Source organism: Rhipicephalus sanguineus, chromosome 9 (genome assembly GCF_013339695.2).
Source record: "Rhipicephalus sanguineus isolate Rsan-2018 chromosome 9, BIME_Rsan_1.4, whole genome shotgun sequence".
In the NCBI taxonomy this organism is placed as follows: domain Eukaryota; kingdom Metazoa; phylum Arthropoda; class Arachnida; order Ixodida; family Ixodidae; genus Rhipicephalus; species Rhipicephalus sanguineus.
In genome coordinates this window covers 12,135,876-12,404,524 of record NC_051184.2, presented here as the reverse complement: position 1 = coordinate 12,404,524, position 268,649 = coordinate 12,135,876, and the positions used below count along the sequence as shown (strand labels likewise).

The following is a 268,649-nucleotide window of genomic DNA, read 5'->3' as shown; positions in this document are numbered from 1 at the left end:
TTTACAGTCATATGTATAGCTTGCCGAAGCACACTGATGATAACATAGACATCAACAGCGTGTTACTCTTCTACTTAACTTTTCTTAAGTTAGAGCCTAGAACACTGTTACTACATACGAAGAACTGATCGATCAGTTAAGTGATTACAGCCTAGACTGAAGGGAAACGAATTCCGTCCAGTCTTAGGTACCCTGCGATAAACAAAGAAAAGGGGAGGTGGCCACTGGTGGTCCGCCTCAACATTCCCTTATCCAATCTGTTATCCTCAGATTAAGCCACTCCCTACTGCTGTCACTAATCTCGACAGCAGTGTCTTTACAGTGTAGACAGGCGTTTTGGCACTCTTTCCCATCATGGCTCTCCCTCTCCTTATCTCACGCTTTCAGGGATTCTCACGGTCGAAATACATCGGTATTGTAGCCCTGGTGCATTCACGCCATTTCCCAACTCATCGAGTTGAACCCACGGGGCAGTCGTTAAACGGTTCCGGGAAACAAAAGGCGTTTGCGTGTCCTTGCCTCCCTCGCATTCGGACCTTGCATTGCTGCGAAAGCACATGTCGGTCGTTAAATTGTCCCCTCGAGCGACGGCGCAAAGCAGGAGATGTTTGCCCGCCTCATCTTCCCACGCGTTCGGGTCGCTCTTTCCAAGCCGGCCTCTGAGAAGGGGACGTCGCTTAACCGCAACCCCTGAGGGCCAGCGGGGAAGACAAGCTGCTCAAAGGAAGCCGTTTGCCTTCCATTGATAATTGCACAGCCAAAGACCATGCAGAGAGAAAGCCGAGAAAGAAGCTTTGTACAACGTACATGCCACGCCGTCCCTTCTGCACGATCGACTTATGAGCGGCAAAACATAACAGTGAGATACAATTTTATTTTCCCCGCAATAGCTTAATCGACTTTTGGTTTTTTTCGCAGGTAGAACGTGCGCCATACAGTCAATAATAAAAAAAGCTATTTAAGCCAATTTCTCCCGCCGCAAGTAACGACTTAACTGCCCGAATGGCACAATTTTTTTCCCCGACTAAGAAAGAAAAGAGCCAAGGTGAGAAAAAAGCATTTTACCAAATGACGCGTCTGGAAATTCGGCATCGAAAGCGCGCTGCACGAAATTGACGACAAAGCCAAACACGCGGTCTTGTTGTTACGTTGCAGGGGGACAGCGGCGGTCCCTTGGTGTGCCGCCTGAACCGCTCCTCCAACTGGACGCTGGTGGGTATGACAAGCCAAGGCACCACGGTGACCATGACCAGCGCCCTGTGCGGAATGGGTACCGGCACCGTCTGGAGCGGGGTCATACCCAACCGCAGGTGGATCGACTCGGCGCTGAGCAGGCTCTGAGAATAAACGTGGTTGCTTTCTTTGTTCAGTCGTTCAACACAATGTATTTGTGAGTACTCGGCTGGTTAAGCACAATTAGCAGCGCACTATCTACGCTTGTCTTGAAGGATGACAGTAGCGGTGATTCAGCTGCCCGTTGTCTGTCGCACTTGGCTCCAACACAACCCGTCTTCGCTCGGTCGTTCTTAGCCAGTTCCCTCTTGCTCTGTGCAGACTATGCTCCGTTCCACACAAAGCAGTCGACGCTGTGGAGGCTAGCGAGACTTGTTGCAGTAGATGTGTTCGCACCCCACAATGCTATTTCTTTCAGTTTTATGCGGAGGAATAAATTACAAGTTTTTCTGGCTTAGAGGTAAACAAAGGCTGTGAACATGTTGTTCCATATCTCTTAGCCTTTCGTTCTTGTTTTTCATTTGAAGCGTCGCGACTCTTGGTGCGCGCGCCACAGTGTAAGATATATTTTGCACGGCTGTCCTTGCTCTGCTCGCACTTGCAACGACGAAACGCGGCTATGAGACACGCGGAGTTGCACATTTTCCTGATTGCGTAGCCTGTGGGAATCGAGCGCGCCCTCCCCTTTGGCGCCCCGCTCCCCAGCCACGCGTGTGTTGGCCCCGCGCGGCTCGAGCACCTGCAGGTATCTTGCTAAAACGTTTTAGTCTCACGCATGGTCTCACCTTTCACTTCTTTCTCTCTTTATTCCTTCGGCGAAAAGCATGCGAGAGCTTCCGCGGCAGCTGCAGGTTTTTCGAACTGCAGTCCTAATGCTGTAGGTTTGACATTGCACTGCGCTTCTTGCAGCGTAGGAGTGAAAGGAAAGTGGCTACATCGCCTTTGTTTACGCCAAGGATTTCAACTCTCAAATTTGGCGGGAAACAGCGGTGCGCATTGACAAGGCACAGGCGGCTGGCGGCTGTCCCACCGTCCTGCGAGTGTCTAGACGTGCGCGTTGCTACCCGAGTCCTATGAGATGGCGCTGAGCCGTGTTTCCAACTGGTAGACAGAAAGAAGGAAAGGAAAACGGGAGAGAGGAAAGACAGGGATGTTAACCAGTTTGGAATAACGGGTATGCTACCCTGCACAGGGGAAAGGGATGGGGGAGATTGAAAGAAGAGTAAAGAAAGAGAGAAAGAGAGGGGAACACACACGCACGCGCATAACTTCACAGCGCAGAGCGGCAGTCTTGTGCGGTATGCGGCATCATTAAAAAGTCTACAGCCGCTCGTGTAAGTCTGTTGTCTTTAGGAATTTGAGCAATGCCTTGTGCCTCTTTCCTCAGTCTGGAGACTGGTACTGTAGTTACCACTTGACCCGTCCCGGCGACACAAGGTAAGCATAGGTCACGCACAATATATAGCTTGCGTTTAGAACTTAAGATTTGATATCGTCACCCCTTGATTGTTTTGTTTTTGAGTTCAAGAAGACTTGAAACATGCCTATCATTGCTAGCTGCAGTATTGGAGATACCAGCCACGCCAGTATTCAGCCAAGTATATCCTGTAATTTGTCGTTATTAAGCAGTTCAGAGCACCCAAGAAATCCGCAAACTGACTACAGTGTATCTTTCTGAAGCCCTTCTAATGCAGTTACGAGGAATGTACTAATATCCTACATAATCTGCTATAACATTATGGTTGAATTAAGTACTTTTTTCTTCACTATATTTTTTCCACATGTTAAAAAACGTCAAGGTATGTTTTCCAAGACACGTGGAAGAATATGAACATGAATTGTTTTCTTTTGCATGTAATAAACGCTGCCCACGATTTTGTGCTCAGAAGTTTCAAATGTACTGAAGCGATGCCACACTGACTGAGATAATTTTGCTAAAGTACAAGCGATATATGTCGCACGCTCATATATTCAGCATTTATTGCTCATGCTCAGCCCGATATATTGTTAATACGCACATTGCGATTTATTCTTTCGGTTACAAAGTGCGCAGCTATTTTTTTAAGGTATTATGCAGACAGTCACTTGCAAGGATTACGTAAATATGCGTAAGCACTGTGCCACTTGCTAATTTTCGTCGTCTGTGATGCTGCTGCCGTTCTGCTTTCGTTGCTGTCTTCGTTTTATTTGTTAAAACGATGCGACGTACGCGTGGAGATGAGCAAGTGGAGCAGTGCTTTCTTATTTTTAAGCTCTCTAAAATAAATAGTTTCATTTGCAAACGGCACATGCGCAGCTCCGAAACCACCTCCCTACACTCGCGTGCCTCCCCTGGTCCGGCTGTCAGAAACGCTATTTCTTTATCGGTTAAAACCAGTGACGGTTCACGCACGCATTTCTCTCCTTGTTTCTTTATCAAGAAGGCTTCTGAGAGCCGCCACTCGTGCCTTGTCGCCTTGAAAGGTTGACCTCGCTTCTCAGCGACTGAAAACGACCTGGAGTGGGTTGTTACGGTACCGCTCTTCCTTTCTCGCTCGTTGTGCTTTCGCCGCTGCTAATTGCGGTAAAGGCACCCCAACACCACAAAAGCTTTTGTCGAAATTTACTGTGTGGTGTGACGCCTCATTATTGCCTGTCAGCCCATGCATTCTTAACGATCCACCTGTCGCTCGGGAGACGCACTAGTGCGTCACTGGAACTGGGAGCGGACGAGCGAGAGAGGAGGAGCGCTACCGTAATCCCGTACCCTATTCCCGTACCGTGTTTCCGCAACTTGATAAAAAACTCTAATAGCGCACCGTGCACCTGCCGTGTCGTCTCTGCCGTCTGTTCGGCGCCATACGGATGACTTTTGTCCAAACGAATAATCCAAGTACAAGTGCTGACAACGCGAGGTCAACGAGCCTCCTAATCCCCGGAAGGATCGTGAGAGATGGCGGTCCTCAACCTCTGAAGTCTTGCGCGATCAACGGGACATTGAATTTTGAAGCGCAGGTGTGTGCTCATCATTATGACCCTACAAAGGTTCCAGGATTGGTGGAATCCTGGTGTGGTGACAGCGTGGAGAGAGGGAAAATGGGGTGGACCTCAATCTGCTAATTTAATCCGGTGCTGGAGCACCGTGCCTGTTCCCTGTGATCTGGATAATGTAAATTACTTGTATAGTTTTTTTCCTACCATCAAATTATCCTGATGACTGCCCGGCAAGACACGAACCCGTGTTCACACCGGCCACGCAACCCGATTTCTAACAAAGGCTTAGCGCAGCAAAATGGGCATATATCTGAAGTGTGGTAGCCCGTAATTTGTAGTAATTCTTCCAATTTATTAAGGTTAGGAAACTGATGAGGACAGATTAGTGGAACCACTTTAAGTACAAAGTAACAGTATTTATGCTGTGATGGGGTTCTTTTAATAATAGTAACACTAAAAACAAAAGTGAGCCCCTCTCCTCTCCAGTTTTCTTCAAGCGACCGCCCCCCCTAAAATGAGTGGCTGGATCCGCCCCTGGTGTGTGCCTGCTTACCTGTATCGTGTGCGTGCGTGCGTGTCTGACAGCGGCATTGACACAAAAAGGCTTCGGGCCCACTCATTTGGCCCAAATAAGTTTAAGTAAACCACCACATTCCTTCTTGGCGAGGAGGCGACGGAGAGGTAAACCGCTCAGCCGCCAGTATCGCGACTCCAGCAATTCATGCGGCACCTAGCGGCAGTGGGAGGAAACTGCGCACGGAGGTCCAAGACAGTCCGGACGCCATAAGTGCCGTATCGGCTGCAGTCGTGGGCGGTAAGATGGAGCCGCCAGTAAAGAAAAAACGAACGGCCAAAAAGTTCTGCTGTGCTCCCCAGTGCGTGTAAGCGTGATGGAAAGATAGCGCTATTTCTTTTCATGCATTTTCTTCCGAGGCCAAAGACCGAAGCCACAGAGCGCGGTGGATTGCGAATCTTCGCATCGGCAAGGCTGTGACGCCGACGATGACCGTTTGCTCGCGGCATTTTGCACGGGATGATTTCTTCTTTCCAGGTGAGCCACTAGTGTAAACTTGTTAACTAGAACCTATTACATGACCATCGTATCTAGCGACTTTACATGTCGCTGCGGCGCCTGAAGTATGTCATCAAATGTGGCACTGCGAGGTCTCGGTGCGCCATGTGCATTACACTTGCGATTGAGCTGCACCTTATTTTCTTTGAATGTTAACCGGAATACGAGGACTTGATCTATTGGGCACACTTGCGACTATCTGCTGCATGTATCATGCCGCAGTTCGAGCACATGTGCGACCTTTGAACGGTGTCTGTGTTGTCCGCGTCTTCTGCGCTACACGTGGCGGCAACCCGGAAGGCATCCTATGCACTTTCCAGCACAACGCTCGCGCATCGTGAACGGGTGTAGGAAGTCTCAGTGTTTACTACTGGCGTACCATCAAGTTCGGGGAAGCGATCATTGTAACCTTGGCACTTACTGAAAGCGCAGTCTCTTGCATGGCACGGACGAATTCGCAGTGCACTCAAAAAGCTCTCCGCGCACGAGTACGGATTTGTCTTCCAATCACGCACGAATGTGTCCATATGATGCTGGTATTTCACTCAGCCGGTTTATTACAGTAATTGGTGACATGCACGCCACCCTCGTGACAATTTTACTCGCCCTTGCAAGTTAAGGAAAACCAACCGCATCCACTTTTTGCTGGCGTATACCGTATTACAAGTGCAGTATTAGTACCTAAAGTAGCGTTATGTAGATTTCGATTATGCTGACGTCAGCGTCATAAGCATTCATCATTTTATTGTGTTACAAGCAACTTTAAACTGTGTCTTGCAGATGCTACGTTCGGTGTGCAATGTTTCATAACGCTCCAAACATGACCGTAATTAGCTTGCAAGTGCCCTTTCTTTTCCTAAAAACATTGTGTTTCTGTTGTGAAAAACTAAATGCAACACACATCGACACATAAAGCTTCAACAGTTTATTTTTCAGATGTCCCATGCCAGCGCAAACGGCTAAAAAAACAACGCCGTACCAAGCAAGTGTCAGTGTAATGCAACAGACTCCTTTCATCGGCCCTCCCAAACTGCTGCTCTGAAGCAGCTCCTTGTGCGTCGGACACGATGAATGATGAAGCGCGAACTGCGTTAGAGGAAAGGAAAAAAGAAACGAGTTCGGAATAGGAGCAGGGGCAGTTACGTTATGCCAGCCTTGCTTCAAAAGCAATGAAGCAGTGAGCTTGCTCTGCGTTACCATGCGCGTCGATGTAACTAGTGACGGGTCACCTACCTGTAACAGCGGATCAAGACAGCCGAAGTGTGCTTGCACTTCGCGGACAGTCCAGCTGTGCACGAGCACTTTGCTTCAGTGATGGAGGGCTCCCGGAAAACACCGGCGATTCGAACGAGGATCTCGCGTGGGTCCGCAGTCACGCCGGATGTTTGAACACACAACGCGACCACTTCCAGCACGCCACTCGCGCTTGCAGGACCACTGGTTCCTACTAATATGAGATGTTCAGCATCGACAACCCGCTCCCCTTCTACAAAACATCGCGAACTGCAGTCACATTGCAAAAAATTAATATTTGTGTCAGAGACAGCGGATGCGGGGACCTCCGTGAATCCGCCATGCTGCACAGTGTGGCCAGACCGTGCCAGACTCCGCAGCGCCCTCTCATGTTGATTTGAGTTGCGAAAATCTATTTGTCACTTTGTTCTATCGGAAGTCCACTTTCGTCATGACTATTGCTTAAGAGACAGGTTCTCATTTAATGCTTCAAGGGGCCGATTAAACAAGCGCGCGCAGTGATTCTAATGCGGCTGCAGCGAGCCAGTGGAGGGTTCGGCGTACTGTCGGTACTGAGCGCAGCACGCCGGCCAGGGGAAGGAGAAATCCGAGGAGAATTGAGGAAGAAAACGCACGCGCGGAGGAGGGTGTCGCTACTTTCTAGATCAATGGCGGTATTTTGTAAGCATTCCTAAAACGGACGGAGGCGGTCCGTCCGTTTGAGTCGCACGCGATTGGTCAATGTGAGCCGTGACGAGCGTCGCGGCGAATCGCGTGCTCACATTGACTAGTCACGTGCGACTCAAACGGACGGACCGCCTCCGTCCGTTTTAGGAATGCTTACAAAATACTGCCACAAGGGGCTTTAACGGTGGCGCCGCCTGGCGGCGATGTGTCATGAGGAGCGGAGCTCTTCCTCTTTGTGGCTTTGTTTGTGCTGCGACCGTCGTCTCTCGTGGGGAGGGGCGATTCGGCGGATCGCGGACTCCCGTGTTGAGTCGAACGTCGGCGATGCCGCATTCGTGTTACCGTGTGTGTGTTATGTTGGAATTTGTCGTGTTACTGAAATTTCTCAGATTCGGCTGGCGGCCTCGATGTTGTGTAAAAAGGTGCCCATAAATGCCCATGTTTTCCTTACACGACTATACGCGGTCCGTTTGTTTCTTGATCGAGAGAAACACGGCACAGTTCAGCTTTCGATCTGTGCTACCAACCCAATGGACAACGAATATCCTGACGACGTCCGAAGAAGAGCCTAACGTCCGCGTCCCAGAACGGCGGTTCACGGGGCGTGCAGCGGACGTCGCGTTTTGGATGTCCAAAAAAGGTCTTCCGACAGACGTCCAAGAATATAGCACGTGGACGTTTTCAGTAATCCAGGCGTGGATATCAAGAGGACGTCGACAGGATGGCCGTGCGGACATTTCAAAGCTGTTTGGATGCAAACCGCTACACGCTAGTTCATCTGACAATGCGTGAAACTGATTTTGCAACATATGGAAACCGCCGCTAATTTTTATCTTTCGGAAAATATGATTGAGGAAATAATTCGATTGTGCGAGCATGTATGCATTGCACTCGTGGCATTTCTCGCGATTATTTACGTGCTTAGGAGAAAGGTGAATGGGTGACGCACATACGTAAACGTGACTGCAGTTTCTTCCCACGAAACACAAAACCTCTAAAAAACGTCTTAGTTTACGAGAAGACCAAAAATATATGCATTTTTTAAATATAGCATTAATTCGCCCCTCAAATGTGCTTGCATACTCTTTATTAGCATTTTCCACAGCTACGGCATACCCAGAGTCTATTTTGCCAAAGAAGTCCATAACGCCTAGTTCGAGACATTTTTCAGACATTTTGTCTGAAAGTACGAGTGCACAACGACTATCTCAATGATTCTTCGAATGTTTTCTCGAGAAGGGCCAATATACAAAAACGGCATGTCAAAAGAGCGGTTACCGTCGGTTTTACTCAAACAAATGACGCAGACAACCATACCCCGAAAATAATTTGTTTCACAACGATGCCTCTAACAGCACGCTCGCACAGCAGCGCTGCTGTGCGAGCGTGCTGTTAGAGGCATCGTTGTGAAACAAATTAGCTGCTGTGCGAGCGTGCTGTTAGAGTCGCGCGACTGACAACAGTAGTAAAACCGGCAAAACGCAGGCACGCACGCAGCGCACCCGGCGCGCCATGCGGCGCACCGTGCAATCAGCTTCGGCGGCGCATGGCCTCCGAGATTAGCAGGCGGCGCGCCGTTGCTCCGAGATTAGCCGGCGGCGCGCCGTTGCTACGGCCGTTCCATTCGCACGCAGAGCGCGTAATCAGAGAAAGCGGGTTAACGACTCCCGCCGCCGCACCGCGGCGCGCGCTCCCCATGGCCCGCTTCACCCAACCATGGCCTCCGAGATTAGCCGGCGGTGCGCCGAGGCCATGCCCCGACGCAGGCACGCGCGGAGGGCGAAAGCTCGGCAATCGCAGCCTCTGTGCGACGCGTAATAGAAAATTGCAACCCACATATGCGCCGACTAAAGGAAAAATGTCGCTTACTGGTGCTATTGCCTCTTCAATTCTGACGCATACTTAGGACTGCGGGGCGGGAGAGGCACATCGCCACAAGACCGTTCGCTGACGCCATACGTTACGTTTTGCTACGCGCTGGTAATTTTCTCTCAGGGACGGTTTGTAGCAAAAACACACACACGGAATAGACACGAGCGGTGATCGGCCGCCTCGCGCGTTGTACTGTGAGGCGACCGGTGAGTCAGGGACATGAGGCGACCTTAATACAGTGTTCTGGGTAGAGCTGTGCATAACAGCCTGCAATGCATAAGGTTTTTGACATTATGTATGGAATTGAGGTGAACGTAGTAACCTCTTTAGTGCACGTGCTGGAGCACTTGCACGATCGCGTTCAGTTGGCGTTCGTTGGGCATGCTACCGACCTCGCGTCGTGGAACGCGAAGGGGAACGCTACGCGCGTCTTGTCTTCCCTCTAGCCTGGCCGTTAATTCTCACAGGGCGAGCGGGGAACGCGGTCGACAGGCGTGCGAGAGGGCGCAGCGTAAGAGAGGAGAGAGAGGGGGAGGGGACGCGCATGCGCTGGCGCTCATCGCGGCGATGTGCAGGAGAGAATTTCGGCATGTCTAGCCCGCGTTTCAGAGGAAGGGTGGAGAGGGGTAGGGAGGGGGAAGTGGAGAGGGGTAGGGGAGGGAGGGAGGGGAGAGGGAAGGGGACAGGGGGAAGGGGACAGGGTGAGTAGAGAGGGAAAGCGGAGATGGTGAGTGGAGAGGTGGCGTGTGGAGAGGGTATGCGCATGCGCAGTAAGGGTGGACACGCCGCACACCACCACCACCGGATTGAACTCCGCTATAAGATGCTTCGCATCTAAAATGCATACCTACGTGCTGTCATATTTCGCGACAACTTGGAAAACACCGTTCGGCAAGCTTGCATTCAACCTAGATGAAATATTCCGCGGTAGCAGCCTCTGTTGCCCAAATCGGCTTTTAAACGGCCACTAAAGTTGCATGCAAAAGCAAGGAGTAACTTTTTAATAACGTACCTGAACCTCTTTGTAGCTGCAGCAAGGCGTAGATGCACGTTTACTGCGTGCTACGTGCTAACACGGTTGATGTTGTGGCTGAAATCGCACGCTGTGCCAAGCAGACGAGCCAAACGAGCGCCGCACGAGCCTTGGGGAAACATCGCCATCTCGCGGCGCCTTCAGGAGGCGACAAAATTACGCTTCTCCGCTGGGCAACGTGCCGAATGGGACGGCCGTAGCAACGGCGCGCCGCCGGCTAATCTCGGAGGCCATGGGCGGCGCTCATGCTGAAACGTGTCCTTCGCGATCGTGATGTGCACCGGCGTCTGCGGAGAAGCCGTTGGCGTCGTCGCGTCGTTTTGCGTTGGCAGCAGCTCGGCTGTCATCGTTTCGCATTTTGTGTAGCGTGCCAGCTTTTCTGTACGGTTCACTGGCTGTTATCTGGCATGAAGTAACTGTGCTCATGCCATTTGCCGCATATTTTCCATCAGTGATTCGTGAAACAAGCTCTACTGTGTGTTTTCGCCGACGGTCCGTTACAACAATGGCCTGATCTGCTCGCCACCTTCGTTGCAGCTAGCAAGCAGCTATTCGGATAACCTACTTGTTTCGGTAAGTGAAATTAAGTGTGCCTGACTTTTCGTCATTACTGCTAGAACTTTTGACAGTTCTTTGCTGGTGGTTGAATCTTTGTCGAACGCGAAACTATATGCGGAGGACGCGCCGTTGCGAATCGTAAGCCAGACTTACTCGCCCTATTCCAGGTCGGTCATCTTGTTCTTCTGCGGGTTACAGCTCGTGTGTGGGTGGGTGTATGCGTGCATGCGAGCGAGTGTTTGCTTGCTTGCTTGCTTGCTTGCTTGCTTACAACCATGCCGGCCTGTCGCTGACAAATAGTGCAACGATTCTACAACAGGTGCCTCGCTTTGTGAGTAGTTATGATTGTCGTTAATAAATACATGACAGCATTTGTGCACATCTGTAATTGGAAATCTGTCTTAAGAATGACTTGATGCTCAATTATTTGTTGTAAATTATACCTAGCTTACTTGCTTCTTCTTGTATGCAGCTTTTCTTCACCGCTGTTTGTACAAGACATGAGGCCCGAGACCACGCCAGCTTGTGTGAAAGCCAGCGCAGTTTCTTTGACGGGACCTGGAGTGCATTCATGCAGAACTTGAATTTATATTGCTGCTGCGTCAATCAGCTTCACCTTGTGCGGTCACCTTCTGTCGTATTTTGTGCCACATTCGGTGCGCTTTATTCATTAATAAAGCCGCTTTTACAAGATCATTGGATAATTTATTGTTTCTGATAAGCATGATTATTTGTGCGCCATACACTAAACGTCATTTAGAAGTACGTGTTCATCCTCTGCATGTTCAGATTTGTTATTTGTTCAGTAGTAAACCGATGTGAATTCTACATGGAAATTGGATATAAGTGGTGTGTAGAAGAAAAGTAAGGACACAAAGAAGCGCTTGTTTGTGTCCTTACTTTTATTGTCTGCGTCTCGATTTTTGAGCTGTATTTACAATGAGCCCATTGGTGCCCCGCTGGATATATTGAGGCTTTTGGTCATTATCACGTCCAGAGCTGTACTTTCTGTGGATTTTTGGGCACCTTCAGGATATGATATCCTGAAGGTGCCAAAAATACACAGAAAGTCCAGCTCTGCACGTGATAATGACCAAAAGCCTCACTGTGTCCAGCATATGGGTCATTCCACGGACGTTTTCTGGACGTCGGGTAAGATTTTTACTGAATTTGCATACGTCCAAGCACGTCCGAATATCCGGTTTTGACGCCGGTGGGATTAACTCGGGATGTTCAATTCCTTTGCGCCATAGTCCTGCGGACGTCCCGTTGAACGTCCCACGGTATTTGTCGTGCATCCGCCGGATGTACGTAATGTCCAGTAAAGTGGTCCGATAGACGTCCCAAAGTTATTGGTTGCCCATTGGGCTAGGCTCTCTTGAAAAACGAATGGTGCGAAGCACTATGCCAGAGAATGTGGGGCAGGTGACGGCTCCTTTACAAAAGCGCCGTGGAATCACACGTGTGCTGCACGAAATGGGCTGCATTCTACCTAATGATGGCACTGGAATACGATCACCGGTGCAGAATGTTCGCTGAGCGCTCGCCTCAACTGTATGCATATTGGCTGTAAAACATGGAATCTGTGCGCACTGAAGGCTTTTGACAGGACATTCAACCGATTCAACCTCCCTTTGAATGCCTCGTAACATGACTTTATGCTAATAAAAAACACCCTTGATGTATCCCCTAATGCTCATTCGCTTTACACAAGCTGTGTTATGAGTGGGGCCATAGGCGTGCGCACGGAGGGTGGGGGCTTTCCTATTTGCCTAAGAGGGGGGGAGGGGCGCAAAATCTGCCCCTCGCATTAACTTAGTGGGGCGGGGGCGCTGAGATGATCCTTTGCCCCCCCCCTGTGATGGGGAACCCTGCGCACGCCTGTGTGGAGCTGATTATGGAACTTACGTGTTTTCTTTTCTTTATTATTACTGGTGGTGCTAGCTACTGGTTGCTGTTTTCTTTAGCATGTAATTGGTGAGTATATGTTGGTGCTGCTTCATTGTAGTTTTATCACACCTGGAAAAAAATTTTGCATGCCCTATGAGTGGGGTCGATCCTCAAAGTTTCGTGTTTTTTTTTATTCTTGCTAGTGGTGCTAGCTACTGGTTGCTTTTTTTGTGGGTGTGTGAAATTGCATGGACTTCAGTAAAGCACTTGGTTTTCAAGCAATATATATGACCACTTGTAGCATTTGCTTTCAAACTGAATATTGCAAATATGTATTCTTTTAATTAATTCCTTGCTTCTTCCACTTTTCTGTAACCGTATGAACATTTCAGAGAGGATGTGTCTGGCGAGGCTACGACACCACTCCTCCCGAACGTGCAGACCAGCAGCGGCGAGCCGCGCGCGGCAGTGGCGGAGTCTGCGCGCGCGCCGGCGCCAGTCTGTCTGGCGCGGCTACGATGCCACTCCCGAACGCGCAGACCAGCAACGGCGAGCCGCGCGCAGCGGTGGCGGAGTCTGCGCGCGCGCCGGCGCCAGTGTGTCTGGCGCGGCTAAGACGCCACTCCTCCTGAACGCGCACGCCAGAAGAAGCCTCATCCATCACAGAAACCGACATTTTGTGCCAGAACTGTTTCAACCGCTTCAAACAGATCGCCGTAGAGTCTCTGGATGCATCTCATTCTGACGAAAATTTTGTTCCCGAACAAATTGCTGTCGAAGAGCTAAATGTATTCGTGAAGACAACAAAATATATTTTTTTCAGCGAAATTACAGGGGGTCGACGGACATGCACCGACGTTCTTCTCTGAACACACCCAGCAAATACGTAGCCAAGCTGCTACGACAAGCTAGGTGACCACCAGCTCCGCAGTGACTCAGTCCCGCGCCACTAGCCAAGCTGCCGAGATATTTTTCAGAAATTTATCGTGCTGGTTTCAAAGTTTTACCAACGCTGACCCTTCGCGTGGCCGCACCCGTGAAATCCATGCGCCGGTGCGATAGCGCTCCCTCAAAATCTACTATATAAACACATGGCACGTAAACGAAGCTACTGTGTCGAGAAAAAACGTTGGTTCATGCGTCAACGCATGCAGGCATTAGTGATCGGGACGTTATAAAGAAAGCGGTGTACTTACGATGAGCTCCACTTCGTAGGGAAGCTTGTTGACGCTTGTCTGTGGCAAACACTTGGCGCGTATAGTGACATTGTCGTCCCACACAGCTGTGACATCGGACACATGTCCACTATTATAAAGCGCGGCTTCTTTGCGCACACTATCGCCGCAAAAGTAATTATCAGGGACGCGCACAAGCGCCAAATCGCACGCACGCACTTCCGTCATGCTTGCAGTGAAAGGAGGCGTCTGCTACGCGACCCGCCAGCGGTTCCAACGGCCGCCGCTACGCGGCTTTCAGTGGCGCCCTATGGGCGCTGCGCATCGCGAATAGCGTGGTAGAAGAGTAAAATAAGCACCAAGCATCGCACAACGCGAATTCTGTAACCAGGCGTCACACAATGCGAATTGCGCAACAAGAAGGTTGTTTAATAGTATACGTTGTTGGGCTAGTTGGTTCATAATCTTCAAAATTGGCTAGCGCAAAAATCGACAAGGACTAAGAAGGAACACTGATGTACAGGACAGTTAGTTGCGAGTAGCGCCTGTCCTGTACATCAGTGTTCCTTCTTAGTCCTTGCCGATTTTTGCGCTAGCCAATTTTGAAGAAGGTTGTTGAATGCTTCCAACCCATTACAAAGAGCTCCGCCATAATTCTTCATAGTCATCAGGCACAGCATCAACAAAGTGCGCATAATGCCTTACATGCATTTAGCAGGTACCACGGCTCTCCGTAGAATGACGAAAAATGGCATAATGCCTGCTTTCCTACTTCTCAAAATTACAATGATTTATAGCGTGTAGGGTTCCTCGCAAGTGCACCTGTATTGGTTGCCAAGGAAGCCCATAAGCGCATGATCTATTTCCTCGGGGTCGCAATAAAGTTCTTCTCCCCCCTCTCTCTCCCACGTCAACGTATGTTATACAGCATGGCGGGAGAGGGAAATAGCGACCGGGCGTCACCCATAACTGGTGGAGCACCAAGTCGGGCTAGTTGGTTAAGATTCATTATGACGACTAAAACTGCGCTAAAAACACAAAGACAAAGACGAGGAAAACAGGACTCGCGCAGACTCACAACTGAACGTTTAATGTTTGAAGGATGTCATATACACAGTTAACACTTGATGAAATAAGATCATTGGATACAGATATGTCTACGTTACAAAGTGGCACCTAAATATTTCAGCTCACAATCGGCAAGAGATACGGAAGGTTCACTTATACACCCCCGTGTATGTTAATCTTGAAAGCCTCGAACATCCGCGTGTGCACCGGTCCTTGTGACGAAACAAAATCTTGGTTTTATTGACAAGCGGTTGGCACAACTCGTTGCTGCCTACTTTACACTCCCTACAGGTTTGGACACGTGCGAATAGCCATCTGTAGAACAATTCCTAAGATGCTCTTTCAGCCGAATATTTATACACCTCCCCGTTTGTCCCACGTACACCTGCCCACAAGAAAAAGGAAATTCATAAACTACTGCGCAGGCGCATGGGACAAACCTGGACCTATGTTCAATGCTGCAAACAAATGGGCTGTAATTAGGTGTTTTATCAATGGCATTCATTACCCTGGCACACAATCACGACATTTCTGAGGCGCCGAAAACACAACGTTCACACCATAGCGTTGAGCTACATTCTTCAAGTTATGAGCTACCTTATGCTGATACGGGATAACCGCAAAGCCCCCACCCTCGATGGCGCGATTTCGGGGTGACTGGGTGCCGTTCATTTTAAACTTCTTAATTAGTTTTTCGCAGGTTGCTGCAATCATAGATAATGGATAACCAGATTTAGTTAGCCTGCTCAACTGCATTTGCACACTTTCCCCAATGGACAACGAATATCCTGACGACGTCCGAAGAAGAGCCTAACGTCCGCGTCCCAGAACGGCGGTTCACGGGGCGTGCAGCGGACGTCGCGTTTTGGATGTCCAAAAAAGGTCTTCCGACAGACGTCCAAGAATATATAGCACGTGGACGTTTTCAATAATCCAGGCGTGGATATCAAGAGGACGTCGACAGGAGATGGCCGTGCGGACATTTCAAAGCTGTTTGGATGCAAACCGCTACACGCTAGTTCATCTGACAATGCGTGAAACTGATTTTGCAACATATGGAAACCGCCGCTAATTTTATCTTTCGGGAAATATGTGATTGAGGAAATAATTCATGGATAATTGTGCGAGCATGTATGCATTGCATTCGTGGCATTTCTCGCGATTATTTACGTGCTTAGGAGAAAGGTGAATGGGTGACGCACATACGTAAACGTGACTGCAGTTTCTTCCCACGAAACACAAAACCTCTAAAAAACGTCTTAGTTTACGAGAAGACCAAAAATATATGCATTTTTTAAATATAGCATTAATTCGCCCTCAAATGTGCTTGCATACTCTTTATTAGCATTTTCAACAGCTACGGCATACCCAGAGTCTATTTTGCCAAAGAAGTTCATAACGCCTAGTTCGAGACATTTTTCAGACATTTTGTCTGAAAGTACGAGTGCACAACGACTATCTCAATGATTCTTCGAATGTTTCTCGAGAAAGGCCAATATACAAAAACGGCATGTCAAAAGAGCGGTTACCGTCGGTTTTACTCAAACAAATGACGCAGACAACCATACCCCCAAAATAATTTGTTTCACAACGATGCCTCTAACAGCACGCTCGCACAGCAGCGCTGCTGTGCGAGCGCACGTGCTGTTAGAGTCGCGCGACTGACAACAGTAGTAAAACCGGCAAACGCAGGCACGCACGCAGCGCACCCGGCGCACCTAAAGCCCCTAGAGTTACTGTATATGCTACCTTTAGGTAAAGGTAGCATATACAGTAACTCTAAAAGCCCTTATACCTTGGCGCACCATGCGGCGCACCGTGCAATCAGCTTCGGCGGCACTCATGTTGAAACGTGTCCTTCGCGATCGTGCCAATCGTGCTGTGCACCGGCGACTGCGGAGACGCCGTTGGCGTCGTCGCGTCGTTTGCGTTGGCAGCAGCTCGGCTGTCATCGTTTCGCATTTTGTGTAGCGTGCCAGCTTTTCTGTACGGTTCACTGGCTGTTATCTGACATGAAGTAACTGTGCTCATGCCATTTGCCGCATATTTTCCATCAGTGATTCGTGAAACAAGCTCTACTGTGTGTTTTCGCCGACGGTCCGTTACAACAATGGCCTGATCTGCTCGCCACCTTCGTTGCAGCTAGCAAGCAGCTATTCGGATAACCTACTTCGTTCGGTAAGTGAAATTAAGTGTGCCTGACTTTTCGTCATTACTGCTAGAACTTTTGACAGTTCTTGCTGGTGGTTGAATCTTTGTCGAACGCGAAACTATATACGGAGGACGCGCCGTTGCGAATCGTAAGCCAGACTTACTCGCCCTATTCCAGGTCGGTCATCTTGTTCTTCTGCGGGTTACAGCTCGTGTGTGGGTGGGTGTATGCGTGCGAGCGAGTGTTTGCTTGCTTGCTTGCTTACAACCATGCCGGCCTGTCGCTGACAAATAGTGCAACGATTCTACAACAGGTGCTCGCTTTGTGAGTTATGATTGTCGTTAATAATACATGACAGCATTTGTGCACATCTGTAATTGGAAATCTGTCTTAAGAATGACTTGATGCTCAATTATTTGTTGTAAATTATACCTAGCTTACTTGCTTCTTCTTGTATGCAGCTTTTCTTCACCGCTGTTTGTACAAGACTGAGGCCCGAGACCACGCCAGCTTGTGTGAAAGCCAGCGCAGTTTCTTTGACGGGACCTGGAGTGCATTCATGCAGAACTTGAATTTATGTTGCTGCTGCGTCAATCAGCTTCACCTTGTGCGGTCACCTTCTGTCGTATTTGTGCCACATTCGGTGCGCTTATTCATTAATAAAGCCGCTTTTACAAGATCATTGGATAATTTATTGTTTCTGAAGCATGATTATTTGTGCGCCATACACTAAACGTCATTTATGAATAGTGTTCATCCTTGCATGTTCAAATTTATTATTTGTTCAGTAGTAAACCGATGTGAATTCTACATGGAAATTGGATATAAGTGGTGTATAAAAGTAAGGACACAAAGAAGCGCTTGTTTGTGTCCTTACTTTTATTGTCTGCGTCTCGATTTTTGAGCTGTATTTACAATGAGCCCATTGGTGCCCCGCTGGATATATAGTGAGGCTTTTGGTCATCACGTCCAGAGCTGTACTTTGGATTTTCGGGCACCTTCAGGATATGATATCCTGAAGGTGCCAAAAATACACAGAAAGTCCAGCTCTGCACGTGATAATGACCAAAAGCCTCACTGTGTCCAGCATATGGGTCATTCCACGGACGTTTTCTGGACGTCGGGTAAGATTTTTACTGAATTTGCATACGTCCAAGCACGTCCGAATATCCGGTTTTGATGCCCGGTGGGATTAACTCGGGATGTTCAATTCCTTTGCGCCATATAGTCCTGCGGACGTTCCGTTGAACGTCCCACGGTATTTGTCGTGCATCCGCCGGATGTACGTAATGTCCAGTAAAGTGGTCCGATAGACGTCCCAAAGTTATTGGTTGCCCATTGGGTCCGTCACTGCATGCGCGCAAGACTTCCGCACCGCAGCATCAATGCAAGATAGAGCAATTCCATTCTTAACTAACTTTGAATGCCAAGATGAGAAATTTAGCGGACTTTTCTGAGACCTAGGTTGATATAGCCAGCATGTATGAGATGAACTAAAACGAAGCCGAATGTCTAGGAACTGCAACTCGTTGTTACTAGGAAGCTCAGTCGTAAAACTGAGGCCCTAGGACGTTGCGCAGCCTCTATATATCCACAGCCAGCCACATTTGAGCGGGGCATGCAAATCATGCCATACATGACATGCAAGTCATGGTTTTCATGTTGCCACCTATCATTTACGTTCGTCATACAGTCGCGCAACGCCAATTTTAGTGTATACTCAAGCTAGATAAACGGCCGCGAGTGCACCATGGGCGTGGCATGTAAATCATGTCGTACATGACTTGCATGTCATGATTTTCACGTTACCCCCGTCTGACAGGGTCGTAGCCAGAAATTATTTTCGGGGGGGGGGGGAGGGGGGTTCAACCATACTTTATGTATGTTCGTGCGTGCGTTTGTATGTGTGCGTGCCTACATACGCAAGCAAAACTGAAAAATTTCGGGGGGGTTTGAACCCCCCCAACCCCCCCCCCCTTGGCTACGCCCCTGCCGTCTGACTTACATTCTTCATACAGTCTCGTCGCGTAATACCAATTTCGGTGTTTATCAAGCGAGCGAAGTGGCCGATGGGCATCATGAGCGTGACATGTAATTCATGTCGTACATGACTTGCACGACATCATTTTCACGTTACCACCTCTCATTTACGTTCATCATACAGTGTCGTCACGTAATACCATTTTTTTGTGCATATCAATTAAGCGAGCGAAATGGTCGCTAGGCCACCATGAACATGGCATGTAAATCATGTCGTACATTACTTGCATGTCATGATTTTCTCGTTACCACCTCTGATTTGCGTTCATCATACAGTCTCGTCACGTAATACCAATTTCGGTGTATATCAAACGAGCGAAATGGCCGCTAGGGCACCATGAGCGTGGCATGTAATTCATGTCGTGCATGACTTGCATGTCATCATTCTCAATTCAACCACGTCTCATTTACGTTCATCATACAGTCTCGTCGCATAATACCAATTTCGGTGTATATCAAGCGAGCGAAATGGCCGCTAGGGCACCATGAGCGTGGCATGTAATTCATGTCGTGCATGACTTGCATGTCATCATTCTCAATTCAACCACGTCTCATTTACGTTCATCATACAGTCTCGTCGCGTAATACCAATTTTGGTGTATATCAAGTGAGCGAAATGGCCGCTAGGGCGCCATGAGCGTGGCATGTAATTCATGTCGTGCATGACTTGCATGTCATCATTCTCACTTCAACCACCTCTCATTTACGTTCATCATACAGTCTCGTCGCGTAATACCAATTTTGGTGTATATCAAGCGAGCTAAATGGCCGCTAGGACACCATGAGTGTGGCATGTAAATCATGTCGTCCATGACTTGCATGTCATGATTTTCACGTTATCACCTCTGATTTACGTTCATCATACAGTCTCGTCGCGCAATACCAATTTTGGTGTATATCAAGTGAGCGAAATGGCCGCTAAGGCACCATGAGCGTGGTATGTAATTCATGTCGTGCATGACTTGCATGTCATCATTCTCACTTTACCACCTCTAATTTACGTTCATCGGTCTCGTCACGTAATACCAATTTTGGTGTATATCAAGCGAGCTAAATGGCCGCTAGGACACCATGAGTGTGGCATGTAAATCATGTCGTCCATGACTTGCATGTCATGAATTTCACGTTACCACCTCTGATTTACGTTCATCATACAGTCCCGTCGCGTAATACCATTTTTGGCGCATATCAAGCGAGCGAAATGGCCGCTAAAGCACCATGAGCGTGGCATGTAAATCATGTCGCTCATGACATGCATGTCATGATTTTCATGTCACGATGTGTCACCCAGTTAAAAAAAACAATTGGAACCAATTGGAAAATTTCCACCTGGTTCCATTTGTGAATTAGTACACAATTGGGCCATTTGGACCAATTGGTTGTATGCCAATTGGGTCAAATGGTGCAGTAGCACATAACCAATTGGGCCAATTGGCTGTATTCCAATTGGGCCACTTGGTTGTACTCCAATTGGGTCAAATGGTCCAGTCAGCACATAACCATTTTGGCCAATTGGTTGCATTCCAATTGGTTCAAATGGCGCAGTTTGCACAGAAAACATCAGTCTGTAAAAGTGTTCAAGCTAGACGGTGGTGAGCCATGCCCAGGTGAAATTCCAGGATTAATCATAAAGTAGAATTGAAATTGGCCAGAACTTGCACGGATCTCAGCTGGCTGCTATCGCATGTCCCTTAGTTGGTTCCTACTTTGAGTTGGCTCAGAACCTGCTGGTCCAGCCAACTGCACACAGTCAAGGCAGCATGGTGGGGAAACTCATATATTTATTTGAACACTTGCAACACGTTTTCTTATAATTGGAAGATATCCTTAGATGAGCAGTGTGCTTGCGCGCATCCTTGTACACCACCTGAAAGAAATGAAGGCAATAATGACTCATTAAACGTACGCAATTACAGCAAACGTATAGTTTTACCAAATAACATGCGTGGCAGGAGCCCATTCGCGTTTAGAAGTACAACGTTAAAATTAGCCCAGTCTGACAAGCACTCGCACAGTTCATGCTGTAGGAAAACGTTCGCCGTCGCGGCGGCCCATCATTTACAGTGCTCGGCAAGCTGACCCGAAAGAAATGGCCGGGTTCGATCCTGCCCGCAGCGGTCCCATTTCAATGGAGGTGAAATGCGACCCTTACGGCAACCAATTATTTTTCATTCAATACCATACTGACTAGACGTCAAATGAATTCACTTGCACATAATCGCTAGCACTTTCTACAGACACGTGCATCCATAAGGCACAGGCATTACACAAAGGATGCTTACATAAACCGGCATGCAGTGTACTTCGCGCATTTCATCGCATACTGCAGCAAGGTACAATGACACCATGCTTACAAGAAAGAATACAAATACTCAGGACAAACGTTCGCTTACACTCCAAATATGTAAGTGCAATACTTACATGAAGAATCAGAGCTGAGGAAATCGGTAACCCTCGATCGACGCTGGCGAAGCGATCACCGCATGGTACAACGAATACAGCACCAAAACCACTCGAACATGCCGACGTTGACTTGTAACACTTTCCACAGATAAAAGCGACCAAAATAAATGTCTCATCTTAATGTCACCAAGGTTCCTTTAGCAAACACGCTGCACTATGGAACATGCCGCACACACACATGGAAAGAGAGCACCACGACTAGCCCGGAAACTAGCCGCTGCCGCTATGTGCGAACCTACCAAAACTACTGGGTCATACAAATATTTGACCACCGCCTGTAATGCTCTTAACTGTAATTTAAAAAAATGCAGCTTACTTTTTAATGTAATATTCATATTATAAAGTACGTTATTATTTAGCATTTGTATCGGGAAACAGCAAGAAAAGATACGAGACTACTGCTACTGAAATGCGACTATTGCTGCTGTGCTGTCAACAAAAATGTCGGCAATGCGGCGTTCATCGTGGCGGCAGTGGCGGCACAAAGTTCACTGCGCTCCGATCGTGGCAGATAATGACGAATGTTGATAAAAAAATATCCCTCTTCCCGCAGTGAAGTAACCGCTATGCTTTAAACATTAGCTAGTTGCGCAACGGCTCAGTATGACCAAACGGCTAGTAGATTTCGTGTCGGTCCTGCGCAGATCTACGGGAAACGTCGAATAAAAGTTCGCTTTCTTCCAGCGATATTTTGCAATACATTCATACGGAGTACTTTATATCACGGCTGTAAAATGTGCATTCTTCACACTATTTAAATTAATGCAACCAATTGGTGCTTGGCTCTTATTTCAACACTTCGCAAGTAAAAAAAAGTCGAAGCATTTGATAACTCAAGTTCCTTGATCGAATTGTGCACGCAAATTTCCAATGGAAGCGCTTGGCCCAACTGAAAACGATCGTTTCCATTTGGCAATTCCAGTTGATCCCAATGGCCCTATTGGGGATTCCATTTGGCCCAATTGGAAGTGAGCTTCCAATTGTGAGCTTCCAAGTGGTTCAAGTGGTAGCTCACTTGAACCATTTGGTCATTTCAAATGGTCCTGTTGGGATACCACTTGCCCCAATTGGAAATCACTATTACCATTTGGACCCATTGATATTTCCAAATGGTTCCAATTGTTTTTTTCAACTGGGCAGTATGTTCGTCATACAGAAATGTCTCATACTAGTTTTGGTATGTATCCATTCATTTAAGGGACCACGAGCGCCCCGAGACCATGTAATGTAAATCATGCTGTACATGACATGAGTGTCACGATTTGCGCTCTAGGACCTGTGACATATGTTCGCCTTACACTCTCGTCACGCGGTACCAATTTTGGTATATATCAAATTAACGAAACGGCCGCGAGAGCCCAAGACCGTGGCATGTAAATCATGTTGTTTATAACATGCATGTCATGATTTCATGTTATGACCCGTCATTTGCGTTCCTAATACGGTCACGTTGTGACATACCAATTTTGGTATACATCCAATTGACGAAACGGCCAGGAGAGCACGAAGTCGTAGGCGGCTAGATAGATAGATAGTTAGATACGCTCAAAGTCGCAGAAGTTCGCTAAGAAATGCTTCGATTTAAAAGATAAATTCGCGTTAACTTGAAAATTTGTTGCTACCTAGACGTACACTCGTAAATTTTGACCAACGCAAGTACTTTAGTGGTGCTGTTTGGACACGTGTCCCATTTTCTATATTGGCGGCAAAAGCACTGCTGGGCACTGGCGGCGTGCCTGCAGATGTGCGGCTTGTGCTGATGCGGTTTCTTCGAAAGAGGAGGAGGCTCCACCATTTGCCCTTGCGGCACTAGAAAACGCTAAGAAAACCGGAGAACAGTGGAAAAAAAGAAGTTTCCCTCTCCCCACAGGAGCTTCCGGGGCCGCAGTAGCGCATGTTTGTTTGCTTCTTTTTTTAAAATGTGCTTTTCTCTCCACGCTGTAGAGCGCGCGGATTCCTTAGTTGGCCTTAGGCTGACCTCTTTCGCGCACTTTTCCACCCTCTGCGTTTTATTTTCCCAGCACGAGTCGTGATCAGTGCAGATTGCCATGGCTATGTGTTCAACAATCTTGAAAGAATATTTCTTGCTTATATTGGTCGTGTATTGGTATTAAAATCTTACATTGCGGCTGCGCCTTTTGTTGAGTTTTTTTCACATAGCATATGGTATTTCCGTTGCCTGGTTCATCCGTCAGCGAAAGATAAGAACTTTTATTTATTCCATTGCGCAAATTACATAATAAAGGACTACCTGTTAGAACACAACATTGCGTCTCTCTATCCACAGACTAGGGTTTGGGTGCAGCGCTGCTCGGGCAGCACGCAAAAGTTTTCATGCTTCATGATGTCATACAGATTATGCTTCTTTTAAGTTATACAGAATGGTTTTTAATGGCCGTTTTAGTTCAGAATGACATAAATGTATTATGTGAGCTCGGTTTACTGCAAGCGGGTGACATATTACTCGCACGAAAATCAAAATAAATAATCGCCTATCTAAATAAAGTTCATTTATGACATTCAAATTACACTGCCTTACTACTGCAACTTACTAACTGTAGCCACTGAGTTTGCAATAATTGGAATGAAATCTTACGATTTAATATTTATGCCATGAAATTTGAGGTAGAAATTCATTGTTGCTTCAGTCGCCTTTATTTTTACAAGAATCCGTTTTAAGCATCGAACAAGACATAAAGCTGATAGTAATGCTGAAGTTGTGTAGATAGAACCATAGGTCGGCAAAGTGTATACACTCAAACTCACTCAAGAATATATTTTGCGCTTAGGGCTCACTCGGACTCAGACTCACGAAAATTTCCGTCTACCGGACTCACTCGGACTCAGACTCACTAAAATTTTCTCGATCGGACTCATTCCATCTCAAGCTCCCCAAAACATATACTAACCCGGACTCACTCAGACTGCAGACTCACGGCTCGATCTGAGTCTGAGTGAATGGACTCACGAGTGAGTTTGCCGACCTATGATGGCGGCTACCAACCATATGTGCTAACCAGGCCCGACCCAGGAATTCTTTCGGGGGGGGGGGGGGGGGGCACTGCTGAAGCCCTTGACTATTTGAGAAAAAAACGCCTATTTTCATTATTTATTTTCGATAAAACACCACGTGTCATCAAAAATTTCGGAAGTGGGGGGGTGCCCCCCCCCCCCCCCCTACTGGCCTGGTGCTAACCAATGTATCCCTGAGATTGAAACGGCCACGTCCGTTTTAGGTCTGTTACAACTTTTTTTTCGTTACCTATAGCTACCGTTACTCCAAAAACAGAAACTTTGAAAAGATACCATCCATCGTCCTCACGCCCTGCATAGCTCAACGCAGAAAACTGCTTCGCAATGGATTTTTTTTTTCGTTAGCTTACGACGAATGCATACGGCAGAACCGCTACCGCACGTGCGAAATCATGTCTGCTACGTGAGCTCGATAGCCTGTTTCGCGCGTGTCTTCTGCTAGGTGGCGTATCGGCTAAAACGATAGGACTTCTGTCCAACGTTCTGTCACGTCTCGAAAACTATCACAAACACTCAGAATCAAATAAATTGGTTGCCCACCGACAGAGACGTGTGCCATAATCATTTTTATTTAAGTGGGACGAATGTTCCCGTATTCCGAAATGTGTTCTAGCCGAAACCGAGCCGGATTTGTGTGTGCTGCGCCTTCTATGGCAAGTGCGCGCGCTCTAGTTGAACGAGTGCCATATCCCATCTCGTTCGTCTTCCTAAGAGTTGTCGGGTTTGTCGGCGAGCCAGAATGTCGGTGAAGCGAGTGGAGGTTGTTTACCATCGACGGTAGCGTCATGGAAGGCGTGAGTATTGACTGTTCGCGTCCTCGTTCCAATGACATTTATGATCTTATTTGGGGATGTGGGTGAGAATCGCTTCTAATGCGCTGTCTTGCAGCTGTAGTACGTGATACTTTTCCAACTTAATCAAGTAGAACGGGTAGTTGTTACTGATCCATCTTCGTAGGAACGCGCGAAACTACACCAGGGACAGCACGAGACACTACACAGTGTTAAAAAACAGCGCGAAGAAGACGCGGACAAGAAAGAAACAGGACTAGCGCTGCCCCTCCTCTTCTTCGCGCTGTTTTTTAACCATGGATTCTTACCAACTGGCTCGCATTCACTCGCTTTTAAGTTACACTACCCAGCTTATGTAGTGTCTTTCTTTCGTGCTGTCCCTGTGTGTAGTTTTTGCGCTTCCTACGAAGATATATATATATATATATTGTTGTGTAGCTGTTCTTCACTGAGAGTTTCGGTTTCACAAGTAGGGGAACAGAGGGTTCTTGTTCCTTGCACTTACACCTTTTTTTTTGACGTACGTAATTAGACCCGGATGGCGTTCTTCTTTTTCTAAGGGAGGACAGGTACTGCGGATGGCCGCGCGTTCAGCGCGCCTATTCCGAAAGCCGGTGCGGGTAACGAACATTCGAGCGGGAAGGAGCAACCCAGGCCTGAGGTAATCGCGGCAGTTTGAATTTTCAGCGCTGTCATAATTGCATTCTTCGGTGTGCGATTACAGGCCGCAGCATTTGACGGGCATGAACTTGGTGAGGGACATCTGGTGAGGCCGCCTGGTGAACGCCGTGATTGGTTCGACTGAGATCGAGTTGCACCCCGGCCCCATTCGGGGTGGCCTCTTCGCTGCCGACACCGGGACAGCCGGGTGTGTGGAGTTTACAGCGCGCTTGAAAAACATTATAAACGAGGCGCACTGATTGCTATCGGTTAAATATATAAAGGCTCTCGTTGATATCACGGCAGTGCAGCTGGTTGGCATGTCGCATAGCTATTCACCTAGCTGCTTTTGGAGTTTGGATTTGGATTTATGGCCTCACCCTTTGTAACGGGCGGCATCAACCGATGCCCTGGCCTAAGGACTTAAAAAAAAGAAAGAAAAAAAGAAAAACGATAGCACGTACACATAAGTGGCTACACACACATCTAACCACCACTTGTACATGCACATGTTCAACGAGGAGAGCTTCGACATGTCAATGTGCCGCGCACCTTTGTCCACCACTCACCGAGTCGCTTCTTGGTTGTAGCCACTCCGCCACCATCAGGAGCGTGAAAGTATTTCCTAGCGCCATCTAGCTTCCCCTCGGCATAACCCATTTCTTCCTGCCCATGTCCAGTGAAAAAAGAAGCACGCATGCATTGCACCATGACTTATCAATCATTGTGACTGCTTGTAGCCACTGCTTGAGTGCACACGTTAAAGAGGGAGTAAATATTGCTCAAACAAATGTGGCTGAAAGGAGGGACAAGCCAGTACTCTACAAAGATTTAGCAGTGTGTCACTTGTGTGTCTTATAATGCACTTAAAGACGCATTGTACTGTGCTCATGGATTAAAACGTCACATCAAATTCTTTAGTATAACGACTGGTATGTACGGTGCTTGAAGTAATTGCGTCATGTCTCTACTAATTTTGCTTCTAAGGGTAATGTATGCGAGTGTTCTGAATTGTGGAAATGAGGCCGATGTAACGTGAACTGCAGACGGTGTAAACAAAAGTAAGTGTAGTGCTAAATTGTTGCATTTCAATTAGCACTGTACTTACATACTTCTGTGATTATTCTGTGCACTACCCTTCCCACTGCATGTTTTGTGTGGACATTGCCAGCGTATGACTGCAGTGCAGTGTAAACACTTAGCTAAAGCTTTCTTCTTAAATAAGGGATGCAAATATGGCAGAAAACATATGCCTTTTTAACATCAACGCTTGATGTTCCAATTAGAAAAACTCAAGCCGTAATTGAGAGCAAAATGCAACACATACCAGACACTACAACAATGTGAATTTGCACATATGCGCACTACATGAATTAACTATAAAAAACAAATTTCAGTAGTACGGAGAAATTCGAACAGAACAAAGATGTTAAGGAAGAAGCCACCAGTCTAGCAAAAAACCAAGCATAAGAGGTAGTAAGAAACGATAGTGATATGCTTTCATGCTTGTATAAGCTTGGAGTTGGGCTTGCTTAATTCAAGCTGTTCTTTTAATTTCTTTTTCTGGAAACTTACATAACGAGCTGACCCGATGATGCTTTGCTGCTGTCACAATCTGTAAATAATATGATAATAAGTGCCTGATGATACGTAAGCCTCCTGTTATAATTGGTCAACGTTTAATTGTTCATGTTGGCAACCTTAGATGTATGTGCTGCAGGCAGTTACGAGAGAGAGCTGGGCATGTCCACAAGGGCACTGTGAAGGGAAAGTTTATGGAAGGGAAACTCGCCCATTTACCATAACATGAAACTAAAGAGGACATCCAAAGCTTCCTAGCTGACAAAATAAACATGGTTTGAAGATGATTCACGTCATGCATCGTTAGCCCTCCTCCTAGATAGCGTCGTCCTGATGTGGCAAGGTCATGGACAAGATGTTGAGTGGAGGTGTTTAATACTATGTTCATTGACTGTCATAATATGGCTTCATTCTGACTGCATGCACAATACTTTAATTCCTTTCAGTTTAGGTCATAATTATTACACTACAGTTAATGAAAGCAACAAATAATGTCCCCCGTGCTTTCCTTTGTTGGTTTCATTAGTTGTGTCCAACAGGCGTCTTAAATAATTCCTCTTCTTTCGTACTTTCATTTCTGCTAGTGACACGCAGTTAATTGAAGGGGTCTCGCACAAAGGCACGGCAGCAAACGGGGTGTTTGGGTTGTCACCTGCCTTAAATGCGTGCAGTACACTTAGACCAGTGGCAACAGCGCTAAACCGCTAAGCCACATGCACTGCCGTGCAGGCAGTTCATGATTTAGTTTCCTTAAGATGCTTATCATTGAGAGGTTTGTCGCGAAGAAGTGCCGCGGCATGCTGGTCGGTAGCCATCATCACAACCCCATGTGTTTCCGATGCTTATCTGTGCAAACGTTACCGCACTCGTGCCAAAGTCGTAGTAATCACTGATCGAACGCTCATGCTGTTACCAAGGTTCAAAATTAAGTTGTTTTCGCTAATATATAAGACCGAATATTCTAAAAGAACGAATATTCGAGTCACTTCATATATTCAGAACTTTTTAAATCGAATACGAATATTACAAATGTAACGTTCGATCACTATCCGAAACTTTTGAATATTCGCACACCTCTGCTTCGAACCAAAATGGCAGAAAACTTCTGCTTCACACCGTGCATCAGGTGCCGAAGCTTCTCTTTGCTAGCGCTCAGGTCAGCCTTGTGGAACAAGTGGGACATATCTTCGACGCACATTGCCATGCTTTCATTGTTTCGCTGGCTTCTCGCTTGCAAAGCCGCCTCAGCTCTTTGCCTGCGGTCCGTGCTCGGGAAAGTGGTCAGCAGCTTCCCTCAGAAATCATCCCATGACCAGAGGACATCTTCATGGCTTTCAAACCATGTTCATGCACTGTCTTGCAATGTGAAATTATTGCGCCGGAGCTTCTGGTCTTTGGCCTGTCCATTCCAGCCGGTGACATGCTCGGAATCTTCTAGCCAGTCCTCGGCTTCATCAAAGGTGTCGCCATGGAAACGCTCCGCAGCTGATCAACGATGACATGGGTTACGGCAATGGGGACGTCATTTTGATATCGTCACTGCAGACAGCTCTAACGGACTCCGGCAAAAGAGGAAATTCGGGTCACTCACCACAATGGCTGGTGTGAGCTCATTGGGTTTGAGTTGGCCTAGTTCCAGGCTGCTCTATCCGACTCGAATTGGGCTTGAGATCATTATTCAGCACCTCCACCACAATTGTACGAACAATTCGGGTAGTTAAAAAATAATTATTTATTGTAAGCCAGCTTGTGCCTGGCAAGTACAAACTAATTATAGTTACAGTGTTCCTCGTAGGAGAACAACAGGCGTTCTTTTTAACACGAAAGTGCTTTATGCAGGGGTCGACCAAGACTTTCATGACGTATTTCCGTCACGGAAATACGTCAGTAAAATGCACACGACCAGACGGCAACGAAAAGTTCCATAAACGGGAGTCGAACCCATGACCTCTCAGTCCGCAACGGTAGGTGTCGGATGCTCTAGCCACTGCGCCATGATCACACATACAGGAGGCTTCACAAACGTGCCTTTTGTCTCTCACACTTTTCCTCTCACAGTGCTCTTAGTTCGTGGTGTGGTGTCACCGTCTGGGAGCGGTAGAGTCAAGTAATGCATGGCCTCTGCAATTAGCTCTGGCAACACGTCGTTTCACCGTTGCTACGGCCATCCCATTAGACATGTTTCCAAAAGAAGTCTAATTTTGTCAACGCCTTAACACATCGTGAGGTGGTGGCTTTAGCCCAAGCCTTGCTCATAGCATCCATCTATATTAAAAATAGCTCTGCGACGCACGCCTGGCCATCACACCAATTTCCGGGCTTGAACCATGAGAAATCACAGCCAGACTAAAGGGGAGGCACAACGTGCGTTGTGTTTCCCATCTCGTTTCTAGCCCAGCTCTCTGTTAACTCTTTAACATTTCGCAGAATGGCAACCTTAGCCCAAGCTCAGTAAAGAAGCTCAGCGTACAATAACCTATGCTCTTCTGGCTGTCACATTGCTTTCCCTGATTACGCTCTCCCCGAGCGAATGGAAGGGCCTGTGCAACACTAGCAAAGGCGTGTTGCCGGAACCAATCTCTAAGGCTACGAGTTAAATCATGACACTAATGAGCACCGACCACGAGCGTTTTGGCAGTCTCAGCACGGAGGAGTCTTTTGCTGCAATATTGTAGAAAACTCTGTGGTCAGTGAAATGCGGCGTCCATGTTGATTTGAATCTGTGATGACGCAGTTACGCGATTTGCCTTTTGCGTCAGCGTGTAACGCCTCCTCACCAGCATAGGGCCGTGTGATAACTGGGTAGTCCTGGGCCATGCCGGTCGCCGGACCGTATCACACACACGTACGTTGGCGGGTTCCACACTGGCTGGCTGGTCATGTGCGCCGTATTTATTTCATTGCAAACATCGATGCCCCCGGGCGGCGGCAACACGGCTGCTGGAAATGACGTGTTTAACCTTCGAAGCTGCGAAGGACACCGTCATAGCTATGGAGGCTGCGCGTAAAGATTCACGCGCATTGAGCTGTCAGCAAGCACAGCTACTATCTGACGAAGCTCCAGAGCAAGCGAACGTTGTCGCCTCGGGGAAAAATGATAGCTGTTGCTTTTGTTGCGGGGGAGGTCATCCTACGCGTTGGTGTAGGCACGGCAGCACGATCTGTCACAACTGCCGCCAAAAAGGGCACCTTGCAAGAGTTTGCAGAGTTCAGCCGGGGAGTAGAAATTTCAACCGGAGCCAGTCTAGTCGCAGCCGGTCTAGTCTAATGAAGAACCTGGGCGACCTGCCTGTCTCTGCTGAAGAGTCCGAAGTTTTCGACTTGTGGACACTTCACACAGCTAGTTCGGAACCATTGCACATAGTGGTTGAAGTTAACGGCGTAACGCTCGATATGGAGTTGGACAACGGCGCTAGTGTGTCGACCATTGATGATGGCAAGTTCGCCGAGCTTTTTCCGTCGGTGCCGTTGGAGCCATCGAGTGTGCAGCTGAGAAGTTTTTTCGGCGACATGAAACGTGTCCAGGGAAAGCTGGAAGCAATGGTCAAGCTTGGCGACAAGGAGTGCCAGCTACCACTATTTGTCGTGAAAGGGGCATGTCCTACGCTGTTTGGACGAAGCTGGATGAAGGCCTTCAAGCTAGACATCGCTCAGACGGAGGGAGTCAACGTCGTGAAGTCTACGGAAGACCTGGTAAACCAATATCACGAAGTTTTTTCGGAGCAGCTTGGCACATTTCACAGCGTTGCAGCTTCTATATCCGTAGAAAAGGGCGCGAAGCAACGTTTTGTGAAGGCACGTCCGATACCGTTTGCGTTGCGTGATTGGGTTTTTGAAGAACTACAGAGGATGGAACGGGAAGGCGTTATCAAACCGGTGAAAACTTCTCAGTGGGCCGCGCCCATCGTTCCTGTATTGAAGCGCGACGGCCGGGTTCGGGTCTGCGGCGATTTTAAGACTACCATAAACCCGGTGACAGTCGTCGAGTCCTACCCTATTCCTAGGATCGAGGAACTTTTTGCGCGGCTGACAGGGGGCAAGAAGTTCACAAAGCTTGACTTGCAAGACGCCTACCAGCAGGTTCCACTCGATGAGGAGTGCCAAGAGCTAGTCACCATTAACAATCAGAGGGGGTTATACCGATTCACAAGGCTGCCGTTCGGGGCTTTATCAGCTCCGGCTATATTTCAGCGAGAGATGGAAAATCTTTTGCACGACCTTGACCAGGTCACAGGAACCAGTGACAAAAGCATTGGGAAAATTTGGGCCGAGTGTTGGATCGCCTGAAAATCGCGGGACTGCGACTGAAGTTATCCAAATGCGAATTCTTGAAACCAGAAGTCCAGTACTTGGGCCATATCATTAGTGCGGCTGGGCTGCGTCCAAACCCGTCTAAGACTGAAGCAGTGCTGGAAGCCTTCGCACCCCGAGCGGTCAAGGAACTTCAGAGTTACCTCGGATCGGTTAACTTTTACAGAAGGTTTTTGCCAAACCTTTCTGCCGTGTTACAGCCGCTCAATAGTTTGTTGGTGTCGGGAACACCATGGCGCTGGGAAACTGATGAAGAGCAGGCATTTCGGAGAAGCAAGGAGCTATTGGCCTCTGCTGCTATATTGGCACACTTTGACCCAGGAAAGCCAACTGTGCTTGTCACTGATGCATCTCCCTTTGGTATTGGAGCAGTACTGGTGCAACGAGAGTCATGTGGAGAAGAGCGCCCCATTGATTTTGCCTCCCGCAGCATGGCAACCGCGGAGAAAAACTACAGCCAATTAGATAAGGAGGCATTGAGCCTTGTATTTGGCGTTACACAGTTCAGGCAGTACTTATGGGGCCGGCACTTCGAGGCCGTCACAAATCACAAACCACTGCTCGGCCTGCTCGTAGCAGACAAACCAGTTCCCGAATCGTGTGCTCCGAGAGTGCTAAGGTGGGCCTTGCTGTTGTCGGGGTACAGTTACGACCTGAAGTATAGGCCGGGTTCACAAATTGCATGTGCCAATGGGTTAAGCCGGCTACCTCTGCCAACTGCCGAATTTGTTTTTGACTGCCCTGCCAAAGTGCTAATGCTAGAAGGAGTATACCCAAGGGTGCTGTCGTCAAATGCTGTTGTGGCTGCCACCTCCAGAGACCCGGTGCTGTCGCAAGTAAGAGCAGCGTTATGGTCAGGCTGCCAGATAAACCTAGGGTCAGAGGGAAGACCCTACAAGACGCATTTTCATGAGATGAGTGTGCAAGGGAACTGTCTATTGTGGGGCAACAGAGTCATTGTTCCAAAATCATTACAAAGGGAAGTCCTTCAGTTGCTGCATGAGAGTCACCCAGGACTGTCCAAAATGAAGGCCGTTGGACGTAGCCATGTGTGGAGGCCTAGCTTGGATAACGATATAGCGATAACCATTCAAAGGTTCCGTATTTGCCAGGAGCATCAAAGAGTGTCACGACCAGTGCCTGTCATGCCCTGGCCGTTCCCGGAGAAACCGTGGTCACGGCTGCATGTGGACTATGCCGGTCCTTACAGGAACACCTATTTTTTTTATTGCAGTCGATGCGTTCTCAAAGTGGATTGAAGTGTACCCGGTCTCCACACCCTCGGCTGAACCAACTATTTCCTGCATGCGAATTATGTTCGCAAACCAAGGCCTTCCAGATGTGGTCGTGTCGGATAATGGGCCAGCATTTACCAGTGAGCTCTACTCCACATTCCTCAAGAAAAACGGGGTGAGGCGAATGCTGGTGCCGCCGTATCATCCAGCGTCAAACCACGGTGCTGCAGAGCGGGCAGTGCAGACTGTCAAAAACAAGTTGCGGAAGGCTGGCCCTGGAGATATTCGCACTCAAATTGCTCGCATGCTCCTGACTTACAGGTCAACGCCTCACGAGGTCACGGGTTGCTGTCCGTCGGAGCTGTTGTTGGGGCGGAAGCTGAGGACTGCGTTGGACCTGCTACACCCAGACCTCAGGACTAAGATGCTACAGAAGCAACTTAAGCAGAAAACCAGATGCGACCAAGGAACAAGACCCAGGGTTTTGGGTCATCCTGGTGACCCAGTGTTCGCAAGGAACTTCCGTCCAGGTCCTGCGTGGCTCCCTGCACTCGTCACAGAACAACGCACTTCGTCCATGGATGTTCTACTGGAGGACGGACGGTGTTTAACTCGACATCTGGATCACATCCACCAGCCCCATGAGGAACTGAGTGCAGACAACCAAAAGTCAGGCAGCCCAGTAGCTACAGGTCTTGCTCCACGCTTGGATGTGGGTCAGAGGCAGCTAACTCGGAATCGCCTTCACGACACAGAGTCTAGGCAAGATCCCAGGGAAGACGCGAGGGGAACAGAACTTGCTGTCACAGCACCCAGTACTCCTGTCCTGCGTCGAAGTACCAGAATTCGACGACCAGTATCGCGCTACTCACCTTAAACAATTGTTTGCATCCATTAATAAATGGGGGAGGGATGTGATAAGATTAGTTTGCCGTTCCGGCGCCCGGGGGCGTCGATGTTTGCATGGTTACGTCATTGATTCCGCTGACTATCTGGTCGCGCAACATGCGCTCTCGAAATGTTGCGAAATTGCAGTCTTCGGCTAATGTAGTTGCTTACGGTCTCCCCCTTTTTTCGATGCCTCGAGAAAAACTTGAAACTTGCCGCTACTTCCGATACGCGAGGGGCGTAGTGCTTGCCAAGTGTGGTAAAAATTTCGGTCAGTCCTGCTTGGTTGGGCCTGCTTGGTGCTAGGAGGCCTCGTAGCAGAGAATAAGTCTCTGGACCGCAGCATGTCAAAAATACAGCTGTCTGCTTGAAGGAAAGATGATGACTCTTAAGGGTTCATTTTCTTTGTTAGACACATTAATACTAATACTAATATTAATACTAATATTAATTACTAATATTAAGTAATAATACTAATATTAATACTAATACTACAGATAACACCCCCTATACTTTCCTTGGTGTTATTGTCCGTTAGTTCCATTTTCGGTGGAGGCGAAAATGTCTGAGGCCCGTGTACTTAGATTTAGGTGCACGTTAAAGAACCCCAGGTGGTCGAAATTTCCGGAGCCCTCCACTACGGCGTCTCTCATAATCATATCGTGGTTTTGGGACGTTAAACCCCAGATATTATTATTATTATTGTCCGTTAGTTCTCATTATTAAGCTGTCTGCTTGTCGCTCGGGATGTCGTTTGCGATGAAGTACAGCTCGGCCCGCTCACGGTATTCCGCCTACTCCGATGTACTCGGGTCGAACGAATCCAGCTTCCCGACGACAGGCATGACGACGTGTGATTGTGCTGTGCCCGTCCGGTTCGTCAGTCGACCTCGTCGCCACTTGTGATAACCGGGTAGTCCTGGGCCATGCCGGTCGCCGGACCGAATCACGCACACGTACGTTGGCGAGTTCCACACTGACTGGCTGGTCATGTGCGCCGTATTTATTTCATTGCAAACGTCGACGCCCCCGGGCGCCGGAACGGCAAACTAATCTTATCACAGGCCGCTTCCAAATGGACTAGCGGTGTTCCTCCGCCGCCTATAGCTTCGAGTGCACTGGCACCAACTATTAGAGAACGCATACCTTGCCATTTCTCTCTTCAATTGGCTATGCTTTCGAAGAGTTCATGTCGAGTTAGTGTTTATTGTGTTCATGTTGAAGCCATCATTGTGCGGGATTCACCGTATGCTGTGTCCAGGTGTATGTTTACTACAGCTACCACAGAGGTTTATCATGTTCAGGGACGTTAGTCGTCAGGATGGAGATGCGCCATGAGGTGTCAACGTGGGTGCGTCCACACAAGCGGTGCTATCGCTGCCAAACACCAGTAGACATTGCGCCAGCCTCGTATATCATTGTATAATAAACATTCAACTACTGTGAGGACATGTTTCACTTTCATGTTATACCTATTCCTATGACGGAGGGATGATCTACGTTTTTTTCATTGAGGGGCACTTTACTTCAGACAACTGTTGTATGCGATGCGTTCATGCGCGGTGAGGGGACGTGCTGCAACGGCTCATTGTTGTTGCTTCAACTCTCTGTTGTCCGCTTGGAGGGGGCACAAACTGGCACACATAGTTTAAAGACTGTTTCATCTCATAACCGCAGTGTTAATTGTTATTGTATTGAATGAATGAAAAGATGAGAATGTGACACACTCATGCGATGTGCCTTTTCATCTTTTCGTGCTGTCCGTGAAGAATAATAACCAACGAGCAGAGGTAATTGTAACCTTTGCCTTGCTGCATATGCAGACTTACTCCCTTATATGTTGCCCTTGAAAAATAATTGAAGTTTGCACTCTGTGTAACAACCATTACAGTTAATCCTTGTTCTGTCAAGTTTTTAGCCACCGGGCACACCAAGACTGCACATGTTAAAGATTTTGCTGCAGTGTATCTGCATCAGTAATATTGTTAATGGTACGATAAATCATGCAGTCATCTGCGAACATCCGGGTTTTACAAGTTACGTGGAGGGGTAAGTCATTGATATATATTAAAAAATGAAGTGTGCCAAGAACAGACCTTTGGGGGACACCTGAAGAGACTGGTAGTGGGACGGAGGGCTGATCATTGACACTGACTTACTGTGAGCGGTTGATTAGCAATGCTTCAAGCCATTTTAGCACGTCAGAGTTTAAGTTTAAGAAGGAAAGTTTATGTAACAAGTGTTGGTGAGAAACCTTGTCGAAAGCTTTTTCATAGTCGAGAAAGATTACTGTCAAGATTTGTATGAAGGTCGTGAATGAAAAGAGCTAGCTGTGTTTCGCAAGAATGGCCCTTATGAAAGCCATGCTGTTCAGGGTGAAAGAAATGATTGGCGTCTAAATGGTCCATAATGCGTGAGTAAATGACGTGTTCCATGATTTCACTTGGCAGACTTGTAAGGGCGATAATTTCGCGGGTGAAGCCTGTTACCTGCTTTGTAGATGGCAAGGACTTTCCAGTCATGAGGGATGCAGCCTACTGAAAGTGACTGAGCAAACAACTGACACAGCAGTGCCCAAGATATGTATCTTCAGTATTTTTTAACAGCTTTGAGTTAATACCATCGATACTGGCACAGGACGAAAGTTTTAGGTTATGAATCACATTTGAAATACCATCTACGCTGAATGTAATGGCTGGCATTCTATGTTGTTAGACAGTAATGGCAGAGAAGCACTAGTATCCTTGGTAAAAACTGAGATGAAGGCATTGTTGAAAGTTGTGGGGCAGTCAGTATCAGACATAATGTTCTCCAAATCGTCAGCAAGTGTTACGGCACGAACATGACTTGGGTTTATTGCTTGCCAAAATTTCTTCGGGTTTTCTTCAAGTATTTTGGGTAAGTCCTTAAGAAAAGCATGCTTGGCGCCACGAACAGGAGATAAGTATATATTTTCGGCAGAATAATACTTTTTTCAAGCGTTAGCATTTGTACTCTGTTTAGCAGCTCAGAAAAGTCTTTTCTTCTTATTTTCAAAACGCTTTAAGTGATTAATGAACCACGGATGCTGGTGATTCTCACGGAAGGTAATTTTCGATATGTGTTTGTCTGCTAGTTGAACAATTTTAATTTTCAAGAGCACCCAATTATCATCAGTACATTGTTCGTGAAATCGAGACTCAAAGTCAGGTAGAGTTTAACGGACGTCGGTTTAAACAGACATTGGTGAAATCTCTAACCTCAGCATTAGCTGATGCTCCGGAAGATAGATAACGCCAGTTAATACCAGGGAAGTTAGTCTCCGAATAAAAGAATATAAGTATTAGGATGCGCAGCTGTAACCTGGCACAAAATGCTGTTTAACTTTCCAGGAAAATCGGGGCTGTTCACAGGGTGTCGATAACAGACACCGAGCAGGACAGCCTGTGGGAATGAGCGGAGAAGTAGCCAGGCTATCTCGAGGCCAGCAGGAGGCGCAATTGTTGTGCAAGGTGATTGCTTGCTAAATGCCATGAAAACTCCCCCACCTCGTGTTCCTAGACGGTCATGACGATGAACTTTGATGTTTGGCAAGTCTGATAATACCTCATTGTCACTGATGTCGCCTGTGAGCCACGTTTTTGTTATGATGAGTAAATTGCTGCTAGATGAAGAAACAAGACTTGATATATCTTCGCGCTTTGAAAGAAAACTGCTAGCATTAGTGAAAATAACAGGTAAAGAAAGCTTATTCATTGTGGCAGTAGGGTGAGGGTTTGGTGAACCTCTGTTGCGCTTTGATTGCTAATGAGTCTGTTTTATGGTATTGGTTGAGTCATAATATTCATAGCGTTTGGATCCTATGACAAGTGTCTTGATGCGGGTTGAAGGGCGTTCCTTTACTTTTGCTGAAAGCAGTAAGATGTTTGCGGACATTTCGGACGGCTGGTGAAAAATCTCTGCCAATTGTGTGATTACTCTCCTCTAACTTACGACCACCAACCAGGACTAATTCTTTAGTTTTGTAGAGCGCAAATTTGACGATGATGGGGTGGTTACAGCCAGGTGAGCACCGTCCCAGCCGGTGGGCAGGCTCAATTTCCTTAGCATCTGTGGGAGAGCACACGCGCCCATTTCCTTTCCTTAAGGCTGGCGCGATCGCGAACTGACGGTGGTAGCAAGGGACCACTAGGAGAGGAGCACCGTCACCCTTTCCTGCCGGACAACCCCTTCTTCCCCGTCACTCCGCGCGCCAATCCTCGCTTCCCGGCTCGCGGGAAAGGGAACTCGCCCTGCGAGGGAAACAACCCTCGTGGTGGGGTTGTAACAACCCCATGAGGGTTGGAAACAACCCTCATGGGGCGTTGCCCAACTTTAAAACTTCACGTTAGTAACCAAATGCTCATTATTTTTGTTCTCAGTTGCATTGCTCAGTGCCATTTCATTATCTAAAATTTCGCATATTTCCGCTAAACATTGGGGAACACGTATCAGTGTTGTTGGTAAGAGGAGGGTGAAAGAGGGAAGGGCAGGCCACCTGCTCGATAAATGAGTATTCCCACAACGGCGAGCTCTAGTATTCCTTGAACGTAGTTTCGGAGTAAGCCTCCCTTTGTTACCCCGCCCCCTCCTCCCCATTGCCTTTTTTTCTGGCCGGTCGTGTTGCCAGAAAATGCCCTTTCTATCTCCGCAGCCTAAGGACGGTCAAACGGAGCTTTCGGAGTCGCGCTCGATTATACCCCGCGCACGTGCTCTCGGAGGCTTGCTCGGTACTTCGGCGAATATAATTCACAGCACCACTGCCTGCCTTCCTTCTTTTTTTTTTTTTTGGACCAGCCGCTGAAGGTTGACTAAAAGGTAACTTGTTCTGCACGCTTTGTGGGACCACGGCCGGGCTAGACTGCACGTGCGCGCTCAAGCGCGCACGTGCAGTCTAGCCCGGCCGTGGTGGGACGAAAGATGCCAGTTTGAATGACACAGAACAGACTCCTGTCTCTGAGAAAAAGATGGGAGAATTTGAAGACCCCTCGCTTTGCTGAAGAGCTGATGGCCCTGGGAGTGGGGAGGAAACTTTAGCTCGCTTCCATAAAGGCAGCAGTTGCTTTAGCAAAATAGTTGAGGCTTGTGCTCGTCGGTGCCTATTTGAAAGATGCAGGACGCAGAAGAAATCTTTTCTAGAAAGCCTGTTTCGCTCTTAACAAAAGCGCTGGGCTGTGTGAGGGGTGCTTCCCTAGTCTCGGATTGGGATGGACACAGCGACCACCTGAAAAAATTCTACGTTCTGAAAAATGGCCTTCGGTGAGGTGAAAAGAGGGGGGGGGGGGCGGGGTTGGGTTGGCTTATAGCTTTGGGGGGGGCGATCGCCCAATCGCCCCCCCCCTGGATCCGCCACTGTTTGCCCGGCTGTCAGCTTCTGTAACTCAGCGAGAACATAGTTCATATTAGGCCCTGGATTGGTTTCCACATCCCCTGACAGCAACAGCGAAGACTGGATGACGTGTACACATTCACCAAGGAGAGCATGGCAGCACTGGGGGCTTGGGAGCTGCACCAAACAATAATCGCTGGATCTCTTACTAAAAAGACTATATTTTGCACTAACCTGCACGGTGAAAACCAACGTGTTAAAAGTCAGCGTCGTGGCGCAGCCACCGAGCCCACAAAGCGGTTGCAGTGGCCGCTGCTCCTTTATAGTTGGCAGACTTGACAGTGTCCCTTTGATGCGAGATATCACGATGGCTGGAGTATCCAGTAGTCGGGTGTCGATCTGCGTTCGTTCAGCAAAGGCAAGACAAGCAGAATGGCAATCTGATTTGGGTAGCGGTAGAACGATGGCGCATGCTCCATTGGTGCCACGTTGCATGCTATCTGAATTGGAGGCAGCAACACGTGGCAAACAGTGGCGGTGATCATCTGCATTGCGAAAACCAGCGTGTTAGAAGTCAGCATTGGGGTGCAACCTCCGAGCCCATTAATTCTGGCCTTGGAGTCTTCCCACAGCAACACATTTGATAGTGCTGAGAAATGACCTGAACATGAGTAGATTGCAAGCCATAATAAGTGAGGGAAGGGTGGAAGCACTGCACTCCAGTAGCGCACCCAGGATTTCTGTCGGGGGGGTTCAAATTTTGATGAAGGTCATGTGATGGCATATTTGCTGTGTGTGTGGAGGGGGGGGGGGGGCTTGCGTAACATGTCGTTTCCGCTGGAAAAATAGAGCAAAAAAATGCCAAATAATAATAATAACATCAATGATGATGATTAATACTTCGACGTTTTCCAGAGACACCTTAATTATTATGTAGCAAGAGCTTGACAGGGCCATTAATCCATTCAGCAAAGCAGTCCACGTGGAAAATAAACGGCAAATTTAATAAAGCAACGCATAACATAGTTCCCAACAATGTTGTCCGGCACATAATTAGTTTTACTGCTCCATGCAGAGAGAAGGGTGCCAATATGCCGGCCGGTTGGCGGTCGCGCAATGCTGTTAAGAAAAACTCTGCAGGTCAGCATGTTCTAAATTATGAGAGCGGAACATCATATATTATGTTTCCTTTGAGCCTCGTGAAACTATATTTCAAAGTGAATTGTCAGCCTTAACTAGCTGCATTTGTACGAACGGCATAGTCTGAATAAGTACACTGATTCTATGACAACAGTTCATAAAGAGCTGATATAAAATCAAGGGTATAAATCATTGCATAGAAACAATGTGACTGGGGTTAAAAAAAGTAGAGAAATGACACCACACAGATACAAAGACACCGAGAAATTTTTTATTCAGGTGTACAAGAGATCTATAAATTTATTTCTCTCAAGGTCGTCTCATATGGTTGAAATGTGAAAGTTAACCTGACATCACGAAAAATACTTCTGAAATTCGTTTGGGTAGGCTAGGAAAATCAGTTGCCCGTTGACGTGTATTATCATAGCATCATTGGCAAAATTAAAGTCGAATCAGGTAAGTGCCTCAGTCGTGATGGCCAATATTTCGACAGAAGGATATGCCTGTCAAGGCAGCTACGTCATCACAGGCGTGGTTGGTGCAGTTGTGTGCTCGTCCTCTTGTCTTCTGCTGATTTTGGCAACCTTAGCAACAAAACTGAGAGAGAACTAAATATTAACACGAAAGTGTTTTATGCCGGGGTCCACCAAGACTTTCATGGCGTATTTCCGTCACGGAAGTAGGTCAGCAAAATGAATGCCATCAGATGGCAAAGAAAAAAACTATAAGAAAAATTTTCGATAACGGGAATCGAACCCATGACCTCTCGGTCCGTGACGATGGCTGGGGGGCGTTTAGCCCACTGAGCTACCGCCAAACACATTACGGAGGCGGCATGAACGCGCCTTTTATCTTTCACACTTGCGTCTGGCAGTGATCATGGATGGATGGATGCTATGAGCGTCCCCTTTATAACGGGGCGGTGACATCTGTGCCACAAGGCTCGAAAAAAAAAACGTGCTGTTGCAACGACCGTCCCATTCGGCGCGTTTCCAATACAAGTTTAATTTCGCCAACGCTTTAACACACCGTGTGGTGGCAGTTTTAGCGCAAGCCTCGCTCATAGCATCCATCCATATCGACAAATAGCTCTCCGACGCTCGCCTGGCTGTCTCTCCGCGTTCCCTGCGTGCCCTGTGAGAAGTAACGTGCAGGCTAGAGGGAAGACACGACGCGCGTAGCGTTTCTCTTCGCATTTTGCGACGCTTTGAAGGAATGCATATTGAGCATTAGTGTTTGTGTGCTTGTTATGCCATCTTTGTGCGGGATTCACCATATGCGGAGTCCACGTATACGTTAAGAACTTCAGCTACCACAAGGGTTAAATCAGGATCATGGGCGTTTGTCGTCGTTACGGAGATGTGCCACTAGGCCGTCAACGTGAGTGAGATGCGTCCACATCAACCGGTGCTATATCTGCCAAACAACAGTAGACATTGTACAAGCTCTCATATACCAATGCACTATAAATAATAAACTACTTCTGTGACGACACGTTTCACTTTCGTGTTATACCGATTCCTATGACGGAGGGATCAACCAACCATTTTTTATACATTATTTAAGTCGCCAGCATGGGCACAAGAAAACCGCCTCGCTTCTGATGGTAGAAAAAGGGTTAGGGTCAGGGAGAAAGTCTGATGAAAATTCATACGCAGGGAAAGCACGCATGTCGCGCTGGCGACAGACACGATAGCGGCGCCGATAGTTATGCTATAAAAGAAGGCAATTTGTAGAGAAGTGGCCATCCGTTTAAGCTCATACTTAAACAGCCGTGAGTTTTGTAAGCATTTTAGAAGGTTACTAATGACTGATGGAGTGGACTAACTTTAGGAATGCACAAGTTATGTCAGTTGGAACAACGAAGAGAATGTGCGAGCCGGACAGGTTGACTTACAGTCCTATACTGACATTAGGAATGCGTTAATAATGAACTGGCAAAGTGAGCGAAGAGCAAGATAATATATAGTGGGGACAGAGCCCGTAAGTTGTAATCTGTATGATTAACCCTTTAATGCCTGAATTATGAAAGCGCCGAAGAAAAAAAATTTCTTTTTCATTTTTCAGCTTTAAATAGCAACCTTAACATAAATCAGCAGTTGTATTATCCAAAATGCAACTTTAATGCATACTTTTAGGTATGTCGCGAATTCGCGACAACCGGCACTTAAGCCAATAGTAGCTCAATATGTTCAATGCAACGCAAGTACGGCATCGCCGCATCAATGAAGCGGATCTCTTCAGGGAAACGTAACTTGGCGTCGTCATTGTTGTTAAATGCAAGTTTGACTTTATTGCCTCCTGCCAATCACGTGACATTGTGTCGGCCACAGTGTTTGCCCTAGACTCCGCCCCCCAGTATAGCTGACTTCTTGGAAGCCGACAGAATGACATAAAGGCGACGGCACCAAGAAATAGATCTAGCTCACCACGAGACAGAGCCAGTCTTTTGTTCGGATTTTTCTGCGTCGCAAGCAGATTGCTCTGCTGAACGATGTGTTCCGTGAAGGTGTCATAAAAAATTTCTTGAAATATTCAATAGGAGCTTGGACAGTGCCACATTGAGGATGAGCGGTTTTCCAGTGTGGCATTTCCCGCTGTTTTTGACAGTCTTTTTTTTTTCCTCCGCACTGCATGTTTTAGAGAGGCACTAGCTTGGCTGGTCTACCACATCTTCGTCTTCATCACTGCTCGATGAAGACACTCGTGCTTGTGCATGAGGATCGGGATCGACATCGTTGTCTTCGCTGTCACTGAGACAGCTGTCGTCACTTTTATCTTCAGGTGGCAAGCGCGTGCGAAACTTTTCTTTCCCAAAAAATGAGTGGAATTCCATCATGAACTTGTCATACCGGCAGTCATCACCGATTGACTCAAATGCCGAATGTCGCGAATTCGCGACATACCACAGATAGGGTGGCTAGCCACTTTACCACAGAAGCGAGGATCGCGCAGGAAATAACATACTTCAAAACAACGTGACATGTCGTGTGCAACCTCTTGTATGCGTGCACACCGAAAAAATTTTATAGGAGATGGAACTTACGTCCCTCGAGCAAAAAACAAAGAAGTGAGAGCTGTTGCACGTGCTTCGCACTCTCCGGCATCTGATACACAACACTGGGTTCCAGCTTGCAATACCTTACACGCAATGGCGCTAGATGTCTCGTGCTGAAAGCTACATTCACCGCAAATGCGTGACAGCCACCGGTGAAGGCATCAACGCGTTTCGTGTGTTACTTAATCGGCGTCTTTCGGTATGTCGCGAATTCGTGACAACCGGCAGTGAAGGGTTAATCACAAGTGAAATAGCTAAACCACGTGAAGGAAAATTTGAGACAAACAACTTATGCATGTTGTAGAAGCTGGTGTAAAACCACTCAATTCAATAGGCAGCGCCCATAGGTCTGTTCTCAAGCAGGCGTTCGTAGCAATGGCGCGTTTGCGGATGAGACGCTCTACAGCTTAAAGTCCAGCCGTCGTGGCTTTGTTGCCAATTCATCCAAAATCTCTTCAGGTGATAAAGGAACTTTTCAGTGAATATGTAGCAAAGCTAGACCATTTAACCTTAGTGGCCTAGTCGTGTTGCAAAGGTAGGTTTTAAGACGTCTGAGAGTCACTTGTAGAAGTCGTTACTGGGAGAGTAGCCATAATTTGAAGAAGCTTTTTGATCACAGGAAAAATACCAGCCGGGCAGGACTGCAGGGCTTCCAAAGGGGGCGTTTTTCAAGCCGCTGAAGTTTTTTGTACCAGAGATGTAGCTCTCCCACAGCAGACGACACGGAGCCCCCGACACCAGCATGGTCACAGAGAATGCGCAAGGCATTCTTGTTGTCCTTGCTCGGTAACAGGCTTAATGAAGAAGGAACGAGAACTTTAAATTGAGTAAGAATGCTCTTGTGCTTCACCAATCTCTCATCGATTTGTTCTGTGAAAGCTTCGAGAAATGGAATGAATACACGACGACGGAAGTACTCCTCCGGAGTCGACGAAGGCACATTTGAGCGTATCCTTTGCTGACCAACGACCCTTGGCATTTCAATAACCAAGCCAACCTCTTCACAAACTGACATAATATGTTCAAAACATTCATGAAATACCTTGTGAGCTCATGATGTAAGATTTCGTGCAGTAAACAGAACATTATTAGCAAATCTGAGAGCGGATGAAAGATCCATGTTTACAGTTTGCAAGTATTTACTTAATGGCAAGCTTATGGAGAAAATTTTTTCCGCCACAAAAAGACAGACAAGAAATTCGCTTCTCTGCAAAGCGCACAGTAGGATTTGAGCGTTCGACAAAGATTCCCGATCATTCCAGCTGTCGCTAATGTTTTGGGGAGTAGACGAAATGGGGTGAAGAATATATCTACAAACGCATTCAGAGCATCGTGTCTCTGAACCCATCGTGTTGGACAGAGCGACTTCACCGCGTCACGCGAGCGGTTGGTATTAACTTTTCAATTAGATCACCTAGAGCAGCTTGGCATTTTGGACTCGCATGAAAAAACTCACAAACTTTCGCCACGGTTCCCATGCAGTTTCTAATCTGAGGCACAGAGCATGCACTTGACAGACTGAGAGAGACATATTCGGACGTGTGCTTGAACGCAGAGTACATCAGAGCTCATACCCCTGAGCTCTGATGTACTCTGTTGCAGTGCCTATATCATTTAAGCTTTTTAAAACTGTATCGGCCAGGCCCCTTTCCGTTAGGTCAGTGACAGGAATAAACTGCAGAAACTCCTCCCGAATTTCGATTTTTTTTTTTCATATTCACGTAGCGTGCACAAAGCGAAAGCTTCTCAACGCCGGCTACATCGGCTGTCTCATCAGCCAATACTGCAAAGCATTTAGCAGCATTCACTTTAGAAACTAGCTTTCACAGAATAATGCTATTACATGCTGAAATAATCTCATTTTGGGTTCTCGACTTGTGTAACTTGCATTAGCGCATTAAAAGCAAAAAACATTGCTTTTATGTGCAGTTTTTGTCACTTAGATTAGGAAGTAACAAGCACCACTATAATAATAATATCTGGGGTTTAACGTCCCAAAACCATGATATGATTATGAGAGACGCCGTAGTGGAGGGCTCCGGAAATTTTGACCACTTGGGGTTCTTTAGTGTGCACCTAAATCTAGGTACACGGGCCTCAAACATTTTCGCCTCCATCGAAAATGCAGCCGCCGCGGCCGGGATTCGATCCCGCGACCTTCGGGTCAGCAGTCGAGTGCCATAACCACTATACCACCGTGGCGGGGCAGCACCACTATGAGACGTGCACACATAAACAATAATTCTTAGACAGCAAATATGCATATTTAATGTTCTACTAAAGTTTGTTCATTCCCTTCCAAACTAACAGTCTAAGCGCACTGGGGGGGGGGGGGGTTGTTTTTTGCTCGAAAATAACGGATCGACGCCTTCAGTTTGATTTCAAAAATTTAATAAACTCTGGGGTTTTTACATGCTAAACCACGGTGTGAATATGAGGCACACCGTGGAGGAGGGCTCCAGGAATTTCGACCACTTATGTGGTTTTTTGAACATTGTGCATTATTTATTTATTTATTCATTCATTTCGCGGGCGCTCCACAATATAAAAAAGCAGCTGCAGTTTTAAACTGTGTAGGGATGTGCTATCGTTCTTTTGTAATTGTTTCTTTTCGATTTTCTTTAAGCGCTGGTAATACACGAAAAGTCAGTTTGCAACTAGCCGAGCTATCACCTTTAAGTAATGCCCCTTCAGCTACACTCATAGACAGTGAACTCCATGTGAGCATTTATAAGAGCATAAAATTGTAACATCCTCCGAGGTCTACAAGGGCTGCGAGGCAACCCTCAGACTCTGGCTACAGCCATGCACATCAGCAGAGTAGGCCTTGTGGCTTTCCCCATTCCACTCGTCATTATATAATTTATAATGATTGATTTCGGTTTGTACCTGGCGCTTCAGAAAGACGAAAGGAAGAAAATAGATGGCTGAACCCACGACACATTTCCCTGTATGGGAAGTGAGGGACAGTGCTCACAAATGAAAAAACATCCCAACTTCATAAACCCATTTTGAATAGAAGCCAAGCAATGGCATCGGATCGAATAAAACAAGTGACATTATGCAGAGAGCTAAAATCTAGCGACTAGAGCCAGGCTAATTTTTCAATTAGGACCTCAGTGTAATTTGAACATATTGCAGTAATCAAAAATCCTGAACCTCAAGAATTTATTTTTATGGGTTGGTAATTCGAACAAAAAATATAGATTTTGGAATCTATGAAATTATTCTGCGTAAATCCACTAAATGAAGAGGAGTAATTAGGGAATGGAAAATGAGACAGCTGCCCAATCATTAGAGTGCCGGGGCCCCCAAACAACTTGTGTACGCAAGCTACTGTGTTCTCTTGTACTCACCTTGGGGGCAGCTGCAGGTGAACAGAAAAAAGCGGGCAGAGTACAAAACAGTACATGCATTAGATTGCTTTGATGTCTCATTTTCCAATCATTAATATTGGAAGCCGGGAGATTGCGTGTAATCAACCACCTGCCGCAGGGAAGTTTCGTATTTCCATTTAGCAGATTGCTTTGTCAGGTACATACTGTAAGTTTTGCCAATGCAACAAATACCAAACTGTCTACATGTTTTGCAGGATAAACTCAATACATACACGTTACGCATGTAAAAGACCAATGTATAGCAGTTAAAGATTGCCGATAGCTATGATTGTTGTCGACTTGTGCAACTGTAAGAATGAATTTTTGAGATATCGAAATGGCGGCTGTTGCCATAAAGAGAAAAACATCATCATCATCAGCCTGTCTACGCCCACTGCAGGGCAAAGGCCTCTCCCATGTTCCGCCAATCAACCCGGTCCTGTGCTTTCTGCTGCCACATTATACCTGCAAACTTCCTAATCTCATCTACCCACCTAATTTTCTGTCTCCCCCTCACGCGTTTGCCATCTCTTGGAATCCAGTCAGTTACCCTTAATGACCACCGGTCGGTTATCCTGCCGACGTGCTACGTGCCCGGCCCATATCCATTTCTTCTTCTTGATTTCAACTATGATGTCCTTAACCCCCGTTTGTTCCCTGACCCACTCTGCTCTCTTCCTGTCTCTTAAGGTTACACCTATCATTTTCCTTTCCATCGCTCGCTGCGTCGTCCTCAATTTAAGTTGAACCCTCTTTGTAAGTCTCCAGGTTTCTGCTCTGTAGGTAAGTACTGGTAAGATGCAGCTGTTATATACCTTCCTCTTGAGGGATAGTGGTAGACTGCCATTCATGATTTGATAATGCTTGCCGAATGAGCACCATCCCATCCTCATTCTTCTAGTTATTTCACTCTCATGGTTCGGCTTCGTGGTTACTACCTGTCCTAAGTAGATGTACTCCTTTACAACTTCCAGTGTCTCGCCTCCTATCGCAAAGCGCTGTTCTCTGCCAAGATTGTTCCACATCACTTTAGTTTTATGCATATTAATTTTCAGACCTACTCTTCTACTTTCCGTATCCAGTTCAGTAATCACGAGCTGTAATTCGTCTCCCGCGTTACTCATCAATGCAGTGTCATCAGCGAATCGTAGGTTACTGAGATACTCTCCATTAACTCTTATCCCTAACTCTTCCCAATCTAGGGCCCTGAAAATCTCCTGTAAACACGCGGTGAATAACATTGGAGAGATCGTGTGTCCCTGCCGTACGCCCTTCTTTATTGGGATTCTGTCGCTTTCTTTATGGAGGACTATAGTGGCTGTGGATCCGCTGTAGATTTCTTCCATTATGTTTATATAGGCTTCGTCGATGCCTTGATTCCGCAGTGCCTGCATGACTGCTGATGTCTCCACCGAATCAAATGCCTTCTCGTAATCTATGAAGGCTATGTATAGGGGTTGGTTGTATTCCGCGCATTTCTCTATCACCTGATTGATAGTATGAATATGGTCTATTGTTGAGAATCCTGTACGAAATCCTGCCTGGTCCCTTGGTTGATTGAACTCTAATGTCGTATTAATTCTGTTAGCAATTACTTTTGTAAATAGCTTGTAGACAACGGACAGTAAGCTTATGGGCCTGTAATTTTTCAGGTCCTTGACGTCCCCTTTCTTATGGATCAAGATGATGTTGGCATTCTTCCAAGATTCTGGTATTTGCCCCGTCGAGAGGCACTTCGTATACCGGGTGGCCAGTTTCTCTAACATAATCTCTCCACCGTCTTTCAACAAGTCTGATGTTACCTGATCCTCACCAGCTGCTTTGCCTCTTTGCATTCCCTTGCACACGTACAATTCTCACATCATGGGTAAACTGCATTATAGCCACACTTACCGGCTTGCCGGCGTAGATCCCCAGGTTGTTAGGGTGCGCAGGTTCGTCGAATGATGCGTCCTCGGTGAGGACTCATCTGACGACAATATCTGATCAGTCACCAGTTCCTCTACGGCTGGAATTTGGCATTGCAACGTTGTTGCTGCATCTCTTGAATCTGCACATGGACTCTTTTTGGGGAAGTAAGTGAGGAGCGTGTTCGACTGGCGCATCAGCGAGGAGGCTTTGGCGAGGTAGCTCATTGTCGATGCTGACACAAAAAAGTTCCAGCAAGAGAACTAAATGTAGGCGTGGGTGCACACCAAACTCTATAGCTTCCGTTGGCTATAAAAAGAAGAAATGGTAAAAAGAGAAAGGGAGGTGTTTCTTGAAAAAGGGAAACGTGGTGCCCGAAATACCTCTCGCACTTGCCCAGATTCCTTCCTTGCTAAACGTACCCAAAAACATTGACTCATTGTGCCACGGCTCCTTGCTCCGCACACTCAGACGTGGTGCAAAAAAGCACTCTGGGTAGGTGCGATGCTGACGGAGCACATGCTACGGATTTCGTAACTTTGAAGATGCCGCATCGTCGGTGCGTTGACAGACGAAAAATGGCACTCGCGCACTTAACCAGCATACTAAAAGCCAGGCTCGCTCAGAAATGCAGGAACCACTGTGAATGTACTTAAAGTAATTTCGTCGTGCGGCCGTGCTATGCAGCCTCGGTGGGGTCGCGGTCGCTTCGATGAATGAGCCACGTGTGAGGTCGCCTTTCTTCTCGCCACACTGACGTGCCACGTTCAGGAAAAATACACGATCACTCCGCTGAAGCCGTTAAGGGACAGATGACACTATTCGTCTGCCTGCGCCACCGCAGCTGTACTATAACAGGCACACACAAGGGATGCCCTTGAAGCGGTGGCTCATTGTTTCTCTGATGTATGCAGAGGGGCATGGCTGGTCCGTGGCTTGGCCCACGTCGTCTTGCATTCCTTCAGCCGCTGCAATGTCCGAATCGTGGTGGGTGATTCCAGACAATGAGCCTACAGTAAACGCAAGCTCCTAAGAAAATAGAAAACATGTGCGTCGTCGTGTCGAAACTTGCTTCGAAATTGAAAATGTGCCTAGAAGCTCGGCGAATAGATCGGCCACCACCGCCTTCTTATCTTTGGAAGTTTGGGTGGGCATTGTGCAGACGTTTGGGTAACTGTATGGTTCCTTCTTCAAAGTTTGAGGAAAGGAGACGCACGAAGAGGGCTTCTTTTCATGTTCGGCGTGTATGGAAGGGTGCGTCGGGCGGCAGTGGTGCACGCATCGACAAGAACACGCGCTTGTGTGTGAACAGCGTTTGTGTGTGTCGCATTCTCGTGTCTTTCGTCCCTGAAGTTCGCACTATTTAGCTGTTCAAATGGAGTACCAACTAGCCCAAACATGCACCTTGACAAGAACACAGGAGTTAGAGGGTGTGACGGGTAGGAATGAGTTAAGGTGTGGAGCTGTTTAGACGTGTGGCTATGTCGGTGAGATGGGAAACAGCAAAAGGGAGATACTTGGAGTACCGGGCTGTGCGAGGCTGTACGCCCACGTTTTTTTTTTTTGCACTGCGCAGAGAGGAGTGAAGGCCCAATGTGTTCAAAAGAGGCAGGTTGCCTTGAGTGAGGTTAGCATTGTTTGGGCCCTTTGGATATGCCAGGATTCATTGGTTTCCATTGCGAGGACTGCAGTTTCAGAAAGATTGATTCGGTCTTTGGAATGTTCGGCTATGGGGTTGTGATCTCTTGCAAAATTGGGGACGTCGTTTTCGTCTTTCTTTGAGGTTCTCGGTTTTGTTATGCAGCTGGCATCACAGCTAGAGACAGCAATTTTTTTAGACAATGCCTTGGGTTATCTCTTTTCGGCAGCCGTTCTTTAGAAGCAGGTAGAGAACTTGCACGCTACTTGGATGTCTTATTTTCTGAGGCTACGTGCGATGGTTTTGCTGGTGCCTCGGACATAGTGGAAAGTGACGTATTTCTGTGGTGGTGTTGATTGGGAGGGCCTGTTTGCTGGATTTCTCAGCTTGCGTGGCTTTGTTTGCGGAAGTGAATTGCTTTCTGAATTTAGGTAACCGTTTTTGGTGATTGTCCTGAATATCCTGTCTTTTTCCTTTTTTTTATTTCAATTTGTGTGCTGTGTTGCGTCTTGGCCCCTTGCGTTATTGTCTTTACGACTGATGTGTTATGGATTTTTAAATGGCTAGAAGTGAACTGAACATATCGACTAGTGTGTTTCCATAGTTTTATTTTCAGGTTACAAGAGCATGCGAAAACGGCAGGGAGTCTTCTATTTCAAGGGTGAACAAAATTCTAATCCGATGGAATTTAAATGAGAGAGGAAATTCATGACTTAGCATCTCTTGAAGATCAAAAAAGTCTTTGAGAGTATCTGCGAAAGATTTCCGGCTGCGGCTTGAGGGCTTGTTCCTCGATTTGTTCCACAGTTATATTTGCATGATGACAGAGATGGACACAGAATTTCAAATAGTCAACATTTGTGTGCAAGTTTTTATATTTAGCAAACTTAATGTGCTGCGATAAGGCACGGAAAAGGAAGGTTCGCACTACATGTACCTAGAAAGTCGCAAGTGCTTCAAATGACTTTTTCTTCGTGGATCAATAGTTACTTTTAAATTTGATTTGGTCCTGCCGAATAGAACCATATTGTGCCTCATTTGCACATCGACAGTGGCACTAATTGCTAGGACCTGTAATACAAAGCGGTGGCACGTTACTACAGTGAAACCTCAGTGATACGAATCTCCCAGGACCACCAAAAATATTCATATCATCCGAAATTCGTATCACCAGAAAGCATGGAAAATTAGCATGCGACAAAAGAAAGCTGGCGTACATTTTCATTTATTGTTTTTCAGGGCCGCAGCAACGTCAGGAAGAACCCTTAGTGATTGTCAGTTAAGTTTTTATATGTCGGCAGTCATACCAGCACTCGTAAATATACGGTGCGTACTCGCGTACTTAATTGATGAACCAGGTGCGTTGTGACCCGCGACAGCAGTAGCCCCTTCGAAATTTTAGTATGCTTTTTTGCGTGACACTGCAGTACTGCAGCGAAAGTAACGAAAGACTCAGTTGGCCGTCGAATGAGTGCCCTCGTTCTCAGTTTGTGTTTTGCTGAGCTGTGATGCAAAAAGAATGTATGTAATTGGCAAGGAGAGCGCATATTATTGACTATTTGACTCTTTCTGGCACAGTGGTCGCCCAAGATAACCACCTTTTCATTTTTTTCTCTTGAAGCACACGAGCCTCTCGCGTGAGATTTTATATGGCACGTTTCTAAAGCTTTCAACATAGTGACAGAGACGATACCACTTCGTTTGGGTTTCGTTTTTACGGGTTACATCTGTTTATATCCGACTGCCGTCGTCTTCAAGGTGCTCTACATGATGGACCAAAGGTTTTTTTTACTGAAAGGAAAGTATGTCTGGTTCTTATTAAGTTGATAGCTTAGGACAACACATTGTATAAGTAGCTAATACCAAGCTTAGGACAACACATTGTATAAGTAGCTAATACCAAGGAATAGCGAAATTAAGAGCTGTACTCAGTCAGCACAGAGCACTGTGTCGCTGAAGTTGGTGGTCACCTAGAGTGACCACCGTGCATGAAGGGTCTTAGAAGGTTGGTAATATAGTATTTTTTATTGGTGCTTGGAGGAGAAGTTTTGCGAAATAGTTTAATAAGCCTTCAAGATTGAGACGGATGTGTGGTATATGCAATGTCCCTGTGCTCCTGCAGGGAAAAAAGCACTGTTTTGCAGCCTTCCACCGAAACTGACTGGTAGACCCTTACTGCATGGCGGTCACGTGAGGTGACCACCTCATATCTTTTGAACTAAAGGTGCCATTTTTTTTTTTTTTTGCTTGTGAGAAAATAATTTTCTCAAAAAGAATTCACCGTTTTTTTGCATGAAACTTTGTTTCCTGCCAGAAATGCAGTTCTGTGCATGAAAGAGTTAAAAGAAAACAAGGATGCTGCATGACGGACACAATTCGCGTTCACTATAATGTCAAGGATTTTAAAACGAAGTGCCGAGAATGCCGCCGGCAGCGACACTGGAAATGTGCATCATTAAGCGTGTTTCGTTTCCAGAGCGAGTAAAGCCATTGAATGCACAATGCAACGCTAGTGACTTTTCTATAAAATGCGCTTTATGACGTCGAATTTGAAGAAACATGCACATTCAAGGCAAAACGAACATAACCTGTTTATTGCGCAACTATCGCTCTAAGTGCCATTAAACCTTGCCGTGCGGCAATTTGATGGCATTTATTAGGTACCTGAGTTTAAACACGTTAGGAGTGTCCCAGTGAACCAGGTATTATTTGAATATATGCAAGTCAGTGCATTAGATTTCTTTGTGTGAATATGTGACACTGCATACACAGCTGCATGAGCGGCTACATGTAATATATTTTCATGTCACATACATTGTGCACCGAAGCCTGTGGCTAAGTCAGGCAGCGCATTACTGTTGTACACCAACAATAGCTTGTTTCAAATATTCTGAGATATCTCCGTGCGTCATCAAAAAAGTGCAAGAAAAGAAATGGGGTCCGACTGACAGCCTGTGAAAGCATCTTTTTCGTCCAAAGCTGCGTCACTCGAATTGAACACAGAGCCACAAACCATGCGGTTTGCACTCATTCAGTTTGTAAGCAGGTGAGGGAATACAGCGCATTTCTGGAGTCAATCAGCAAAAATTGACCTCAAGCCACATCCTGAATTGAAATTACGATGTCAACAGGGCCCTTAAAGGTGCACGTTGGGCCCTTGGTGACGAGGATATTAGGGCAGTTACAAAGGGGGGTTAGAACCATCTAAATCCCCCCTCCATTAATAAGCATCACTTTGGTAATTACTATGGCCTCATGTTCAGATGAAGTTTGCTCACAGAGAGGCAGCCAAGCATATATGTAATGAGGCGTTTATATAGTAGACTCTCAATAAATGGAACCTGAAGAGAGCAGGAAAATGTGTTCCATTTAACAAGAGTTCCGTTTACTGAGAGATGAACAGGGGCGCTGAATCCAAGTACGGAACCAATTACATTAGATGCAGTTGTTCCATTTAAGCAGCAGTTCCGTTTAAGAGATTGCCATTTACCGAGAGTCTACTGTAGTGCTATTGATTATGAATTGCTATATATATGCATGTATGTATGAGTGTGTTATGTATGTGCGTATGTGTGCGTATACTACTTACGTTGATTGTGAATTGCTATTTTTCTGTTTGTACAAGTGCTTGGGATTCACCCTTGATATCACTCCTGCATGCATGGGCTTGGTCCTGAGCCTGCAGTGTGTGAATAAATAAATAATATATGCACGTGTTGTCTGTTGATATATGTTAATATGGAGGAGGTAAATTATAAGTGCTGCTGTTTGTATTTCCAGGAGTGTCGTGTTGCTCCTTCAGGCTGCCCTGCCATGCCTGCTGTTTGCAGATGCACCATCTGTGTTGCGCCTTCGGGGTGGAACGAATGCAGAGATGGCCCCCCAGATTGACTACACGCTGTCGGTAAATCCTTTACCTTCTCATTCTGTGACATGCTAGCTTCAAGCAAACAGTAACTGACATCGCTGGTTATCTATATATGAGCTTTACTTACCCATGCGTGTTGGATATGGGCACATTGTGTTTGTTTTACAAGAAGCTGGGTAGCATTTGGTTAAAGTGTACTGTAGCGAAGAGGAACTATCAGCAGTGGAGCCGCATCACCAGTCCTCTGTGGTGCACGAGCTTGCCTGGCTAGTTCTTGCTTGGATGCTGCCTGCTGTTGAAGACTGGCCACAATCGTGTGAAAGAGTGAGCACCAACAACAAATGGCACGATACCCTCTACGCAGTGGCATAGCCAGAAATTTTTTTCGGGAGGGGGCTGGCATCTCAACATGTGTGTGTGTGTGTGTGTGTGTGCGTGCGTGCGTGCGTGCGTGCGTGTGTGTGTGTGTGTGTGTGTGTGTGTGTGTGTGTGTGTGTGTTTGTGTGTGTAAGCTCTCGAATCGCAATTCACTAACAGTTCAAAAGCATATGCTAAACAATGGCTAACTATAACAAAAGTTCAAAAGTAAACAAAAGCTAGTGCACGATGAGCCAAGGAGTTGAGCAGTCTGCAACAGTGCTGGCGAGTCTTCTTGAGTCGGATGGAATTGCAGAGCAGTTTTTCTCAAGAGTCTAGTTTTGCCACCTGTGCAGGTACCATTCTCAGTGTATATACACTGGCAACAGATGAGCGGAGATCGACCAGTGTCGCATAAGTCCTTGTAAACGTCCAGTAGGGGCCGTGGCTGTTCAAGCCAATGGTTTAAGACGAATGGACCATGATTCCAGTAGTTCTCCTTTGCCCCACTTTCGTTTTTGGGCCAATGTCGTTGCATCGTTTAAAGGGGTCATGAAGCACCCCTTGGGCTGATTGAAAAAACACATCCTGCGGAAAGCTGACACGGCTATGAACTGCTCTGCCAAATATTACAGTCGTGCGCGCCGCATAATGGCCACAAGCGGAACGCGAAGTTGCCGTTTCTCCAGGCACCCTCTTTTCAAACAGAGGCCGGTTCTCACTCTCGTCGGTGGGCGGGGCGTCTGTCCGCTGTACGTCGCAAGAGACAAAGCATGCTTATTGACCGATAGCCGACGTAAATCGAGAGCGGCGTTCGGATCAGATGCGCTTCTTGCCGCGGGGTGCCGCCACTTGCCGGCGCCGCACTCCTCAGTACACGGTAGCCGCACTCGCGCAAGCGAATCACAGCGGGAGAGCGATCGCGTTTCATGACGCGCGCTGGCGTAACTTCTTTCCCCCATGCCATCCCTCCCTGTCTAGCTTCCAGTGCGCTCGCCGGCACGAGAAAAGAGAGAAAGCGCTGGGAGTGTGCGCCAAACCCCCGTAACTCCGCTGATTCTTGACGGATTCGAGAAATTTTTGCGGCAATCAATTCGGGAGGCAGTACACTCCGATACTGAGGCCATTAGATCATTACTTGGAAAAGTGGTTATGACCCCTTTAAGTCGAAGCTGTGTCCTGTGCAGGGGTGTGCATGGGTGCTTATGTTAATAATTGTTTTGTTAAATTGGAGTACACCTTTGTCTTTTAGAACATTTTTGCATCCAAAGAGATGTGCACATCCTGCACGTGCGATTTTCTCATGAAAACAGAGCACTTTCTTCATTCCCAGCCCGCGCAGCAAGTGGTCAATTTCATCATTTTATATAACCCTGACACAAGGGCACTCTAAAGTCCTTTGCATAAGGGGACATCTTCCGGAAAAGCGTTAATGTGCAGTGACACTGTTACAAGTTGCCACTCCAGCGTCGCCAGCACGAAGCCGGCAATGGGAATGACAGCAGGTTAGGTCATTCTGTACGCAAGCAAACACAACGAAGAGATCAGAGACGTGTTTGGAACAACAACTTTAATCTAGTGGTATTGCAGCTCAAGAAATCTCAGCAGTACAACACTTAAAGCAAACTAACCTACAAATTTTTGCACCATAAAACCCAACATAACTAACACGCATATAATATCGATCAATCAGTGTACAAGAAGCAAGTATATTACACAATTAACAAACAGTAGAAGATATTAACACAGGCTGTACATCTAGGTAAACAGTGGACATTAATTGAGTTAACAGTAGCTAAAGATGAGAAAGTTCGAAAGCATAAACAGATAAAGGCATATGTGCGATGACCGGAAGCGTTGAGTCCCCGATGATCGGATGCGAGAAGTCGCAGAGAGATCTGGCACGACTGCAACGTTGGCGAAGTTTCAACGTTGATCTTTCCAAGGGCTTGAAGGCGATGTCAGGCAGGTTGAGCTAACTTGAGATTAAAGTTCCGATGCCTGCGTTGCAGACATTAATTACACATCTCAACTAGATGAACGGCTAAGTTTAGGTGGCCAGCCGATACAGAGCCACACTAAAAACTTCTAGAAGGGATATTTGCTGATATCTTTTATACCATGTTAGACAAGCAACTAGACTCATTAGCAGGGCGATATCCCCTCGAGTCCCCCGCTTCTCTTCCTGGGGGAAAAGGGTCCAATCGTGTGCGTTTCATTGTTACCAGCTCCGCCCTAAAAATATTTTGACCACGCCCTATTTTAATTATGGGGGGTTACTCAACTGAGCGAGAGTGACAACCTCTTAAGGCGATCACATACAGCTTGCCCACCTGCAGTTTTCACCGTGAGAATGGTCCGTTTCTTTGGCTCTCAGCTGGTGCGTCTTGCAGTCTATACCTGGTTCAGGTTACATCGCAGCCTTCAACGGCCGTCGTCGCCGATACAGGTATAAAGGATCAAACGTCAATGGCAAACGTTCAAAGAACACCCCTTTGGCTCTAAAGACAACCCTCTCAAGGTCAAGTGGTTCCGCCGGTCAGCGGGGAGCGCGGTGTCCGTTAATCGGCGTGGCGCTGGGTCGCAAAAATGACAATCTGTGACACACGACAAAGGAGCATCTCCCTCCCGGCAATGTTCCTTTTTGGGAAAGCAGATTCCGCTTCGACCTTTCGAACGTCCAGCGTACTCTCGCACACAACGTGCACAATTCAACAGCCTTTCAGTGAAGGCACTGTGGGTGCCGCTTAATCCCCTCTGTGATGTTGTAAATATGCCTGAGCCCCCAAAAGTGCACTGCTGAGGCAGTGACGTCGCCCTTTGTACGCCCACATCAAATTGCTAGCGCCGTCATGTTGAATTCTGGCAGTGTCATTCGCTTTGTAAATAGTGTGGTATGTTGTAGTCAACAAAAGCCGCAACTACAACAGCATGTTTTTTGAAAATGTTTTCTCTTCTGCTGATCTAACGAGCAGAGCCTCTTTTTTGCTTTTCTCTCACACTTTTTTTTTTTTTTTGTGGTGCTGATCTGAAAAACCGCAGCTAATCGCAGAGGCCACGAACCAGCTAAGGAACTTAGTGCATTGCTGTGTGTTATCGGCACAACTTTTCTGCAAAAGGTCCTTCAGAGCAACGAATTTGGCTTACTGTGAAGTGCGGTACTTTTCGCCCGTGTTTGAGGGGCATTAGTTAAAAAGATAAAGAAGACTGTCGAAAACGACTGCCTGCTCTCCGTACAGGGGCAAGAGAACGAAACGTCCCTGGACAGCTGTCAAAAATGACCACCACCTTTTTGGGCCATCCGCTAGCACAATATAATCCTTTCAATTCAAGACATCCCCGCTGCAATGGTGCATAGCGTCATCATCATCGCCTTTCATCACCATCATCAGTTTCCCGCCACCGCACTGCGCCTCGAGCGCAGCTCATGCCTCAGCGCTTGAGGCGCGAGGAGAAATAAACGCGCTCATGCCCTTGGATGGTCGCTTCGGCCCTCACCGTCCAAATAAAGTAGTGAGACAACGGCATGGCCATGTCGGTCGCTACATTGGTGACCTGGACGTGATTCGAACATCCAACACAGGTGCGCTGTCGGATCCTCCGGCAGAGGTCACACCTGCTGTGTTCCACGACATCCATCCTCCTGAGTTCTTGACGCGGGACGTGAACCAGCAGATGCGGGCATGACATTTCTGCATCCATCGACTTGTTACACGTGCCAGCACACCGGACACTATACAATGCTGAGGTCGGCATTGAGCTGACGACGAAATCCACACCAGCACTACAGACCCACTGCCAATGTTAGCGGTCAAGACGAGCTACTTTCGGGTACCGCTCTCTTCATGGTTGCTCCCTGTTGGCATCCACGTCAGCACCGTGTGCGCAACCGGAAGCCCCATCATGATTGTTCTTTGTTTATTCTCGGTAATCGTTGCTCTGCTGTGCCACATCACACTGTATCGTCCACATTGCCCGCACAGGCCCTTCGGCACCTGCCCTCAACTCCATCTGCGGGCACCTCTGCCAGCCGTGCTCACTCGCGACACCCAGTGCGCTACCGAAAGGCCCCGTCAAGTCGTCATGGGAGCTGCCTGGGTACGACTACAGCGTACTTTCGCCCAGTTCTTCGCTCACGGCGCTTCTCTCAATGCACCCGCCGGAAAGGTCATAAAGACCTCGTGCCTCTCAATGTTGACGACTTGGAGCCCTTTGTCCCGCGTCAAGAACACTTCTGTATATATATACCGTAAGAACCACAATATAGGTTGAATTTTTTTTCATAAAACAGCCCTAAAAAGTAGACTCCCATCTTATAGTATACCGGTCATTGGCAGAAAAACTTCGCAAGTCTGGCCATTATGGCCAACTAAAGTCAACCGCCTCCATCGCCATCGCAGTCATCGGCGCCGCTTTGTTTACTACCAGCCTTGTGCCGTGGGCAGTCTCATTTTGCACTTTTGTTGTTGTCTTGTGAATCTATTTGGGCTCCGAGGTGCTTTTTTTCTTGTTCTCGACCGTTGGCCGACGACAGTTCACCAATAGCGTTCAAGAAAACAGTGATCGAGTTCGCGAAGGCATGAAGAAATCTGGTCTGAAGTGTGTGAAAGGTGTGTTGTGATGCGAGCGCATGTGAACGGGAACGGGAGCCGTGAGTCCCAAACAATAACTGAAAGTTTATCTTTGCACGGGTGTTCTTGCTGCTCCAATCTCGCTTTATACTATTTCTTTGTTGCTTCCTGCAATGCCGACGGCTCTGGTTACAGCGGCATGTATGACTATGATCAGCAGGCAGATCGAGTGCACCACAGAAGCATTTGCTACTGGCAGATGCTGAAGTATCACATCACGACACGCAGCGATGAGAAGAAAACTTTGTTTTGGGGCCCTACTGCAGCGTATCTAGAGCTGCAGACCAAGGTTGCACCGTTTAACCGGGAGCCGTGCTGGCGTCGTGATTGCTACAGGGGACCTCAACGTGCATCCAAATGAATGCTGTCAAGACGGTTGTGGCGTTTTACGAAGCTAATGCTGAGCCCATCTTTTGGCTTTCTGCCATGTAGAACTTATGTGTAAACACACGTGTAAATAAATGGCATTTTCACTGTGCACCATTTGAAATTGCATTTCACAGTAAAGGCACCTTCTGATACTTTGGCCGTACCATGTACTTTTTTATTTTTTTCAATTTTCAGTAATTAGAAGTGGGGGTTCTACCTATATTCTGGTCCGTCCTATATTCCGGTTTCTACGGTACGCCCCCATAGTTTTCATTACGGGTTCATTTCTGTGGCGGGGAGTAATCTGTAGCGTCATTGTCGTTGCCATTCATCAGCCCGGTCAGCCTCCCCGGCTACTCCAGTGCCTCTACAGGGGTCTCAAACACACGGCCCGCGAGGCTCTTGCGTGTGGCCCGTGGCCCACGCACGACTCTCTTCGCTTCCAATTTTAAAAATTTTTTATTAATAAGTATGCCCGTGAGCTAACTAGGCATGACTGATCTAAAGCATTGTTTTCGTGAGGCACCCCATGTGGTAGTCGTGTTGAAACATAACCGTGAAACAAAAACAATATTTCAGTATTGATGTCGAGATTGTAGTCATATTGGAGATTGGTATGGACATCTTATTGGAATCCTGGCATCAAAGCTTCTTCAGAAATGACCCGTATATGATATGAGATATGGGGAAGGTGTTTGCTTTCAAATGGCAACATTTGCTGCCGACAATTTGTACAAACCCTTGATGTGGTATGCAGAAAGAGTCTGGAGTCTGCATCATGAGAGTCTGCATCATGGGCTGTGGCAGCCCTGCCTGCTGCCACACCCCATGATGCATAGCGCCCTTACTCCTGCAAGGCCTTGCAAATTTCTGAGTGATAGAAGACGTGTGACTCTTTTCGACACTCCTTGCTGAATAATGCACTGTTCATCGCACCACCATCACTTAACGTCCTCAAAGAAATGGTTGGATGGAGCGATTAAACTGCACACTTGGCGACATGGTTCTCAAGTACAGTTAAACCTGCTGGCAGTGGGAGACCCCCTCGAAATAACGAATTTCCCCCGCCGACGACCTAAAGGTCTTGGCCCAAATTTTGTCATTTTTGCGCGAGTAGCAACCTCAAGCACCTTCTCCGCCGCGACGGTATGCGAAGCGGCGGCATCGTGCTTGGCAATCTCGAAGGCACAGCGACTGCGAGGTGAGTGAGCGCATGTGTGCGTGCGAGCGTGCGCGAGGCGGGCTTGCATCCCTCAACCTGGTGATCTTGCCGCCGCGGGCATGACCTTTCCTAACCCTTCCCTCAAACCTGATCCCGCTGCTTGCTGCAGCTGGCCTAGCCCGCTCCTTTTTGCCAAAGAGAGAGAGAGAGAAAAAAAAACATTTTTTTTTCAGCACGCTGGCAGCGCCACTCTTTGGTTACAGTGCAAGTCTCTGCTTTTCACTTCGCTAACCTGATACTAGGTGACACCACTGAAAAAAGAAGAAAAAAAAAGAAAATGAGGGAGTCACAGCAGCACCGGCAGTGCTGTGGCTTTCCGCATTTTCCATGTCTTTCTTTGTCGGTTTTCTTCGGTACGATGCCATCGTGTCGCTCGCTCTTCGTTTCTGACGCCTCGCGCTTGTGCGAACCGACACACAACCACGCACCCAGTACCTGTTGTGACAATCCAAGGATGAGTGCTTCGACGAAGAAACGCGAGATACTGACTCTTGAGAACAAAATGGCCATCTTGGACGCCGTTTCTAGAGGCCAAAAATAGAAGGGTGTCACTGCCAAATTTGGCATCCCAGCTAGTTCTTTGTCGATGATTTTAAACGCGAAAGATGCGATTCGCAGCGCTGTGGAGTGTGGCCTGGGCAGCAAAAAGAAATTGAAGTCGTCAACATACGCCGACGTCGGCAAAGCTGTGTTCACATAGTTTATGGACATGCGGCCACAAAACGTACCCATCAGCGGCGCTGTTTTGCAGCAAAAGGCAAAGGATTATGCTTGCATCCTGGGCTGCGATGATTTAAAAGGCAGTAACGGGTGGCTCGAAGGTTTTAAACGCAGGTACGGGATCATCGGCAAAGTGATCAGTGGCGAGTCCTCCTCTGCGGATAGAGATGGCACTGACTCGTGGATCCAACACAAACTACCGGGTATTTTGGAGCGCTACAAAGTGTCGGATGTGTACAATGCTGACGAAACGGCGCTTTGTTACGAGTTGCTTCCGAACCGTACCCTTACGCTTAAAGGGGACGTCTGCCACGGCGGTAAACAGAGCAAACGTCGTTTGACTGTTCTACTGTGCACAAATTCAGATGGAAGCAACAGACAAGCGAGTTCCGCTGGTCATTGGCAAAAGCGCCCGACCTAGGTGCTTCAAGGGAACCCACAGGATGCCCGTAAATTATGTGGCGAATACGATAGCCTGGATGACGCGCGACATATTTAGTGAGTGGCTGACGGATTTCAACAATGACGTCAAGAGGCAAGGACGCAAGATTTGTCTGTTCATAGACAATTGCACTGCACACCACCTAGAGGGGCTCGAGCTCTCCAACACTGAACTGCAGTTTTTACCCGCGAACTGCACATTGCTCATTCAGCCCCTTGATAAAGGAATTATTAACAGTGTCAAGTACTCAGACCGTCGGCGACTAATCTAAAAACTGCTGAACATTCGTCTGCAGCGATATACGAAGGTAGACATTGTGCAAGCAATTGAGATGCTTGAAGCGTCCTGGCAAGAAACAAGTGCGGAAATTTTTGCGAACTGCTTCTGCAAGGCCCGTATTTCAACAGAGGTTCAGGTGGTTCAGGCTGAGGAAATCGACGCAGGAGAGGAGGAGCCTTCATGCCCGCCTTATCTCGCCGAAGCTTGGATTTCGCTGTGCACGGATGGAGGAGCCCCAGACGATGTGCAGATTTGTGATTTTTTATACGCGGACAACTGTGCTGTGACAACTGAGGAGATGACTGATGAGGCTCTGGCGGAAACTGTCTGAGACCGCAGTGACGACAATGGACCTTGGGAGGATGACTCGGCATGCGCCTTGCCCTCCGCGAAGGAGGTGCTGGACGCCATCGACCTTTTGCGCCGCGCCGCGAGCTCGCTGGGCAATGACAGAGCAGCATTGTGTTCATTGATGTTGTACGAATGGTCAGTGCTGCCGTCCATTATGAACAAACAACAAAGCAAAATCACGCAGTTTCTTACCGCGAAATAAATGTTTTGGGCGAGTTCTACCGTCTGTTACTTTTTTCATAATTAAGCGTTTCTTTTTGGAATTTTCATGTCGAACCTCCATATAACGAAATCCTCTTTAAAACGAAGTTTTTTGGGAATTTGTCAGTTCGTTATATCCAGGTGTAACTGTACGTCACCTCTGATCACACTGACTGGGACCTTATTTTGCCGTTCATGGGGTACACCTACAACACTGCATCACAGGCGACTACAAAATTTTTGCCCTGTGTCTGTGAAGATGCTTGACACCATTCTCTCGTACTGACCCAACTCATCTGAATGTACGGCCACCTTTGTAGTGGCCTTGCAACCTTGGGGAATGCCATCAGCTTGCCTATTCTTTCACAAACATAGACTAATGGCAATGATAATTGCAACACAATGATGACCACCCGTGCTGCAACTTTTTTCCAGACTCTGTTGAGCTGCTGTCAAAGCTTGTCTCCAAATATCCATGGCCTGTGAACTATATTTATATTGCCAAGCCTGTCAAACCACTTATGGACAAATGCCACACTATTTTCTCCTCAAGTCGCCATGATGACTCAGAAGGGGGGCAGTTAGAGTGAAGAGGAATGCTTGGCACTGCAGTCACATTGTCAGCCGTCCTCGAGGCAAGAGCTTCAGATTGTCCTGTGTATTATGGAAGCATTCTTGTTCGGATGTTGCTGCCCAGTACTTTGCTCACTTTACAGTGCCATAAATAGTGAGGGTTCGTTCACACCTGTGACTAGCAATGGTTGCGCGACTGGCAAACAAAAAGTGACTCAAGGCGACTGATGTTCACATCTGCATGCTAATTTTCTACCCGTTGCCGCACAGAATTCACGTCTCCTCACATTGCTGGTATTGCTATTGCCCCGCAAAATGCAGTGACGTCCTTTTCCTGCACGTCTCATTGGTTTCAGTCATGCGACTGCAGTCACATGACTGAAAAATTGAGCAGGGAGTGGCCGAGCCAAGACAGTCGCTTTGCGACCAAAGTGGCCATTTGCGACCGTTTGAGACTAACTTGGTCGCGTATGATGTGCCTTACATACTTGTGCATATTTAACTTGCAGAATCGATAAAAAGAAGTGGAGGAAAAAGTGGTGTGCAGCACATTGTGTTTGTAGTACTTGGCTTGCAGTATTATGTGATGCCGCTACTAATCAGTATTCTGAGAATATTCAGCTGTCTCCCCTTTCTCTCTGCTGTGCCTGATTTCTTCTTCTCTGTTTACATAGGGTTAAAGGGGTGCTGACACGAAATTTCGCGGCTGAGATAGTCTGCGAGATAGATTCCTGCGAACATGCGCCTACCAAGTCCCAACAGCGAATATAGCTTGGAAGGTAATTTATATGAATCTTGAAGTCCGCATGTGCAATCCAGCCTATACGCCTCACCTCGTGACGTCACCACTGCGGCCGAGCTCTGTGCTTGGCGCAGCTAGAATGACGACGTCCTATTCGCCATTGCCCTTTGGCTGTAAGTGTGCCAGCAGACTACTACTATACTGCTCGTGAGTCTGTGCCTCAAGAAAATCGTTGCCACCATACGACGATGGCAACGAAATTGCGCAGCACATGCGGCAGGCGAAAGAAAGCTGGCAGATGATGCTGGCAGTGCGGAAGGGTGTCACCATTTCACATGCTAGAAGGCAGTAGCAGTTGCACTCGGTGACTTAAAGTAGTAGGTGCACTCGGTGACTAGGTCATTCTTAAAGCTCTCTCAAACCGAAACTGAGGATCGGTCCGTAATAAACAAACTGTAATTAATTATCTGTCGCGTGCTGCAGCAAGCCATGTGTCCAGCAACATATTGCAGCTAAAAAAAAACGCGAGACGAAAATTTTTGTGTCAGTACCCCTTCAAATAATATAAAGAATTTGACAACAACGTTTTGTTAGCCACTACTCTGCACAAATTGGTCAATTTTCCTGTTATCATTCATTTCACATCAATTTGTAAACACTAAGAATATGATTTCCATGTCTTCCCAAATATTATTTTGTATTTTTCAGACAGTCTTTGTCTATAGGTCAGCTTCCCAGGGACTGGAAAATCGCAAAAGTTATTCCTGTATATAAACCGGGATGTAAAGATCAAGTTGAAAATTATTGCCCCATCTCGTTGACTTCTATTAGCTGTAAATTACTTGAACATATCATTGCTTCTCACATTCACAGTCATCTTGAATCTAACAAATTCTTTAGCTCCCCAAAACATGACTTCAGGAAAGGTTTCTCTTGCAATACACAACTACTAGAACTCATGACAGACCTACAGACTAACACAGACACAGACAGATTGTGTTTTCCTAGATTTTTCAAAGGCCTTTGATCGTGTCGCCCATTGTTGTCTTATTTCCAAATTGTCTGCCCTTAAATTAGACTCCTTGACACTATCTTGGCTCGAAAATTTTCCTTCATTTCATGAACAATTCACATTTACAAATGTTTTTCAATCAGATATCACAGAAGTTACTTCAGGAGTGCCCCAGGATAGCGTTCTATGGCTCTCTATTCCACCTAGTCTTCATTGACGATCTACCAACTAACATTTCATCCAGCATTCATCTTTTTGCAGATGACTGCATCATTTATCGAACTATAAGCTCTTCCGCTGATCATGTGGCCCTTCAAAGGGATCTAGACCTCGCTTGCAGTAGGTGCACAAAGTGGTTAATGAACCTGAACAATTCAAAAATGCAGTGATTCCACCCCTGCGCCAACTGTGCCAAAGTGTACCAAATTGGATTTACTGCACCATTCTGATAATATCGACGGAAATTGTGCCAAACTGTGCCAGAGTCTCGGGCTTGGGGGCGTCTATCACTGGCAATCGCACCGCCGGTCCGTCAAAACACGTGCAGCTTGACCTTGGGGCAGCCAAAGCCGAAATGATGGACCAAGAATTATTCCACTGAATAAACAGTGCTTGCGCGCGGGTCCCGAGTAAGCCACGATGCCATGCACGTAGCTGACACAGCTTCCGTTGTGCAAGTTGGCTCGACGGCAAAATGTGCTCTCTGCAGAGGCTCGTGACGTCTAGGCCAATCGGTAGCGTGAAAGTGTGGCTACGATTCATCAACGGATATCATCTGTTCAGAAACGCTGCTGATAGCTCGTTGCAAGCGTCGTACGGCACGTAATGAAAGAAATTTTCAGTAATAACTACACGCGTGCCACTAAAACATCTGTCATTTCTGTTTTGGACATCGTGGAATGAAATCTGAGGACGCTAGCAATAGATATATGGAAAAAAAAAATATGGAATTTTCGGTGCTTCGTGTCCATGGAAGCGCTTTGAACGGTGGGAATGCGCTGACATGTTCCCTCAAATATACTTTATGCATGGATCTTCATCCAGAAAAGCTTATTCGTAATTCCTTCCACCAGCTCATCCGGGTTTTAATGGCTCTTACAGTAAGTACCTCCTAAAAGGCCCTGCCCTTTCGAGCTCGAGTGCTAGGTTCCCAATGCGAATAGCCCCGCGCTTGAGGCAGGCCTCGCGCGCGGGCGACGTTATTGCATGTGTCCTTTGTGCGACGGAGACGGCCGGCTCAGTTCATCTCCGCTTCAGCGAGTTTGGCGTCGGTGCTCACGAGCTTTTACATGCGGGTAGAACGTGCGGGGTGATGTTATCAATTTGGACTTTATAGGGAAGATGACGGCGACGGCAAAAACCCGTCGAGCGTGTCCATATAATCGCTATTGCAATAATAAAAAAAAAAATTGAGGAGCCATTCCGCTCTGTGAGGTGGATGATCAGCAAAGCTGTTTCGTGCATGGCACAGAGGTGGCATGGTGGAGGCCAGTTTAAGATATAAGGCCGGGTTGTCAACGGCCAGGCTGTTAACGTTCAATACGCAATATTAGTGCGAAAGCCTTAGATGCCTCATTAAACACAAAAATTGACCGTCGGCGGTGTCAACACGATGGATGCAGAAAATAGTCGTGTGATGACGTCTGCTGAAACTTGTGATGTCATCATGGCTTCAAACATCGTGACGTCCATAGGTCGGCAAACTCACCCATGAGTCGACTCACTCAGACTTCGATCGGGCTGTGAGTCTGAGTGAGTCCAGGGGAGTGAAGTTTTGGGGAATTTGAGTCTGTGTGAGTCCGGTTGAAAAGAATTTTAGTAAATCTGAGTCCGAGTGAGTCTAGTTAAAAAAAAGTTTGGCGAGTCCGAGTCCAAGTGAGCCCTAAGTGCAAAATATATTTCTTGAGTGAGTCTGAGTGGGCTGCACATTTTTTTGCTGACCTATGGTCCGATATATTAGACTTTAGCATTGCTATCAGCCTTATACAGTAAAACCTCGGTGATACGATCACGGCTCGTACGGATTTTGGGGTGATACGAATTTTTCTGTGGTCACGGCCAAGGCTCATTAGCCTGCAATGTATTGGAGTACGGTTGTTGCGAACCAATTTGCACGCCGCGACGTTTGATACGAACGTACGCTAGCGCACAGGTACGAACAGGTGCAGCCTGCGCTTTCGCGGAAGACGCAGCAGTCACGCGCGGAAGCGGGCATGTGCGCTGCGCGACCATCAACGCTGCGTCGTTGCCTCCGAGATAGTGCGCGCGAATATTGGAGTCCTTTAGGCGCCTTTGCGTTTAGGTTACAAATGACGTTGATGTCGCGCTTTTTTTTTTATGTGTTGACGCGTGCTCCTGTGCTCGAGGCAGCAGCGTCTTGTACTGTGTTAACACGTGCCTGCCACATCGATGCAAGCCATGTCCCAGCAATCAGACGTTATATGAAAGAAGACTGAAACTTGGGCTGCGGGTCCGCCATGCAGTCCCATTAAAGGTGGACGAAGACCCCAAGAGACGAAGCGGACGGTCTTGGCGAAGGAGCTTGGCCTCCATCTATCGTGCGCAAAGCGCTTCTTAAGTCACTTTCGCCGCAGTACTGTGATGTCATGCACAAAAGCAAGCGTAGTAAGATTAGGAAGGGGCTACTAGCGGTCATGGTGCACAACACATCTGGTTCAATAATTACACACGCTCGCATGCACTGTGTATTTACGAGTACAAGTATGATCGCTGACGTCTAAAAACTTTACTGACAATCATTCAGAGCTGTTCATGACGTCGCTGCGGCCCTGAGAAACACTGAATCAAAACGTATGCCAACTTTCTTTTGTCGCATACTAATTTTCCATGTTTTCTGGTGATACGGATTTCGGATGATACGAATATTTTTGGTAACCCCGCGAGATTCGTATCACCGAGGTTTCACTGTATCGGCTCATGTTTACACTCATGCCGACTAACACATACTTCAACGCACTGGCGTTCATACACCAGCTCAATATATATTGATCAGAGGCGTGAGTTAAGGAGGGGGGGAGGTGCCATGACCTCCCCCTGCAAACTCTTTCATGAGAAGTTCTTGATAAAAATATCTCGTATGAGTCATCGCAATTCAGTCCAATTCAATTCAATTTATTTTCCAGTATATACATGCTGGACGGTTACGTTGGGTTAAAAGCTATATAAGTAGCTTGACGGGACCCAACGACCAATGAAATCTGTTTCAATCTGTTTCACTGAAAATGTCCTTACTGGATTGCAACCACTGACAGCTCCTTTTTATCTCGTACCTTCAAATATGAGTTAAGTAGAGCACCTATTATGCGAATATTGGTGTTAAACACCATTTACACCATGTTTGAAAAAGCCAATTATATGCTAACGGACTCATGAGTTGACTCACTCAGACTCGGATAGAGCCGTGAGTCTGAGTGAGCAATATTGTGGTGAGTTTGAGTCCGAGTGAGTCCGGCCAAGAAAAATTTCAGTGAGTGTGAGTTCGAGTGAGTCTGGTCGAAGAAAATTTGGCGAGTCTGAGTGTAAGTGAGCCCTAAGGGCAAATGAGTGAGTCTGAGTGAGCTCCACATTTTTTGTCGACCTATGACTGACGTCACGTGATGATGTCATCGCATGACATCGTCGCTTTGCTCTGCTTCCGTGATCGGGGCACCGATCACGGAGGCAGACCAGGCAAGGTGCAGAACGCTTGCAATGCCTCTGATTCTGGAGGCGGTGCTGAACCACGTTAGGTCTTTCAGAGAGGGGTAAATCGAGTGATAAGAAAAAGAGGAAGATGGCTTCCACCTTCCAATAGTCTTAGGCGAATGCAAAGGAACCCCGTGAGTTTTTCACTGCTTCCTAAGGGGCACGAGGGGTTTTTTGGCGGCGTATGTCCTAGCCTTACACACTGCTTCGCTGTCAAAGGAAAACCAAGTTTGTTATGTCATGTAGTCCCCCGTTAAACGCACTTTGGGACACTTTCGCGGGAGCTCGACTTGAAGCTCACCTCCATCATCCAGGCAACCCAGTGCATGCGCGAACGGTAGTCTGCATAAGCACCGCAAAAATGCTCTTCCTGCAGCACAGAGAGGCCCCAGAGAGAGGAAATGGAGGCTCAGTGGAGGTAGGCTTTTTGAGGCTACCTAAGTGACGTCATGTTGCGCCCAGCATTACAATCAATCGAGGAGAAAAAGAACCTGGCTTTCGTCTTGCAGTTGTCTTAGTTCCATGCATTAGGGGCAGTGTGACTCTTTAGCATTGAGGCACTGTTGTACGTCACGGCATTTGTCTACCATGTCTGCTGATAAGCACGTACATGTATTTACAGTGTTATTTTATAAAGTACAATTTTATTGATCCAGTATTCTGTTTATTTGCTAGTGTCGAAAATAATCGCTGAAGAGGGTATTCCAGAACACTCAACTGCATGGTGCTCTTGTTGTCGAGTGAAATATGGAGTGCTCCTGAGATGATCTTCTCCATGAGGTTTGCAGTGAATCCAAATATTTCTAGCTCTTAAGAGCCACATAGTAATTAAAGTGCTTGAATGTAACTGCAACTTGGTTCTATAGGATGTGAAATTAGCTGCTCCAGAGTGCTCCCAGATGAAGAATTGCCTGCTCCAAAGTGCTCCAAGATGGAAATTTTTGCTGCTCCAAAGTGCTCCAAAATGAAAATTTTGCTGCTTTAAAAATTGCTCCAAATCAGACGTCCTCGGTAGCATCACTGAAAATGTAAAATAATGTCAGTTTCTCAGAAAAACTCGATTTTTGCTCTTCCATACGAAATTAACAATAGCAAAGTATCATGAACCTCTTCATACAAGTATTTGGGGGCTATTCGTGACACTAATCATTCATGGTCCTCCCACATAACTTCTATTTGTTCCAATGCATCCAAAACACTAGGACACTTGGTTACAGGGTTCAGCTGCTGACCCAATAGGCACGGGTTTAATACCAGCCACTGCAGTTGCTGCATTTCGATGGATGCTAGAAGAAATTAAACATGGTTGAAATTATCCAGAGCACTCTACTACACGTGCCTCATAATTATATCATGGTTTTGACTCTTCTGAAATAATGGCACCGCCCAGAGCATGTATAACAAGCAATGTGCATGCACATTGGTGCACGTGTGTCAGCAACAAAGAGTTTTTAACCCTTTAACCCATGTCAGCCAACAAGGCTTCCACTCCAATCCATTTCTGTTGTCAAAATGCAGTAGGCTGTGTTCAGATCAGAATGTTGGTGCATGTTCGCGGACCCCCTTTAATTTCTCTGAAAAAAATGTATAAGGGCCACAAAACCATTCTTATTCTTGTGAAAAAAAACTTTGCCTTAGTGAAAAAAATTCGGAAGTCTCCACTCAGCAAAAACGCTTTTTGTGAATTACATGGAAATGGGATTTTGACAAGGCTCTACAAGATAAATATTGTAGCTGTGAGTCTCAAAATTTTGCTTCGCGTCTATATTACTCAGAATTTCCCAAATTTCCCAGTGTTGCCACACATTAGTTTAACAATTATTTTAAATATGATTGCCAAGAATGCTGTCGAACGCAAACCAAAAATGCACAGGTAAAGGCATGTCTATAAAATGCAATACTTTGAAATGCAATTAAAAAAAACAGCCAGCTTCGATTTTCTTTAAACTCGCCGGAATGAAAGTCCAGTGTGTGCTCTAACTGAGTCTGTAAAAACATGGGTTATTATTTTTGTGAGATCGGAGTTACAAAGCTGCCAATGTGCACAAATTGACGTTCCCGCGCAGCTACTGAAATGAGCGAGCATGTAGCTATTGTTGCCATTGTTGTAATTTTCAGGTCTTAAGTATGTTCTCTCGCATTCACGAAACATCAAGTTGACAGAAAAAAGAGCAAGTGTTGCTTTAAAGTGCAAATTTGTACATATGCAGATTTGTAGTCATTGTAGTATTGTTCCTGGCGAAAGCAGGTGTGGGAAAAAGTTCGTCTAGGTGCACACTTGAGTCGGGTTTTTGCATGCAACAGTTTTTTCAGCCCTAATGCACACGTGACGTGAGACAGGCATTGAAGGAAGACTGGGTTCGCGCAGAAAGTGTCCTGGAGACGGCACCAACGTTCTCCGCCTTCTTGCGCCTGGCATAGGACGTCCGACAGTGACGTTTCCCTTCACTGCCATCTTCAGAGGAGAAATTTCTTTTAACTAAATGACTAATTTAGCTCCTCAACAGCATTTTGCTCAGGAACATAATTTCCGACAGACACAGGTGCATCTGTGCCTTTTACGACAATCTGTTTGAGGAGGCTGAAGCAGAGACAGAGAGAGTTTCTTCTGGCTCATGAACAAGGCGGTATCCAAATCTTTTATACTCTGAAAGTTCCGCTTATAGCTAACCTTTTTCTTGTGCTTGTTCAGATAGCGCTGTGCAACTGAGCCATATATCTCGGGGGAGTACAAGAAGCGCATGGATACTCAAATAGGCTGCTCAGTAATGAAATGCCGGGCAGTCGCCGACACGACTGACAGACGTGATAGCTGATTCACTGTAGTGATGTCAACCTTTCTGAAGTGTACTGAGCTGTTTCATCCCAAATACCCGTTGATGAAATCGGTGCCTTCATGAGTCAGTGGGACATATATGCCCCACTTTTTTTTCAGTAAACTACTGGCTTGATTTTGATGAAATTTGTTGTATACTATTTCTTTGTAGCTTATATGAGTACACCACAGCCAGTTTTTTTATGATTATGCCAAAAATATAGGCAAACCCACCAAGGGTTAAGCAAACTGGCTGAACAACCTGCCGAAAATAGTGTGGTGCAATAGAACCTACAATGAACAAAAAATGAGCAAAGCTTCTTTAGTTAGCTAATGATTGGGAAAAATGTGCCTGCATTGGCTTGTGTGCAGCGAAAGATGGGCTTCCACACGCTCAAAAATGGTCTTGTCTTTGTCTACAATCTGAAAAAGTGATGTTTCAGGTCTTTGAAAATTCTTCGTTAGAGGCTTGAAAGTCCTTAACAACCATAGGATTTTTTTTCTCCAAAGTTGCTATGAACCCTGTTTTGTGTGATTAATATTCACTAACGAAGCAATCAGTGCTAACAACACAAATTCACCAGTTAGCTCGAGGCGCTGTATAACAGAGCTTTGCGGTTTGCATCGTCACATCTCTTTTCTGGGTTATCTTGGCCCACACACCATGCAGGTGTAACCATGGTGTTGGAATTGTTTGGAACGACGCAAATTGTCATGTGGTGTTGACTGAGCCGTTTCACAAGGCACACAGTTGCATTGCAGCTGTTTTTACTTGGTGTTCAGTTGTCTAAGAGACCGAATGTGCGTATCTAAGTGCGAGTGTAGATGCTCATGGTCAACAATGTTTTGTGTCATTGTGCAGGTGTTTCTGCCCATAGCAAGAAAATTTGGAGCTTCATGTGACATCAAGGTTCTTAAAAGGTGGGTCAACGAGTCAAAGTGCTTTCACGGAATAGTTGTGTTACAGTCTTCTTTGAATAGCACGTAGGCACCTGTCTCTCGTAAGTATATGTGTGTGCCTTGTGGGCGATTCTCCATGTGTTTCAGCATGCTCAGGGCAAAACAAGCCTGAGCTGATTGCCTGCACCGCAGGGGCTACTACCCCAAGGGAGGTGGTCTGGTCGAGGTGTGTGTGCGGCCTGCAGGCTCCCTCCAACCACTCGTCCTCACTGACCCTGGCTGTGTGGCCAGGGTTACCGGACGGTCCTTCGCTGCTGGTCAGCTCCCTCTCAAGGTGCCACTCAAATTTCAGATTTCTCTTGTTTCTCTCGAAGCACTTCCAGTCGAGCACTTCTGGTTTTTCGAATGTTGGTTCTGGTTCAGGTTATGTTGGATACGTATGATATTGGAGCATAAGTAAGATGAGGGCCACTGAATTGAATGAGTTGTGGCACCTGGTCCCAACCACGCGCTTGTTTCTACAAGGCCTGGGCAGCAGTTAACCCCAGGAGGGCACACGACGTGCAAGTGCCACTGCCAGCCAAGAATTAGGCTCATTTATGGAAATGCAATTAACATTCAAAGCTCATTATAATCAAGTTGCATGGTTCAAAATGAGCTCCATCGATAGGGTTAACTCTCGGTACATAAAAAGACTTCAACATTCTGAAACTTCAGTGAATGGAAATTTGACCTTTAATGCAAAGTATAGTTGCCAAATGGTTCATTTCTAAACGGAAAGTGGCACAGGAATGTTACATTAGTTATGTGCCAGTATGAACAAACTAATTTCAATAATTGAAAAGCTAATAAAGAAAATTAATTGCCCCAGCAAACTCCTGTGCCCACACCTAAAGCCGAAACAAGTGCAGATCCCATGCACTGTGGTAGCATGCATGAAGCAAAGTTCTGCTGCCACAGCTTGCCACCACAACCTCGGCAATTGCCCAGAGTGCTGCAACATTGAGGCTGTCGTGACGCTAAAGTGTATGCATTAGCCCTTCAGAGAGCCCACCCCGCACACGCTAGACACAAATAAAATCTGAGAAGACATTTTTCCTGAAGACAAGCCGCCAGAGCAAAGTTTTCCTGCTGCAAAATAATTAAAACTCTAGATTTATGCACAATGCAAGCTGATAACATCCATCAATGGCACTGAAGTGAGCACACACAGCAAGGACCATTTTGGCCGGTTGTATGTCGTTACAAAGCACATGAGGACATATGATATTGAAACTGTGTATTGACTGACATGAGCGCTCTGATAAAAAACTTCATGAAAATTGAGACCGGAGTTTTTTTTTTATTTTTGAAAATTGGCTTTTTTGAAAAAACTTGCTTCTTTAACTGACTTTAATGACTTTCTTTGACGCTGCCTGTAGGACAACCATCTTTAGCAGAAATGTTGCGCAGGCCTTTTTCTATTATTGACAATGTTTTGAAGTTTCTGTGGGAAACAGCAAACGCGCCAAGGCGCATCAAAGTGAGCAAACTTCTTTGATTTAGGCCGAGTTTGCCATTTTGTGACACTTTTTCTCTTGACACCATAAAGAAAGCATTGATATAATTCACAGTAATGCATATTAAAACCAGCCACAAAAGTTTTCGGCACAACATTTATAGTTCGCGTTCAATTCGGCCGTGAAATCCAAAAATATTAAGGCGCGGTGAGCAAAAACAGGCCACCCACGCCGCCACCTTCAAATATTCTTTTGGTGTGCTGGGAGCGTTTTTTGTAAAAATTTTCAGTTCTGTGCACTTTGAATGTGCCCACATAACATATAAAAAACCCAGACAAAACAAAAATATCGACCGGACATGCATGTTCGATCTCTCTTGGAATGACCCAGCAGAAAATTAGCACTGAGACGATGAGAGGCAGCTACACAAATCTTGCAGCTCAATGAAGCTCAAGCTTCAAGAAGGAGCACAGAGCAAACTATCGGTTCCAGCCGAGGCCGTTACATCTCCAAACCTATTCTTCTTAGAATAACCGAGAGCTCAGCTAGTTGGTAAGTATTTGAAGTCAAGAGTTTGGCGGAATCCCGCCTGGCCTACATGGACGAAGAAAACACAGCGCTGACCAAAGTAAAAATATATTCTTAAAAAGACGTTTTGGCTCCTACACGGTAGCCTCGTTCATAATGGAGCATGAGCAGCAAGTTCGCTTATTTATAAGGTCGTCTAGTCACGTTTGAGGCAACGCGCATACACTGGCAGAAGATTACCACAGCTCTTGTTTAGCTTGTGTGCAGTGGTTTGAATAAACAAAGATTCTAGATGAAGCCGTGGAAAGAGTTTCTTTTCCGTGGCAATGATGAAAGCATCTTCCCAGTTGATCACATGGCCCGTGGATACAACCTGTTCGGTGAGGGCATTGGACGTCACCTTTTTGTTTTTCACGTCATTGCAGTACTCGCGTAACCTTCTCTTGAAATTGCTGGTCTCACCGATATAAACGTGTGCAATCTGTGCATGGGATTCTGTAGCTGATATACCTGGAAACTTCTCCCGCTCTAATTTGTCCTTGATGTTCGTGAGGCTGTTTCCAAGTTTCCGCGCAGGTACATGTGAGAACTGTATGTCGTAGGAGCACAAAATTCTGGTGAGTGCCTCACTGAAGCCCGGAACATACGGCACCAACGCTCTTTTCTTTGCATAACGGTTGCTTGCTTGGACCGGCCGAGAAAGTTGACGATGGACTGAATTGATGAATGAGGACGGGTAACCAGATGCGGCCAGCTCCTGATGGACGGTCTCCACGTCACTCAGTGTGTCTTCCTTGCTTGAGCAAGTCTGCTGAGCCCGTTGTAAGAGTGTCGAGACGACAGAGCGTTTATGGCAGGAAGGATTCAGCGATCTGAAATTCAGGTAGTAGCCAGTTTGTGTGCTTTTTCTGTAGATGGAGAACTTCAAGCGCCTGTCTTCTCTTTTTACGAGGAAGTCGAGGAAAGGAAGGCAGCCATCCGATTCTTTTTCCACCGTGAATTGTATCGAGTCTTTGATTGAATTCAGCTGATTTGTCAAGGCCGGCAAGGCCTCGCGTTGCGAAATGCAAAAGCAATCGTCTATATACTGTAAGAATATTTTTGGTGGGACGGCAAATGAGAACAAAGCACGATTCTCGACTGCTTTCATGGTGAGGTTCGCGACGGTGACAGACACGAATGCACCCATGGCAGTGCCATGTACCTGTTTGTAGAACTTGTTCTGGAACGTCAAGTACGTATTCTGCGAGCAGAACCGGAGAAGCCTTGCAAGGTTTGTGACCTCTGTTGGGTGCGAGGCCCACCACCGGAGACGCGGGTGCTGCAATCGCCGTGACGTGCAGGGTTGGATCGCGTGATCTCACCTCGCTCTGGTGAAGGGAAGCGGACGGTTGAATGTGTTGTTTACACGCGATTCCGCAGCGCTTTCTCTTTAGACAGCGTTGTTTTGCTCTCACTTTACGTGTGCAGACCCCCTAGAAGCTACACAGTCTGGGAAAGTGCAGTAAAGGGCGGCGTTGTACTTTTCTGCTCCGTGCCACAGTGCGCTATGTATGTACGCGAAGGAGCCAGGCGTGAGCGTTCACTTTTACCCCTTCCCTGCTTTGCAAGAGCATGACGCCGCTGTCAGCTGTATTTCTTTCGTTGTTATTTCAAGCCCACGGGGTTAAAATGGACACTGACCAGGAATGTTCACATGAAAGCAAGACGTTTCGGCTCCCACACGGGAGCCTTGTTCACAACAAAAAATGAATGTGCAAGCAGTCCGGTTATGTGTGTTTTAAGATATGACGTAGGAACATGCGTACACGTGTGGGAAGTTGTCATTACGTTTAAGCATGTGCGCCGTTGTCTGGATTCTCAGAGATTCAAGATAAAGCCGAGAAGTCCAGTTCTTTTCTCTTTCGTTATTTTTGCCCAATCGCAGTCTATTTCATACGCGGTGTTGCGACTGGGGTCGCGTTTCTAGTGCCCAGCTGAGGATACGGGCCGTGGTATCCCCATCGCTGTCATCGTTGTTGCAACTCGGGTAGCGTAGCCATTGGAACCACGAGTGGGTGTCATGCCCTGAGCATTCATCTCGGTGAGTTGGAGAGAAAAGACTTCATGTACACGTATTTACATCGTTCTATCTCAGTCAACAAGGGCGGGCGCTCTCTAGTGCGCCGGATTAAATAACATGGTAGGGGTCCACCCCCTCATTCTCATCTCCACGCGGTGGCCTGGATTCCACCAATCGTGCAGCACTGGCAGGAACATAATGAACAGCATGCCCGTGCCTCCCAAGGTCAATGACCTGTTGACCTGGTTGGTGAGGGGCACCCGGGATTAGGCCCTTTTCGGGAACTGGCCTGCTTGTTGTAGACGTAGCCCGTCCGGTTCTGGACAAAAGGGGCCAGACAGTAGATCTCTGCACGGCGGCGTGAGCAGAGCACCATTGTTTCTCCCCTCCATCCTGTTCAGGAATGTTGCCCCAGAATGTCGTCGCTGAAAAGCTCGAGAGAACGACGACTGGCATCAGCTGACGGGGCCGGTTTGGCAAAGGCTCCACGATTCCCCTAGCCTTTGCTGTTCGAAGGTCGTCGGCATTGTGGCATTTTTGCTGCGGCACAATAGCACCCCTGTCGCCAGATGATACATCGGGAGGTCGAGTTGTTTCATGCAGCTCGGCTGGATCGATGTCCGCGATGTTCCGGTCAGTGTTCTTGCTCTCCCGAAGGGCCTTGTCAAACTGGAAGGCTTCTCCAAGGACAGGACTCTGCGCACGACTTTGGTGAAAGTGGGTGACAAGCTCCAAGAAACGACCTTTGTCAGCCATACACAATGCGACAAGCACCACGTGCACGCCACTTTCATCGCCAGACCCCAGTTTCTATAAAACATTCACCTGACTGGCGATATCTAAACCGTGTTAAGCCCAAAAAAACAATGTGCACACCAATTTGGACAAGTACCCAGTAACTCTTTCACACGTAATTCCATTTGGAACCAAGCAAACATTATAATAAAGCTTAACAAGCAAACTGCAGAGCTTCCGACAACGAGGAAGTCGGTGAGAAAAGTTCACTGAAACACGAATGCGTGCAAAATACGCTACACATAAGTGTAGAACTTCCTGTGCGTCTTGCCCTGCATCTCTGCAGGGCAAGAGGCACAGGACGAGTCCTACAAAACTTGGGGCTTGCCTCTTCTTGCAAGTCCAGGTGAATCAAGCGGCCTGTGTAGCCGTCAGTGTCCTCTCTGAACACGTCTGGGTGTCGTGAGATGACTTCCTTGGTTCGCAGAACACACAGTTGTTCCCCTGACCAAGTGCGCAAGTCGAGTGGCTCCCTTGAAAGTTGGGGGGCGTTCCTTGGCCACGCTTTGTGATAGGTGTCCTCGCTTATCACGGAGCGTGTGGCACCCGTGTCAACTTCAAATTGCAGAACCTTTCGCTCTACTTCTACGTTTACCAGGAACTTGGGCCAGTGTGTGTGCCCATGTACTACATGCAGATCGTAACAGGAATCGCTGCTTCCTGTTTCATGATACACAGGTAATGGGTTGACACTGTGCGTTTGTTGCTTGGTGTTTGCACGTGCTTCTTTTTTCTTCTTCTTGCATGCAATGCAGGCGTCTCCGATGTGGCCCACTCTCGAGCGAAAACGGCACTCTGCTGTTTTGAACTTGCATGTCGAAGGGTTGTGCCGGCTGTCACATCGGTAGCAACAGCGTTGGGAAGACGATTTCTCGTCTTCATGCTTGTTCAGAGCGGCCCTGTTGACCTCTCCGGAGTTTGTTGCCGCTTTGATTCCCCGCTGCTGCCGTGACGCACTCTCCGCTGATAGGGCTATATCCAAAGCACGTTGGAAGGTCAGCTCCTTTTCTGCAAAGAGGCGCTGTTTGAGATAATCGTCACGGATGCCGCAAACGAACCTGTCTCGCAGCATTACGTCTTGTGGCAGCATTGTTGGGTTCCATTGTAAAACGGGCTCTTGACTTCCCCCTGACGACGTCGATGTTGCAGGCGTAGCCGCTAGCACACCAAAGTTGCAGTCCACTGTCAAACTCCTGAGGGCTGCGACATAGCTGCTGATCGATTCACCTGGGTTTTGGTCTCGTCGCTGGAAGACGTACCGGCCGTAAAGCTCCGATGGTCTGGGATCGAAATGCCGCTGGAGAAGTGTGACCAGTTCACTGAAGCTGACCTCTCCAGCGGTTTTTGGCGTGACGAGCGCACATGCAGTCTCTAAGGTGTCGGTGCCGCATAGCGTGAGGAGGAGGGCCCGTTTCTTCTCTTCGTTGCTGATGTCGTTCGCCACAAAGTAGAAGTTGACGCGCTGGATCCATGACGCCCAGGACTTTCCAGAGAAGGGCTCAATGGCGCCGTACATTCCTCCTGTAGCCATGGCACGTAATCCCGAAGCTGCGCTCGCCTCACAATCCCATCCTCATCGCCAGTGTTACGTTGCGGGGTTTGTGTGGCATTCCTTGGGAAGAACCACACCTGCTCGGCTACTGGGTATGAACTGCTTTTATTTTCAAAACGGCGCCTGTTCGCAGAGGCGCGGTTTGTGCGCTGCGTCCTTCGTGAAGGGGAAAACGTAACCTAATATCCCTCTCGCTCTGGCCGCGCGGCTGAGTGACCGGAAGCCGGTGCTTGCGAGTCCCGGAGCGGCGGCACACCTATTTGCCGGGAGCGGCAGTGTGTCACTTCTAGAACATCACACATATCAGAAAGGTTGCGGCTGCATGCAGCTCTAAGCATGCTTCGTTGCTTCCCACAAAGTGGAGAATCCGCTTGCGTTGTGCTTCATAGAGATATGTGTGCTAAACAGAAACGTAAATTTGCGCATGCTTGTTGTGTCAACCGCGGCCCGTGTTTAGATGCAAACCCGTAATAATGAAGTTGCACGCATTTCTTGGAGCAAAAGTATGTGTATTTGCCGCAAGCACGCATTAAAGCCCATTTGATGCTTCGTTACGACCCAAAATGGTTCGTTACCTTTTACAAAAGCAGCGCGTTCGGCCGCCGTGGCTTCTGTATAGGTGGCCATATTGGCGGCGAGGACATTCCGTGGCGCCGTCTGCCGGAATCTCTCTGTGACATGTAGAACGACATTACATGGTACCAACTGTGCGAAGTGTTCAACGTCTCCAGTGATTGAGGCTGTTCAGCCGCGGCTTTTCTCACTTTGCAAGCGTTCTGCTTGTATTAACTGCGAACTAACCTAGAGTGTTTGCCAATAAAAGTTTTAGCGAGCCAACGTGCGGTCATCGTGGCGTTCTGCACTTTCGACGAAGCGCGTGCGTGTGGCGCCATGGACGCTGAACATGAAGAGGCACTCTGGTAAAAGGTGAGTTGTTATTAAATTCGCCTAGTAATCTGTAACTCGAAACATTCTCGCATCTCGTGTACACTTATGTCTACTGAGGCAAGCGCGACTGTGTGCACCTGTCTCTTGCGTTTGCGCGGAACGTGCATGGCCGAGAAGTAACGTTTCTATCTGCGTGGACTGACGCGTGCGAATCACGGCAACACCTCGCCCTAGTTTTCAGTAATCGAATGGCCGAGTGCAAACGATGCTTCGACATTGGTTATTAGGTTTGCGTGACCTTTCATAATGGTAGCCATGAGCTCTATTGCCACAATAACAGTACTGTTCACAACAACCGTGGTTTGTGTGGCTTGCCACTTTCACCAGAATTATTGCCGGACGATGATTTACAACAGGTATATTTTAATAAGTGGAACTTCGACCGTGTATGTTTTCGTCTGCTTAATCCATGCTTCGCTTCCGCTGCATGTGCTTCTCTGCGCGGGGTGTATTGATTGATGTGATATCATAAGAGCAGATTGTAATCGGTGTGCATCGATCGCTTGCTCGACTATTAATTACAATTACCGTATCTCGTTTTCAGTGACTCTGGCGGTCTCTGGTATCAACCAATTCGTGGACCAGCAGCTCAGCACATCACGGCTGCTAACAAAATGAGGGGCATTGTATGAGGCCGACCACATTCGAATATGCAGCGCAAAAGAACAGCATCAGGACAAAATCACTCTCGCCGCCCTTGTGCTGCAAACACCTGGTATAAGCCTTCCAGCATGGTGTGAATAAACGTCGTAAATTCCTATGTGTACAGTCCCGGAAATTAAACGTCATAAATTCCTATGTGTACAGTCCCGGAAATTACCACGTTGTACTCACCGAACATTTTAGCTCCAACGCAGTTCGCAAAATCTTCGCGAAAGTGCTTGCTACACACGCGATAATGAATGGTGGGTTGCTTCCCTATTCTCGGCTTTATCATCCATGCATCTCGGTGCTTCTCTGTTTTTGGGTATGCATGGAAACTCGCATCAGGCTAGGTCAAACACATAAGGCACTACGGCACTGATCAATAAACCACACTGAAGCAAAAAACAGAACTTCAACCTCGGGGATAGATGCAGCGAGCAGTGTTGGCGTGGCTTTCGGCGGCAAAGACGAGTCACGTGATGTCGTTTAACACGTCATAGCGATAGCAGCGCCGGTCTCTCCTGCGGTGGCCCTCGAGGCCAATAGCAGGGTGCGCCGGCAGTCAGGGCGTTGTCTAATGTATTATGAGGAGCTTAACATTTTTTCGGGGCAGTTATTCAGTATTTTGTAATGTCAGAGACATAGCCGCCGCAGTTTTACTGATTTTGTCGAAGTGAAGTGCAACGAGAATAATAAAAAAGGAGACGCGAAAGCGGCTGCGGGCTCTGCGGGCTCTGCGGGAGAGGGCTGGCGGAGCAATCCAACCTTGCACGTCACAGGGGTGCTTCCGCATGGTGGTGCCACGACATGTCCTCGCGCCCAATTGGTGTTCGGCTTGGTAGTGTCCCTTCTGACTTGAGGGCCACTGTGCACACTTCACCGGCAAGCTCAACTGGTATGCTCGTAAACAGAAACTTGATATATGGACACTAGCACCTCGTCTTCTTCTAGTGATAAGTTGTGCACCTTGTCAATAAAATTGGCAGAATTCCTAATACAGTAGAACCCCGCTGTTACGTTCCTCACTGCTGCGTTTTCCCGGCTGTTACGTCGTTTTCCGCCGGTCCCGGCATAGCTCCCATAGGATACAATGTATTGGGAACCCCGCTGTTACGTCGTTACTGTCGGACCGTTCCCGTATGATACGTCGCGAAGTGCGCCCGGAGCCGACCGAGTGACTACCAAAGAGAGCGGCCATGGCGCATTTTCACGCAGCTTGGCCTCGTTTGACCGTAATATTAGCCGCATGAGAGGCGCAAGCAACAGAATCTTTCAGTTGATGCAAACAAAAGCATGGCCTTCGAGATTCAAATTGCAAAGATGGCGTCTATGACGTAACTGCTCGCGAAAGCAAGGCCTTCGAGATTGGCATTTACTATTGACAAAAGCATAGCCTCTGAGATTTGCATTGCACAAACATGGCGTGTATGACGTAATTGCTTGCGAAAGCAAGGCCTTCGAGATTGGCATTCACTTCTGCCATCGCGTTGGCGTAGGCTCATCATCATCGTTATTTGTCGGAGAACGGGAGGAGTTCGAGCTGGTTGGAGCTCGCATGGTCGTACGTGCGGTTCGCGGTCGGACTCGCCGCGCCGGTCGTGATTGCGTGTGCTTAGTTTTTTCATGCCTACAGCTGTTGGTGTTAAAAAAATCACATACGTTGATTACATTTCTGTGGATAAGGCCGTCCTAAGCTCCGCGTTTCTATCCATCGACTAGATCGCGGCTGAGCGCGCCAATTTTCGTGCTGCTCGTAAGAATTGAAATAAAATTCTGTACCACTAAATATTTTGTCGTTTTTCCTGTTTTTCGGCGCTTACGTTTCCCGTCTCTTACGTTTATTTCCTACGGTCCCTTCAAAAACGTATCAGCGGGGTTCTACTGTATGCATCTGAGTTCGTCCGACAAGAGGGGAGAGGATTCTGTGCAGATAGGCAGACAGCTTGAATAATGGTGAATGGGTGAAATGGACTACGGGGCGCAAGGGCACATCAGGTTTGTGCATCTTCGGAAGGCCATATAAAGCAGGAGCGGAGCCGTTAGTACACAGGAGTGAGTAATACAAAGGCTTTTGTTGGGGAGGCACCATGCGGAAGACGTCAGCAAGCAGTGTCTGCAGATCCGTTTGAAGCTTCGCTGCAGGGTCCTTGCTCAGGCAAGCGTAGGTACTCTCATCCTCCGGAAGTGCAGACATCTTGTTCACGTAGTCTTCTGCTTCTAGTAAAACAGTAGCGTTTCCTTTGTCGGCAGCAAGAATAACGATTTTCTCGTTATTACGTAAAGACTTGACAGCCTCACACTCTTTCAAGGATAAAGGAGAGGGTTGTTTCTGCAGAAGTGATGACAACAAGGTCACGGCACGTGTGCGGGCTTCATCCCTTCGGGTAGTGTTAACGAGACTGACTGCATTTTCCACAGCACAGACTAACCTCCTGTGGTCACTTGCAGCGCTTGTGTTGAAGTTCAGACCAAGGTTCAGGACAGCGACTTCATTTTTGTTCGGCTTGTAAGATGAAAGGTTAAACACAGTTGCCTTTGCCGAATTTCCAGTTCCGTATGGAAATTGGGATAGTCTTTCTAGCTTCTTCTTGTGCGATAGTTCGCTCCGGCGACTTTGAAGGTTGGCGTTGAAATTCGCATCCAACTGTATAGTACGTGCAAATTCTTCGGGGCACTCGAAAGGCTTCATTTTCTAAATGCCTGTCTCTGCAATGCAAAATTCTTGCCTGTTGCTCTGCTTTCACGATGATGCTGGTTCCAACCCTTGTAGGGACAAGCAGAATCCTTCAGTACTTTTGCTGGTCATGAAGCTTCGCCGTAACTCTATGGGGGAGCTTTGTGCGCTGCGTCCAGTCTGTTGGCATCACGCAGACAGCAGCGAAGGCGGCTGCCGGTGTCAGTGCAAAATATCTTGGCAAGTCAGTGTGTAGTCTATTTATTTTATTTTTACATACTGCATTCTCAATGAGGCTATGGCAGGAGTGGGAAGAGAAAAAGAAAGAATAACAGCAAATCAACATTCATGAACAGGCTTCCAGAAATTCTTTGAGTGGTAAGCAACGCACACTTCCAGGCAACAAATTCCAGGCTTCTATAGTTGCAGGAAAAAGGCTATATTTGAACATGTCAGTGCAGGTGAAAAAAGTTGCAATGTTAAGGGTGTGGTCGCTCTGCATAGATAAAGGTCTGGAGAACTTAAGATAACTGTCTAGAGTGTCAAGGTGGGGAGAATTGATTAGACTGTAGAGAAATTTCAGGCATTCAACTGGCGACACTTCGCAAGTGTAGTGAGACCTAGTTGAGGAAGAAAATTCAACGCAGAAAAATTCCTGTCATATCTTTTGCATACAATATGCACAGCTCTTTTTTTAATGGATTCTAGTTTTTTTAATATCACATTTCTTATGTGGGTTCCACACCACGCAACCGTATTCGAGAATGGGACGAATGAGAGCTTTGTAGGTAAGCAGTTTGGTTTCTTGAGGAGCAAGATGGAGCGTACGATGTAAATAACCTAATCTCTTAAGGGCCTTGTTGCATGCGAGATCAATGTGTTTAAGACCATGAGAAATTGTGTGTCATAAGGATACCGAGGTCCTTGAATTCGAACACCCTGCACAAACTAACATTGTTAAAACCATAGTCAAAAGTCAAGGGGCATGAACGTTGGGTAAATGACATAATGACTGTCTTGGAGAAGTCAATATTCATTTGCCAAGATTTGGACCAGCTACAAAAGTGAGAGAAGAAATCGTTGAGAGTGGCATGATCCACCGGAGCTTTAACAGTATGATATAGGACGCAGTCATCTGCGAAAAGGCATATTTTCACTGGGGTGTACAAGGGGAGGTCATTAATATAAAGCAGGAATAAGAGGGGACCTAGCACAGAACCCTGGGGAACTCTTGATGAAACAGGCATCGAAGGCGAGTTAGTAGAGCTGAAGCACACACATTGTGAACGCTGCGAAAGAAAGTCGGATATCCGGCCAACCAAGGATACGTTCTTTAGTATAGCAAACACCTTGTGCAATAGTTTAGCATGTCAGACGATGTCGAATGCCTTGGCGAAATCTATAAAAATGGTGTCATCCTGGTCACCTATGTTCAGAGAGCTGCTGATGTCATGAACGAATTCTGTCAGTTGAGTAATACAGTTGATCCCGGATATATCGAACTCGAAGGGGACCGCAAAATAGTTCGATATATCGATAATTTGAAATACACAATATGCGCATTTAAGGCTTTAATTAAAGCACTGCAGGCCTTGACACAGTTTTCGGAAATCGTAAAAAGCGCGAACATGATTTGCTCGCTACATATACTAAAGAATAAGGCGACAACTTCTTCTTTTGCAAGTTACCGCACTTTATTTCGCAGGAAAATAGTCCGTAAACTTGTGTTGCTTCTTGCGCGCCATGAAGTTCATCAAGTCATCGTCAATATCATTGAAGCTTTCCAAATAAGCAAATTCAGCACCTTCGGCCACAACAGCGGTGATTGATGCTAAATGCCGATGCAAGTTCTGTAGCGCGGTAAAGGGTTTAGCAGTGGCAGCGGCGGCATTGACATCTTCAAACCGCATGGGTCCATTTCCGCAGGACCGGCAACATCAGCTATGATCTCGGCATCGATGCAGTCAGAAACAGCTACGTCGTTATCTGCACCGATGAAATCGCCCACTGTGCTACCGTCCGATTTGGCGCCCGGAAATGCTAATAAGTCACAAAATTCACTGACGCACCGTACGCCGTAGTCAGCAGTCATGATGCACCCAAAGTCGCCACATGGCACCAAGGTCCGCAAGGAAACAGTGCACGACGGGGCTTTACTTGACATCGCTCCAAGCACCGGTCATCATTGTTATCGCTACGAGCGGGACAATGTTTAGTTTGACTTACGAATGACAATTTATCAAGAACGAAGCGAGAAGTACACAAGTCCACATGCCACAACAACGCTGCACAAAACATTTCTCCACCGTTGACATCTTGGCGATAGTGATGGAAGTTGTGGCTTTGTTGAAGGCAGCCTTTGCTTTGGTGAGAAATGTGAAAAAAAGCGTAGCCTCCGAGATGTGTGTTTTAAAACCGAAAACACCAAAATTGCAGTACGCATTTGGGCTGGTTGGTTCGATTAACCATAGAAAGCAGCGCTAAAAGACGGGACGAAGAAAGGACACAAACCACGGTGCTGACTAACAACCAAATGTGTTTTATTCTTTCAATCCGCATGTATATACTTCGCCACAATCTCAAGAAAAACAGAAAAGCAAAGAAATAAAGAAAAATATGATTAGCCTGCGCAGAGGCCAAAAAATCCTCAATCGGAAGGAGGGAGATCAAGGGGAGGCTGTGCAATGAACTGCCTTTACCCGGTGCCCAGAAGAGGTTTCTGGAAGACTTGCGACTGGCGTCTCAGACTGCCGACTTCCTTTGGGGCAACTTGGTTGTTCGACTGCCAAGGAGCAGACATCCAGAGCAAGGTAAAGATGTCAAGGTACTCGGAGATGCCTCAATCCCTAAGAACGTGGCTGACCTTCTCAAGCTCGGGCCTAAATTTTGTGAGCATCCTGCTTTGGACAAGACGTAGCTACTCGGCCTCATCAGAACAGCTGCTGGTAAAGCAAGGACAGATGAAGTTGACCGGTGTATCAGGGAAGGAGGTGACTGCCTGCCTCAGAAGGTTAAAAAAGGCAACACTGTAAAGCTCCGTTCAGCGGTTGCTGTCCTTCGAGAAGGTGGCCTGAAGCTGTCTGACAAAGAAGGAGGATTCGTGGTGGTGCCTCGTGGTCTGTACAAAGAAAAAGCCGACGCGGCCATTGACGGCAACTTCAACCAAGTGAAAGGAGTGGTTCTTAAGAAGGTGAAAACAAGGGCTGTTCAGCTATGCGAAAAAGCAGGACTTGCAAAATTGGCATCATCCGTGAAGGCGTGCAAAGGAGCCAGCCTTTCAGCCTTCTTCAACGCCAAGACTCACAAGGAACTTTGCCCTTTCCGGGCCATCGTTTCTGAGCGTGGAATCTGGCAACGAGAAGTTGGTGTGTTCCTGCAGAGGTTTTTATGCCTCCTTGACATCGACGACCCTTTCCTCATAAGGACCCCAGGTACCGTTTCTGCCTTTCTCCGGGATGACTGTCCAGTGGGTGCTAGTGCTTTTTCGGTCTATGTCAAGGACTTACATTATTCGTTAGCTCAGAATGATGTGTGTGCCGAAGTTTTTAATTGCATTGACAGATATGGTGTTAAGTTTCAAAACGCATGTAGAATCACTGTCGACAAGTTTTTAGTTTTTGAAGTTTTACATGCAATCTACCTTCATCAGTTTAGACGATAAGCTTTTTATTCAACGGAAAGGAGTCTGCATAGGCTCATGCATCGTCCCTGTTCTCAGTGACATTCTACTAGCCAGCTATGACCGTAACCTCGAGAGCCAGCTCAGACAGACTAGCACGGTAAAGGTAATGTGATACATGGACGACTTTTTAATTTTTTGTAGCACTAACTCTCGTGACGTGCAGCCTGCTGCGGAAATTTTTGACGTGTTCCTCACGGAATTAAGTCCATTTGAATTGACCACTGAGCATCCTTCAGACAATAGGCTATGCTTCTTGGACTTGGAACTTTTGTTCTCAAACAGCCATGTATGTTGGGGTTATGTGCCTAGGTCTCAAAAGAGCCTTTTCCCTTTTTCTTCTGCGCATTCAAAAATTGTCAAGCATGGTATTGCAAGAGCTTGCATGAAGGCGGCGCTTGAGAGGTCCTGTGACCACCAAGTCGAAGCGCGTTTTTGTTCTCAAGTAGCACGCTTGAAGCTTGCAGGTTTCCCAAGAACGCTTTTGACCAGCATCGCAGAAAGCCTCGTATCTGATTTTAAAAGCAAGTGCTCATCAGCTGTTCAATCAGCGACACACCTGCAGAAAACAGTAGTGGTCATTCCTTGTGTGCACAAGGTGGCACATAATCTTAAGAAAGTAGTCAGTAGGGCAGGCGTTAGATTGTTGTTTTCTTCCAGAAATAAGCTTGGTAGCCTGTGTCAGCAAGTAAATCGAGAGACCAAGACGAAAAGATGTAGCAAGAAGCATCGCCAGAAGTAAGTTGAATGTTGTGATAGTGTTGTGTATAAGATACCTCTTTCTTGCGGCCGTTACTGTGTTGGTCAAACGGGGCGGTGCGCTAATGACTGCACGCGCGAGCACGCGAACGATGTCCGTAAACAAGCCAGAGATAGTCAATTGTCGCTTCACTGTAATGAATGTGGTTGCCAGCCATCTTTTAAAGATTCGATATTCCTGCCAAAGTACCATGATGAACAGGCGCGTGTCATTTCTGAAGCGTACCATATCTATAACGGCGGAGAGGCATGTGTCAGCCTCTCCTCGATCTCCCTCCTTCCGAAGGTGTTAACTTTTCTGTCCGATTGAGGATTTTTTTGGCCTCTGTGCAGGCTAATCATATTTTTCTTTGTTTCTTTGCTTTTCTGTTTTCTTGAGATTGTGGTGAGTATATACATGTGGATTGGAAGAATAAAACACATTTGGTTGTTAGCGCCGTGGTTTGTGTCCTTTCTTCGTCCCGTCTTTTAGCGCTGTTTTCTACAGTTAACCAAAAATACGTCGCGAGGTTGTGCGTCTCGAAGGCCATGCTTTTCGGGCCCGCATGCTATCGTGCGCGAACAAACAAGGAAAGGAATGCAAACATTACAACGAGGCTGCCGAGTCACTTTGCATTCTCATTTTGGTGCTCCCGGCAATCAGCCTCTTTGAAAAACACTAGGCCCGCACGTTAAAACCTGTGGATCGCGCATCAAAAGACCGGTGCACTGACAGGCGCTGCGCAAAGAGCTAGATCAACATAATGGAATAACACCGCCTTTTTGTCACGTGCCCGCGACGAGGGATTGGAACTTGTTAGAACGAGGCCGAAAAATTATCAATATTTGTTAGGGAAAATGCACTTTCTGGGCTTCGGCGCTGCGCAGCGTTCGATACAGTGGATGTTTCGCTGTGCAGGAGTTCGATATACGTGCGCACCAGCCCCATACTTTTGCATGGGAAATTCAAGGGGATTTCTCAACTGTTTGATATAGCCAATAATTAGATATATCCGAGTTCTTAGCACTGTAGTGCTCAGAACTCAGATATATCTAACGTGGTCTTAGCACTGTAGTGCTAAGACCACGTCCGAAACCATGCTGGGAAGTGCTTAAGATTTTGTTCGTTTGAAGGAATTCCAAGGCGTTGACATAAATCGCACGTGGTGACATAGTGGCGTACTGAGCGAGCAAGGCCTGGCCAAAAGAAACGGCTGCGTATGCGCTCGTATGTGCGAGAGACGCCGAGGTGTCCAGCTGTCGGCGCATCGTGAAGTTCAGCAAGGACACTGCGTCGTAAATGCTTAGGCACGACAACTTGAAGGTCAGGTCCGTCAGGTCGGAAATTTCGATGGTAGAGGACGCCCTCTTGAAGCACAAAGTGGCGAACAGAGGCGTCGTTTGGGGAAGATTCCGTGCGGGTGATGAGGTCAAGGAGCACAGGATCCTGTTTCTGTTCTTCCCCAATGTGAACCAAGTTGGACATTGAGAATATAGAGCAGATCGTGTTGGCGTCAATGTCATCAGGATCGTCGACAGGGTACCGGGAGAGGCAGTCGGCATCCTGGTGGATGCGGCCAGATTTGTACACGACTGAGTAGAACTCTTGGAGGCGCAAAGCCCAGCGACCAAGCCGCCCTGAGGGGTCTTTAAGAGAGTTCAGCCAGCAGAGCGGGTGGTGGTCGGTAACGACCGAAAATGGGCGCCCGTATAGGTATGGCCTGAACTTGGCGACCGCCCAAACGAGAGCCAAACACTCACGCTCTGTGATTAAATAATTGCGCTCGGGGGCGAATAAGAGGCGGCTGGCGTATGCAATAACGCAGTCGTGGCCACGCTGGCGTTGAGCCAGCATGGCGCCGATGCCATGACCACTTGCATCCGTGCGGATCTCAGTAGGGGCAGCAGGGTCAAAGTGGGCCAAAATTGGAGGAGTAGTGAGGAGCGCGATGAGATTGGGGAACGCAGAAGCCTCTTCTGAGCCCCATGTAAATGGGACGTCTTGCTTGAGGAGCTGCGTAAGAGGTCTCGCTATATCTGCAAAATTTTTCACGAAGCGTCGAAAATTCGAACATAGTCCAAGAAAGCTGCGGACATCCTTCACAGATCGTGGAACGGGAAAGTTCTTGACTGCGCTGATTTTCGCCGGGTCTGGCTGTACTCCGTTAGTGTCCAAGTAATGGCCAAGTACTGTAATTTGGTCGCGGCCAAAATGACATTTTGATGAGTTCAGCTGCAGGCCAGCACGACGGAAGATGGCTAAGTCGGCTGAGAGGCGTTCTATATGAGTTTCAAATGTTGGGGAAAAAACAACGACATCATCCAAGTAGCACAAACAGGTGGACCATTTAAATCCTCGGAGCAAAGAGTCCATCATTCGTTCAAAGGTGGCTGGGGCGTTACAAAGGCCAAAGGGCATGACCTTGAATTGATATAGGCCATCGGGGGTGATAAATGCCGTCTTTTCACGATCCATATCGTCCACCTCAATCTGCCAGTACCCGGAACGGAGGTGGATGGAAGAAAAATAGCGGGCACCATAGAGGCAGTCAAGGGCATCATCTATTGGTGGCAGAGGATAGACGTCTTTTTTTGTAATTCTGTTTAGGTGGTGATAATCGACACAGAAACGCCATGTGCCGTCCTTTTTGCGCACTAGCACGACAGGGGATGCCCAAAGACTGCAGGACGGCTCAATGATGTTCTTGGCGAGCATTTTGTCGACTTCAGCTTGGATAATTTGACGCTCAGTCGCCGACACGCGATATGGGCACCTATGAATAGGAGGCTGGTCAGCTGTGTTGATGCGGTGGGTTACACCAGTAGCTTTTCCCAATGGATGGCCGCTGAGATCGAAAACGTCGATGTAGGACAGCAGAAGCTGGTGGAGCTCGTCAGCCTGCTGCGGCATTAAGGTGCAAGCAATCATCGACCGTATGGCGCTGTCGGGACAAGGATTAGATTGTTGCTGGGCATGGGGATCGGACGGAGCGGTCACCGTGAGAGCAGCCACCGCGCTGTCTTCTAAGGTCGAAAGTAATGCCAAAGAGATGCCTTGCGGGAGCACTTGCGGTGTCAAACTAAAATTGACAACAGGAAGGCATGTGGAGTTCCCTGTGACAGAAAGAACGGTGCGTGGTAGCGTCATACCACGACTTATCAGGACATCGGTGATAGGGGTCAGTACATAGTCGCCGTCGGGAACTGGTGGTGTTGAGACAAATTCGACATAGGTCAGTGTTCGGGGTGAGAGGCGAGCGTATCCGGCAGTGCAGAGGCGACTCGGCCGGGGCACAGGAGGGTCGATCATGGGCAAGTGGAGACGGAGTGTACTGGCCGAGCAGTCAATGAGGGCAGAATGCGCAGACAAGAAGTCGTGGCCTAGGATGACGTCATGGGGACATTGTTCAAGGACGGCGAAGAGGACAACTGTGATCAGCGATGCTTACATGAGCGGAGCACATTCCCACGACAGATGCTGTTCCGCCGTCGGCAACACGGACAAATGGAGTCGTCGCAGGTGTGAGAACTTTCTTAAGCTTGCATCTAAAATCAGTGTTCATAACGGAAACTTGAGCGCCAGTGTCGACTAGAGCTGTCACAGGCACTCCGTTGACTTGTACGTCAATAAGGTTCCGTTTCGTCGGTATGGTCAATAGAGGATTTTCGCTTGGTCTGATTGATGCAGCACCACCTCCAGGGGCTGCAGCATTTAGTTTTCCGTCGGCGAACGTCGTGGGGGTGCGGGGGAAGGTGGTTGTTGGTGCTGAGGCGAACGGGACTGGCGACGGTGGGGTGAGGGAGAGCGGGAGTAGTGGGGATCGTGGGGGCAAAGTGGTCCTGATGGGAAGAGTAGGCCTGAGGGGCAAAGTGGGCCAGAGGGGCGTAGTGGGCCGGAGGGGCGAAGTGGGCTGGAGGGGCGAAGTGGGCAGGAGGGGCAGAGTGGTCTGGGCTGGTTGCAGAACGAGGAGCGGGACGATTATTGAAGGAAGGCGGGAAATTTTGTGCAGAAGGACCCCAGCGACTTCGGCAATGACGGGATGTGTGTCCTATTCGGTGACAGTAGAAGCATATGGGCTTGTCATCAGGTGTTCTCCATTCGGACGGATTACGGAACGCTGGTGGCGAGCCAGACGGGGGTCGACGTGGGGGCGTGAAGTGCGGCGGGAAGTCGGTACGGGGGAGGCGTCGAAATAGAGCAGATACCCATGCTGGCAATTTCCTGTCGGATTACTGCTTGAAGATGGGGTAAAGGGACGGAAGGATGTGTGTCAGAGGATGGTGGTGCCACGGTAACAGGGGCGGCTGCTTCAAGTTCACGCCTAATGAGTCAGGTCAAGTTATCGCAGGCGTCCGGTTGCTGGTATGTAGCGAGGCAAGAAGACGTCATTGCGGTATTCGGAAGGCGCGGGAACAGTTGGGAGACACGCCTACTTTTAGCCTGTTCCAAGCGACGACATTGTTGAAGTACTGCATCGACAGAGGACACGTTAGTGCACAACAGCAAGTTGAACGCGTCGTCAGCGATACCCTTGAGATGTGCGCAACTTGTTCTTGCTCAGACATGGTTTCGTCGGCTTTGCGGCAGAGGGTCAGGACATGTTGAATATAACTGAGGTAGCACTCAGTGGAGCTTTGCGTGCGAGTCGATAATTCAGTCTTTGCGGCGAGGCGACGTCCAATAGAGTTGCCAAAAAGTTCGCGGATCTTTTCCTTAAAGCTGTCCCAGCTGGTAATCTCATGCTCATGGGTATCAAACCAGAGACGAGGGGTTCCGTCCAGGTAAAATATGACATTCGCGAGCATAAGGGTGGGGTCCCACCTGTAACTGGCGCTGACGCGTTCGTACAGGCGCAGCCATTGGTCGACGTCAGAACCTTCGAGGCCCGAGAAGACGCCAGGCTCTTTCACGGCGGGAAGCGTGACGAAAGTGGGTGCGGCCGGTGGGTTGGCAGGTAGGGCAGGAGGCAATGCGGGTGGCGGGGATGTAACCGAGTCTTGGGAGGCCATGGGGAAATCCTCGAGACAACGTCCGCTGCGGAGATCCGTGGCGAGGTAGGGGATCGCACCACTCCACCAAATATGTTACGGAAAAAGACACCAACTCAGAGGGTATCCCTGTATTGTTTACAGCTTAGGCGAGCAGCACAACCGACGCGAACAGCACGCGCCAGTCTGCCTGTTTCGTCCTTCTCTTCGTCTCTTTGGCCGCGATGCCGCTGGTACGTAGCAATATGTTTAAAGATAATATGCTCTAGCATTTTACATGGATGCGCTGTTAAAGAAATTGGCCTATAATTGCTTAGTAATTGAGCATTACCCGATTTAAATAAGGGGAGTATTGAAACCGGTGGTTTGACATTGGACTCCTTTCATGTGCGTGTCTGCGAAAATTACTTTGATGAGAGTGACATTGTTCGCATGCACCAATGGCTAGTCGGATGTAGTGTCGTGACGTCGCAGCGCCATGTTCCGAAACTTTTGCCAGACACTGTGACAAGGATTTTCGACGGCCTGACGACGTATTTGTCTAGTGCAAAAGCGGCCAGATCTCGCCCGCCTACACAACAAAAACGTAGAAGATACACAGAAGGTATGTGATGTGCATGTGTATCGAAGCAAACATCTGAACTAAGTAAAAAATATTTGGTTGCAAGTGCTCGTCTCATAGGGTTTGAATTTGGTGAAGCAATAAAGAATGCCTAACTGTCATGCAAAACAAGCTTGGTTCTGACACGCTAACTGTAGATGTAATCAACACCTGATGGAGACCGAGATGCTAATGAATGCTGGAAAAAAAGAAGAAAAATAATTTAGTGTAATTCGCAACCGAAGAGCGGAATAAAAACACAAGGTCCCTCAAGCATTCGCCTTAGACTAATCAGATGGTGAAAGCCATCTTCTTTTTTCTTTTTTCAGTCGATGTATTGATCCTCCCCCACCCCCCTCCGAAAGCTGTCTGCACCTAAGGTTGTTTTGCACTGCCTCCTGGATAGGGGGCATTGCAAGCTTTCTGTACCTCGCCTGTTTTACAGCAAAAGCTGTTATGAGATCATTTCAACGGCCGTTTTTGGCGCCGTAGTTGTCCGCCGCCGCCGCCGGTGTCCGTAACCACTATCGCTCGAAATAGCAAAAAAAAACGAAATAAGAAAAAATTTCCAGGATGGAACGGGGTTCGAACCTGGGCCCTCTGCGTGGGAGCCCAGTGTTCTACCTCTGAGCCATGCCGGTGCTTGAAACTGCCTTGCAAAAAGACGCTATACAGGCTTCATGTCCAGAAGGAACCACATTAACATATGCAATATAGCGTGGTAGAAGAGTAAAATAAGCACCAAGCATTGCACAACGCGAATTCTGTAACCAGGTGCCACACAATGCGAATTGTGCAACGAGTGGGCTGTTGGATGCTTCCAACCCATTACAAAGGGCTCTGCGATAATTCTTCATCGTTATCAAGCACAAGATCAACAAAGTGCATATAACGCCTTACAGGTGTTTAGTGGGTACCACGGTTCTCCGCAGAATGACGAAAAATGGCATAGTGGCTGCTTCCCTACTTCGCAGAAATTATGATGATTTATAGCGTAGTGGGTTCCTCGCGAATGCACTTGCATTGGTTGCCAATGAAGGCCATAAGCCCATGATCCATTTCCTCAGGGTCCCAATAAAGTTCTTCCCCCCTCTCTCTGTCTCTCTTTCTCACGTCAACGTATGTTATATTGCATGGTGGGAAAGTGAAATAGCGACCGGGCGTCACACAATGCGAATTACGTAACTGGTGAGTTGTTTAAATCTTCCAACCCATTACAAAGGGCTGAGCCACAATTCTTCATCGTCAACAGTCGTCACGTAAACAAAGTGCACATAATGCCTTACAGATGTGTAGCTGGAACCTCGCTTCTGTGCAGAATGATGAATAATAGCGTTGTAAGTGCTTCTAAACTTTACAAATATTGTGATTTATGGCGTAGTGGGTACCTTGCCAGTGTACTTGTATTAGTAGCCCCAAGAGAGTTTACAACAAGCTCTAGAAATGCTGCTCTTCCTGCTTTCGCTGTGACTGTGCTGCGCTTTCCGCGCAGACCTGGCGTTTTTGCACTGTCTCCGTGATCGGTCCAATGGTCACGGAGGCAAGGCAAAAACAGGCGAGGTGCAGATCACGGAGGCAATGCGAAGCGACGATGTTGTGTGATGACGTCATCGCGTGACGCCACCACTGGTGGGTCTCTTCGTATACCTCCCATAGAACGCGAAATTCAAACGCTCCGCCGACGCAACCGCCGAGAGCACTATTGAGTTACACCCCTTGCGGAAGGCCGCGAAGCTCAGGGGCCGATGACGTAGAGATTACGTTGCTTACGTCGTCAGGGCAACAGTAACAACAGCCGCTCACCTCCACCTCTCTTCCTTCCTCTCCGCGCGCCGTTTTGTTTCTTTTTTTTTTTGTGCGCTTGCTTTTTCTCCTCTCCCATGCGACGCACCGTTTTTTTTGTACGCTTGCTTTTTCTCCTCTCCTATGCTGCGCGCCGGGTTTTTTTTTTTTTTTTTTTTTGGTTCGCGTGCACTTTTACGAACGTGCTGGGCTGCGCATTCGTGTTTGCCCACAGCCAGCATGTGCTAGAACATAAAGGATGAATCCACCTACAATATTTCTGTTGCCTCTTTTTATTGTTCTGTTTCCGAAACTCAAGATTTGCATGTAATGGGGCACAATGCAAGTTCAGGAGAAGAACAGAAGGGAAGAATTCACAGTGTGTGCATGACTAAACACAAAAGTTCCTTGTAAAATTTAGAAATTAGAAAATCGAACACATTGAAAAGTGTAGGCCCTTTGACGTATACACATATAAGAAACACGATTTTCATTTGGTGCAATACCGAGCAAAGTGCAGAGGAGCCTCTGATGAGAGGTAATCATGTAGTTTAAAGAAATGTCAGTGCATGACAAAAACATGATGAAGCGCAAAATATGTAAATATGAAATAATAATGCAATGATTTACTTATTAACCGTTGAACTGATACGAAACGCAAAATAACCAGTTACATATTTGCTCAGATTTTGCACAAATATACATGAAATGCTGGACACCTTCACCAGATAAACAAAATGAAAAAGATCAGATTTAGCACAGTAAGTAGTACATTGCGCTAAAAAGAGCGAGACACAATATAAGGTACTTGAACACTACTTGAGAGTTAGTTGGTCGCAACGGGATGCAGGCCATGGTCAGTTTATGCAGCAGCACATGACATTAGAAGAAAAGCGTAGTACTCAATGACCAGGTGAAATAAGCCTATACGCAGCTTTTCTTTCACCGCGAATATAATGCCTAGCTGAATATAACGCCACTGAAGGGAGGACGTCATGTCGGGTACACTGAGCACTTAATTGTGATAAACACAAACAGTAAAATTCTGACATGTCTCATGCCTACACATGAATTCTTAGAGCGGTTTTTACATAGGTAATAACAGAGACAGTATATATAAACACGCAGAGTACTTCTTCAGCTGTAAGTACATAGCATATTCACGCACCGAGAAGAAGCACTGGGGGAGGATAGAAAGCTGGTCCACTTGAGTTGCGGATCGAGACTTCGCAGAGAGCTGATTCTGCAGCTGCTAACCCCTCCTTGGTCAAACGCATCAGTTCTTGCCTTCTCGAATACTCCGAAAACGTTTCCGTCCTGAAATAAAGCAATTGAAAACTATTAATTCCAACGATACAAATTACGCAGTCGCATGAGGCAAATGTAGTTTCGTTGTCTCGGCTCACTGCAAGCTGCGATACATTAGGCAGTTTTAGAATAGCGTATGCTAAGTTAGCCTTTGCGGCTCGCTATTTCTGTCACTTAACGGGAGCCCGCAAGCGGTTAGCATACGACGCATGCAGAGTTGCGCGAAAAGCCCAAGCAAAGCTTTTTGCGTACGCTATTCTAAAACTGCCTATTGAGTCTCAGAAATGCGTATTTAAACGATGGCGAGTGATAAACAGGCAAAAAAAAAGCTAAACGCACTTCTATCACGCAGTTCTGTCATAGACGCAAAAGTTGAACTATGAGTCTCAAGTGCTTTAAAGGGGCCCTGCAACACCTTTCTAAGTTATATTGGAATAGTCTCATTATTGACGTATGACTTCACGAGTCATATGCCGCAAAAATTTTTCGAATCCGTCCAGTCTAAGTGGTGTTACCAAATTATAGAGATCACGTTCCGCAGCTTTCTCTCTCTACTGAACGCCGCGAGCACGCGGAAAGCTGCGGGGGGCGTGAAGGGAGGGAGGACGGAGGTGCGAGGAGGCGCCGAAGGGTTACGTCAGTGCCGGCGGCATTTTTTTTTTCTTCATTTTTTTCTCTCTGGCGTCTCGGCGCAACCACGTGGTCTGTGGCGCCACTTCCGGTTGGCTTGCGTGGTCGTCGTCGAGCGGAGACCATCGCACCGTGTATCGCGCGTGCTTGAAAACTGCGAGTCGGTTTGGTAATGTTGGGTGTGCACCTCGAACTGCCGTAGTGTTTTCATCGCTCTGCCAACCATGGACGCAAACCTGCGTGCGCGTTTGGAACGAATGACAGCTGAGATGGGTTTCGACCCACACTCCGATACACCGCCTCGTCGCACTGCCTGCGCTTGAATCGTATTCAACACGGCAAAGCTGCGTGCACCCTTCTCCCAGTGGCGGTACTTCGATGCTGTTTGCTCTTCGAATGCGGGCGCACAGCGAGTGCGGGCTGACAACAAAGAACTAAAGACTAGAAGAAAGGATCGTGGGGCATCGGGCCGGTGCGGACCCATCCCCCGGCTGTCTGCAGCTACCGTGAAAATGCGAGTCTGCTTGGTTGCTGTGTCGCGGTTTCTCGGGAATGTGAGGCTACGAGGAGGATACGCCGAGGTACGGCTCGATGACATACTGAACAGACAGCGAACGGGACTCTCGCCATACAGCGAACACAGATATCCTAAACTAGCCGGCGCCAGCATTGTTATCGGATAAATGCTGCACCCCTGCCTCGGTCAGTCGTGAGAACGTGTCGACGATGCAGTTTCCAGCTGACGAGGCAACACTCGAACGGCTGCCACTCTCAACGGCAACCGGCGATGGTCAAAAGCACAGAAATATTCACGATTTCGGCACTGCGCATGGTGAAGAAAACGCAACCACGCAACTACGAGCAGACGAGCTGTCGGTGAGACCGGGAGTGCTAATATTAATGTTTGTTCGGTGTTTTAACGGCATAACACAATATAAACATACATATTATCTACTTATTGAATTCAAAATTAACAACGAAGGTAATAATGAGGGTGTTATCGTGATTATAACATCAGGCAATGGTGGAACTGCCGACAATCGCGTCATATATTGCGGACGAATACATCATTTGTCGAGAGAAGAGGGAGCGATTTTCAGCAGACTTTGAGAATTTATTATAACTTCCAGGCCGCTCGCTTCGCTATAATATTTGGCTCGCGTGTTCTCGGGAGCCTCGACTACCGATTGGCAGTGCTTTTTGACCCTGCTCAAAAAGTGTTGCAGGGCCCCTTTAATGTCATTGCTTCTAGGAACAGCAATATTAACTGCAACATCGTGCTCTTCACGATTCAGCCATATTTAAAAAACAATCTGTGTTGTCCAACCGCAACTCGTATATGTGTGGCTGCGAACGCAAGCTGCATGCTCACCTTTAGTTTTTCGGAACCTCCAAGAATCTTGTGGAACTCGGCCGGTCTTGAATTATCCATGCACCGTTGCAAGATATATGAATGGTGCGTGTCGTTAACCACCACGGCGGCAAGAGTGCACAACACGCAAACACCACAAAAACTCCACACGCCGGCCAAAGCTCACTTCATGTAACGGAACATCACGAAACTTCATATCAAGGCCGGCGACTAGGACGGGCTCCTGTATGGCGGCGACGGAGCACGGCTGACATAACGACCACTCCGATAAGTCTTCAGAGCGAACAATGACCCGCCAACCACAACGGGAGACTTGCAGGTGTCCGCCAAGCATAGCCTGCCTGCACGGCCAGCCTGGTGCCCGCTCTCAACACTCGCTTCGTGCTACAACCGCGTCGACGAGCAAGTCCGTACTATGCTGCGGTTCCCCGACATGCTGGCACGTAGTCGCTCCGATTGATCACGCTCGTGCTGAGGATCACACGACAAATCAGTTGATGCGACACGATGAATCGCAGGCACGGATCGGGACACCAACGAGAGCCACTGGCTGGGAGCTGAGAGCGTCGCCTGGCGTCGGCGCCACAATAAATACACTCAGATTGTCGACGTCATTGTTACTAGCGTATCGTCACTCAGGATGGTATGGTCAGAATGTATCACGCCTTACACGTAGCACTAGTGTCGATGTCGCAGCGTGATCAATCTCCCGTTGAGCTTTTGTACGCTGTTTGCCCTCGAAATAAAATCACTTGCACGCGACGGACGCCATTCAAATTTGGTCAAGAAGACCTATGCATACTGAGCAATCGAATCAAGGGCACATCTCGACTTTGAAATTTGATGTCAGTGCTCCTTTAAACATGATCAGAAAATGTGGCCGATTGATAGTTGAGGCTCCTGTGAACATGTGAGCCAAACATTATAGAGCAGCACGTGGCATGGAATTTACAGTTCGATTTCACAGTCGGCTAGAAATCTCTCGACAAATGATGCCAAAAGCCAAAATTACTGCTCCATAAGCACAAAGGTCACGGCCATTGACTGATTTGAGCGTAGTGAAGCTGCATAGTTACTGCCGTCGCCGCAGGATGCCGCGACACGCCTGCGCTGCACTCTGCAGTGTTTGCATTACACACAGTAGTATAGAATTACACCAAGGCACTCGTGATCACACTGAAAGTAAGCCGCGGATTCAAAGAAAAAAGTAATAATAAAGAAGAGAAAGTACTCAAGGTCATGACGCGCACTGCCGATAGCTTCTTGCCCCCTTGTCATCCCTGCCTGTGTACCTTCCAGTGTGCTTGCTGGTGTGAAAGGAGATAGCGCTTAAAGTGTGTGGTGAATCCTTGCAACTCCGCTCGTGCTTGACGGATTCTAAAAATTTTTGCAGCATTCAATTCAGGAGGCAATAAACTTCTTTAATGGAGTCATTTGATGACTACTTAAAAAAGTGTTGCAGGGTCCCCTTCACAGTCCTTTGAGCGAACATGCGTAGCTGCAACCGTGAATTTAAGTAGCCGCGACTGTGGCCTCCAGAAAATTGCAACAGTCAGTTCGACTGAAGAGGATCTAAAAGGGATGCTTCCCTGGGGTTCAGATCTATTATCTTGAAATCGGGGGAATTGCGGAAACTTCCCTGCAGCTGGTCAGTGCTAGAAAGCAGAACACGGCAGCTTTGTTTGTGCATTCTGAAGATGGAATCTATGACAGCAGTCACTTGTTTCATTTTGTGACTTTAGTCTGCTAGTTTGTCCAGGTTTAAAAGCTCCTGAGATATTCAGTTTTCTATCGCTTGTTCTAGAATGAAAAGTTATGTTTTAGGTCTTCCTAATGGCCAGTGCTTTTGTTTCATAGGTGGCCCACGTGATGGCTGACAGGGCGGTGGACATCTTGAGGGAACAACTGCCATCGTCCGTCACTCTGTCTGTGGAACGCCTGAAAGAACCGGAGGCAAAGGCATTCGGCACAGGCAGCGGTATTATGTGCGTGCTTCTTGTCACCTGCATTGTGCCACTTGTGCAGCTCGCTCACAAGATGAAATGACTTCCTTTGGGAACATACTGATAGCATTGCGTAGCATTGTATAGTTAAACGTCCATATATATATATATAAGCCGGGAAAATCACTTACCTTGTTATATCAAACTGTTGTTATATTGGTCGTTTGTGTAATACAGTAGAACCCCGCTGATACGTTTTTGAAGGGACCGTAGGAAATAAACGTAAGAGACGGGAAACATAAGAGCCGAAAAACAGGAAAAACGGCAAAATATTTAGTGGTACAGAATTTTATTTCAATTCTTACGAGCAGCACGAAAATTGGCGCGCTCAGCCGCGATCTAGTCGATGGATAGAAACGCGGAGCTTAGGACGGCCTCATCCACAGAAATGTAATCAACGTATGTGATTTTTTTTAACACCAACAGCTGTAGGTATGAAAGAACTAAGCACACGCAATCACGACCGGCGCGGCGAGTCCGACCGCGAACCGCACGCACGACCATGCGAGCTCCAACCAGCTCGAACTCCTCCCGTTCTCCGACAAATAACGATGATGATGAATCTACGCCAACGCGATGGCAGAAGTGAATGCCAATCTCAAAGGCCTTGCTTTGGCAAGCAATTACGTCATACACGCCATGTTTGTGCAATACAAATCTCAAAGGCTATGCTTTTGTCAATAGTAAATGCCAATCTCGAAGGCCTTGCTTTTGCGAGCAGTTACGTCATAGACGCCATCGTTGCAATTTGAATCTCGAAGGCCATGCTTTTGTTTGCATCAATTGAAAGATTCTGTTGCTTGCGCCTCTCATGCGGCTAATATTACGGTCAAACGAGGCCAAGCTGCGTGAAAATGCACCATGGCCGCTCTCTTTGGTAGTCACTCGGTCAGCTCCGAGCGCACTTCGCGACGTATCATACGGGAACGGTCCGACAGTTACGACGTAACAGCGGGGTTCCCAATACATTGTATCCTATGGCAGTTATGCCGGGACCGGCGGAAAACGACGTAACAGCCGGGAAAACGCAGCAGTGAGGAACGTAACAGCGGGGTTCTACTGTATATACACACTCAAACACACTTATAACAATGTTCAAGCACCACAGAAATTCCATTGCTCTAACCGATAATTGTTATGAACAGGCTACAAAAACAGAGTAGGGAGAGAGCGGTGGCAAACTGTTGTGAGAAAACTGATGGGAAAACTGATCAGATGGGATATGTCACATCGGTAATAAGGATGACACCGAAGAATAGACGACCATGGGTATATTGTATAAAGTGCGAGAAGATTGCTGCAGCAGCCTATCGGCTTGAGAAATCCTGAAATAGTGGGGTAAAATTGCCACAGGTGCCTCGTCACTGGCGAGAAAAATCCATGTTGGGCAGCCTTGCTTGTTTTGATGTGACACTTGCCGACATCCTTCCCCAAGGTGTCCAGGTGGTTCACATAGTGCAGCAGTTGCAACAAAGCCCAAGAGGCTACATATGATCTGCAAGGAAAACGTTGATGCAGCCTGCTTACTTCATCATCGCTATCATTCCGTCACTTCATGCCGTCACTATCCAATGCAAGCACGTTCGTGACGATCACATCATCGATTGAAAGTTCTCATGGTTCAAGTGCATCGTCCGCATCTAGAAACTCTTAGAGTCCTGAAGCGTCTTCATCAACTGCGGACCAAAGTTCAGGCATCACTTCGTCGGTGGGAGTTTCACAGGCTTTTTACGAGTCACTGCTGCCTCAAAAAAAAAGAACGAGTTTCTCAAAGCAGTTCATCTTTGTAGGACTCCTTTCAGACCAAGCACCTAAGGTGAACTGCATGGCCATCAGCAGATTAATTTTGAAATCTGGATGCTCTCCACTTGTCTGCCTGAATAAGTCTATCACCAGGACTAAATCATTCAGGACGTGGCATCAGTACACTGCCTTAAAATTGGTAATGACATCAGTGGGCTGCAGCCAGCCACCGTGTTCAGTGGAAGGAAAAACGGTTTCCACACTTGAGAGCATGGAGTGGTGTGCACTGCAGTTATCTACGATGAGTGCCACCTTCCTCTTAGATTGCTCAATCAGTCTCCAACAGCCACTCCCGAAAAAGTTCCGGCACCATTCTTACCTTGCAGTTGTGGCAGCATTTCATTGGTAATGCTGGTGACACTGCGGAAGCAGCGGGAATTTTTTCCGTGCTGACGCACATAAACATGGTGAGACACAGCTGCCCAAATCTAGTGTGCCCCCAGTTTTTGTAACGAAATTTTAAGCAATAATTCTAATGTGCATGCCATCCCCATGAATGAAAAATACAAAATGAGAAATATTTGCAGCATGGAAAAAAAATCTGTTTAATCATTTGCTTTTGCTCTCGGACAGCTCTTTATCACTGTCAGACCACATGTCCTCTTTCGTTCCATGCATGTAATTGGATATTGCACGTTTCTTGAATGCTTTCACGGCCATGCTCACTGCAATTACAGGTCATGCTTCGACATTGCCATTGCCTCGCTGTGTACAGGGTTAGCCACATCTAAGGTGAACATTTCATTAGTATTCAAACCGGAAGAACTAATAATAATAATAGTTCCTTTATTTTTCATCAAGAAGATGAGGGAGGCTTGGAGAAAAAGCTGAGAAGCAGCTTGACTAGCTCCAGTCCCTTGAAGGTGCACTTTGGGACGTTTACAGCAAACTGTGCTGCACATAATGACGAATCAAAAACAGAATTATACAGCGACAAGTTAACAAACAGTGTAAATAAACAGGGAAAATAAACAGCAAGAAAATAAAAGGATGGAAAAACAAAATTATAAGCCACAATACAAGGCATTTTCACTGGAAATGTAAATTAACAAGAACACATCGCAACACATTACATAAAAAAAACACTCATAACTAGCGAGTCCAGTGTTAAATTTCAGCAGGTGAAAACTAGGTAACATACTTAAGATTTGTGACGAAATAATGATGCTTAACCCTTTGAGGGTCGAATGTTTTCGCGAAATCCAGTCCAAAAATGTGTAATTTTTTTATTGCTGAAATAAATTCTTCAGACGATTCTATTTAAGAAAAAAATTGTTTAAAATTTTTTTTCGTGACCGTAAAGTGACAAAAAAATCATTTTTGTTGTTACATACACATGGTTTATTTGCAGTAAAATCAAGCAAAATCCTGAAAAAGAAAGCTTAACAGTTATTTGTAAATAAAAATTATGCATTGTAATAAACATAGCTCACAGACATACAAAAATAAGCGCACCAGAGTACTTTTCCGGTTAAAAATGTTCCTGCTCTAACACTAAAAACTCAGCGTGTGATAGTCTTTTGAAGCATGGCTCGCTGCGCAGGTTTTTCATATGTCGCTCCTTGATCGTCATCGGAGTCTGAACTCGTCAAAAAATCCTCGTCTGACAAACTGAAATCTAATTAATCAGATCTGATTCGGCACTTGGGGAATTGTCCGCATCGGAAGAATCGCTGCTCGACTCACCAGCAGCAGAGCAACCGGCGCGCGCTTCCATAGCGTAAGCGAACTGCGTCAGTGAGCGCACGGAAGAAAACTCTATGGTTGTGCGGCCGTCTGGAAAGCAAAACGAGTGAAAAATCTACATTAATCCTTCGCCTTATTGCCAACAAGACGTAGTTAGTTTTTCCGAGAGGAAACGCAATCACGGCGGTGTCGTTTGTGTAATTTAGCGCCGCAAGGAAAAAGATGTAATCGCGCCCCGGGGTGCAATAAACGAGAGAGTAACAAGCGGTCACCCTTTGAGAGATTAGAAACTAAACAGCCATCAGCTTTGCGGGCGCAAGAAGCGAAAACCACCCGAAGGACAAAATCGAAACCAGCCGCACCGCGTGCGCGCGTTCCGATGCGCAACTGAACGCCGTCGCGCCGCTTTAGAAAGCAAAAAAAAGAAAAAGAAAGAAAGATGGAGACACATCGGCGCATTAAAAAAAATTCCACGTATTGCCGAAATGTGGCAGCACATTCCAAGCAAGAGAAATGATCGAAGAAGGCGCGCATTTGAAACCAACCACTCTGCGGGCGCGCTAGGTTGCGCAAGCGATAGCCGGCGCGCCGTTTTGTGAAGCATAAAAAAAGCAACAACAGAGAGACATCGGTGCATGAAAAAAATTCCACGTATTCCCGAAGTGTGGCAGCACATGCAAAGCAAGAAAAATGATCGAAAAAGGCGCGCACTTTAAACCAGCTGCACCGCGAACGCGCTTGGATGGGCAAGCGATAGCCAGCGCGCCGTTTTGGGAAGCAAAATAAAAATACAACGCAGAGACATCGGCGCATGAAAAAAATTTATTCCCAAAGTGTGGAAGCACAGGCCAAGCGAGAGAAATAATTGAAAAAGGCGCGCGTTTTAAAAATAAACGCTATGCCGTACATGTACGACGAAAACCCTTTGGTACCAGGAAGCTTCTGCCGTACATGTACGGTGAAAACCCTCAAGGGGTTAAGGGGCATAACATGGTTGGAAGTAATTTCAAAGCGAATAAAACAAAAATAACCTTCAGAAATTTGAGAAAAAAAGTACAAAGTTCTTTTGTGTAGGATGTTTCCGGTGCAATATTTTTGCTGCTAAATAAGTTTAGTAACTCTGGAAGCTTGTGTTTTAATGTGTGTCCCATAATTACTTCGACGTAGTGTTATTTTCCAAGGCTGTGTATGGAGAACTGAATATGTCTGCATCCTCCTTTCTAAGCAGGCTAATTGAGCTAGGAAATGGCTGTTGTTCTTAATTTCTGATTTGTATGCTATGGAGAGGCCGTTTATTCCACTTTATTCCACTTCCCAGGGGAAAATGTCCGTTGCATGATGTGCTTTTCTTATGTCTTGGTGTTCTGCACATCTTAAGTGCTGTTTTATTCTTCATCTAATATGCACCAACCAGCCCAATCAAGCACACTAGTCAAGATCCATGTCCATCCAGCCTTTCTCTTTGGCTTGCACTGTCACCCCATATGAAGTTTACGCTCTTGGCAATGCTTTACGCTTAAACATAAGGAAAGGAGGCAACTTCGTACCTTATGCTGTGTAGCCCAGCATTGCACCTACTCGAGCCTTGCTTTTGCTGGACGTAAGTGCACAAGCAAAACTTTGGTCTGGGCGAGCTGGTTCATCGTCGGACAGCGCCCGTGGCGTCTACTATGTGTCTTTGTCCGTGTGTTCTTTAGCGCTGCCCCAAACAAGTGCACAAGCTTGTTTTTTACCCCTGTTGGCGCGCATGTCATGACAGGCAGGATTTGATCAATGTTGCCACTCTGCCCAAGTTGATAGGTGTTGCTGTGTCATAACAGCAGAACATACCACTGAAAATGAATCAGCTTTAGCTCAAAAGCCTGCAGCTTCTGGAATTGCCAGTCCACCTATGCAGTGAAAATTCCTTGGTTCAGTAAAACTTGCTGCTGGACGAGTTGGTTCATACTTGCAAGGAAAAAATAGATGCGCGCAAACTATAGACAAGCGCTCGTCTGTGTCTTCTGCGTCCTTGTCTATAGTTTGCGTGCATCCATTTTTTCCTTCCAGAATCCCTTGTGCTTTGTGCAATGGGTAACTCACTGCAAGCCAGCTTTGAATTTGCTTTTTGAAAGGCCTCCATGCCAAGCAAGTTTGAAGGCCTTTTGAGCACCTTGGTAGGCACAGGCATGTGGTCCACTCGAAGCTGCTCACGAAATCAGCAAGCTCATTTTCAATGTCCAGAAATCTCCTGTTTGCGCTTTCTGACAGCCTTTGCTTAATGACGTGCTGTCAAAAATTTATTCTTTCTTTTTTCAATTTTCGCCCTCACGAACACATCTCTCCGGCACACCAAAGCCACATCGTTATCACAAAATCAAAGAGGCCAATTCCCTTAGGGGTTGTGTGCGTTAGGGGCTTGGCAACTTTGACTGCAATGTGCTGAGGCAACACAAGCGCAAGCTTCTCCGATCGACATCTGCTCTGCGCACCACGTGCAAACTTCTCTGACGGCAGTGATTCTACTTTTCCTGCTGCCCAATACAACTTTGAATGTGCAGCTGTTTGATTTAGGCACAATTCATGCGTTTGAGGCAATGTGTAAAGCACCACACTGCGGAGTGCTTGCTCACCGTTGTTGACTGCCAGCCGTCAACTTGCTGCTTCAAGTTTCTTTGCATTCAGCCATCAAGGAAATGAAGGTGGCCTGGGCGGAGGCAACAGCCTCTTGCTTGCGGAACTGTCTCTGTAAGGCCGGCTTTGTCAATGTAGAATTTGATGACGATGATGCTTCTAAAGGGAATCAGTTTGATTTGTGGCGGCCCCTCATGCTGTGTCCTCGACGATGATGGCTCTACCACCAGTGGCGCCATCTCTTGGCCTTGCAGTTGCTGCATCCGCCACAAAGTCCTTCCCCCGTTCCCATAGGACGTGAACCTATTGTGGCATGTCCAGTTGGGGTTCATAGTACGCTGTCAGCTGGTCAGCATGAGCCACCCCTCGACAATTCTTGTCGTGGGGTCTGTTGGCAGGAAGTCCTACATTTTTCGTAATCCTATAGGGATCCGAAGGTCTTGGTGCGAGCTTTGATGAGCTGCCTGTTGCCTGCATTAATTGCTTGGGGTATATGACTGTCCAGGAGAACAAAGTTGCCTGGTTTCAGGGTAACTGGCTGCCTGTGGTGATTGTAATATATACCTTGTTTCGCACCTGCATAACTTGATGTTTGTGAGTAGTCAAAGGCCTGGGCAAGGCACTGGCAAACTTTTTGGAAAAAGGTATGGTAGGCCGCAGCAAGTGGTTCAGCGTTGTCCTTGGTGCCAAATGGCTCCCCGGACTGTGCAGCTCTCAGCCATAGCAAAGGAAGGCTGGTGTAAAGCCCGTCACGACACTTTCCAGAGTGCAGCACTGGCAGAGGTTACTGTGGTTTGTGCAATGGTCCCCAAGACACTCCTGGACTGTCTGTCCAGCAAGGCGGTAAGGCACGGTATGACTAATGGGGAAGTCGGTCCACACAGGGCTCTGCGCTGAGGCATTTTTAAGGAACATCCAGGTGACGCCTCCATTGCCTTCACCTGAAGGTTACCACTGTTGTTGCCACGGTGATGGCCGCATGCGGTGGCCACCAGCAGTCACGTGTCAAGTGTAGCCATGCAGCTTTGCTGCAGCATATCCAGGAATTTGGGACATTGCTTTTAGTTCGCTGGTTTTCACACCGCGTGGCGTACGGACCTTCAGCTTTCAAAATTGGCGCGATGACGCATGCCGCACGGCAGACAAAACAAGAATACGTATAACAAAAAACGGCACGATATCAACTATCACCACTGAGAGCAAACTACAATCGCCGACTGATAAGCGCCGAGTGGTTGGCTGGCTGCTCGATTCTGAATCGGCAGTTTTTTTGCAATGAATGTGTGTGTACGAGTCACTTGGCTGTGCTTGAAAAACACGAAAAATCTCGAAAGGGCGTTCTGCCCTTCCTCTCGTCCTATTCAATATATTTCGTCCGATTGTACTGTCGTCGGCCCCCGTGAGTTTCTGGAAGAAAGCAAGAGTGTCCTTTTGTTGCTGCCATTATCACAATCTAAATAAGCTAACTTCAAGAAAGTAATACCAGCTTATGACGTGGTGATGACAGTTTGAGATTATGCAGAGGCAGAGTTGATGTCCCTGATATTTGTTGGCGGCACTTCACAAACGAATTATTTTGTACTATTGCATTAAGACGCCTGGCCATGTCATATTTGCTGCCAGAGACAATATTTTTAGAGCTCAAGAAGGAGCAGAAATAAAGGCAGAAATTGATTTGAAAGGTATGATTCCTCAATGACCTTCTGAATTGAAGTATTTTAAGTAAGAAGCTTTAATTTAAACAATGCTCCTTACGTTTCTCAAGCACATAATAAAAGACTTCCGAAATAACATACCGTATTTACTTGAATCTAAGCCGACGTTTTTTTCGAAAAAACGATGTGCGAAAGTAGCGGGGGGGGGGGGGGTCGGCTTAGATTTGAGTACAATGATTAAGTTTTTTTTTTTCAGGCCTTGCGAATTTCGGGGGTCGGCTTAGAATCGGGGCCGCCCTAGATTCGAGTAAAAGCGGTATTTCGGTATGCACATAACTTGCTATACAGCTCGTCTTCTCCCTGCTGAGTGTTGGTGAAAGTGTTATGAAACCAATTAGATTTATGTTCATGGCTGTGAAACCCAGCTTTTGTTTCACTGGCTATGCTGGTCTGCGCAATGGCATCAGGTCCTCGCTTGAGACCCGGCTATGTCGGTCAGTTTCGTATAAGTAAATTTCAAGTTAGCGCTCCTTTTGTTTCATTGGTCCTGCACGTGTTGTTGTTTCTTGTGCTGCTGGCTCAAGAAAAGCGTATTTACATGGTAATGTTTCTTAAAAGGTCCCTCACTAGGATCTATTTAATACTTGTATGACGTGCTGAAAGCTTTTCCTTTCCTTATGTGAGCAACGGACCTGTCAGGTTCATGAAAATGTGTTTTTTTTTTTTTGAGGCGAGTGTTTGTTTACCGTAAGGGAATGTACGAACTTTACCAGGTGATTTTCCTGGCAGCTGCAGAAAAATTTTGAGAAGGACAGCTGCGCAAGCTCCCATGTGTCCTTCAAACAACACTCCCTGCCGAGTGCATATCTCTAACAGCAACATGACTATTGCATCTCGCCCAACCAGCGAGCACAAGCAACCTGACCTCACCGCACCCTACACTTTGGTTCATAGAAACGTACTTGGCTTTAGAGGATTGCACCCAGTGTTCAGTGAGAGTTCTTCACCCCCAGATCAAGAAAAGTGAAACCTTTGTATCCCTGTAATATTGGATAGGTGTTCCTGTTTCCTTCTGGTCTTCTCCACCGAGTCTGCTGCTATTATCTTCTCCCCTTCTGCCTCCCCCTCACCACTTTCACTCAACTTGATGTTAATATACAGAGAGAGAGAATGTGTTTTGCAAAGCTGTTGTTGGAGCTCAAGGAAGAAGCTGCATGAACGGCTTGAGAGGACTTGACCGTCCTGTACAAGGAACAGCACAAGTGTTTAACAAAAACATTATTGCAAAAGCAGTCCGTTTTACGTAGCATACTGTGAGACAGCCATGCATATGCGTGTTGCACGTGTAATAGTATACACAAGCAGTACTTCTTGTGCATTAGCCACACAACTTTATGCATGAACGCAAGTTATACTAGCAGCCTTCTCAGTAGTACAGTTTTGCACCATTCAATAAAATTTCGTTAATGTCTAAAAGCTGTTCACAAATAGTAATTGCAATTTCAATGTAGGTAGCAGTGATTGCGCCTTTTCCGTGCGTAGTGCTACAGTCCCCTGCACGTATTCAGGAAGGAAGGAAGGAAACGAGGAAAGGCAAGGAGGTTAACCAGGCACACAACCGGTTGGCTGCCCTACGCTGGGGGAATGGGAAAGGAGAGTATATTATATATTGCCTCATTAGCTCCTAGTAGTACCGTTTTATTATTATTATTATTATTATTATTATTATTATTATTATTATTATTATTATTATTATTATTATTATTATTATTAACTTGTCAGCCACGAATTTTCTTTGAAAAAGTGAGGGCCGGTTTTATTAGAAATGCCACGGATGTGAAAGTGGCATGGTACTATAGGGTGTGTCCAGATAAGATTGAACACGAGGTCCCGGTCACTGCTCCCGATTTTGATAAAATTTACTGCAGGCCTAGGCGTTAGACCCCTTATAGTTGTTGCGAAGTTAGCCTTGTGAAAAAAAAAAATTTTGTTCACCTAAAAAAGAATGTGTAAATTTTCCCCGCGAAAAAACACTTTTCTGCCATATTCGCGATTTCTGAATTTTGACCGCACCTAAGGAAAAAACAGTGCTCTACTTGGTCACAATATTTATTCCTTTCAAAGAACAGGTGAAATACAATCTTATGAGTACTATCTTATATTCCTTAGCTGCCGAAGCACTTTCAAAGAAAAATACTACAAATATGGCAAATGAGGCACGTAGGCAAGGGGGGGGCCCGGGGGGGGGCCCGGGCCCCCCCCGAAATTCATCCAGCCTTTTATATTCCCGGGCAACTTTTTTCTTTTTACCATGAAAAGACTTTCTTTCGAATAATTAGGCCTTGGGCCCCCTCCCGAAAAAAAATCCTGGCTACGGGCCTGTGGCAAATCGCACAAAATACCTGTATTCTAGGAATTTATTGCCGCAAACAAGTTAAACTGAGGTTCATAAAAATCGGTACATATTAACTTAGATATTTCCGCTCTCTTTTAAAATAATTTGAGGTTTTCTCAAAAAGGCCATTTTTAATTTTTTTAAAAATCCCTCTCATTGACTTGAAGGCAGTGATGCAGAACTATCGGTAGTACTATTGATACTATCGATAGCCGAATCACTATCGAACTGTCGATGGTAAAAAATACTATCGATAGTAAAGTCGATGGTACTATCGATAGTATAAAATCAACAGCGTGACCTCATTGCAGAATAAACTCGGTTCCCTGCGCACACGGTGCATAGTCGAGCCGGAGGAGTAGGCTGAAGGGCAAGGAAGCCGTTACATGTGGTGGAACTGCGTGGCTTCAAATTTATATTGCCTTTTATGATTTCAGAATAAAAAGAATATCGAGAACTGAGTTTTTTAATTGTAAGGTGTAACTGGTTGCTTTTAGATATGAATTTCTTGATGGACATATTCCGCCATTTTCACTGTGGAAATAATTTATTTATCTCACCAAAAATTGCTCATAAGTTTAGCAAAGCTGATAGTAGGCTATCGCAAATATTTTGGCAATATGGCCGGGCAGCAACAGCATCATTATTCACACCACTATCAATAGTATTGTCATGTGGTTTTGACGGTGAAGAATGCTGCAGCAAGACTAGGAAATAGGGAGCTCTTTATTTGGGCCAACTTGTGCCCGGAAAATCAAAACTCAAAATGCAAGTGATACACGCTGCGCACTGATAGCGGCGAGAACAGTCGTCGGCCATCGAGTAATCTGATCATCGGTGGTACGCTTCGTCTTTTATACATCAGTCATCGAACCTTCCAGCATTATCGCTGGTGCTCGCGTAAGCTCTCGAATAAACTTGACTATTCGCGTCCGGCGCATAATCTTAACAGAGTGATCTCAAACAATTGTGAAGCTTCATTTCGGCGCAGTCTGCATCAAACGTTGCTAACAGTCTTTGTGGGTGAAACTCGAATACATCAAAACAAAGCAATAAACACATGTGGCAGTAATATCGCTAGTAATATTAACGATGATACTACCGATTGCACTATCAATAGTTGGTCGATAGCAGTACCATCGATAGTCTGTTTACACTATTGATAGTTTCAAAAAAACTATCGATGCTATCGATAGTCAATTTACTGATAGTTCTGCATCACTACTTGAAGGGTGTCGTCTGCCTTTATGCATAAAAAAACATGGCATTATTTTGGTTACTAACCAGTTATAATGCGTCACATGTGACAAAGTCAGCCTAGTGGCCGCGCCATTCGTCATGTGCTGAAAATCTGATATTATAGTTGCTGAAAATAATTGTATGTGACATAATAACCAAGCATCAGCACCACAACAACTAATGCGCAGCTAGGTGTCATGGTTCAGCAAGCTTTGTCTTGCGGGCGTCTCTCATAATCATATGGTGGTTTTTGGACGTTAAATCCCTCACAATTGTTATTATTAGATTACTTTGTCTTGCGATCAGCTGCTTGAGAAATCCGCAGCAGCGGCCACACGATGCTGCGGGTGCTCAAATTACATGAGTGCCGCTTTGACTGCGGACGAGCTGCGCTTGTGCTCCAAACTACGCTCGGAGGATGAACGAGATAACAGTGAAAGTTAAAGGCTATTAAGTGCCAACAAAAGCCATATTATACAACGAAAACTCTGCCGGCAATGTCACAGTGAGCGACTTCAGTACAGCACACAACTATTTTTTTCGCTGCTGTTATGCCCGAAGCCTCAAAATAACGTGATAGACGCGCGGCTTGCAATGAATATTACATCTGAGGACGCACAAGAAACATTACTGTAAAAATGGTGCTGTAATAAAGCACTTGGACACACTTCTGTTCACAGTCAGCTGGCTAAAGTGTTCTTGCATGAAATGGAAAACGGCTGCAGTTTCAGTTGTTCGACCATCATAAGCACGTATGACAACTTTGCACTATTGGTAAAAATTTGTGATCTGCTATAAGATCGCCTGCTTCTCACGTGACATCACAAATCTGCGATAACCTGCAGTGGATAGTCGAACAGTGTCTCATTCTCAGCCCCTCTTGCATCCCTGATAGATGCGCCTATGTTTAACACCCTGCTAACATGAGATTAGAAAACCTGGCAGCCAATTGACACAGCTGTTTTGTCTTTATCTGAGCTTATTTAATATTGCTTTATTGTCAATAAGACAGCTACATGGTATGTTTCTCAATATAAAAAAGGCCTTTGATACCGCTGTCCATAGCATATTATTGAATGAATTAGAATGCTACTGCTTTCGTGAAAGGTGCCTAATTTCTTCAAAATTACCTATTAAACTGGAAACAGACAGTGGAAATAGCCTGTACCCTGACAGTGTTTTATGAAATAACTAGAGCTGTAGCTCAAGGATCAGTCCTTGGACCAGTATCCTTCACAATATATACTAACCATTTTCCCATGCAGTAAAAAAAAAAAAGAAAAGTTCGAGTATTTATGTAAGCTGAAGACACCACTGTAATATGCTTCCCAGAGTGACTGGTCGAAAACTTAATTTGTGCGAATTAGGAGCTCAAAGACGTCCATAAATTGTTCTGTTCAAACAAGCTAGCGCTAAATACAAAAAAAAAAATGGCTGCGGTTTAACTCTTGTAAACCTAGTTATCAGGAGCAAAACGTGTGTTTGGTTTCGTTTTTCAAAGAATATACCCGTCGTGTTTCATTGAAGTTCGGCGTGTTGTTGTCCGCGTTGATTAACCACGGCGACTGCAGTAGCTTTGATCTTGCACGCTTCTGCGCTTGAAAAGCTTCTCTGCAATGGGCTAATATGGCCTCCCTTTGCCCTGATGTTTCAGTAGGCAACTTTTCCTTTGCTTGAGATTTCACAGCCTGCTGAGCTCTGTCTACCTGATGACTGGATTCCGCTCAAGCACATACACAGGCGCTCCAGCCAGTGTGCCATCCATAGCGAGACTGAGCGACCAAGCGCCGGCGAAGCTGCCGTAAACTTTGCCTGGCCACGTGGTACAGTAGCAGCAAGGCACTGAGCGAGCGGAGCTGCGATGCCTCTGCGCAGCGGGTCACGTGGCGTGACGCCACGCCTTAAAGCCCCTGAAAGTTCGTAAAGTGGTGACACTCTCCTCCTCCGCTCTCGTATCTCACCGTTCTCCTCTCATTCGCTCTCTCTTTTCTAACGTGGCGCAACCTACCGCTCCTGTGTAGCAGATGCCCTTTCACGGAGAGAGCGCTTGCTTGCCGCGCTGAAAGCATTCACGCCAGCTGTTTCTAAACGAGTGTAACGCTGGCTCATGACAGCCCTGCGTAGTGCTGCGTAGGGTATACAATATGTACAGAGAGCAAGATATGTGCAGAGAGCATTCACAATGACTGTCAGTGCAAGCAACAGCTCAGATCTCCATCGAAAGAATAATGCCCACACATGCCAAGCGTACTTTGGCATGTGCTGCCTTTCATTGGCCAATTTAGGAGTTTTTTTTCTTAACTGTACTTGTGAGCTAGTCGGTTGATCATTATGGTATATGGCAGCGCGCGCCGGGTGATCTTTGTGTGTTTGTGTTTGTCGTTTCACCCAGTGCACATTGCCATATGCCGTAGTATTTTCATTGGCAAATTCCAACTCAAGAGATGCACTGCAGTGCCTGAAGTCACAGCTCGCACAAGATCAACTAGAAATGGCGTGTATACGTGAGCTTTCTAAACAATGAACGCACCCTATGACTCGGTAGGTCATGCACACTTTGCATAGATACCTTCACATCGCAAGTCCACCGGCTGATCGGTCAATGTAAAAGAGCCAGAAAAAACTATTTACCGTGAAATAAACGAGCACACAACAAAGACCAACGGAGAGTACCAATCTTAATGTGAGTTTTCACAACCCAGGTTTGTTTATTCGAAACAGCAGTGCCGAATCTCTGAAGTTTCGCAATCACATTTTTGATTGTCCATCCGCGTGCATGATGCTAAGCACACAAACCAATACCACGAACTCGGACCAGTTGGCGCATCACGTCAAGCAGGAAATGTAACCATGTATTGTTGATAAAAAGAAAGGACAGACCCTGCAGGAGTGGTATTGAAACGTGAGTGACAGATGGTGACGTACTGCACAATTAACTGCGACATGTCTATGGCGCTTGAGCGGGCATCAAATTACGCGAACTTCGACGCATACTCGTAGTGAGAGAGTCGCAACTTACCTTGCAAAGTCGAGTTGAGAATGTCGGCCTGAAGTTAAAGCTTCCGATTCTGTGCAACCACGTCTTTCGTTGCAAGTCGCGCTTACTGGACAGTATATATGCTGAAGAGCTTTTTGCCGTCACTAGAGTTGTTCTGGCATCAGAAGGCCCAACAGCCGCCCATGGCAACCAACAACAACGTCAGTCTTGTGTGAAAAGTACTATTTCACAGCAAAACGCACACAGAAGGACAAGTGTGTATCCATAAAAAATATGCGCTGTACACCAGTGAGTCCACGCTTCAAGAGCTATTTTTGCACGAAAAGATTGGTGTAGATACAAAGAAACGAAACAAGAATCTGAAAATCACCTGCTTTTCATCGCATGCCATCTGGCGGAAAACTGCCATACTAAAATGCGACGAGGCGATAAAAAAAAAGAAAGAAAGGAGCAGCCGGCTTTCAACCTACAAACTCTCAATCGTGGTATCAGTGATTTTGATCTCTGGGCGTTCAACGCGCTCAGCTATCGCATTGGCATGCTACTGCGGATAAAAATCAGGTTTTTATATCTACTAGAATGACTTCTGCGACCTCCTTATGAAAACTGCGATTTTGGAACAACTTTTTTGCCATTTCAAGAGCTGCTGCTGCAACCAGCCGAAAGATGAATAATTTCAAGTTGATAAATCCCCGGGAATATACCATTCGATGCAATAGTTTGGTCGCAAGCTTTTTTATAGTGGCCCGAAGAGCCTCCAAAATTTGGCTGTTTCCATGGACTTCCATACTTCAAACTTCACCCGCAATTTGGAAAGGGTTTTCGGCCGTAAGTAATGGTAAGTCTTCCCTGAGATGTCAGGATAACCACATAGAACTTATTTCCTCGGCAATATTTTGAAAGATGGCTTCTATTCTTAGTTATTTGCGAAAAACAACGTTCTCCCACAGAAAACGCCCATGTCTGCAGAGGCGACCGCTAGAGGCGCGTCAGATAAGTGTTTTTTTTTTGCATGATTCGAGCTTGTTTTTTTTAGTTATATGAGTACATAAGCCACTAGATTGAAGCTTTGAAGCATAATAGGGCTTACAATTTTGTACTGTTTCCTGTGTGACAGTCGCCTGGGTTTTTTTTTTTTTTTTCCGTTCGGTCACCACGTGTCTGAAACGCACAGCGGAGTTCTGTGATACCATTTGACTTTAAGTGTATCTAATCCGCCGTGTGAACGATCTAGCCATGGTCAAAAAGACCGTAAAGTGTTCAGGGTGCGGAATGGGATGGAAAATAGAGGTTTGTACGGATGAGAAGACAGAGGGTGCTGACGCCAAGTGTAAGCAATGCGAGTTAGAGGCGAAAATGGAAATAATGATGGCTGCCCAGAATCACCTCATGGTAAGAATCGCCGAGCTGGAGATTGCGTTGGCGACAGAGCGGGAAAAAACGATGGCTATGGGGGAAAGGCTTAAGTCAGCCGAGGAGGGGTTAGCAAAGGTAGTCAAGGTGAACCAGGAAGCAAGCGACAGCGGGAACAGCGGAGCATCGACCCCAACAGCGGTAGACGCGAAGGGGGAAACAGGTTTGGAAAAGACAGGTGCAAGGGTCACAGGACCCAGCTTCCGCGAAGTAGTTTTGGGAAGGGGAGGGGAGCAGTGGCACGCGCTAGTAACCGAGGCAGTGGCCAGGTGCGGGACGGTACAGCAGAAGAGTCGGAACACGTGATAATCGCCGGGGACTCGAATTTAGTTAGATGCGAAGAAGCAGTCAAGGAAAGGGTGAGAGGCGACAAACGAGTTTTAATAGGGAAGTTCCCGGGACATAGGCTGGGATCGGTGATGAGACGAGCTAGCGCAAAACTCGCAACTAAGGCTAATGGACGTAACCTCGTGATAATCGCGGGAGGTCTAAACGACGTCTTGAATGAAGAATCAGCCGAACTAGCGACCACATTGGCGAAAGGGGTCGAGGACATGCGCGCCATTTCCTCTCAGGTGCAGATAGTGGTATGCACAATACCGGAAGTACCAGTGAGAGATATCAACTTGCAAAGAGCTGTTGTCGACGCAAACAAAGAGATATGGCGAATTAGTCGAGAGAAGGGCTTCGAGGTAGTGGATATAAACAGGGAGGTGCACAGGTGGGGCGGTTTCCAAAGAGACAGAATTCACTTCGATAAGAGGCTTGGTCATGAGGTGGGCTGGCGACTGGCAGGACGCGCGGTAGCTTTTTTGGGGGGCACGCGGGCCCTTCGGTGCCCACGGTAGCTTGTAATGAGGAAAACAAGCAGGGGGACTCTTTGACAGGCAGTATAGCGAAAAACCAGAGAAAAGGTAAAAGAAGGGAGAAGGCGCGTGTTGCAATTAGTTACATAAACATGCAGGGTGGCAGAAAAAAGGCAAAATGGTTAGAGATTGAGGAACAGTTAAATAAGGAACAGATAGGTGTTTATGCGGTTACAGAAACACACCTTAGAGACTTGGAAGAGCCACCACATATTGACAATTATATTTGGGAAGGATGTAACAGGATCACCTCAGAAAGGAGAGGTGGGGGTGTTGGAATGCTAATTCATAGCAGAACAAAATTGGATAGAGTGAAACAAACGTGTTCAGAGCACATGTGGGTTTCGGGCACAGTAGGTGGAAAGAAAACGTGGCTAGGTGTAGCTTACTTGTGGACAGGCAATAACTGCAAAGAAAAGAATCTGGAGATAGTGAAATGCATAAGCACCGATATTAAAGAATTTGGTCATGATGCCGAAATAATCCTTCTAGGGGACATGAACGCTCACATTCATGACCTTGACGGATATTCAGACACCAATGGCAAGTTATTGCTAGATCTCTGCGAGCAAAGTAGTCTTGAGATAGTTAACGTGGGGCCTAAGTGTGAGGGGCAGATCACGTGGGAAGTCGGAAACCGGCAATCGAGCATTGATTATTGTCTCATGACAGAAGGAATATATGACAAACTTAGAGAGATGAGAATAGACGAGGAAGGCATTAACAGCTTGGGTAGTGATCATAAACGCATAATATTACAAATGGGATATAAAACTGAAAATAAGAACATAGAATCAAAGTTTGGCAGCTTGTATCTAAATGACAAACAAATAACAAATATAGCCGCAAGAGTCGAGGAAAAAGTAGACGAACTACCAGGCAAAGACTGGAAGTATAGTGAGCTGCTACATGTAATCACGAAAGAAATGGAAAAAGAGAAGAAAACTATTTGTTGGAAAGGAAAGAGAAAGCCAAAAAGTTGGTGGAACAAGGAAATCCGGGAGGCGATCGAGAAGCGACGTGAGGCATCACGGGAGCACAGACAAGCAAAAAGGGAGAAGCGGCCACAGGACGAAGTCAACCAAATATGGGAAATATATTTAGAGCAAAAATCCATTGTGCAGAAATTAGTCGAGGCAAAAATTAAAGGTGAAAGTGAACGCTGGATGACAGAGATTCGCGAAAAGAAGAAGGCCGCGCCTAGGATATTTTGGAGCCACCTAAAAGCGCTGGGTAGGAAGTCTGTCACAATGCAACAACATATGGTAGATGAAGGAGGAAATCAATTGGAAGGGTATGAAGCGCTAGGTTACATCCGAAAGATAACAGCTGATTCGTTTAAAAAGGTCGCCCCGGGGATTCCCCCAGTGAGTAAAAGTACGCAAAGGAGTGCAACCGACGAAGATGTAGTACTAGAGAATTTCAATTGGAAGAAGGCCGAAGGAAAAATTCCTAAGCGCACTACTCCGGGCTTAGATGGGGTTCCCGTCAGCCTCATTAACGAACTCGGACATAAAACTAAAGAAGCACTGCTGAAAGCCGTAGAAAAGTGCTTACAGGAGAGGGAAATACCAGACAGTTGGCGAAAAAGTAAAATGAACTTAATCTATAAAGGCAAGGGAGAAAAGGATAACATTCGCTCGTATAGACCGCTAACTATTACATCGGTGCTATACAGGCTGGCGATGCAGGCAGTAAAATTAAAAATAGAAGCGTGGGTAGAACAAAATGATATTTTGGGAGAACTTCAGAATGGATTTCGAATTGACAGGCGGTTAGACGATAATCTGTTTGTTCTTACCCAGTGTATAGAAATATCGAAAATAGAAAACAGGCCCTTATACGTAGCTTATCTAGATATTACCGGGGCGTATGACAACGTTAATCAGGAAATTTTGTGGGATATACTGAAAGAAGTGGGCATAGGTGACGACTGTATACAGCTTTTGAGGGAAATATACCGAGAAAATGCAGTTTGTATAGAATGGGAAGGAATAAGTAGCAAGGACAGCGTTGAAATTAGCAAGGGACTGAGACAGGGATGTCCTTTGTCCCCACTGTTATTCATGCTGTACATGGTGAGGATGGAAAAAGCGCTAGAAGGTAGCAACATTGGATTTAATTTGTCACACAAGCAGGTCGGCACGATGGTTGAGCAGAAGCTTCCAGGTCTATTTTATGCTGATGATATTGTCTTATTTGCGGACAGTCAAGATGATATACAGCGACTGGCAGATATATGCGGAAGGGAATGTGAGGCTCTAGGACTAGGATTTAGTGCAACAAAATGTGGATTGATGGTATTCAATGATCACGAAGACCATGCGGTCTTTATACAGGGCCAAAAAATACCGAGGGTAAGCGAGTACAAGTACCTCGGAGTATGGGTAAATGAGGGGGATAGATATATGGAGGTACAAGAGAAAGCATCGGTAGCAAAGGGAAAGAGGAATGCTGCAATTATGAAGCACAGAGCTTTATGGGGATACAATAGGTACGAGGTGCTTCGAGGGCTGTGGAAGGGTGTGATGGTCCCGGGGCTTACATTTGGGAACTCAGTAGTGTGCATGAAGTCAGAGGTACAATCAGGAATGGATGTAAATCAAAGGACGGTGGGCCGCCTCGCGTTGGGCGCTCACGGGAAGACGACAAATGAGGCTGTAAAGGGTGATATGGGATGGACAGGCTTTGAAGTGAGGGAAGCTCAGAGCAAAATGAGATTCGAAGAGAGGCTGAGGAAAATGAAGAACAGTAGATGGGCAGAGAAGGTTTTCAGGTATTTGTATAGAAAAAGCGTTGACACGCAGTGGAGAAAAAGAACTAGGAGGCTCACCAGTAAATATACGGCTAGCAGTGCGGGCGATATGGCAACAAGGAGCATTAAGCGGAAGGTCAGAGAGGCGGAGAGGACTTATTGGATGGCAGCGATGGAAAAGAAGCCGGCTCTGAGTAACTACCGAAAGGGAAAAAACGAAATAAGGAGGGAAAGGTTTTATGATAATTCAAGGGGAAGCGCTTTACTGTTTGAAGCAAGGTCGGGCTGCCTTAGAACGCGTAGTTATAAAGCGAGATTCAGTAACGAAGAAGAACAATGTACATGCTGTGGGGGAACTAAGGAAACGATGGAACATGTACTGATTGAATGTGGCGATATTCACCCAGGTATACGTGTGGGCACGAGTCTACATGAAGCCTTGGGTTTTAGGGACAACAATGGAAAGCTGCACACGTCCGCGATAGAAATAAGTAAGAGACGGTTAGAGTATTGGTGGCAGAAAAGTAGAGATAAAGAACAAAAATAAATAATGGGGGAAAAATAAGGTCATTCTGCCTTAAGAAGCAGAGAGATGGACCGTGAATTTATATTGTTTTGGTATAATAACATAGATTTAATCAATGTAGATAAGGTATTAGGCCAACATGAAACAAAGAAGCTTTTTTTTTTTTTTCGAGCCTGGTGGCAGACATGTCACCGCCCCGTTGTAAAGGGGACGCTCATAGCATCCATCCATCCATCCATCCTAATTCCTGGGCATGTGTTCACACAAGCCAGTTTATGGCATCACACCGTGTTTCAGGAATAATTCAATTGTGAATGTAAGACCAATGCAACAGGCAGGAATGGCAGAGAACATGCACAGTGCTGACTTTCAGCAACATTTAATTGCAAATTGAAAACCATATAAATATGGGTTATTCCACACCAAATGTAAGCATTACTATCAGCTTACGTTTATACTCAAATCTATTCACACATACGTCAACGCAGGAGCGCCACTTTAATATTTATTCATCAGAGGCGTGAGTTGGGGAAGTTCTTGATGACATATCTCGCTTGAGTCGCTTATTTTTTAGAAAAGTCCTCACTGGATTTAAATCACTTTTAATACGCATTTGAAGGTGCAAGATCAAAAGGCGTATCGTAGAGCACTTATTATGTGAGATATTGGCGTTAAATGGCATTGGTACCATGATAGAAAAAGCTGATTTTACACTAATGGACTACACTATCCAGTACTTTTCCACTTCACTGCACAGCATCAAGTATTTCTCCCTTCTGATCAGAGCCCATTGCTTCTTGTTCGTCGTCTGGCATGTGTCTCATGCTCTTTACTAATGTCTCCCAGCAGTCTGACCCTGGACCCAGTGTTTAAGAGCGCTGGATCGTCATAGCTCCGTTGCAGATATTGAGAAGGGGTTGCATTTTGCTGGCAGTGGTTGCAACCTGGAGTGCACTGTCGGTGATGCCCACTGGTGTAGCATTACCAACACTTGCCTGCCAAGTACTGTTTCTGGAGATTCAGCCTGCATGTGCCCTGATTGACCACACTGGAAACACATGGGAAGCACATTTTGCCTACCGGTGGCACATTGGCGGGCAAGATGTCTGATCCTTCCACAGTGCTGGCAGTGGACTTGTGGGTTGGGCGGCTGCCAATGAGTGGCCAGTGGCATGGGCTAACAGCTGCATCAGATTGGGGACGGTGGTGGCTCGATGAAATTGATCATAGATGTACGATGGTTGAACCGCTGCAGGGTATGGTGGCCAGTGGTATGCCAAAGACATTGTAGTAGACGTACTCATGCCCACAGTGGCTGTTGCTGACGTGGGTTGTTGTCTGAAACTATTAGCGGAAGCCATGATGGTTGGATTTGTTGGTGGTGGCAGTGATTTGTACTGCCGCCGCCTCCATGCTGTTCGCATCAGTCCATCTGCTTCCATGGCAAGGTCCTTCAGTGTTGACCATTCAGCAAGGTCTTGTAGCTGCGGGTGCATTTGGCGGAGAACCCGCTGCACTTTTTCTTGTTCGGCTAAGCGTTCACTGATGCGGTCGTAGTGCACCAATATCGCCTAGATGTGTTCCTTTAAATTTTCCTCTGTGTGCTGGATATGTTGTTCCAGCTCTCACTTAAGAGACAATTTGAGTCGGTTAAGGCAACCTCCACGTGGAAGGCTTGTGCGAACTGTTCCCATAAGGCGAAAGTGCCGACAATGCCACCAAAGCTTAGTGCTGCCCCCCAAGGCAGCCCGCACCAGGTTGCCGAGCCTTTTGGCCTCGTCAGTTCCAGAGACGAGGCAAAAGTTGTCTAGACGTTCCAAGAACATCTCCCGTGATTGCAAGTTGTCGAAGCCTCAGTACTTTGGCAGTTCTACAAGTGCACGGAAGTCACAACTGTGAGGGCTGCGGCTCTGATGCCGGCACACCTAAGCACAGTCGGGACTGTGGCAGTCATCACACGTTGCCGCAGGGCGACCTGTTCATGCTGGATGGGTGATCCATCTGTTTGATGAATGGAATATTGTTCGACTTCCGCTGGAACGTTTACGTTATTCATTCTATCTTGGACAGGCCTCCGCTTGTCCATAGGTTGGCAAAAAATGTGGAGCTCACTCACTCATGAAATATATTTTGTAGGGGTGTGCGAATATCAAATTTTTCGAATACAAATCGAATACGAATATCCACCTTCGAATATCGAATATCAAAGGAAAAATGCCTCCACAGTAACAGTATTTTATTTAACATGTAGCTATTTGAGAAAAAAAAAAGACATTAACAGCCTGACTGGCAACACAACATACACTGCTATCTCCAGAACACAATGTCCAGGCTAGCACAATGCACATCACAACACAAGCAAATATCACGGCACAATGAAAGTAATGACTAGATGTTATCATGAAGAAATATGATTTGCTCCACATGATCAGGCAGCAGGCGCTCCCTTCTAACAGAGACAACCCCCCACCCCCCCTGCCACTGAAAAACGCTCGCTTGGAACAGAAGTGGATGGTATAAGGAAGTACATGGGGCAAAGCTTTGCCAGACTGGGGTATCTGAAGGTGCTTATATATATATATATATATATATATATATATATATATATATATATATATATACAGTCCGCCACCAGTCACATGGGTCACTGTCTTTCTTCAGAAGTGGTCCCGCATACAGTGGAACCTCGTTAATGCGTACCTGCCGGGAACGCCGCATAACTACGCACTAAACGGTAGTACGCATTAACCACCAAGTAAAAATTTTCATCTCCTCGCATACGGCATCGCCGCCAGCAAAGAAATAAATACAGTGCCACAGCAAATATTGCCTAAAGTACCCACTGGAAAGCCTTTTCTTTCTTTTTGCCAAACTGGAAAAAAGATTCTGGTACTCTCGCACGACCGTCCGATAGTGCCGATAGCGCGCGGTGGCGACGCCAAGGAGCATTTCGGAACTATTACAGGGTCCGGTATACGCAGTGACCAACGTAGCGACAGAACGGACAGTGTCGGCTTTCCGCAATATATATGTGGTGTGCGTCTGTACCGCGATCTGCTACTAAATGAAAACTGACACAGTTCCAGTGAAACACGGTACGGCTGCGTGGAGCCGATCGTCTCCTGGCTAGTTGCGTGCAGCGCGTCGCCTTCTCGGCTCACGCCGTCACTGCCGGGCCGCCGGGCCGCTTGCTGTACCGCACGCGCGCATTTGTCGTGGGAGTGTTCTTCGTACCCACTTCGCTCCAGACCGCGCACAGATGCGGCGATGAGCACAGATGAGCTTGTTCGGTTAACGCGGCGATGACGAACTTCCTGCAAGCAATGCGCACTCCGCGACGCTCTAGCGGTCCTGGCAGCGGACGGAAGCGCGTTTGGGTGGTCGCCCAATAAAAGCGTGCAGTATGGTTACAACAGCGCTACGCTTGCTGTACCGTATGCGTCGTCTATGCAAAGAGGCTTCTCGTCGCCCACGACCAGCAACGCTCAACTCCGCAACAGCGAGCTGCTTTCGTTTCTACAAAGCGGCGCGCGCTTGAACACGGCCCCGCACAACGAGGCGGCAGCGATCGGCGGCCCAGCGCGTTCAGGTTGTCGCCTATTAAAAGCGTGCAGTAGGCTTAAAGTAGTGCTGCGCCGCACGCGTGCCCGAGCAGATATCTGAAGATACTTACTGTGATAAGGTTGTCGGCGATAAGTCATGCTGGCGCGTTCGTCGGTGGCCGCCGCCTCACCTTCGTTCTTTCCCGATGCTTATCCGTAAAGGCATCGCCGCAATCGCGCGGAAGTCGGAGTCGGTGATCGACCGATATACGCACTTCTCGAAAAGACTGAAAACCTTTGGCGGCACATTGTGGCGTTGGGAAGTTCAGCGGCGCAGTAAAATTTTACGGCACAAAACGTTATCGCGGTACGCAGGGTACGCACTAACCGGTAGACATAGGGTGAAGCACTACGGCTTAAGCGGTCAGCGAATGCATTAGGCTCTATGAGACTCGGTCGGGGATTCGTCGCAACTACGTTTTAACCGTTAGTACGCTTAAAGCGGGTACGTATTAACGAGGTTCGACTGTAGTGAACGAATGGCAGTGCGGCACGTTACGGCCGCATAATATTGAAAATGTACGGTTACATGATCGCCAACAGCGCTGCACATCGGAGATGCACCAGCAATAAATCATACGTATTCGGGCGCTCGTCACAGGCAGATATCGTGCCTCCGTGTACTTGCGATGTTTATCGCTCCTCTCGGCAACGTTTTTACCTATACGAACGCAGCAGAAATGTGGAATACGAGTTATTTTATGCATGATAATCAAATCGCATATTCGAATTTTTCGATTATTCGAAGTTATCGAATATTCGAAACTTTTCGAATACACGATTTTCGAATCGAATACGAATATTTCGAATGTAATATTCGACGAATATTCGAAACTTTCGAATATTCGCACACCCCTAATATTTTGCCTTTAGGACTCACTTGGACTCGGACTCAGTGAAATTTTTCTGTACTGGACTCACTCGGACTCAAACTCACCAAAATATTGCTCTCTCGGACTCACTCGGGCTCACGGCTCGATCTGAGTCTGAGTGAGTTTGAGTGAGTCGACTCACGAGTTCATTAGCGTATAATTAACTTTTTCAACAATAGTATCAATGCGCTTTAACATCAGTATCTCATATAACTGGTGTTCTACTTGGCGCATTTTGATCTCATACATTCAAATATGAGTTATCAATGGTTACAATGCAGTAAGGGCATTTTTATCGAAAGAGATGACTCCCACGGGATATTTTACCAAAAACTTGCCATGAAATGTTTTGCCAGAGGGAAGTCAAACGTCCCTTCCCTCACCCCCATCCAAAACTCACGCCTCTGATCAATAAATATTGGGATGTATGAACGCTAGTGCTTTAAAGTATGTGCGAGTATAAACGTGAGTCATCAGAAAGCTGATAGTAATGCTGAAATTGAGTAGATAGGACCATAGGTCGGCAAAAATATGCGGAGCTCACTCAGACTCACTCATGAAATATATTTTGCCCTTAGGGCTCACTGAGACTCACTGAAATTTTTATCAACTGGACTCACTCAAACTCAGAATCGTGAAAATATTACTCAGCCTGACTCACTCAGACTCACGGCTCGATCTGAGTCTGAGTGTGTTGACTCATGAGTGAGCTTGCCGACCTATGCATGTGTCAGGGAGGAATCGTGCACACAATTCCGTGCACATGTCATGGGACTGTATGGAGCAGCCTGCCACACAGTCCTTGCAGTGAATGTCAGGATGTAACAAACAGGTGATGTTCAGGTTCATTATAAGCAGACCCAGTGTTACGACCGGCTTTGGAATGCGACGTGGCCGGCGCCATGGTGCGTGCTGATGTCAGTCACGCTTGTCACTCATAAGGTTTCCCCTTAGGCTTGGAGGAAGGCACGGAGCGCGGCATGTTGCGGGAGCTTATGCCCGCGGGGGCAGGCAAGCATAGAATGCAGCTGCAGACGGGTTCTGTCTGGAACAAAGGGGAGGCCTCGGACGACTCTTTCTACCGGGTGCAGTCAGCATGGGACAGCGCCTACCTCGAGTTTCCCACCAAACCTCTGCATTCCCACGCAGACATGAAAGTTTGTGCGAGTTCAAGGGAGCCGTCCGTCTCCCCTTCGAGGTCAGCGACACCCCCCCCCCCCCATTTCTGCTCTTTTGGACTCTCATCCTCGCCCTCGGGTCGTCGGGGCGTGCCACTTGGATTGTGTGACTCATTGCCATTCTTTCTGGAGGCCGGACGCCGGGATGGCAAGTCACTGGATTGGCGGGAGCTGTGGACACTGGTTTTGAGTGCCTCAGGGTTACTTGGGGCTTTATAAGCCGAAGACATGTTGTAAAAGTCTCTCTCTCTCTTGACATCTCTGATCATGCCTCTATGTAAATAAACCTCTGTTCTCTCCAGTACGAATGCGCCATTCTCTCTGCAAAAGATTGGCTAACGGGTACTCCTGCGGGGGCCAGCTACCATTTATGTGACCCGCCAGACCTGAGTCGTAACAAACTGGTGGCACCGGTGGGATGCCGCTAACCCCTGGTCGTAACACCAGCTAGATCAATGTTTTGGTGCATTGAATGTAAAAAGATGTCAACATTGCAGATGTGGCACAGTTTCCTGAGGTCTCTTTTTAGATGTGCAGTGACCCACGCGTGGGCCACTCGGCATATCTTGCAGGTGCGCCATGACCCACCGGTGGGTCACGCGCCTGTGCCCGTTTCATTCGCTCCAAAGAGATGGTCCTGCTACCCTTGCGACTGGTGTTTGGCACGCTTTTTTGAAAGACACAGCACTATATTTTGGCTTTCTCACGTGAAGCTATGCTGAAATCTAAGGTGTCTGGCACCAGAAAACACAAACACACATTTGGTACCTCTGTGTCGTGCTTTCTTTTGCATTCGTCAAAGGCATGATGACCCATGAGTCATGCTAAAATGTTTGGGAGCACCAGGAAGAACACATGTATACTTATTCGAGTGAGACATACTTGAAAAACCGCAGCAAAAAATGGTGGCGAGCAATACAATAGAGAAATAGGCCGTCACTCCGCTCCTTAAAAACAACATCGCCATCGCACGTCGAATGCAATAAAAATATATGTATTGGTTTCATTCTCAAACATTGAACGGTTGCTCATGACGGAGAGTTCTTGAGCGTGGGTTACCGGTGGGTCACACCGCACGCAGCATGAAAACGTTTTCATACACTGTGTCGTGTGTCACCAATTGGTACGGCATCTAACTCCAGAAGAGTATTCTTCTGGTTATTTATAACCTCTCACAACAAGAATCGTACCTCTGCGTTCAAGTGTGATGAAGTTATCACATCAGCAAGCAGATGCATACTCGCCACATTGCAGCCACATAGGAGGTGCACAGGCTGTGACCCACTGGTGCCCCACGCCGCAGTGAGCGTGTTAATGGTTTAACCCATTATGAAATAGGCGTGCTTAATTTTCTAGCTTGCATTGCTTCCTTGCCAAAGGGAGTGCTGAAGTGATGTGGAAAAAAAGAAAGGAGACAAGAAACACACCTTGTTTGTTTATTAATACCGTTATCCCTGGAAGGGTCATCACCGGAATGGAAATACAACCAGTAGGTACAGTGCAATAAAAAAACACGTGCAACACAAATATTGAGATAATAATTGTGAAGGTGCTGCTTGCTAAGTATATATTTGCATTAGAAAAAAAGGAAGAAAAAGAAACACAAGTGTACTCATCGAGGCCATGGTGTGGCATTAAGAATGAGTGGCTGGAAACATTGCGTGAACCAATAAGGCAAGAGCGAACAGCTCGTTTAAAAATGTAATAAAGGAAGACGAGGGAACCAGTTAATCGGGCAGCATGTTTCATTCATCAATTACTCTAGCAAAATAGCTATACTTAAACGTGTCATTATGCTTCAATGGAAATTCAATATACATACTACGCCTGTGTCGAAAACTTGGATTTGGTGATAATTTGAAAAAGTTGGGCCCATTAATGTTAAGCTTGTTATGAATAATGAGGCCAGTTCCGTCACACTGCTTGTGAGCTTCCTTTTGCAAGATGTCAAACCAAATGTTTGTATCAATATGCGATGATAAATGTTAATGTTAGGCATTTTGTGTTTTTGTCCACAGTTTGGTTGCTGAGTCCTCAACTGGGATGAAGGTTGCTGGCAGTGCACTGGGAAAACGAGGTAGGACGACAGCAGCTGTCATTGACAAGATGCTTGCGCAGTTCATGACCCTTTGTGAAATGAACAAAGTGCTTATTAATCCTGCCTAAAAAAATATGTAACACTGTTATTGTTTTGAATTCTTTAGCTAAAGAATTTCCTGAGTAGGAGTTTGAACTATAAATAAGGATATGCCAGCGATTGTGTTATGGCATGGTTATCCAGTTCACAAAATATACCACAACTTATTTCAAGGTGTGTAGTTGAACAGTTGGTTCAACTGTGCTTGCCATTTTGAGAAACAGCATTGCTAACACAGCTGAGGACAAAGAAATAAGGACCACAACACGACTCTCAACTAATTCTCTATGGGGAAAAGATAGGGGTAACTCGATGCAATATATTTGGTGAAATCAGCAATTTTAGTTTGTTGTATTGAAATTTGACCTTTCCTGTAAAGTATTGTGGTCTTTTTCACACTTAAAGGGACACTAAAGAGAAACATTGAATTGGTTTAGATAGATAAAGTTTGCTCGGAGAACTCTTGTGTAGTTTATTTCACCACCATAGGTTTATTATTAGAGGAGAAAACCAAGTTCAAAGTTTCATGTTTAAATTTCGCGCCGAACTTTGTAATTCGTGACGTGAAAGATTTCAAAGAGCATTTAACGTATTTTGGCGCCACTGGCTCGACGAAATTTCCACAAACTCGTTATGTTAAGTCTCTGGCCCCATCAGAGGACAATGTACTTCGATTTAATCGATTAGGAACTACGTAGGCCCAAGCAGGTGCAGTCAAAAATATGTGATGTCACGACAAATGGTGCGGGAATTTCAAGGTGGTTTCTTTTTGCGCGTTTTCTCGCTTATTAAGCGTCTTCTCGCAGCAAGCGTGGTGTTTTTGGTATCGTGGAAGACTACTTTACTAATGCGAGAAAAATCGTTTTGCTCTTTAGTGTCCCTTTAAGATGCCACAAGAAATGTCCATATAACAGTGGAATAATTCTACTTTCAATTACTGTTTTTACTCAAATAGTTTTTTCCCGGATTTTTGCTACCTGAAGCCGACCCTCGTGTTACAATCGAATACCGAAACTACTGTTTTTTTCTTCGTGGACGCAAGGAAAAGTCACTCCTCGCCTTATAGTCGTGGTCACATTACAATCGAGTAAATACGGTACATAATGCAACATAAATGTTGTTCAAGTAGAGAGGTGGTGGCCACGGTAATGGTTTGATGCCGGGCTGAGAACATACTTTACACAGCAGTCATTAGAAAGAAGTACCAGTTCAACACTATGTTGCAATTTGTGTGGGCAATGTTATTGCACTCATTTCACTGTTGCGACATGCCATCAGAACCTCGGGTATTGTTCAAAGTGGCACAACACCACTGTGTTTACCAAACCGAGCTACTCGTTCTCATTTGGCCTAATGAATATGCTACTTCAAGAGGCCTTGCATGCCTTAACTCTTTCGGGACCACACCATTGAGCATTGATCATATATGATCGATGGCTTTCCGCGCGCTGCCAAGTTCATAGTTTTGCGCGTTTTTACATGTATTGCTATCTAGTGTGTAGTTTTATGACTAGACTTTCGGTTTCAGCATAGTTTGCCATTTTTCCAGAAAGTGGCAACACATGAGAGAGAGATTAGTGGACATCGGCGGCAACGAACGTAGCGGACTATGGCGTCGGGCTCTCGTCAGGCCGCACAAAGAAACCGGCGTGAATCGCGTGATTCCGCTACTTCGATGGCAGTCTTTTTGATGAGTCGAGCAGTGAGGTTTCATTAACATGACTGACAGCTCGGATTTTATTTCGGAGAGCGATTCGGACGAGGACCAACCTGGGACTTCAGCGAGTACTCGTTGGGGAGTATAGTTTCACATCCACTTCTCTCGCAAGTAGCCACAGAAGCTTTCTGTTTGTTCACATTGATTTATTTCTGTTTGGTGGAGTCTCAACAAGCTTTTCGAGAAGAGAGTGGTAAGCTGGGCTACAGCATAGATCGCTTATAACGTAAGTCGCCGGAGTCTCGAATATCCGCACTATAAGCGGTACCGCACTATAACCAAAACATTTTTGAAAGGTTGCACGTGTGCAAAACATGACCAACAGGCAGGCGCGCGATTCCGACTGTGGAAGTATGCGACTGGGACGTAAGACTAAGTGTGCATCTGCTTACATTTGAAAATGTTGAACGGTTAGCGTCCGCGGACCTGCGGTGCCGACTTAAAGAACGCGAAAAAAATGCGCCGTCATGGGAAGTCGCCGCGGTAACACACTGCGCGTGCACGATGTCGAAAACGGTGGCGACCACAAACCACCACCCGTGTGTCTCACACGCACGCACACGTTTTCGTTAAAGGTGTCAGTCACCGCATCTAAATGCAACAACTGCAAAATGTTTCGTTGACTCGGCACCAAACCGCAACTTCTGTAGTCCGCGGCCGCCGACATGGCAGCTAGCGTTTGTTAGGCCTAGTGTGCGCGTTGCAACTTGGTATGCCGTCACGAGAAGCTTGCCCTAGACAGCACGGAGATCGGGCATAGAAGAGATAGCACTCGCGAGCTAAACCAAGGCCATCACACGTGAAACAAAGTTTCGGTTCGTGGTCGGAAGAACAGCCGCGGCAACTATCCTGAAAAAGTCTTCCAAGCTTGTAAGTACGCCTGTTGGGGGCCGAAAGCTCAATCGTGTCTCAAAGCATTGTTACTTGCGGGGGAATCGAGGTCGCACGCATGATATCTGCACTCTACGACGAAGCAGCTATTTTCCCGACAAAGACAAACAGCGGTAACGTGCTCTTGATGTGAACGCGGGCGCCCCGTTCGTAGTGGAGCGCGCATGTCAGGCGGCCGAAGGGAGCAAAGTCTTCTCTGTTGGCCACGCAACCGCTACCCCTCCTCACACCACGCACTCGCACCAGGCTGCTGCCCCCCACCGCCATCCCTTATTTTTTTATCCCCCCACTCCTTGTTCGTTCGTTCCGTGTCCCCTCCTCCTTTATAACGCCGTCGCCGCTCTGTCCCCCGCCGGCGCAACTCCGCTGAGAAGCACGCTCGCTCCCTCGCATCTCTGAGAACGCTCTGGCGGTGGCATTATAACCGGTCTTTAATCTCGGGGGACTGCACAATAAGCGGTATGCGTATACATGGAGTTCTATGGGAGGGTAAACGGGAGTCAGAAATAACCGCATTATAGCCGATACTGCATTGTAAGCGGTTACGTTATAAGTGGTCTGAGCTGTAGTTTTTATGTATTCATAGTAACAAACAGTGTGAAAAACTGGACAAAAGGGAAGAACAACACGGGACGAGCGCTGACTGCCAACAAAAACATTTGTTGTGCATAACCATGCTTAAGTAACAAAGCTGCATACCACGTGCACCAGAGGGTCCGGTTAGAATAACAAGATAAAACCAGTTATGAAAAAACGGCAAGACGATAGCTATCTTCATATGCTCGGATAATCCAGCTTTTTGCCAAGTAAGGCAATCGAGGCCTGAGCGACGCATGTATCTGACAGAGCACTGACGTGGGCAGCCTCCACAATTTCCCGCTGCGTCTGCCCCCCGTGACTGTACAAAATGGTGGTGTTTCCAAACAAAGGAACACATCCGAATTCACGGCAGTGTTGCGACAAGTGCGAGCTGGCTTGGCCTTTGAGAGAATTGTTGTGCTCACGCAGGCGCACATTAATGCAGCGCGCCGTCTGCCCAACATACACACGGTCACATGCATGGCATGACCTACGTGCATGGCATGACCCATTGCGTAAAAAAGGTCACCTCTCGCTACAATGTTCAAGTTTTAATTTCTGCCCCAAATAAGCTGGGTAAGCTTCGTGTGAAGGTCGACCAGCGTATTGCGAGCAGGTTGCCGACACAGGAATCTGCCTGTCAAATCCGACACGCCAATAAGTACGTCTCTTGCTCTACGTCTGCGGTGTACTCGATCCCACTTTCATGTGACCGTGTGTATGTTGGGCAGACGGGGCGCTGCATTAATGTGCACCTGCGTGAGCACAACAATTCTCTCAAAGGCCAAGCCAGCTCGCACTTGTCGCTACACTGCCGTGAATGCGGATGTGTTCCTTTGTTTGGAAACACCACCATTTTGTACAGTCACGGGGGGCAGACGCAGCGGGAAATTGTGGAGGCTGCCCACGTCAGTGCTCTGTCAGATACATGCGTCGCTCAGGCCTTGATTGCCTTACTTGGCAAAAAGCTGGATTATCCGAGCATATGAAGATAGCTATCATCTTGCCGTTTTCTCATAAATGGTTTTATCTTGTTATTCTAACCGGACCCTCTGGTGCACGTGGTATGCAGCTCTGTTACTTAAGTGCGGTTATGCGCAATAAATGTTTCTTTTGGCAGTCAGAGCTTGTCCCGTGTGGTTGTTCTCTTTTGTCTATAGTTTTTTGCACTGTTTATTTAGAGAAGAGCTCATCCATCAGCTTCTCAATCTTGATGATGCCTGGTACTGCTCCACCGCCATCCGTGAGTCATGCGCTCCACAAGCCAGAAAATGTAGGCAGGCGCAAGGATTGCAAGCTCTGTTATGAGCGGAAGGAAACTGACTTGAAAGAGATGTCTTTTTTTTTCAGTACCTTTCAAGTACATTCGTCTGTCACTACCGTGCGTAACTGCTTAGTTGAGTGGCGCAAGCCCCATTGGGCATGAATATTGCGCTTGTTTTGAAGCACACCAAAAAAAAAAGTGCTGCAGATATGTGTACCAAACTTTTCAGAGTAAGAAAAGGGGCAATGAGGCATGTTTTGTATATCGGATTTTTTTTACTGTACTATTTTCGCTCAAGTATCTATGTTTATTCATATTTTTTATGTTGTCCTTGCAGCAAGTGTTCAGTCAGACATTTTTTATTATTACTACGTATAATTTTATGGGTGATATTTCAGTCTGTGTGAAAGACCATTTCATTAGCTTCATTTTGATGTACGTAACAGAAATATAGCGCCATGACTTGATTTAATAAAAAAAAACAACTTCTGACACCCTTCCCAATTGCCTCTTTTTTACGCGGTCCCGAAAGAGTTAATGGCTAAAAATTTTCAGTTTTAAATAGCACGAATGCGAGGTGTCAACCTGAATTATGGCTTAGCAAAACGTTTTGTTGGGCTAGTTGGTTCGTGACTTCTGAAGGAAAAAATTGCAGTGCAAAGCAACACGGGGACAGACAAAGAGCCAGTCCCGTCCTGTCAGTGTGTTGCTTTGCGCTACAATTTGTTCCTTCAGAAATGAATTATGGTACCTTTGTTATGGCCATGTTTTGCTAAACCATGTCCAAAGAATTGATGGAGATCCTCTGTGGTGTTGCAAATTTCCATCACCGCTATACATTAGTCCAACAGAAGTCTTGTAAGTCACGGAGCACCCTCATGATGCACTAAACTTGCGGTAATTCTTCCCCAGTTAATTCTATTTTTGGGGGATCTTGACCAGAGTTCCCAGGCAGTGCTGCTACATTTCTTTGGGGCCAAGCTTTCATTCTTTTCATCCTGAAATGGGCACACAACTTGGATAGACATGTGTGGCCAACCGCAGTGGTGACCACAATGGTGGTTCCAAGAGCGGCTGTGTCCAATTTCGCAGTGCTTGTGGTAAAGTAAATGTGCGCAACACACATAATCTCCCTTTGAAATTGCTTATTTTAAAACTGCCCAATGAAGGTCTCAACAGTACAGCAATAACTAAATCATGATGCATGCCTCTTTTTTTTTTTCTTGAAAAAATTTGTTAGAAAATTGTTAGGTGGTGCAACCTGGTCCAAAACTAAAATTAAAACTGTGTTCACAATAAGCTAGCCGGTATCATTGCATGGATGCAACCTACTGCTAATGGCATTCTAAGGAGCTCTTGCCTTTCCTCGTCCCAGGCTTTGCAGCTAAGAGTGCACTCAGTTGCCCCGTCCTGAGCATTGATGAATGCGTAATGGGTGCTTACTATTTTAATCCTTGGCCGTGGCGGCTGCATTTTGATGGAGATGAAATGCTGAAGGCCCGTGTACTTGGATTCAGGCGCAGATGGTCAAAATTTCCAGAGCCCTCCACTGCGGTGTCCCTCATAATCATATCTGGGATTCGGGACGTAAAACCCTGACAAATATAAATTATTACTACTATTTGCATCCTTCTCTGCTTTTAAATATTTTTTCCGGTTAGTCATTCAAGTGAAAAGTGCTCCAAATAGTCAAACACAACCTTAGTGAACCTTTCCATGTGCTCTCCCGTAGGTTTCTTACGTGAACGCTATGTTTTGTGATGTATTTTATTAGTTTAGTTGTTTGGCATTAGCATGAAAGCTTAGCAGTCTTTCTCAAGCATGTATACATAGGAGAGCAAAATGAGTGCTAAAACGGTATAAGGACTTGAAACGATGTGAGGATGATATACTATGCGAGGGTTGCCTATTTCATTCAATCCTCGCCTGGCCTGCTTGCAATAAACATTTGCTGAATGGGTGAACTAATTCACCAAGTGTTACGTATTAAAAGTAAATGTGCGAGTTCACCTCATCAGTTGCACGTGTATATGTAATAATATTTGTATTGACATTTTTTTGTGCCAGTGTTAAATTTCATTAGAACAAAGAGCCTCACTTCTTCTAGGAGCTACCTTGACCCATTACTCGTGTACACACGCTGCTAGGAACAGTACATTGTTATTGTTTATTTTGCTCAGTGAGTGCACTTTTGCTCTTTTTGTTGTTGTTGTACAGAGCGCCTGCCCACGCAAACGTCTCGACTCAGAGCTGCGCCGTAGAAGGGTAGCGCCAAGGGCCAGGGTCCTTCAATCATGCAACTCCCACGTAATGCCATGGGAGAGTTTCATGCAGCACCCACAGTTGCCACTCTATGGTGTTTCATAGCCAGAAGGGGATGCACTCTAGACGTTGTAATGAGCTCTCTTAGAGGTTATAACCGACCTGGCCATCCATCGCCATCACTGCGATGTCTAACACGTGCTGTGTGCGAGGCTGCTGCTCCGGATATAATAGCACCGACGGAAAGGTGTCCTTATTTTGTTTACCGGGCGATGCATACTAAGCGAGCCATTGCGCGACAAGAGACTGGCGGTTTCCTATTTCAGCTGAAGCACATTTGCTTGTGCGGGAGACATTTCAACGCTGGAGACATTGTTGTGATGCCAACCTTGAGCTGATGGTCACTGTGGCACTAAATGCGAATGAACAAAAAAATCTGTTTCACCGCAAGGGCGAAGCAGTGAATGTGATAGCAATGTTATGTGATGTAAGGCCTCTTGCCTCCAGTCTCACGTAACTCTACAGAATGCTGGTGTAAGAGAATACAGCCACTCCAGGGAGAGAAACTGATTTCTCTTCGCGTTGAGAGCACAGCATGTAGGAGGGTATACGAGCCGTCTGCTGATGCCTGCCAAAATAGCGACGCCCCTACAAAGAGCGACACCCTTTTCCATCAGCATGAAGTGTCTTTTTGAGAATTTTTAGAAAGAAATTGCACATGGAATGGTACAGGACAGCAGTTTGTGTAATGAAATCGGGAATTATCGGCAGCATGGTGTAGACAGCGCCTGCAGCATCGACAAAGAACGGCAAGAAACAAGTTGGCGAAATGCAAGAGAACATGATTGACCAAAGTAGCTTGTGGAGCAGTTACCAAGCACACGTTTTCAATGCAAATATTTGTCTCTAAGCTTGAGCAGTTGTACCGTGTTTAACAAAGTCAATTTATGCGCAAATTCATGTATGTTTACTTAGAGTACCATAAAAGAATAAATGAAGTTACAGCTCTTTGTTTTTCTGTGGACAGCCCTATATTTCTTTAATCCCATGACCTCAGGCCACCTAACATTTTCCCGGAATCCACTCGATATTTGTAAATGAAGATTACTTTCCCTCATGCTTTAATTACAGTACTGGAAGCTCAAGCTGCGTAAACTTTCTATACATTCTGTTTACTGTCCAGAATTATTCTGATGACATTCGTGCTTTCAAAAGAGCCTAGGCCTTTTCTGCCTGCTGTTGTGCTTGATGGAGTGAATGATTAGGATCCTGGTTCATGGGTGGTTAGTAAAATACAGGGTTTACTAATGTGTCCCTTGTGCCCAAAAATCATTTGTGCTGCATGAAATTTGCGGTAATGGGAGGCTTTGTATGAAGGGCCCTGCAACACTTTTCCAATTAATCGTTGAATGGCGTCATTAAAAAAGCGTATTGCATCGCGAATCGACCGCCACAGAAATTTTTAGAACCCGTCAAGTACGAGCAGAGTTCTAGAGATTTGTCGCGTGCCTTAATCTGCCTCTTTCATTTTCCTGCGCTGCCCTCTGCCGTTTTGGTAGGGGCCTCCGAGATGTTTCGTGACTTTGCTGCTAGGGGAAAAAGGCGGATTGCCTTCTCTTGTCCCACTGGAAGCTAAGCAGGGAGGGATGGCACTTGACGAGCACTTTCTTTTAATTTTTTCTTCGAACACGCTGCTTACTTTCAGCGTGATCGCAAGCACGGGGCAGCCTCTCACGGCGGCCGCGGTAACTATGCAGCACACGATGCTCAAATCAGCTCGTGAAATTGGGTGTACGGCCCTTGTCGTTTGTCAAGAGAAGAGAGAAGGATTTCTAGCTGACATTGAGAATTAATTGTAAATTCCAGGCCGCGTGCTTATAACATTTGGCTCGCATGTTCTCACTAGCCTTGACTACTGATTGGCAGTGTTTTCTGACCACGTTGAAAAAGTGTTGCAGGGCGCCTTTAGAAGCCAGTCGACGTCGGCAGGGTGGAGGCGAATGGGAGGATGATATAACTGTGTGCACTGAAGGAGGCATGGAAAATAAATGCATCATTGTTGTAGTACTGAGTTGGTAGTGTGTCTACTGCCAAGTGCACTCATTTATCCCGGCAAGATCCTCAGGTTCTCTCAAACACGGCTCGAGTTTCGTTCGGCCCATGGCTCGCTTTTGTGCGACCACTTTGCTCTTTTCATCTCACACACGCATACCGTGTCAGCCGCACCGTGCTACTCTTCTGTCCTTCTGCCACAGCCAACCATGTCCTGACGATGTAATAACCTCACACCATCGGTGGTTCACTTGAGCAATGTACTTACGTGTCTACAACAAAAGGCTGCTGGTAATTGGTGCTGATAAGGTATATGGATTGGACTGTACTTTGTTGGGTGCTGTAACTCATGCCCCTGCTGTGGGTCATTCGGTTTAAACGAGTGAGTTGTGCTCTGCTGTGATTGGTGCGCAGGTGTAATGGCAGAAGCTGTTGGCCAAGCAGCAGCTGAAGAGCTTTGCCAGGAACTGAGGCACAATGTTTGCGTTGATAAGCATCTCCAAGATCAGGTATGACCCTTTGATCATCGTCATGGGGGGTGGGTACAGCGGGCACAGCTTGATGGCAATGTTTCTGGCTCCAGTGACGTCAGGTGGAAAACAAAGAAAAATGAGGGCATTCAGTGTTAAAGAAAGTTGCAGCGTGCAGAGCTGTAGTGCAAGTGAGGTGTGCCTGTGGGAGAGTATTGCCCGTGTGGGAAGAACTTGCAGTAATCAGTTGCTCAGCCCATAGATAGGGCCAATTCATTAACCCTTTGCGCCACGCGTTATGATCGACTGTCTGTAGACGCGTGAAATTTACATAATTTGATGCCAAGGTTCTGGAGACCTCACTTAAAGCAAGAGGAAGTGTTTCAATAAATTATAGTGTATCTTTCAGCACTTGATTGTAAATACAGTAGAACCACGTTGATACGCTTCAGAAAAAAAAAAATACGGAAAATAAACATGAGATCTGGGAAAACGTACAATCCGAATCCAGTAAAAACTGAGGCTGACAAGCCCATATTGAGATGCAAGGGCAAAAAACATTTATTTCTCAAAAAACACGGAAAGACTCTTTGATTTTCGAACTTCTGGTGCCTCGCTGGCAGCCAGAGGTCAGCCAACTAGTTCCAGTCCTGACCGGAAATATCGTCGTGGTCACAAGTGTTGAAATCTCGAGACAACCCAAATATTGCAAAATCGAACTCTGGGACAACCAGAAAGAAACGCCTTGCCAGCAGACGAAACTTCGCGCCGCATGAGCGTCGTTCTTTCTGCATTGCCGCTTGGAAATATGGGGCTAGGTTTGAGCGGAAGTGATATTCTCGAGCATACGCATTGGAGAACGTATGTCCATGAAGAAAACTGCCGCCCCGCTAAAGGCTTAACAAGCTCAACTCTGCGCAGTGCACATAGCAATCGCCGTACAACACGATATGCGAAATCTCGCGAAAGTGATAAGCGTCCCCAAAAGTGACAGCTGCTTGTGGCTATCGCATACGACGTCACACACTCGTGCCGATCAGTTTGCGTTCTGTCTTAACTTGAGACATGCGGCAATATGTTCACCGCCACTTGTAATTGCACCATCTCACACGGCGGAACGGACCTTAAAAGATAACGCCCGGTGTAATGGCAATCGAAAGTTAATTCCCCAAGTGCCCACCCCTCATTGGGAACCCTCGAGTCCTCACAGAGATGGCGGTGAGCACGCATCGTCTCGTTTTGGCGTCTGATAACCAGAAACCTTCCAGAGATCTTCAGAACAAATTTTTTCTGGCAGGTTCTGACGACCTGCTGGTAGGCAGAAATGACCAGCCAGAGAAAAACGAATGCCGATTGGAATTGTGCCGTGTGATGGGTGGAGCAACCCGAAAATGAACGCGCTGTGGGAGAAAAGTGAGGGAAATTATCAGCCAGATCCAATGGGCACAATGGCGGTGTTGCTATGCTTACGTGTCGCGGCGTGTTGTGCAGCGGCGGCGGCATGTGCCTTTTCGTAGGTCTTGTACTGAATTCTTTGGGCTGCATTGTTAGTTCCCTCGCCTGTTGTTGTAGCCATAGCTTCCTACAATTACCTAGAGGGAATTCTGGTGCTGCAATCGTTCAGCCACCATGGATGGGAATGATGGGTAGTACATGGATTTGCCTAATCTTCGTGCTTACGGCTTCGAACACGCTTGTGGCTTTGTTTATTGCTATGTTTTGGTGTTCGTTTTGGATAAAAGAATGGACCGTTGTGAACTTCGTGACCAGATATAAATTGGTGAACCTAAAAAGGTTAAAGTGGTGAAGTGGAACTGCTGACTTTGGCTGAACTTCGTCTTGCAACACAGCGGATGCAGGTGACGTAGAGCCAAATGGAGCCGAAAGAACGAAGTTTAGACAAATTTGTGTACTACCCATCATTCCCATGCTGGCTGAAGTGCCATGCGTTGCAGCTCCAATAGACACTAGCGCCAGAGTTCCCTCTAGTGTATCTATAGGAAGCTCTGTGGTTGTATCCATGGTGTCTGAACAGAAGTGTGTGGAACGAGTGTGCATCTATGTACTGGGCTACGGATGAAAGATTTGCAATGCTCAGTGAAATCATGCTTAGTGCTACAGAAGACTTTTTTTTTTAAAGCCGTTTGAAGATTTTGATGGCCAGCGTCGCCGCCTGCCTTCGTGTTCGGTGTGTGGTTGACAAGAGAGCGGCGATCGAGCAATTCGTAGAAGACACGGAGGGGACACTTGAGCATTTCGGTGAAGACGTGGAGGGGACACTAGAGCAAAGCAGAGAAAGTGCGGAGGGGGGAAAGGCACTGCGGAGAAGCAGCCGTCGCCGCGTGGCGGCTGCCTGCCACTTCACGCTTCACAAGTACACGGGAGGGCGCTTTTTGCACACCTGAATGAGTTTCTGGCTACAAAACGTATCATATGATCGCAGTTTTTTGCGGTGCTGAACGCTGCTGCCGAATAATTGTATTTTCCGGGGACATATTAACAGGAACATGTTACACACAGTTGTATTGGGTTATTTTTAATTTTTGCGTTTGCGAGTGTAGGAACTGAGAAATTGTACTAAGCGGGAACGTATCAACGAGGTTCTACTGTTTAATGAATAATTATCTAATTAGTATTTTACATTCAGTCATGCTATAGTTCTGCATAAACCAAATTCAACAACCCACTTAAATCTGCTCCTTGGATGTGGGCTCGAAAAGACAAGGACGAACCTTGTCCTTTTGCGCCCACATCCAAGGAGCATGACAGACCAACAAGCCCGCATCGCTACCCTCGTCACTTATCTGCTGGCAGCGAGCTTTACTAAAACGATATCTAAAAAAAATGTTTCGAAATTGTTGTCGAAACGCCGCACATCCAATGTCACGTTAAACATGGTACTGCCTTCACCGAAGAGATCACATGTAGCCAAATATTTCAACCAGGAGTGATATAAGTGAACTTAGCCAACAAGAATGCTTAATTTACCATTAGCTCACTGTTCGTCATCTCTTCCTTGCCAATAGTGCACAGAAATGGCAAAAGTAACTCACGTCTCCGAATGAAGACTCCTTGTTGCAAAGGGTTAATTGCGCATGTTGCCAGAACACACCCACAGTTGCACTCGGATAAGAAATGAGGTCAAAGTAGCATGCTGAGTGGCATGCAGATCAGTAGCATAAGCAAAGCTGGGGTATTCCCAGGCCACCATAGTGGTAGTGTGGAATTGCAGAAGGTGCTACTTATTTCTCAAATGGTGCATTTTTTCTGATGTTCTCCATGTAGTGTGATTTTTTACCACTTGGAATGGCTTTGAAGGGTCATGAAACTTGAGCCATGCCTGGTGCAGGCATGTTCATGGTACACCATTGCGTGTCACATAGAGTGGCATGTTTTGTCTGATATTGATTTAGGCTCAACAATTTCTTGTCATATTGCTACGTGCCTTGAGGCCTGTGAGACCGCTAGATAAGTATAAAGGTGTGTCAGCCAACCTTGCCTCTCACTTTCTTGAAAAGAGTTGCAATACCTTGCTTTGTCGAAGTAAAAAAATATATATGCAGGGTGTTTGAAGAACTGTGTCCAAAATCCTCAAAAATCGGGAAAATATGACAAGTACTCGCTGCCTTCACAATTGCTTTTTCTGTAGTGCCAGGCATCTTAAAATTGTTAAAGACATCATTTTGAACATTAAGAAAGTTAAATTAAGGTTTAAATTAGTGGAGTTACGTGAAATGGGCAAATGGAAGTTCTTCATGCTATGAACCCATCGCAGCTTTGAGATATAGAAGAGGCAGCCTCTAGTAATTATTGTGGCATAGTGAAATTCAACCCAGTTCAATGGCGAAACCAAAGCACCGATGAGCGCAACAAGCAGACGACCAGAATTACGTCGCTCTTCAAGAGGACGATTACAAAGGTGTAGCTGTACTGCATTCGTAAACTTGTGTGTGCAATCTGTGCTGTAATTGCAAGCGCAGCCTGCAAACCCGCACAACGAACTCGGTTGATGGTTTAGATAATGATGCTCACTCATTCTGGACATCTCAGAAATGCTAAAACTTTAGCGCAAAAAGTGCACAGCGGACAAAGAAACGACGAGGTCCGCTTGCACTTTTCGCGCTAAAATTTTAGCATTGTGGAATACCAACTAGCCCGCTCCCACACCTTCCATCTCAGAAAGACATGGCAGCTGCGCTCTTCCATGTTTTGGTTTCACTGCTGAATTTGGCTGAATTTGATTACTTTGCAATTATCACTAGAGGCCTCTTTTTTGAAATCTCAAAGCTGCAATGGGTTCTTTGCATGATGGACTTCAATTTTCCCATTTGACAGAACAGCTTAACTCCACTAATTAAAAAGTTAAATAATTTAACTTTCTAAATTACTTTCCCAAATGATCAGAAGTAGTAACTGTGAAGGCATCGCATTTCTCTGATTTTTTAGGATTTTGGACAAATGTCTTGAAACACGCCATATATATTGCTCTGTCTTGATCTTGCCCTGCACACATGTTTGTTTCAGCAATATATGCCCCACTGAATGTTCATTTTCTGCCTCTGTTATTTCCGCTCACTCGCTACATATTTATTGCTGCGTGTGAAAATAAAATCGCAGTTTTCTATGTCCTTGTGAAGTCGTGGTTACTCACTCTACCCTAGATTTGTAGCATATCCTTTCGCCAAAGGATGCTGCGGCAATAGCTTTAACCCTTTGCGGTCCGTTGTCGGGCCACTACTGACAGTGCAACGTGACCGCAGCTACTCGTCACTGAGCACTGCTCAGCAAGTGGTTTTGTGGTTGATTCACGTGCACATTTTCTCATTGCATTATGCATTATCTCTAATGGAGTAAGTAAACTTCTTTTACTTGAGTTCCGTTTTCTTTAGCTTCACACCGGAAGGTGGCTAAAGGTTTGGGACCACAAACACAACCATCTGGACCCTTCTGTGTGAGGCACAAGTGTCTGTGGCTGAATACAGTGTGAGAAGTCAGCAGCAATGGGCATGCACCCCGGACTGATGTCACAAGCCCTTTGGGGATCGGTGTCAGGTGCATATGAGCGAGGCTATTTCTTCAGTCGCAGAGGGGATCAACTGCTGCGCTTAGGTCGTTTCGGTGGTTCATGTGGTTATTTAGAAGTATATTTAGATTTGTTGTACACCATTCACATTTTTGCCATGACTTTTACCGGTAAATATATTTTGCATATCTTTTGTGGGCATGGTTCTTGGGCCTCTATACAGACAACTTTGTCATTAATCACACCGTCGAGTCTTGCTGCTCTTTGGCCGGGAATGGCCGCTGTGGTATTAAGCGCCACATATCATCAGTGGTCTAATGTTGGCATTATACACTTTATTCTTGATTAAATATAATGCAATATAAAAAATAGCTTCAAAATTGCAAAGCCTAAAGTTTTTTCTAAGATGCAGGCAAGAAGGGTTATATTCAAAGTATAATCTTGAAATTATTGTTTGTTGTTTGTAACTAGTGCTGCCATTTATATATTGTAACATTATAAATTTCTTTCATTATAATGATTGAACCATTCAAAATTAACGTCATATCTTTAGCCACGTTTAAAATGAATGCCTTAATAGTTTGTGTCAGGGTGGCACGTAGCATGCTATGAAAAACTGGAGTGTTGGTAAACTTGAAAAAGAAAAAGCTCATGTGTCACAGTTTTCGTATGAAAAGGCCAGTCAAGGCCTAATGTGGATATGCTGTCTTCCATTGCAGTTGATTGTGTTAATGGCGCTTGCAAATGGAACTTCGAAAGTTCTCTGCGGGCCTCTAACATTGCACACTGAAACTGCCATCCACATTGCCCATAAATTAACACAGGTAAGCTTGTTCTAACCTTCAGAGCCCTAATGAAAGTTCTTCTGGACGTAATCTTTTTGATATAGTGGTGTCTCAGAAATTCTCTTGCAAAATATTTTTCTATTAAAATGGAGTGTGAACAAAAACAGCCTTCTTGAATGGTGTGCTCAGTAATGGACTCGGCACATTGCCTACTAATACAGTGGCTGATGGATCATTTGTAACCTACAAGTGCAATTAAGCAGTCTGTAATATGGAAATCATTTCAACGTAGAAATTTATTCCACACATGAAGGAAAAGGCTGATCATTCTGTTGCTTGCATGCATGTATACTTTCATTTGCCCTGGTCAATTTGTATTTTGACCATGGTCATGTCTGTTACTACAATGAATCCAACTGAACTAGAGTTAGACCATGTTCAGTCTGTCAGTAATCATGACTTTGTTCGGAACATTCATCATCCCAATCGCTACCCTTTTCAGGAGATACATGGGGAGGGTGGAATTGAAGTTGCTTGATGAGCGCAACTGATAAAAGTTCCTGATAGCAGTCATGCAAGTCACTCAAGACTGTGCCAGTCACAAAGCAGTCCTACTAAGAATCACATGTAAACCATAGCCTAGCTTTTATTCCTATACATGTTGTAACTGAGAAGTGACACAGGTTAGTAATTGCAAGTATTTAGGTGTTAAATTTACCTCAAACTTGTTCTGATGGGGTTATGTCTCGTATACAGTTTGGGTTTTAGGCCTGCTGAGTCCCACGTCTGTAGTCGAAGCAAGGATCGTGGAGGCTTCAAAGCACAACAAAAAACAATTTATTTACGACTACAGCTCATACGGAAAGGTCAGCCCAGGGGCGTGGGACAGGGAGGCGGAGTCCATGAACTGGGGCAGCGTCTATCCTTTGCGGCAGCCGAGAGACCTCTCCCTAGGCAGCACATAAACTTTTAAACCATGCAGGTGGGCTACGCACATAAACTTTTAAACCATGCAGGTGGGCTACGCACATTGCCACTGTTCGGCACGCGGCACTTTCTTGAGATGGCCGGTGCGTGTGGTTCCCACACGTCCCCCTCTTCAGAAAGGCGGTCAGAAAGGTCCAGAAGATCCGGCACTGCAGGGCACCTGGAGCATCTTCGTAACAGCGAAGGCTGTAGACGGCGGCCGGCGGTGCACACGACGCCGCAGGTCGGCCAGGCCTGGGACTGCCGACAGGAATCTTGGGGCTGCGCTCCTTGGGGATCTGGAGAAACGAGCAAGGTGCACGGGTGGTGGTGGCCTTGACTTTTCTGACGCTGCTCCAAAAGCGGGAGACAAGGATTGTAGCAAAAAGGACAAACAAAAAAAACAGTAAACACTCTTCCCTCCTCCAAGCAAAAGGCATGTGCATGCCGCAGCAAAAAAAAAAGAACTTGATCAGAGCATCACAGCTGTGGGAGGGGGTTACGAATGCTTCCTCCTGCCCCCCAAAATGGCGGGAAACAATGGGAAAACAATAAAAGAGCAGGGGAAGGGTTTGAATGTCATCTTCCCAAGCTCCTCTGCGTCACAGAGGGCGCAGATTGTACAGCCTGCGTGGCGGCGGTGGTGACTGGGGGGGCCAAGCTCTGGTAGGAAGTCTCTGAATCTTAGTCACCTGCGTCTTGACGGGTTTAAAACAGCCTCAGATCTGAGACATGAATAGGATTGCACATTTGGTTATACAAGCAGTCTTTGATCGTGTACGAAAGCCTAGATTTCTGGGTGATCCTATATGGTCCATCTCACCTGTTTGCCAGGGAGGCTGCAAAACCTCTCGAGGTGTCGCTGAGCAGGTGTTTCCACTAAGTCCCCAACCTCGAAGCTAATGTTCTATCGACGCTTATCGCACTGTCCTCTCTGTACTATGCGAGATACAGTGAGGTGTTGCCTCGCTTGTTGTACTGCGTCGGTCAGTCTCTGCCTCAAGTCACCTGCAAACTTCGCCTCGGAATAATGGTTGGACGTGGCAAAGCTCTGTCCTGCGGAAAACTGAATTCCTTGCCCAGGTTAAGTTGTGCAGGATTCAACCCGTTGAACAGTTTGCTATTGTTCTAGTTGCAAACTAGAACAATAGAACAACTATTTCTGCCAAATTCAGATCTCAGTCTTTGTGGTGATGAGTATGCGCAGCAACTATAGATTTAAGATTTCGGTTTACGGTTTCCGTGATGTTGGCTTGCGGATGATAGACAGATGTGCGCTTGTGGTGAATTCCCAGGGTGTTACGGCAGTCAGTGAACACCTTGCTGGTGAAGTACGTCGCATTGTCCGTGATCAGTTGGGCAGGGAACCAGAACCTCATGAAAGTTTTGAGAAGGCATTCCCACACCTCCTGCGAAGTGAGCTTGTGTGATGGAAACAATTCAGCCCATTAAGTGATCAGTCACAACAAGCAGATACTGATTTCGCCACGGGCTCATCAGAAATGGACCCATTGTGTCACATGCAACTATTTGCCATGGCGACGTACTCTGAACTGACTGCATTGTTCCAAGTGGCAAACCACCACGTGGTTTTGCCTTTTGACAAGCTGAACAGGACTGCATGTAGTGTAGCACACACTGTTTCATACCTGGCCGAGTTACGGTACGGCACAACTTCTCATATGTTTTCTGCCCAGATGAATGACCTGCTAAAAGACTGTCATGGATGATTGATGAATGATTTTCGCAGTTTGCGACAACACGAAAGGGTGACTTCACATCAGCCTGGGAAAAATACCGCAACCAGAGACCCCTTTTTCCATGTACGTAGGTAGTTGGTTTCGTCGTTGCTTCTGGTGTCAGCTGGGTCACGTGCTGCCAGCTTTTCCAACACCTTATGACAGAGTCCGTCACTCTGCTGAGCTGCCAGAAGCTCCTGTTTAGTCACCAAAGCACCCCAGCGTGACTCCATGGTCACGGGTGGTCTGTAACCACACGCACTGTTTCCGCCTCGACCTGGGATTCAGTGGACACAGGTGTGTGTGAAAGTATGTCAGCAACTGTGTTAGCGCTACCCTTCTTGCGCTCACTGATGTAGTCATAGCGTTGCTAGGCAAGCGCCCATGAGGCCAATCGGCCAGGCGGGTTAGGCAATCATTTAAGACAGGGCAAGGCTTGTCTAAGGGTGCGAATATTCGAAGTATTCTGACTTATGGAAAATAAGTGTAACGGTATCATTTCCTAAAAATAAAATTTCTAAATGATCCACAGAAATCCAATTCTTCTCGCATACTGCAACCTAACCGAGCACCCTGACACTATTTTCGGCAAGGGAGCTCGATTAGTGTGATCAGACTAGCAAGAGTGCAGCATAAAAGTGCGAGGCGTGGCATCTGCTTACACCGTACTTAATCGAGAAAAAAAATGCAAGCACATTGCACCCTCATAAAAAGCGATATTTATTCTGCTGGCAATTCCTGTCATTTGGCGATCCCGTTTTGCTTGCTTTGAGGTCACTTCTGGATCTGCCTCGATCGCTTGCCGATTCAAGGGTCATTACCCAGGCAAGCTCGTTCTACACAGAGCTGCTTGAGAGCGTCTGCAAGCTTGTCATGGAAGTCCGGCTATTTTCCCATTTTTGACCCGTGGAAACATTTTCTGGTCGACGTGCAGCTGAACATCTCTTTCCTTTGTTTGCATGGACACAGATTTCGGGCACACAAAGTAGACTCGACGTAGCTGTCCACGAGGTTTACTTTGATATGAGCTTTCATAATGAAAGAGGCATGCACCATTTCTACTTCGCTGGGAACAAATTTGATGCAGACGGACCGTAGTCGAGCATGAAATGAGCCTTGCGGACCAGCTGTCAAACCACGGAGGAAAGAAAGGAGGGAGCATTACGTCACGCAGCCAGCCTTGGCAAGCCAGCAGAATGAGATTTGTCGAGACTTTGGGTATGGCGCCCGGTAGCTTTCAATCGAAGCGCGCTTGTTCGGTGCAGACCGGCCGGCTCACGGAGGAGGTTCACGAAACAGAACTCTACCGGTAGTACTAAAACCTACCGCACTCTGGGCCGACACGATGGGCTTCAATTGCGTGACGTAATGCTCCCTCCTTTCTTTTTCCTTCCTCCGTGTGTCAAATGCGTTCCGTCGCCATTTTATGATGGTGATGCTGTTGCCAATGCTGCGAATGTAGTTTCGGTATCATACTTGATCGACTCGTTTTGAGCAAAGTGCTTTATGAATAATGTCTTGGTGCCGCGAAATCAGCCTGAGGTATCAAATTCTTTAGTATCACCCTAAAAATGGCGAATGTTAAGTTATCCAGGCTCGTGCCAATGCTGGACGTTATGTAACCCGCGTCACTACGCGTCGCGTAGCAGCACAGTTTCGTTTGCACGCAACGGACAGCGCACTCTCGCTAGGTTTATGTGCAAAAAATAATTGTTTTGTTTTTTGGCCATGTTTTTCGCTGCATTTTAATGTTAGTTGGCCAGGTTTGCGGAAGCGCGCATTTGTCTGGCGTGCGGAAAACGCGTGAGATCTTGTTCGCCAGTACTGACGCTGGTGCCAAGAAATGCCGCGAAGTAGGAGAGCGGCAGAAGAACGGTGTCCGCCACAACTTCTGTGGAGGCAGCATACATCATAGTGATTTTGCAACAGGTAGCTTCCGCAAGTCTAATGCCGATATTGTAAGCTTAGTGTCGACATCGGCAGATGATTCGTTGACGTTCTGATTTATAGTATCTTGACAACGATATGGTGGATGTGTGGAGATAGGTTTGCACTAGGCTTACCTACGAGCGCGACCGTGTAGGGACGCGACGTTCTCCACTGCCGCAGCGAACAAAGACGCCACGGCCGGGTTCGTCGATTCTCCGGCACGGCGCAGAAACCACGCACGAGGCAGGGTAACAACAACAACGGGTTTATTAACCCAAGATGCAGCACAGTACGACACTCACAGGCTTGCAGGCCGTAAGGGGAACTCCGCAAGACCGATCGAGTACGCTTGCCAGCGGCGCTAAGACTACCACACAAAGGGCAGCGGTCGAGCACACGAACGAGAAGCCGCCTGCTAGAGCAGCGCGTCAACCTCTCGTGCTAGCCTGAGAGCATCTGCCGCCGCGAGCGAATCGTCGGGCGCATCTTAGCTCGTAGGAGAGGAGGATGTCACCAGCGGCCCAATGGGGAATGGCGCTGCGTTGTGACGTAGGCCCGCGCAGCACGCCAGCGTAGCGTGCCCGGACATGCCAGCGCGGGAGGGAGCCGACGCTTGGCTCGCCCAGACAAAGAGGCGCCCTGGCCGCCATCTTGGCGATTGCCGGTGCCTATGTGTGCCCGGGCTACGCGGCCGGCACGCGCGCGGCAGCTGGGGAGCGAGGCGCCAGGCAGGGGGACGCTCTCGATCCCCACATTCCCCCCTCCTAAAGACCGAGGCCAGCCTGTGAAAGAGGCTGTCCGAGGCCAAGTAGCAAGGTCAGCTCGGCCGCAAGGGGGCTGGCCAACGGGGCAAAGTCCAACAGGGGGGTGTCGTCTTCCTGAAGGTACAAGTCCAAAAGTCGGCCATGGCCACACAAAAGTTCCACCAAAAGTTCCACCACAAGGGAGAGCCCACTGCCGTAGAAGGTCCGCAGCCCAGGAGGAACGGGGAAGACTGCACAAGGGCGGGCAGCCGGCCCGCTTGAGGTTCGCCGGACTGGAGAGGTTGGCAGCCGGGAACGTACGAGGCGTGGCTGCAAGTTGCGAGCGGCAGCCAACCGCCGAAAGTCGCTGGGACGGGGGCCTCACAGGAACAGCAGGCCGGAACAGCAGGCAGCCAGGAACGGAGGCCGGAGCGACCACGCTCGGGCCTGGGCCAAAGCTTGAGTGGGCGGACCAGCCACCGAGGGCGGCTGCCGAAGCTGCCAGGTCGGTTAAGCAGGGTGGTGGTGTCTGCAGGCCAGAAGGCAGGAACCAGGCCACAGTAGGAAGGACCAGGGAACAGCAGGCCAGCTGGTCAGGAACAGGCTGGTGGCCCGGTAGAGCCAGGCGCAGGGAGACGACTGGGCGACGCAGGAGTGGACAGAAATGTCCCCGGCATAGCCGGCTTGCCGAAAAGGGGTGCCTGCCTGATAGTGCTGCCCAACAAAGGGGGCGCTTGCCAGGTTATGGCTTGGACAACACGTCAGAGGGTATTTTCGGCCAAGAGGGCCTTCTACCACTTCCAGACGTGTGCCGCCGCACCTTAGCGGTTATTCTCCATTCACTATCATGGTATGGAATAAAGTCCAGCTACCTGTCAGTGGGAGAAAGGTTGCTTAGGTGCGTTTCCGCAGGTTGTACCGATGGCGTGGCTTGGAGCCAGCCTTCTCACGGTTTTCCCGCGGTTCGGTGACCGCCTCCCCCCCTCCCAAGTCGTTGCTGCGGGCAACGAAAGGTTTGAGGTCGGAGACGTTAACTGGACCGCCGACTTGTCTCCCTTGGGAGTCAGCCAGCTTGTACACCAGAGGCGACATTTTGGTCTGCACTCGGTATGGGCCCAACCACTTGGCCGACAGGGAGGCAGAGATGCCTTTGGCGGCGTCACTCAAGACGTGATTGCGCCTGAGGACGAGATCGCCGACATCGTAGTGCACTTCCCGATGCGACCGGTCGTATTGAGCCTTCTGTCCAGCTCGCGCTTTTGCCAGGTTGGAACGCGCCAGGTCGAGGGCTGCGTCCATCCGTGAGCGCAGTTCCGCCGCGTAGCCAGACGGGCCGGCTTTTGTGGCGGACGCCCCGCTGCCGCCCCGCAGAACGCGGTCCATGGGGTTAGGCAGCTCTCTCCCAAAGTTGAGGAAAGCGGGCGTGTACCCGGTTGAACGGTTCACCGTGGACCGCAAGGAGAAGCCTATTTCGTTAAGATAGGCATCCCAATCCCTGTGTTGCTGCGCAAAGGCTGTCAGCAAGGGCTTGAGGTTTCGGTTTATCCGCTCAGTCGGGTTGGCCTGTGGGTGATACGTGGTTGTTTTGCGGTGCTTAATGCCAAAGGCAGCACACGCATCCACAAACACCTTGGCCGTGAAGTAGGACGCGTTGTCCGTGATCAACTCCGCCGGAAAGCCAAAGCGGGTAAAGACCTCGGTCAACTTGTCCCCGATTGCGCGTGCCGTTAGCTTCCGAAGGGGAAACAGCTCGACCCACTTCGTGAAGTGATCTGTGACAGCCAGGAGAAAAACATGGCCTCTCCGGCTTCTTGGGAAAGGTCCCATAATGTCGCAGGCCGCGACTTGCCAGGGGTGTTGGCTGTCGATCGGCTGCATGAGCCCGGGGGGCTTGCCACCACGAGGCTTCACACATTGGCACACGCGGCATGAGCGGGCGTAGTGAAGGGCGTCACGCTTCATGCCAGGCCAGGTAGCAGAGCGGCACAACTTTTGAAAAGTCTTAAGGCCACTCGCATGTCCGGCCAACCGCGAGTCGTGGAAATAGCCGAGGGTGGCTTTCCTTAGACTGCGGGGTATCACCACCTTGAAAGACTCCTGGGGAGCTTCTTCAGATGGGACATAGCGCAGGAGAACGCCATCAGCATCAAGCAGATACGAATCCAACGTGCCCGCAGCAATACCAGTCTGCGTCCGGCACTCGGCGCCGACAGCAATAACAGCTGTCCGTTTGCGCCCGGCTAGCTCAGTCGGTAGAGCATGAGACTCTTAATCTGAGGGTCGTGGGTTCGGGCCCCACGTTGGGCGCCAGTTATGTGGAGATAGGTTTGCACTAGGCTTACCTACGAGCGCGACCGTGTAGGGACGCGACGTTCTCCACTGCCGCAGCGAACAAAGACGCCACGGCCGGGTTCGTCGATTCTCCGGCACGGCGCAGAAACCACGCACGAGGCAGGGTAACAACAACAACGGGTTTATTAACCCAAGATGCAGCACAGTACGACACTCACAGGCTTGCAGGCCGTAAGGGGAACTCCGCAAGACCGATCGAGTACGCTTGCCAGCGGCGCTAAGACTACCACACAAAGGGCAGCGGTCGAGCACACGAACGAGAAGCCGCCTGCTAGAGCAGCGCGTCAACCTCTCGTGCTAGCCTGAGAGCATCTGCCGCCGCGAGCGAATCGTCGGGCGCATCTTAGCTCGTAGGAGAGGAGGATGTCACCAGCGGCCCAATGGGGAATGGCGCTGCGTTGTGACGTAGGCCCGCGCAGCACGCCAGCGTAGCGTGCCCGGACATGCCAGCGCGGGAGGGAGCCGACGCTTGGCTCGCCCAGACAAAGAGGCGCCCTGGCCGCCATCTTGGCGATTGCCGGTGCCTATGTGTGCCCGGGCTACGCGGCCGGCACGCGCGCGGCAGCTGGGGAGCGAGGCGCCAGGCAGGGGGACGCTCTCGATCCCCACAGATGTAAAACGTCGTCAGTCACGTAAACGAACATGATTCGGCCTCGGCATTTCCTCATTCCTTATAACACAGCTCACATCTCATAACAATATGCTTGGGGATCCTCTGCAACTTCTTTCTGTAATTTTGCTTGGAAGCATTAAAAAAATATACTGTTTGATTTGCACTGAAATTTTCATATTCGAATTCGCTTCGCACCTAAAATTTTGCTACTCGCACAGCTCTACCGAAAACATATCAAACATCTTTAGAGACAAAAATTATGGCTGGACACTCTTTCTCTGTTACTGGGTAATTGCGTTCCGCATCGGTCAAAGTGTGGCTTACGAAAGAAATAGGTCTGAGAGCTCCTGCACACTCTTGTAAACGCGCTGTGCCAAGTCCATAATCAGTGGCGTCGGTCTGCAACAGAGAGGGTTTGTTTAGGTCTGGCACCTAAAGTGAGGCTTTTTCGGCTGCCAGAAAAGTGTCAAAAGAAGTTTGTTCTTCATTACCCCAGTGCCACTTTGTGCCTTTTTTTCTACAATTGAATTAGTGGTCTAGATATGCCTGCGCACTGTTGAAACTCTATTTAATTTAAAGAAGTGATGACCATGTTCGATTTATTTTGTTCGATCGGGCAGTTCGTAATATGGGGAAGGTGCATTTTGGTGCTTTGATATCCAAAATTGTAACATAGTGACTCCCGAAAGTTACACCCAGTTGTTTTGCCACCAGCGCATGTGAGAAACCCGCTAGGGCAGCCCAAGGATCGCCCAGACATAGGGGCCGGGCAATGCAGGCCAAGTCACGTGAAGCTATGACAGGCTACCGATACGCAAAGACGCAACAAATGAATGTAGCGGCTACGCCTACGTGTGTCGCTACATTCGGTACGTAATCGCTATGCAGGTGTAAAATGCAGGGGGACAGTCAGCGCTATCGGTCACATAAACCGTGAAATAACGAGAGAAGCCACCCCCTAAGGCCACTTGGTACATGAGGATGTTGTCGACTGCTAAATCTGTTTCATGCTGTGGGGTCTCGGCACAAACGGACACAGCTTACACCATTGTACAATGAACACATGGTCATTTATAGCTTTTACATAACGGCTACCTCGCCAGCTTAATATTACAAATAACTGCATTAACGTGACAAATAACCCAATATAGTGTCCATATAGCAAACACACACAACATAACACATAAAATGTACTGCGAATGCGGCGTCGCTGACGTTCGACTCACCATGGGAATCTGCGGGAACGAGCCACAGTATTGTCCCTGACCGTCCACGGCCATGCCAGACCCCAAAAGAGGCCGAGTGCTCATCCCCATGCGCCCGTGTAATCTCGCTCTCACCAGGCGGCGACTAGGCTAACTACGACACGCGGGCGCCAGCAGGCAAGAACGACTTTACAGGGGTGACAGCACCCCCACAGCGCATGTTACAGTCTCGTCAAAATAAAGCCAGAGCCATGACTAGGGCATCTAGACGTTTCAGCACGATAGTGTTAGAGTAGACGCTCGAACAAAAACCAGTCTTTTGTCACAATGAGAAAAAAATCGCTGCTTTTTTAGTAAATTATTTCAGGAAAAGCTTGGCTAGGCCCGGGAATTATGGTTTTGTTAAATCGGGAACTTCGCACAATTGGGTTTCGATAGATTGAATTTTAACTGTATACAGTTAAACCTCGATATAACGAAGTTGGTAAAATCGGCGATTCTGATTTGCTGTAGCAGAACATTGCTCAATTGAAATTTGGCCTTCTGTGCAAAGTATTGCCACGCGTGTTATTTTGATGTATTCGGGCTTCACTCACAAAGACTATTTGCAACGCTCCGTGCAGACCGCGCCGCGATGTTTCAGAAGCTTCACAATTGTTAAGATCATTCCGTTAAGATTACGCGCAGGACGCGAACAGTCTAGTTTCTTCGAGAGGTTACACGGCCACCAGCGATAACCCTGGAATCTTCGATAGCACACGTATAAAACCTTGAAGGCTACAGTGCACAAAGACTGGGGCAACGGAAGAAAGCACAAGACGAAGCTGTTGTCCCCGTCTTTGTGCGCTGTAGCCTTCAAGATGCAATACCAACTAGCCCACGAAGCCATCCTTGTGAACACGTATAAAAGCCGACACGCTTTACCGCTTGTCACTTTTTCGACGGCCGACACTCTGTTTGCCGCTATAAGTGTACAGCAGCGGTCAAAATTTTAGGGAGCACGGGAGCGCGTGGCAAACAGCACCGCAGCGCCTTTTCACGGCTGCTTGTGAGTGCGCATTGCGCATGCGCGATCCTTTTTGCTTGCCAGCCTGCTCGTTCGCTCTCTTCAAGTGCGCGCGCACCGGAACGCCAGAAAAAGCGCAAGGTATCGCTTGTGCAGTCGCCGCCGAAGGACTGAGGGATGATAGTAGGACGGCAACAGGGGCTAGTTGGTACGTATTCATGCTTGTAGTGCGCTGCCGGTGGACACGGACCAAGAAACAAGGAAAAACAACACAAGATGATGCGCAAACTCACAACTACTTTATTTCGATAACGTACAGCCTTATGTACGTACAAGAAAGAAGGCACACTAAATGACGAGGGGGGGGGATTCAGTGATGAGGCAGTATAACACAAAAAACAAGAAAAATGTACATATCATGGCTTTAAACAGTGTCACCGAAACGTGTCAAGAGATTACGCGTGCGGTAATACGGTTTCCTTCATGATATCATGACAAAAATACGTCATTTGTACTGGCAGTGCGCGCCGCAGTCTATCCTTGGTCCCGGACGTTCCGCAGCGCGGAAAACACGCATGCCGTCAGTTTTTCTAAAATCAGCATATGTGATAAGATTACCAAGCAGCGATGTCTTTTGCGCTCTAGTTCGGTTTACCAACGCACTTAATAATCCTCACTATAAATGTTGTGGGCTCATACACATCCGTATATCGAGCTGCTGTAGAATAGACCCAGAGAAGTTAACAGAGAACAGACGCGGCTTATGTTTTCTCGGAAACAAAGAAATCATGAGAGATTAGAGATGCGTCGCCGATTTCAGTACTTGGTTACATTACTTTGATCACGCCTTGCGCCGAATACCGCAAGAAGTTCCAGCGTGCGTGAGTTCCGCTAATGAAAGCTGCTGGGCAATCTTATCACATAGGTCGGTTTTATAAAAACTCACGCCACGCGTTTTTCGCGCCGCGGAATGTCTGAGACCAAGGCGTGAGTGCGGCGCGCACCGAGCACTGCCAGTACAAATTACGCATTTTTGTCACAATATCATCGCATGGAGCTTTCGCAGCCACTGCAGAAATGACACCTTGCGCTTTTTCTGACATTCCGGTACACGCACACTTCAAGGGAGTGAACGAGCAGGCTGGCAGATAGAAAAGGACGTGCGTGCGCAGTTCGTGCTCTCGGGCTTCGCATGCAGCCGCCAGAAGGCGCCGTGGTGCTGTTTGCCACGGAGAATGTGGAGATATCCATCGATGTGTACGTTTGGGCACGAGCCTACATGAAGCCTTGGGTTTTAGAGACAACAATGGAAAGCTGAACACACCCGCGATTGAAATAAGTAAGAGACTGTTGGAGTTCATCATCATCATCAGCCTGTCTACGCCCACTGCAGGGCAAAGGCCTCTCCCATGTTCCGCCAATCAACCCGGTCCTGTGCCTTCTGCTGCCACGTTATACCTACAAACTTCTTAATCTCATCTACCCACCTAATTTTCTGTCTCCCCCTCACGCGTTTGCCATCTCTTGGAATCCAGTCAGTTACCCTTAACGACCACCGGTTATCCTGCCGACGTGCTACGTGCCCGGCCCATATCCATTTCTTCTTCTTGATTTCAACTATGATGTCCTTAACCCCCGTTTGTTCCCTGACCCACTCTGCTCTCTTCCTGTCTCTTAAGGTTACACCTATCATTTTCCTTTCCATCGCTCGCTGCGTCGTCCTCAATTTAAGTTGAACCCTCTTTGTAAGTCTCCAGGTTTCTGCTCCGTAGGTAAGTACCGGTAAGATGCAGCTGTTATATACCTTCCTCTTGAGGGATAGTGGTAGATTACCGAATGCTTGCCGAATGAGCCCCATCCCATCCTTATTCTCCTAGTTATTTCACTCTCGTGGTTCGGCTCCGCGGTTACTACCTGTCCTAAGTAGACGTACTCCTTTAAAACTTCCAGTGTCTCGCCACCTATTGCAAAGCGCTGTTGGAGTATTGGTGGCAGAAAATTAGAGAGAAAGGACAAAAAATAAATATTGGAAAAAAATAAGGACATTCTGCCGTAAAGGGTGGAGAACTGGTCTGAGAATTTACGTTTTTTTTTTGCTGTAGTAAGATAGATTTAATTGAAGTAGAGACATTAGGCCAACATTAAGAAAAAGAAGAGAAAAGGGAAACTTTTTTTTTTTTTAATAGAGTCTGGTGGCACATTTGTCACCGCCCCATTATAAAGGGGATAGCATCCATCCATCCACGCGCTCCCGTGGTCTCTAAAATTTTGACCGGCACTGTACAGTGTGTATTGCTGTAGTTTGACTTTTCATTTCCCGGCCACAAGTTGGGCCAAATAAAGTTCATCTTGGACACACTGACTGCTGCCTTCGACGTCACGACCCCGTGACAGTATAGTCGCTGGAGGATTCATTTTTACACGAAAAGTGTCTTGAAGGATGCATTGACTAATGTCTAGGACTTTTGGCAGATGTTGCTTTGAAAGAGGTGCATTGTTCACGTGTGTAAGAAGTAGAGTAAGCGCATATGCGAAGATGATGAGCAGAGGGAGAGATGAGCACGGTCTGGCACAGGCATTCAAGAATGTGTTCTGAACAAATGCATTGTGCAGGGCCAGAAAGCACTGCAATGCACTGAAAGCTGCCCTAGAAATTGGACGAAGGGAGACAGACAGTGTTCGTGTCTGTATAATGGCGTTTTAGAACAGCCGCTGTGTATCTACAGGCCTGTATGGAATCCTTCTGGTGTCTGCTGTTGTGTCAATTGCCACTGCAGCCAGGACGAAATACAACTGAGCTGTCCACTCTTTGACTTTGTGACAGAATGGCACTGCGTTGAAGCTAATTTACATATATGAATATTGGCCTCTGTCACAGCATTTTTACTGTCTGCAGTTTTGTCAAGTGTGATAGTGATGTGTGTGTTTTGTATTGTCTTGACAGGCCAAGTTTAAACCTTCCCTGCAGGAGGGCGGCACTGTACTCCTTGAATGTGTTGGAGCTGGCTGCCATATACCAAAACTGCAGTGATGCCTACAACATTATGACAACGTGTTTCAGCAAAGTTGGAAATAGTGTAATCTGAAGATCCTTGTGGCAGATTAATATTGGGAAGTAAATATTGACATATTGACACTTTGAGATCTTTTGTTCCATATGAAGTTTAATGAGCTCATAAATTCATTTCCAGCAGTTTATAATGTTCTCACCGGTTTCATTTTTTTAGGGCATACGGGATATCAAACTTTGATTGCATTTTGTTTCTTCAAATACTGTACGTTGAATCCCTGTTAATTATTTAAAGTGCAGACTTCACTAGTCTATAAGTTCAGTATCCCAGAATATTTGTGACTATGAAATAAACGGTCAAGGTTTTCTTCAGCGATTGCTTTCTCAAGGGAACATAAACAGCTTGGCTCTAATGTTATAGATGAAGTGTAGTTCTTTTAAATGCGAATGCATTTCTTAGTCGAGCTATGTCAGGCGTCGGTGTCCGCGCGCCTCTCCGCTCTCACCCCCTCTCCCATAGCAACAGCTGCGGGCGCGCGTGCGCTTATCCTCGCCCCTAGCAACCGGCGCAGGTGGTGCGGGCGGAGTAGCAGAGAGTGAGTGGAGAGGAGGAGCGCGCTTTGGCGTGTGAGGGCGCTCGCATCGCGGGAGCTCGGCGGAGCTCCCGCGTGTGTGGAGAGAGTGTAGGCGAGGGTAGGTGCAGTGCTTCGCCGCTCCTTCTCTCGCCGTTCGCTCTCTCTCCTCCCTGCGCCACCGCCTCAATGCAGTGCGTTTGAAACGCGTTTGTGCTGCCTTGGCACAGCCTGAAAACAGCGCGTTCTAAACGCGTTTGTGCTGCATTGAAGGCGGTGGCAACATCCCTGAGGTGATTACGAACGCACGTAGGAAGCGTTCGTTGAAAGAGGCGCCCAAAAGGGAGACACTTGAGCGCGTCGATGTGTCCAGCTTTACGCCATTAAAATTACTGCGCCGTGTACTCTCGGCGCAAGAAATGCATTCGCATTTCCTCACGATTCCCTTCGGGGAGGTGGGGGCATTTTTTCTCCACTGTGTGTCAACGCTCTTCCTATGCAGATACCGGCACACCTTCTCTGCCCATCTACTCTCTTCCATATTCCTAGGCCTCTCTTCGAACCTTATTTTGCTCTGAGCTTCCCTCGCCTCAAAACCTGCCCATCCCATATCGCCTTTGGCAGCCTCATTTGTCGTCTTCCCGTGAGCGCCTAACGCGAGGCGTCCCACAGTCCTTTGATTCACATCCATTCCCGATTGTACCTCTGACCTCATGCACACCACTGAGTTCCCAGATTTAAGCCCCGGAACCATGACACCTTTCCACAGACCTCGAATCACCTCGTGGTGGCAGTCGTGTAGTGCACCTAGCGCCGTTGTGCAATTGTTTTTAAAATTTCAGATTAAAAAATATTCCTTTGTATCTGAGGAAGTATAAAGAGTACTTTTGTAATTTTTAGTACACATGCGACTTGTCGCGTCAAACCAATCAAAACGCCCGGCCAATGTCGTCACTCCCACGTGATGAAACGTCACTTCCGATTACAAATATAGCCGTTGTGTGTCGCTCTAGTCTGAAACCAATGTGGTTTCTCCATTGAAATAAACTTATATCAGCTTTGTTTTTCGTGTTACCACTTGCGGAATGACATCGGTGCACTCCAGAGTTGCAGAAGCAGCGATGAAAACGGTACGTTTAATGTGGGTCGCAGGGCCCCTTTAAAGGCCAACTCCGGCGATTTTTTGAGGTCGATGGATCTCAGTGAAATTCTCTGGGTACGTTCCTTTGCACGTTTCCGTCATTTATGCCAAATTACAGGCTTGAGACATGCGCAGATTGTTTGCAAATGAATTTTAAAGATTGTCTGCAAACGCCCTCCTGGCTTCCCACAATTATTGGCAACATTGCGTCTGTGACGTCAGTATTGGGAAGGCGGCGGAAGTGACGCAGCCGAGGGGGCACCGCTAACTTCGGCGCTTCGGCCGCTACAGCGAGCGTCTGCTGTGCACAAGGCGACAGACAGCGTTGGTTTGGCCGGCGCTTTGCTGGTCGTCCCGGCTGTCACAGTTTTCATACTCCGCGCCGGCGTGACCGGCATGCCTTGCACGACTTCCGGTTCGTTCGTAACAACATCTACGTCATACGTAGACAGTACACTCGGTTGGGTTTCGGTTTCGGTGTTGCGCTTTTTGCTTATTTAAAATTATTCTCCAATTTGCCGAGTATTTCTGCTATCGGGCCCGTAGCAGGAGCGTCTCAAGAACATAAAAGCACCATTACTTTGACATGGCCAAAAAATCGCCGGATTTGGCCTTTAACGACGCAGAATAAAAGCACATCACTACAGGTACTGTATGCATATTAATGACCGAACGTTTTAAAGAAGACGAAAGATGAGCGCGAATTGACGTATGTATGACTGTATGAATGACTGTATGTATGTTCGTGCGTGCGTTTGTATGTGTGCGTGCCTATATACGCAAGCAAAACTGAAAAATTTCGGGGGGTTTGAACCCCCCCCCCCCAACCCCCCCTTGGCTACGCCCCTGGTGTAAAGTGCGTGAAAAGGTAGTGTCGTTCTTAAGTAAGTGATGTGTCTCAAGAGCCAACCGCAAGGTTTTCAAGTTGTGTATATTGGGTGATTCCACGAGAGATCGAACATGCCTGTCCGGTCGATATTTTTTGTTTTGCCTGGGTTTTTTATATGTTATGTGGGCACATTGAAAGTGCACGGAACCGAAAGTTTTATTTCCAAGAAACGCTCCCAGCGCGCCAAAAAAATATTTGAAGGTGGAGGCGCGGGCCTCCTCTTTTGCTCGCTCCAATGTTTTCGGATTTCACGGCCGAATTTAACGCGAACTATAAATGATGTGTGGAATTTTTTTTTGCAGGTTTTAATACGCATTACTGTGAATTACATCCATGCTTTTTTATGCCGTCCTCAAAAAGAAGAAAATGTGAAAAAATAACAAACACGGCCGAAATCAAAAAAGGGTCCTAAGTTTGAGGCGCTTTGGCGCCTTTGCTATTTCAAACAGAAACTTGAAAACAATGTTAACTATAGAAAAGAGCCTTTGCAACATTTATACGAAAGATCATTTTCCTACGGGCAGCGCAAAAAAAAAAAAAGTTAAAGCGAGTTTTTTCTAAAAAGTACATTTTCAAAAAATAAAAAACAACTCTGGTCTCAATTTTGACGACAATTTTTTATCGAAGAGCGCTTATGTCAGTGAACACACGGTTTTAATATCATATGTCCTCATTTGCTTTGTTTACGAGATATAACTGGCCAAAGTGACCCTTGCTGTGTGTGCTCACTTCAGTGCGACTGATGGTTGTTATTAGCTTGCATTGGGCGTAAATCTCAGTTTTAATTATTATGCTGCAGCAAAACCTTGCTCTGGTGGCTATTCGTCAAGAAAAATGTGTTATCAGACAGATTTTATTTGTGTCTAGCGTGTGCAAAAGTGGGCTGCTGCCGCCCTCAAAGTGGCTAACGTGTAAACAGTTTGCAGCCTACAACCTCGCCTACAATCATCAGAGGAAAGATGGGCGCGCCTGTTCAAGATATCAATCGCTTCTTCTTCCTGAAGAAATGCCTGGTCTACCGCATCGCGGTTAGATGTAGACAGGTTTTCCTTGAGGAGCGTAAAGCAATGCAAGCAGACTTCGCAGGTGTCGCGAAAATCCTCAGCCTATTACAGTAGCTTCTGGAGGTAGGCAACAACAAAAAGAGCAAAGAAAGAAAATTTGCGCAACGAAAATGTTGTCCTCAGCAATCTTCTTTTTGTGAACGCGTAAATAATCGGCACAGAATAATAGGACGTAGCCATGGGCCGCGGGCATCGCGTGTAGTGAACAGCTAGACCTAGAGCAAGTCGAAATGTTTATACTGAACGGCGCCGCACAAATTACCTCACAGCTGCGCAGCTGTCATGAATGCATTTCCAGTACTGCTCACGGTTTAAAATTTTATGACTGAGGGTGTCTAAGCGCTTTGGGCTGTAATATTTAATTTGTAGGCCGCACTCATTGTCAAAACTAAGGGTAATGTCCGTCTGGCGCCACCAATGACGTCTGCTGTCCTCGACGTGGGAAAGCACTTTAGTAAAGTAGCAACAAAACATCATCAATTGGGCACCTTCGGCCACTAATGGCTTAATCATGCTGCACCGCACGTTTTCTGGCTGTTGAAACGCTGAGGTAAAGGTCGAGATGATACAAGAAGACGTTATCTGCGACACCGAAAACATGTGATAGCGGGAAGTGAAATAAACGGCTCGGAAATGATTGAGCTAACTTTTTACAAATGTTGTTTAGGCGCAGTGTGCGTCGAATGGGGAAGATGGTTAGAGCGTACAATGCACGTAATGGAAGGGAAGCAAGCAGGCAGTGAGAAAGCAACTGCATAACAGCGCGCCTGCTGATTGTGGCATTTAGTTACAGATAAAGTTGGCCTTCGCTGCATACAGATGCTTTATTCTGTGTGCAAGGAGAGTTTTGACAAAGTCACCTAAACCATGTGCTCGCTGTTTCTCGCGTCCTCCTGATGGCGGGCTAAGTTGAGGTTATAAGCTGCAAACTGCGTACGCGTTAGGCCTTTAGAGAGCGGCAGCAGCCCACCCCCGCACACACTAGACACAATTAAAGTTTGAGAATACATTTTTCTTGACGACAAGACACCAGAGCAAAGTTTTACTGCAGGAAAATAATTAAAACTAGATTTATTTATTTATTTATTTAATTTATTTATTTATTTAAACATACTGCGGACCAACATTCTGGTCCAAGCAGGAGTGGCAAAAGAAAACATCAAGTGAATGGTTACAGCAAAAACAAGAATACATGACTTTGTTGCAAACAAAAGAACACTATCATTCTTACGATAAAAGAGGCATCACATCTGTGCAACAACAAGATTACAACATATGGGAACGCTAGACACCAACAAGATAATTTTCCAGTGACGTAACAAAAAAAAAAGAAAAGAAAAGACGAACATGGGAACGCTAAAAGAGGCATCACGTCTGTGAAACAACATTATGACATTTTGGGACGCTAGACACCAAAAAGATAATTTTCCAGTGACGTAACAAAATTTTCAGCGGTAAAAATCTCCTGAGGCAGTGAATTCCAATCTGTGACTGTTCTAGGAAAGTAACTATGTTTGTAGGCATTAGTTCGTGCAAATATGGGCGCCAATGATCGGTCATGTCTACGACGGGTTGTCCTAGCAGTAGCTGGTTGGACACAACATGGTACATTTATTGTAATTTTTCCTGACATAATTTTATGTAAAAACGTTAAACGGCTCAACTTTCTTCTTGTTTCTAACAAAGGAATCTTGTGTAACTGCATTAGTGAACTAGGTGAGTCGAGTCTTCTATACTTGTTAAAAATAAATCTGATCGCCTTACGTTGCACTTTTTCAAGAAGCATAATGTCCTTTTTTGTAAAAGGATCCCATATGACTGCAGCATATTCGAGCTTAGATAAAATGAAAGTTTTATATGCCAAAAGCTTTACGCTTGAGGGAGCATGTTTTAATTTTCTTTTTAAAAACCATAATTTACGGATCGCTTTTGTGCAAATGTCTGTTATGTGTGGTGTCCAAGTAAGGTTGCAGCTGAGAGTAATGCCTAAATATTTATATTTATCTACTTGTAACACTGGACAGTCATGAAGAATATAGGGGAAGATGACCGGCTGTTTCTTCCTCGTAATGCGTAGCAGAACAGTTTTCTCGGAATTCAGCACCATATCCCACCTACTACACCAATCATCTATTGCCATTAGCGCTGTCTGTAAAATGTTTTGATCAGCCGTAGAGGATATATTTTTGAACAAAATACAGTCGTCTGCAAATAATCTAATGCCTACATCCTGGGGTACAACATCGACCAAGTCATTCACATAGATTAGAAATAATAGTGGACCCAGGACACTTCCTTGGGGAACACCAGAACTGACATGGAGCACCGCTGACTCAGAGTTTTTTATTGCAACAAACTGCACCCGATTAGAAAGGTAAGCAGCTATCCACTGGATAATGAACCTTGGTAGCCCTATTTGCTGCAGTTTGTACAACAACTTCCCATGAGGCACTTTATCAAATGCCTTTCTGAAATCTAAGAACAGTACATCGACTTGTCCTGCAAGATCCAAAACGCATGAAAAATCATGAACGGTTGTGATAAGCTGTGTAATCGTGGATAATCCTTTACGGAAACCATGTTGATGGCATGTGAGGATTTTTTTGTTTGCTAAAAAATTGTTTATATATTTAGCTACTACATGTTCAAGCAGTTTACAGCAGGAACAGGTAATAGAAACTGGCCAGTAGTTCGAAACCAGTAACCGGTCACCTTTTTTGTGTATAGGTACAACCCTTGCTTTAAGCCAATCAGTCGGAACCTTACCAGTAGTAATAGACTGGCTGAAGAGGTTAGCTAATGGTTGTGATAACTGCTCAGCGTAACGTCTAAGAAAAGCATTCGGAATTCCATCAGGCCCTACAGATTTTTTATTGCTCAAATTAAGCAGCATGTTCATTATACCCTCACACGTTATTACTAAATCACACTCCGAGTCAGTAAAGCGTCCAGTAGGCCCTTCCCCATCGGACTCAGAGAAAACCGACTGAAAATAATTATTAAATGTATCACAGATAGCCCTGGGTTCTGTTATAAGGTCATTATTCACTTTTATTTTGTCAATTTCTTCATTTCTTTCACTTAAATGATGCCAGAATTTTTTAGGTTCAGATTTAACGAATTCAGCGAGCCGATTATTAAAAAAGTTTTGCCTGGCTGTATTCAAATTCGTTGAGAGCTTTTCTTTAAGTTCAATAAACTCAGGTAAATGGGTTTTATGCTTTTTCCTAAGTCTTTTAATCCTACGCTTCAAATGTATTATCTCACGATTAATCCACGGGTTTGCACGCTCCCTGCGAATTTTCTGAAGAGGGATATAACTTTCAATACAGTATTTGATTACCGCAGAGAACCGCTGCCATGATGTCTCAACATTTTCTATGTTAGTGTCAAGGTGCCTGTCCAGGTAATCAATGATAGCAACATCATCTGCCTTCTCAAAGTCCCTTACGAGGGCGTTCTTGGGAGGACCACTTTTATGGCAACGGGAAACAGACCACGAGAACGATAGTAATCGATGATCTGATATACCGGATTCCACTGTCACAGTTGCTTCATTAAATCTTTCAGAAGTAAACAACAAGTCTAACATTGTACTATCCCGAGTTGGGCTTTTTACTTGCTGTTCTAAGTTATGAGTGAACATAAGGTCTAATATTGAATCGCAAGAGGGTGAAACACCGTAAGCAAAAGAGTTCCAGTTAAAGTTTGGTAAATTAAAGTCTCCTATTACAATTATCTCTCTTCCACTTACTTTGAATAGATAATCATAAAGGCTTGACATAAAGGAATCCGGGGCATCAGGAGCACGATAAACAGCACAAAGAAAAAAACGAAATACCATGCGACGAAACTTTTAAAAGTAAACTTTCATGTGCATCAATTTGCTCCACGAGATACACATTAATGGAATCCTTTGTTATAACGGCAAGACCACCACCCCTGGTGCCTCTGTCACGTCTGCATATATTATACCCGGGCGGGACAACTTCATCGTCACGAATACCATCATGTAACCAGGTTTCTGTAATGACTGTGATGTGCGGATCATACAAAAGTAACAGATGTTCTAGTTTATCTATTTTATTGACTATGCTCCTTGCATTCAGTGATAGCATACGGAGTTCATGGTTCCTTGATCGCTAGCTATCTCCCGTCGAGGCAGCCACAGGTGAAATAATTTTCCTGGAGTTTGAGGCGTCATCCCATGTGTAAAATTGATTATCTACGCGCAACTTCTCGTGTATTAAAGTTACACGTTTACCAGCTTCCATATCTCGCTTAGCTTCTTGCCAGAGAAGTTTACGCTTCCGAAGTGTTTCTGCGCTATAATCATTTTGAACATATATGCGCGTCCCTCTCAGTTTACCAGTATTGCGCAACACTGCTTGTTTCTCGCGAAAATCCTGGAAGTGAAGAATAACTGGTCGCTGCGTGCCTGATTTACCCAACCGATGAATCCGTGCAACTGACGAGCAGTTAACACCCATTTTATTCTGAAAAACCTCTGTGATAATCTTAGTGCGCAATGCGGTTTCTGATTCATTAGGTGTCTCAGGGATCCCGAACACGACCAGATTAGACCGGCGGCTACGATCTTCAAGTTCAACCAGCTTATCATGTTGTGAACTGATTCTTTTCTCGACGTTCAAAATCATTGGCCGCAAAGTTTCGATAGAACGAACCTGTATGTGTAGTTGCTTCACATCTTTTTCGAGAATACCTAGACGATTCCCAAAACTACTAACTGCAGATTCAGTTGATTCAAGACGATTCTTTATCGCCTGTAATTCTGTGCGAATGTCATTCTGTCCCTGCAAGATAGTTTGAAACATCTCTTCAACACTGGGACCTGGGTTTTCCTCAACGTCTCCGCACAACAATAGTACACAGACAAGGTAGCAATCATATGCAATCATCATGCAAGTGCGTGGGCTCGGCACAACAAGAAGTAAGAGTTCATCCCCAGATCTAACCTTAGAATGAGAACAACTAACCTGTACAGCAAAAAAGTAATTCCTGATGAGCGACATAGTACCAGCCGCTTCGCCGTGCCCACTGAAGAGGAATCGTTGAAGATCGCCTTTTATGCAGTCTGAGGCTTGTGACGTCGTCGACTTGCGTTGATACCACTGGTAGGCTCCCGTGACGTCGTCCAATATAGCTGTAGTCACAGAACACGTGCGGTTGTTGTCGCTGATCGGCACATGCTGGTAATCACTGCCGTCGAAGCTTTCGGCTGCCGTCGAAGTTGCAACTGTCAGGAAGACCTGTACAGCAAAAAAGTAATTCCTGATGAGCGACATAGTTCCAGCCGCTTCGCCGTGCCCACTGAAGAGGAATCGCTGAAGATCGCCTTTTATGCAGTCTGAGGCTTGTGACGTCGTCGACTTGCGTTGATACCACTGGTAGGCTCCCGTGACGTCGTCCAATATAGCTGTAGTCACAGAACACGTGCGGTTGTTGTCGCTGATCGGCACATGCTGGTAATCACTGCCGTCGAAGCTTTCGGCTGCCGTCGAAGTTGCAACTGTCAGGAAGACCTGTACAGCAAAAAAGTAATTCCTGATGAGCGACATAGTTCCAGCCGCTTCGCCGTGCCCACTGCAAGCTGGGCACGGCGAAGCAATGCAAGCTGATGACAACTATCAATCGCACTGAAGTGAGCACACACAGCAAGGGTAATTTTGGCCATGAGGACATACATATTAACACGGTGTTTTCACTGGCATAAGCGCTCTTCGATAAAAAAAAATGTCAAAATTGAGGCCGGAGTTCTTTTTTTAATTTTATTTTTTGAAAATTTACTTTTTTGAAAAAACTCGCTTCTTTAACTTTTTTTTTTCTTTTTTTGCACTGCCTGTAAGAAAATGAGCTTCCGTATAAATGTTGCAAAGGCTCTTTTGTATATTTGACATTGTTTTCAAGTTTCTGTTTGTAATAGCAAAGGCGCCTCAAACTTAGGACACATTTTTTTATTTCGGCCGTGTTTGCCATTTTTTCACATTTTCTTCTTTTTGAGGACGGCATAAAAAAAGCATGGATGTAATTCACAGTAATGCGTATTACAATAAGCAAAAAACAAATTTTCGACACACCATTTATATTCGCGCTAAATTCGGCCGTGAAATCTGAAAACATTGCAGTGAGCAAAAACAGGAGGCCCGCGCCGCCACCTTCAAATATTTTTTTGGCGCGCTGGGAGTGTTTCTTGGAAATAAAATTTTCAGTTTCGTGCACTTTCAATGTGCCCACATAACATATAAAAAACCCAGGCAAAACAAAAATATCGACCGGACAGGCATGTTCGATCTCTCGTGGAATCACCCTGTTTAGTATACCCAGTTTGCTCCAGCGTTCGTTTGTACTGCCTCGATAATTCATATTACTGATGGCACGAATGGCTTTTTTTTTGTAATGCAAATAGTGATTGCAAGTTAAATTGCGTGGTACATTTGTTTCTTAAACCATAATGGCAATAGATTTCTCATTTTTTAGATCATACCAACCGAACTGGAGACTTTAGAACACACATGATTAACGTGATCTGCCCAAGTTAGCCTTTCGTTTAAAATTACACCTAAAAATCGTATGGAGTCCACGCGCGATAGAGCACTATTGCGAAAAGTAATAATGGGTTCATTGTCAATAATCGCATGTTTCGGCTTGAATTTGTGTACATTGAGCTCTATTTTATTTGCGTCGCTCGCTACAGAATATGTATCGCACCCAGAAAAGAAAATCTGCATACATGACCATTGAAGGAGTGCAAGGAATGTTGACTATGCAAGAGAAAGAGCTGCGGCCCCAAAATTGAGCCCTGCCTGTGCGGATATCCATGTAGCTAGATGAAGCACCATTTACACTAGTACACTGTTACTCTTGATGATAGGTAGCTCTTGGTCAAATCTAATAAGGTGCCTCTTATTCCGTAGTATGGCAATTTAAGCAAGAGAACTTTATGATCAACTAAATCAAATGCCTTTTCTAGGTCAAGGAACACTCCCACTGCGAAACGTTTACCTTCTATGTTGTTTATTATTTCATCCTTCACGCGAAGCAGCAAGTCCCTCTCTGTTGATTTTCCCTTCCGAAATCCATACTGCTGGTTTGATATTGCATTTATTTTCTCAAGGAAGCTGACTAAGCGCGTGTTGATAACATTTTCAGCAACTTCGCTGAAGAGAGATAAAACAGAGATTGGACGATCATTCGCAAATGAGTTTCGATCACCTCCTTTGTGTATAACAGATACTCGTGCCATTTTCAGCTCATCGGGAAAAATTCCCATGGTTAGCATTTTGTTGCAAATATGTGAGAGTGTCGGTGCTTCTATATCGGCGACGTATTTGAGTGCCTGCGATTTAGTGCCATAATTCCAGCCGAGCAGTTGTTGCGTAACTTCGAAATTAACTGTGCTATTTCATTAGGTGATGTAGGTGAAAAAAAGATTGTCTTGAATGATTTATCTTTCAAATATAGTGATACATCGTCCTCATCAACTTCTGTACTCCCTTCACCAATAGAGAGAAAGTGTTCATTAAATTTATTCGATAGGGAAATACCACAGTATATCCTACCTCCATCTTCTATTTGATGCAGAGATTGCTTGTTTGTTTTGCACAAGAGGCTATTATATGCTTTCCATATTTCTTCCGGGGTAAGTCTGTTAGAGAATACTTTGGTATAGTAGTCCTCCTTCGCCTTTTTAATATCGGATGATGGTTTATTACGCATTTGCTTAAAAACCTTAAGAATGTTTACGTCTCTATACTTTATGAAGTCAGCACAAAGTTTATTTTTGCTGACGATTCGTTTGTGCAATTCCTTATCTATCCAAGGTTTCCTAGACTTCTTAAATGTGACGTAGCTAACCAGCGGGGACGCCTTATTATACACTTTTAAAAATTTTTCTATGAAAATCGCGCAACTATTGTTCGGGTTACTTTCACTGTATACGTCTGTCCAATCTTCCTGTAATAAACTCCGAAAACGTTGCAATGTATCGTCATTACTTTTCCTATAGAAGACATGGTGATGTTTTAGGCGGAAGTTTCTTAATATGCGGAAGAAAAACAAAGAAAGGCAAATGATCACTCAAACCAGATACCATAACGCCCGAGTGCACATCACAAGGCAAAAGATCGGTGAAACACAGATCTATTGTAGTTGAACTGTCAGCAGTAATACTAGTAGGAACATTGATAATGTTAGCACAACCATAGCAAGACATTACGTCAAGAAGGCTTCTTTTAGAAGAAGAATCGGACTGCATATCGACATTGAAGTCTCCCTGTATCATGACAGGTTTTCTGTTACTAGTTGCATCAGCAAGTGCACTATCCATACGCGCAACAAAATTATTTACATTACCGGAGGGGGGTCGGTACACTAGCAACACTGTAATGCCATTCACCTCTGCAGTTAATAATTCATAATCTGTATGAAGCGAACATGTGTCTTTTAACAGATTGAAATGCATGGTATTTCTGATGTACAATGAGACGCCACCGCACACTCTGTTCTTTCTGCATAGGGACAAATCAACATAGCCATCAATTTTCACGGCGTTATCACTTTCACTGAACCAGGTTTCGGTAAAGGCAAGTATGTCAAACTTATGCCCACACGAGTCAAGATACATTGTGACGTCATCTATTTTGTTACTCAGGCGACTTGCATTTAAACAAAAGATAGAGCAAAGCCTGCTTAAATCGCTGACTGAGCGCAACACACGTGCTTGAAATTCTACTGCTCTGTAATAGCCATTATTGAGTGAATAGTTATTCCATGATTGTGGTAATGTATCGTAATCACGCGGTGTTTGCTTCCAAGAGTAACGTTTAAGCAGAACTATTTGCTTGCAAGGTCCGGCTAACTCGATTAGCCGTTTCTAACTGAGCGTTTGTGAGCATAGAAAGGTCAGACTCGTTTGACACACGCAAAGCTGGTTCACTAGGTCCTTTACGCACCAGTATTTTCCCATCTTTCTGCCATACGTAGCGATATCCCATTTCAGAAGCCTTCGTGCGTGTCAACCAAAGCAAACGCTTCTTTTGAGCGGTCAGATTATCATAGAAGCGCACTTCAGATCCTGATTCTCGTAACTGTCGCTTCCCTTTCTGTTGCCAGTTCTTGTTTTCCTCGCAACAAATCTGAATATTACAGGTGGAACACGACCGTTTTTGGCAGGAAGACGGTGTATGCTCTTGATATCTGGTTCTCTGAGAGGGGCTAGACCAAAGGATACTCCAAGATCATTGACAACGTCTCGCAAATTTTCGTTATCGCTGCGCGAAAGCCCATGTATCTCAAGGTGACAAAACGATGCGAAAAAACGAGGTGTACATCCCGATTGCTTGTACTGGGCCCCCTTTAGGTTTGCTCCGTCTAGGGTTTTACCAAGTGCAATTTCGACTACCCGCTTGCCTTCGTACGTTTTTACTAAGTGAATTATATTATTTGGTTTGTGATTAGAAACTGTAACGGAAAGGTTACTTTCATAAGCGTGCGCAGGGTTGCCCTTCAGGGGGGGCGAAGGTTCGTCGCAGCGCCCCCCCTCCCTATTATGTCAATGTATGCGGCTGCCTTTGCGCCCCCCTATCGCCCCCCCCCTACAATGTATAGGGCTGACTTTGCGCCCCCCCTTCTCGCCCCCTTTGCCCCCCCCCCCTGCGCACGCCTATGGTTACTTTTTCACAGTAACTCTAACTGTAACACGTTACTTTTGGCAACTCGGTAACTGTAACAGAGTCACATTATGGTTTATGTAACTGTAACACTTACATTTTACTGGTAACGTGACCATGACTGCATATACCGCTGAATTTGGCACGGCTGGAACGGCTGCTTCAAGTAGTGTCTTCATTGGCTTTTGAAGCCTTGGCTTCTTTTGAAGTACCGTTTCCACAAACTGTCGCGAAATACATGCCTCATTTGTGAAATAAATAGTGAGTGGTATACATTACTGAGGCTTGCCATATGGAGCCTGAACACATCAAAATATTTTTTCCTGAATGTTGCTGTTCTAGGCTTTCAATGCTTTTTTCCCCCCTTTTTTGTCTAGTCTTCTGTTCGAGTCATTCGGTGAAAAAAAAAAAAAAAACCAGATAATTTTCCGACGCGGGGTTAGTGAGGCAGCCCCACATTCTCTGGTCGTCGTTTACAAGTTGAGTATCCTCGTTTGCTGTGGCATCGATTGGCGCGCGCGTGCAGCTGCCAGCTGCCGGGGCAATAAATAAGACAGTGGTCGCTCGCGAGGCCGCTAATCGAGGCCAGCAGATGAGACCACGGCGATTCGAGGGATTGCCGCTGTTTCACGTTCTGCGCGCAGATAGTAATGCACGTAGCAATTGACATTGATGGAGGTATAGGAGTGGTATTTGCTGTCAAGTTTTCCGATCTTGGTATCCGTCACTGTGGTGTCAACATACGTTAGAGCAGTATGTTGACGCGCAAACTAAAGCGCAACTAACGAGCTCTCGGCGCTGATGCATCGCTTACCTATTTAGTATGCATAGCCACCAACGCCACCGCTCTCTTGAAAACGGCGTTATCTGCTGTTTTGTTTGGCGCTAGGATAGAAATGTCGGGGTTGTTAAAGAGAAGCTGAAGAGGTTTTAGAATAGGGAAAAAAAGAACTTTGTGGTTAGCAAGGACCGACGTTATTGATGATGATGTCGTAATTTTTTTCGCGCGTGTTTGTATTGCTCCGCGCCCACGCGAAGTGTGGGCATAGAAACCTACGTCATCTTCGGTTCCTTTGGCAGAGCACTCCGACGGAAGGTTCCCGCCGCTTCCTGATCCCAACTGCGAGATGTGGCTCAAGCAAGTATAGTGAAGCGGGATTACGACGTCGGGAAGTCTAGCGCTACGGGAACAGGCGTCTCTCGTACCTTCAACCGTGGCCTCCGTGACTAAATCGTGACGTGACGTTGCCGGAGCTAATCGACGAGGCCAAGCTTCAGCAGTGCTGCTGTTGTAGATAACGCGGCGTACCGAGGATGACGTCAGCGCGTTCGCTCAGCATCTCAAGAAGCCCTGCGACCACAACCTGTATTTTTTTGCCAAAAAGTGCTATTTGCGTTCACTTTAGAGAACTCTTACCTCGATTTTAAAATTCAGGAGGGATCAAACTATACATACCCTTACAGGCTACAATGTCGTTTTTTTTTTTTTTTTTTTTTTTTGAAGAAAGTGCTTCAGCTTCTCTTTAAAGGGGTGGTGCCACCATGTTTGTGGCTTGCGCGTTCTTTGCTGTAAGCGTTTCCTATAGCTCCAGGAAACATGATGCACGCACCAAGATTCATGTATTCTCGCTAAATAATTTAATATCGCCTTTCGCTGTGGACAACTTTGGGTTTCGGCTTCTGGGCGCCGAGGTTGGGCAGTGACGTAGAAGTGTAGGAGGCGTGGCCACGTGACCACACAAGGCAGTGACGCACTTAGCCAGGAAGCGATCGAAACTCGGCGAGTGATGTAGCAACCGATGCTTTGCCGGTACTATATAGTGAACTAGAATATATTCTAGTTCACTACAGCCGGTACGTACGTAGCGGAGGTGGGGGAGGTCCGGAGATTACCCACGTCACTACAACAGATCTGGTGTGACGTCACTACAACTTTCGTGTCCTTTCCTACATAGCTACGTCAGAGTTGGCGCGCTAGCGATGGGTTTCGATCGGGAGAATGGGCATTTAGGTACACTTTGGAAGTGAATTAAAATATATTCTAAACGTTTGCTGTGTCCGACCCTTCGTGTGGAGTATCCTTGCATACAGAGGAAACCCACAACAGGCTTGTTATAGCCTCGAAATTTGATGGCACCACCCCTTTGACTACGGTGAATGTGTTGAAAGTGGCACAACCTTATAATCACGCACGAACTTACTCGCTCTTAGCCAGCTATCCCAAAGACGGCCTGTTATGGTTTTCAGGCACCTAGACCCACAATAAGGAGCGGTTCAGTCCCACCCAAGAGAAGCGCTGTTTTCTCCTTTTCTTTGAGATGTTTAGAGGTCGGCAAAATGTCCCGCTAACAGCGTCGTTGTTTTCGTGCCATGTCTCGAGGCTACCGTCCAAATATGCTCGGACACATCGGTGTGTTTCGCAGCTGGCGTGATAAATCGACACTTTCTTTCCTTAAATACAACGGACTGAGGAGTGCGCTTCGCAAAGAGTCTTCCTTTATTCTCCAGCGCTATAGATTCTGCACCGCTTTGTTCGCTCGTCTCGGTCCCTTTGTGAAGGAGTGCTTCACCTTTTGTGAGGCGCGATTAGCCGTGCGTTCGTCGACGTAAGCCATCCTTTCTCCACCGAAGCGATGAGGTCTCGGAACAATATTTCATTCCGTTTTTAAGAAAAGCGTGATTGTGGTTATCGTTGCCGGTGCAGAGACCGATGACCCTAGGTGATAGCTCCCGATTTAAGGCCATGCGTGTTGTGTGAGAATCGATTCTTCTTTTCGGATGAACAGACAGTTAGCTCTAGCGAGCACGGGAGAGAAGGGATGGCCAGACGAGTAGTAAAATAATAATAAATAGCACGTATCGTGCTGTCCCTTTGACGTGTTATTATAACTATAGGGCTCCGTGTTTTCGGTGTTTATTTTTCTTAAAAATCGGCGGGTGTTTATCGGAGTTTATATTTTTGGCGGAAATTCGGCGTTTATCGGAGTTTATTTCTCGTAAATCCCCAGTTCTCCGAAATTCGGAGTTTTGCATTATTCTCGAAACCCCGAAATCTTAGATCATATCTGAATACTAAAATATCAAAACACACGAATCACATTTTTTGTCTAGAAGGTTTGAATGCACAAAAGCATATACGCACAAGCGAAATACATGAACACATAACACCTGTATTTGTGCGTATCACAACCTTATACTTAAAGCTTATTGTAAAACACGCAAGCATACTTTGCAAGGTTGCTGTCGGTGATCGAAGCGCGCTCCTTTCGATTGACGACTCTCAGCTTTGAAGATGCCCTTTCAATGTTAGCGCTAGAAACAGGAAGCGCCAGAAGACGCAGCGCGCAGCGAGAAAGCACTGGCCACTGGACATTGTGAAGTCTCCGAAACGACAGGGGTTCAACAATGTTACAGTTCGCAAAATCACTCAGGCTTATGTCGTCAGTTTCAAGAAGCAGTAATTGAAAAATAGGCGCATATATATGTTTCGAACGCGCAGGGCAGCTCATGTTTCACATTTGGATTCACAATTTGAACACAGTACCAAAACGATTCTTTGCTGTACTAGAGTTGATCGCTCAGGTTCCTCTCAGATGTCTGTCTCCACTTTTTGGCAACAGCAGCGTAGTATACGTGAAAGTCTGCGACAGTCGTCAAGTGGTCAGTCTCGTCAAGGAGGTTCAACAGACTTGTGACATCTGATGCGAATACAAAGGTTGAATCATGCCATTGACTGATGAGTGCGTGCAAACGAACCCCCAGTACGGGATAAATTTGGTGTACCAGGGTACTCTCGCACGAATTGGTCTTCAGAAACCTCATCTTAACGAGCAAATGGTGCACAGCTTCAGGTGATGAAATAAGACTCTTGAGCTTCTCAAACTTGGTTCCCTTGGCTTTGTCGCTTCACAAAAAAGACAAAATGGGTGCAAGTAGTCCAAAATATCTTCTAGAGCTTCATAAAAAGAGAATCGCCTCGACAGACATACAGTTTTCAGCGACTTGATGGACATGCCTATGGCTAAGCACACAAGACCATACTTACGGCTCAGCTTCCGCGACGGCTTCAACAGGGCAGCAAAGTGCACAACATAATCGTGAACTACGTTAAACGAGATCGCCCTGATTCCATCCTCCAGAGCGTTGTTGAGTAGGTAGCACGTATCTTTGAAGTGAAACAACTTGAATTCGGGGGGCGATTTGAAAGTCCTTGTGAAGCTTCTGTATGTAGGAAGCTAAGTCGGAGCACAATGCAGTTACGTCGCCTAATACAGCTACGTCACCTAATACAGCTACGCGTGGTGAACTTTAAATAAGTCATACCAGAAGATGTATCAAGGAGCGCTTAGAACTTGCCATTTCGATAAAGAACGGAACCAGGTCATATTGGCCTTTGAAATTGGAGTTTATCGGATAAATGCGATTGGTCAAAAATTTTACCGGCGAATGTTTATGGGATTTTTTCGGATAAAAGCGAAAGCACGGAGCCCTAGTTATAAGCAAGAAGGAAGGGCACGCGCTTTATGGCGAGCTCAGACGCTTCTCTAGTCGAAGGGCGCATTGGAAGTTTCGGACATCTCTGCTTTGATGGCGTTTGGAAAAGTGATAGGAAGTTTTCGAATAGAGGCCCCAAAGAGCTTTGGGTCAAGCAGGACAGTTTTTCAATAGGGTTCATGCCCAGTGTTTGCGTCTCGCGCTTGCAGCGCCACAAAAATGAGCTTGCTGATGCCCAAGCACTCACTCACAGATGTAGAGGGACTACTGCAAGAGTAGAGCGACTGTATTACTCTCGCCAGAGTTCTTTAACGCCGCGGGGGAGTAGTGGAGAGTTAGCCGCGGAACTTACTCTTTCCTTGAAGGCAGAGTAAAACAGACAGCGAACTCTCTGCTACTCAGATAGAGTTTCCAATCTACGGAACTCCCGCCCCGACGTAGCGTGAACAGGGTCGGGAACTCCCTCCCAAGCAGACGGAGTACAAACTAGCGCGAGCTTCTGGCCGACGCCGCACAGCGACATATCACTGTCTCTTAACCATAATCCTCCGAGCATAGACGCCACAGGTGACACTTTAATGTGCAAGTTAATAGGATAGCTTTCAGTAGTAACAAAAGAAAGTGTTTGTGATCTTCAGCCTTTGGTTTCTGAAACGCCAAGAGGCAGCTTCCAAGTCTCGAACATCGGCAACTTCTAACGCATCGCCAACTTAGTTTACGACACAAACTAATTGCCACTAGAATAAGGTAAACACTAAAGCATTATTGCAATAATAAATAAAAAGCCGTGAAAAAGAAGTTCGGCAGGAGGAATCGAACCTGCCACCCTCAGATCCTCAGCCGAAGTCTCTACCACTACACCACGCTCCAACGCAGCACCCATGCCGAAAAAAGACTAGTCAAGGCAGAGCTCACCGCCCGGCTTCAAATTTACGGGTCGCATACTGAAGACAGACGCGATCTTCCTTTCCAAATAAAATTCGCTTCTTCATAACACACAAATAGCTGCCGACGACGAATGACATTGAATAACGTGCATTTTCTCGCGCAGTCGACGATACACCAGTACATCGACCATGTCAGTGTACTGATTTGCATCTCAATCGATGGGTGCAACTATATACATAACCGATCGCCAAACACCAAATTGAACGTGCAAGAATGTATGCCATCATATTAGTTCAACAAGGCGTACTAATTGACAAGTGTGTGTCAGCGAAGTGCCGGCGAGTGCGCCTGGCGGATTTCGGTGGCTGCCGGGGTGCGTTTGCTGATAGCGCGTCGTAACGATAGTCGTAACGATGCCCATCGCTTCTTGTACGGACACCGTACGCATGAAAAAAAAATGGTTCATTAAGGTTAACCGATACTAAAGCTCTACTGTACATTCATTCTTACACGTTGGAATAGCGATCCTTAAACCCAGAATCGCCGACAGCATGTACACACGGACTCGGCAGGTGCGCTAGGCTTACCTTCGCTGGGAGTCGTACGGGTGCGACCGATCTCGGCGCAAGTGGCTGGCGAAGGTTGAAGAATGCGTATTTTGGCGTCGAAAGCTTTTCACTGTTACGTTAAAGTGCAACCGAGGTAAGCGAAAGTGCGAGAATCGCCAGAGATGCGTTTGTATTGTGGTTACGTTGACCGGCGTTGCTTTTTTGACGTACATGCCGCGCCTGACGCGGTACCGCATGTCCGATCGGACGCCAGATCGCAACGTCGTAAAGTGTTCATCAGCCAGCCCTGGTAAAAGATCGTCGCAAGTGTATTTGTAAGCGCGTGGCTACAACTCTCAGACTTGGGTATGAGCTGCTGTACTGCATTGAGCCGATATGATAGAGTCCAAGCTGATATTTGGAATTTACTAATGAAAACTGTGTTGAATATTATCCTGTTTTATAGTAAAAGGTAAATGTGCCAACAGTATCCCAATAGATCATGAGATACTTGTATACACGTGTTACGTGTATATTTGCTATTTAAATACGAACTGCAGAGCTGTTGTCACCGGCACTAGAAGGGGGGCAAAACATCATGGATATATATACCGGCTACCGGGTGTATGTATGTGTATGTGTCAGGTAAGCCTCAGGCATTCCAGCAAGGTTCACTGTTACAGTGTAAGAAACGCATGACGGATTTTTTTTTCCCCCTTTTTTAGACGTTAGTCCTAGCAGCAAGAGTGATTCTACTCTTGGAGGGAGTTCATGCACTCTAGCCCAACCAGCATTGTAAAACTCTGCGAGGGAGTAGCGCAATCCCAGCCGAGAGTGTATGTACCTCATTTCAAAAGCGTGACTTTACTCTGGCGAGGGAGCTTGTTCACTCTCGTTCAGCCAGAGTACCAGAACTCTATTGAGAGAGTGTGCCCACTCTGTGCAGCAGAGAGCTCCCAGCACTCCTGAAAATGGAGTGAAATATAGGACAAGTGTTTACTCTCGCAAAGAGAGTTTCTAGCACTCTCTTGCCGCTGTGAGTGCTCTTACCCCGGGACTTCAACTCCAAGGTCTCCAGTCCCCCCAGATCAGTTGGCCCACCTGAACACGTACACTGAAATACTACAAACCAAAGGCTTGCGCGGAAAAAATATCCTCCCCCACATCCTCAACGAAGCCGCACACGTAGCCTGGCGCCGCTTACAAACCTTATCATACCCCGATCGACCCGGACAAGTACCTCTCTCCAACGTGCAGGCTGTGCGCAATATATAGCTGCAGTCTACCACATGGCATGGGTGTACCAGAGCAATACATCCAAAACAGATGTCTTCAATGATTTCAGTAGAGGGAGGCGCCACTGTCCAGCCGGGGAGTCCGGGAGGCCCTGGTAGCCCGAGCAAGGAATCGGGCCCAAGCCAATCGGGTCACGGATCTCACCCATTCACTAATAGAACATAATAAAGTTTCACAGCCAATCAACCAAAAGTTAGCACAGAAAATTACCTTTGGTACACGTATACTTTATTTTTATTTCCAAGGTGTAGTGGTAATCAATTCGCCGGTAACATCCATCGATTCAGTGAGTCTACATCCTTGCCGAAGGCAATCCAACTTGTAGCCACCACAGCTGCGTTAAGTATGTTGTCAGAGGGTGAGGTGGCGCGAAAGCCGATCACCCGTTTCGTGACAGGCGCAGTGGGGCTCGCAGTTAGATGCCAGTTCGCAGCGGTTCCCTCTTCTCTGCGTACACGGTGCTCATTTCATTATTGGCCGCTCGCACTGGAATGAATACGGCAACACATGGAAGCTTTCCAAATCGCGCGAATGCAAGCATCCTATAAACATGTTCTCGTCCATGTGATGTAATGTGTTCGTTTCACTGCGCCTGCTTTTGGCAAAGAACGTTCGCTTTTTGGAACTGGCGATCAAGACGGTGGGGCATCATATGTGCAGCGATTACAATTGACCGATTTTTCTTGCCTGGATATGCGCAGCTGGCCCCCGCAACAAAGATGGTGGCGCAGCAGCGCGGATGAGCGAGCCCCGTGCAAACGACCCGCCCACGCTCCTTGTTTTCTTTCCGAAACAGCGGGGAGCGCTCGGCGGCAGCGTGCTCGATGCAAGGTGCTGCGAAAACGACCACCTGTCGCGCGATTGTTGTTTGATTGGCCCCGCGCTTTTTTCATCGTTTTCGCGTGGGCTCTTGCCTCGCCTGTTTGTCATCAGCGCGCGAATGCTTCTCCAGTCGCAGTGTGTTAAAGGAGTACTGTCGATTTTGAGACATCGCAAAAGGGACATTTTTCGTTTCCTTGGCATGCAGTGTCAACGCCGTCCACACACCGGAGTCGAAGAACACGTATAAAATATTTTGATTTGACTTTGAATTTTTGTCGCTGAGCATCTGCAAGCCAGCCCCACTGCAATGGACATTATCCCGACGAGTCAAGACAGTTCTCCTGAATTTGCGAGTTCTGCGTGCAGCCTAAATCGTAGAAATCACTGTCAGGGTCACTGGACGACAATGCACGCATCGTTGTTTGTGTGCACCACGAGCAGATGACGGATTGCCGCTAGTACGCCGCAAGTTTCTGTATCCCCGTAACGTCACACTGCTATGAAACGTCACTGAGAAGCCACCCCCTCGATATCGAAACAGAAAGTGTCTTTTTTTTAAGGTAGCGGTAATTAAAATATATACGATGCATTCCCAGGCACCACAATACTCGTTTTAGGTTTCTCGACACCAGTATTTTTATTTAAAGCAACAACCCGAAAACTTTTAAAATTCGTGTCAGTACACCTTTAAGCCCACTAAGTACATTCACTAATGCGAGAAATTATAAGAACCCAAGCCTCCTCAGGCAGCACTACTGAGGTTAGTAATGTGAAGGCCATCAATTGGTTCCTGTCTCGAAACGACAAACCACTCCTACGTGCTACCCTGACGATTAAGCTGTTCAGGCGTTAATAAAACGTCCCGACCTCGGTAACGCAGGCACGAATTTCTTTGGGCCGCCCTAGGGCTCATGGCGGGCCCGCCCCCTATCACTTGCTGGACACGAAGTTGTTTTTTTCCTTTCAACCCAGTGGTCACATCAAATGCTTTAATACATGCTATGCTCTGCTCTCTTCTAACTGGCTCGCTGTGGAGAGGTTGGGGTTTATGTCACCTCGGCTGCTCCATTTCTGTAAGTTCTGAAGCGCAAAAAAAAAAAAAAAATTACACCATCTCCCGCGGACCATGAGGCGATGCGAAGCCGGAGCACTTGCACGATCGCGTTCCGTTGGCGTTCGTTGGGCATGCTACCGACCTCGGCCTCGTCGCAAAGGCACCCAGAGAGCGAGAAACCCTCTCCTCAAAACCCGCTTCTGGAGCCGGCAAGCAGCAGCAACCGGGAGGAATGCTGTACACAGCAGGACAGAAATTGGCCGCGTATCTGCGTGCTTGTCGCCGAAAGGCAATAGATTAGCGCTGCGTGAGATATGGGCGCCATCTGGCAATACGTCGGGAAACATGAGTTTGTGCACATGGCCTCCGAGATGGCGGGCGCGCGGCGGGTTTCGCGCCCGCCATCTCGGAGGCCATGTTGTGCGGAGGGCACGGAGGAGGTTCTTTCCTTTCTCCGTGGTAGAGGGCGTTCGTCTGTGTGCATTGCGTCGCATTTTCAGCGCAGCCGCATTGTCAGCGCAGCTTAAGAAACTAGGGTCTTTAGAATTACGTATCTATGTATTTTCTATTAAAGGAACACACCACCTAATACTTACCTAGTGATGTTGCGCCTCAGATATGCGTAATGTTTGCTTTTTGATCGACAATGTACACAAGTATGAACCTAGTCAGCAGTACAAGATGGCTGGCCCTTCGGCAAGTGGTTCAACTTTGGCCGGGCGGCAGAATCGGGTGACAGACAGACAAACCAAAATTTCTGCGTTGAAGTTCCCCAAGAAAGACGATCGTCTTTAAAACCCGTTCGCACCCCCACAGCAGGAGAGTGAGACAAGCAACCGCGCCTCAGACGCCCTCCTGCTCCCCCGCCGACTCTCCTGCGGGCAGCAGCCCAGAGGAAACCCGCTTGGCCGGTTCGCCTCCTGCGCATGCTATACTCGCGGACAACTTTTCTTGGCAATGAAGGGAAGGCTAGAGAGCCGAACTACGCGTGTGCTACCGCTGAAAAATATAGTCCCACAATTGCGTCCGTGTTTTCTGCGCGAGAATAAAAACAACAACATTGCTTTATTTTCTATGGGATGCTGTTTGAAGAGAGGGTCAGCGCGCACCAAGGAGATATTTATATTTGTTTTGATTTATGCAGTGTCATTTCGCGTTTTTGCACCTGTGAAAACGTCGCACCTTTTACGTGCACCTCTCAGTCAAAATGGCGCCTTCGTCTTCAGGTGAGCGCTCGTCACCCTCCAGCTTTCCCGACGACTCGCTGAGGGAGCTTGTGACGAATTTCACTAACAAATGGCTGTGTAAGCCTGTGACGGCCGCTCGAATAATGAAATGGCCGTCACAGGAGGTACGGAAGGTTCCCAAACCAAAACTAAATTCGAAACGCGCGCCGAACCGGACTACTTCGCGGAGCAGAACATGTGCAGTAGCTCCGCCCCCGTAGCCTTCCCTTCATTGCCATGAAAAGTTGTCCGCGAGTTTAGTGTGAGTGCGGACTAGCCCACTGCAGGACATACCCCCGAGCAAGAGATGCTTTGCATCTAAAAGGAGTTGTTACAAAAACAGAAAATTAACACGTAAAGAAAGACATGTAGAAAACTGAACCGAATAAAGAAGATGACTTGGCAATGGACAGTTCGCTTGCACTTTGCAATAGAACATTCACACTTAGTATCGAAGCTTGGGCGTTTTGGTTAGACATCGGAGGGAATACAGCGCAAGATAAGACGGGGAAGGGCGACGTACACAGAGCTCTGTGTGCATCGCCCTTCCTTGTCTTGTCTTGCGATGTATTCCCTCCAACATTCAAACGCTCTGTCGTCCAAGTTCTACACACAGTATACGGTCTAACACATCACTTCGTGTATAGCTACACATAGCTGTCCATCACAAGCGCCTATCTAGCGTCCACTAACAAGTCTTTTAAGATTTGCAAAGGAGCGAACTTGGGCATGTTGGTTAAGCATGATGAACCATACAGCGCGAGTAAACAACGGGGACACAGGAAGGGAACACACACACAGCGCTGACTTACAACAAACTTTATTGAAGCAACATTTCACATATATACAGGGGATCAGCCAACCACTGCGCATGTCATAGCAGATAACTTTCTGATCAACTTGGAAAAGCAGAACGAAGAAATTGCAATTCTTGATCTGATAAAAATATCGACGCCTAACAAATTTGTCACCCAACCTTTGAATCATCTGTGCTTCAATTATTTCTCAGACATACTTATTTCTATCTTTACAAACCGCGTCAGCGTCCTGAAAGATTGGTTTGCACGTGCAGTCATTACAGTGCAGAACGAGAAGGCCTCCCTGTCCTTTCGTGACATTGCTGGCATGCTCACGGAACCTTTCATTGATACATCGGCCCGTTTGGCCGATGTAATGTTTACCACAAGTTAGCGGTATAGAATAAACTACGCCTACTGCGCAGTCTTGAAAAGGCGCTCGGTGTTTCTTTGCGCAAGAAACTTCTTTGTCTATAGCTCTGTCTGGTTGAGTTAACCTACACAAAGAGGCCAACTTAAGCGGGGCTGAGAATGCATTTGGAACATGCGACGTCTGAGCGATTCGTTTGAGATTGTGTGCCACCTTATGAATGTAAGGGATCATGCTTAAACCAACACGCCCAAGTTCGCTCCATTGCAAATTTCATTTCTTGTACATCGGGCCCTCTTAAGTGTTTCCCTCCCCTGTCATCATCAGCCAAATCGCCATTGCGGCATGTCAGGCAAGATCACTATCCTACTATATCCGCATCAGAAGGCTTCCACCAGAAGTTCTGCAGCTGTTCGGTGGCTTTGTGCCTTCCTTCAGCCACGGCCTTCGGGTAATGAAGATCCTTCGGAGTGAATGGCGCCGGCAGGCCCGCTTCTACAGGATCTACCTCAGTGCGCTCGTTCACCTGTCAACGAGTCCGTCAACCGCCATGAGACAGCTCACAGATTACCTTCGTCTTGACGACCAGATGACTGAATTCATCTGGGGGCACCAGCTCATTCAGCTGAGGAATTTGCAGGAAGGCAAGCAGCACCAGGGAGCAATTCCTGGCAAAGTGCACACAACGTCTGACGTGGAATTACCGTCCAAAGTCGAGCAAGTTCTCTCGCTGGGACCCAAGTTTGCGGTGCAGCCAAAGAAATTCCCGCCGGAACTTCTTGCTATGGTACGGGACATTGCTCAGCAGGCTCCCGATAGTGAAAAAAGAACGTTGTGTTGATTTGATTTAGTACTATCAAACCACGTTGTGTTGATTTGATTTAGTACTGTGATGATTTGATTTAGTACTATCAAACCACGTTCTCCATAGAACTGTGGTTGGTTCCTTCTCTTACGATAGTGTTTTCGCACCCATCAGACCATGTGAGCCAGTTCCATGCATGTTAATACCGTAGAAGTCCTTGAGACACCTCAGGAAATTGCTGAATCTCGGAGGGAAACATACTCTGCCGTTTTAGGAATGTTGAACAAAGAATGAGCGCTTCGCTTTTTTTCAGCGGAAAAAAATGCAATATTCAAGAGATTTTGTCTACGGTTGTGCTTTTTTGCATAATATCGGGCATACGTTTCAAAAGCCCATCTCGTGGGGTGAAAGAAACGGAACTTTTTCGGGCTGACTCACAAATTATTTTGTTATGTATGATCGCTCATCTCTAAAATTCTACTCAGCTTCCCCTCTCACTCCACCGGGCCACAGCAACTGCTGAACAGCTGACTCTTCTGCGGCTCAAATATTTTTATTTAAAGTACGTTACAGGTTTTTACAAGCATTGCGTAAAGCGCAACGAAGGTTTGTAATATACATTCATTAAATACCATATGTAGATGTAAGGATTCAATGTGGATAAACAAAAACGAGTAAAGTAATATGGAAAGGTAAACAATGTGGCAATATACAATGAAATCATGTTAAAATGTTAGGCCCTAGCAAAAAATGAGAAAGAAGCGCTTTTTTTTTAAAACAGCGCAGCTGTTTAAGCTCGGAGAAACCCCGTTAGTCGCGAACAAATATCATCATCATGAACTGGCACGCGCTTTATTCGTCTTCTATTAATCTTCTTCTTCGCTTCCAGAACATGTGCGCCGATTTGTCTGGCTTGGGATGCAAATTGCAATAACTCTGATCGGCGAGAGAACGAGTATAGAGAAAGATAGAGATAGAAGGGAAAGCAGAAACAGATAAAAAAAAATACAGATAAAAGATAAAAATAAAAACAGAAAAAGATAAAAAGAACAGAGAGCAAGACAGAGATAGAAAGACGAAGCGAGAGAGAGAGAGAAATGGGAGAAAGAAATAGATAAAGAAATAGAAATGAAACAAAAGAGAGATAGTAAAATAAAAATAAAGAGAAACAAGGAAGGCCGCCCAGCTCCGCCCTTCTTTCAGGGTGGCGCCATCTAGTGTAAAGCTGCCTTATTATCATTTTTTTTTTCAGTTTGGGAAAAACCGGCAAACAGCACAGTTGTGTAAGCCGTTGGAGTTAATGCAAGCGTTGGTGAGTGCAAAAGATAAGGTTCAAAAAAGCAGGAAGCGACTGATGAGCGGTCGCGCACCTTCATTAAGATTGCAAATGTCCTGAACGAGAAAACGCTGCTCGTCCACTTGTAGGGGTTTACACCTACGGACAGCGTTCCTTGTGGTTTCCACTAATGGATGGATGGATGCTAGGAGCGTCCCCTTTATAACGGGGCGGTGACATGTCTGCCACCAGGCTCAAAGAAAAAAAAAACTTCCTTGTTTCATGTTGGCCTAATACCTTATCTACATTGATTAAATCTATGTTATTATACTAAAAAATATAAATTCACGGTCCATCTCTCTGCCTCTTAAGGCAGAATGACCTTATTTTTCCCCATTATTTTTTTTTGGTACCTTATCTCTACTTTTCTGCCACCAATACTCTAACCGTCTCTTACTTATTTCCATCGCGGACGTGTTCAGCTTTCCATTGTTGTCCCTAAAACCCAAGGCTTCCTGTAGACTCGTGCCCCCACGTATACCTGGGTGAATATCGCCACATTCAATCAGTACATGTTCCATCGTTTCCTTAGTTCCCCCGCAGCATGTACATTGTTCTTCTTCGTTACTGAATCTCGCATTATAACTACGTGGTCTAAGGCAGCCCGACCTTGCTTCAAACAGTAAAGCGCTTCCCCTTGAATTATCATAAAACCTTTCCCTCCTTATTTCGTTTTAGGGGCGAAGCTCCTCTTAGTCTAACCTTGTCACGTCTCCGTTGTCCGGCGTAACCACCTTTGCAAACTGCCCACTCCTTCATCTTTGCAAACATCCCACTGCGACCCATCACCGATCCTTTGCAAACTGCTCACTACTTCGTCTTTGCAAACATCCCACTACGATCCATCACCGATCCATTACTTCACCGACCATAAATCCGTTATAATGAAGGGGGAACGGAAGCCACCTTTGCAAACTGCCCACTACTTCGTCTTCGCAAACTTCCCACTACGACCCATCACCGATCCACCACTTCACCGACCATAAAGCCGTTATAATGAAGGGGGAACGGAAGCCACGTCTAGCTGCCACTTATGATTAATAAAATTTCTTGTATAAATATATACAGTGTTTGTCACGTCTTTGATGATGCACTGGGCTATCGCTTTGATTACTGCTGGACGAAACCACTGAAGATTTCACGGTATAACCACGATTGCTTCAGGAGCTTCGCCCAAGCTCTTCATCATTCACCCGTGGATATGCTGTGAATTTTTTCCCTTTCGGTAGTTGCTCAGAGCCGGCTTCTTTTCCATCGCTGCCATCCAATAAGTCCTCTCCGCCTCTCTGACCTTCCGCTTAATGCTCCTTGTTGCCTCATCGCCCGCACTGCTAGCCGTATATTTACTGTTGAGCCTCCTAGTTCTTTTTCTCCACTGCGTGTCAACGCTTTTTCTATACAAATACCTGAAAACCTTCTCTGCCCTTCTACTCTTCCTCATTTTCCTCAGCCTCTCTTCGAATCTCATTTTGCTCTGAGCTTCCCTCACTTCAAAGTCTGTCCATCCCATATCACCCTTTACAGCCTCATTTGTCGTCTTCCCGTGAGGCCCAACGCGAGGCGGCCCACCGTCCTTTGATTTACATCCATTCCTGATTGTACCTCTGACTTCATGCACACCACTGAGTTCCCAAATGTAAGCCCCGGGACCATCACACCCTTCCACAGCCCTCGAAGCACTTCGTACCTCTTGTATCCCTATAAAGCTATGTGCTTCATAATTGCAGCATTCTTCTTTCCCTTTGCTACCGATGCCTTCTCCTGTACCTCCATTTATCTATCCCCCTCATTTACCCCTACTCCGAGGTACTTGTACTCGCTTACCCTCGGTATTTTTTGGCCCTGTATTAAGACCACATGGTCTTCGTGATCATTGAATACCATCAATCCACATTTTGTTGCACTAAATCCTAGTCCTAGAGCCTCACATTCCCTTCCGCATATATCTGCCAGTCGCTGTATATCATCTTGACTGTCCGCAAATAAGACAATATCATCAGCATAAAATAGACCTGGAAGCTTCTGCTCAACCATCGTGCCGACCTGTTTGTGTGACAAGTTAAGTCCAATGTTGCTACCTTCTAGCGATTTTTGCATCCTCACCATGTACAGCATGAATAACAGCGGGCACAAAGGACATCCCTGTCTCAGCCCCTTGCTAATTTCAACGCTGTCCTTGCTACTTATTCCTTCCCATTCTATACAAACTGTATTTTCTCGGTATATTTCCCTCATAAGCTGTATACAGTCGTCCCCTATGCCCACTTCTTTCAATATATCCCACAAAATTTCCTGATTAACGTTGTCATACGCCCCTGTGATATCTAGATAAGCTACGTATAAGGGCCTGTTTTCTATTTTCGATATTTCTATACACTGGGTAAGAACAAACAGATTGTCGTCTAACCGCCTGTCGATTCGAAATCCATTCTGAAGTTCTCCCAAAATATTTTGTTCTACCCACGCTTCTATTTTTAATTTTACTGCCTGCATCGCCAACCTGTATAACACCGGTGTAATGGTTAGCGGTCTATACGAGCGAATGTTATCGTTTTCTCCCCTGCCTTTATAGATTAAGTTCATTCTACTTTTTCGCCAACTGTCTGGTATTTCCCTCTCCTGTAAGCACTTTTCTACGGCTTTCAGCAGTGCTTCTTTAGTGTTATGTCCGAGTTCGTTAATGAGGCTGTCGGGAACCCCATCTAAGCCTACAGTAGTGCGCTTAGAAATTTTTCCTTCGGCCTTCTTCCATAGACCTTTTTCAAGGACACGAGCGCCACCAACGGGCGCGCAAGCGCTCATGGGAAATGTGTGTACGCCGCAGCTGCCGCCGCGACGAGCGCGCGGGCCTCGCACTGTAGCTGTCCGCTTGCGCCGTGCCAGGACTTCTCAGACACAGTCAATTTGGCAAGGTGCAACATGTTACTGCGCAATTCAATCACGAACTTCAGTGTTTAGCTGCTACGGCCTTTCGACGATTTCCATCTGTCCCACTGTTGGACCAGTTGAGCGGCTCAGAAGCGTCACCTTTTATTTATTTATTTTGGCGCCAGCGCGCCTTACGGCATAATTGAAAAATAAATACAACTCGGTTGCCTATGAAGTGCAGGAGCGGTCTATGATTGGCGGATGCATTTCGAATCAACGTCCATCGACACTGTCGACGAGTACCTTGTGAGGTTCTGATATTTAAAGAGTACACTAGAAAGTGTAGTCGGCATTTGGGGAAATGAGATACATTCATTGCGTCGCTCGCACCCTATATGTAACGAACGATAAGTGCCTACTAACCTTAGTTGGTGCTATAACTACAGCTTGAAATAATACTTAGAGCGAAAAAAGAAAGGAGCAGTACAATGAAGGAAATGCACAAACGAGCGCTCACACACAACTGAAAGTTTATAGCAGGCGTGAAAAAAAGCATATATACAAAAATGGGAGTGCGTCGCGCGTGTCATAAAGAGGCACAAAAAGTCAAACAACCAAGGCGCTTGGTTACAGTCGATTAATAAAGTTGAATTCCTTGTCTTGTAACGACTGAGAAGGTTGACTGGCACAAAGTGTGGCGTTATTTGTGACATGACATGCCCCCGAAATTTCTCCCGTTGTCTGATAGGTTGATGGTACAAAATTACTGTGCTTTCGAAGATGGAATTACATTTTCATGACTGACATAGCGATGCGACATGAGACGGCTCCATTCAATGAATTTCGATGCTCGCTGAAGCGCGCATTAATACATCCACCAGTCTGGCCAATGTACATGTGGACACATGAAAGAGAAATTTGCGGTTAACTCCTACACAATCTGCAAAACAATTGGCATGCCTCTGACCGCATTTTTCTTTGCCCGCCGCAGACCCCTGCGACCTTAATGCGACTATAAGCTTATTTGGGGCGGCAAACGCAACCTTCACCCCCCCCCCCCCCCCCCCACATCGCTTTTCTATGTTCTTCAGGCCATGCGACTTCTTATACATATGTGGAATAACTGCAATATTTCTAGTTGCTTCATTATTTACGGATGGAGGGCGTCCGTGTTAATCTTTCTTTGCCACGTGAACAGATTTTCGCAAACCAATACAACGATACACAGGATATCCAGCCTCTTTGCAGCTGGAAACTACTGCTCGTCTTACGTGCGCAAGCCTCTTTTCCAATGCCGCGCGTAATCATGACGTTGCAATTCCTCGTTTAACAATATCCGAATGCGCCAACGCAAAATTAAACACCTATTTCGCTGAACGCGGGATATATACTGCCCGCAAACATGCTCCGCAGTGAAACTTAAAAGCATGTATCAAGAAACTGCAAATTATCAGAGCAAGGCATCTCGCAAGTGAATTCTAGTCTCATCCATTTTTTCTTAGGCACGTTTAGAATGCGCTCACTTCTTTGTACAGCGCGTGGCTTCTCAATTAAAAGTAAATAATCAGCTGTATACCTGAACACTGTAACACCCCTCTACAGTTTGGTTAAACCCAATCACGAGCTGCTATGGCATTAAATGCCATAGTGGCTTGTGAACAAGTAATCATTGAATAAATACGAATTCGGTGTTCCAGCTCACATTGCTCACGATAGCACGTTTTGACTGTATGTATCGGCACGTCATAACTCGCATGTCGCTTAAATGCTACATCCGGTATACCTCCGCTCGGTAATACCTACACTGACTGCATCATTGCTTTCGCATTTCATGCGTGGAGATACATGCAGGCGCGTTCAGACATATGTAGCATTAAGGATTTAATAATAGTCAACCAGCGGCGGCGCGTTTTTTTCGTTTGGTGCTCCCACGGCGCCAACGAGCAGCGCGAGCGACGGAACCGACGGAACAGCCGGCGGGCTCGCCGTACACACTTTTCCCATAGTGCTTCGCGCGCCCGCGGAAGGTTCTGGGATTGCTTGAAAAAGGTGAGCGCCTCCTCTAGAAAGATGCCTGCGACGTCGCACGCTTCCCCATGGGGACGGGAGGTTCCTCGTAGTTCAGTGCTTTCTCCGCAAGGAGCGCTCGCAGCCGACACTACTACTTCCGCTGGATTCGGAAGTGACGCCATCGCAGCCGGCGGCACAACCGCTCGGCCGCAACGGCAAGCATTGCCTCCGGGATGTCCGTAGGCAGTGCTTTAATCTCAGAGGCTGCAAAGCTTAAAGCGGCCGCCGCAGCGAGCGCTTGCAGCCGACACTGTTTGGGGAACCGGAGGAGGAGAGAACAAGAGAGGGCCGCGAACCAGCTCTTCGGCTCACGTCGCAGGCATCTTTCTAGAGGAGTCATTGAAAAGGTCTATTGAAATTCTCTAGTACATCTTCGTCGGTTGCACTCCTTTGCGTACTTTTACTCACCAGGGGAATCCCCTGGGCGACCTTTTTAAACGAATCGGCTGTTATCTTTCGGATGGAACCTAGCGCTTCATACCCTTCCAATTGATTTCCTCCTTCATTTACCAAACGTTGTTTCATTGTGACAGACTTCCTACCCAGCGCTTTTAGGTGGCTCCAAAATATCCTAGGCGCGGCCTTCTTTTCGCGAATCTCTGTCATCCAGCGTTCACTTTCACCTTTAATTTTTGCCTCGACTTATTTCTGCACAATGGATTTTTGCTCTAAATATATTTCCCATATTTGGTTGACTTCGTCCTGTGGCCGCTTCTCCTTTTTTGCCTGTCTGTGCTCCCGTGATGCCTCACGTCGCTTCTCGATCGCCTCCCGGATTTCTTTGTTCCACCAACTTTTTGGCTTTCTCTTTCCTTTCCAACAAATAGTTTTCTTCTCTTTTTCCATTTCTTTCGTGATTACATCTAGCAGCTCACTATACATCCAGTCCTTGCTTGGTAGTTCGTCTACTTTTTCCTCGACTCTTGCGGATATATTTGTTATTTGTTTGTCATTTAGATACAAGCTGCCAAACCTTGATTCTATGTTCTTATTTTCGGTTTTATATCCCATTTGTAATATTATGCGTTTATGATCACTACCCAAGCTGTTAATGCCTTCCTCGTCTATTCTCATCTCTAAGTTTGTCATATATTCCTTCTGTCATGAGACAATAATCAATGCTCGATTGCCTGTTTCCGACTTCCCACGTGACCTGCCCCTCACACTTAGGCCCCACGTTAACTATCTCAAGACTATGTTGCTCGCAGAGATCTACCAATAACTTGCCATTGGTGTCTGAATATCCGTCAAGGTCATGAATGTGAGCTTTCATGTCCCCTAGAAGGGTTATTTCGGCATCATGACCAAATTCTTTAATATCGGTGCTTATGCATTTCACTATCTCCAGATTCTTTTCTCTGCAGTTATTCCCCGTCCACAAGTAAGCTACACCTAGCCACGTTTTCTTTCCACCTACTGTGCCCGAAACCCATATGTGCTCTGAACACGTTTGTTTCACTCTATCCCATTTTGTTCTGCTATGAATTAGCATTCCAACACCCCCACCTCTCCTTTGTGATGTGATCCTGTTACATCCTTCCCAAATATAATTGTCAATATGTGGTGGCTCTTCCAAGTCTCTAAGGTGTGTTTCTGTAACCGCATAAACATCTATCTGTTCCTTGTTTAACTGTCCCTCAATCTCTAACCATTTTGCCTTTCTTCTGCCACCCTGCATGTTAATGTAACTAATTGCAACACCCGCCTTCTGCCTTCTTTTACCTTTTCTCTGATTTTTCGCTATACTGCCTGTCAAAGAGTCCCCAGGTTGTTTTCCTCATTACAAGCTACCCTGGATGACATAATGCAGCGCTAAAAACACACACACCACAAAGTAAGGAACACAAACCGACGGGACCGTCGGGACCTGTCCCGTCGGTTTGTGTTCCTTACTTTGTGGTGTGTGTGTTTTTAGCGCTGCATTATGTCATTCAGCAAGCACCAACTCGCCGAACAACACGTTCTTCTGAAGCTACCCTGGGCACCGAAGGGCCCGCGTGCCCCCCCAAAAAGCTACTGCGCGTCCTGCAAGTCGCCAACCCACCTCATGACCAAGCCTCCTATGGAAGTGTATTCCGTCTCTTCGAAAACCACCGCACCTGTGCACCTATCTGTTTATTTCCACTACCTCGACGCCTTTCTCTCGACTCATCTGTCATATCTCTTTGTTTGCGTCGACAACCGCTCTTTGCAGGTTGCCGTCACGCACTGGTACCTCCGGTATTTGTGCATACCACTATCTGCACCTGAGGGGAAATGGCGCGCATGTCATCGACCCCTTTCGCCAATGTGGTCGCTAGTTCGGCTGATTCTTCATTCAAGACGTCGTTTAGACCTCCCGCGATTATCACGAGGTTACGTCCATTAGCCTTAGTTGCGAGTTTTGCGCTAGCTTGTTTCATCACTGATCCCAGCCTATGTCCCAGGAACTTTCCTATTAAAGCTCGTTTGTCGCCTCTCACCATTTCCTTGACTGCTTCTGTGCATCTAAATAAATTCGAGTCGCCGGCGATTATCACGTGCTCCGACTTTTCTGCTGGACTGTCCCGCACCTGGCCACTGCCTCGGTTACTAGCGCGTGCCACTGGTGCTATTTTGTCCCCTCTCCTTCCCAAAACTACTTCGCGGAAGCTGGGTCCTGTGACCCTTGCACCTGCCTTTTCCAAACTGGTTTCCCCCTTCGCGTCTACCACTGTGGGGGTCGATGCCCCGCTGTTCCCGCTGTCGCTTGCTTCCTTGTTCACCATGACTACCTTTGCTAACCCCTTCTCGGCTGACTTAAGCCTTTCCCCCATAGCCATCGTTTTTTCCCGCTCTGTCGCCAACGCATACTACAGCTCGGCGATTCTTACTATGAGCTCATTCTGGGCAGCCATCATTATTTCCATTTTCGCCTCTAACTCGCATTGCTTACACTTGGCGTCAGCTCCCTCTGTCTTCTCATCGGTACAGACCTCTATTTTCCATCCCATTCCGCACCCTGAACACTTTACGGTCTTTTTGACCATGGCTAGATCGTTCACACGGCGGATTAGATACACTTAAAGCCAAATGGTGTCACAAAACTCTGTAAGTATGCTACACTTCACAGCACATGTGTACCTTTCAGCCACGTGGTGGCCGAACAAACAAATAATAAAAAAATACCCAGGCGACTGTCACACAGGAAACAGTACAAAGTTGTAAGCCCTATTAAGCTTCAATGTAGTGGCTTATGTACTCATATAACTAAAAAAAAAAAAACAAGCTCGAATCATGCAAAAAAAAAACTTATCTGACGCTGTCATTCCGCAGCCCACGAAAAACACGTCAGTCCTCTAGCAGAACCCTCCAGCAGATCATGACGGAAGCAGTGCAGATCATGACGGAAGCAGTGCATGACGGAAGCAGTGCAGGGCTCCACTGCGCCGATTTTCCGACATGGCTCAGTAAATTGGCAAGAGAGTTTGTGATTGACACTCTGTTTGATCATGCAAAGCAAAAAAGACAGATTGCGTCGCCGTCTTACGCAACAGACAGCCTCTCCCTACACTTTCGCAACTCGAACCAACCTGAGGAACGCGATAGCAATTAATCTTGGCTCATTTATTATAAGCGAGCGAAGAGTTCCACCCAACGAGCCTCGGCTTCTGGCGCAGACGTGGCCTTTATTAATTGCCTTCCTCATTGCGCTCTGCGGAGTTCTCTTGCGTCGTCCACGGTGGCGGCGTACGAGAGGCAGGCTGGAACAGTTTCGGTATGTAAGCAGCTTCATTTATTACGCGGTTCTTTAACGTTAACTCGTCATAATCCTGAAAGCGCTTCGACGCCTGGAGGGCTACGAAGTGCAGGGCCGCGTATCGAGAGATTGTGTCAGGCATATTCGCGTTTCAGTGTTATTCGCGGCAGTAATGAAACACGCCGGCGCGCGTTCATCATGCCGAAGGTGGATGGCATTGGTGAAAAAATAGAGCATTGCACGATGTTATCCCTGAGATTACCTCACCGGAAGTGTTATGCAAACCGCATAATTAGACCGCAGGGAGACAGCTTTCTTTCAATAGTCTTCTCAGAAAATGGCACAAAACAGGGCATAGACGGCACAAGCGCTTACAGAGCACAGCCATCTTTGGCGACTCGTCTGGCCGGGGAAACGCATACTGTAAACGCGAAAAGATACACCGACCAAAAAGAACAAAATGTTTACTGATTTTTCGGCTCCCCATACGGGAGCCCTGTTCACAATAAAAAAAACAAAAACATGGTTGATCCCTCCGTCATAGAAATCGGAATAACACGAAAGTAAAGCGTGCCCTTACAGAAGTAACTGAATGCTTACTGTACATTCATACAAGAGAGTTTGCACAATGTATATTGATGTCTGGCAGCTAATGGCACCGTTTAACGTGTATGCACCCACTTTGATGATTGGTGGTACATCTCCATCCCGACGACTAACGTCCATGTTAAATGATTAAACAAACCCTTGTGGTAGCTGTAGTAGTTAACGGTGAAAGCGTAATCAGAGAACGAGGTGTGATAGCCAGAAGAGCGTCGCATATTGGACGCAGATCTTGGTCGCCATCCCGCGGCATGTTAAAATGTGATTGAACACCACGGCCGGACTAGAGGGAAACGCAAAGCGCGTCGTGCCGCCTCGGCAGCCCGGCCGCGATTTTTCTCGGTGCAAGCGCGTGAGCGTGGAACGCGGTGTTACAGCCAGGTGAGGCAGGCGCGCGTCGCAGAGCTATTTTAGATGCGAAGTATCTTAAGGTCGAGCTCAATCCGGCGGTGGTGGTGGTGTGCGGCGTGACCACCCTCACTGCGCATGCGCATACCCTCTCCACACACCTCCTCTCCACTCACCCTCCCCCTTCCCCTCTCCACCTTCCCTCTCCCCTACCCCTCCCAACTTTCCCTCTCCCCTTCCCCTCTCCACTTTCCCTCTCCCATACCCCTCTCCCCTCCCCCTTTCCATTCTTCCTCTGAAACGCGGGCTAGACATGCCGAAATTCTCTCCTGCGCAACGCCGCGATGAGCTCGAGCGCATGCGCGTCCCCTCCCCTTCTCTCTCCTCTCCTACGCTGCCCCCCTCTCGCCCGCCTGTCGACCGCGTTCCCCGCTCGCCCTGTGAGAATTAACGGCCAGGCTAGATGGAAGATACGACGCGCGTAGCGTCCCTCTTCGCGTTCCACGACGCGAGGTCGGTAGCATGCCCAACGAACGCCAACGGAACGCGATCGTGCAAGTGCTCCGGCTTCGCATCGCCTCATGGTCCCCTTTAGCGGGAGATGGTGTAATTTTTTGGTTTGTATTAGCGTGATGTTATGAGCGAGGCCGACGTTTCTGCTACGCTTGGGCAAAGGCCGCCACATCGCGGTGTGTTAAGCAATTGACAAAATTCAACTTCTAATGAAAACGCGCCGAACGGGACGGACGCGTAACGCGTTGCAGGTGCTAGTCGCGGAGGCCGCATCAATGACGAATTACTTTACCTTACCACTCCCAGAGGTCAACACCACCCAGCCGACCGGTAGAGTGGTAGATATAAAAGGCGCGTTTGTAAAGGCTCCAGAGTCTGTGGCCGTGGCGCAGTGGATAACGTGCCCGGCATCTGTTGTTGCGGACCGAGCGGTCGTGGGTTCGATGCCCGTTGACGGTACCTTTTTTTTCTTTGTCATCTGCTCGTGTACATTTTTCGAAGTCATTTCCGTGACGGAAATACGTCACTGAAGTCTTGGTGAACCCCGGCATAAAACACTTTCGTGTTAAAAACAACCTTTTATTGTGATCAAGGCTTCCCATAGGGAGCCGAAACGTCAGTAAACATTTTGTTCTTTTACAGTGAAGCCGTATATCCCTACCCCGGAACGGTTTCGTCTCCGTGGACTAAAAACGAAACGCAGTGATTCCACTCCTGCGCCAACTGCGCCAAAGTGCGCCAAATTGTATTTACTGCGCCATCCTGATAATATGGACGAAATTTGCGCCAAACTGCGCCAAAGTCTCCGGCTTGGGGCCGTCTATCACCGGCAATCGCACCGCCGCCGCGTCAGAACATGTGCAGCTCGATCTTGGGGCTGCCAATAAAGTCGCAATCATGGACCAAGAATTATTCCGCTGAATAAATGGCGCTCGCGCGTGCGTTCCGAGTAAGCCACGATGCCATGCACGGTGCCGACGCAGCTTCTGTTCTGCAAGTCGGCTCGACGGCAAAACGCGCTCTCCGCAGAGGCTCGTGACGTCTAGGCCTATCGGTAGCGAGAAAGTGCGACGGCGATTCATCGGCGGACGTCGTCTGTTCCAGAAACGCTGCTGATAGCTCGTTTCAAGCGTCGCACGGCACGTAAGGAAAGCAATGTTCAGTAATAACTATATGAGTACCGCTAAAATGTCTGTGACTTCTGTTTCCGGACATCGCGGAATGAAATCTGGGATCGCTCGCAGTAGATATATGGGACATTATCGAATTTTCCTTGCTTCGCGTTTATGGAAGAGCACGCGAACGGTGGAAACGCGTTGACACTTTTCTTCAGATATATTTTATCCATGGATCTTCATCCAGAACAGCTTTTTCGTAATTGCTTATACCAGCACGTCCGAGTTTAATCACTCTGCGGTAAATACCCCCTAAAAGGCCCTGCTCTTTCGAGCTCACGTGCTAGGGTTACAATTCGAATTTTTTGCTTGCTTTTTAAAAATGTCATCTCATTAATAAAAGCACATATCCTGGTCGGAGCAGCCGCAAATGCGCAGCTGTCAGTAGCGGGCCCGTCGCTGACGGCCCACAGTGAAGCGGCTACGCCATGTTACACGTCCGCCCCTCACTTTCGGGGGACAATAGCTAACGGTTAAAAAAATTCAGTTTCGCTTAAGAGCGAAGCAATCAATGCGATAAGAAAAAATTGTATTGTGAAACGAAGTAAGACTAGCAGCTAACTATTTTGGATCCGATCTCGCGTAACTCAACAAAACGCTGGTTTAAGGGAATATGGCCCCTCCAGAAACCGAAGCGTTTTCTTGCTCTGAGTTCTCTAAACGCGAAGTAAGCGTTGAGAGCACAGCAAGTTTACGAGCCGTCTCCTGATGCCTCGACATAGCGCGCGCGCAAGCGCCTGCGCCCTTCGAACGATGCGCCTCCCCCCTTCGGCTCCCCTGGCATCCCTTCATGCTCCTTACGAAAGATGGGCGGGGCGTTTCCTCTGTTTGATGAGCAATCGACGGCAGGCCCGCACGCGGGAAGATGTTATCTCATGCGCTGTCCGTGCGACGGAGACAGACGGCCGAATAGTTTAATCTCCGCTTCAGCCGCGTTCGTCGCCAGCGCTCGCGAGCTTTTACCCGCGGCTAGAATGCGCGTGGTGATGTTAATAATTTGGACTTTATACGGAAAATTACGGCAACGGCGACGGCAAAAATCCGCCAAGAGTGTCCATATAATTGTTATCGCAAGGGTCAATGTACAGGGCAGATTTTGCGCCCCCCCCCCGATTAGGTGATTGGGGGGGGGGGCCGCCCCCTGCCCCGTTCCCCCTGTGCGCACGCCTATGCTCCTGAGATGATTTTTTCCATGAGATTTGCAATGAATCGAAATATTTCTAGCTTTCATAAGAGCCCCATAATAATACTCAGGTGATTGAATGTTAATGCAATATGCTTCTGTATTGCACTCCAGGTTGTAAACTTCGCTGCTCCAAAGTGCTCCCAGATGCAAAATTATCTGCTCCAAAGTGCTCCAAGATGAAAATTTTGCTGCTCCAAAGTGCTCCAAAACGGAAATTTTGCTGCTCCAAAAATTGCTCCAAATCAGAAGTCCTCGGTAGCATCACTGGAAACGTCAGGCCCCTGAACCGCCAACAGAGGCTCGCGCTCACGTGCTTCTTTGCTGTGCGCGCGTGCCTTGCGTTTTCCCCTTGAACGCTGAGGAAGGGCATTCGGAGAGGTGGACAGACGAGCCGACGAACGCGTTCACTGTAGACTCGTGCACATCTGCAAAGCCACAACTAAATTTCGACCTCTGGGTGGTTTAGGGGCCCTTTAACAATTGCAGGCAAGCGGCATATCTTTCTTTGTAATCAGGCACGCAGCAAAGAGCTCAGTATTCGTTTCAATTAAGAAATCCACAAAACAAGCATCAAAGCCACATGCTGGTAGATAAGGCGCCTGCCAACAATGGGAACACCCTTCCACGCGTTCCCGGTAAACATTAGGTTGCTACTGCTTTGCACTTCACACGAGGGCTTCGAATTTTTATGTACGTATCTATTTATTATTTTACCCCTCAAGACCAAAGGCATTACACAGGCGGCGGTGAATAAAAAACATACTTTATTTATTCACAATACTGCAGGCCCTTCTCGGGCCCATGCAGGAGTGGTTTGAACTTGAATACATTTCACAAAAATTAAAAAAAAGTGAAACCATATATACAGAGCAAAGAGCATGAACACATACAAAATGAACAAGGAATAGGCACATTATGCAGTTGACAAGGTGTTCATATAAACAGGAAAACAGCATTATAATAACTGTGCGGGCTCAATGGGTTGTATATGAAATACTAATGACACCAATTATTTTTACCATTTGAATTCTAAATTCTGAATGCTGCTAATGAATTCATCGACAGATGTGCAATTTACAACATCAGCAGGCAGTGTATTCCAATGGGAAATTGTGTGCGGAAATAAAGAATATTTGTAAGTGCTATTATGACAGGGTTGTTGACGTATTGTTTTATTATGCTTCGTCCGAGTTGAATGTGCCTGAATGGTTCACGAATGTATGTCGCTTGGGGTATTCGATAAGAGCCTTGATAAAGGAGGTATACAAATTCTAGACTAGCCACGACCTTGCCGATCATCTGTGAGCCGTCCGGCACGCCCGGGATGCCGCCCGGGTCCAAGGACTCGAGGCCGGCACCTAGGCCGGGGTGCTTGTAGCCCCACCCCGCTCAATGACGCCGCACATGTTCAATAAAGTTTTTACTCACTCACTCTAGAAACCAAAGTGGTTGAATAATAGCCCTGACACGCAAGTTCGTAATGGACGTTTGTCGCGAATACAGTGAATATATAAACCGCAATGCTAGGTTCGGTATGCGTTCCAATTTATCGGTTAAATATTTCCGGTTTGGGACCCAAACTAAGTCCGCATACTCTAAAGCTGGTCTAATAAGAGTTTTATATGCATTTAATTTAACGCTGGGAGGTGTGTTTCTTAGTTTTCTTCTAAAAAAGTGCAGCTTACTTAGATCCTTTATATATATATATATATGGGTGATTCCACGTAAGATCGAACAAACGATGGCTGGTTGACCTGTCAAATTTATTTCAAAATTTTATATCTTATTGCCTGATGAGTGGAAAGAAGAGATCCGCAATTTGTTTTGCCGCCAAAAATTTTTTCGAAGCACAGGAAATCAATAATGACGAAGAGGTGGAGTGGAGCGCTCATCCGCTCTGCTGTTTAGGCCAACTTTCGTTATGAATTGCACAAAATATATTAAAGTTAGATAGCTGAAATTTCTTAACTAAATATATGCATGTTTTTGCTTCTGCTCAGATATTTTTAGTTTTATGTGTAGTGTAGATGTTTTTATAAAAAACCTCGAAATTGGCCCAGTAAACGTTATTTTCTTTATTTTGAAGGTCTTTATCTCAAGAAAGCCTTGTAGCAGAGCGACAAAAATTCTGCATTACGTTCTCCGCATTATCTACCAAACTGCCGAATTTTATATTTATGCAACTTTTCAGTAAAGAGATACGATCGGACTAAGTTCAAGAAAAACACCCAACAATGGAAACTTCCGACAATTAAAAAAACATTTTTTATATTTCTTAAACTCTGTCCGCTTATTCTCCTCCCCATCAGATCTCACAATTATTGAAAACATATTGCATAATTTTGTTGCACTAATAGTTACGGCCCCTTTAATGAGGCGCTTAGGCAAGGATTGGCAATTCCGACTTCTTGCCCAGCAAGTGTATAAAATGTAAGCAGGATTGAATTTCTTTTTATTAAAAGTCCAGCAGTACCGAAAAAGGTGTCGGCGGCACTGAAGACGTTAATTTTGAAATTATTTGGTCACTGCAGCGGCCACGAGCGTGGGGCTACCAGGCAGGCGCGCGCGCACCCGAGATGCTCGTTGTAAGAGACGGCGCAGTGAGAGCTCGTTTTCGCGTCCTCAGACCGATTGAGTTCGAAACAGCAACACCTCTCACGTGACTTGAACGCACGTGCACTGGTGCTTCGCTATTCTATCCGCCCTCTATTCGCATCGCAGCTAGGCGCTGATAACACGGCAGAGAAAGGGAAAATAGACAACCACCTGTTTGTAGCACAAAGCCACAAGGAAATCCATACGGATTTCTCAGAAATAAAGCCTCTTAGTTGCCGAAAAATTCGTCCTGGTCCGGGGATCGAACCCGGGACCAACGCCTATCCGGGGCGGTCGCTCTACCAATGTCTATTTTCCCTTTCTTAACCCTTCCGCCACCTTGCGGGATTCCGCAGAACTGATTTGCAATAACACGGCAGAGATCTAAACTCGGGAAGACCTAAAGCACGTACTCTGCGACTGTTCCCGTTACGACCCCTAACGACACATTCTGAAGGCAGCACTTCATTTGCAACGCGGCTCGAGCTTGGAGCTGCGGCACCTTCTCGGCCCGTGGCAAGACAGCAGTTGTGCGATGCGCAACACAAAAGCGCTGTTGGCGTTCTTGAGGAACACGCTTAACCAAAGCTTGGGAACGATTCTTTTTATGTATATATGTGCGTTTGTGACTGTACGTAGTATTTGTGTGTATATGGTGTATATGTGATCACTGTATATACCACAGTCATCACCCGACACCTGGAGTAGCAAGCCAGGCGACAAACCAGGCTAACCTCTCCGGGCATTTCAATAAAGAATTTCTAAACTCGGGAAGACCTATAATCTCTCTCTCTCTCCCTCACGTGGAATCACCCATATGGTATTTATATGACATTCCCAATTTAATTTCGTTGTAAAAGTGACCCCGAGATATTTGACTTCATCACACTTCTTCAGCGGGATGTTATTGATTGTGCACTGAAACTGAAGAGGTCTTTTTTTATGCATGAAGAAAATACTAGCTGTTTTAGTTGCATTCCGTTTTAACTCCCATTTGTTGCACCAGTTTTATCCTCCCTGCTATTTATTGTTGTGTACACTACGCAATCATCAGCGAATAATCGCACCTGTACAGGTGGATAAACGCATGATTGAATATTGTTACGGGAAAAAAAGATGCAAATCCCACGTACCGTGGGAATCGATGTTACGCGAAGCATGCGCGGGATGGTGACTGGAATAATTTTTCATGTTGAGCGAAGCGTTACGGAATGACGCTAGAGAAATGTGGAAGTGGTATAAACACACTCGTATGCTGAAGAGTCGCATATGTATAACAAGTTGTTTACAGTTGCGTAACGATGCGAGCAGCAACATGGGTGTTACAACAACAGACGCGGTAAGGTGATATGAAGTGCTTATATTATTCAATACTCGAAAGCGCGAATCCGAACAGCACAAAGAAGAAACACAAATTCACAGGACAGGCGTTACTCGCAACTAAGCTTCATTCAGCAAAGTTTCCCTGGATATACGCACAGCCGAGCGGCACACGCAGGCGCACTGCACGTACGTTACAGTCACAGTTGCAGTTAATACAGTTCCGTTACAGTTGTTGTGCTTATACTTATCTGTTTTGACGGGAGCGTACGCACGTTTCACGAACCCGTGTGTATGTGTAGAAGGGGTGCTTGACAGTTCTTGAACAAGGTCATCATCACCGTGACCAATGGGCACCAGCAGGTGGACCGGACTTGTTAATCGGATCCGTTCGTGATCATGGCTACGAGGGGTCTAAGTGTAGTGAAGTGCGAGGTATAGCACAGCTGGTGGAAATCCTGGATGCCTCTCACGATGAAATGATCTTTGACGCCTCCTGTCCTGCACGTGGCAGCGAGGTCTTTTGATGCCCTGTCCACATTCAAGCCGTCTTTCACGCAGTATAAAGACCAGGCGTTGTCGGGTCTTGATAAATCGATGTTGAAGTCACCGGTAATGATGAGAGGCCTGGTTGCTTTATTGAAGGAAGCATTGACCCCGGTTTTTGCGTAATCTACGTGTTCTACCTTGCGGACCACGTGAACGAGTGCATTGTAGTTGAGCGTCTTCCAGGGGTGTTCTGTCTTCAGCTTCCTCACTTTCCTTGTGTCCGCCACGGTGGTGTAGCGGTTACGGTGCTCGGCTGCTGACCCGAAGGTCGCGGGTTCGATCCCGGCCGCGGCGGTCGCATTTCGATGGATGCATAATGCTTCATGCCCGTGTACTGTATGATCTCGGTGCATGTTAAAGAATACCAGATGGTCAAAATTAAAGCCCCAACAATTATTATTATTACTTTCCTTGCGTGTCAGTGTGTGTGTTCGCGTTTACTGTGTCGGTTGAGACTTTGTGTCACCTGTGGCACATACTCGCATAACATAAACTCTGGTATGCGGGTATCTGCCACACGTGACTGAGAGAAAGGGGTTCATGACGTACGCGACAGGTATTTTGCGTTACTCATGCCATGACCAGTGAATCACGTTCACCATACAGTGATCCCCTCCTATGCCAAGTTTGGATTATTAGAAGTTAAGGAGGCGACCAGGAGAGCGCCCAGACATAAGCGGCTAGATAGATAGATAGATAGATAGATAGATAGATACGTTGATAGAAACGCCCAAAGTGCCTGAGGTTCGCTAAGAAATGCTTCGCAGTTAATAATACACAGACTCGAAGGAATAGGAGAAGACGCGGTAGGTGAGCCTGCGCCTCGATAATGGATTGTTGATTGTTTGTTGGTTTTTTTGTCGGTTTTTTCTATTGCTTGTCCATCCTTGTTAGGAACTGCTTTTATCGGTTTGTCACTTTTGTTCTTTTTATATGAGTGCGGAAGATGCGTGCGCACGGTGTAATTCATGTACACGTGTTAGCTTTCAGTGAATATGTAGTTTGCATACCTGATGCTTTTGATTGGCGATTTGATTGGAATGGCGTGCTCGGTTTGATGCGTTGAGAAAAGGAGCGGTAGGTGCAATAAAGATGTCAGTTGTAAGCGCAGCGCTCGTCCAGTCTGCTGTGTTCCTGCGTCCTCGTCCTTTATTGCGCTGTTTTCCCCCAGCTAATTAAGCATGTACCAACTCGCCCAAATCAAAGTCTTGCTGGATCTTATCTTGTAGTGTGCGTGCGAGATTTTTTAGACCACATGTGTGTTTATTTTCGCGTTTCATTTAATTTTCCGTTTTAGGCGAATGATTTCGCGCGATACCCGAGGGGCTTCTCTATTAACTCGTTTTTTCCGGGAGGGCATGTAGTTTTCGTCAAAAAAATATACAATTTGCTTAAAACGTAACCATAACGTATTTACATCATGTATCAACGAAAACTGTGGAAAGCAGGTGCTTAAATATTGTGAGGTGGCATTTTCATTTGATTGAGAGTAATCTTTGATAACAGTTATTGACGGCTTTACGCGTTCACGGTTGCCTGAAATGGGACAGCAGAATACGATGATTTTGTGGTCCGAATTAGCATTTTCAATATTCACAGTATTACTGTGAAATAGACTGCTAACGAATATCAGATCAAGCACAGAACATGACGGACTAATTATTCTGGTCGGCTCAGAAACTAGTTGATTCAGCACTTTTCGTGTCGGAATTGTCGTGCGAATGGTTAGTCCAGTTAATTCCAGGTAAATTGAAATCACCTGTGATTTGAACGTGAGTTAGTGTGCTGTGCAACGTAATCGTTCATGACATCGAGGTATTTTGCGGGAGCATTCGGGGATCGGTATATACTTCACCCAGGAATAAGGTAAGGTTGCACCAGAAGCTTTCACGACCAGCAATGCTATCTAGAACAGTGAATTTAATGTTCGATTTAACTGCAACAAGCACTCCTCCGCCACGTGATGTTCTGTCTTTGCGGATCAGCCGATAATAAGAGGGTAACACTTCTGAGTCTTGGATACCTTCATGAAGCCAAGTTTCGGTGATAACTATAACGTGTGTTTGATGGGCTGCAACCGCGCATTCCAGTGGGTTGAACTTATTGACTGCAAGGCGCGCATTCAGTGATAAAACTCTGATAGTTTTAGCACTTTGTTGTCACGTGTTATCGTGAGCTGTCGGGCCAACACCTGTGGAAGGTGTTGCAATTCTTGCACCCTCGTGTTCACTCAGCTTATGAGATGCCAATGATAATTTTGCCCCTGCCAATGATAATTTTGCCCTGTCGTTTACTGCAGAACGCCATAGTTTAGCACGTGTATCGTGTATCTTCTTCGAGAAATCCTCCTAATTGAAATCGGCGTGTTTTTCAGCTTGAAGCAACTCGACAAAATTTTATTTTTCTCAGCGAATTTAAATAGTCTAATGATCACTGGCCGTGTCCTATTGCTTTGTTGCCGATTCCGTGAACTCGTTCTATGGAAGTAACTTGTAACCCTAGAATCTTTCCCAATATATCGTCTCGCAGTTTTCCTTCGAACGTTTTAATATCCTCATCAGAGGTTTCATTTAATCCACAAATGACTAGGTTATTTCGCCTGCTTCTATTTTCCAAGTCGTCGACCTTTGACACCACAAGCTCGACTTGCGCCTCTGTAGATTTACAAGATTCCTGACAATGTTCTATCGTTTCTTCACATTCTTTCCATAGTCCTCTTTCACTCTCAATTACGGGTAATCTTTCCCGCATATCTGCAACTCCACATGCTTAAGCTTTGAAGACAGTTGCTTCAATGTTTTGTTTGTTTCTTTTTGTTCTTTTAGGATGCGTTTCATTAGGTACCGCTGTGAACAGTCGTCCGAATCGGAGTCAGGGCCTGGATTTTGTTCCACATCTCCGGATGTTAGTAATAGCAAACGAACAACATTAAAGATGTTGTTCCACATCTCCGGATGTTAGTAACAGCAAACGAACAACATTAAAGATTTTGTTCCACATCTCCGCATGTTAGTAACAGCAAACGAACAACATCAAAACAGTCCCGCAAAATGGCAACAAGATATTGTGGAACTGGAAGCACCGTGAAGGTTACGTCATTGTCTCACACTGACGAAACTGAATTTTTGGGACTAACCTGTGCGATCAAAAAAAGAAATTTCATCAGCATCCGTGCTCGATCGGGGCTCCCAAGTCCACTGAAGGGAAATGGCCGTTGCTTTTATCCCCCGTGCTGGTCAGGTGGTCCCTACATACAAAGCAAAACAAATACAGTGAGTAAATAAAGCAAAAGTTTTATTTAAACGGCGTTGGTTCACTAGCGCTTCGCGAAAACGTTGATTGTCGGTTATTGACGCAATTTCAGCGGGAAGGTGGTTCCACTCCATCGCGGTGCGTGGTAAAAATGATTCGGAGAATGTTCTCGTTTTTGAAAATGGAACACCTACTTTATGGCGATGATCACTGCGGCGGAAGGATGAACCTATCGTGAGGAGTTGAACGATGTCGCATGAAACAAGTTCAAGCGGGCCATTTTTCGACGCGTGCTTAAAGATGGACGAGAAAGGGCGGCAAATTTCATGGCTGATATGCAAGCAATGCGATTGTGGTTACAGAGAATGAAACGAGCCGAGTTATTCTGACGGTAGGGGTTAATTTTGCTTGCATAGGGTCCCACACAGATGCAGCGTATTCTAGCTTTGGACGAATTAAAGCTTTGTAATGTATTAGTTTAACAGAAGAGGGAACGGCGGAAAAGTTGCGGCGTAGATATCATAGCATGCGGTTAGCGTTGATGTTTTCTGTGTGCACTGTCCAATTTAGATTACGTGAGATGTGGACACCTAAGTATTTATAAATGTTTGAGGCCCGTGTACTTAGATTTAGGTGCACGTTAAAGAACCCCAGGTGGTCGAAATTTCCGGAGCCCTGCACTACGGCGTCCCTCATAATCATATCGTGGCTTTGGGACTTTAAACCCCATATATTATTTAGTATTTATATGATGTAACAGATTCTTATGGAACACCGTTAAGAGGGAAGAGGATTGTTAGGGTTGCGGGTGGCACGCATAATTTTGCATTTTTTTTTACATTCAGTTCCATTTGCCATTTAGTGCACCACTTAAATATAGCAGATAGGCGTCCGTCCATGTCATTTCTTGTGTTCGTTTCGTTTACGCCTTATTGCTTCCGTTAAAACATGCACCAACTAGCACAACAAAAAGTTCTACTCACATAGATTAGATTGGAGAGCGTTACCATCGGTTTTGATTTCGCGAAAAATTACGCAGTCGTCGGCGAAAAGAAAGATGGGCGAGGAAACAACAGAGGGAAGGTCATTAATGGAGATTAAGAATAACAGAGGTCCGAGCCCTGTGGCACTCCGGAATGTACGTTAGTAAAGGATGAATTATGCCCATTAGCACTAAGAAATTGTAAGCGGTCTAGAAGGAAGCACCTAATCCACCCGAAAAGGTTCGGGTCGAGGTTAAGAAAGTTGAGTTTGAGCAGTAGCAGTTGATGACAAAGCTTGTAAAATGCTTTAGAAAAGTCCAAGAATATGCAGTCAGCGCGAGATGATTCGTCAAGAATACGGTGCAGTTTATGAGTGAATGAGAGAAGCTGAGTTTCGCATGAGTATGTTTTACGAAAGCCATGTTGCGCAGACGTGAAAAATGAGTTATCTTCTAAATGACTAACTAATTATTTAAATATTATATGTTCAAACAGTGTACAGCATGTACTAGTTGGTGAAATAGGTCTGCAATTAAGAGGTGATTTTTTCTGTGCCAGATTTATGAAGCGGAACCACCTTCCCAATCTTCCAGTCAGTTGGAAGGCTGTAGGTATCGAGAGATTGCTGAAAAATATTGCGCCATATTTTGGGCGAATGACGCCAAACGCCCGTTCCTTCTCCCCGCGTGTGTTTCCTGCTTTCATATATAAAAGGAAGACCCGTCTTGCAACTCATTCTGTTCATTCTAAGACTGCCATGGGTAGACCATGGAAATTAGACACCAGAAGAACAGCGTGAATACAATACTGTACGAAAGGAACAATTTCGTCTTGCTAAGAATGGTCGCGGAATCAATCACGGTCTACCGCAGCGACCACAAAGCGATTATCACTACCATTACTCTAAGGTAATAATAAAATATACCGCCCCCATCAGCATGTGTGGCGCATGATAGAGCTTCGCTGGACATTCACGTTCGCAGGGCGGGATGGCGGCCAATATTTTGGTCGGTGTGTCTTTTCGCGTTTATAGCAAATCTCATTGACTGTGCTATAATATTTTGAGCAGCCGCGCATACTTTCTCGTCGATGTGCCCAAGGGTCAGTGCAGCTTGGGATAGTAAATTTGAAGGAGTTAAATCGAATCCTGTTATGTGGAACGGTGTTTCTAGCCTCTAGAGATCACTTTGTTTCTTTTTGTTTATTATTGGCGCCAGTGTGCCCTATAGGGCATAAGTTAAGTAAAAAGGTACAGTTCGGTTTCCTGGATAAAATCCAGGAGCGGTCGATGCAGAGGACCGTGCGTCCAGCGTCAGGCGGTCGATCGGGGTGATAGTCAAGGCCGCAATAAATGACTGGTACGGTCCTTGTAAAGGCCCGCACATGTCCCCAGAGTAGGTGTGTGGCCGGGGCAGCGCAGAAGCTGCTTGTCGACGCTGTGCGCCGGATATATTAATGCGAAAAATGTATGCATTAGGATTAAGAGTCAGGTGTTTACTACTGTATAATTTATTGACGTTTCAATTTACAGGGCCAATGCTACCGCTCAAAATTCTGCAATAAAGATGGGTGTATGAATGCGGAAGGACCTCGTCGAGACTAGGTCAGTGTATATTCATGCCACTCTGTACTTTTCTTTGCGATGCGGCCGTCGCAATGTCCACATTTTCTCGTATTCTTGGCAGGTAGTCCTGTAGAGAATTTCTTAGTATCTGGCTCAACATTATTAGGGGGAATTTTTCTCAGCACAGATAGGAATAACGTTCCTGATTTGAACGTCCAATCAGTCGTGAAGAAATTGTACAAAGTTTACTTGAGTAGCGTGAAATCTAGGCCAGTGTAAATTGAGAGGTTACGAAATGAAAACTGATCACGCTTTAAAGGGGACTCCCATAACCCATCCATGTCCTACATATAGGACGCTTTTTTGATGCACTTTAACATCGCTATTTCTTTAGCTGATGACTAGCGCCACCTACAGCACATCAAGCAGGCCTCATTCTCAAAGTGTGCATGCCTAGGCATTGCTTACTTTTCATGCTGCCACGTGCCGACCGCTTTCTCCCGGCAAACGCGTGCTTTGTATGAAAGACGTCATGGAGAGGAAGGAGGGCAATGTCAGAGTGCAGGTGAAATGTTTGAAGGCTTATCACACCCGCATATAGCACCCCTAATGCCCACTGTCCATATGTAACACCCCTTATGTAATACCCCTCCGGGGTCTTTAAGGTCAATAAATTAAATGTATGGGACGGCTCGAAAAACAGTGTTGCGTTCACCTGGCAGTAAATAAAGAACTTGCGCTTTCTTTTGAGGGTAGAAGTACACTTTTTGTGAAAAAAAAAATTGTTTTGTCATTTGGGCATATATGGGTTAAAGGGAAACGGAAATGGAGCTTCCCGGTTGCTATTTTCACTGTTTCAACAAGCGTCGGGCATTCCGATTCCTAAATATACAGTCTCTCTTTACTAACGCCCGCTTGAAATCCGAGCCTTAATTGTTGTGCTCCTAAAACGACAATGTGGCACCGCCTGCCGGCAACAAGTTGCGAACATATCGTTTGCTCTGAAGTAATATATTTACATGAAAGTTGGGAAGTAAAAGAATGAACCGGTAAATGAGCTTCCAAATACAAAGCATTATTCGCTGCAAATTTAGGCAGCCCTAAGCACGTTCCAGTGCCTGCTTCTTCAGGAGAACAAGTTCCAATACAGGTCTTCAATACACTCGGCCTATGGCTCTGCGCATCCCTGATCTACTGCTTATTCTCCGTAATATATCTACTTCCATTTGCTGCAATGTACTGATTTCGCCTAAGAGATAGCTGCAATGTTTGACATTTAGCACTTGTAGGACGATGTTTTGTAGCTTGTAACGAAAGAAATATATGTACCAAGTTTTTCAAAAGGAAATACTAGCAATGCGCATTTGTTCACGTTTATAGAAAGCTGAATAAGCCAGTCTTCTAGTGCAGATAAATACCTGCTTTGACAGTGATTCCACTCCTGCGTCAAGCAAAGTGCGCCAAATTGGATTTGCTGCGCCATCCTGATAATATCCACAGAAATTGCGCCAAGTTGCGCCAGAGTCTCGGGTTTGGGGCCGTCTATCAGCGGCAATCGCACCGCCAGCGCCTTAAAACATGTGCAGCTTGAACTTGGGGCCGCCAAAGTCACAGCCACGGACCAAGAATTGTTCCACTGAATAAACAGCGCTCGTGCGGGCGTCCCGAGCAAGCCACGACGCCACGCACGGTGCGAGAAAGTGTGGGGCGATTCATCGGCGTACGTCATCTGTTCCAGAAACGCTGCTGATAGCTCGTTTCAAGCGTCGCACGGCACGTAATTAAAGCAATTTTCCTGCCGCTAAAATGGCTATTACTTCTGTTTCTGGACATCGCGCAATGAATTCTGGGAACGCTAGCAATAGATATACGGGGAAAAAAATGTGGAATTTTCCGTGCTTCGCGTCCATGGAAGAGCACGTGAACGGTGGGAACGCGTTAGCACTGCTTCCTCAAATATACATTATCCATGGATCTTCACCCGGATGTTTTAGGGGCGAAGCTCCTTAAGGCGGCACCCGTTCGTCCCTCGTAGTTGTAGTCGTAGTGCGTAATCAGTCGTAACGCTAGTACCAGATCTTGACCTCCAAGGTGGTGCCGGTGGGAGATTTTTCCTGTGCGTTGTTGAACAATAAAAAATTCGCAGCGTGCGCGTTAACTAAAAGCCGAATTCTTCTGTCTCTCATTCCCCATTAGCAGCCATTGGCATGTTCCAGTAGGAAACGTTAGTAGAAGTAGAAGTGTAAGTGTTAGCTAAAAGCCGACTTCTTCTGTCTCTCATTCCCATTAGCAGCCATTGTTTACCTCCAAGGTAGTGCCTGGTGAGATTTCTCCTGTGCGTGATTAAACAATAAAAATTTTGTTCAAAACGCCGTTGATTGATGAAATAAACCAACGAAAGACGCCAGATGTTTTATAAAAGCAAAACGAAAGAACGCCAGATGTTTCTAAAGCAAAACGAAAAGACGCCAGCTGCTTAACGAAAGACGCCAGATGTTTTCTAAAGCAATGGTTTTCTAAACAGTGAAAATTCACAGCGTACATGTAAAATAAAAGTGAGCTGCAAGTCGTCATAACTCATCGAACCTTTAGTATAAACGCGCCCGATCTCACGTCGGTGATGATGTACTGGGCAGAATTCACGGAAGATTCACGGTTTACCGATGAACCTCCGCAGCTTCGTCCACTCATCATCATTCACTCCGTGGATATGCTGTGATTTTTTCGTAATTCCTTCCACCAGCACATCCGGGTTTGTAATCGCTCTTGCGGTAAATACCCCCTAAAAGGCCCTGCCCTGTCGAGCTCGTGAATGCTGTGTCCTAATTCGAATTTTTCGCTTGCGTTTTTTAAAATTGTCATCTCTAATAAAAGCATGCTTCCTGGTCAGAGCAGCCGCGTAATTCGGTTTTAATATGCGCAGCTGCCAGTAACGGGCCCGTCGCTGACGGTGCCGGAAGGCTCACTGTGAAGCGGCGGCGACATGTTACACGTCCGCTTCTTTCTTTCCCCAGGGTGAATAGCTGACGGTTAAAAAAATAAAAGTGAGTTTCGCTCAAGGGTGAAGCAGTGAATGCGATACCAAAAAATTGCATTATTATACGAAGTAAGGCTAGCAGCTAACTCTTTCGGATCCGATCTCGCGTAGCTGAGCAAAACGCTGGTTTAAAGGAATATTGCCGCTCCAGGAACCTAAGCGGTTTTCGTGCTGTCAGTTTTCTAAACGTGGAGTAAGCGTTGAGAGCACAGTAACTTTGCGAGCTGTCTCCTGATGCTTCGAGATAGCGCCAGCGACAGCGCCCTTCTCCTGGTGTCGACCCTTCGTGCTCGGTGTCCGTTCGTGCTCCTTACGAAAGACGGGCGGGGTGTTTCCTCTCTGATGAGCAATCGACGCCAGGCCTCGCACGCGGGTGGATGTTATCGCATCTGCCCTCCGTGCGACGGAGACGGCCGGCTCGTTTCAGCCCCGCTTCAGCCGCGTTTATCGCCAGCGCTCGCGAACTTTTGCTCGCGGGTAGAACATACACTCATACAATGTGCGGCTTGATGTTATCAATTTTGATTTTATGCGGAAAATGACGGCAACGGCGGCGGCAAAAACGTGTCGAGAGTGTCCATATAACTGCTATCGCAGTAAAAAAAAATTGAGGAGCTGTTCCACTCTGTGATGTGGATGATCAGCGAAGCTGTTCAGCGCACGGCACAGAGGTCAGTTTGGTATGTAAGACCAGGTTGTTAACGGTCAGGCTGTTAACGTTCAGTACGCAATATTAATGCGATAGACTTAGATGCCTCATCAAACACAAACATTGACCGTCGGCGGCGTCAACAAGAGCGATGCAAGAAATCATCATTACGTGATGACGTCATCACATGACATCGTCGCTTTGCACTGCCTGCGTGATTGGTGCGCCATTCATGGAGGCAGTGCAGAACCAGGTGCAGAAGTCTTTTAGAGAGGGGCGAGGGAGGATCAATACATCCAGTGATGAGAAAAATAGTCTTAGGCGAATGCAAAGGAACCCCGTGAGTTTTTCTTTTTCACTGCTCCCTATAGGGCACTAGGGGGTTTTTGGCGGCGTATGTCCTAGCCATATACACTGCTTCGCTGTCAAAGGAAAACCAAGTTTGTTATGTCATGTAGTCCCCCGTTGAACGCACTTCGGGACACTTTCGCGGGAGCTCGACTTGAAGCTCACCTCCATCATCCAGGCAACCCAGTGCATGCGCGAACGGTAGTCTGCATAAGCACCGCGAAAATGCTCTTCCTGCAGCACAGAGAGGCCCCAGAGAGAGGAAATGGAGGCTCAGTGGAGGTAGGCTTTTTGAGGCTACTTAAGTGACGTCATGTTGCGCCCAGCATTACAATCGATCGAGAAGAAAAAGAACCTGGCTTTCGTCTTGCAGTTGTCTTAGTTCCATGCATTAGGGACAGTGTGACTCTTTAGCATTGAGGCACTGTTGTACGTCACGGCATTTGTCTGCCATGTCTGCTGATAACCACGTAGATGTATTTAGAGTGTTATTTCATAAAGTACAATTTTATTGATCCAGCATTCTGTTTATTTGCTAGTGTCGAAAATAATCGCTGAAGAGGGTATTCCAGAACACTCAACTGCATGGCGCTCTTATTGTCGAGTGAAATATGGAGTGCTCCTGAGATGATCTTTTCCATGAGGTTTGCAGTGAATCCAAATATTTATAGCTCTTCATAAAAGCCCTCTAATAATTATCGAGGTGCTCGAATTTAAATGCAACTTGCTTCTCCAGTGTACTCCAGGATGTGAGATTAGCTGCTCCAAAGTGCTCCAAGGTGGAAATTCTTGCTGCTCCAAAGTGCTCCAAACAGAAAATATTGCGCTCCAAAAATTGCTCCAAATCAGAAGTCCTCGGCAGCATCACTGCTTTGATTGTGAGCGTGGATGTCGTTAGCGGATGAGAAGAACGCTATATCGTACGTGTATACGTACGTATGCACATCCTCGAGGCATGGGAGCCGGGCTGAGTAAAATATGAAGCTATACAGCCGATAGCACTGCTCGTTGAGGTACTCCTTTTGCCTGTTTATAAGTACCCTATGAAAAACCACTCTGAAAACCATAAACTTTTCTATTACCTAAAAATTCTGTAGTACACGCTTGTAAATGATTCGGGAAGTTCAGTTCTCCGAGACGTCTGACTGGTGCTAGGTGTCCAACACTATCGCATGCTTTTGTGATATCAAGAGCTGCATGCGGTCCTTGTATAGAGCTGCATGTGGTCCGCGCGAGATGTAGGCGACTATGGTGGTGAATATGCGCCCTGTAGAACACCCCTGTCTGAAGCAAAATTTGACAAGGATAATTTCCACATCTACAGGCTTCATTATGCGAGCATGTAATGCTCTTTCTATCAACTTACGAAATTTGGCCTGATATTATCTCGCACATATCCTTCTCTGGGTACAATTTTCGCGATTTTCCATTCATATGGAATCCAAGCTTATTTGATTGAATAATTTATTAAAAATGATGCATTCACCTTAGACTACTCGAAGACGAAAGCCGTTTTCTTTCTCTTAGGATCTTGCCCCGCCAACCTCTGAAAGCCTTCTGCACTTAACGTGGTTTTGCACTGCCTCCAGACCGGAGGCACCTCACCGATTTTGCACTGCCTCCGTGATCGGCCCACCTTTTACCAAGCTACGATGTCATGTGATGACGGCATCATGGAACGTTACATCACGTGCCGTCACGCCGAAATTTGGGACGATGGCGTCACAGATTTTGGCGATCTATGACGTCATGTGGTGACGTCATCACGTGATGATGATTTCTTGCATCACTCGTGTGGTCCCCGTCGCCGTGGGACGCCGACGGTCAATTTTCACGTTTGACGAGGCATCTAAGGCTTGCGCCTTAATAATGTTTAGGAGATAATCACGCGACTCTGTATAAAAGTCTCAGCATTGCCGAAGTGGCTCCATCTGGTCCCGCCGTAGGAAATTTCTTTGACTTCTTCCTCTATCGATATTTCTGTAAAATTCTCATCTGAATGCGCAATTAATGTAGGGGAATGTACCGTAGGCGAAAATCGCATTTCCAAACCTTTCGCTATAGTTTCCAATGATTCCGTCAATTCCTGGGCAGATAAAATTGTGAACTTAATATTTACTGCTTGTCGAATTAGTTTCGTATATCTGAGAAAGCCAAATAGTGCTCGTTTGTTACTTGATTTGGAAGGAAAATCGAAATCCTTTACGTCGTACTCTTCTTTCGCCTCGTAGTCGAAAGCCTTCTTAGTCGACTGTATTCCTCTGCTACAGAGGACTCCTTGATAAGAATATGGCGTGGGATTCACAAAGACATTGCAGGAAACATTGGAGAATTCTATAGTATTTATGAAAGCGTAGCAAGCCTCGTGATAAAATTGTTGCTGTTTGGCTGGGTACTTCAGATCATAAATTGTTGTTTTTCTCCTGGGCATATCCCAGGGAGGCAAGATGCAGTCGGTCTACTGCGTCAAATCGTAGAGATTCCGAACGAAGTGACATACTTCAATTATTGATTATTTAGAAGAAACACTACTTGTTGACACTCACTCTAGAAATGTTTACGGTTTCATCTTACACTAGTGTAATTCTGTATTGAGAACTTTGTACCTCTATGAGAGGGGTTACCAAAAATCGCAAAAAGCCGTGGATTAGTCGCGAGATGGTTCACATTAAAGGTAAACTAAAACGAATGAGAAAGAAACAACATATTCGTAAGAATACTCTCTTAGAACTGAGGAATGAATTGGCATCTAAAGTTCAACAAGCAAAGCATTATTACTTCATTTTTTCACTCCCAGAATTTCTTAGAGCTGATGCGACTAGGTTTTGGTGTTAACTCAGACAGAAAAATGAATCTATGCGAAACATTTCAGCAAATGATCAGCTTATCGACAATGCGGCTGATATAGCTAATGTATTTCATGTATATTTCCAGAGTGTTTTTCCCCTAATGACAAGTTTAGCATGCACAAGGAACTTTCCGTGGCAGATGTACCAGTAATAACAGGCGAGGGGGTTTTATCTATGCTACGTAAACTGAACGAGAAAAAAAAAAGGGCCGGTACAGATGGCATCCCTACTGAGTTCTTGAAACGCTTTGCAGCGAAGATTGCAGACTACTTCGCAAATCTTTTTCAGGTTTCTTTAACCACTGGTGAGCTTCCTGATTACCGGAAGATAGCGCGCGTTGTGACGATTTTTAAGAAAGGTGACAAGCTTAAAATAACAAATTATGAGCTAGTGTCGATTATATGTACGTGTTCAAAACTTACAGAACACGCCATATCTGGTTATATAAGGTCATTTTTGTCTAACAATACAGTTTTATCCCCTTATCAACACGGATTTACCAAGGGGAGATGAACTACTGCTCAGCTACTCATCGCTGTTCATGACTCTCTAATGTCATTAGAACACTCAGGGCAAATAAACACATTCTTCGTAGACTTTAGCAAGGCGTTTGACAAGGTTTCGCTTACGAAACTAATACATAAACTGAAATTAGCAGGGCTTCCCTGCTACTTAGTGAAATGGGTTGAAACATACTTGCCTAACACAAAACGGTTTGTTGTAGTATGCTCCCCGTTTCTTCTGGTGTGCCTGAGGGCAGTGTACTTGGGCCACTGCTTTTTCTAGTTTATGGGAATGATCTCATTAAACATTTGTCTGATACAATGTGTACAAAACTTTCTTGCTGGCGATCGTACTATACTTTCCTTGGCATTATTGTCTGTTAGTTCTAATTAATATTGTGTCTAACAAAGAAAAACGAGCCCTTAAAAGTAATCTTCTTTCCTGCATTATATACAAAGCGATATCATGTGAGAGTGATCACGTTGTTTTACAGGACCACTTGTCGAAGGTTGAGTCTTATTAACAGTCACGCGTAAATTGCAGCCTAGTTCTTATTCCTATATTCTTTGTTACCAAGAAATAGCACAGGTTACTAGCTATATATATATATATATATATATATATATATATATATATATATATATATATATATATATATATATATATATATATATATATATAAGTATTTAGGTGTAGCACTAACTTAGCTTATCCTGGTCAGGTCATGTTTCGAATATATGGGCATCCGCATTTTAGAAGTTGTGTTTCTTGAGAAGGAAACTAAAGAAAGTTCCAACAAAGCTAAAGTTACTAGCGTACAGTACTTACACAAGGTCCAAATTAGTGTATGCTTCCCTAGCTTGGGATCCGGAAAGTAATCATGGATAATCATAAACTTGAGATGTTGCAAAGAAAGGTTCATTTTTGGTAAATATAAAAGGTACCAAACTTATGCAAGAACACGGGATGCCAACATTACGAATGCGTCGCAAATATGCCCGTACAGTTGTCTTGCATAGCATATTAAAGGTAAATTTGATATGCCGATACCTTCATATGTAAAACCCTTAGACACCAGGAAAACTCCCCACAGTATTGAAACCGATATTTGCTAAAACTTGTTCATTTAAACACAGCTTTTTTTCCACAGACAATTTCTGACTGGAACGCTCTTCCTAAATTCATTTTTGAGGAGGCTTATTTACAAGCGGCACTGGAAAGAACACGATTGCGTAATCGGGCCCCTTGTGCATCGCCTTTAACCGTGCTGCAAGGAAAGGAACGTTTGTGCGCGTGACATGTTTCAAACTCTCTCCTGGAATGCCTACTGCAAGCGCAGTTGCGAACTGCGCCATAATTCTTCCTTTTGCAAATTGGCCAAGTGCCCAGCACACGTCCGTATTAGGTGCCACCTGCAAGCTTTGTAATGGTGGGCGGCCATAAACCACCCGCAATTCTCATGTTTTGACGATTCTGCCACTACATGGAATTCTTATACGAAGTAGTTTGTAGCACCAGCGTGGCTCCGTGGTAGAACACCTGCTTGCCACGCAGAAGGCCTGGGTTCGATTCTCACCCTTACCGAACATTTTTATTGTTTCTTTATTTGCATCTATCTCGAATTACGGCTCACGGACAACGCCGATTTCTCGCTCACAAGCAACGCCGCCGACGGCGAAGCGAGCTCTTTATTAACGCGTTAGAAGTGAAGGACCATGTCACGTGCGATGGTACGATGGGCGTAACATCAAGAGATCGGGGATGCTGTTGTGGGCACTGTCAAATTCCGTCATATTGTCAAATTTAGTAATGGCAGCGTTTTAATCCAATCAGAGAGGCTGTCGCAGCCCTCTGGGCCAATCAGAGCTTAACAATGGTGCAGAGTAGATGGGAGCCAATATTCTAGTTGAGCGAAAGAAGGGGACCGCCTGCGCATTGCGCGGCCGTTGTCATTGCCGCGACAGCCGCAGGAACGCAACAACGTCCAATGTTGCACGTGATGCGCCTGGTTTTTCTCACCGGCACATTCCACCCAGCCGAGACTTCCGCGCACATAATCACACGCGCACAAATGCAAGCCCAATAAAGCAATGCCCTTGGAGCGCAGTGCGCCAAACCTAACGAGCGGAAGCAGGAATCACGAGTGGCACACCTGTCGTGGCTTCCCCGTCATTCAGTGCAAAGAATGAATGCGTGGCTGCGTCGCGACCACCGGACGTGACGTCAGCTGTCTGGAGAGAGGGATGCTGGCCCTACTGTGCCGGCCCAACTCGTGGTCAAAACGTCAGATCGCGCGGTAGGCTTTAGTGTGCCTGGTTAAGTTCTCTTTTTGAACCTCAACCTTGAGCCGGCCAATCTACGCCGAACAATCGCGCTTCGATTAGAAACTACCGGGCACGAAGTCAGAAAGTCTCGCCACATCTCATTTCTCCCGTGATGTTGACGCAAAGGCAGTGTTGTATGTGTTACCGAAAAAAAAGTAACTAAATGCTTTACTATATACGCTAAAGAAAAAAGGAACGCATTACCGCCCTGCGTTACAAATAAAAAGAAAACGCGTTACCGTTACCGAAAAAAAAGTAACGGACGTTACTGCCGCCGTTACGCCATAGCCAGAAATCTTAATCAGTGCGTCTACGCCTCAAGAACCTACAATAGCTGCTTTATAAAACTCATATTTATATATCACGTTAAAGTTGTCACTCAAACAAAAATGTCACCCCAAAAACTGATTAAACGGGAATAATTTGCACAGATGTACCGTATCTTCGTAGTACTATAGTGGCCTAAAGTTGCCTGTGTAGTTACATGTGATGGCTTCTAACTGTGGCGCACGGGGAAGCTGTTTTTCGGAATGTGTCATTAAGCACAAAGTAATTAATGGCATCACCAACGCTCTTCGAAATGATAACATCGCTGAACAAACTTGTTATGACAGCGTGCTTCTGCTAGCAAAATCAGTGGGCAAATTTTGTAGCAATAAAGGAATACTTAAATGGCGTAAATCTGGAGAAAAGTGTTTGCGCACACAAACAAGTTTCTTTTTTTTCAATTTGACCTGTGTAATTGCACGTGAAAGTGTTCAAGGTCAGCCTCGCTTGCTCAGGAGTTATACTCAGAAATGTGGGCGCAGTTGCAAATATCAAGAAGAAAAACTAATTTTGAATACAAGGTGACTTTTAAGGGCTCGTTTTTCTTTGTTAGACACAATATTAATGAGAACTAACAGGCGCAGGTTCGGTCCCTGCCTGCGGCAGGTCATCTTTTCGTCCACTTTACTTTCTTCACATTTATGTTCTAGTTACTAGAAATAACACCCCCTATACTTTCCTTGGCATCATTGTCTGTTGTCTAACAAAGAAAAACGAGCCCTTAAAAGTCACCTTCTTTCCTTCATTCATAGCGAGGGTCTCGTTCTGGCAGACTTGATGCCTTCAGGTAGTATGCGAGGGATTATTGGCCAGCTGCCGGCTCGTAAAAATATCACGCGCTACGTGACGCCAACAGGCAGAAAAAGGGAGTTCGACACTCGCCGCCATGGCTGTGACCGGCGCTGACTAACACTCCTAGGTTTAAATGTACATATATACACCATAAAGCGGACGAGGGGATGACCGCAGCCGTATCTCAGTGGTATCGGACGCGTTATTCGAAGGTCGCGGGGTGGGTCCCTGCCGGCGGCAGGTTATCTTTTCGTCCACTTTACTTTCTTCACATTTATGTTCTAATTACCAGAAATAACACCCCCTATAGGCGATGCGCAAAGCGCCGACGACGCCATCTGCCGCCATGGCTCGGAAGCGCTGGTGAGTCCGGGCGAGCACTGTTGCCGCGAGCGCGTACGCGAGTGCACGGATGGATGTGATTTAACGACTCTGTCGGGCTTCAGCGATGTCGAAAAATAATTGCTGCGTTGTCGGCTGCTCAAACACACACAAATAATTGCCAGGAACGCACTTCTACAGGTTTCCGGTGCTATTTCATGAGCGACAGCGACGGCGGCGGTGGATTGCGGCTGTACGACGCAGAAGGTAAGCAATCGCGCTTCGTTTACGGCAGTGTTAGAACGATTACAGTGTTTTTATTTCTCCATTTATGTAGCTACGTCTTCAGCGAACGCTATTACGTTTACACTCTGTCGCCTCGCCTGCACTGTAGAAGCTACAATGCACATGAGGTTATTACTGATAAGACGCGATGCCTAGGCGCTCTTGAAAAACGAATGGCGTGAAGCGCAATGCCAGAGAATGTGGGGAAGGTGACGGCTCCTTTACAAAAGCGCCGTCGAATCACACGTGTGCTGCACGAAATCGGCTGCATACTACCTATTGATGGCACTGGAATGCGATCATCGGTGCGGAATGTTCGCTGTGCGCTTCTGCACCGATGATGACAAGTTTATGCTTTATTTTTTCACAAGTTTATTGTGCTGGTTTCAAAGTTTTACCAACGCTGACCCTTCGCGTGGCCGCACCTGTGAAATCTATACGCCGGTGCGACAGCGCTCCCTAAAAATCTACTATATAAACACATGGCACGTAAACGAAGTTACTGTGTCGAGAAAAAACGTTGGTTCACGCGTCAGCGCATGCAGGCATTAGTGATCGGAACGTTATAAAGAAAGCGGTGTACTTACGATGAGCTCCACTTCGTAGGGAAGCTTGTTGACACTTGTCTGTGGCAAACACTTGGTGCGTATGGTGACGTTGTCGTCCCACACAGCTGTGACATCGGACACATGTCCACTATTTTAAATTGCGGCTCCTTTGCGCACACTATCGCCGCAAAAGTAATTATCTGGGACGCGCACAAGCGGCAAATCGCACGCGCGCAAATGAGGCGTCTGCTACGCGACCCACCAGCGCTTCCAACGGCCGCCGCTACGCGGCTTTCAGTGGCGCCCCTATAGGCGCTGCGCATCGCGGATACTTTCCTTGGCATGATTGTCTGTTAGTTATTAATTTTCTATACGAAGCTTATAGACAGTGTTAGAGTAGTACAGGAACAGTTTTCTAATGTAACTACAAATCGCTGAATAAAAGCAACAGCGGCCTTTTAAAGCTTCAATCGGACAGCTCAAGTCGCTTGTTAGCGAATACGTCCGCGCTAAATAGAAGCTCGACGGACGCACTATGTGGTGCTCCTGTATTCACTTTCAGGAAGAGCTGATGAAGGCGCGGAGAGTTTTTCTTGAGCCCGCTCATGGCGATGCCATGCAGCACCAAAGGCAGACAGTCGCTCATCCTGATCAGATGGCGATTATGTTCAGAAGGGACATGTCATCCTCCATTGTGCTGGAGCTCACACTGAGCCTTGCATGTCCGCAGAGCAGATCTCGACAGCTCGCTTTTCACGGTTACAAGGACCGCGTTACACTTCGCTTCATCGACAATCAACGACAACATGAACTTCGATAGCAAGGTAGCGGAAACTATAGACCGTTTTCACGGAGAGAAGGAGCGCAGCCTCGAACCGGTGCATTTCACCACTCTCTCTCTCTCCACCGCGTGTCCGACCGCTGCTGCTGGTGTGTGCGGATTCCCGAGTTTTTCACTGCGTGGTGCGTGAGAGGTCAGCGTGTTTCCATTTTTCGACGAGCTGAAGCAATTGTGCTGCCGCAAATAGAAATGTCGGACGAGAACAGGTCGACCAGCTACCACTGCGCTGTGTTTGGCTGCGGCAACAGCTACGGAAGCGTAAAAGACTGGCAGCCGAGGCATGCGGAGTGCAAAATGGTTTTAAATGACTTCGCTTCTCTTAGGTCGCACGCCTTCTTCTCCCGCAAATAGTATATTATATGTAGTGTCTTCACTTATGGCCACTTTTTCAAGTCATCACTCCAGCTTGTGATTGTGCTTGGGTGCTGGTACACTTTATCATCTGCACCAAAGAGAACCAATGTCAAGGCTGACGAATAATACACAAAATGTTTGGCCAAGAGTTGTTCTCTCATAACATCAACCTCTCTGATTTCTATGCTACAGCGCATGATTTACAATGCCTGCGGCTAGAGAATGTTCCATCATAGTGCGTGTAATTTCGAGATGATCGAATTAGCACTCTCCAATCTACATGACAGAAAGGCCCGCATGACATGTGTGCTTTGGCGCAGGTATCGCGTCTCTAACGTTTCGTCGAAAGCACGTTCTTTCTCGACTTGTCAATTTTGTGACGATAACTGGGGTAGCGTTATGACAACCGCACCTTTCTTTTTTCGCGCGGCAACCTGGGTGTCGTAAATAATCGGCCCACGTTCGCTAAAGCCAGGTTGTTACCTGGACACGTGCACTCGTCGTAATGCTTCTCAAATAATCGCCAGAAAACAAACTGACAATAATTTTACCAAAAACGGGCGCCCTTTCGCAGTATCGCTCGCGCCGAAGCGAACATATGCCATGCCATGCTTCCAGATGTGCAACAGGCTTATTTTCATTTTATCATCGTGTTGTTTCTAGGCCGAATTTTGAGCTCAGCCGTCGCACATCTGTTTCTTATGCTGTGCAACGATCAGAGGCCACAAGCTTTTAACTACGACGGCGACACGAATCAACACAGGCATCGGTGTTTGTGCTCCTGACGTTCCATGAACATTGTATTGCGACGTGCTTAGCGCAACCAAATGGTCTGTTAGGGATTAGAGTTACGTTTAACTTGCATAATCACACCACGGAAACCCGGGAGTCATCTTAAACACTAATGCGCGCACCAAGCGCGCAGCCGGACAATGGTGTTCGCTCGTCTCCATTACGTTTCCTGATTACTTCGAGAATCGTCCTAAATGTTAACGCTCTTTTATAGTGATTATTCCAAGAACCCCACCCGGCCAGCTGTAACAAAACATACAAAGCAATTACCAATTTACACATGCTGCTTAAGAACTGCATTGGCATTATACTCATCGTCGGCGGTGCTGCGGGAACGTCTCGACCGAGGGCCGCCACTGCTTGCTGTTTCAGCCATTTTGAAGCTGACAGCTAAGCGATTACTTACTGGCGCCTTTACACTCGCGAAGCGTTGCCGTGTTTTGCCCGTGTACCGCGAAGAACAGCAATACCTTGTGAACTGAGCGTATACGCTGCATACACCGCCGCTAGCCACCCTACCGCCGCGGAACCCCACACACCGGAAGGGCGGCAAAACATCGGAGACACTAGACGGCGCTGCGGCGGTGGAGAACTTTAAAAATGGCAGCCTCCTTGTGAAATTGGTGTATAGCAAATCCATTTATGAAATTTCCACACTTTGCTCCCCATTGTGATTTGCCCCGCGCAGGAAAGGACCCGCCCCTGCGATGCCGCTTTGTCAATGCTTGGCGGGCCGACAGTAGTCCGCCGCAGCGGCAAAATAACGTCGGGGCGAGCTCTGAGAAAGGTAGTCCTACAAGACGAATGAATTTTGTGTAAGACTGCGAGTATAACAGGAATTAAAAGTAACGAGTAACGTGACACCTCACGTTACCGAAAAATGGTAACGAAAGTACGTTACCCGTTACAGTTCCGAAATAGCAACGAGTACGTTACTTAGTTACTGAAAAAATTCGCCGCGTATCTGCGCGCTTCGCCTGCAAATGTCGTCGAAAGGCGCCACAGGAGCGCTGCGTTAAAGTCACTGGAACGGGAAAAGTACCGCGACCGTCCTGCCCGCCGCCATATTTGGTCCAGCGCGGCCGCAGCTGCGGCGGCGCGGTGTTGATTTCACGCGGAGTGAAGCACTTTTTGCTTGCGCTTTTCTAGCCCCGCATGAAGCATAGCGTTGTTCTCTAACTGATTAGGAAAGAAATTGCGGCAGTTTTCACTTGCCTACACGCCCACGCACGCGTAAAAACGCGATAAATAAATGAGAACTGCGCGGCATTTACGCGCTCGGCTGTCGGTATTTATTAAATGTGTAGCATTTCTTAGCGAACTTCTGCGACTTTGAGCGTATCTATCTATCTATCTATCTATCTATCTATCTATCTATCTATCTATCTATCTATCTATCTATCTATCTATCTATCTATCTATCTATCTATCTATCTATCTATCTATCTATCTATCTATCTATCTATCGTTCTATCTATCTATCTATCTATCTATCTATCTATCTATCTATCTATCTATCCGCCCAGGACTTTGTGCTCTCCTGGTCGTTTCGTTAATGGGATGTACACCAAATTTGGTATGGCATAACATGACTGTATGACGAATATAAATTACAGGTGGTGACATGAAATAAATGATATATACGTGCTATGTACGGCATGATTTACATATGCCACGCTCATGGTGCGCTCGCGGCCGCTTCGCTAGCTTGATACACACCAAAATTGATATGGCGTGACAAGAGTGTATGACAAACACAAGTTACTAGTTATAAAATGCAAATCATGACAGGCATCCCATGTAAAACATGATTTACGTGACATGGTCTCGGAGCACTCGCGGTCGTTTAATGAAATGCATATATACCAAAACTGATATGACGAGATGTTTCTGTATGACGAACGTTAGCGACAGGTGGCAACATGTAAATCATACCCTACATGACATGCGTGCCATTATTTTCATGTTACCGCCTGTTATTTATGTCGTCATACAGTCACGTCACGCAATACCGATCTTGGTAGATACCAAGCCAGCGAACCGGCCGCGAGTGCATCCTGAGCATGGGATGTAAATCATGCCTTACATGACATGCGTACCATTGTTTTCATGTTACTACCTGTTATTTATGTTCGCCATACAGTTACGTCATGCAATACCGATTTTGGTGCATATCGAGCCAGCGAACCGGCCGCGACAGTATCATGAGCATGGCATGTGAATCATGCCTTCATGACATGCGTGCCATTATTTTCATGTTACCCCCTGTTATTTATGTCCGTCATACATTCACGTCACGCAATACCGATTTTGGTGCATATGAGGCCAGCGAACCGGCCGCGAGTGCACCATGAGCATAGCATGTAAATCATGCCTTAAATGACATGCGTGCCATTATTTTCATGTTACCACCTGTTATTTACGTTCGGCATACAGCCGCGTCACGCAATACCAATCTGTAGCAGTCAGTTTTCATGGTGCACTGATCGTTATATGTGAACCAGTCAGTTTTGCGCCAAACATAATTAAGAGCTGCCCGGCAATGTTACTGTGCATGAGCTTTCTGCGGCAACCACGCGAAACAAGCTGCACTAGTGTAGGCGCCTTTATAGACCAGAACACAGCGAATTCCATGCGCATCGCCATATTTGCATCGCGCGTCGCGCCATCTATCGCACACGCGAGGAAACAACGTGCGCGGGCTGCCACGCTAGCAGACGCTGCATAGAGCAAACGTGAAACTCCCGAAACTCAGCCCGTCGGAGAGCGTGTTTCGCGTCTTTTCTGGCCTGGACATTTTCGCTGATTTTATTGGAACATCAAGAACATCTTGCTCATGCAAGTCCACAATGTGTACAGTACGTGCTGAGTGGGCTGCGGAAGCAACCTCGTCAGATACGTACGCTGTTACGTTTGTAAAAAAAAAACGTTCTCGCTGTAGTACGCGTCAATCGTAATTGCAGCAGTGCAGCTCGCGAAAGAGTGAAACGATGTTTTGTTGCCCCATATTACAAGTTGTGCACAAAGTTTTGTGAAAGCTCATCATTTCAGCATGCATCGCGTAATAATTAGAGTACGCTTTACGGGTAGTTTCGCGGAACGCAATTCTTGTTTCACGAGCGCTCTTACAATAATGCGTCTTGCTCACAAAAGCGTGCTATCAGAGAGTATCACCTGCAGTGACGTTCATCGATCCCTTTTGGAAGCTATCTGCGCTATTTTATTCTTGTAACGATGGTGCTTTACAAGCGAAACTGTGCTACTCTTAGTTAAGCCGGTTAGCTACGTCTGCGACGTAAAGGACACTGGCGCGAGTACTCTTTACTTACGTGCCAATATATGTATTATGTGCAGCTGGATGCGTCGTGTCCAAATAAATTTGGGGACATCGAACACTGCAATGAAAGCACGAAAGTCTGGCCAGCTGTTGAGGAGCACCGTGCCATTTTTTACCTTTTGAAGACGAAATCTCGAAGGCGTGGATGCCGTCAAAAGCACTAAAGCTTAATACTACGTTCAAAGTGGCAAAGCATGCTGATTTCTTGTGCTTGAAAGGACTACCTTGCACTACATTTTCGTCAACGGAAACGCTCAAAGGTATGAAGTGCACCCTCACACAAAGCTCGCGCCTGCCTTCAACCCAGCTGCGTGTCACGCAAATTAGGTTCGCAAAATGAAATAGGTGGGCATCACACTGCAGAATACACGCATTTAGTGTACTTACTCGAGCATTTTCACTCGGCTCCTAGTATTTTTTTGCTTGAAACACAGTTGTCCACTCGCGGCGAAGCTGAAAATACCGCACCTGCACTATTTCCGTGGCGCGTCGTATAATCGTCGCAGACAACGCTATTATCCTCTTGTTGCGCTGCTTGTTTTGGCATCCAAAGACGACGCAGTAGTGCCCAGACGAGCTCTTATACGCTGAAGCGGCGTGAACGGGTACTTTTTTGCACTTTAAAGCCTCAGAACTGCAGCTTGCCCTGTTTACTTGGTGCAGCCCGCGCGCGCCTTGGCAGCCCGGTCAGCCCGGCGTTTGGGTGCGAGAGTATCCGCTCGGCTCGCCAGCAGCCCGGGTGCGAGACAGGCGTGCTCTGGTGTATATACGCCGGCAGAAATCTCTGTTTTTCAATAAAGAGCCTTCTCTCTCTCTCTCGCTCTCTAATGCAGGGGAGACGCAACCATTCCCCGAAACAACATATGCGAATTCTCAATGAAACGCTTGCCTCTCAAAGGCTGGTATTAGTCGTGGGAACAGAATTTTCCCGCCGTATTCTGTGCAGCCACACAGCCAGTCGCATGGCATCTTTTCCCCGCTGGGAATAGCAAAGACGGCTTTGCCCGTTTCCCGCTGCCGCACCCAAAAGCGCAGCACCCAGACATTCTTGGATGCCTCAAAAGGCTTGCGATGAAGTGTCAAAACGATACGGGATGTCGTAACGTTCCTGCACTCTTTTCTGGGACTATAAAAACAATCGCCCTCCAAAGCGCCGTGCGTCGGCGGCCGGGAGACACTAGCGAGGCGAGCGAGCTGGACGTTTTCTGTGGCGAAGCCGCCGAAAGGGCGCGGTGGCGAAGAGAAAACGAACGCGGTACTTTTCCCGTTCCAGTGACTTTACGCTGCGTGAGATATGGGCGCCATCTGGTAATACGTAGGGAAACGAGCTTGTGCAGAGGGCACGGAGGAGGAAAGTTCTTTCCTTCCTCCACGGCAAAGGGCTTTCGTTGGCACGTCGCATTTTCAGCGCAGCTTAATTAAGAGACTAGGGTCTTTAGAATTACGCATCTATGCATTTTCTATTAAATGAACACACCACCTAATATTTACCTAGCGATGTTGCTCCTCAGATATGCGTAATATTTACGTTTTGATCGACAACGTTCACAAGTATGAACAGCCGTACCAATTCAAGATGGGTGGGCGGTAAGCAAGTGGTTCAACTTTGGCCGGGTGCCTGAATCGGGTGACAGACAGACAAACAGGAAGACAGACAGACCAAAATTTCTGCGTTTAAGTTCCCCAAGAAAGACTATCGTCTTTAAAAAGTAACGCGTTACCGGTAGCGCCGTTACTTGTAACGCGTTACCGCCAACACTGCGCAAAGGTATACTGGATGTGTCCAGATAAGATCGAGCACGAGGTCCCGGTCACCATTCCCGATTGTGATGAAACTTACTGTAGGTTTAGGCATTACACCCAGAACAATGGTTTCGGAGTTAGTTTTGCGAAAAAAAATTTGTTCGCCTGAAAAAAATATACAAATTTTGGCCGCAAAAAACGCTTTTCCGCCAATTTCGCGATTTCTGAATTTTGAGCGCACCTAGGGAAAAAACGGTGCACTTCTTCGTCACAATATTTATTCCCCTTAAAGAACAAGTGAAATGCAATCTTATAGTCTATTATTTTCCTTGCTTGTCGAAGCACTTTTGAAGAAAAAAAAACACAAACTTGGCAAATCGCACAAAATACCTGTATTTTAGGAATTTATTGCTGCAAGCAAGTTAAAGTGAGGATAATAAAAATCGGTACATATTAACTTTGATACATTCGCTCTCGTTTAAATAATTTTCGTGCTTTTATCGCGCTCCGTTTTACTTGATAATTGGGCTGAAACGTAAGTCATTTACCAAAAACGCCGAACTTTCAAAATGATTTTCTCAAAAAGGCCATTTTTAATTTTTTTTAAATCCCTGTGATTGAAGTCAAAGACGTCATCTACCAAAGTGCAGAAAAAAACGTTGCATTATTTTGGTTGCTAACAAGTTATAGTGCGTCAAATGTGACCATGCCAGCCTAGCGGCCGCGTTGTTGATTGTGGGCTGAAACTCGGATATAAGTTGCTAAAAATACTTGTACGTGTCATAATCACAAATCAGCAGCTCCACACCAACAAATGCACAGCGCGGTGTCATGGTTCAGCAAGCTTTGTCTTGGGATCAGCCGTTGACAAGCCCGCAGCAGCGGCCGCTCGATGCTGCGGACACTCACATTACATGAGTGCCGCTTCGACTGCGGATGAGTTCCGCTTGTGCGCCAAAATACGCTCAGAGGACAAACGAGAGAAGGAATGCATCACTGTGAAAGTTAAAGGCCGTTAAGTGCCAACAAATGTCATAGCAACAAAACCTCTGCTGGCAATTTCCCAGTGAGCGCCTTCAATACAGCATGGATGTATTTTTTTCCCCTGCTGTTATGCCCGACGCCGCATAATATCGTGATAAACGCTCGACTTGCGTTGAATATTCTATCTGCGGACGCACAACAATACAGTATTGTAAAAGCGGTTCTTTAATGAAGTAAAGGACTTGGACACACTTCTTTTCACAGCCGGCTGACACAAGTGTTCTGGCACGAGATGCACAACTGCAGTTTGAGTTGCTCGACCATCGGAAACACGTATGACAGCTTTCTTTAGATGTCAATGGCTTTCTTTTGTGTCATATGTTGCTCATAGAATGAACCTAATTATCTTTAGGCCATCAGAAGAGAGAAAGCAACACATGAGCGCACTACTGGAGGCGCTCGCTGCGAAATTGCAGGCAGAGTTTTTGTTGCGTACTATGACATTTGTTGGCACTTAACGGCCTTTAACTTTCACAGTGATGCATTCCTTCTCTCGTTTGTCCTCTGAGCGTATTTTGGCGCGCAAGCGGAGCTCATCCGCAGTCGAAGCGGCACTCATGTAATGTGTGTGTCCGCAGCGTCGAGCGGCCGCTGCTGCGGGTTTGTCAAGCGGTTGATCCCAAGACAAAGCTTGCTGAACCATGACACCTGGCTGCGCATTTGTTGGTGTGGAGCTGCTGATTTGTGATTATTTCACGTACAAGTATTTTTAGCAACTTATATCTGAGTTTCAGCCCATAACGAACGACGCGGCCGCTAGGCTGGCATGGTCACATTTGACGCACTATAACTTGTTAGCAACCAAAATAATGCAACGTTTTTTTCTGCACAATGGTAGATGACGTCCTTGACTTCAATCAGAGGGATTAAAAAAAAAATTAAAAATGGCCTTATTGAGAAAATCATTTGCAAAGTTCGGCGTTTTCGGTAAATCCCTTACGTTTCAGCCCAATTATCAATAAAACGGAGCGCGATAAAAGCACAAAAATTATTTTAAACGAGAGCGAAAGTATCAAAGTTAATATGTACCGATTTTTATTATCCTCACTTTAACTTGCTTGCAGCAATAAATTCCTGAAATACAGGTATTTTGTGCGATTCGCCAAGTTTGTGGTTTTTTTCTTCAAAAGTGCTTCGACAAGCAAGGGAAATAATAGACTAATAAGATTGTATTTCACTTGTTCTTTAAGGGGAATAAATATTGTGACGAAGAAGTGCACCGTTTTTTCCCTATGTGCGCTCAAAATTCAGAAATCGCGAAATTGGCGGAAAAGCGTTTTTTGCGGTCAAAATTTGTATATTTTTTTTTCAGGCGAACAAAATTTTTTTCGCAAAACTAACTCCGAGACCATTGTTCTGGGTGTAATGCCTAAGCCTACAGTAAATTTCATCACAATCGGGAATGGTGACCGGGACCTCGTGTTCGATCTTATCTGGACACACCCTACTTGTTTAGGTGGTGATGCCGCGTTAGTCGGTTGCATCTGAGATTGGAGGAGCGAGCTTGTAGAACGCATGTGAGGGAGACTTCGAGACGCTTGCTTGTTTGAAGACGCTTTTACAGCGCCGGACCATCCACGCTCTCGCGGCGCTCGTCTTCCGATAGGTGATCGCGTCGATGGCGTTAAAGGTTTTAGAAGCAATGAAATTGTTCTTGACATTGGCTCGGATGGTAGACTCAAGCGTTCATTCTTTCACGACACACCTCTGTTTGCGGGGCGTATAAATAGCGAAGGACTTACGTGCGGCAGAATATCCCGTCTCTCATCAGTCTTGTGTTTGCAAGATGATCGACAGCTGGCGATGGGGGTGACTGCGCGCTCGTTAAGTTTTCCTAAATAGCACTCATACAGGCTCTTAACTTGTGTGCGCGGAGCAAGAATTATTCAAACGCTCATACAGCGGAGCTCGAGGCTTGCCGTATGTCGTAGATAGAAAATTATCATCTTCATGAACCATCACGCGCTCTCTTCGTCCTCTTATATATTGCGATAGAAATTATATGGACAGTCCCGGCTGATTTTCGCCGTCGCCGTCGTTCACCGTATATATATATATATATATATATATATATATATATATATATATATATATATATATATATATATATATATATATATATATAGAAGCCACAAAGAAAAATAATTCAAAAAAACTTTCCGACGCGCGGACTCGAACGTGCGACCTCTCGCTTGACAGCGCGCGGCGTTAGACCACGAACAGCAACGTCTTTCAGCCTGCTAAAGGCGAGCTATTTATATGCACCATTTACTTCAGCATGCTTTTTTAGTGACCACATTGATGGCGGGATGTGCGCGCGTGGCGCGCTTTAAACATCGTCACCCCGCTCCTGCGAACGCCGTTGCTGTTCGCCCTACAGGGCGTGGTCGCCTTCGTGCGCTCATCTCGAGGAAAGAAGGGGCGGCCTCTGGGGTGTCACGTAACGTGTGGTGTCACGTTACTCGTTACGTTTTCATCCTGGGGTGCCGTTCTCTCAGAGCTCGCCCGACAAATTATTTTGTCGCAGCGTCGGACTGCTGTCGGCCTGCCAGGCATTGAGGAAGAAAGCGCGGGCGGAATCGCTTTTTTTTTTGTGGAAATTGTGGGGACCAATTTCTTAAGACGCGCCGACTCTTTGTGTGGAGGTTTGGGCCATCGCCACGCAAAGCTTGATGAAAGCCGCATAATTCGCCATGAGAAACTGTACGGAAATGCTTCTCGTGGAAGTGGATGTAACAGATGGATTGCTGGCACCTGCGCCTTTTCGTGCCCAAAAGACAGGCCGTCCGAAGAGAAAGCGCAAGGGCTGGTTTACTCCATACCGCGTGCTGATCGGGAAATTTTTTACGTGGGGGAAACGAAGAACTCCCCATGAGAGGCTGCGACAACATAAAAACGATGTCCGCAAGTTCGCGTGACAAAGGAGTACACTCGCTGAGCATAGCATGGTAAACGACCACCGCATCGAATTCGACAACTCCCGCGTCGTCGATCGTCGACTTAAGGCCGAACCATATAGAGCGTTTTGGCCGGCGTTTTCTGACGTTGCGTCCCGGCGTCGTCGCATCAACGCCGTCAGAGAGGGCGGCAAACCATATGAAGAGCGTTAACTCAGCGTCGCACAGTGTGACCACAGGGAATGAACCTGACACCTCGTAAAGCAGTGTACAGTTTCCGTCAATGGACCAACAAGATCTATTTCTGATTATAGCTTTTATGTCTCATTTGCAGTTCTGTGGTGCAAAAAACGAGTCACAGTGCCGCCGAAAAGGCTATTTTTTTATTTGACCTGTAGCGCCAGCTGTTGGCATTAAGAAGAACCACAAACTCGTAATATATGGCCTCTGAGCTTGAAGCTGCCGCACATCTTTGAGGCCGCGTATTCGGCCAATACACTCATTCCTGCTAAGCCTACCGATGGACTTGAGTACGGCTCTCGGAAAGAGTTCAAAGATATCACGAGCGCTTTGCTGTCGAAGCTTCTAGGGAACAAGCTAAGTCAAATACAAGCATCACTTCAGAACTTAAGGGCCACACAGCGCACGGCGACGACCTATTAGATTCGAGGCGGGCGGCAGCCATTTTGGCAGCAGCGACGACGCCGTTACGTAGCGGAAGTCGCTGCCAGCCGCACGCTGATTGGTTCTGCGTCCATCGAAGTGCTTCCGGCGTCGACGCTGCCGCCCGTGACTGCCCGTGATGTCTGGACCGTCCAGAGGTGGACGTTTCGGCCACCGTCAGCGGTAGCGTCGACGTCGAGGGACACCGGCGTACGAAACGCCGGGAAAACGCCGGCAAAAACGCTCTATATGGTTCGGCCTTTAAGGCCGAGACAGACGGTACAATTTTCCATGCGATGCGACGGCCGACACGGCGGTGGGGGAGAGGGAATGGTGGCTGTCTGATGCTATGAAAGGTCACCATTCTGGTTTCCCCCACCGCCGTTTCGGACGCCGCATCGCATGGAAAATCGTACCGTCTGTCTCGGCCTTTAAGCGGCTTTCTGTGGAATTCTGGCCCATCCAGGCGACAGCCGGTAACGTCCACCGGTCTACAGGTGCGCTGCCGATCGAGTCTGCCTTATTGTGGAGAATAGGCGTGACCCCTGGCTGCATAAAACCCTAAAAAAGAATGCGAGCGGGACGCGAAACGTAGAATTTTTTCTTGTAATGCAAAAAAAAAATCTTTTTTACTCACTACCATAATACCGCTGTCACACGAACAGCCTTAGCCGCGGTTAAGCTAACTACGGTTACGGCTAACCACGGTTACAGGTAGCTACACGGCAGACATTACCGCAGTTAGTGTACTAATCGTGGTTATTGCAAACGGGTGATTCCACGAGAGATCGACACGGATCCGAAAATAGATATTTTAGATTTGATTGAGTATTTTAAATTTTATGCATGTCCCATGCCAGTAGCCCGAAAAGGAACTTCATTTCCTTATTAACTGCATAATTTACGAGGGAAAAAATATCAAACATATTCAATCCGGAGGGACCAATTTCATTACCTGTCGTTCTCGAAAGTTCACGACGTTGTAAAACACAAATATTATCGTTACAAAGAAGATATTTTGTGTATGAAATGTTTGCGCAACAAAGAGTAAAGTGACATTGTTTGAAGATTGTAGAGCTAAGAAAACTGTTTTTGAAAAATGTCTAAATATACGACATTTTATAGTAGCTACAAAGTTGATAAGGCTTACCAACTTTGTTTTAAAAATAAATTTTGCTTTTTCTATCTGCAACTGCAGCGAAGTTTCTGGTTATTGAACTCCTGAGCGAGTGAGGCTGATCCTGAACACCCTCACATAAACGTTCGCAATTTTTGCGATAATTATACAGGTTAAAGTGAACAAAAAATGTTTATGCACAGATATTTTTGTACGCGACTAGCCCATTTAAGCATTTCTTTACTACTACAAAATTCGCGCATCTCTTTTGCTAGCAGAAGCACACCATCAGAATTATTGTAAATTTCTTGAGATTTCATTGGTGCTTTCTTTGCGAATAGCGTTGATGATTGAATCTCATATTCTGTATAATGTCACATTGAGAAAAATGGCTTCACCATGTGTCAGAGTCAGAAGCCATCACACGTAACTCTAAAGGCAACTTTACGCCAATATACCATTGTTAACGTACGGTACATTTGTGCAAGTAATGCTCGTTAAATCAGCATTTTGGGTATATTCGTTGTTTGGGTTAGAAGTTTTATGTGAAACATAAATTTCATATTTAAATTATTGTTATTGTAGGTTCCTGCAGCAAAGACACATCGATTAAAATTTATGATTGCGGAGTAACGGCAGAGGTATACGTCCGTTACTTTTTTTCGGTAACGGTAACGTAACACGTTACATTTTTTGTAGGTAACGTAGGGCGGTAACGCGTTCCTTTTTTCGTAGTGTACGAGTAACGTATTTAGTTACTTTTTTCCAGTAACGCCTACAACACTGGAAATAAGTAACAACTGTGACAATTAGTTAGTGCTCGTTTTGTGTGTACCTGTTCGTTCGTTTAGTGCATCCTGCTTTATGTTTGAGCAGTGCGCTTCCAGTGTCGAGCTGTGACGCATGATAGTTCGCGCTCGTCCTGTGTGCGTTCTTTTCGTGCGTCCTTTGGGCTCGAGCGACGCGCTGGCAATTTCGAGCTGCTTTCCGTTCTTCGCGTTACATTCCAATTTGTTGCCGTCGCATTCGTTGCTTCGCCGCTGCGGCGAAACTGTGACTTTACTGCTTCGCTCCCAGAACACGTTGTCCGGTGTGGCGTGCAGTAAGACTGAAAAGACAGCCACGTATCTCAGTGTAGCAATCAAGGGGTGGGAAAAGCCTAGCCAGGTGCGCACCAGCTCTGCTCAATTTCTTAATTTTTTGCTTCGGCTGTTTGTGCATCTGAGACCAGTGGCGTATATAGCAGCAGCGGAACAATTTATTTGACTGCCTCTAGCCACGTGAGCAACTTGATGCAGCGCATCGTGCACGTTCCTCCCATTTGGACCTGTCGCCATTCACTTTGACGTAACAAATTTGTACACACTCACTCGCTGAATTTACCCTGTTCATGCAAAATTCCGAGTGCAGACTACGAAAGGACCGTCTTGACGTTCGACAGCAGCGCACAACGATTATCGAGGACAAACAGCCAGTGTCTGAATTGACTGACGCAGGTCGCGTAATCGCTGCTGTCAGGCAAAGGTGGCTGACGAAGCTTGTGCCACCGACCGGGTGGCCTGTCTAGGAGAAAGCGCGGCTAATTTATGCTGCCACTTGGCGTCTCTGCAATATTGAGGCGACTTTGCGAACTCGGATGATTCCCTAATGGGAAACCCTGAAATAAAGATGAAGGTGGCCGCCGTTTGCGGTCTCCTCCTAAATTCACTCCAGCCTTCTCTCGCTGCTGCTTGCTCATTGCGCAGGTCGATCGCGCAATGCCCGGTGCACGTACGTGCTCCTCGAGGCCATTCGGCAGATCGAACCGTGTTTTTGCTGGCTGCGCCGATTCTTCCCGCCGCCGCCGGCCAGGTGGGGCATAAGTAGGCGAGCGCTCGATTCTCCCCCACGATAGAATTTAACTGTGCTGTGCGAGTATACATGCGATATCGAACTCACAAAATTTCGGTTACTTCAACCGATGGCAGTTCAGAGGTCAGCGACTGTGTCTGCTGTTGGAGGAAGATGCTCAAACTGGACAAGTAACGCGCCAACACCAACCGCGCAGAGGAGTGTACAAAGCGTGTGTTCTCTATTCCTTGCATTTGAAGAAAGGGTTAAGGTGGTTTTAGCGCACTTGACAAGCTTCTGCTTGGCGGCTAATGAAGATCGCTGTGCACAAGCGTCGCGACATGTTTATACATCGCGTTGAAAACGTGATGGGCGCCATTCCTTTGTCTGGCGGCGCGTCATGCATAAGTCAAACGGGAAGATAACTGAATGACACTAAACGAGCATAAGTACAACACAACAATCATAGTTTCGAGGTATTTGGGTATTCATTGTAGCTACTGCTGATGCCAAGGTGTCACTTGTCCCGTTAATGGGGATGGCAGTCGCCGGGCGGACTCCAAGGGCGGACGTATCGGCCCCCCGAAACGCACCACGAAAGCGCGGACAATTTAGAGTTGGCCCGTTTAGTGCGCCAGCGAACGCCGGTTGTGGTCCAAAGACCGAGTCAGAGCCAAGAGTTGATAACACAAACAAAATATATTCTCAGTTAGGCAGTACAAGCATCACACAAACATGCATGCACACTCGGCTGGTACCAGTTACAGCGAGTGCAGTGCTGGCAAGGCGGCAGGACACAGCACGGAGATTGACGCTGCCAAGGCGTTCACCGTAAAACTCGGAGTCGCGCGATGGTGGCGGAAAGCTCGGCGGCGCTCTCGGGCGATCCGCGCGTGGAGCCAGTGGTGACGTCCGAGGAGTAGGACACGATCAGCGTGCTCACAGAGGAGGGACCCTTGTCCGAGGGAGCTGGGACAGCACGCCTAAGCGGCTCGGGTGTCGATGGAGTACTGAGTAAGCCGTTGTCTCTGCGGAAAGCGTGGACGGCATTCCCGGGCAACGGTAGGCCGTGTATACTGTCTTGGCGGCGCCGGGGTAAGCCTGCCCTTGGGCCACCGAGGAGGCCTAGACGCCGTCGTTGAATGGTGGAACAGGTGCTTCCGGCAGTAGTAGCGACGGGCTGCATAATCGTTCCTTGGAGGGAAGGTCCGCAGCACCGATGAGCCACGAGGACGCACTTACGGTTCATAGTTCGTAGACTGCGCCATTGTAAAAGAAGAGAACAGAGACAAAGCCCTTGCTGCAGGCCGGCTGTTCTAATTCTCTCCTTGATGCTTTTCTACTTCGCCCTAGCCCCCCGCGCGCCAGCGCCTCGGTGCCGCTTTTCGTCATCACAACACGTCTTCTTTGGCTGGCGGAGCCACACTCAACACAACTTTACCATCTCCGGACCGACTGACTCACTGCGCTGGTAGTAGGTGCACGCTTTTATTCCCTCTCCCCCGGGTTCCAGAAGCGTCGGGAGTGTTCTTTGGCGTGAAGCACAGCCAAAGCTAGGGAAAGGGCGAGATTTTCCTCGTGGATTCCGTCCACAGTGGCGTCACTCGGCGTCGCGTCATGCTTTCCTTCTAGATGGTTCCAGGCTTTGCCGGGCGTTTGATCTGGTTGTCTGCGTCTGTCTCGAGTGGGTGAGGAGGGTGTCAGCGCGCCGGCATATTCTGATACTTGTTTTTCGTTGCGCGCGCTGTTGGCTGGCGCCGTGGTTTCCCGTTGCCGTCTGAAAGCGGCGCTCGTTTGTGACACAAAACACCCAAAGCATCATGCAGATATGCTAACTAGGGAGATTGTTGGAGATAATATAGCCGGGCAAATCTTGTGGCAGTGTGCCGGCTGGTAGACCCATTTTTCACACGGCTTGATCATGTGATGTCCTTTAAGTGTCTCTCGCATTTCCCCATCCTTTGCTTATTCTTGTACAACCACTACTTCGCGTCCAAAGAATAAACTTTCAGTTGTTAGAACGCCGAGTGTATTTGTTGTTACCTCTCTTCTATTCCCTTCTGCTCTCTGACGCTGTCATACTGTTGTTATATGTACCAAGTAGCCCCCAAAATACGTCTTGACCTGTTTACTAAGGGCTGCTTAGGAGATCTCCGGCTGAAGGATATTGCACCAGTTATCAGTAGTTTAAAAACATTTATTGCGATGGCGATTGTTTCGACACTCATTTTCGCCGTGAAGTCCGATGACATCGCCCTACGCGTCGTATATATAGGGACGCCTTCGTAGTCGTTTCCGTGTCGCCCTCCTCAGCGCCTTTGTCGGCAATCACGGCTGGCACCGTTCGAACACCCTACGCCGTGGAGGCGTCTATGGCTCTGGCTGCGACCTCGGCTGACGCTGGCGTCATACTCAGCGACTCCAAACAAGCCATTTCCAATTTGGTGTAGGGTCTCGTCTCACCTACTACCCTACGACTCTCGCCCGCTACTGCTTCAAGATGAGCAGTGCCACTTTGAACTGATCTGGGTCGCCGCCCGCTCGGATCACCGCGGCAACGAGACAGCTCACCAACACGCTCGAGGATCCGTCGATCGAGCGGTAGGCCCCACAGCGGTCGCACGGAGCCGAAGCCCATGATCACCTACCACGACGTCACCAAGCAATATCGCCTCGAGCGATACGCCTTATCCACCCCCTCACGGCAGTTTTCCCAAGTGGTCCGAGATCGCCTGGCGTCGCCTACAGACCCGCACCTTTCCGTGCCCCCTAGTGTTTTCGTACATCCACCCAGGTGTCGTCAATCCGCGCTGCTGCCTCTGCGGCGGCGTTGCCTCGCTGAACCACATCCTCTGGGGCTGCCCGGACGATCCCCCGCCCGCCGACCTCACTGGCCCATCCCCGACCGAGGAACAATGGGAGGCCCTTCTCTCCAGCACTGACAGAGACTTCGAGACACGGATCCTGGAACGAGTTGAAGACGTCATCAAAGAGCACAGCCTACGTGGCTTAGCCTCCCTCACCCCTTCGATTGATAATGTTGTTACACACTCTATGTGCGAGGGCAGCCAACGATCGCGGCTCAATGCGACAGGAAACGCGCCGGCCGTCATCCGTAGCGCGAGAGGCCCATGAAGTGTTCCGGAGGGGGTGGGGGGGCTGCGTGTTTCACGACAGCACGAACGTTTCCTTAAGCCACGAGTCAGGCCTGTTCGGATGTTAAAGGAGTTAGCCTCAGGAGTACACTGAACTGGGCTAGTGGTACTGGTTCATTATGTTTCGCTGAAGCACACGCACGACAGGACACAGCGCTGTGTGTGCCTTAGCTTTTTCCTCGTTCTTGTCGCGCTATAACATAGTGAGTTAGCCTCACTTCTTATTCCCGCCAAGTCCGTCACCATAAAATTCAAGACATTGCATTCGACGTCATCGAGGGCTGCAGAACTTGCCGCCATTCGTGCTGCACTATAGCGTTCGTAGTTGAAGAACCGTCAGAGGCAGGGTCAATCTTCTGCGATTCCAAGGCAGCTCTCCAGTGCATTATGCCGCCATATCGTCATGGACCAAATGGACAACCAGTCGCTGACATAAGACTGCTTCATCACCGCGCTATAGAGAGAAAACACAACATAGCGTATCAGTGGATACCAGCTCATTGCGATATCCACGGAAAGGACCGTGCAGATGAGGCCGCCCGATCTGTTCATGATGTTTTCCATTGCGTCGCTGTACCGTGTAGGAGGGGCTGAGCCAGAGAACAGACTACCTTTAATGGCCAGGCCGCGCGCCCTGACTGCCCACTGTCACGTGAGCTGGCATGCCCATACCATGTAGTAGGTTTCAGCCGCCTCCTCGCAGTACTGGCGGCAAAATGAAGAATGTTTGAGAACTGCCGGGCACAGTAGCGTATTAGTGGACAGACGACTTATCTCGTCCGCCTTGTTGAGCTTTTTGCAGGATAGCGGCGGTGGGAATATCTTTGAAAGCAAGAAGAGGGGAGTTCTTTTCTGGGTCAGAGGGGTCATCGGTGGGAGAGGCATTGAGCCAGGGAATGAGCGCGCGGGCAGCAGGCCCTGATGGCCGGGAGTCCAGATGAATGAGCGGCGAGAGAGGTAACCTACCCGAGGACAGGGTCGGTCGAAGAATTTTGGCAGCTAGGGCTGAGATCCGTCCCATTTTGAAATTTCGGCAGGCTCCTCTGGAGTCTGATGTTATTGTTTTGTGTGAGATGGCTGTGGCCACCTCTTCAGCATGGGTAGCATTGGCTGCGCGGAAGGGGAGACCATCCACCTGCCTGACTTGGTGGACTACGACGCCCGTATGCCAACCCCCGTGGTAAGGGCCGGCGATGTCCATGTAAAAGAAGTTTTCTTTGGAGCCGTATTGGCGCCCGAGGGTAAGAGCCTGCGCCTCCCGGCGGCCAGCGTGTGACTCGTGGGACATTTTGGTGGGTGGGGTCGGATCGCGTATTTCCAATGTTCGGGCACCAGCTCCTCTGCGTGGAATTTATGCCTGACGGGGTCTGCGCCAAGCGGGTGTATTGGTTTGTTAAGTGAGCCTTCCGGAGCTCCCGGTAGGTGTTGACCGCCCCCAAGGTAAGAAGTCTAGCAGTGGAGGTTCGGGTGGGGGGTGGGGGGGGCTCGCATGATGATCTTACCGAGAGTTACCTCCAAAGAACCTTCATCATGCTTCCGTAAGTGCAGCTAAAGCGTGGCATACAAGATGCGACTCGCTACAAAAGCGAGACGAAGCGCATTCTTGCTTGTTGGAGTCTCCACCCTTACGGAGTTTGTCAACTGTGCTCTCGACTCTGCGGTGTTTGTGAATGTGGAGTCCAAGGATACGGATCTCCTGTGCCTCATTAACCTTTTGTAGGTGGGTGATTCCACGTAAGATCGAACAAACGATGGCTGGTCGACTTCTTAAATTTATTCCAAATTTTATATATTATTTCCTGATGAGCGGAACGAACAGATCCTAAATTTGTTTTGCCGCCAAAAATGTTTTCGAAGCACAGGGAATCAATAATGACGAAGAGGTGGAGTGGAGCGCTGATCTGCTCTGCTGTTTTGGCCAACTTTGGTTGTGAAATGCACAAAATAGATTAAAGTTATGTAGCTGAAATTTCTTCAACTAAATATATGCATGTTTTTGCTTCTGCTCAGATATTTTTAGTTTTATGTGTAGTGTAGATGTTTTTATAAAAAAAACCTCAAAATTGGCCCAGGAAACGTTCTTTTCTTTACTTTGAAGGTCTTCAAAACCTCAAAACCTCAAAAAAGCATTTTGGCAGAGCGACAAAAATTCCGTGATACATTCTTCGCACACTTATCTACCCAACTGCCCAATCTTATATAACTTTTCAGTAAAGACATACGATCGGGCTAATTTCAAGAAAACACCGAACAGTGTAAATTTCTGACGACAATTTAAAAAAAACCCATTTTTGATATTTCTTAAACTTTGTCTACTTATTCTCCTCCATATCAGCTTTCACAAACATTGAAAACATATTGCATAATTTTGTTGCACTTATAGTTACGGCCACTGCAATGAGGCCCTCACGCAAGGCTCATCGCACCATGCAAGTCTCAAGGTCCGATACTTCGATGCTTGAAGGGACACTAAAGAAGAACAATGAATCGGTTTAGATCGATAAATTGGGCTCTGAGAACTCTAATGTCGTTAATTTCGCCATCATAGGTTTATTAATAGAAGAGAAAATCAAGTTCAAAGTTTCATTTTTAAATTTCGCACCCAAATCTCTCCGCGTGACGTCACGGATTTCAAAGTGTATTTATCGTATTTTGGCCTCATTGGCTTAAAAAATTACCCCATGCTTGGTATGTTAAGTCTATGGCGCCCTCAGAGGACAATGTACTTCATTTTTACTGATTAGGAACTACGTAGTCCCTAGTAGGCGCAGTCAAAACAAGTGACGTCACGGCGAATGGTGCTGAAACTTCAAGGTGGCGTCGCCACCCACATTTTGTTTCTGCGTGTTTTCTCGCTTACTAAGCGTCTTCTCGCAGCATCGCGGTGCTTTTGGTATCGGGAAAGAGTACACAGTAAACCACTTTACACCCTTAAGGGGGTTTTGCCGTGTCTATAACTAACACCCTTACACCCTAGGAAAAGGGTGTTTTCACGTATCAAAACACCCTACTGAAAAAACCTATATGGTTTCATACAGGATCCGTATGGTTTTATACAGGACTTACAGGACTAAATATAGCAATTGTATAGGACCGTGTGGGGGTATATAGGATCCAAACAGGATCCAAATGGGACCTAAACAGGACCCATATGGCGGTATATAGGACTCAAATAGGACCTCCAGAGGACCCCTATGGCGGTTATAGGATACACATAGGGCCGCCCAGACCTATATGGCGGCATATAGGATCAACGCAGGAGTTGTTTTCTTTCATCCGCTCTCATTCAAACCTCTCACAATCTCTTCCTGATCGATAGTTCGCCTTTTTATTTTTATAAGTGGCAGGACAGCACTTAATTCTCAATGTTATCTTTCAAATTCCCTTTCATCTCAATCTAGCTCTCGAACCAGCTGGCTTTTTTTTATCTTGACAAGTGGCAGTGCAGCACATAATCATCCGCTTTCATCTACACCTCTTACAACATCTTTTTGCACGCGCACCCCTTACAAAAATGCACTTTGCGTGTCAATTGACCCCGAACCGAGGCCTTTTTGACTCAATAGCTGGTCAATTAAACGGCAGCTTCTAATGAGTGCCCTCAATAAACATTGAATTGACATTAGATTTGAAATATTCAGTTGACTCTCACTCATTTTATTTTTAATTGACATACATTAAGAAAGTTTTAATTGACCCACGGTCACTACACATTTAATTGACCTAGTATTGAGCGCTCTCAATGAGGGATGTTGACACCTACATTAGCTTCTGGGGTAGAATTCACAAAACTTATTGTGTGTGTGTGTGTGTGTGTGTGTGTGCGCGCGCGCGCGCGCGCGCGCGTGTGTGTGTGTGTGTGTGTGTGTGTGTGTGTGTGCGCGCGCGCGCGCGTGTGTGTGTGTGTGTGTGTGTGTGTGTGTGTGTGTGTGTGTGTGTGTGTGTCTCATATCGCCAGCGCCACTATTGGCTACAGTTTTCTCTTACGCATATTTTTCCATTTTTCTGTAAGACACGTTCGTTAATAAGGGTCCTGAATTAGGCATAAACCAAACATGAGGATACAGTTACAGCACTCAGTGGAGCAGCATTGTATTACATAAAACTGCATGCAAGCATATGCTTTCAGGCACTGACTGTGCGGCGCACGTGTTTCTGAACTGCGTAGACGGATCGTGTCGCGGTCAAGTGCGACACGTGCATTTGCTTCAATGATGCGCTAAAATGCTGCCTTCCTAAATTAGCAAAAATACCCTTGATTCAATGTTTATCGGAATGTGTATTCAATGCTTTGACAGGCAGTGTCTTTATTATTATTATTTTATTACTATTTATTCATGAGAAGTACGATAAAAATGGGGATAAAACGCGTCGTGGTAGCCGCTTTAAGCGAAAAGAATGCGGATTCGACGAACGCGTCTTTCAACGGCCGTGCATTTTAAAGCTGCTCTCCCCCGTGGAGGGAAAAGGTGCGCCCTATTGTTCCGAAACTCGCCTGTCTGGTAGGTCGCGGGCGGTAGTCATTGCACGTGGCGAGACCATGAGGGGGGAAGAATTCTGAGAACGCATGTCGCAAACTTTCGCTGCACAGGTGCAAGGAGGCCCGTCTACTGTTGCGATCAAGAAAATAACGCGGGAAAAGATCAATCTGTATTTTATAGGGTGCTAATATTGCGCCATGAATACTTGAAATTTAGTTCACAAATAAGCTTCGCAGAATTTATTGGGAGTTACACCCTTGTAAATTTCTGACGGTCACTCTAGCTCTTGTTGTGTATCCCTCCGCGCCGCACTTTCTTCTTCAGAATTGCTCACCAGCGCCGCGAGTGTGGATCGTGTTCGCCACTTGCGATCTCTCTTGCTCTGATTTCGTGGACAGCGAGTACCGCGATTTACACAGGCTATCAGCGAAAGTGTGAAGAAGCTACTTCGCTCATGTGCTGCAATTGTGGCCGTACATGGAAGTTTGTTTCGGCGGAACGGTTGTTCACCAGACCCAGCATCGCAACTTTCCTGCGGAAAAATGGACACCTCAGCCTACATGCAAGACTCCATCGCAGCTTCCCTTCTGCAAAGCTGCAGAGACAGATACCGTCACCATGATGTGCCATCAACATTTTCTGTATTTGCTGGATCTCCAAACAACGCGCCTCTGTTGATTATCTTTGAAGGTAAGTTTATCATTTTCACTGCCTTCGTACGTTCTACTCGAAAGTCATGAAAACTGAAAAAAAGTATTGTGCGTTGGATGTTGTATCAGTATGCAACTACGTAACTATTGTGGTTTACATTATTAAACCGTCCTCTTCTAGCTATTTTATTTTTTATGACAAGATTTTCTCTCTTTTTTTGTATTTCTTACAGGCAGGCCTTGCCCTGGTTATTCGGAAACAGGCGCTACGCCAACTAAATGATGGCATTCGTCCCAATTGGAGTTTTCGTAAAAATAAATATAGATGTTAACATATCTGTGTTTTCCATTTTGACTTGAACACTTTACAGAACACCGAAGGTCCGCTGCAGCTTACACAATGAAGAAATCACAGCATCTGCATCACTGTGCATGTGCGTGTATGGTGCCGTTTTATTGCGGAGATGCTTAAAGATTTAAATAAATAATCAGTTACCAAATATTCTTGCCTTATCGTTTTTCTTCAAGTATATATGTAAGTGCAACAGTGAATTCTTACATTCTTATAATTAGACTGCTGCGAGATATTATTACAGCTTGAATTGCTGTATATATTTGCTTTTATTACACGCTTCATAAACTGGCATGTCTTTATCAATATGTTCCTTTGCTGCACGTCATTTGTGACCCAAATCGCTGATTCGGCCCATGTTGCCCATATCACCTGTAACACCCATATAATCAACCTACCTGTATCACCTATACGACCTATATCACCTATACAACCTATATCACCTATAAACCTGTATCACCTATAAACCTGTATCACCTATAAAGCCATATCCCCTATACGACCTGTATCCAATAACATCATATGTATGGGTCCTGTATATATAGGAATTTTCAGTAGGGCACCCATACCATAGGGTGTTTCCAATGGCCTAAACACCCTTATCATTGAAAATTTTGAAAAAAAATCTACCAGTCAGGGAACATGCAATTATAGATGACATCAGCATAGAAGGTGTGCGCACGCGCCACACAGCGGCACACACAACAAAGCGTATTGTAAAATACCACATGGACTGAGCGCTCGTGCTACACAGCCTTACACTGACCATCTGGTATATATAGCCATAGTATCTTAAGCCGCCGTTCAGTGCCGGTGGAGATATTTCTGTTCCGTATAAATGAACATTAAACATTAGGAGAATAGGCGTAAATTTATGGTACGCTTGTAGATAGCACTAAAAGAGACATCTTTTAATCTAAACTCGCCTAAGATCCAACGACATTTTAATCAGCGAGTCCCAGTTATCATCTGGCACGCTGTGGTATGCGCCATGGGTGTTTCGATAACACTTAACACCCTTAACTCCTAAAGGGTGTTTAGTTAGAGCATTACCCCCTAAAGGCTGTTTTGGGGAAGGAAAGCACCCTTACACCCTAATTTTTGCAAATTTGGTTAGGGAAAAGGGTGTTTTGCTTGCTTGAAACACCCTTAAGGGTGCAAAGTGGTTTACAGTGTACTTTACTAATATGAGAAAAATCGTTTTGCTCTCTAGTGTCCCCTTAAGAAATAAGCTTCTTAATCTAATTTTTCGCTAGTGTGGATGGCAGGACAGTGAAGAGTTGACTGCGTTCCTGGGGTGCCGTCGTTGCTGCATGAACGAGACTTTGATTTTGGCGAGTTGGTACATGCTTAGCTGGGGAAAAACAGCGCAATAAAGGACGAGGACGCAGGAGCACAGTAGACTGGACGAGCGCTGAACTTACAACTGACATCTTTATTGCACCTAAGTAAGTTGTAAGTTCAGCGCACGTGCAGTCTACTGTGTTCCTGCGTCCTCGTCCGTTATTGCGCTGTTTTTCCCCAGCAATGCTGCATGAACTTGCTGAAAGCTTTCGGTCCAATGCGCGCTTCATGAGCCAGCACTTTCCTTTGGGTGAATTTCCCGATGCATAACCTTAACTTTACGCCCGCCGTATCTTGCAGCGAACATTGTCGGCTACCACCTTCTGCACCTCAGTTTGTTTTCAATGTAGGCTGGCCTGTAGCGACTTCTCACCGCGCCAGGAGGTTTCAAAGAGGACACGCCGGTAGTCGCAGTGATCTGGTTAATGACGTCGATTTCTTCATCAGGGGGCATGAACCTCATCGTTCAACTGCGCGTTCCGTGAAGATCTTTCATTGAAGTGGTAGCAAAAGCACGCGTAGCACAAGTAGTCCGTCTCACTGAGAGTCACTGATCTTTCGGGTGTTGAATAACGTTCCTTCAAAGCATTGATGTATATGTCGGTAACTCTGCGAAAGCGCAAGCCCTATCCGCGCCGAATGAAGTGTGAACAGCGGACCGAACGCGCGGCCAGTTCAGGCCGTCTGCTGCCGACATCTAAGATAGGCAAACGCATCCGGTTACCGATAGTTTTGCTTTTCTTTCCTTTGACATTCCATATTTTGCTTTGCCACTGGAGCGCCACGTTCATGCTTTCCACTGATCGCAACTGGCGCAGCGCAGTTTCTCTGGCAGCAGCGTGCGCGAAGCGAGCGCTCATATATAGCGCCCTTGTAGAGTTTTCATCTTGCTTCCATCTCCGTCGTGTTATCAGCGCCTAGCTGCGATGCGAACAGAGGGCGGATAGAATAGCAAAGCTCGAGTGCACGTGCGTTCAAGTCACCCGAGAGGTGTTGCTGTTTCGAACTCAATCGGTCTGAGGACGCGAAAACGAGCTCTCAGTGCGCCAACAAGCATCTCGGGTGCGCGCGCGCCTGCTCGGTAGCCCCGCGCTCGTGGCCGCTGCAGTGACCAAATAATTTCAAAATTAACGTCTTCAGTGCCGGCGACACCTTGTTCGGTACTGCTGGCCTTTTAAGAAGAAGAAACTCAATTCTGCCTGCGTTTTATACACTTGCTGGGCAAGAAGTCGGATCTAAGCCTCCCCTACTGAAAAAACCTATATGGTTTCATACAGGATCCGTATGGTTTTATACAGGACTTACAGGACTAAATATAGGAATTGTATAGGACCGTGTGGGGGTATATAGGATCCAAACAGGATCCAAATGGGACCTAAACAGGACCCATATGATGGTATATAGGACGCAAGTAGGACCTACAGAGGACCCATATGGCGGTTATAGGATACAAATAGGGCCTTCCAGGACCTATATGGCGGCATATAGGATCAACACAGGAGTTGTTTTTTTTCATCCACTCTCATTCAAACCTCTCACAATCTCTTCCTGATCAATAGTTCGCCTTTTTATCTTTATAAGTGGCAGGACAGCACTTAATTCTCAATGTTATCTTTCAAATTCCCTTTCATCTCAGTCTAGCTCTCGAACCAGCTGGCTTTTTTTTTATGTTGACAAGTGGCAGTGCAGCACATAATCATCCGCTTTCATCTACACCTCTTACAACATCTTTTTGCACGCGCACCCCTTACAAAAATGCACTTTGCGTGTCAATTGACCCCGAACCGAGGCCTTTTTGACTCAATAGCTGGTCAATTAAACGGCAGCTTCTAATGAGTGCCCTCAATAAACATTGAATTGACATTAGGTTTGAAATATTCGGTTGACTCTCACTCATTTTATTTTTAATTGACATACATTAAGAAAGTTTTAATTGACCCACGGTCACTACACATTTAATTGACCTAGTATCGAGCGCTCTCAATGAGGGATGTTGACACCTACATTAGATTCTTTTTCAGGTCTGAACAGCGCCTCTAGTGGAGATCGCTGAAATCGAAACTGGGGGTCCATAGCCTCCGACGTTGACCGCTGCGTGCCGGTAGACATTCTCGGAGGCCCAGTATTTTTCGGAAAAATTTGCAAATCTTCCACTCTAGGTGGCGCTCAGTTCGCTCCTGTCGCCACGCTGTGACCCTCAAAAAACATGGCGCGCGTGTCGTCACCGTCGACGCGCATGCGCAGACTATACCCTCATGAAAAAGGCCCATTCACAAAACTTATTGTGTGTGTGTGTGTGTGTGTGTGTGTGTGTGTGTGTGTGTGTGTGTGTGTGTGTGTGTGTGTGTGTGTGTGTGCGCGTGCGTGCGTGCGTGCGTGCGTGCGTGCGTCATATGGCCAGCACCACTATTGGCTGCAGTTTTCTCTTACGCATATTTTTCCATTTTTCTGTAAGACACGTTCGTTAACAAGGGTCCTGAATTAGGCATAAACCAAACTTGAGGATACAGTTACAGCACTCAGTGGAGCAGCATTGTATTACATAAAACTGCATGCAAGCATATGCTTTCAGGCACTGACTGTGCGGCGCACGTGTTTCTGAACTGTGTAGACGGATCGTGTCGCGGTCGAGTGCGACACGTGCATTTGCTTCAATGATGCGCTAAAATGCTGCCTTCCAAAATTAGCAAAAATACCCTTGATTCAATGTTTATCGGAATGTGTATTCAATGCTTTGACAGGCAGTGTCTTTATTATTATTATTTTATTACTATTTATTCATGAGAAGTACGATAAAAATGGGGATAAAACACGTCGTGGTAGCCGGCTTACGCGAAAAGAATGCGGATGCGACGAACGCGTCTTTCAACGGTCGTGCATTTTTAAGCTGCTCTCCCCCTTGGGGTGAAAAGGCGCGCCCTATTGTTCCGAAACTCGCCTGTCTGGTAAGTCGCGGGCGGTAGTCTTTGCACGTGGCGAGACCATGAGGGGGGAAGAATTCTGAGAACGCATGTCGCATACTTTCGCTGCACAGGTGCAAGGAGGCCCGTCTACTGTTGCGATCAAGAAAATAACGCGAGAAAAGATCAATTTGTATTTTATAGGGTGCTAATATTGCGCCATGAAAACTTGATAGTTCACAAATAAGCTTCGCAGAATTTATTGGCGGTTACACCAGTGTAAATTTCTGACGGTCACTTTAGTTCTTGTTGTGTATCCCTCCGCGCCGCACTTTCTTCTTCAGAATTGCTCACCAGCGTCACGAGTGCGGATCGTGTTCGTCACTTGCGATCTCTCTTGCTCTGATTTCGTGGACATCGAGTACCGCGATGTGCACAGGCTATCAGCGAAAGAGTGAAGAACATACTTCGCTCATGTGCTGCAATTGTGGCCGTACATGGAAGTTTGTTTCGGCGGAACGGTTGTTCACCAGACCCAGCATCGCAACTTTCCTGCGGAAAAATGGACAGCTCAGCCTACATGCAAGACTCCATCGCAGCTTCCCTTCTGCAAAGCTGCAGAGACAGATGCCGTCACCATGATGTGCCATCAACATTTTCTGTATTTGCTGGATCTCCAAACAACGCGCCTCTGTTGATTATCTTTGAAGGTAAGTTTATCATTTTCACTGCCTTCGTACGTTCTACTCGAAAGTCATGAAAACTGAAAAAAAAAGGTATTGTGCGTTGGATGTTGTATCAGTATGCAACTACGTAGCTATTGTGGTTTACATTATTAAACTGTCCTCTTCTAGCTATTTTATTTTTTATGACAAGATTTTCTCTCTTTTTTGTATTTCTTACAGGCAGGCCTTGCCCTGGTTATTCGGAAAACAGGCGCTACGCCAACTAAATGATGGCATTCGTCCCTATTGGAGTTTTCGTAAAAATAAATATAGATGTCAACAGATCTGTGTTTTCCATTTTGACTTGAACACTTTACAGAACACCGAAGGTCCGCTGCAGCTTACACAATGAAGAAATCACAGCATCTGCATCACTGTGCATGTGCGTGTATGGTGCCGTTTTATTGCGGAGATGCTTAAAGATTTAAATAAATAATCAGTTACCAAATATTCTTGCCTCATCGTTTTTCTTCAAGTATATATGTAAGTGCAACAGTGAACTCTTAACATTCTTATAATTAGACTGCTGCGAGATATCATTACAGCTTGAATTGCTGTATATATTTGCTTTTATTACACGCTTCGTAAACTGGTATGTCTTTATCAATATGTTCCTTTGCTGCACGTCATTTGTGACCCAAATCGCTGATTCGGCCCATGTTACCCATATCACCTGTAACACCCATATAATCAACATACCTGTATCACCTATACGACCTATATCACCTATAAACCTGTATCACCTATAAACCTGTATCACCTATAAAGCCGTATCCCCTATACGACCTGTATCCAATAACATCATATGTATGGGTCCTGTATATATAGGAATTTTCCACGGTGGTCTAGTGGTTATGGCGCTCGACTGCTGACCCGATGGTCGCGGGATCGAATCCCGGCCGCGGCGGCTGCATTTTCGATGGAGGTGAAAATGTTTGAGGCCCGTGTGCTCAGATTTAGGTGCACATTAAAGAACCCCAGGTGGTCGAAATTTCCGGAGCCGTACATACGGCGTCTCTCATAATCATATCGTTGTTTTGGGACATTAAACCCCAGATATTATTATTAAGAAGTCGGATCTACAGTTCCCAATTGCCTAAGGGTTTCATTCGAGGGGCCGTAACTATTAGTGCAACCAAATTATGCAATGTGTTTTGAATGATTCTGAAGGCTGATGTGGAGGAGAACAAGTGGACAAAGTTTAAGAAATACCAAAAATAAGTTTTTTTTTTTAAATTGCCAGAAATTTTCATTGTCCGTGTGTTCTTGAACGTAGCCCGATCGTATCTATTTACTGAAAAGTTACATAAATATGAGATTCGGCAGTTTGGTAGATAAGTATGCGAAGAACGTAATGCGGAATTTTTGTCGCTCTGCCACAAGGTTCTTTTGAGATAAAGACCTTCAAAGGAAAGAGAAAGACGTTTCCTGGGCCAATTTTGAGGTTTTTTAATATAAACATCTACACTACACAAAAAAACTAAAAATACCTGAGCAGAAGCAAAAACATGCAGATATTTAGTTTGCAGGAACTTCAGCTACCTAACTTTAATATATTATGTGCAATTCATAACGAAAGTTGGCTAAAACAGCAGAGCGGATGAGCGCTTCACTCCACCTCTTTGTCATTATTGATTTCCTGTGCTTCGAAAAAATTTTTTACGGCAAAACAAACTGCGGATCTCTTCTTTGCACTCATCAGGAAATAATATTGTCACGTGGTCGTGACGTCGACGAAGACAGCAGTCAGCACGTCCGAGATGAAACTGTTTATTTGGCCGAACTTGTGGCCGGGAAACTGAAAGTCAAACCACAGCAATACGCTGACAGCGGCGAACAGAGCGTCGACCGTCGATCAACTGACAAGCAGTCAAGCGCGTCGGCTTTTATACAGGCGCGATCGAACTTTCCAGCGATATCGCTGTTGGCGGCGTTATCTCTCAACAAAGCTGGAACATTCTCGTGCGGCGCGCAATCTTAACAGATTGTTCCAAAAGAATTTGGCAGATCCCACGTACCGTGGGAATCGATGTTATGCGAAGCATGCGCGTTATGGTGACTGTGGCGTAATTTTTCACATTGAGCGAAACGTTACGGCATGACGCTAGTGAAATATGGAAGTGGTATACGCACGCTCATATGTTGAAGAGTCGCATATCTATTATATAACCAGTTGTTTATAGTTGCGTAACGATGGCAACAGCAACACTGGTGTTACCAACACCAGATGCGGTAAGCTGATATGTAGTGCATATATTCTTCAATACTGGATAGCGCGAATCCGAACAGGACAAAGGAGGAACACAGATGCACAGGACAGGCGTTGCTGGCAACTAAGCTTCATTCAAGAAAGTTTCTCTAGATATATACACAGCCGAGTGGCACGTGCAGGCGCACTGCACGTACGTTACAGTCACAGTTACAGCTTTTATGCTTATATTTGTCCGTTATGACGGAGAGTGGACGCTCGTTTCACGAACCCGTGTGTATGTGTTCAAGGGTTTCTTGACGGCTCTTGAACAAGGTCATCATCACCGTGATTAGTGAGCACCAGCAGCTGGACCGGACTTGTTAATCGGAACCGTTCGTGATCGCGGCTATGAGGAGTCTAAGTGTAGTGAAGTGCGAAGTATAGTGCAGCTGGTGGAAATACTGGATGCATATTACAATGAAATGGACCATGATATGTCTCCTGTCGTGGACGTGGCAACGAGGTCTTTTGATGCCCTCTCCACATACAAGGCGTCTTCACGCAGTATAAGGACGAAGCGTTGTTGGGTCTTGATAAATCAATGTTGAAGTGACCGGTAATGATGAGAGGCCTGGTTTTTTCAGCAGATTTACTGTAGGAAGCATTAACGCGGGTTTTTGCATAATCCACGTGATTCACGTTGCGGACCACGTGGACGAGTGGACGGTAGTTAAGAGTCTTCCAGCGGTGTTCTGTCTTCAGTTTCCTCACTTACCTTGCGTCCGCCACGGTGGTGTAGCGGTTAAGGTGCTAGGCTGCTGACCCGAAGGTCGCGGGTTCGATCCCGGCCCCGGCGGTCGCATTTTGATGGAGGCAAAATGCTAGATGCCCGTGTTCTGGGCGATCTCGGTAGGCGTTAAAGAATACCCGATGGTTAAAATTTCCGGAGCCCTTCGCTACGGCGTCTCTCATATCATATCATATCGTGGTTTTCAGACATAAAACCCCAATAAATATTATTATCACTTTCCTTGCGTGCCAATATGTGTGTTCGTGGTTACTGTGTTGGTTGAGACTGGTATCACCTGTGGCACATACCCGCATAACATCTGATTTACGTGTATGTGCCACACGTGATTGAGAGAAAGGGTTTCATGACGTACGCGACAGGTATTCTGCGTTATTCATGTCATGACCAGTGAATCGTGTTCGCCATACACTGATCCACTGCTATACCAATTTTGGTATATTACAAGTTATGGAGACGACCAGAAGAGCGCCCAGACGTAGGCGGCTAGATAGATAGATAGATAGATAGATAGATAGATAGATAGATAGATAGATAGATAGAAACGGACGTGCTTGGGGTTCGCTAAGAAATGCTTCGCATTTAACAATCGCGAAGCTTCCTACACATCACGGCGAGGCCGGCGCAGCGCGTTGCCCACAGTCTTTGTGGGTGAAGCTTCAACTCATGAAATATAAGACTCGCGGCAATGCCCCCCTCTTAAAAAGCATCGTCCCGATGCTTAAAAACAGAACATGAATACATGCAATACTAAAGAAAACTAATAAAGAAAGCAAACATTAGGGTCCTCAGGTGCGCTAACGAGCATAGTACGGTTTAAGGCGCACCACATGCACGACCTCGGGTCGAGCTCGGCGCCTCTGAGAGTTCGTGATGCCGTCGGGGACAACCTCGTAGTCGAGTGCGCCGAGACGTCGAAGTACCCTGTACTTCGACGTCTCGGCGCACTCGACTACGAGGTTGTCCCTGTACGGTCCGAAGTATCGTCGAAGAAGCTTCTCGCTCAGTCCGCGTCGTCGTATTGGCGTCCAGACCCAGACACGGTCGCCGGGCTGGTACTCGACGAAGCGTCGTCCAAGACTGTAGCGACGGCTGTCGGTGTGCTGCTGGGCCTTGATGCGCAGGCGGGCCAGCTGTCGAGCTTCTTCGGCACGTTGTAAGTAAGCGGCGGCGTCTACATTTTCTTCGTCGGTGACGTTGGGTAGCATGGCGTCGAGCGTCGTCGCCGGGCTCCTTCCGTAGACCAACTTGTACGGCGTCATCTGCGTCGTTTCTTGGACGGCCGTGTTGTAAGCGAAGGTCACGTACGGAAGGACGGCGTCCCACGTCTTATGCTCAACGTCGACGTACATGGCGAGCATGTCGGCGATGGTCTTATTTAGACGCTCGGTGAGGCCATTGGTCTGCGTGTGCTAGGCGGTGGTGCGGCGGTGGCTCGTCTCGCTGTACTTCAAGATCGCCTGAGTTAGGTCCGCAGTAAAGGCGGTACCTCTGTCTGTGATAAGGACCTCTGGGGCGCCATCACGCAAGACGATGTTCTCCACGAAGAACTTGGCTACCTCGGCGGCACTGCCTTTGGGCAAGGCCTTTGCCTCGGCGTAGCGGGTGAGGTAGTCAGTCGCTACGACGATCCACTTGTTGCCGGAAGTCGACGTCGGGAACGGCCCCAGTAGGTCCACCCGATTTGCTCGAACGGCCGGTGCGGTGGTTCGATTGGCTGCAGAAGTCCCGCTGGCTTAGTCGGCGGTGTCTTTCGTCGCTGGCAATCTCGGCAAGTCTTGATGTAGTGGGCGACGTCGGCAGCAAGGCGTGGTCAGTAGTATTTTTCCTGTATTCTGGCGAGCGTGCGGGAAACACCGAGGTGTCCAGCCGTCGGGTCGTCGTGTAGGGCCTGGAGGACTTCTGGTCGCAATGATGAGGGCACGACAAGAAGGTAGTCCGTTCGCAGTGGCGAGAAGTTCTTTTTCAGCAGAGCGCCGTTCCGTAAGAAAAACGACGGCAGTCCTCGCTTGAATACCTTCGGAACAACGGCGGTCTTGCACTCCAGGTACTCCATAAGGCCCCCCAGTTCCGCGTCGGCTCGTTGCCTTTCGGCGAAGTCGTCGGCACTTATAGTTCCGAGGAAGCAGTCATCGTCGTCGTCTTGCGGCGGCGCGTCGACGGGGGCACGAGAGACGGGGGCACGAGAACTTTGACGGAGCCCACATGATGGCAAGGCATTCCCTTTCTGTTGTGGAATAGTTGGCTTCTGCCTTGGATAGTGACCGGCTAGCATAACTGATAACCCTTTCAAGCCCGTCAGTCTTTTGCACAAGGACGGCACCGAGTCCTACGCTGCTTGCGTCGGTGTGTATTTCCGTATCGGCTCATACTTCAAATATCAGCGCACCAACAAAACGAGCACACTAAAGCGGAGGAAACGACGCACACAACAAGCGCTGACTCGCAACTGAAAGGTTTATTCCACATCACACACACATATATAAGTAAACGTCAAATGCAGCACACGTGACAAGGATTGCCGCCGCTGTCTTGTCTAAGTAAGACAAGACAGCGGCGGCAATCCTTGTCACGTGTGCTGCATTTGACGTTTACTTATATATGTGTGTGTGATGTGGAATAAACCTTTCAGTTGCGAGTCAGCGCTTGTTGTCACCGCCGCTGTCTTGTCTAAGTAAGACAAGACAGCGGCGGCAATCCTTGTCACGTGTGCTGCATTTGACGTTTACTTATATATGTGTGTGTGATGTGGAATAAACCTTTCAGTTGCGAGTCAGCGCTTGTTGTGTGCGTCGTTTCCTCCGCTTTAGTGTGCTCGTTTTGTTGGTGCGCTGATATTTGAAGTATGAACCGATACCAACTCGCCCAAGTTGCCATTTTACTCCGTATCGGCGCAATCGTCGAAATGCGCAAGTATGGGTGGCGTCTGCAGGCGTCGTTTAAGTTCCTCAAATGCTTGCACTTGCTCCGTTCCCCATCTGAATACCACGTTAGTCTTCGTAAGAAGCGTCAGTGGTTCGGCGATGCGTGAAAAGTTTTTGACGAAGCGTCTGTAATAGGCGCATAAGCCGAGAAATCGGCGCACGGCCTTCTTGTCGTTGGGAGGCGCGAATTCGGCGATAGCAGCTGTTTTCCGCGGGTCTGGGCACACTCCAGACTTGCTGATCACATGACCCAGAAACAAGAGCTCGTTGTACGCGAATCGGCACTTTTCTGGCTTCTGGGTCAGTCCAGAGGCCTTGATTGCTTGAAGTACTGCCTCAAGCCGCCGGAGATGCTCGTCGAAGGTCGATGAAAACACGACGACGTCGTCCAAATACACAAGGCACGTCTGCCACTTCAATCTGGCCAGCACGGTGTCCATGACGCGCTGGAACGTCGCAGGTGCCGAGCGAAGACCAAAAGGCATGACCTTGAACTCACAGAGGCCGCCGGGTGTTATAAAAGCTGTCTTTTCTCGGTCTCTTTCGTCTACTTCGATCTGCCAATAGCCTGTCTTGAGGTCCATCGACGAAAAGTACGTCGCGGTGTGTAGTCGATCCAGGGTGTTGTCTATCCGTGGGAGGGGGTACACGTCTTTCTTCGTGATTTTGTTCAGGCGCCGATAGTCAACGCAGAAGCGGTGTCCCGTCCTTCTTCACTAACACCACGGGTGACGCCCACGGACTCTTGGACGGCTGGATGATGTTGTCGCGTAGCATCTCGTCGACTTGTTTCTTTATCGCGTCGCGCTCTCGAGTCGAAACTGTAGGGGCTCTGACGGAGGGGCCTCGCACTTTCCTCCGTTATAATTCGGTGTTTCGCCACCGGACTTTGTCGAATTCGTGATGACGACGAGAAGCAGTCCTTGTATTGCAGGAGCAGGGTTTTCAGCTGGTCTTGCTTGACCTTAGGAAGGCTCCGGTTGACGTCGAAATCTGGTTCGGGACCTCGATTCGTTGAAGCAGGTTCGGCAGCATCGAAGAGGGCGAAAGCATTGCTGGCGGCCACACATTCGTCGATGTAGGCGACCGTCGTACCAATGTTCGTGGCTATATTCGTGGCTGAAATTTGTCAGCACTACCTTTGCTTTACCGTCACGCAGTTCGGCTGCGAAAACTAGACGCAGCGCGAAAAAAACGACGACAAAAATAGGAACACACACGACAGGACTAGCGCTGTATTTCGCATCATGAACCACAGTTTTCGCATCATGAACCGACTCGCCCAAACCTACAAGTTGTTGCTAACGCAGTTCGGCTATACCTCTTGCGACGCAAATTTGACGGTTCAAGAGTAGTTGCTGATCGCCCTCGATGACGCCTTCAAAGTTCGCAGGTTTTTCGGTGCCGACGGAAATAATGACGCTGGAGCGCGGCGGAACGGTCACCTGCTCTTCTATCACGTTCAATGCATGGTTCCCTGGCGTCGCGTGGGGCGGGAGCGCTTTGTCTCAGGTTAGCGTTATCGACTCAGACCTCAGGTCGATGACGGCGCCGTGGTCACTTAGGAAGTTCATTCCAATTATGACATCCCTAGAGCAATTTTGTAGGATTACAAAGCTCGCAGGATAAGTACGGTTATTGATTGTGACTCTCGCCGTGCAGACACCAATCGGCGTTATCAGGTGGCCTCCAGCTGTCCGGATTTCGGGTCCACTCCAAGCGGTCTTTACTTTCTTCAGCTTGGTGGCGAACGGTCCACTGAAGACAGAATAGTCGGCTCCGGTGTCGACGAGAGCTGTGACGCTGTGGCCGTCGATAAGAACGTCGAGGTCGCTAGTTCGTCGTCTCGCGTTGCAGTTAGGTCGTGGCGTGGGGTCACGGCTGCGTCAGTGTGTTCCGCTGCTTCCATTTTGCGTCGTCGGGTCTTCTTCAGTCCGCGAGATTTCGTTGTCAGGGGTCTGTCTGGTTCGCGTTGTGTTCTGAAGGTTTTGTCGCGGCGTCGTCGTCGGCGGCGGAGGATCTTCGGTAGTTCGGTGTACAGCAACCGCACCTCCATCGGTTGCTGCCCTTAGTTTTCCGGATACGGGCTAGGCGACCGGCCCCGGTTTGGGCCAGTGTACGGCCGGCGGTGCGGTGACATGTAGCGACCGGGCGACGGCGAGCGGGAAGGTCGTCGTTCTTGCCACTGTGTTCCGGTGAGGTAGTCGTCGATGTCGCGAGGCCGTTCGCCTGGCTGCGGGCGCGGCGCGTTGATGGCGAATCCGCGTAGTCCCATCTGTCGGTACTGGCAGCGGCGGTACGTGTGGCCGGGCTCTCCGCAGTGGTAGCAGAGCGGGCGGTTGTCGGGGGCACGCCAGACATCGGTCTTCCTCGGGGTGTTGCGCTGGCCGACAGGTGGTCGGTAGGGCGTCGGTGGCGGCGGCGGCGTCTGGCGACGGTACTGCGGCGCTGTGGCGTCTTGGCGGGGGCGTGGAGGAGGAGCATGACGGCGGGCTGCAGCAGCGGCTCTGCTAGCTGAGGCGCGCCGAGTGAATGCTGGATCTCCTGGCGCACGACCTCGGCGATGGACTCTACTTGAGGTTGCGACGAAGGTAGAATTTTTCGCAACTCCTCTTGCACGATTGCTCGAATCGTCTCACGCAGGTCGGCGGGCCCTAGGGCTTGAACGTCGGTGTAGCTTGTAGCCGAGAAGCTGCGGTTGTATTGCCGCGTTCGCATCTCAAGCGTTTTCTCGATCGTGGAAGCCTCCGATGCAAATTCAGCGACCGTCTTCGACGGGTTCCTTATCAATCCAGCGAAGAGTTCCTGTTTGACACCCTGCATGAGGAACCTCACTTTCTTCTCTTCGGGCATACTTGGGTCGGCGTGTCGAAACAGGCGATTCATCTCTTCCGTGTAGATGGCAATATTTTCGTTGGGCAGCTGCACACGGGTCTCCAGCATAGCCGCGGCCCGTTCCTTGCGGACCACGCTCGTGAACGTGCTTAGGAACGTCGTCCGAAAGAGATCCCATGTTTGTAGGGCGGATTCTCGGTTCTCGAACCACGTCCTCGCGGCGTCTTCTAGGTAGAAGTATACGTGGCGCAGCTTGTCCTCGCAGTTCCAGTTATTAAATGTTGAGACCCTTTCGAAGGTCTCGAGCCAAGTCTCGGGCGTCTTCACATCGCGAACCACGGAACGTCGACGGCTCCCTGGGTGGCTGCATCACGATCGCCGTAGGGGCCACTGCGTCAGTCATCGTCCCTGTTGTCTTCGTTGCCGTGGCTTTTGGCTTGTCCGGTAGGAGTCCGTATTCTGGTGGGAGACCTTGCTGTCTGCGGCTGGATCGCTGGTCAGCGGTGGCACCGGAGTCCCCTTGACGGTGTGGGCTTGGCTCACGGTTGGAGGGGGGTGTTCGGTACATGGACGGGGAAGCACCTCCACCAGATGTCACGTGGTCGTGACGTCGACGAAGACAGCAGTCAGCACGTCCGAGATGAAACTGTTTATTTGGCCGAACTTGTGGCCGGGAAACTGAAAGTCAAAGTACAGTAATACGCTGATAGCGGCGAACAGAGCGTCGACCGTCGATCAACTGACAAGCAGTCAAGCGCGTCGGCTTTTATACAGGCGCTATCGAACTTTCGAGCGATATCGCTGTTGGCGGCGTTATCTCTCGACAAAGCTGGAACATTCTCGTGCGGCACGCAATCTTAACAGATTGTTCCAAAACAATCGCGAAGCTTCCTACACATTACGGCGAGGCCTGCGCAGTGCGTTGCCCACAGTCTTTGTGGGTGAAGCTTCAGCCCATGAAGTATAAGACTCGCGGCAAGACATAAAATTTGGAAATAAATTTAAGAGGTCGACCAGCCATCGTTTGTTCGATCTTACGTGGAATCACGCAGGTTCGCCTGTATTTTTAACACGATGCTAAAAACCGGCTGTGGTATATACATATAAACCACAAAGAAATAGTATAAAGCGAATTTCCTGAAAATCAAGCCAGTAATTTGCTGGAAAAAAGGGGGACACATTTTTCCCACTGACTCATGAAGGTATACCATCATGCGATCACATCACCGGCATTTAGGATGAAATGGCCGAAACCAGTGGCGTAGAGGAGCACTTCTCAAGCCGTGCAGAGGAACCTTGTGTGTACCTCATTTCCAGCAGCTGAACAGCAACTGTACATTCGCCTCATAAGCCTTTACAGGGCTGTGACGTCTGTTCCTGTAAAGCTTGCTTCACCACATACACCAACCATTTTTTGTCGATTTTGTTATTTCGACCGCTGTCGAAATGGTGGAGTACTGATGTTGTCTCTGAATATCTTCCCACCAGGCCCGGCCCGGGCCCGCTAGAGGATATTAGTTGTTGATGATTATTGCCTTGCACTTTGCAGCAGGCGATCGAACTGGAAATCCGGTGTGTACATGCATCGAAATGTTGCTTTGCCCGCGGTGGTAGCTCAGCGGTTAAGCTGTTTCGCTCTTAAGTCCTAGGACGCGTGTGAGAATGCCGCGGCTAAAGCGGCCGCATTTTGATGGGGGCGAAATGCAAGAACAGCCGTGCACATACTTATCTTTAGGTGCACGTTAAAGAACTCCAGGTGGTCGAAATTAATCCGGTCCCCACTACGGCGTGCCTCGTAATCATATCGTGGTTTTGGCACGTAATACCAAGGAATATAAGTGAATTGTTGCCTATTTGGCACATGGCAAGTCATTCAGTAACAGTATATATAGTGAAAATAAAACATAGCAACAAAATTTATTTAAAAGAAGTGTACAACTAACATGAAAAAGCGGATAGAAGCAAACCAAGGACTGTTTCTTTAATGCTCTTTTCTACCCTCGCGTTGGAAACATTAATTACACAATTTTTTTAAAAGAGGCTCCTAATTAATAATTTGTTGCCACCATAAGCAGATGAAATATAAATCGTTCATATTTGAATGTCGTCACGGAAACGTATTTGCAATGCACAATATAATATCATTAGCATACAGCATACAATAAACGCACCAGTATTGATATAATATATCTATTCTGGTGAAAAGAAAATAGAACTTCAACTGTTTTTCTATTTTCTTTGCTAAGGTTTACTAATTAAGAGCCAGCTCTTTGCACGTGTCACTTCAGCTTGGCACAAAATGCCTCAGTCCATGCAATGCATAACGTTCGCGTGGGCTCGAAGGCCCGACTTAGGCCTTTTAATGAGCGGGTCCGAATCCGGTCCGGCCCGCAGCCTCAAGCCCGGTCCCGGCCCAGGCCCGCACTTTCAAGCCCGAGCCCAGCCCGGGCCCGCCGGAAAACGCTTCGGACGGCCCGCGGGCCGGGCCGGGCCCGTGCAATGCTCTATTCCAAGGCTCTGATAAGGAGTTTCTGGCCCATTACGATCCGGACAAACGGTTGGTACTAGAATGTGACGCTTCAGCAGTCGGCATTGGAGCGTCTTATCTGATAGCACAGCAGAGGGGACCCATGGGCTTCCGCTCCCGCGTACTCGCCGACGCAGAGCGGAAGCATTCACAGCTTGAAAAGGAAGCCCTGGCCTTGGTATTCGGAGTGGCGAAATTCCGGCCATATTTGTTGGGTATAGAAAATTTACACTTGTGACTGATCACAAGCCACTTGTCAGTATTTTGAGCCCCGATAAGCCAGTTGCAGCCATGGTGGCAGCCAGGATCCAGCGAGGCCCGAAACTCAACGGGACACAGTTCGGCACGTCCTCGAACTCCTGGACCTGCAGAAACCCGGCATGACGGACCGCTCGCAGGACGTCAGCTAGGGGAATCCAGGACCTCGGCTACCAACATGCAGAAAAAAAACACGAGCAAGCCTACCCACAGAGACAAGGTCCAGCACGTGACATGCCATCCTCGCAGCGCGAGGGGCTTCCTTCGCGGCTGAGAGGCTCGCATGCACGCAAGAGTCTCCACCACCCCATTCCCCTCTCCTTTTTCTTTTCTTTTTTTTTTGCCGGATCGTTCAATAAAGTTGTTCACTCACTCACTCCAGCTGAGGAACGTCAAGTTCAAGGACGGCAAGGCGAAGGTTCCGGCGGACGCACTCAACCGCAGAAGAGGACGGCGCCTGTGAGTACGTACTTCTCAATCTGGAGCAGAAGTGGGTGCACGAAGGCTGGCCGTAGACGCGAAGCAAGTAACACCGTCAGGAAGCACGAGCTAACTGTTTGGGGCCACCGCAGCAAGAAACGCAGTGTCGCAGCTTGTTCATGAGACGCATCACTGCGATGAAGAGGCTAGCGCGCTCGCTACTTTGGTATCCCGGCATTGACAAAGATACTGAGCAGCTCGGTAAGATGTTCCACTTGAGCCGCCGCGGTGGTATAGCGGTTACGGTGCTCGGCTGCTGTCCCGAAGGTCGCGGGTTCGATCCCGGCTGCGGCGGTCGCATTTCGATGGAGGCGAAATGGTAGAGGCCCGTGTACTTAGATTTAGGTGCACGTTAAAGAACACCAGATGGTCGAAATTTCCGGAGCCCTCCACTACGGCGTCTCTCATAATCATACCTTGGTTTTGGGACGTAAAACCCCAGATATTATTATTAAGATGTTCCACTTGTGTGTTCAAGCTGCACCGATGCCTCCGCGCCAGGCACCAGTTCCGTGGCGGGAAACCAGGCAGCCGTAATCGCGTCTGCACGTGGATTTCGCGGGTCCGGTGGATGGCTATATACTGTTAATAGGTGGATAGCAAAACGGCGCGTCGTCTGCTACGGCACTTCGGTTCGAGGCCTACACTGTAAAAAAATCGCCGTAGTTTTTACGGTGAAAGCACCGGCAGCTGATGCTGCCAGACTTTTACAGTAAAAAAAATTGCGACCCGTATTTCATGTTTACGGCATGCATGCCGTCTATATAATGATATAGTGTAGAAAAAACCTAGCCACTGTTTTTTCGCTCCACAGTGCTTTTCCAGTAAAGATAAACCACAGCCCGTAAAATCTACGTTGCACCAATTTCGTGTTATGTAGTGTTTAAGCCGTTAAATATACGGTGGTTACACGGTATATTCATCGTTACACGGTGGCGTGTAAAACACAGTGGTGTGTAAATTCATCGTTAGACAACGCTGTGTAAAACCTCAGCAGCAACATTTTCTCATGTTGTAGCAGACTGTAAAACATGGAGTGCACTGTGAAACATGCATACCAACATTTTCTGACTAACCTCTAGGCCGTAATATACGACGTGCCCTGTGAAATGAGCACAACGACATTTTGCTGGTTTTCTAGATTTGCAGTGCAAAATGAAGACTAACATCCCTTTTGAGTTGGCCTCGAGGCCCACCACTGGAAACGCCTGCGCCACCATCGGCGTGACATGCTTGGCAGGATCACGTGGTCTCAGCGGCCGCGTCGGCTGCTTGTGGAGCGCTGCCGCATGCTTTGAAAACGAATTTCAAGTCCCACATGCGCTGCGGTCTGTTCAAATACGGGAGTTTTCTCGCATTTTCTACTCAATTGAAACCATTGTAATAGAGTGGCTGCCTCCGAAGGCGACGAACATGGGGCTTTACCGCTCGGTGCCGCAGTGCCGGGCTTACGCAACGGAGCCCAGTGTCAGCCTGCACCGGTAACCGCGGGACAAGAAACTGCGTGAAGCATGGGTTGTAAAGCTAAGAACCGGCAACTAGCCATCGGCTACGAGTCTTGTGTGCAACAAGCACTTCCGCGACGAAGACTTTCGCTACTGAGTCAGGCCTACGATGTTCGGTGAGTAGCAGGCAGCGCGCACTGAGACGATGGATCACGCGCGCTTCCCGCTGGAAAATGATGCTTATCTGCCACAAGATGGAAAAGGCGCTACCTTTTACCACGTGCGATGCCATCTCAGAACTCTCCCGTGCGACCTCTTGATCGTCGGCCCCGTGCTCAGCGTCCACAAAATCGGCTGCAGATGCGCAAGTCATTGCTTAGATACGTTGCATGAAAAAACTCACAGGGTCCGTTATGCACTCGCCAAAGATGACTGGAAGGTGAAAGCCATCTTCTTCTTCTTGTCAGTCGATGTATTGATTCTCCCGCGCCCCCCTCCAAAAGCGTTCTCCACCTAACGCGGTTTTGCACGGCCTCCGTGACCGATCACGGAGGCAATGCAAAGCGACCATGACGTTGAATACGTTATCATGTGACGTCATAATGACGCTACATATTTTGGCGATCTGTGACGTCATGTTGACGTCATATGACAACGCCATCACGTGGCGATTATTTTTTGCATCACTCGTGTTGACGCCGGCGACGCGGGACGCCGACGGGCAACCTTCCCGTTTGATGAGGCGAGGCATCTAGGGCTTTCGACGTTTTGCATTGCCTCCGTGATCGGCCCATCGATCACGGAGGCAATGCAAAGGGACCATGTCGTGTGAATACGTCATCATGTGACATCACGTTATGTCACGTCATGGTGATGTCATGAAGTTGCAAATTTCTGTGTCGTCATGATGACGTCGTATGGGGACGTCATCACGTGACGATTATTTTTTGCGTCACTCGATGCCGCGACGGTCAATCTTCCTGTTTCAAGAGACATCTGGCGTTCGCCTTCGTAAGCTACGCGACGTTTGTTGGTGGACGTACATAGCGAGAGTCAAATGCTGCGGCTGTGCTGCATTTATGTTGGCAATAACATTATTTTCAGTCAAGCTTGCGTTCCCTTGGCGCAAACACTATGTGCTAAAAAGCCCAAATTTATTTGTGCCACTCTCAAGCTGACGTTGGGCCTCTCCAACCCCATGTATTTTCTTGGAGCCTCATTTATTTACGTGGGAAAGATGCCACCCTGTTGGCGTTAGATACGACACTGCTGCCAAAATTGCTGGAGTACCCGTCAAATATTTACTATCCTGTTTTGCGGCTGCCGGTTGCTGCAATAACTTCTATTTTATTCACCGCTATTTCAAGTTCACGTAGGTCCTAGTTCACAGCCGAGGTTTGCAGAACAAGTCCGGCGAACGTTACTGTATTTTCTTTCTTTTCCTCTGCGTTGCATGCTACTACATATGCTCGATCTCGTAGACTGCTTCTCCTTCCACCTGCAATCTCGAAGTGGTGAAGCTTTGGTCTATGAATATGTTGATGACAAAGAGCGGCAAGTTCACTGGAATGCGAAGGGAACGATAATTAAGGAGCATTAAAAAAGGCGTCGCATTTGCTCACGTTTTGTGTGAGAACGATACGAAACGAATGCACTGAATAAAGAAACAGAAGCAGCGGCATTTGCCCGCTGAGAAGGCCGATTAATACGCAGTACGAGACAACTTGTCAAATGACATTGAAACGTATGCGAATTTAGACCGAAAAAAAAAAAAAACACTGAATCGTCGGGACGGTACATCACAGAGTTGCCATGCGCACCGAAGCCGTAGTTGTAACGAAATTGTTTTTGAACTGCTCTGATAGGGTCCGCGCAACAGTAGTTGTTTGTGTACTCACAAATTCTCATATTTTGCAGCCTAAAGTTTACAGCGCGGTGCCAAAACGCGCTCGTAGCAAAAGCGAAACCATCAGTACGAGCATACATGCAGACGCTCATACATGCAGAGGCACCCTCAGTCGTCGGGAACCCGTGCGATCGCTGGCTTGAGGCTGCTTTCTTTTATGCTCCGTTTGGTTACACAGGCAGTCTACTCTAACGAGATATTTCACATATTTTGCGCTCAACGAGTGACTACCTTTCACGCACGAAGGCGGTCTCCAACGCAGTGACCGCGTGAGCTTCCGCGAGGCGATTTTGTAGAGCGCCGACAGCAAAACCTATGGGGCGCGCGCCGGCGGCATCCTGCCTAGCACGCAATCGAGGTGCGTCCGATAGAGAGCCACTCCGTAACTCCTCGCCGCCAATAGGCAACTGTCTACCCATACTACTGGAATGGAACTCATGCAGATTTGTCAACTTAGGTGATTTGTAATGTACGCAAAAGATATTCTCGATCTTCAATGCCCACGCTATTTCATGGTGTGAAATTCATTCGACCTGATTAACACAGTTGCAGCGCTGCTGTTTTTCTAGTATGCAGGTACGTACGGCACTCTGACTAAGCCTAAAAACTGCATGCTTGGATTGTGACACTGCTGTAATATGTGAAGTGTAAATATGCTGTGCAGGAAGACAATGCAGTAGAAATGGGCAAAACTGCTATTTATTAAAGGGACCGACAATTGATTTTTCTCGACCCAGTTTTTTACGGCGTGACAGGAAGCTCACCCTTCGTAGCGTTTGTAGCTGCGGTGGTTTATCCGAAAAGCACGTAGTTATTTTATAAGCAGTATTTTTCGATCTGAAAGGCTCCAAACACGCATGGAGGCTTGCTCCAGCAACGCTGAGGATTGATAGCGATGCCGCTAGCCCTTGTGAAAGCTGTCGTTCTGCTTTCGCAGGAGTTACTGTAACTATGCTTAACCACCTTTATTTTGAGCTTTCCAACCATTTTTGAAAATAGCAAGCTGTTGCAATGAAACGTGTGGCTTTATACACCTTCCCAGTATTTGTACAGCGTTGTGTGCGCCTGCGCCCAAGGTTGCCTGCGCCTGTGTCATGGATAGCTTGTCCCGGCGTCGTTACTCTCTCGATACAGGAGCCAAGCCAAGTAATCGAAAACGTAACTGTGCATATGCACGGCCGCACCGAGTAGCAGCGCGCGTCATTTCTGAGACGAAGTGTAGGTAGCAAAATTATGTCGCTCCAAAATCTTAGCGACCTGGAAACTGCGTGCACGGTTGCATGAGCATGCTGAAAAGTTGCTCAAGACGCGCTGACGAGCATGGGATCATTACGTCACGCGAAGGCAGCGCCACTTTATTGCATACTACTAACGCAGGCCTATATGTACATTATTATGGAGTAATACCTTTTAATATAAAGAAACGAACAATATTTCAATACTAACAAAAACATCGTCGACCGCGTACAGCAATCAACGGTCACGTGGCCGTCTTCATCGTATCATTCATATTTTTGCCGCCGGAGGCGTCACAGGTCATTTTTCGCGACTTTCAATTAAGAAATAAAAATATAAATCCATCTCTCACCAAAAATACAGGGTTAGTTTGAGTCAGTGCGACGGACAATCTTCACATCAGTGGAGTCAACTCATTTCATATTCTGGGCAGTTGTCGGTCCCTTTAAAGTTCTCCACAAACCTGGATTCTGCATTTGGCATATGTCCATTCCAGGCACAATAAATAACTTTATAATAATCGTTTTGTAACAGTTTGATTTATCTTGTACTTTTTTAAGTCTTCAAAAATCTGCAAAAAAGAAACAAAAGAGCGTAAGACAATACAATATACTGCTTTTCGTAGAGAGACTAACACTACCTACGACGTGACTTTTAGGCTTTGGAGGTTTAAATTACAGTACTCAGGCTCTTAGCATATAATGAGCGGCCACAGCAGAATGCTGCATTGAAAGAGTGGAGTGATTTCAGACATTGATCTTCTCACGGCACCTTTATATGAGAGAAGAAATCGGTTATAAAGATACAGTTGTCTGAGTACCCCAGTCTGTGCTTTACTTCTACCATCAGCTTAAACATGTTCGCTCTGAACAAGGCATCTCGAACTTTCCTTCTATTAACCAGCCTCAGCGCCCTAGATTTCATAATTTCAGCTTCCCATGTCCTTTTTGTCACCACTACAGCACTTGCTATTGCTTCAAATTCACAGCTTCATCCAAAGTGGCGATCTGTTTCTTTTTTTTACACTTAATGCATTGCCCATTCATATATTTTTTTTAGTTTCAGCAACTACAACATTACTAGTATTTATTTCATAGTTTATTCTGTTCTCTTCCGGCCCTTTCATGTTAATCTTTCATTTAATCTCAACCTCATCTATTATCCTGTCCTATATGGGTGAGTAGTGGTAAGGTAAAGCTTTTGCAAGCTTTTGTCCTGATACTGGAAAGCCGCGACTATGAGTACCAGCGAAGTGTATTTCGCGCGATTCTTGGCGTCTTAATTATTTCACGCTTATTGCTTGAATTATTGGTAATTGCATGGCCAAATCAAATGTATTTATTTATCAGTTCTATTCTTTCAAGTCTTATGGTTAACTGATGTTCTGTTCCTTACCATTTGAACATTAGGTTTTCTTGCAACTCCTTCTTAGGTCCACCCCAGTGCTTCACTTTTTTTTTGTTTCACCATCATCCTCTGAAGTTGTCTCGTGATTAAAAAAATAAAACGTTATCATCACAAAATTTCAAATCGCTAAAAAATTCACTACAAATTTTTACTTAAAAAACTCTCCAATTCCATATCCCTGATGCCTCCTGTAAGCATAATATGAATACCATTGCATACGTAGTCGCTCTATACTAGACACTTTTTCAAGGGGAACTTAGCTTGGGGCACAGTCAGAATAGATATTTGACATATGCCTCATCTGCAGTCTAGTTGCAAAAGATGACACCCACTTACATTGCATGGACCATAAAACATTTTACCTCCTAAACAGGCAACGCAGCTGCTCTCAGGCCACTGCACATCAACTAGTGTCAACTTCTCATCCGTTCTGGAACAGACTTCACCTGTGAATTATCGCGTGACGCCACTTGTAACCCCAGCAGACCGCCGTTACCGTACTACCGAGGTTGTCCACGTCTCCCGCATCAAGCCCTTCATGCGACGTTCCTCGTCTCCTTGACCTGCAGCGGCCAGGCTGGCCGCTTTCACGTGGGGGGAATTAGTGTGGGCATTTGTTATACACATCTTCTTCATGTGTACATCGTAATGCATTTGGTTATGCATCTTCGTCGTGTACCATCATCATCGTCAGTGTGGGTTGACCATGCCTGTTCGCTGCCGGGTCTTCGGGTCACATAAACGTCTGCCCAATCAAGACCTCATACAACTTTGGTCCGCATTCGATGCCCTTGGAGCTTCGACCCCGGGCCGTGCCATCTACCATGCCCCAAGACGCCTCCTGCAAACGCGTGGTTTTGGGACGTTAAACCCCAGATATTATTATTATTATCCTGCAAACGCCTCCACCGACGGCATGGCCCGGTGTCCCCCGCATCCGCGACCCTCCTTTCTTCACCGGCGCGGTTGGCAGTGACGTCGAGGACTGGCTCGCGATTTACGAGCGTGTCAGCGTACCCAATGAATGGGACGAGGCAGGAAAAGTTGGTTTTCTACCTCGCGGGTGTGGCAAGCACAAAAACCACGCATCGGACTTCCCTACCTGGTCCGCTTTCAAGACCGCCATCATCGACGTGTTCGGCCACCCGGCCGTTCGTAAGCTGCAAACCGAACAGCGTTTACGTGAACGAGCTCAGCAGTCCGGCGAGTCTTTCACGAGTTACATCGAAGACGTCCTCGACTTGCGCATGAAAGCCGACGCAACCATGTCTCAGTCTGACGAGATCCGGAACGTTATGAAAGGCATCGACGACGATGCCTTCACCATGCTGCTCACCAAAAACCCTCGCACTGTGACAGAGGTCATCACACTGTGCCAAAGCTACGAGGAGCTGCGCAGGCAGCAGCGGATGACGCGTCGACCACCATCACGCGACGCCGATCTCACTGGCTTGTCGGCCATTTCGGACCACTCCGTCTTTATCGCCGAAATCAAGTCATTCGTGCGCGAGGACATTGCCCGCCAGTTCTCTCTACTGGCCTTCGCTCACCCGCAGCATGTTGAACAGCTGTCTACCACACTGCGGCCTCCCCTCCGCCGAGCTATTGAGTAGGAAATCGCAGAGGTCATGCCGGAATACCACCAGACCCTTCCGGCGCCTGCGCCGCTCAGTTACGCGCAAGTCGTAGCCAGGCCGCCCTCAGCGATCCCCGTGGCGCCGGAGCCGTCGCCAGGCCTCAGGCCTTGGGAGCGAGTGTGCATGTTGCGTACGCCGACGTGCTATAAGTGCTACAAGTTCCGTGCAAAACTAAAAACGCGTGCGCTTGCCAAGTATGTTAAAGCCGAAAAAATCCGTTATTCTTGTACAGTATGAGATGTTCAATAAAACATGACTGCTTTGTGAAGCAGGACTTATTGTATTTGTGACAAACAGATAGTGCTCAAACGCATACAAAAAACACGAGACACACGAAAGATGCGGCGCATTGCGCGCACACCTAGCGATAAAAAGAAAGACGGCACAGACTTTACTGTAAAAAAAGAAAAAAAAACAATAAACGTCACTCATGCATTGCTCGCTTCAATCCTAGGTACAAGCATAGTCCTTCAGTACAAGTAATCGCACGCGACTGGCCGAGGTAGGGTAGTGCTGGGTAGTCTTATACTGCCGACTGAGCGCGAAAGGATGCGAAATGTGATTCGGCGTGCGCATGCGCGCGCGCGCAATACCACGTGGTTGAGGAGGAACATTTCTCCGCTGGCGCTTGTCGCAAGAGGGCGCGACGGGTGAAGCATCCGTAGAGTGCCTCGATGTCCTCCTCGCCGGCACTAAGCATTTGCAAAGGAGAGAGTCGCTGCTCGGAAGGAGCAACGCAGCCCGTTTCTCCGTTCTCGCTCCCCCCCCCTCCCCCCACGTTTTAGGGGCGAAGCTCCTTAAGGCGGCACCCGTTCGTCCCTCGTAGTCGTAGTCGTTGTGAGTAACCAGTCTTACGCTTTGACCTCCAAGGTGGTGCCGGTGGGAGATTTTTCCTGTGCGTTGTTGAACAATAAAAAATTCGCAGCGTTAGCTAAAAGCCGACTTCTTCTGTCTCTCATTCCCATTAGCAGCCATTCTTTACCTCCAAGGTAGTGCCTGGTGAGATTTCTCCTGTGCGTGATTAAACAATAAAAATTTTGTTCAAAACGCCGTTGATTGATGAAATAAACCAACGAAAGACGCCAGATGTTCTGTAAAAGCAAAACGAAAGAACGCCAGATGTTTCTAAAGCAAAACGAAAAGGCGCCAGCTGCTTAACGAAAGACGCCAGATGTTTTCTAAAGCAATGGTTTTCTAAACAATGAAAATTCACAGCGTACATGTAAAATTAAAGTGAGCTGCAAGTCGTCATAACTCATCGAACCTTTAGTATAAACGCGCCCGATCTCACGTCGGTGATGATGTACTGGGCAGAATTCACGGAAGATTCACGGTTTACCGATGAACCTCCGCAGCTTCGCCCACTCATCATCATTCACTCCGTGGATATGCTGTGATTTTTTTTTTAGAGTGTAGGCGTCGCTTCGTGCCGCCTATGGGGCGCGTGCATTTAGGCTTTGCTTCACGACTGGTGCATCGGTCGACGGCCTTTTCGCTGTGCGCATGACAGACTTCCTTTTCTTTTTTGTTTTGCAAAAAAAAAATAAAACTGGCCTCTGTACGTCCGGCGCTTCGTTTACGTGAACATATTGCTTACGCTGTGCGGTGTCTGAAGCGTGCAGTGTGTGGTCGGCAGGCGCTTTACGCGAGTCGCGGAGCGGTGCGGGGCAATCGCGCTTTTGTGTATTATCGGGAGCTCTACATCAACGGCGATGGCCTTCGATATTAAAGGGACCGACAACTGCCCAGAACATGAAATGAGATGACTCCACTGATGGAAAGATTGTCGGTCGCATTGACTCAAACCAACCCTGTTTTCTTCGCGAGAGGTGGATTTATATTTTTATTTCTAAATTGAAAGTCGCGAAAAATGACCTGTGGCGCCTCTGGCGGCAAAAACATGAACGACCCGATGTACCCGACCACGTGACCTCTTATTGCTGTACGCGCTCGACGATTTTTTAGTATTCAAATAGTGTTCGTTTCTTTATATTAGGAACTTTTAGCTTGTACGTATACTTCTTTACGTTACCGTGTTACCGGATACCGGATGGAATCTGCGCATGCGCGAACCTTTACGGAGCATAAAAGTTTACGGAACGTGAACTACTCGCCGGATAGGCTTTACGTTTACGGCCCTATCTCTCAAATCCACCTTCGTTCGTGGCTACTCGCGATATCCGCTTCATGGGGACTCCAGCCACCGAGTCAAAATAAGCCGAAGTGCGAGCGCCTAGAGCGACCTAGAATACCGAATCCGTAAACGTGAGAGGCCTAAAGCCGCTGACAGGCTGGATA

General features: G+C 47.0%; 2 protein-coding genes, 1 long non-coding RNA gene and 1 other non-coding gene across 4 annotated transcripts in view; all 4 read left to right on the top strand.

Moving 5' to 3' along the window:
• LOC119404594 (chymotrypsin B-like) overlaps window positions 1-1,348 on the top strand; it is a 104,536-nt gene extending 103,188 nt beyond the window's left edge. Inside the window, 1 exon segment of the mRNA XM_037671146.2 lies at window positions 1,156-1,348. Within this exon segment, the coding sequence (XP_037527074.1) occupies window positions 1,156-1,341 (186 nt within the window). The 3' untranslated portion in view covers window positions 1,342-1,348.
• A 23,862-nt stretch (window positions 1,349-25,210) lies between these two features.
• Window positions 25,211-157,123, top strand: LOC119404351 (RNA 3'-terminal phosphate cyclase-like). The gene is made up of 11 exons (XM_037670893.2): window positions 25,211-25,276; window positions 25,834-25,934; window positions 25,998-26,141; window positions 54,198-54,321; window positions 72,567-72,625; window positions 72,797-72,938; window positions 100,264-100,391; window positions 128,029-128,087; window positions 137,327-137,421; window positions 143,125-143,229; window positions 156,688-157,123. Exons 4-11 carry the CDS (start codon window positions 54,292-54,294, stop codon window positions 156,772-156,774), a joined length of 705 nt encoding a protein of 234 aa, XP_037526821.2. The 5' UTR covers window positions 25,211-25,276; window positions 25,834-25,934; window positions 25,998-26,141; window positions 54,198-54,291; the 3' UTR covers window positions 156,775-157,123.
• On the top strand, window positions 150,802-150,874 carry Trnak-cuu (transfer RNA lysine (anticodon CUU)). The gene has a single exon. It is a non-coding gene; the product is annotated as a tRNA-Lys (tRNA).
• An 84,152-nt stretch (window positions 157,124-241,275) lies between the features above and the next one.
• On the top strand, window positions 241,276-241,710 carry LOC125759741 (uncharacterized). Its single transcript, XR_007417376.1, has 2 exons — window positions 241,276-241,416; window positions 241,610-241,710. It is a non-coding gene; the product is annotated as an uncharacterized LOC125759741 (long non-coding RNA).
• Window positions 241,711-268,649: the final 26,939 nt, after the last annotated feature.

Coding starts and splice junctions, on each gene's coding strand:
- LOC119404351 (XM_037670893.2), top strand. CDS start 54,292: ATGGCCCCCCAGATTGACTACACGCTGTCG. Junction 54,322..72,566: donor AGATTGACTACACGCTGTCG/GTAAATCCTTTA, acceptor GTCATTGTGCAG/GTGTTTCTGCCCATAGCAAG. Junction 72,939..100,263: donor CTGGTCAGCTCCCTCTCAAG/GTGCCACTCAAA, acceptor TTTGTTTCATAG/GTGGCCCACGTGATGGCTGA.